The sequence below is a fragment of the Tyto alba genome, unplaced genomic scaffold, assembly GCF_018691265.1.
Source record: "Tyto alba isolate M040663 unplaced genomic scaffold, T.alba_DEE_v4.0 Super-Scaffold_16, whole genome shotgun sequence".
Lineage (NCBI taxonomy): Eukaryota > Metazoa > Chordata > Aves > Strigiformes > Tytonidae > Tyto > Tyto alba.
Genome location: NW_024881278.1, coordinates 2,801,571 through 3,022,075, shown reverse-complemented (window position 1 = coordinate 3,022,075; position 220,505 = coordinate 2,801,571). Strand labels below are relative to the sequence as shown.

Genomic DNA, 220,505 nt, shown 5'->3' with positions numbered 1-220,505 from the left:
ACAGTTCACTCATGTGTCTCACATGGCCCTAAGTCAAAATACACAAAGAACATAAATGCCTGTACAATTAAAATCAGATGATAATGTAGACAAGCTACATTTTCTTTAGCAGCTTTGTATTTTTAGTATCTATTAAAAATTCATTTATGCAAATTTTTTTCCCCCCACTACTTCAAACCAAAGAGTAAACTTCAAGCAAACATTTTTAATCTGCTGACCATTTCCAATCCTGTTCATTTAGGGATTCTAGTATTTGTGACAGCACTATCATTCTGCAATGTCAAAGACTACTGATGGAGGGCAATAATCATACTGGAAAATGTGTCAGTATGGGAAAATACAAATACATGGATATTTGAGAAGGGCAAGAAATATGTCAGAAAATAATGAAGATATTCATGGAGGTATTATTCTCATCTGTTTGACAAGAATGCACCCTTTCTGAAGAACAACATACTTCCAAAAGTCATTATAGCTCATCAAAAATGTAAGCCGTGGCTGAGAAGGAAATCACTATGTTTTGACATCTGTTTTTGTCTTGCACAAAGATCAAAAACCAAACTGCTGGAACTTTTTGCCAAATGGAAAATTTAAAGGAAAGAAATGTTGAAATGTTTCATTGCATTTGTCTTTGTATCCTCCTCTACTGTATGCAGGGTCTCTCAGGAGCTGGCTGAAAATGAATTAAGTAAATAAGTTTAATATATTGCATTTCTGTGATGGTTTTGAAAATTGACTTTTCTAGGATTAATTAATCCTGAAATAATTCAAAGAAAGGCCTGATCTCATGCAGTTTGTTATTAGAACAATCTGCTTCTGTTCATTAAGTTTTGAACACACCAAATCCCTGATACAGCAGTTGGCTTAATAGGAGAGAAAAAAAAAAAAAAAAAAAGTTTTAAACAGAACCTTGACTCAAAGATGGCATTCCCATTTTGTTCACCTTTCCCCCTCTGGCCATCCCCCATTTCCCATGGTAAGATGCAGGCTATCCCTGAGGCTGAACAAGCGCAGTGCACGGTTACCCACTTTTGGGGCAAGGCTCACTAGAAGGAAAGGGACACAGCAAGGTGCTGGGATGACAATTCCCATGAGATAAAATGGTCATATTGATTGGGGAAACAAAAACCACCCAGGTTTTTCTGAAGGCAAAGTCTTCTTTTCCTGGTAAGAAATTACCCTTTGAACATGTTGTATTTTCCCATCAGTAATTTCTTTTGTCTCTATAGCAGTACCATCTGGAAATCCAAGTTTGGGAGGAAAAAGAAAATGTCAGGGTGCTCAAGGACACAAAGATTCATGAAATATCACTTATTTCTAGACTTTCAATGCGATTTCACCAAGAGTTTGTAACATAGCAAGATGCTCACATTGCTGTTGGTTTAAGTTGGTCACAGGGAAAAGGGTTTTTTTATATTCTCAAGTGCCATAGCTGAATGAACTACCAAGCTGGATTACTTAAAATTTTGCTTAAAAACTGAAGTCGAACTAAACTTCTGTTGAGCTCTATGAATCCACAATTCATGACTTCTTCATATCATGTCTTTTCCTCTTTTCATAGTCTAGGCTGGAAATGGAAATATCAAATTAATCCCAAGGGAGGATATTTGAATGTTATTCCTCAACAGAATAAAACTCTTAAGTAGTGTAATATCTCATGCAAAAAAAACCAAAACAAACAAAAAAACCCCACCTTCATTAAATACCTGGTCTTATTTCAGAAGTGAGAAAATAAGAGAAAAAACTGGAAAATCTAAGTAAAAATCAAGGTGTCTTATCTCAAGGAAACCTTAAAACTTTTAGGATGTTAATGATTCCCAACCTTAGCATAAACACACAGCTTCTAAACTCAAGAGAGACTGTCACAGATTCCCAGATTGACACAAATGCAAGAAAAGATATTATGGATCATGCACAGCACCTTGTGGTTTGATAGAGCGCATCTTATGAAAAGCAGGTGGACTTGATGTAAAGGTACAGAGTGGAAAACATTGATTAATATTCCTCAAAGAGTTGGTGGTATTACTGTATATAACAGAAAAGAGTAACTCAAAAACAACAGAGTTGGTTTTTCTTTAAAGAAATATAAATTTCATTAGCTTGTATGGGTTAAAACCAATGCATCCTTCATTTCTGACAAAAACCTCAATTTCGAGAGATCATTCAAGACTTGTTTAAGGGATCTAGAGGCAGACAAATCAATTCTCACACTTTTTTTCCTCCTTCTTTCTTCTCCTGTGTGTACATATGCGCATATAAATCTTATTTTAAAGGCATTGAAAAGGGAAGAGACAAATACTTAGTAATAAGGAAAATTATGTGTGTTAGAGACAGCTTAAGTATATGCACTGCTGGTATGTGCGCCTGTGGGCGTAGGTGTGCAGGATGTGACTGCTGTCTTCTGAGCCATTTTGTTGCCTTTCTAGAGAGAGATGAGGACAGTTTGTTTGGAAGTTAGTAGAACATAGAGTATTTTTAAACCTGCAAATATCTTCAAGAAATGCAGACATGGGAGATAAACCCTGCTGAGAAGTTAGGGCGTTGGGCTGGCTCGATGGGGGTGAGGGGGGCAGGTTCTAGCTGATTTATTTTGAAAAGCACTTGCCAAAGTGTTGGATTCTCTCTGTAACAGCATTCGGAGAGATTATGTTTGTGTTGTACAATACCAAGCAGTTTTAATGAATTTAGTTTCAAATAGAATGTTTTTTGGTTTTTTTTTTTTTTTTTTAGTGCAAAAAACCCAAACACACACACCAAAAAACCCCTCCAAAACACAAAACCCCACACACAAGATGGCAGTGAAGGAAATCAGAATAAATCATTATGGGGGACCATGCTGATTCCCACACATGTGGGATCTGTTCTGAGAGCACTGCTGCCTGTAATGGGGTAAACAATTTGGTCAAGCAGTGGGTCACAGAGGGAGGGGATGCTCATTTGCCTGGGAGGCGTCACAGCTGCCTGCTGAAAGTGAAAAGTAGCAATGAGGGGATCAGGGCTCATTTATTGCCTTGCTAAAAAAAATGGTGCTGGGGGGGGTGTCTTTCCTGGAAGAGTCCCAGCCTTGAACCCCCTTTTCTCCCCGCGTAGCAGACCACAGGTCCCTCCACACTGCTCCTACTCCAGTGGAATCCGGACCTCTGTCCTCTTCTCCCCTGGCTTCTCCTCACCCCCCCCCCCCCTTGCATCCCCCATCAGCACCTACTCAATTCCTTCTTCCCTTTTCGTTTTCCTTTTTGCTTAACAAGCCTGCCTTCAGTCCTGTCCCGCATTTCACTTGCTTCACATCCCCTCCACCCGCATGTTTTCCACGCCTGGGCTTGCAGTCAGGCTCTCTCCTCCACAAAATCAGCAGGAGAAGCACCGAAGAAGCAAACAGCCTCCTGCTCCCCACTCCACAGCCAAGCACCTGCAAGAAGGGCTTGACAGCCCCAGAAGGGGAATTTTTTGGCTAGTCTATCCAAAAGGATCTAAAAAGTCTCTGTAGGTTGATGCAAACAAAGATGTTTGGACAGCTGAGGACAGACAGGCAAGCAGTGGGGAGGTATTTCATGGGAAGTCGGTAACTCAGAAGCCCTCCAAAATTCTATGTCTCTATTTTATGTCTTTGCTAATTTTTGTGTCTCTGGTAAACAGCTCTAGTGGATAGTAGTGCTTCTCCAGCTGGAGATTCTATTCTAGAACAGGAAAAACAATTCTCCTTCCCCTCTTCCCCAAATTTCATTCATTAGAGCTACGAAGTTTGGGGGTTTTTTTCCTGTTTGGGTTTTTTTGTTTGTTTGTTTGTTTGTTTTGTTTTATTTTGTTTTTTGTACTGAAGTTTTTAAAACCTGTGCTTTCAAAAAGCAGGTAGAGGAAGTAGATTTCCCTCACCCAACATAGGGTAACTATCCAGTGCTGGGTTATTTAACACAAAATCCAGAACAGCTCAAGTTAGCATAGGAAAGTTAAAATTAAATACTAGATCAGAAATGGTTTAGTAAACTTTGTTATAGGCAGTCCTAAGTTAATTTTCTAAGTGTTAACTTAAATACAGGCAGTGTAAGTTCCACTTAGAACACAGTAGGTTCTTCATCTAAATTCTGATCAAAATTTCACTGAAAGGAACAAAATAGTTCTTCTTCACATTCGTGGGGGGTTGATTAGAACCTCCAAAGCATGAATATGCATAAATCCCCCTGCACTAAAGGTATTCTTGGGTATCAAAACCAACAGTATGCAAATATGAGCAAAATATCTTCAAGAAACCTTACTTATTTTAACGTTATTATACAGTACTCCCAGACTTTACTGTATCAACAATAAATCCAGCTGGTGACAGTATATTATTAACTACTTTTGATGCTCTGCAGGACCCCTAAAAGCCTAGGTGGCTCCAGAGTCCGTTTATAAACTCCATGAACACACATGCTAAAAAGCTAATTTTGAAGAAACAGCAGCTGTAATTATGACATTCATCCTTAAGCCCTTATCTCAAAACATATTTTCAGTGGCCACTGCACATTTCTGTTTCTTGGATTAAATTAGAAGATGAGGGGAAAGTAACCAGAAACATAACATTTAATGAACTTCTGCTTCTTTCAGGCGATCCTTACAGCCTTGCCTTCACAAATCAAGCCACATTCACTGATTCTTGGTGGGCCTGGAGGTGAAAAAGAGAAAGCCTATTTGCCCTCAAACTAAAGTATAATTAGGTTTTAAACCCCTAAACACACACCAGAAACACTGGTAAGTTGGACAGCTGGAGAAGGGGAAAGGGTTGGGGCAGAAGAGGGTGCAGAGGACAAGAAATCAAAGCTGAAAATAGATGCAATAAAACACAGGCCGCGAAGCAGAGCTGCTGTGGGGGATGCGAGGACGCAGTGGGAACTCAAGCCACAGCCCTGCAATAGTGTTCTGCTCCACCATCACCTCATTTAAAGTCACAGAAAGCAGACCGACAGTGAGGACCAGTGTAAACGGACAGTTACTTGAGTGAGCAAAGACTCGAGAAAGGTCAGGGGCTCAGTTGATACCAAGTTGGAAACCTATAGATTCCACATTACTGTATTATGTAATTACTCTAGAATAGTTCTGAATATGCTTGATAGTAAAAGTTAAACCCAGAAAAGTAATCTGAGCGAGGGAGAAAACGACCAAAGTATCTTGGTAACTTATTCAAAATATTTGCTTATAATTGCCTTTAAAATATTTCTGTTTAAGGCTGGTCAATAGAACTAAAAAAAAAACCCTTTAGTTCAACTTAAGCCAGTAGCAGTTTATTACAGGAGAAGGTCGGACTCGTTAGGCGCTAGGTGCCAGACAGATGTTCTCCCTGCCCATCAAATCCTCTGCTCCAACCGGGCTTGTGTCCCAGCAGTACCTTGAGGCTCCTGCTGAGGACCTCGTCCCTTTGGTAGAGGCACGCTGTCGTGGTTTGGGCCTGGTTGGCAGCCAACCACAATGCAGCACCTCTCTCTCCCTTCCCCTCCGGCAATGAGAAGGGACAGAGAGCCAGGCTTGGGGTTCGAGATAGGACTGGGATGGGGAAAAATTCCCCTTTATGATCATGAGCAAAAGGCAGACTCATTAGGGGAAGAAAAAAAAAAAAGAACATACATTTATTACAGACACTAACAACACATAACAGAGTAGGACAGTGAGAAGCATTGCCACATCCTGAGAACACTTTCCCCCCACCCCTCCCTTCTTCCCGGGCTCAGCTCTGCTCCCGATATCTCTACCTCCTCTCCCAGTGGCGCAGGGGCAGGGAATGGGGGGTGCACTCAGCGCTGCCACTTCCCTTATCTTCGGTGAGGGGAGTGTCTGGAACTTGTTCCCCCTGCTCCATCGTGGTCCCCCTCTCACAGGAGACAGTCCTCCACAAACTTTCTCCAAAATGAGTCCCTCCCACGGGCCGCAGCGTTCCCCACACTGCTACGGTGTGGGTCACCAACTTCCTCCGACTGGATTCCCTCCCACGGCTGCAGCCCTTCCCGAGCTGCTCCAGCGTGGGACTCCCCCGCATGCTGCAATCCTCCCAGCACTGAATTACAGCAGCGGGGCTGCCTTTTCCCATGAGACCCCGGCCTTCCTCAGGCACAGAACCTTGATTATTCCGAGCAGAAGCCACAGGCCATAAATCAATGTCTGCTCCACCGTAGATCTCCATGGGTGGCAGGGGGGGCCGCCCTGCTGTCTCACCACAGGATACAGGGGGGTCTCTGCTCCGGCACACCTCCCCCCTCCTTTCTTCCTCCGTTCCTCCACTGACCTTGGTGTTCACGCAGCTGCAGCAACTCCTCCTCACAAGTCCCACTGCTCCTCACCACGTCCCTTCTTAAATACGTTCTCGCAGAGGCGCAGCTGATGGGCTCAGTTTTGGTGCAGAGGTGGAGCTGACTTGGAGCTGGGGGAGCTTCGAGAAGCTTCTCACAGGGGGCCGCCCCGATAGCCCCCTCCCCTGCTGCCAAAAAAACTCCACCACTCACTCAACCCAGGACACACGCGCAGCCCGCTGCCAGCCCAGCAGGCTCACAGCCTCAGCAGACAGGGCACACAAAGGTGTAGTTATAGAAAAGGAACTGGGTGGAGGCAGTTTGCTCGAAAGCCAATATCCATACGTCAGAGGGAGAAAACAAACTGGCACAGAGCTCTGCTTTCAGTCAGCTCTACTGATGAAGGTTCGTCTTAGTTGAGCCTGGCCGGCAAATGCGTTGACAGTGCAGAAGTCAGAGCGAACACGGTTCTTTTTTTCATGGCTATCTAAAGAATATTCAACGATGCAAGTCATCCTATGCTAATCAAAATCCACCTGCTATTCGTGGTCCAACACATAGGGCATGTTTCTGCAGAGTTTTAAAAGTAAGAATGGCTGCTGGGGATTGAGCTCGTTATTAAAGGAGGAACACATGTGAAAAATACCATTGCTAAGTACCAGCTTTGATTTTCACCCCTTACTTCAACTGCCCAAAACCAGTAAGCACAGTATTAGTCATTTAGAGTTCTGGTCCAACAAAATACTATGGAAAACCGGAGAAATTATGAGAAATATTTAAGGTGTGCTTTACCTCTGGCCAGCCCTGTACAGTACTGCCTGGAAATGCTCTACTGAACAGGTCTTGCCTAAGACAAATTCCTGAAGCTCTGAATATCATGAAGCATAGGAAACACTTTAACATAATTTCAAAGTTATTTATACAAATCCTTCAAAATAAAGAAAATCTTTTGAATGGAGAGAAAGTGTAAGTTGAGGGTGACAGGACTACAGATTTTATGCGTTTTACGAGATCGTGACAGAGCGCTAAGCAGAACATTTGTTGTTCTTTATTTCCCAAGACTTCTGACAGCGAATGCTAGTCAAGTATTCAATCCTGACCCAGCACAGCAAACTAGCTAGTTTCAATACTAAGTCTGAAATTGGATTTGTCAATCCTGTTTTACCTAAAAGGAAGCTAACTAGGACGTGTGACTTCAGTCAACAAAGTGACACAGGTAACAGTAAACTTAATCTGAAAAACAAAGAGGGTACAGGTCCATACCAGCTCAGTAACACACACTTCTCCTGAACCAAAATGCTCTGAACAACTGTCACTGTCCTTTGGAAAAGTGGATTCTTAATCCTAGAAAGTTGTGTATTGTACAACATCGTGATGGAGTCAGCTTTGTATGAAGTTAGTGATTCACAGAACACCCAAAAATCAACACATCATGGGAGCTACAAGAATTAATTATGATGAAAACGTACAAGTAAATGGTTGCATAATACATGAGGACACTGACTTGCTGCCTGTGAGCCACACAAAGATAGAAAATGTTAATAAGTGAGACAAGGAGTTAAAAAAAAAAAAGGCATAAAGCAAGGTAAAGAAGGGACAGCTCTCTAAACAAGTCCTGTCCATTCTTTCACTGAGGAGAGGCTGGCAGGACTTCAGTCCAAGTTGAACACTTAAGAGACAACATAAAAAACTCCAAAACCCCTTGCTGATAGTTTCCCCCACCATGGGTGGTACTTTCTAGAACATCTTTTTCTACTTACTTGAATGACCAGCCACATTAAATCTATTTTTACACTGGAGAAATAAAGTATTTTGAGTAATTTTTGTTCTTGTATGAAGTGTGTTTCCCCACAAAGAATTTTAATTGTTGTATAAAAAAAAAAAAAACAAACCAACAAACAAACCCAAAAACAACAAACAAAAGAAAAACCAACCAACAAACAAAAAACAAACACCAACACTTTGTTTAGGCAAGTTTAAAACAAAGTCTAGTGATTTCAAGACTTAAAAGTACCACCACTGGTTCTCATTCTTTTGTCTGAGCTGAATTTCAGTGCTGACAGGGGATATAATGCAGTGTTGTTGCAGTCATAAGTAATAGAAAGTACTGTGGGAAAAAGAAAATTATCCCCAGGAAAGGAAGGGGGCAGGAGGGGGAGTGGTGGTGGTGTGAAGAATAAGAAAACCCACCAAACTCCTCCTCCCACGGAAAAAAAAAAAAGCCCAAACCAAAACCCCAACCAAGCCCCCAAACCAGAAAGTACACAAGAGACCTGGACAGCAACTTCCATGGAACAAACCAGTAATGTTTCTGGATCAAATACTGTTGTGGTTCCCACCCTCCGTCCTGTAATTTTTATCTTGGGTTCTAGGTGAACTACACTTTTTTTTAGTTTTAAATCAAATTTTTGGATTTGTCATGAAAATAATATTCGTTTTTTCAAAGTGTCCCTCCATTTTTCAACCATCTCCATCTCTTTCAAGAAATGCCCAACACCTGCAAAGGCATATACTGCAGCATCCGATTTTCACAGCTGAGACTAGCTTTGGCAAAAAGGTTATTTTGCAGCTTAGAGTAAAGAAAACACCCTGTCAAGACAAACTACAGCTGTTTAAATCATTCCTCTGTGAAGCAATGGTTTCCTGCAGGGAGAAGTCCCAGAAGTGTATTTTTGCATCTGCAAATGCCTTAGCTGCTCTTCTGCCCATCACAGCGTGGGGAGAACCGAGAAGATGAAGTCATGCTTCCACAGCTTGTGGTTTGGAGTGTTTGCTGCTGTTGTTTTTTTGAACAAATACTTCTGAAGAGGGGAGAACATCTCTCCCAGTCTCAAGCAGCCCCGCGAAAATCAGCGTGGCTGTACACGCGGTATTAAGTGATAAACAGGGCACAGCCTCTCTGGCTGTCAATGGGTTTCTGATGTTGACCCCCACATGCTACAGCATATCACAACCGTCTGGATGTAAGGATAGCTAACAGCAACACTGAGAAAATACTTGGGGATATTCCATCTCATTTTGCTCCAAGGGGCTTGAGTGCCTGGACAGGGGACACATTCAGGAGATCGCTATGGCTCTGGGCCAAATGTGATTCAAAAATGCACCAAATTGACCCAGAGTTGCTCCCAACAGCAGATGGTGTAGGGTAGTGACTGCTTCTGCACATCTGTATTAGTGGCATGGCTTTATGCCAGATTGTGTTCTCTTGACACTGGAGACATAAGATTGTGCCATCATCTCCATCAGAGCAGTATCAGGACAAAAATCAGATCTAAACATCTATATTTGCACACCCACCCACCCACCCACCCCCCCCCAAAAAAAAAAAAAAAAAGGAATAAGCTCCATTTTTCTTTTCAGGCAGGGTCAATATATACAGAGCCTATACCAGGAAAGTAGGACCATATAAATACATAGGTTGGAAAGAAAGATTCAATCAGAAATAAGGACTTAGGAGTAAATTAAGAAAGAAAACATCTTCAAGTCTGTAATTTTCAACAGAGGTGCTAAGACCTGTAATAGTGAAGGAAGGGGCTCTGAAGCAGCAGGCTGAAATGCAACAATTTCTGTGGGAGTACAGCCTGAGCTCTTAGCTCTTGCTGGCTTCACTTGAGGAACATACATTCAGGTGTTCAATGATGTTTAGTAGAGCTCCCTTTCCCCAGATGCCAGGAGGCACCTCTTGAGAGTACAGGTATAAAAAAAAAAAAAAAAAAAAAAAAAAAAAAAAAAACAAAAAACAACAAACCGCCAACAAAACAAACCCAAAAAGCAAACAAAAATCCCCTCAACCTCCACACATCCCCCAAGCTATACTCTTCCAATTCACAGAAATTACTGTGACCTCCCCGCTCACCCTGGGAAACAAAAGCAATCCCTGGATAGGCATTGGATTTGGCCGTGCACGGATGCAAGGACGCACCGCCCGCCCCAATCTGCGCTCCTCCAGAGACGCGCTCGTCAGGATTTGGTTTAGAAGTCGCTGATGCAGACTAGGGGCTCTGCCTGTCTTGGCCCGTCAGCTCTTTTGCTTTCAGTGCTGGCTCTCCCTGGCACCGCGTCAGCCTCTGCAGAGCGAGGGCTGAGGAGCAAATCCGGCAGTGCCCCCCGGGGGGGCTGCGGTCATCGGGGACGGACGGAGGCCGATGGCTCTGCACGCCCTGGCTCCATCTCCTCCCAGCTCTCTGCACCACACGCCGTCCAGCGGACCGCTAGCCGTTAAGGGCTGAGCTGGAAACGCTGAAGCAAGGTTGGTGAATGCAGCTCTTCAGGGAAGTGCTGGGGATTAGCCCAGATTAGCAGCTGACATTGTGGTTGCACAGAAGGAATTATGTAAAATGGTCCTCTTGGTGTAAAAGCAGATGTACTGCCACATGACTTCAGCTGCAGGCACAGACAGGAATAAAACGGAGTGAATTCAGTTAGGGGGAGGATAAAAAAAAAAACAAAAAAATAAAAAGAAGGGGGGTGCTTCATATACTTCCTAACATGCACAGTATCATATTGCTTATTCCAATGATATTTGAAAACAACACACTAGAGAGATTTCAGCATGGGAAACAGGACAGAATTCACCACTTACAGTTAGGGGAAACCATTTTCCTTTGCCTCTCTGTTCACAGTTACGTGGCTCAAGAAACACCATATGAGCCTTCAGGAGCCAGCAATCAACTATAGCCACACTTGAGGAGATAGTGAAGATGCAGTCGAATCATTTTCCATCTAAAAAAAAATGCTTTCACTTTATAAGATTAGTCTATGCATTTCCCTTCAGAGTTAGGTCTTCTATCAACTTAAATGAACCCAACTGCCAATTAAACAACTAGCACAGACATTCATCAGCCAGCAAGAATAAATATGGGAAAATTAACCACCAGGAAGAAGGAGAGACAGGACAGATAATGATGTCAAAACAAGCATAAATGAGATTAATTTAGATTGAAATGTGGTCAACATCCTCTTTAGATATTACACATGGAAAGGTTAATATTTGGGGAATATGAACACACAGTTCAGTGATATCAGACACTGCTTACCATTGGCAAATTTACATGAAGTGATTTAAAAATACACGAGGGATAATTTGTCTACAGTGACTAGATAAAATTGCAAAAGCAGCTAGATACTCTGTACAGTCAGTGAAGGAAAAGTCACATGAGTTGCGTATTCATTCAGAAGAGCCCTTCCCTTCTACTGACAATTTTGCTACACACATCAGTCACAGGGAGCTCCCCAATTGCTGATCACTACCGAGATTTCCATTCCTGAGCAACCCCATAGATGATTTTACCAAACCACAGCCACCAGTTCCTCTAAATCTTACACTTTAGGTCTGTCACTGTTTGGTTTAGATTGAGATACATAAATGAAAATACATGAATATCACTTGTGCATGGTGTGTTGTCAAAGGAGAGAAGCTAGACACCCATCTTCACCTACTGTGACGCTGCTGCACCATCCAGCAGCAGGAAAAGTGAGAACCTGCTATTTGCCAGGCGTAAGTGGCAGGGCTTTAGGGGAATGTACTAAAATGGTTCTAGCCCTTCTGGAAAGAGATTCCTCCCTGTGAAAAGGATGCACACTCCATCAGGAAATTCACTTACTGGTCACACCAGACACTAACCTTTTCCCGCTCCTTCAACACCTACATTCAGCCACTACACGACACTCAGACTGAGACTTCACTGTCAGCCATATGCACGCATCGTTCTTTTACTCCTTCACATTGTACAATTTACTACTAATACTAGTCGTTTAGGTAAAATCAGTTTGTGCACGAAGAACAGCACAAAAATTCTGAGGCTGGTGGGAAGAACACAGAAATTAAAAGACTTGGCGCTTGCTTTGTTTGGTGCTCCTTCATGCTAATGGGTGGTATCAGTAGAGAACCCAAGAGAGGCTCTAGAGACTTCATCCCAGCCCAGCTGATGATTTAAACTTGATCACACCTACTCTGCAGTATGTTCATACACATTACCTGGCACAGTACTATGATAGAAGCGTAACGTGGTAGAAACACTAACGGCTAGCTAGCATGGGGAACAGTATCAGCATCAACACAGCAGTAGTTAACCAGCCGGGAGACTGGTCAAGCAATAGGGGATTACTGCTGTTACCTCACACATCTGCAATAGTTTTGGCACATACAAAACACTACACACAAAAAAAAAGGAAAAAAATGCTCAACAGTGAGCAACACAAGGTCTTCATACTTGTCTGTTAAAATAAATTGTGTCAATAAACTATTTTTTCCACTCCTTCAAAACCATAGGGCTTGGGGTTTTTTTTTGCCCTTTAAATTGACTGTTTTCAGAAGAATGTATTTTATATTTTCAAAGTAACCATCATCCCCTGTATGGAAGAGGAAATAGAGAGTATTATTAATGCTGCTCAGTTCAGAATCTAGATATTTGTCTGAAAAAAAATAATAGTACTTTGATTGAGAAAAGATTTATGAACAAGCAAATCAAATGGCACGGAAGTTGCCTAGAAATGTATGCTGCAGCATTTTATATTGCAGCATTCTGAGCTGCCTATGAGCTCTGTACATCTGAGTGATTTTCATTGAAATTCAGTGCACTGTGTTGCAGGCAAGGAAGCCTGCCAGCGATTTTATTTTTAAGATGCAGCAGCTACATGACCCATTTATGCCTTCAACAACTAGCAACTTCTCCCTCAAAAGAAAAAACAAAACAAAACAAAACAACAGTGCAGATTGCAGTACCTGTCCTGTGTTTTGCTTTCTACCCTTGCCACACGGATGATGTGGAAAAGCAGCAAGGATTGATAGCGGACAGCTACTGAGATCTGGCTGTTTTCCTTCTTCGTTCTTCTCTTTTTAATCTCCTCATGCCCAGAAGAAAGTAAAAGACTATGAGAGAATCTATTTCCTTAACTGCCAAATAAACTGGCACGTGCCTATTATTTGACAAGACCCTAACAAAACCAGAGATCTTGTCTGATAGCATCAGGATAACAATGGCATTTGCCATCCCTCCGAAACAGCAGGGTCCTCTTCCAGTCCCATACCTCCCAGTTCCTGCTTTGGCTGCATGTCAGTCAGCTGGTGCTCTCCCTGCAGAGATGGCAGAGGTCTCAGGAGCCCATTATTTATACAACACTACAGTGGAGCAGAACAGGCTGTTCCTTAGGCTTCCTACGGCTCAACGCTTCCAGGAAGAATTGCACTCACCGCCCATGGGAAAGAAGAAATTATCCAATTCCTCAAGCTGGGATAGATAGGGTAAAGTCAGAAAGTGCGGGGGCTGGGGGTGGAAAAAAATTAAAACCCCCCCAGCAGCTACAGAGCTAATAGACAAGACCAGCCGTGCTATGGGAAAGCATGGCTCACTACGCACATCAGCGGGGAAAGCAAATGTGCTCCTTACGCATCTCTGGGACAAGAGTCATCATGACTCCCCACTTGAGTCCCCTAGCACATCTAACCCGTATTTTTAAAAACTGTATTAGTCATGTTGAACCTTTAAAACCCCTCCAATGGGCCCCCCCTTTATAATAAGGTAGGCCAAAAGTTTGTTTTTATAGTTACAGTTTGTTACCTGCTTGGAAACTGTCAGATTCATATTTTCAAGCTTCTCTGTACTGCAATCAGTACACATGGATTTTTTTTTTTTTTTTTTTTTTTTTTAAACTGAAAACTGGCTCACCAAGTGTTTGTAACTGCAGAAAGAAGCCAAGCTCACATAAGTTTTTGCAGGAAGTGCAGGTATGCCTATTTCCACTACTTCAAGACAGAAATCTCAAGAGTTACATTTTTTGTATCCGCCAATTTGAATCATTATAACTGATTATTTAACCCTGCAGTAGAGGAGTACTCCAGTCTTCCTAGACAAGAAGAATGGACACTTGCACCATGATTTACAAGGAATTAATCAGATACACAGTAAAACTGCTTGCTGCCAAAAGGTGAAACTGCTTGTGGCTGTTTATGCACACTCTAAAACCCCAGAGGACACTCAAGATCAGTAAATGGACAGGAATATAACAGTATTTTAGCAGAAATTAAGGTTACTGATTATCCGAAAACTAGGGATTTGGGATAGGTTTCTTGCTGTCCAATGCCTGTATTTGCCCTCTGCTGCACATACAATATTCTCACTAGAATTCTGCTAGCTGCACAAATACACACGTAAAAGAAGAGGTAGGCCTTATTTATGATCCAAATATGTCAAAAATAATATCACATTTTTGAGCAGATTAACAATAAAGTACTTATTTGATTTTCCATTATACTTCTGTAGAGATGATTTGGACCCAATTTGAGATTAACACTTCACGATTGCTGCTTCTCTTGACTAGAGCTCCAAGGAAAAATACATACACACAAATACAAAAAATACATGCAAAAGTACATACACATAAATGAATGCATATTAAAACATAAAATTTAGGAAGGGCATTGCAGTGGATGACTTCTCAGGAACGCATTTGGCTGATGTGAAAACTAACAGGACAAGATGAAACAAGGCTAAAGGAAAGCAGTCCAACTGAAATGGAGGGAACCTTCCCAACTGAGAAGAATTTGAATTAATTCAATTCTTACTTATTGGAGGTTTATTTGGATCTTTACCATTAGTTCCTATCATTTAAGCAACCAGGTTTTGTTTTGTTTTGTTTTGTTTTTTAACCCTAGAGTAGAACAACTATGATTTTTGTTTGTTAGATCCCCAAAGGGATCTTTCTTAAAGAATAGTGAAATATCACATCCAAACTCACAAATTTCTCAATTTCCTGATACAGATCTTGGAGACGCAGTATTCATCCTCCATCCTAACTCTCAGGGCAGTCTTCTATTCAGAGGCCTTCTGGGGGGCCACACTCTACAGTTGCAGCTGTGAAAAGTCACTTACTGCCTCAAATGTTAAGATGGATAAAATGAAGACTGTCTGCAGGATATTTCCCTTTCTGTCAGATTTTTCCAGCAACTTTCTACTGCACTTGTCAATACAATGATTAAAAGGTGGCCTTCCTAGGAGCAACAATACCCGTGCATGATGGCTGTCTGAGAATCCAGATAGACTGAGCATCACTTGAAGCAGTTCCCTAAAAAGATCAAGGGACAAAGATCAGTACAACACGGCTTGGACTAATAATAGTCAATCCACTACTGGGATGAAGTGAATCAGATCTTCAGAGCGCTCTACAGTTTTTCAGGCTTCCTATACTGCTGAATGTCTCACAAAGTCAGAATAATGCAAGGGGGAAAAGGAGGACACTGACTTCAGATTCAAGATAGGAACTACCAAAGTCCACAGCAAAACACCTTCATCACTTTCAAGAAGAAACTGTAGCATTTAAATAAATGTGTCTAAATTCACAAGGTCACTGAGAAAGAGGAGTATTTTGGAAAATTGTACTTCGAAAGCTTAGTTTAATCTAGATAGAAAGCAGAAGCAACATGGGAAACCAGTTGTAAGAAATAAAGACTGAAGAATACTTAACAACCATTTCTACAACAAATAAATACACCAGAAATCCTGTTGGTTTATTCTGTGATAGCCCATGAGTTTTTGTGTTCCTGGGGAAGTGAGCCAAGGAATTTTGGGGTCTCTGTGCATAGCAGCTAGAACAAAGAATGCCCTTTGTGTTTGTAAGAGAGCACTTGTGCCTTTTATTTGCTCTTTTGAGATGGAAGAACACGAATAAAGCTAGTGACATACTGTGGCACAAATTATTTCTGTAAATTGTCTCCAGCAAAAAAAGCCCATCCTTGCTTTGGCTGGCTAAGCCTGGAAATCTCTTGATCAACTCCTGAACCAAGCACACTGAGAAATCCTGTGAATGGCAAAACTAAGACAATTCTGTGTCCTGCAAACTCTGACTATTCCTTCTATTCCTCTACAGTTCTGTTCCCCACAGGTTCCTTGCTTGACTCCTAATCATAACTATACCAAGATTTTCCATTGACTTCATATATAACTATGAAATAGCTCTTGTTAAAAAAAAAAAAATAAATCATGTAATTGTTATATAATAACTTAAGGCAGTCGCTTAATATTCACCTTTATTGAGTAACCTTCAATTTAATGATCCCCTCTGAAGTGTCTAAACACTTAAATTACAGAGCACCAGTTCTTTTCTTCAAAACCCCTTAAGTACTCCTATTTTCATCATATCCTTGGGTGATCAAGTAATGTTTCAATGTAACCTAAAACACACTCTGAAAATGGAAGAGATCACAAAGCAATAGTCTCATTTGGATTCAATCAAGTTCCTGCAGTGAAACTAGTTTAGTTAATGATTACTTTAACATGAAAAGAAATACAGATCAGATTAAACATTTATTTGCCCTGTGCTACTAAAACAACAACAAAAAAGGTCTTTGGTATTTTGGTTTTCTCTTTTCTTCTTCTTTGTACAAAACTCCCTTATTTTCATTGCAAGAACTTTTTGGTAATAAAAATACATTTTATTTCTGAGAACACTTTCTTTTAGCAAACACATTATACCCTATAGAGTTGAATTCTGAAAGCTGGTTGAATAGTTTGCCTCTATCAATTCTGCTGTTAAGATTCCCACGTTCAATTAACCAAGCTGGTGGAATGAGATATCCAGGTAAAATGTAAAGACATCTCTTCTTTTTTTGGTAAAGAAATTCTCCTGACACAATACACTGATACAGAAGACATCCAAGCACTGGATCAGCTACAGAGATATGATGCCCTGGGATCACTGGAAAATAAAAGGGCATACAGAGAAAACATGCAATAAATTGGAGAGTAAGAGTGCTTATTTTTTTCAGAGAAAACTGTTGTTTGGCCCAGCTAGCTGTAAGAGAACTGATAAAAAGCAGCAGGGACAGCTTGTCAACAAACAAAGAGGCTGGGAGTAGAGAGGATGCCCACTAACCACTTAACAGCCAACATGTTCCTGTTCACAGTAAGCTCAAGACAAGCACCAGCCTGTGCAGAGCCTCTCTAGCTCGCCCTACTCAGAGCTCACATGAAGTAATCAAAATATATCAGAACCAAGAGCACTGCCAAGATGTGGATTGATAAAAATACAATGACTAGCATAGCTGTAGGCCAGCCACAGAAGTGCAGAAGCACTCCTGCTGTTGAGTCACAGCAACAGGGAGTTGTGAGTAGGTGTGAAGCAGTGAGAAAACCACAAATCTACCACGGGATGAAGGTTGTTCAGAGATGACTCATGATTTTTGCTATGAAACAGTTTGTGGCTAGTGCAAAGACCTGAATGCTGTCATTTCTTTTAAAAAGATAATGCTTGGCAGCTCTTGAAGATCAGGTCCCTTTGGCTATGGCTGGTGACTATAAAGTCACAGTCACTTCACCTGTGAAATACGGGAGGTCAAGATGACTCCATGTGAGATGTCTTAACAGGACTTTTAGCCAGTGACCAGCTACTTCCTTTGGAATAACTGTGCAAATTTGAGTGTTGAATCACAGAGACAAGTACCTAATTGAAGTGACCCCAGACACTGTCTAGAACGGAAAGACACATTTTAAAACAGCGAACAAATGATGGGTTACATGGGGGCGATTGGCTTGAGCCATGACAACGCCATGTAGTGAGATGCTGCATGTTATATGGCATTGCTCCAGGACTGTGTGATTATCCTTCACGTGAGAGAAGCACTGAACACCCCTGTAACTTAGTCTTCTGAATGTCATGACACTCCTGGCTGTGCAATTCAAATAAGCATCAACAGGCAAGCATTAAAGAAAAAAGTTTCTCAATTTCTCCAAGCACACAAACCACATCCCTGGCTTTCTGCTGCTGGAGATCTCTCCCACTAATCTCGTGGAAAAGAAAGTCATCCCCCATGTTCTCTCCCTCTGCCAAAATGAGGCTAGACCAACAAGTGAATCTAGCAAATATATTAGACGATAATAGGATCAGAACATTCTCAGACATAGTCCAGGACATGTTTGCTTGTAGAGGAAAGTTAGCTTAAAATTTTGCCTAAAAAATAGAAATCCCGAGACACATTCACGGCCAGATATGGAAGGGAAGTGGAAGTGTTTGGTGGAAGTTGCCTTATATATTGCATTGAAAAAGAAGTTGAATCCATTAGATATTCTTTTTAAAAATAAAGCTTACTGTACAGACCAAAATAGTGCCTGGCACCCCAAAGCAATACACTAGATTGACCTTAAGGAAAAAAAAAAAAAAAAAAAAAAAAAAGAGATAGAATACATACCCCACCCAGTCATTATGGAAAGAGCTATTTGCATTCATCCTGGACACACGGTTAAACTGGAGAATTCAAACCAACATGGACCTCTAGATTTTCTGCTTTCAAAACCACAGAAGAATGTTTTTTTAGATAGATCTCAAAATAACAGCAGCATCTGGATACACTGTACATAACTTCATATATTGCTTTTACCCACTGAAAGGCAAAAAAAACCCTAGACATTTTATAAAATGCTTTTCAGCCATCAGGACTTGTTTGATGCTAGATTTGTTGAAACATATGGCATAACAGTACCTCCTAAACAGAGGTATTTCTTAAAGAAAGTGGTTATAAATATAGATCCAAATAAACACTTTCAGTGTGAAAAAGCCTCCAGCTTTAGCTCCTTTGTTTACTCAGGCTAGCTCTTTCTTAAAGCACTGTATATCACACAGATAGCTAATGGCTGAATGCAGATCATTATAGAGCACCATTATTGTTAGCTTAGAACTGACTTTACCCTTTCCACTACTGCTATCTGCTTTGGCTCTCTTTTTCAAGAAAAATTCTTGGCCATCACGTCATGCTCTCAATGTCACTTTTAGCATGCTGGCTATTCTTCTCTAACTTAATCCCCTTCACTTCAAAAAAAAAAAACCAACCCCAAAAAACAAACAAAAAAAAACAAACCAAACACAAACCCAACAAAAAACAAGGGAAAAAAAAAAAAAAAAAAAAGAAAAACAAAATGCCAGAGAACCCAGAAACCCACACCATTGTTTATTCCAAAGGAGATCATGAGAAAGAGGAAGGATAGACCGATTGCTGGCATGGGCAATGGCCTAATGATACCTGTTCAAGGAGCAGGCATGGCACAGTGGCCAAGGTTAGCAACCCCAACTGGTTGACCCACACTGACTATACAATAGACTGAAACATCTACAGATGAGCTGTTGAAATTCTTAATTTAGAGCACAGCATTGGTTTAGTGTCACTCATCACTTATTTGCCTTAAAAGGCTATGTGTTAAACTGCAGCAGTTCAGCACAGGGGCTCGCCAGATCACTGAAGGGTTTGACCTCTTTGGTCTTGCTATTCCCACCCGTCAGCCAGAACCACGGCATATAGAGAACCCAAGTTCAACAAGTTTTGTGAACCAACATAAGCAACACTGCAGTGTTTCACTGGTGTGTTGAGGGTGGGGGGACAAATAAGCTAAGTCCTGAGCCGCTCTGGAAATAGGCATGTCCAACACCAAGAGAAATGTAAAATGTACATTTGCAAACCAACTTTGTCACCATGCCAAACTTTACAAGGATTTTGTGCAAATTAAACCAAAGGATTGGGAGTGTCTGCCTTACCACAGCAGCCCGACTGCAGTCACATGACAGCGTTGCAGCAAGCCAAAGTAATTGATGACTTAGTCTTATCATAGCAACCAATTTTTTATTTTTTAAATTTTTTTATTTTGCTAAAATGGGATTGGGTTTGGAAGAATTGGACACCTGCCACTTACTCTGTCCTTCACTTATTGCCCATCTGCAGCTGACAAAAGTGTTAAAGTATACAAATAGCAGAGGGAAGAAAAGCAGCAAAAGCAGAGAAGCAGATCTTTCATTTGCATAGTTACTCCAGACAAAAAAAATCAGCAAAAGGCACAGATTTCCTTTCTCTTAGGCTTGTTTTCCTAGTCCAACAATTTGCCAAAAAGCTATTTCTAGGAGAACAGAGCTTCTCATCCTTGATATCAAGGGCTTCTCAAAGGTTTCAACCTTTAATGTAACATGAGCTGCAGTATTAACTTCACACAGAGGTACAGGAGAACTGATACGTAGAGCTGCAAAATCCCTAGTGTCCAGATAAAAGAAACACTCTTTAATTTATAAGGATGTGGATGTAAAGCAGAACATCTCAGGCCCTCTGTAGGCAAGATATGAGTTTAGGACTCGTGAGACAAAAGATCAAATGCCACATCTCCTCACCCGAGACCTACAGCATCCTAAATTAGGTCTCCTCTTCAAATCTATGTAGAAGCCGTGTCACTCTATGCTTGCTCTGTTGTAAGGATTATTTAAGAAAGTGAGCCTGACTCTGCCCTTAATTTTACATGCAGACAGTTCTGACTGAAGAAAAATATTTACTTATTTGTCTTTTTTTTTTTTTTTTTTTTTTTTTTTAATAAAACCAGGAAATACACATGGGTCTTTTCATCTCAGAAGACTCAATCTGGTAGTTGGGGCACCCCTGTGGACTGTGGGATGCTGCCACACAGCACAAGGATTTTAACTAGATTTTCAGGTGAATGTCTAAATCAGTAGAATATCCACTTCACTCAAGCGGGTCTCTCCTATCTTCTTTCATTCCCATTTAAAAATAGGCAAATAGGGCTTATTTTACTGTATTTATTATCACTGCAGGAAACAAGTCCAAAGTTAAGTCCCCAATATATGTTAAAAGAACTGTTAAATTTGCCTTGTAGTCTCTTACGACTAGCCCTTACATTATGAATAATTCAAGGCTGCTCCTGCTGCAGAGGACAGTACTCCATCACAGGTGGTTTGTCCAGCATACACTGTGCTTTGCAGTTGTATTTTTTAATGTGTGTTTTGCATGCTTATAACAACTTAGTGCATTGATTTACTCCGAGAAATGCGACCATTTAGATATCAGGAACCTAAACCATCTTAAATACTTGCCATTACAGAATAGCTAACGAGTCTGGAATACATTTACTATGAAGTAAGTTCCCTAGGCAACTTCACCTGTAAATCTTTTGTATTGTGACTTCTATCATCTGACTCTGTGAGCTATAGAAAAGATGGCATTCAGTATGGGTGGGCAGAAGAACAGGGACATCTTGAGAATTCACGAATAGGACATGCACATCATTCAGATTTCTTTCCTTGCTGTCACAAAATAAATGTTTGTATCTTAAGATCAGCCCTCCTGCTCTGTCCCTGAAAAGGATAAAAGTGACCTCCACGATCTCATGATTCTTATGACTATAGCAGAGCCTGAAAATCTCTTGCTAAAGCATGACTCAGGGCCTCAGAAACAGTCTATATAAACACTTTCGTATCTCATCCTGCCATTTCAGTATTTTCAGCATGGCTTTTAGGTACTGGTATTAGTCAAAACTAGCTCAAGCAAGGCTCAGCCCTAGACATACTCCTTCGCAGATCTGAAATCTTGATTGAGCACTTGCTTGTTTTGTCCCCTTATTTTCTTTTGAGCCAGATTTTTAAACAGTTGCTCCGAATATGTACGTGCCTAAAGAAACACACATTTAGGCATAATTGAAAAGTAGTCCTAACAGTGCCTGTTAAAACTGGAAATCCAGATGCAGCCTGACCCAGAAAAATCCTTAGACTGCTGATTTTTAGAAGCTAAAAGAACAGGCCAGAGTTCTTGCTGTTCTTCCCTCAGCACTTGAAGGCCTCTGTAGAGAATAAAGATAATTGTATCTCATCTGAGAGTGTGCTTACTTTGTCTCATCAGTCATACCTTTTGAGGACATGGACCATCTTTTTGGTCTGTACCTTGTTTTGTGCCTTCTATATACAGTGTCAAGGAACAGACCAAATACTCAACATGATGGTGGGGAAATGACACTTTTCTACACTCCTAGGACAAAGAAGAGACAGAAGACTCCTTGACATCCCTAAGATCTGGCCCAAGTTTTGAGTACTACCCTTTCTAAAAAATGGAATAAAATCAGATTTACAGTTTTTCTTGCCATACAAGTCACTGTGATCTCCCTCATTTAAAAAAGGAAGCAAAATAATAATAATAAAAAAGATTAACACATCAAACAATTAGAATAAAAACAAACACACTGGATTTTGAAAAGGCCAGAATCTCCTCGACTCCAGCTCTTGTAAGCTAATCTGAGTGCACAGCACTATGACAACATCCTCCTGGCACACTGTTTAAGGCTAAAAGAAACCAGTAAGTGTTTGTGTGAGCTCTGGAAATGCAGTAGTTCCTGTGCCTACTTTCTGGCTGAAGCTGAGAATCTCCTTGGAAGACACCGTCCACACAACATCTCCAGGTTCTCCATCAAGGTCTATACACAGAGCACAGCCTGCCATACTCTGATGATAACTAGAACTACACAGACCTACAACTACCTTCTATTCATCACACGAAGGATCTTCTCTTGAGATAATTTCTTCAACTTGGTTTATTATCAACCCATCCCTGAGGATTCTTCCAGGAAGAGGCTGAAGCACAGCGTTTCTACTCCTGGATGTCTCCTTATGGCAAAAAGTTCATGTCTAAGTGACCTGCCCACAACCAAGATAAACATCACATTCAGCTGGTCTTCTACTGATAGCCAGATCCCCGGGTAAGATCAATCATTCTTCCTAACTGTGACACCTATAAAGAGTATGTCTGTGTAGGAATTCAGACCAATTCTTGATTAAACATTACTGAATGCAGGTGACATGCATATTGGACATCGTTTGCCCATCTTTAACAAACAAAGTTCAAGCTTATATATACAATGCACTGATTTTTTTGTTCAGGTATTCTTTCCACTAAACGCACAGTAAAGATCATAGTGTACTTGCCACACAAACTCTTCTGTGTTTTTATTACCTGGAAATATCAATCTAATCCTCTATTCAGGGAGCCTTTCTGCACAATTATGATAAAATTGAGTGTTTTCTTTCCCCCCTGTACAGAAATAATCTTTTAGCCTGTGGCTCCAAATCCACTCGCTCCTCCGCATTTCTTGGCTGGTTTTAATATTGTATTTATTACAGCTATGGAATTGATTTTGTGCCTTACAATTACTGCTGGGTTTGTCACTCACTATGCCTAGTCATCATTTAGGCTGGCAAATATTCTTTATCTGGAGCTATAAATACATATAAGTAAGAAAGTCTTGCAATTCTAGCAACAGCAAGCCAGTGATGAACTGAAGGCAAAACTCACGGTAAACCAGGCAGCCCTGCCACATGGCCCCATAGCAGAACAAAGGAATATATGATTTCCAAAGCAGATCTGCACATTTATTTTGAATCCTTTAACATCACCTACTTGGCAATTTGAAACAACTGCTATGTATGACCAAAGCATCGTGGCAAACAAACATATTTCCCAATAATACCAATAGTTCTTCTAAGGCTGGTAGGTATATTTAACAGAGGTTAATATTAACTCGTTAAAAAGGTAACTATCTGCAACATCTTTCACTATGCAAAGCTTCAGGCAAAATGTCTGTCAGCAAAATGTAAACACCTCTGCTTTATCTCACAGGTGGAACTACTCCTAGCAAAGTTCGATGAAATGTTAAGCCTTGGGTTTTTTTTTTTTCTTTTGCTCAGTTCACATAGACACCTCTCTTGGAGACCAGGCATTTCATACTCAACAATTTTGTCCCCAGAATTTCCAGAGACACTTTAAAGAACTGTCAAGAACCACTCAAGGAATTCCACTCCACAGCCCTCCACCCCTTCTGAAAATAATGTCTAATGCCCCAAAGTAATTCCCTTACAATTATTTACCATTTTAAAAAAGTTCAGGCCTTTTCAATAACTTAATGGTGTTGTAGATATAAAAGAGGAAACACAAATGGGAAGACAACTGAATTTTTTCCTCTTTCTCAAAACCTAGCAACAAAATTCAGATTGTGCACTTACTGGAGCAGAGGATGTATGGGCTTGCAAAGCTTTTAAAACAGCAGAACTTTTAATATTACTACGATCCAAATCTCAGAAGAGAAACTAATAATTGAGGATCGAACTTACCGATAAACAAATAATTTACACTTTTGTGCAGTGCCAAAGATATCTACAATTCCTAAGCTTTTGTCTTCTGTAACAACACAGGCTCATTAAGTCTAATTTTCTTAAAACAGAATGATGTGAGGCTATACTGTTATTTTCATTAAAAAAACAGAACACCACACCATTGCTCTTTTCCTGGAAAGTACATTTTGATATTGTAAAATTTTTCTTTTCTTCCCCCAGTGTAAGAACAACACCATCTTCCTTCCCCTACAGGCACTAGGATTCTGACTGATAGACTACTAGGTGACTTTATGCCCCTAAGTAAGAGTTTTAAACTCCTAAAGATAACATATAAGAAAGTAGTGTCTTGCTTTCTACTCTAGTGTCTTTAGAACCAGTAGGCTTTAGATCCCTATCAGTGTGCAAAACCAAAAAATACCAACTAAAACCACATTCTCAAAATTACACTGAGTACTCACAGCATCTACTATGGAGTTTGTAGATGCTTATGATTCTCTTTGTGATGCAGGGAACTAATTTTTCCACGTTGCCATGAGATTTTTGGCCTATATTTTGCAGCACGCACTACATATAAAGTCGTACAAGATGGGCTTACTTAAATTAGCACTACTTCAAAAAACCTAAAGACTTCAGTTCTGGGCTCCTATACATACAAATTTATTATAAATTTAGAAATTATGATCAAACTGTGAACACTGAAATGAACTGCTCATTCAAACTATTTGATGCAGTTTGCTCAAAATGTTAACTTCATCTTGAATTTAAGAACCATAATGCAATCTTAAAGCGATTGCTTAGAAAAATTCAGCCATGCAACTGTTCATTTGTCTCAATAAATAACCCCACTGTCTTAAACATAAGTCATGCATTAGATAAAGGTATGTGGTGCTGCTCGTTGCCCACTTCTCTTCATAAATTGGTTCCACCCCATACCAACATACACAGAACCAAGTGGAGACACTCCAGAAACAGTGTTTCTCTAGTATATGAAACAGCAATCCACTGTCAACCTCAAATTCTGTAATGTATTGCATCTATTCCTTAACATACACTATATTAAACACAAGCAATAATGTCATGAATGAGTTATTCTTGTACTGGAGCAAATTCTTCTCTGGCCCACATAGAGAAAGACTGGAGTGACATCTGCTGTTTCACGTTTAGTTTTAGGAACAAGATTTTTCATTTTGCAGCCATTTTGATTAAACAGATGCAATAGATCTTCTTAACACCTAAAACGAGGAAGCATGTACGCTCATGCTCCTCTCAGAATGCTGCTATTCTGTTGAACGCTGATATAAAGAAGTCCTTGAAGAGATTTCACATTCACAAAGACATCAAGTGCGTACAGCTTTTCTTACTTGATACTATAATATTTCAGTACTCAAAGGAGGATTTTACACAGCAATTTTCATTATTAAAAATCTAAACTAATTTAGCTGGTGCTTTGATTTGAAGATGAATACTTTATTTGGAAAGGACAGCACAATACAAATAAAAAAGCAGAACACTAAATTATTCAATGCAGGGCTCAAGTATTCCACTTCCTTAGCATTTTGTATTATATTCTTCTAATTACCAACGCATAAAAACCAGTTTATTTCAAAAGGTAAGAGACAGCAGGGACATCTTCAACTGTCTTAGCTACTGCCGGATTCATCATGTTTCAGCTGAGAGCAACTTTCAATTAGAAATGTTCCCAGCTGGGGAACATTAATACATTTGAGTGGCCAGACCAAACACTTCAGTGCCTGTGCATAACACTGAAAAAGTGTAATTTATGGACAAATTCATGTTTACAAGTAAAGCATCAACACAGGACACTTCAAGACCTGATTCAGCAAAGACGTCTGGGACAAACTCAAAGCATGGAAGTCAGTGCAATGCTGATCACAGAATGACATGGCACTTAAGCGATGCAGAGACAATTTCAGGAGACACTTTCTGGGATCGTGATTTTTCAATACCCAAAAAGAACTCAGGTACAAATTAAAAATCTAATTTTCCTTTTCTCATCTCTGCTGGCTGACCCCAACAAAGAAGAAAAACAGGAGGCCAGGGTTAAGGTACGTAAAGCCAAGTAGATAATTTGTCCTACCATTGGTAGTTACACAAGAAATATTTGCTTGCATGCTTAACAAAGCAGCAATGGAAAGCAAAAAAAGAGAAAAAAAAAGGCTAGCAGAGATAGACAGCCACGCCATACCCTTGCCATTCAGTAGACACTGTGCCAATGCAAAATAAATACAGAAAAACTCACTTTTTGGAGTCATCTTGTGGATTGCAACTTTCATGTGATGAAAGAGATGCTATGGGTTGATCCTCTGTGTATATCACATACACACTCACACCCTCAGACCGTACTTAAGGAGGTTTTTACGGGCACAGATAGGTGGTCTTCCCATCTGAACTGTATCCAGGGAGCCCCACACAAAGCTGCTCTTGGGCCATTCTCCTTCTCAAAGATAGCGGGAAGCCATCTCAGCCTTCCTGGAAAGTGCCCATTTCAGGAAGCTCCTCAGTCCTTAAGCACATCTTTGAACCCTTATTTCTCCACAGGTAGGTCCCAGTGATCTGCCTCTTAGGGGAGCATGGCCTGCTCTCACACCTGCCCTAGATAACAGCCATCAGCAACCACACCTTTACACCATCCTCATCCAACAGAAGTTGGGGTTTCCCTCTGCCCCTGCCTGTTTCTTGAGATCAGCCCTTTCAGCTGGTTGATTGTCAGGAGTGGCATGTGTTCCTCCTGAAACACTCGCCACACAAACAAAACCTCTTTTTCCCAGCATCTCCTCCAGGATTAGGCCTTGCTAACATCTCTAGAGCCTTTCCTTGGCTCTTTCCCCCCACCATGTTTCTTTAAAATCTGCGATTTTTTCCACATCCTCTAACAATGATTCAAAGAGTGCTCACAAAATGGTGTTCTGTGAGGTACTTGTGAGGCATCAGCAGGAGGGGCTGGGCAGCCTCTGTGGGGAGAGCTGCACCACAGAGCCCAGCCCCTCAACATAAACAGATATAAGAAAGGGCAAAATGCCACTCATCAGCAAGGAATGAGGAGGCAAAGTGTGAGATACACAGGAGGAAGAGGTTTATCTCGACCCAGGAAGTTTTTTAGACTGTTTTCTCCCTCTGCTCTGTTGTGGCAGGGAGCGAGCAAGCGGCTGGGTAGGCACCTAGCAGCCAGCCCCAGACAACCCACAGGTTCACCTGCAAAAGTGCACTCAGAATCCAATCAAATGTATCAGAAACTAAGACAAACCTAAGCCAGAGCTTAGGGCCTGCTGGCACATGAACAAGGAGCCGTAATTGATCATGCAATAATTTTACTTCTGCCTCTTAGTCACAAAGCCTTTCAAGAACTGGAACTACCTATCCCAGTCTCTATAATTCCCTGAAAATTGCTGAGTTGCCACCCTCAAGTACACCATCCATCAGGAGAGGATCCTGCACAGCTCCCCCTCCCACCCCCCCAAGTGATAACTCAGTCTTTCCAAATCATCAGTACGGTCTAGGGAACTAACTTTTCCCCCCAACCTCCTTTTTTTTTCTTTTACCTAATACTCACAGGTGTAACAGATCAGTCTAACAACATCATAAGCTTTAATGGAGAAGATACTAGTGATGGCTTTTGAAGATTAAAGAGAGGTGATTTAGCTTCTACACTTGTAAAAAGACCTAATAGATTATAAAAAGAAAATTATTGATAAGGAATAGCTGTTGATGTTGTGGTATGCTGCCACAGACATTTAGCAGACAACATGTAATAGTGTTATAATAATAAGCAGCTACTATCTAATGTGTATTTGATATGTACCTGAAGACAGCTGATGTCAAGACAGAAAATAGCAAACACCAGTAACCAGTTTGCAGAAGCCAGACAGTACGCAGCTGTGGCCTTCAAGGCACATGATGAAAGCTTGAATAGAAGGTTTTCATGTACAAGCTGAATTGAAAGTTCAAGTTTATAAAGATGTTTGCAGTAAGGTATGAGAATAGAATCCTACAGGATATATGTTTACAATACATTTATATATGTTTAATGTCAATCTAGGTCAAGAATAATGGGAGTCGGCACAGTTAAAGATACAAAGGGCCCAGCCCAATCCTGGAACCTATTCTGCAATTAACTTTATCGGTGTCTGCACTAATGACATGGTGGCTCTATGTACATATGCTGTGACTACACTTCTGCTTCTAGTATAAAGAATAAATCTGTATATACTGTGCATGACATTTACACAGTGCAATGTTTATAGACAAAAAATGAAGGTATTTTTTAACTGGGAAATTAAGATCACTGTGTTACTGACGAGAAAGTTATGAGTACTGTGCAACTTGTCTCTGCTGACAAGCAGGTAGAAATAACTCATATTACTAGATAAAAGCTACTAAAATTCTTGAAATAAGCATCGTAACATGACTAGCAACTGAATTCTAAAAACTGTCTGCACGGATAAGCATGCTGGAGGCAGTCTCTTTGCAATAAAACCAGAGTGTTTCTGCATCTTCCGAACAGTAGTAAATCCAAATCCAGTTAAAGTTCTTCCTATGACATTGACTGACTCATGGATATTGGTTTTTCTCAGATAAAAGGGTGTAGTACTTACATGACTCAGTTCACATGGCACTGCTGAAAGTGTGACAAATACTACATTTTGCTGCTTAGCACAGCAAAATAACAGCATAAGTAAAAACAAACAGTTTGGTTTTGGGATAAAGTGAATTGTTTTGTACATGCTCTTCTGTGCTTGCAATATTCCAGGCAGTATTTTTCTTACAAGCTTTGATAACAATACTCTCTTCCCTTACCAGGAGATTTAACACTGTAACAGATGTTTAGTCTAAAAATGCCCAAACACTTAAGAAAACAAAACAAAAAAACCAACCAACCGACCAAAAAAAAAAAAATCAGTGTTATACTACCAACACAGTAAAGTTAAGTTTCCCAAACTCGTGAGTTTGTTTCTACCTTGTCTTAAAGGATTGGCAACATACGAATATCTGGTCTGAAACACATGCAGAGCACAGACTCTGAAGACATACATGATAGCGTAGGGATTGCTGAGGTGTCTGACAATGCTCAACTTGAAGTTCAACCATTCCTGCAGAGGGCTTTAAGGTCACATTTCTCTGTGGGTGTGTACTGAAGATGTAAGGCAATAAATCAGGTTAGTAATTATGCTGTTGCCAAAATTTCAGAGAAGAAGAAAATGCATCCAGGTTCAGTATACAAGGGAGAACAGAGGAGTTTTACCATCAGGCTAATTTATAGAATCTACATAAATCCCGTGCAAAGTTCCCTTAATGAAATGACTAATATTTTAGCAAGGATCTGAGTTTGGCTTGAATTATCCATTTCTTTGCTCCTGTGCAACAATTAGTTCTTCACTTTCCCTCTGGATCTCACTTAACTCTTCACCCACAAATCTCCATGCCTTAAGAAGAGTTATCTTTATTCCCATTTTATAGATAATAGACAGAAAAAGACTTCTGGAGTGACTCTACAAATTCACAAATCAGTGGCAGAATCAGTGAAAAGCAGGCATTCTGTTTTCTTTGACAACGCCAAAACAATAATATTTAAGAATATGCCTACTTGAAATAGGACACGATAATAGAAACACTGAAGATCTCTAAATTAATCAGCATTTTCAGGTCTTCTTCACTTTGAAGTTTTAAATACCAACCGTGACCTGAAATACCAAATGAGAACTGAAATACTGAACTGAGGAACAACTATATTAAACTGGCATTCTACTTAAATATGCTGACCTGAGTGATTGTATCATCAGCACTTTTTTTCTCCTGCTAGGCCTGGAGCACCAATGCAGCTGAGAAAACGGGAGATAAATGTTCCTACTTCTTGTGCACGACCAGTAGGGTTATTAAAATTTAAATTAATAGCCTCTGAGCAATCTGTCAACAGACATGACTGAGGTCATAATCAAAAAACACTTGTCTCTTAATAGTACTTGTGTAATACTAATTTTTCCCACTGAACAAACTTTAATTCTAAGGGGAGCAGAAATAAAGCCATAATGGATTCTCAGAGGACTTAAAACTGGGGATATTTCCTTTTGCCAATTTCAAGACACACTGGGGGGAACCCACCATTTTTGCACCTAAGTTTTACCAGGAAGCATGGGAGTTCAGCAAAGTTATTATGTTGCTCTTGGATTAAGAGTCAAAATTCTGTTTACTTGCATTTTAAACAGTATCCAAAGTTGTATTCCTCCTATGATACCCACACTAACCACTAAGACTTCAGGAAGACTGTAGCACAACTGAGAACTGAACCTGAACTGCCCATAAGCAGCAGTGCCAGCTGCTTATTTATGCTTTTCAGTCACACTGGGAAACAAAAATTCATTGTTATTAAAACTTTCTAGATATGAAACAACCTTTGGTTCAGGTTTTTTTACCTACTCACCAAAAATTAAATTTAATTTCTTCACAATTTTCTAATGTGTGATTTTTCTTAAAACTTGAGAGGGGTGGGGGTGGAGAATAGAATTACAGCTAACAACAGTTTTTAATAGGGGCTTCAGATACCTTCAGATACCAAGACAAAAGAACACTAGCAACCACATCTACTTAAATATTGTTTTAATTTTCACTTCACAGCTGTAATCACTAAACTCAACATTTTTGTGCTGCATAACAAGCTGCTATTATAGGAAGTAAAATACTCTAATTCAACACTGAGTTAGAGACTCATAATTAGATGAAGTGTTACCAAGATTCTTCTGTGCCTTAAGATATACACCATCATTTGGCTTCATTATTCCTGATGTTTTCATATGGTTCATGTTATATGGGAGGATCAAGATATGAAAGTAGCCTTTTTAATAACCAACTTTGAACATATTCCATCTCAACCCTTGTAACATTCTTCCACAAATTCCCAAAGGATGCCTTATAGCACTGAAGCAATCATTTCAGGTCATAAAAAGATAAAGAACTTTAAATAACTTTTCACTTTTTCCAGTGAGAAAATGATTATTTATGGTCTTAAAATGAAAAGGACTTTGTACAAAAGGTCTGGAAAGATCTGTCTTTAATTACATATTTCAAAACCAAGTTATGCAAAACAATTCTACTTCTTATGTTCAGTAAATATATTAAAAACTTAAGAGACCAGGAAACAAATAAGAGACTAGTCTACAACTCGGATGTTTTCTGGAAAAGCACGTCATGAACAATTTGTCCCTTGTGGCTGAAAACAAAAAGGGAGAAAAGGGAAAAAGAAAATGAGTTTAAGCAAGAAACTGTAACACCCCTTTTGATCTTGCACGCAAGCTGAAAATGAGAAAAAGTTTCGATCATTCAGTCTACAGCCTTATTTAAAGATCAAAACAAGACTGAGCAGCTTAAAGCCTTACTTCATTAAAAGAAGAGAAGCTATGCACAGTCAAAGAGTTAATTGAATGTTAACTGGGACTTTCTTTCCTGCAACTTTGCTGAAATGATAGAAATATTATTTATAAACTGTCCTGTATTCCACAGAGGACAATCAAGGTCCACCTTACAAAAGTTTTTTCCACACAGTCTGCCATTTCTTTTCAATTATTTATGACCTACCTGCTAACTGAAGATCTGCAGGTTGATTTTTAATAACCTGCTAAATAAACTACATAGATGAACTAAAATCTTCTGGCCATTTAGAAACAGAAACTGCATATAGTATATGGTGACAATATCTTTGAACAAAATTTGAAAACGAGTGGCTCAAGGTATTTGCTAAACTAAATAAATTGCATAAATTCTAATCCATAACATATGTTTTCTCAGCAAGTGAATCCATTTTACCCATTCCTCTGACGATGCAACAGAGCTTACGAACATCCAAAACCTTGCTTAATGCAGAGGAAATATCAAAGTGTCATTCACTCTTGAATACGCTATTTTGAATACTCATAAATCATATGTTACTATGATTCATTGTATATTTGGCTAATCATTTAACAGTTCCTAACAGTGTTAAATGTTTGAAAATGCTTGAGGACACAGCAGATTAACAATCAGAAGAATACTTAATGACCGTTTGATTTAAAATTTGTCTGTTGTTCATATTCTAACCATTTAAAGTATTTTAACACGTTATACACTCTGCTTTCAATTAACTATCTTGCTGTGCAACACAGTTCACATAAGATCAGAGTTAATTTTGATCTTCAATTACATACGAGAGATCCAAAATCAGATTGGCTGTCTCCAGAGCCACTTGTAGGCCACTACACTTCGCAGCAAAACAGTCCAATGTCAGAAAGTCAGCAACCTTTCCTGAGGGCTCTTTAGGGCAGCCCTGTGCAACAGGTGAGCCAAACTGGCCTCGCAGAAGCTTCCAGTTGAGATTCCCAGTGTTGTCATTAATCCCACAGCCACATTTTGAAACTAAATCTGACCAATTAGAGACAGAGGGAAAACCTGATGGAACAAACCAACAGTGTCCATAAACCATGTCTGTAAGAATTTCTCCACCATCATGATTCAGACAGCAAGCTACAGACTCCAGGGAACGGCAAAACCCATCAGCAACCAATTGGTATTGTGTCTGAGAACAATCTATATCCTTAAAACTGCTGGTGAACAGACTACAACTCTAAAAAACAAAACCAGGAAAACAGAAAGTTAGAACGCTGGTTTATAGAAATAATTTTAATCAAGTGTATTTTGTAGTGTTGTTTTTTTTTTTTTAAACAGATGGTACAGTCCTAACTAAAAAAATTGTTCATGTGATTATTCCACAGTAAGAACGAATTCCAGACAAGTCAAAGCTGAGTTCTGTGCAATTATCTTACAATACAAAAATTCTACACATTTTTAACACTTAAAAACAAGCACTTACTATAATATATACCTAAAAGAAAGAATAACAAGTACAAATACAGTATTAACAAGTCCGAAGGATGCAATTAGCACCGAGTGCTTCAGACAAGCCCCTTTTTTTTATATTAGTAGACCGCAAAAATGCAACATTGATCTAGACAAGTGTTTTACCCGTGGCAGTGATTCTACATAAATTCTTGTTTCCTAAGTATATTAAGCAGCTTTAGAAAACCTTGTGTCTTACATACCTTGTGTCTTATGTATGAAGCCAGGTGAGTTTCTGTACAGCCACCTCCTAATAATGCCAAAGGTTCCTTGATCGTTAACTGTAACACATGTTCTGCAGTTTCACAGGCACGCTGAAAACCATATGAATTTGTCATTAGACATACTATGATTAACAGTATTTGCCCCCACTGTAAAAACTACCAGAGTAAAATCTTCAGTAGTTTCTGGTACAGACTTCATAAACTTGAATTACATCTGGATATAAAGCTGCTGAGCGATTTCCAAAACCACGTTCACTTAAATTGTCTTTATTTTTCCACACTCAGTATGGAAAAGTAGAAATAAAAAAAGATGTATTTTATTCTTTCTTTTTGCAAAAGAGGGTTGTCTATAAAAAGTCAATCAGTATCAACATAATTTCTAGAGCAACTGTTCAATGCAAAACTATGCTTGACTACCACTGCAGGTATTGATGCTGGCCTATTGCTGGGGAATTTTTTCTTTATGCTCTCAAAGCATGTAATGAGAATGAAAATGTTTATCCAGCACTGGCCTCAAGAACAGGTGCAAAAATGCTTCTGTCTCTAACTTCCTTCTCATATTAAAATAGAGGCACTAAATGAACATGAGCACTTCAAGGATTTTAAATTCTGGAAACAAGGGCATTTCTGAATTGCTTTCTTGAAATTGTGCATCTACACTCTAACTAAAATCCATCTATGTACTGAAAACCACTTTTCTAAACTCACTGTATCTATAGCCTCATGACTTTGTTTTTCCACTAGAAACGTAACTTTTCCAGAAAGATTTCAAGAAAATTTGCCTACCTTCAATTCATCCCATGATGTTTCATTTCTGTTACAGAGTATCAAGCTGCAGACAACTGCTTCACTAGGAATTAGATGCACAAAATGTTTTGAAGCAAAACTCTCAACACACACATCCTTCAAACTGCCATAACAACTAGGAGGCAACAAATGTATGGAAGCTATAGGCTCTGAACCTGTTCAATTAAGAAAAGCAGAGAACAGCACATCATCAGAACAGCTATCTGTTGCATTTCATAAAGCGTGAACTTTTTTTTCCTCTTAGCTTTAAGTTATATACATTCTTCAATACCTAACATTTTAATCTACACAGGAAATCACAAACAGAAACCAACATGTTTTCAAAGTGCAAGACTTAGTGATAGTTTAAGATAAAAAAGTAATGGCTTTATTCTCATTAGAGTTTGAAAATAAGCTACATTTGCAAACAGTAAATATAATTGGATATTCCTCATGCAGCAATCGGTAATCATATGTGCATTATGTCATCATTAGAGCCTGCAAAAGGCCAATCTCGCCTTAAAAAATGGTTTTCAGATGAGACAAGAAAAACTCTGGCTCAGCTGCTAAGGTAGGATACAGACAGAAATAAGAGAATCCTTACTCTGCAATGACATCAACCTAGATTGGTTTTCATGACCAGATGGACATTAAGCACAATTGTTTAGTACAGAAAACTCGCTTGTTACCTGTCATCCGCCTCAGGGGTTCCATCAGAGAGAGCCCAGCTCTGTCCACAGCAATGACATGGTTCTCTTTCAGATACTGTTTCAAGGACGGATGGATAACTTTCTGGCACACTACAAGGCCGACCTCATCATTAACCAGCTGCTTTCCGACATTAAGCAACTGATTCAGCTCTGACCTTTCTAGGGAAATTCCATGATGGACTGCTAGAGTTCCTTCTTCAGGGCTGAAGCAGTCTCCTGACATGGACACACAGAAAAGCGCTATCTTGATCATGTTTGAACAGGTTCTTTTGAGAGGAAGTGGTTTTGCCAATTGAATTTCTGGTGTTTCTATCAGTAGTCCAGGAAGAACTGCAGAATCCGCAACTCTTCTACCTTTCACAGGTACTATTATACACTTTCCTAAAACAGCATCAGTCTCAACATGGCATGGAACAGTAAACATAAAAGCCTTTAAAATCAGCACGGCAAGATGATCAACTTCTGGTTTATTAAGCATGCAAGCAGGTTTACTTGTTAATACGCTACGTACCAAACAAAGGAGAGTGTCAACACTGCTAAAATCCACAGACACTCGGCAACCACAGGCCTCAGATTTGAGGTAGTCCAAACACAAACTCAGAAGATGCTTGCTTATTTTAATGACAGTGCAAGAGGCAACGTTTAAGCTTTTAAAGTTCTCAATCAAACTACAGCAAAGAATGGCAGTAAACAAGCCACAGTCACTGAAGCGGGATGTATGATTCTGTACAGAGGCCGTCAAAACACTTAACACAGGATGACTGACAGAAAGGCGACCGAGAATAGCTGAAGACTGTGAAGTTGTACAAACATAGCCTCCCACACCATTGTGGAGCTGTTTGAGTCTACCAGCAGGACCATAGCAAGATTTTAATATTTCACTCAGCAGAGACAGTGACTGACTAAGTGTATCTTTAGTTAAAGGTTCGCTAATAAACAATGGAGGCTTTTTAGCTTCAAGACGAGACATTTTCAAAGATTTTAATTCTGGCCAACAAAACAGATTTAATTTTTACTTGGACCTGTAATTTATATCGCTTTTAAAATTTCAAGTAGTACATTTAAGTTCTTTGTAACTAAGGACTTATTTTAAATGTGAAACAATACATACAGTACAATAACAACACTCCAGTGACTGCTCATGATCTCTCTCAAAATGAGGCTTAAATGCTATTGTGAAATCGATACATAATGGCAGCAGTAAGACATTTCATTCCTGCTGATCTTTTTTAGCTTCCAAATGTGATCGAACAGATTTTTTTGCAACAAAGTTTACAAGCATGCTTCCAAAATGGACACCTATAAGTGACAGTCCTGCCACAAGGAGAAAGTTCTTTCTACTCCAGCTAGCTTTCCTCATCTCTTCCTCTGGCAACACCCTCAGATGAAAAGCTTCAAAGATAGGTACACCTACAATAAAAAAACAGAAAAGTATTAGGATAATCTTATGACAGTATTTCATAGCTTGAACTGCTATTTTATTTTTCACAAAAAAAACACACATAAGGACAAACACTGAATCACAGAATCACTTAGGTTGGAAATGACCTTTAAGATCAAGTCCAACCATAAACCTCCACGTCCCTAAGCACCACATCTACACATCTTTTAAATACCTCCAGGGATGGTGACTCAACCACATCCCTGGGCAGCCTGTTCGAGTCCTTCACAACCCTTTGGGTTAAGATTATTTTTCCCAATATCCAATCTAAATCTCCCCTGGTGCAACTTGAGGCCATTTCCTCTTGTCCTATGGCTTGTTACTTGGGAAAAAACGACCAACACCCACATCGCTAAAACCTCATTTTGGGTAGTTGTAGAGAGAGAGGATGTCTCCCTTCAGCCACCCCTCACAAGACTTGTGCTCCAGACCCTTCATGAGCTTCGTTGACCTTCTCTGGACACGCTCCAGCACCTCAATGTCTTTCCTGTAGTGAGGAGCACAAAACTGAACACACTACTCGAGGTGCGGCCTCACCAGTGCCGAGTACAGGGGGACGATCGCTTCCCTAGTCCTGCTGGCCACACTGTTGCTGATACAAGCCTGGATGCTGTTGGCCTTCTTGGCCACCTGGGCACCCTGCCAGCTCACGCTGTCTGCTGTTGATCAACATCCCCAGTTCCTTTTCTACCAAGCAGCTTCCCAGCCACCCTTCCCAAGCCTGTAGCGCTGCATGAGGCTGTTGTGACCCAAGTGCAGGACTCAACACTCAGCACTGTTGAGCCTCATACAAGTGGTCTATATACGCTGTAATGCTTTTTGAATTGAGAAAACCTAATAATACGATATCTACCGCAAGCATATAGTACACAAATCATACATGTTTGTTAATAACCTCAATTCTGACCTACAGTTTATATACCATTTTACTTGTACGTCTATAAGTAACAGGCCACTATAAACTGCACTGAATTGCATTAGTGTCAAAACTACAGTGGTGTTAACCTGCTTTTACTCAAGAACAAAGGAAATGAACTACTGATCACTGCTTGCCAGGCAACCATTTTAGAAACAAAAGCTTTTAATGTTCAAAAAACTTTAAGAAATCTCTGCCTCTGAAAGAAGGGTTACTTACTTCAAGATGCCTAACAAAGAATTCACTTTTTTTTTTTCTTCAGTTCTTACACATTTCAAAACTTAAATGGATATTTATTTACATTTCCAGGTAATATCTATAGTATTTAGACTTCTCTCATACTTAATTTTGTTTGCGTTCTATTCTAATTACCATCTCTACTAACACCAGAGTATGTTACTACGTAAAGTCAATTATTTCTGAGGCGTTTTGAACCTGAAATGACACTGTTGAACATGTAGTAGGTCACAAGGGTCTGACTGTTGCCTTGAAGTTACTGCAGTTTGCTTTTAAATATCTTTAAGACTTATAACAGCATCACTTAATTGATCCTATCGCATGGGATTTAGCAGTAGTTTTTACGACGATGCATTTTTTGGATCCATGTAACTACCAGATTATCTCAGTTGCAAAAAATAATAGAACTCTGGAAGACTAAAGTTAGAGCAGCAAGACTGCATTTGTTAGGAAATTCTAATTTTATTGACTCATCTCCTGCCTCTAAGATACCGATACAACTAATTAGGCAACTTACCCAAAATACATAGCACATATGCTATTTTTCTTTATTTTTGGGATCACTTTGCATCACATATGTCACAATCCCAGGTTCTGGAACAAAGTCCTCTGTCTTCACTTGGAAAATAGGACTGGACTTGATGTAAAACCAGCCCCAGTGCACCAGCCCAAGGCTAGTTCCCATAACAATCAGAACTTTGTAGTCCTTCCAGATGGTTTTAAGATTCATTGCAAACTGGCATCTACCTAGGTAAAGATAATTTATTATTTTAAACATATTCTAGAAATCCTTTTTTTTTTACTCTATAATAACAGCACAGAACAGATGAACCTGAATGTTAATATCTTTAATTACAGTGCAGCAGATGATTAAAACACAAAATAACACAAGAAAATCTTACTTGTGAACTTCAAAAAAAAGCTATAAAAATAACCTCAATTCAGACATCTTGAAATGTTAATTGCTGCATTTGCTTCAAGCTTTGGCATGCTGAATCTTAAAGCTGTCTTAGTTTATGTTTAGCTAATTACCATTTTACTGCTTCAGATGGTAAATATTTGAAGTCTAAACCAAAGCCGTTTAAAAATACATCATCTCTTTCCCCTCCTATAGTTAATAAAATTCAATGACTGAGCTCCTAACAGAGTATAGAACTTTTAACTTGCAGAGCAAACAAGCTGCAACGGTTCTGACATTGCTGCACATTGCTCAGAGTAGCAGCCACGCCTGACTACCTTAGCCCTTGATCTTCAGAGACTATTAACAGTATCAGGACAAACGCAACAAATCCATCCTTGTTTAAGAACAACATGTAAAAAGTCTACTTTTTACAGGATTTCATTAAGGAGTACCTACTATTAGAAAAAAAAGGTACGCATACTCAGGTTATATATCAAAATAACTTGTTGGTTTAAACAAAGGTACAACTCAGTGTTCCTACACTCGCCCAGCTTCATCCCCCTGACAGGGCTAACGCGTGCGACCAAAGCCCCCGCCATCACGCTGTGGAGATTCCGCCGCCTCACAGCGCTTTGCTCGTGAGGGGACTGCAGGAACCCCACCGCCCTCGGTCACGCCACGACACGTCCCCAGCCGATCCCCCCCCCACACACACCCCCCACCCGGCGTCCCAGCGCCCTCGCAGGGCGAACGCCTGAAGGGACAACGGCTCCCCTCGGGGCAGACGCTACTAAAAAAAAAAAGCGGTGAGGCGGGGGGGAACCGGGCGGAGGAAGGAAAACGGCCCACCCGAGACTCCCCGCACAAGAGGAGGCGGGAAGGGGGCGAGAAAGGCGCTGCCCACCCAGGCTCACCTCAGCGCGCGGCGCCCCAGGCCGCGCCCCCGCCCCTTTAAGCCCCCAGCGGCAGGAAGCGGCGGCGCCGCGCGCCGGAAGTGCGGCTCGCGCCTCCGCCCGCCCCTGGCCGAAGCCCCGCGTCACGTGGCCGCGAGTTGCGCTCGCCCTTTCTCGCGGGGTGAGCCCGGGTCCCCGGCGTGCGGCTGCGCCGGCGGCCATTTTGGGTTCGGGCAGGTAGGGCGGGTGGGCGGCTACAGCCGGCGGCCATTTTGGATAGGGGAGAAGAAGCTCGCGCTCGGCAGCCATCTTGCTTGGGGGCAGCGGAGCCGTTACAGCCGTTGGAGGCAGGCGCGGCGCGGGGAGGAGGTACGGCGGGCGACCTTCTGCCGGGAGGCTCTTGGGCGGGAGCGGCTGTACCTCAGTCTTCGGTTTATGCTTTCTTTCCTAGGTACATGTGTGAGGTGATGTTCTGGGGGAGTTGCTGTTGCTGCTGCGGTGGTGCCAGTCGTTTCCCTCAGGCGCCGCCCCTCGCGTCAGCACCCCCTCCCGGCCCGGCGAGCTGCGAGCCTCTAAAGTACCGGCCAGGCTTGAAAACATGGGTGTCTCTCTAATTTTAATTCCTTGTTTAACTCCTGTTGTAGTCACTCCGCGTTAGTGCTACGTGCGCCTTCCTGCAGCCGGACAGCGCTACCCTGACCAAAACAAGTTCAAACTTTGTTGCCTGACCTCAATTTTTTCCTTAGTGTTTCTATTCTGCATTTTTTCTTTTTATTCACTCTTTCCCCCTGCTCCTGCAGTCGCTGTCATGAATATGTATTACATTCATGTGTTAACGGAAGGGTTTATTTTTAATTTTATGCATAGTTGCAGATTTTACAACTGTACCTAAAAAATAATTTTTTAATGCTTATGCTGCATGGAGAAAGGAAAATAACATTTTTTTTTAGGCTTTGTAGAACAGCTGAATCTAGTGTTTGTTGCCTTCAGCTCTTCTGCAAAACTTATTTAAAGAAAAACAGGGCTTTCAGCAAGGCAAAAAGGTAGTGGCCAGCACCTGTCTATAATAAACACTCTGATGTTCCTCAGAATCTCTTATTCCTTTAGTTCTATGCAGTTGAGTGGTGAATGGGTAACATTTTTGAAGGTGAATTGTTGAACTTTAAAGGTGAATTGGCAGTTCATGAATTAAAGAGTGTAGATAACGGTGAGCTAAAAATACACTGATTTTGTTGGAAGGATAGTTTCCAAAGGTTGAGTGGAGAAACTGGCAACAGTGGGCATAAAAATCTGTAACTGCAAAATGTGAAGACTCTGGTACGTCTTTTCAGAACTAAAAATACTTCACTAAATATGTGAGTAGCTGAATATTACACTGCTTATCCCAAACTTAAGCTCTACTGTCAGAAACTGATGGGTGCTGGGTCTGGGCTGGACAGTATTTGACTTGGACACCTAAGGACTGAAAAGTTCAGAAAAATTACCTTTTATGTTGTGATAGTTAACTTTGAACTACAAAAATATTAACTTGCTCTAATAATTCATTAATTAGCATTTGTGGTTTTGTTTCTGCCTTTTTCAGGTGCCCACCTCTCCACACACATGCGAAAGGCACCCAGAGATGTCCCGTGTGTGAGTAGTTTGCAGCTGTTGTATTAGAAGCCGCTGTATCTTCAAGCGGGCATGCGTGGCAGGAGTTTTCAGATCATCATTCCTGCTGAGTTCAAATTCCCTCGCCACAGGAAACTACTTCTTTGCTAAGGTAAGATGTTCTTCATCAGCTGGCAGAAAACATTCTAGCTTGCTCTCTGGGAGTCCATGTTTCCTGGCTTCTCCTGAGTGGCTACTGTTCCCCTTAATGTCAAATTTAGGAAAGAAAGATGTTCTGCCACACTATTTTTGAAGCATGCCTCGCTCTAGCTACGGGGAACCAATGCGTTTAGATCATGTTTTCTTGTATAAACTATCAGAAATTTAGATGTTGAAATACTACAAATACCATATCAAGACTTCTCAAAGGACTTTTTCTGCCTTATTTGCTTATCTTCACATTTCTTTATGTACAGTTTTCTTTAGTGGTTTTCATTAGGTTGCAACAGATAGGATATTCCATTAATAATAATCTTGTTACCAAATAGTAGCAATTGAATAGATTTGTGGTTTTTTTCAACACAAAAAAAGGCAAAGTATTTTGGGACTTGCTGGCATTTTTTTTCTTATACAAGTGGTGGGTGTTCCTCATTTTTTGATGTCTTAGTATTGGGTATTTTTTCATCTGTGAGAGTTCAGTGGCGTTCCTGATGGTTCACATATTAGGTGTATTCGTTTTGGTTTTCTAGGGATTTACTTACATGTGTTCTGTCTGCTCTATTTCCTTTGTCTTATCTATATGGTCAATGCGAAGGATGGGGTAGTTGGCAAACTCCTGAAGTTTGCTTCAATGAAGAGCAAATTGAACCAAAGGTAACTTCTCTTGTGCATCTTTTTTTTTTTTTTTATCTGTTTTCTTTTTTTGTTTTTTCTATTTTGTAAATTGAATTTGGAGAGAATTTCTGCCTGCCAGCAGTCCTTCTCACATCAGTAGTAGCAGTCTTGTTGGAACAGCCCTGTTCTGGATGGCAAATTGTTACAAAAAGGAAGTCGGTGGGCTGGGTTAAGTTCAGTTTATTCATTCACATGCATTGTTCTCAGGCAGGACTTGAGCATTTGGAGAAGACATGATGCTTTGGCATGTCTTGTTGCAACTCCTCTTCATATTACTGCTACTGTAAGGATTAATGATAAAACACTAGCAGTCCAGATATTCTTCAGATCACAGGCCTGTGGCACCAGTGTGAATTGTATGCCATATGCAGCTCAAAAATGATGTATAATCTAGGTAAACTGTATTCCTGGAAGCATGAGGCAAAGTACCTTGTGTTCTACCATATCCCAAGGTACAGGTAATTTCGTGTAAATGTTAGGTTTGTTCAGTATTGTTATTGCTTTTGTAGGAGCTCTTAGCTGATGGTTTGTTCCATAGCAAATTATATTTGTAATTTCAGTCTTCCTAACTTCAGGTTATGATTCAAACTGCTTGAGGAGAGACTATAGCATTTAACATTCTCCTACATTTTGCTGTTTCTTTCCTACTGTTTTTGCTTTTTTAAAAATTATTATTATATGGAGGAGGAGGTAGGGTTCATTAGTAAAGCTCTAGATACTAGCCTTTCATTAATTTTAAAGACACAGTCCTGAAATGCTGTGGAGACCTTTTTTTTTTTTAAAGAGAATGTGAGTGGTATGTGCCCAAGTTTTGTGGTGTTTTGAAAGGGCTGTGATATATCTTCTTACTTGCTTTTTATTTTTGCATAATGGGATGGGTTGTCCTTCCTTGGAGTTCTTGAACACAAAGAATACAAATCTTGTACACCATTATAAGGAACTGAGAAACACAGTTGGTTTTCCCTCGGTGGCTGCCATTTCTCTTTAGTATTTCTAGTTCTTGCAGCTGCTGTCTCAAGAATTTCTGAGTTTTTTCTTACTGTTATTCTACTATGTTTATTTCTATAGAATAGCATTTTACTACCTGACTGAATTGAAATATGATGTCCTAAGTGGACCAGATCACTGTTTCTTACATTCTATTTCTTGAAATTCCTATCAGTAAAGTTGACAGAATTTCCTCTGATAAGATAGAAGAGTTTCTAGGGCTGTTTTGTGCAAGTGAGAATGATAGCTGTGTGGCACAAGGCATGGTATTCCAGCTTCTGTCTGCATGACTGTTACTTGAAAATTCAGTTTGCTCTGTGTAACTTTCTGCTTACTATTACTGTGCAGCTGATAAAAGCTCTAACATTGAGCTTTTTCAGAACATAGTTGAAACATTTTATTGACTATATTAAAGTTTATTTTCAGTAGTTACTTGCAGTATGGTTCTCAGTTCAAACTCATTTTAACTTGCTTACAGTAACAACCATTTTACTTCTCAGTGTTTACAATCCCTTTACTATTTCTGTCCTTACTGCTTGGATATTTATATATTATGTCAAAAGAATCATTTAAGTAATTGAGAGTTTCCCGTGAGCCAGCAAATGGAGTTGTGCCCTTATTTCACATTTTCTCATAGTTGTTTTGAAATCTTGTGTCTCAGCATTTGGATATTTGGAATGGAAACACTGCATGGAAGTGTTTATTTAGTTCATAATGTTTACTGTTGAACCTTAAGATCAAAATTGTCTGTGCTATGCTATGTGTTTGTTAGGTGGGTCTTGTTTTGCACTTTATTGAAACTACATAAGGATGACGACTGCATTTTGAAATGTGTAAGTGTGGTGCCTGACAGAGACACATATCACCAACCTGACTTGTATCCTGAAATTTTCTCAGCACTATCGCAGAACTTTACAGTAACTTGAAGTACGCAGTGAGAAATGGGGATGTCCTGCATACTTACTATTTTCCTATAATATCGCTTAGAAAATTCATCAGATTTGTCAGTCTTATTAAGAGACTAATATTTTAGGAAACTTTAGAATGTAAAAGGCAGCTCTACTCTCAGTGTAGTTTCTGCTGCGGTTTGTCTATTGCAGGCAGCAGTTACTGACACTTGTTTTCTTTCTTGATTTTGAACCTTGAACTGTATTCTGTGGGTACTCTCTTCTACCAGTTTATTGAGAACCTTGTTCACCTGGCTCTCTGTCCAATCCAAGTCTCTTTCTTGTCTGCTGCCTCTGTTCCTATCCTATGTGAAAACAGAATGTATGTTAGGTTTTTCTTATTCCCAGGTTTTTGTAGAGATTAGATAAATACTTGGTACCATAGAGCCCATTCCATGTCACTTCTGAATCCCAGCATTGTGAGGTTAGCTGGAAAAACATTTATGAATTTAACCTAATTTTCTACCTTTTGACAAGTGAATGTTTAACTCCCATTTGTGTGGAAAACTATGAACTTCCCCAGTAGTTTCAGTAATGTGACTGTAATTGTTGTCAGTTTGGGAAAAAAAAAAAAAGGTGGTGGCAATTAAACTGAAATCAGTGTGGAAGGCGACTAGATGTGTGGTTTGCTTGCAAGCCAACTTGAAGCCTGTAGTCATTGGAGTGAGATACAGTGTTCTTCCAAGGGGTGGGGGGAATCTTAGCAGTTAGTTGAAGGTTTTGTCTTGCACCCAAGGGAGGGTACATTTAACTTCATCATGAATTAATGCTTCCTGAGTTACCTGAGCCAGAGTCAGAGTCTCTGCAGCTAAATGTATTTCACTCGGTATCCCAAGTTAAGCAATCTAAATCCTGTTTGGGGTAAGCAAGAGAAGAGGATATCCAGAGTTCACTTTACTTTTATGCAGCCACAATAATGCTCAGGTCACATTGCTTTATGCCTGTAGTAGTCTAAAGTTTTAAATATATGTAATATGTGTGTATACATATGCATACTGTGTGTACGAGAAGCCATAGCTTCTTATTAAAAAAAAAAAAAAGTGACTGTGCTTTGTTCTTGAGCTGGTTTAAACTCTGATACTACTGATTACCAACTGCAGGTACTGAATAGGTATCTCAATTCTGAAGTTTGCTTCCTGCTTGCTTGGTCTGAAAAGAAATTTTGAAATCTGCTTAGTGTTGCTGAACCCCTGTTAAGAGAGCATGATGGAGAATGTTATTGCTATAATGCTGTTGTGGGCTCTCTAGCTAAGTAGAAATGGAGTATCCACAAGGTAGGAAGGGATGAACTTAGAGAGGTTTGAGGACTTTCTTGACTAGAGCAGGTACTACTCATGTATCAAGATTGTTTTCTCTTGAAAACAGTCCCTTTTTAAATTTTTTTGTGTTTACTTCCCTCTTCATTCTTTCTTTCTTTAGGCTATGTGAAGGGATTTTATGTGAAGCTATTATTTTGAAAGAGAAACAAGTCTATGGGCTGTGTATATAGGGACTGGTAGTTGAGGCAGTAGTAAAGGAATATTCCAAGTTTAGTTTGCTGCTCTCTGGAAGGCTTCCTGAAGATCATTTAGGTGGGTTTGTCTCTGTCTTGGTAGTAGTCTGAAAAACGGTTCTAATTTTGTATTTCAAGTGTCGTATTCTACGTGCCTAAACAGTTAGGAGGTTCACTAAAAGAAACCAACACAGGTAGCTAAGTAAATCTGCTTTAAATAAGAGTTTTCATTGGTTTTCTTAAAGTAGAGTATAAGGTTTAAAGACCAGCAGTAATGAAAAAAATGGGTAATAGATTTTAAAAATCCTCTCAGTTGGCATAGAGATCTGAATTTTTCCTCTAGTGCTGATCACTTTTAATATTTTTATAGGACCAGTTTGCACTGACTTATCATGGCATCCAACAAATTTGTCATTAAGGTAAGTAGAATGACATAGCTTTCATTTTTTAAAAAAATTCAATCTGTATGTTTGTATGTTCATTTTTAAAAGTTAATGGTGAAGAGGTGTATCCTTCAGGCTTCTGGACATAGTAGCATATTTTGTATCAGCTTTTCTCTCTTTGGAAGCAAACTTCTTGAATTGCTGCTGTATTGTGCAAGAGCGTGTCTGAGGTCAGTTGAAGATTAAAATTATGTAACTAAAAGTGATTAGTTGTATAGTTTGAATTAGAAACTGTATGGATTCTCAGTAGAACAGTATTTTTTACCTGAAATAAATTTAGGGTTGATATTTCTCTTACTGTAACCTTAAAATAGTATTTGTTCACTTCCCAGATAATCTAAGAGTTCCTGGTTTAAGGTGTAACAATGTTCTTATCGCACCTGACTCTTCCTTTGCATTTTTTTTTTTTTGCCTCTTCTCCCATTTTCAAGGATTAGTTGTCTTACATCCAGTAAAATGCCACTGCAGCTTATTTTGCAAACAGTCTCTGGAGTAATGTTTTTCAAAATGTTCTTTAATAAACATAGCGCTTCATAATTCTACTGTAACTGTATCAGTTTATCAATAAATAAAGCTATTTGTTCAGTAAAAATTGTGACACCTTCTCTCTTATTTCTGTGTTCCTGTATGTCTAGGGTAGTTTAGGTAATGCAGATATTTTGAAATGATTTAGACAATATATATATTATTCTCTCAGAAATGTTTTTTCCAGGATTTTTCTTAACAGAAGAGACTTTTTCCTCTCTGGGTTTTTTGTAGTGTAGCTCCAAAAACCTTCCTGACTGGTCAGGCTGTGGAAGCTGTCGAAGCTGGGTTTTGCAGGTAACCAACCTGTTCAAGAAGCTGACCAATCACTTAATTTTTCTGTGCTATGTGTTCTTTTTCAAGGAAAACTGCTCTCATTTAGTGGGATGTTTGCTTTAATTTTTTCATGGTTTAACATGATCGTTAACCTTAAATTGATGGTGTCGTGTCTATACTATTCACTGCTTCTGAATTGATATAGGAATTAGGAGAAATACCTTTGATTCTGAGCACATTTTATCTGATACTCTGAGTCTGTATCCCACTGATGTGAGCAACAGGAGCTGAGGCTGAAAGCATTGTTTTTCTCGGCTGGGAGCTATTGATATTGTCAATATTAACGTAAGTGCCCAAGAAAACAAACAAGTGGTATGAGTTGAAATATCTTCACTAGATAAAAAGCCCCAAGATGACTGACCTGCATTATTACAGCTTGCTGATTCAGCATAGACACTTCACTGGTACTCAGCATGTACCCTGGAAATCATTAAATACTTTTAACATCACTGACTACCTGAGCAAATGGATAGATTCTCACTGAGCATGCGTTTGTAGGTAAGCAATATCACAGATAGAACTTTAGAGAGTACCAATAAGATACAAATTTATTTTCTTTCTGATAGTATTTGAGAAATGAGGATACGTTTTTGCATGTACTAAATGTAAACCTTTGCCTTGACTGAAACGTATCGAATATATAATGTAAATATGTGAAAAGCTGATTGGAATTCACTTTATGCACAGATGTATAACGTTTTACTTGTTAGATTGGGGATTTTGTGTGTGAATTTTTGCTGTTTTACATTCACTGGATTTGTATTTAATGCGAATATTCCCTTTTTAAAGACTGTTCAACTTTCACATAAATTTGTCAAGGAAGATCCCTGTGCAAAAGGTTGTCCATTAAAAGGCAAAAAATATTCTCACCCCTTTCTGCAGGGGGAGTATAGAAAATACTATATTCTTACTTGAAGGTTCCTCATGTTTGAAATTTATGGGAGTAATATACTGAGTCTGAAAAGGTTTCATGCAATGCCTTGTCTTGTTCATTCCCCACTTTTAAGTGTTCAGATTTTGTAAGCATGTGTATGCTAATCTTTTCGGTAAGAGAGCAAAAAGTACAGCTTATTCAGGTCTCAGCTGACTGGAACATAATTAAGAGAAAAAGGCCTATAATATGTTAAATGGCTTTGCTTCTTAACAACACATTTTATAGGAGAATCTTTGTACCTCTAGTGTAATGGTCAGTTATTTTCAGTAGAGGGAGTAGTTGGCCTATTTTTGAAAGGCGATCCTAAGCTTGGTTTTATGGGCAATTAAGAGCGATTGAAATAAAATAATTGATGCAGTAAAATAGCTTTAAACCTTAATACAAAAACTACAGTTATGTCCTAAACACACTTTCTTCACTTGCCAAGTGGCTGGATGCCATAGTGTTGTGACGTGGAATAGATGATATTTTATGCAAGTTAATTTGATCAGCAATTTTCAATTTTAGGAAATATTGATACTTCATAAAGCGCTGCATGGTAGAATACCCCCAGATCTGGAAAATAAGACATATGAATTTAATTAAGCTTTCTCTGTGTGTTGCTAAAATATTTTATTGCTGTTTTGAGAAATAAGTCTTAACTTTAATTGGTGAGGCTTAAAGCAAAATCATGAACTCTGTGTGGATTTGGAAAATAATATCACTAGGGCCTTGTTTAAAACTTTGGACAAACTAGAAAGAATTGCTCTTCCAGAATTGTGTAAATTGACTTTATTCATGCCAAACTGCAGAACTAAATACAGTAATTTTTATGGCTGTAATAGAAGAATTTCATTTACTGTTTTCTGCAATTTGTTCATTTGCCAAACACTAAAGACTTTAAGTTGTTAGTATACTTCAATAGCTCAACTCAAAGGGAAGCTTTTTTTACTTTGCCATTTCCTATGTTGATAACATCCTGTGTTCTGTCTCAGATTTGTAGGCCTTTGCTCGTACATATCTTAGATTAAGGTAATTATAATTTCAAAGTTCCTTGTGATCGTCCAGCACACTCTGCAAACAATTTTTCAACAGTGTTCCTTGTTATCAATTTAAATTATTGCATGTTGGAAGTACATTTGGAACTTTTTGGTCCTTCACTTTCAATTTAAAGCAAGCAAAAAGTTTTAAGTTTGTTTGAAGGAGTGAGCATACTTTTCTGTTTTGTACTGGGAACAAAGTTGGAAATAATAGAAATAATTGGACAGAAAAATTACAGTACAACTGTAGAAAATAAGCAGTTTATTTTGAAGGGGCCTTTTTTTGATATTTCCATGTGTGTGCAAATATGTTAACAGATTTCTAATGCTAAAGATTCACCGTATCATTACAGTACTTTCATTTTTTTTTAGCTACCAGTTGAAATGTTATACAGTGATAGTAAGTCAACAAAGATTTCTGTATCAGATATGTCTCTTTGAATGATTCTTAGGTGACATCTGAGTGGGCAAGACAGATTAAAGTTCACGTCTGAAGTGTGTTCATTGAATTACCTGATCAATATATCTGTAAATGTTTTGCTCTGTGAGAAAGTAGTGTGTCTTGCAAGTTGTTTGGAGAGGAAAAAACAGGAAGATGAGTAGGTTTTCTTACCTAATTTAAAATTTTTTCTCTGATTCCATATAATGAGTAATGGAGAATAGTAAATACATTTTACTGCTACATCAGGTCCATAGATATATGAATGCAGTGCTCTCAGGTGGAGAGTACAAATAAGGAATACCGTTTGTGTTTAAAATATTTTTTATGTATGTTGTGACTGCTCAGAGTTACTAGACTGATACTACAGATGCTTTTTTTACGTATAAAGTTTTGAACTGTTTAGCATACTGATTTGTAGTTTGAGAGCTAGGGTTTTTTTAAAGTGCTTAATTAAAATAACTAGTAAATACCGTATTTTCTGATGTCTGTTTCTTTTTCCCCATTGCAAAACTAAGACGTTTGTATGTGAAATTCCTGTAGTTGAAGTACTTAAAAATGTTTCAATAGAAATACAGTAAGATTTAAGTTTTATGTGATCAGATAGAATTTGTAAAAGCTCTCCAAACTGATCAAAGGTTGTTGAGTTTTACATATACTGGATGTTATTATATTTGTTTTTTGGGTCTTTACAAATTAAGAAATAGATATAGTAACCAGTGAATAGTGGTTTTCTAGGGATGGTGTTCTCCTAAAGCAACATTGCTTGCAACAACTATAATAAATGCTGGTGGTTGGAATTATTATTGTCAAGTAGCATCACATGCTCCACTCAGCTGTAATGTCCATTTCTATACAAATTAATAAAATATGATACTTGTCTGAAAGGGCTTAAATCTCTCAAGAAGATAACAAAGGACATGGGGGAAAATGTGATTTAAAGTAGGAAGTAGAAAACAATAATAATAGATGTTGAGACAACTATTTAGTTTTATTTCTTAACTCTGCATCTCATTCCCAATTTCATGGGACCAGATATAGAATGACTCAAGTGATGAGTAAATAAGTTCCAGAAGAAAGAAAAGAGGAAGTTGGGAGGTAGAGGCGGGTGGAAAATTAAGTGTATGGTCTAATTCTAAACCTCCTGGAGTCAATGGAAGTTTCCTCACTGACCTCAGAGGATTAATTTTCAAGCCTAGGGAAATGATGAGTGGATGAAGAGTTGAGCGATTAAAGTGTTAGCAGAAGGAGAAAGGAATAGGAAGCCAGAGGGCTAAACATCAATAGTGGAAATGCTGCTTTCACAGGGATCACTTCAAATACAGAATAAAAGAATGGTTCAACTTGCATTACTTTTTTTTGGGCAATCAAATAAATTAAACAGATTAGTTTTGAAAGTTGCAGTTGTGACAGAAAACGAGGCTTTTGCAAATTGTGAGCACTATACTATGGTAACTGTGGTGTGGGATTTTAAATATACACCATACTAAGTGATACTAATTTTTTTTTTAGACATAATTAATTCAAAGGTGTAACTTCCATGATAATTGTCAAGTGCCTTATTTCTGACCAGTGCTACCATATTTTACACCTCCCCTGTTCTGCTTCTTGGAGATCTTGGTGGTACTGCCTGCTCGACCCCTCCGAGTCCAGCAATGAGGAAGGGATGGGAAACTTAGCAGACTTCAGTCTCTCAGAGTCCAGCAAAACATCGGGGCTTAGCAGAGATGCTGCATAGGGTCACTGAATGTCTTTAGGTCCTGGGAGAGACTTCAGCTTCTGCTGTAGGTGAAATTCTTCAATTCTTTCCAGTGAGTTCAGATGGAGGTTAGTAGGCTGGGAGGTAAAGGGATCCATGTTTCATATAGTACCTGATAATGTCATACATAAACAGTTTAACGATGCGGTGATGCAGTTTTTGCTCTTGATGTTAGTATCGTGAAAATTTAATATAAAAATTTTTATCTCGTTTCATGTGGTCTCTCCCCACCCCAGACAACGTAACTGGATTCTGATGTGTGGAAGTTATCTGAGGATTTGGTACATGAGTGTGTTCTGACTAGACTGTGGAGTAAAAGGGAGAAGAGAGACTGACAACCCATTTTTATTTTTTCCTTATGTTTCATCCATGTGGTTCGCTACTTCCTTAAAGGGAGTCTATTTTTAAAAGCAAAATTATTGCTTGGTTTCAGTTCTCAAATAGAGGCTTAGTTTCTGGACATTTTGTGTTCACTGCAGCACTTATTCAACCGTGACTTTGCAGTATTTTTCTTGACTCAATAGCCAAACTTTTCCTTAAACGATGGTACCACAGGACATGGCACCCTATTTCAGTATTCTGCTGCAGTCATTGCTAAGCATGAGCACTGATGACGCTCAACTATTGTGAAAACCCTTTAAACTGCTGATAAAATGATGACTCATGGTCACCTGATGAAAACAGATTCATTACCATGACTCCAGAAACTTTAGATCCCATTTGAGTGTTTCACTTCTCACATTAGTTCTTCTAAAAGGGATGATGATGCAGTTATTTTCTAACAGTTGACAGCTGCTCAATGAAGCTGTGACAATATGGTTGGCAAAAACTATAAGTTCCAGACTTTTTAATAATAGTTTACGGAACTAAGAATCTGTATGAGCTATGAAGAAGTCACCAACATTATTCACAGTGTTACTTGGGAGTGTTTTCTAATGAAATTATACATCTTAGATTTCATTTGACACTACTGAATTAAGTTATTTTATTAGTCGATCTGACCCAAACCTAACTTGAAGTCAGTGGGCTTTGGATCAGAGCCTGTAGGAGTACATTGGTAGGACACTGTAGTTTAACTAAGGACATACTAATTTATTGCATCAGTAGCCTTCCTCAGTTCAATTTTTCTGCCTTTTTTAAAGGCAGTCAGTTTTTCTATAATGCTAATGTCTAAAGAAGTTAGGTTGGAAAAATATTGAAAAGTGATACAGCCAAATAATATAAATCAGTTTTAATTTCAGTATAAAAAGAGTAAAATGAAAACACCCGTGTTGCTAGCTTCTGATTACCTAGGAACTGTGAAAAGATGGATAAAGTAAAAATAGAATTATTAAAAAATTTTAGTTTTATGTTATAAAGCAGAAAAAGGTTCTCACCAAGTAATTGAAGGTAGGGTAGTGGGCAATGGTACATTTACTCTTAAATGATCAAGAGTTCCACTGGTGATTTTTGTCTTACACTAGTTTCCCTCTTTTGACTGTAAATATTTCTACCTTGAAATGCTAGGAAACATCATGTTTAAGAAAATCAAAATATTAAGTGATTGCAAATGTGTATATCTTCTTGAATGAGTTCCTGCATGAAATCCCGAATCTACAAATTTCAGCAAAACAAAAATTTTATTCCTCTGTCACTTGCCATGTACATATTAAATAGCATTCAAGTGGAGAATCGTTATAAAATTGCTGCATCAAATGTACGTTGAAGAATAGTTAATTCTTAGTCTTGAGGGAGAGTGAGGAAAAGAACAGAGATGTAAGGAAGAATGATGTATCACTGGTTTCCACTCAACAAAATACGACACAGCCCCAGAACGTTTTCTCAGCATTTTCTTATTTTTGGTGATTCTCTCTTCATTTTTCTCGAGAAACCTGTGCAACAACTAACCTAAGCTTTATCCCACGTGCAAGGTTCCATTTGCATGGCCCTGCTCAGTTTCCAGGAAGTAGTAAGATGCCTGGCATATCTGACACCACTCAGCTGGTGAAACAGTAGTTTATGTGAGATAAAGTTAAATACAGCCTTTCAAGTTCGAGCCAGTGTTCTCCTATTTTAAACTCAGAGGGTCATCTTTGTTCACTGAATATACCAGTGATTTAATAGCACTCATAATTAACCAAATATACATGGTTGTGTTTTATCCTGCTTTGTATCATACAGATAAAGGCTGATAGAAGTGTATATGTCTGAACATAAAATATTTGCTGAACTAAAGAGTTGGGAAAGAGCTAAGTCTTGGGCCATTAAAGAGCATCTGTTCAATGCCAAGATCCTAGGATTTGACAGTCGGTAGGGTCATGCAATATATAACTTTCCCTTATTTATTTTGACATTCCAATAGTACAGAAACAGGAAGGACAGTAATATAAGTAGCACTACCATAGTGCATTGTTTTGCCACAGTAAGGTAATCTTCAGTAATAGAAAACAAGCTTATGAAGAGTTACTCCCTTTGTGGTATTGTTTGCAAGTCTCTGCTGCTTATTCTGCTGGGTGTTAAACTGTCACGTAGTTGCAATCCATGGCTCAGCAAATTTACAAACAATTTAGATGATTGGGGTAAGTTTGACATGACACATAAAAAGTTGAAAATGAAGCCCACAATGTAACAAACCAATCAACCAGAACATATTCTCGGGTCAAACAAGTGCTGAGTGTTTGTAGTATAATATGAAATAGACTGAGTGGCAGTGACTGGTGGTTAAATCAGTATTGGCTGCCCTGGGTGTCCCAGCAGTAAGTATTGCCGGAGGATTTGGAATAAAAGAACAACATCAGTTTATAGATTTAGTCATAAAATTGTTCAAACTTGTCATTAGTTTTAAATCTTTATATGTCAATTTACACATTTTCAGAAAATTTAATATTTTATTTTGGTTTTGTTTGGTGAAAACAGAGAGTGCTGGTTAGAGATGACCCGAAAAGACTCTTTAAAAAATTATTTATTTAATGAAGATGTTTGTTTCCCTATATTCCTTTTTCACCTTGTTAATTGGCAGGAATTGTGATTTGATTTGCAGAATGTTTAGAGGATACAGCTAGGGGTACTTGCTGATTATGAACGGAAAATAGATTTAATTACAGATGCTCAGCATATTCTACATAGTTCAGAAAACTCTTGGCTAATTTGAAGCCATTTTCTGTAGGGTTGTTAGAGATGGTTCATATGACATCATGAGGCCGACATTATTAAGCATGTAGGAACTGTTGGGATTTAGTCTGGTTTGGTAATTTTCTAATTGAACTATGATACAAATTTTGGGAGGGAAAAAATCCAGTGATGAAGAATACAGTAAAAAAAATATTGTAAATTCAGAAGTGAAATGATACGCAGATATTGTTCAAACCTATCTTTTTGTTAGAGTGTCTTTTGCAAGCATCAGAAATCTCACAGTATTCTGAGCTGTACACCTAGAAAATCACTTAGAGCTCTGTTGTTGGTAGCCAGTGTTGTGACAGGGTGAGGCAACGGTTATTCACATACCATTATGAGACAGAATTCCTACTCCAGGCAGAGAAAAGGAAAGTGGCAAAATAACAATTATCAGATTTGTAAGTTGGCCAGGCCCTTGGATCTGTGACAGAGTGTTATAGATACCACTGATGATCACAGACTGTTAAAACACAATACGAAGTTTGATTGTCACAGAGGACTGGAAATTCAAAACTAGTTTAGAAGGAGAAAAATACTTTGGGAATTATCAGCAGGAATGCTTGTCGTGTTCCTCGGAGACCCACGTGTAAGCAGAGCCTTGCTTTGCATTCTGTTGCTCTGCCAGCCTGGTATTCCTCCTTTACATGGAGATAGTAGGAATAATGTATTGTCAAACACTTCTGCTTTTCTTATTAATGAAGTTCTCCACTTCTTATTTCTTATCACCATTAACTCTCAGTAGCTGTAGGCTCTGTTATATGGAGCTTTTGAAATGAGGTTTGAGTAGTAATGGAGAGTTGTGCCTACTCCTCAGAGAGTACAGGTGCTCCTGAAATAACTTCAGCTTGTATCCTCCTGCTGAGTATTTCTATTCCATGTTAAGAAGTGGTTGTGTCCTTAACACCACAGTTTAGCTACGTGGGTACTAGTGACTTGAGATTGATGCAAATGGTAGTTTCAGAACAGGCAACGTAATGGTATTTGAGAGGGTAAGCTCATTCACCGTGAGCATCAACTCTGTAGTAATGCCCACAGCAAAATCCCATCATAGAGGTACTTGATTTTTAAATGCTGCTACTTTCTCTTTGGATTGCCACACAGATTTAGTATCTAGACCTTGATCAGGGAGTGGCACGCTCATTTCTTACTTGACCATCTGTAAATTAAGTTCAGTGATCCTCCAGACACTTAGGTTAGTTCCCTTGTCTCTTTCAGTAGTAGTTTGGGCCTCTTCAAAAAGTCAGTATGCTACATGTTTAAATGTTAAAGTACCAAGACATTAGTCCAAACCTATTGCAATATGATGTCGTTTAAATGGAATGCTGTTACCTTTATAGTGTAGTGAAAAACAGCAAGGTTTTTTTCAAATGGCAGTTCTGTGTGATGGAGGTTCCCACATATTTAAGGTGACGATTCCAGACTTTTCCACAAAGTGAAAAGACTCTGAAAATTCTGTTCTGCGAGAGCCCGTTCTCGGTAGCAAACATCTCCCCTGCTTTTATTTTCATGTTTATAGCAGCACCTTATAGGGATTTACAAATTGGGCAGAACTAGGGAAAGAAAAAGTAAAATGAAAAGCATCAGTGTTGTGGACCAGGCAGTGTCCTATGGGGGATGCAGCTTGGGATAAACCTGTGTGTGTGTAAGTGCTGTTGAACAGCAGGGGTGTATGTTAAACTTTCTAAATTGCAGGTACACTGCATATTACAAGCATGAAAATGCAATAATATACCATTAATATTCTAAAGAAACAGAATGCACGTGCACAGGTAATGGGACCAGAGTTGTTATGCTGCTGTCTAAACGGGAAAAAAATCTGTCACTGAGTATTTGTGTGTTCTGGAGTTTCCCTCTGTGACTTCCGTAGGAAGCTTAATTACACGGAATCAATCCTCAGGCCTTTCTTTGTTGTTTGCAGCTGTCTTCAACCGATCCATTAATGTTTCTGGAGTCGAGCAAAAGCTGAATGTTTACAAGTAATTCCACACTGAAGAAATTAATACCATAAAGCTTTAGTTAGCTAATAAAAAAGAAAGAAAAATTGTTGGAAGAGCCCAGTCGCGGTGGGATGCAATTCTTGCTTTCCTCCTTTGATGCGAGGTACGGTTCTGCTGCGGGAGTCTGGTCTTGCTGGCCGGCGCTGTAAAAGCGCCCCGGGTGGGCGCCGGTGCGGGCCCCGGGTGGGCGCCGGTGCGGGCCCCGGGTGGGCGCCGGTGCGGGCCCCGGGTGGGCGCCGGTGCGGGCCCCGGGTGGGCGCCGGTGCGGGCCCCGGGTGGGCGCCGGTGCGGGCCCCGGGTGGGCGCCGGTGCGGGCCCCGGGTGGGCGCCGGTGCGGGCCCCGGGTGGGCGCCGCCGTGGTTTCAGCACCAGGCGCGGGCGGACAGCGGCGGGGGGCCGCGGCGGGGCAGGCCGGCTGCCCAGCTCCCGCCAGCGCCGCGCCGGGCCCGCTGGCAGACGGGCGGGGGTCCCGCAGTGCTGCCTGCTGTCACCCACCCCCCCGGGTAGGGTGCAGCTAGCTAGCCCCCCTCCTCAGAGACAGGGAAATGGAAAGGCGGCGCGCCTTGGAGTTCTGCCTGGTTACAGAGCCCTAGCGCTTCCTTTGAGGAAACTCAGAAGAACCCGTTTCAAGGGTCATTTACTGTTTGTTTTTATAGTGAATTACCCTTCATGCGTATTTCTTTTCCAACGACTTCTTGATAATTTCTCTAATTTGGGAAGTATACTTTTAAAGGCTTCTGGTGACGTGTTTATTTTTCTTAAATGCTTATGAAGCAGAAACACAACCTCCTGAGGCATGGGTGTCCCAGATGGAATTAGAGTGGTCCCACAGTGTTAATTCTGTTCATCTGTAATATCTCTGAATTCTTTTAACTTTAATCCTATAATTTTAGAGAAGAAACTGTTTTTGAAGAACTTTGCTTTCCATGCACACGTTAAAAATATCAATAGGGTATATGCATATGGAAAACTTAATAGGCGATTTCTCCTCCACTCTTCACCTGCCCACTTATGCAAATGAAAAGTACGGGGGGAAGAAAGCCAAACAGAACCAGGAATCTGTATCAGATCTTTTTATGGCCACATTCTTGATAAGAACCCTGTAGTTAGTCTGTTGTCTTTTCCAATGAGATCTTAGAAATTTCAGTGATGGGTAGCAGGGTTCACAGACAGATGCCAGAGGGATGCTGGCCTCTGCTTTTTATTGCTGGCTGTGGGAGGAAATCTCAATTAGTGTGAAAAATACTGAGAATTATTGCATTGAGTGATTGAAGAAAATATTTGTGATTTATACTGCATACTTGCCTTTTAAAATTCTATGTTTTGTTGCTAGGCATAGAATGGGAAGATGGGACAGTTTGATATGCTTTAGCTGTGGCAGAGTTTACATTTAAAGTGTGTGAATGGTACAGCTACTAATTGATCTCCCTTTGTCTCAAATAGCTTGCATCTTCCTTTCTGTAATGGTTTCACAGTGCTTGCCTCAATAAACCCCAAGAGCAGCAGGGCTTTGTTTTTTTTCTGTTTGATTGTTTGTTTGTTTTTTATTTAAAAAAAAGGGAAAAAAAAAAAAAAGTACTGGTAGTTGCAGAAGGATTCCAGTAGTTTCTAAGTAAATTAGTCATACCAATTTACAGCAAAAATTTGCTGTAAATTTTTTCAGATAAAAATTGCTAAAAAAATCATAAAATTAGGTATTTAAGACATTGATGTACTAGACCTCCGATATAATAGTTACAGTTGTAATAAAAATTAGAATAATTTAATATATCTTATGTGCTAAGGGAATTATGAGTGAAGTTAGCATAGTTTCAGAATGTCTTGGTTTTTAACAATAAGGATACTGATTGTTTCTAATTTCTTGATTTTCTTTTTCGAAATTATTTTCCTTTCTAAACAATGTAAAGTGAAGGAAAATTAACTGACGTGAAATCAGTCCTCTGTTTACTTTTAGAAGAGCTTTCCTTCCATTTATTTATTAATTACTTTTATAAAAGAGGGTAAAGATGTAGGTATATGTTGTAATGCTCATTTTAAGAAACTTAAATTGCAATGCTTCTAATACTGGCAGTCTGGCATTCATTGTAAGTATAATAGGTTATTTCATGCTGCTTCTCTTTATATTCGTGGTTATGATACTGAAATGTTGAGACCACACACAGACAACAAGGTCTCTAGCCACTTATGCATGTAAACAGTCTGGCTTTTTACAAAGTGGAAAAATATTTCTTGTGCAGTATTTTAACATGATCAGCATGTTAAGGCTCAATCTGCAACTGTGTCAACATTTCTTTGGCTGTAAGCATTAATTCTGGAGCCTCTTGATAATATGTAAAATGTGAAACTGGTTTGTTTACTACTGGGATTTGTCAGCAATTACTGTCTGCATTTAGCTTAGTACTTTCAAATAGATAATAGATCAAAGAATTATTTTGCATCATCACTCTGGTCCTAGTAAAACAAAGGATTTTTTTTTTTTTTTCAGCTGGCTTTGGGCTCTTTAAAGGGACATTGGAGCAGTAAATTTTGTAAATACTGTTCATATACCTGTTGGACGTTAGTAGGCACAGGTACAATACATTAAATATGATTCTGTAACTACTGTTTGACCTGAATTTAGCTATAGAGGCAGGAATGTACATCTCTTTCAGGCCTCAGTTATCATGAGACCTGGTATGGCTTCAACATAGATAGGGTTTTTCGGGTTGTTTCTTTGTTTTTTTATTTATTAATGCATGTTTTCAGCATTCTTATTACCATTAGGAACTGAAAGCGCAGTGGTCATGTGCAGTATTATCTAAGCAGCATACCATTATCAGAACTGTGAAGATGACAAATTCTGGTAGACTGTTCTTCATTTGTTGTATGGAGCTAATAAGAGTAAGATTGCGTAGAAGCATTTTTATGGACATCATATCTAGTTAAATAATAAATATTTGTTTTCATGTAGTGTTTTTTATCTCTGTTCTCAAAGTCTTTATGAATCTATTTATGAATTTCATTTCAGTATATCTTTGAGGTTTTATGGCTAACAAAAAACCCCCCAAACACACCCCAAAACTTACTAGACATATCTGCAGAACTTTAGTAAAGATTTTTTTGTTTACTTAGAAGTAGGCTGTATAATCACTAACTAAAATTTGCCACTGGTACTGTGAAGGTTGCCATTAATTAATTCTGCAATCTCAGGACACTTTGTTAAAATATTTCACCTGAGATTTTCATAGAAGTTTGGAAAAATGTAAAGTATCTGTTTTCCTATGAGTATGTTATTTAAGAGATAAAAATAACAGCCTAGTATAGAATGCACACCATTCCATAGGACTGCCACTTTAAAAATCTCAAAATACAGAATTGCAGTATGGATGAACTGACTTATTGGGGAAAATTCAGTTTTAGGAATAGTCAGCTGATGGAATAAGCTGTTACATGAAACTCTAAAAAGCAAACCTGTATTTTTAAAGTCACTAATATAAAGTAGTTAATAAATGTGTCACTATTACTGTAGGAGGCTAGTAAAGCTTTCAGTTTGATGATTCCTATCTTTTAATTATTAAGATTTAAATGCTCTTTTCTGCTTAAATTCTGTTACCATTACTGAATACCACTCAGACCAGATGTTTTTTAAGTGCTAAAATTTGAATGAATCTTTTGACCAGTAAAAACCAAACATGCTATTTTCCCAAACAGCACATGAATGAATAGAATCAATGTGTTTCATCATTCCTGTTCAGCTGTCTGGCCCAGCTTCACTTCTTGTGATGGAAAATGATAAATATAAATTATGAAGTGAGGTAGCAAATGATCTTTATCTGTTAGTTAAAACTAAAATCTTGATACCAGTTTTGTCTTCCAAGATTTTAAACGTTTAACTTATTGTGAATTTTGTGCAAAGAATTTGCTTAGTAATCAGAACAGAATACTTTTTCCAGAACTGGTAGTTCTTCTTCCAGCTGCATTTTATGGCATAATAAAGGAGCTCCTTTAAGACTGTTCCTAACTGCTTTGCGTTGGTTTTTTTTTTTTTTGCCCCCAATGTCAACTGGCAATGTGATCTACCTCTTCAACATGCATACATACGGTATACTGTTTATATAATGCTTCTATATGAATGTATTAATACATACATTAAAAAAATAAGTTAATATTTTACTTGTTTTTTTCTCAGCAATTGGTAAATTTTGGACATAACTGTGTATAACTATATATTTGGACACCAGCTATGTATTGTAGTCTTTTAAATGGTAACAAATCACAGGCTTTAAGAAGTGACAGTACTTGCAAGTTCAGTTTTGTGATGAGCCCTTTGCCATTGGTTTAGCAATCTCCCCACTGAGTTAAACACATCTTGGAAAATCAGTTTACATTTATTCAGTCGATTAAATTTTTTAGGTAAGAAAATGTTCTACTGAGAGTGAATCTCAGTGATCTTAGTAGCCTTGCTGGACTGGAGATTAGAAGGGCGAAGATGGAATCTAATTTGAAAGTAAATAAGCAAAAGGGTAGGATGACTTACTTCAACAAAAAAAACCCCAACAACAGAAGGCAAACAAACCCCAAATGGCTGAAGATCCTTATTATTATGTGGCAGAGACTGATGGTGGCCAACATGAGAATGGGTTACAGGGATTCAGTAGTTTGGGCGAGGAACAGAGATGTGACTGTGATGAGAGCAGTGGAACAGGACCGAGGAGAAAATTAATGGTGGGTGTTAACACTGGAGCAGGGATGTGCTGGCAGTGGCAAACTGAAAGCTGGACTGACTACAAGGTTCAATCGAGAGAAAGTTAGGAACAGGGCGATAGTCTACTGCTTGGTCTTTTTCCAAAGTATGGAGCAGGGGAGTAAAACAGGAATCGGTAATGGCTTGATAATGAGATGAGGATTAGGAGTAGTAAACAAAATTCAGAGTGATGGAAAATCTTGAGTGTCAGGATGAATTGGTCGAAAGACTGGTTTTGGCAACTTGAAATAGGGAAGAGATTAGGAATACCCAGGTGCTGCAAAGTGTCATTTGGGGGGGATGATAGGCACAATTGTTGCTTTATAGTCCGTGCTTTCCTTTGCATCCTGGAAGGCAGAATCTAAGGCCCCTGAAGTGAAGCAAAGTTGCAAAATGTTTTATCCTTCTCCAGTACTACTCCTAAGAAAGGGTGATAGTTTACTGTAGGTTAATTGTATTGGTTCAACTGGCAGAGGCTTTGCTGTTGCTTCCAATCCTGCTAATTTCCCTGTGGGAGTCAACATGTCACCATATGGTAGATTTTCCTTAATCTGTTTTCCACCTGCCCTTACCAAGGTCATATTCAGAAACAGTTTAACTTCACAAACCTACCTGCAGTCATCTAGGAGCATTTGTGATGTCCTTAGCCTTTTTTTGAAGTCTTTCTGTAGTATATTGTGGTTGTGTTTTTAGTATATCACTGCTTCACTGTGTGCATTTTTCTTACAAAGAGAGGAACAGTATCTGTGTAAGGCTGGAAAAAACAAAATTCAGTGTGATATTTTCACAGGAGCAAGTCTTTAAAGGTATACTTAACTGAAATATAGGTAAGCTATGCCAGGAGTCCATTTTTAAAGACTTTGTTAGAAAGGTCAGACTTGCTCTTGAACATTTATCTCCTAGCTAATCCTACTTTTAATCAGTTAATGGAGGATAAAATAAATTTGGATAATCTCCACATCCTCAGTAGTAGAGAAAGACACTGCTTCTTTTAAAAACAAATCAAATCCCTTTTAAAACAGAAAATCTGTATGAATAGTTTTTTTTAATTTTGATTTTATTATATTTTTGTCATCTACAGTTATATAAAAGATGTAACATTTTATCCAAAAAGTATGTGTGTCTCTTATTGGCTTTTAAATGCTTGTATGTTTGCCTAAATGTTTCAAAAATGCTTGGTTGATAAAATTGCAGAGATCTTGTAGGTTGTTATTTTTCTTTTTTTTTTTTTTTTTTTTTTTTTTCTGAAGCATCAAGCATTAAATTTTGGTTTGTGAAAGACTTTTCACTGCATACTATCAATCAATAACTTTTTTTTTTTGTAGTCATGATTATTCAGCTATTCATGACTTGTTACATCTTCTTGAAATTACACATTTTTTGTTAAGACCAGGGTGACTTTTTATTTTAATTTTTAGTGTAACTATCTCAGAGTAATCTTCAGCCAAATAAAAAAAAAAGGTTGAAGGCCTTATTGAAAAACTTGAAAGCCAGCAAGATTTGGGGCATCTAGCACTTTTATCATGTGATAATCATGAATATTAATGAATTAAAATGTTTACACACCCTGGTCTCTAGTGTTTTCTTTGATGTTAATTACTTTACAGTAGATCACATAAATTCATTCTTGGTGTCAGGCAAGTAAGGAGATATTTCCTTTTCATTTGTGTCCCTTAAGAACATAGTAGGTCTTACTAGTTGATTAATAATGTGTTTTTTGCTGTGATTGCTATATACAAATGTTTGTCTTTCTGTCTTTTAAAAATGTTCTGAGTGGATGTTTGTAACCAAGTTCAAGCAAAAAATAATGTAAAGATATAAATATATGTCTATATGTAGGTATAATGAAGCTTAATAACATTCTTGGACATGTTAAAGCAAAGTTCTTTATTTTATCTTCCTCTTACAAATGTGAATTGGAGAAAATGGACTGTATGTTCGCTTGTTCCTGTCTCTGTGGTACTCTGCGTTCCTGACATCCAGGAACTGTCATCTGTCATGTGCTGTCATCTCTGTTACTTCATTCCTTTTGACAAAGACATTTGTGAGGCTAGCATACTATCATTTTTTTTTTTAATTAAAAAATGAGCTGTTGCTTTCCAAGGGGTAATTCGCTCTCAATATGTAATGTAGGTTTTTTTCCTCTTCAAATCCATGGAAAAAACGTAGGTAGGTTGGTTGGTTGTTTTGTTTGGGTTTTGTTGTTGTTTTTTTACTTAATTTATAAAGCGTACTCTTTCCTGCATTGGTTCTTTAAAAAGATGCAGACATGTAGGAAGTGAAAACTCAGCCGCAGCCGTCTAGCTTTGCAGATATTGCTGAGGATCCTTAGTTGCCATAGTCTTATCAGCCATTGTCATTGATTTTTGCAGAATGTGATTTCATCCTTTGGTTTTTGCTCCTATGATTTTCACACAATTGTATGACAATGGTAGCTTTTTTTAAATGGATGAAATCTTGTTGCTAATTAGTAGCATCTGTCATCATGTATTTTAATATAAAATTTCTGACTACTGGTAGGCATTATTTAAGTTCAATCAGGAATGTTAGTGCTGTATACAAAGAGGCCTTTCCATCTTGTCAACCTGTCTGTTTGAACTTTGTGGGTTTCCAATAACATGGGTACAGGTGAATATTGTAACAGAAAGAAAAGAAACTTTCTGACCTGTAATATGATCAGTCTATTGGAAGAGTGCTTCATAGATCTGTTTACTGCCCACAGAGGGTAAAACCTTTACACAGGATACTACTGTTGCACTGCCGTTAGAAAAAAGAAGTGTATTCCCTAAAAATCCCCCTGAAATTCATGGCTGAATGTCTTCAGCAAAATGCAAGTGGCTTTATGCTATTGAAGATGATTGCACAGCCTTGAAAGGATAGAGTAGCATGTTTTCTAGGATTATTATTTATTTTATTCAACTGTTTTAAAAATTTAGTCAGGAATGTGAAACTTGTACTAGATCTGCTTGCTCTTCTGCATATTGGCAAGTTTAAAGACCCCAAAGAATATGTTTTGTCCTCAAGTACGACATACTGTCTCTGTAAGCCTTCTCTGCATCTGTGCAGGGATGTTACAATGGCAGAATTTGACCTTGTCTTTTAAAATCTATTCTTTTTAATTGCTGCTACTATTGTTGGTGTCCTTTCTTTCTGTAGCTGACATGGATTTTTTTTTTAATGACATTTAAAAACAATTACTTTTTTTCTTAAGCAGCTGTAATCAGAAATATATATAGGAATCTGTGTTTGTTAAAAGGGATTGTGAAAACAAGGTAATTAAACATAATGCAGCATTATAAAGACTGGAGTCTTAAAAGAATGCTTCTGTTTTATGCCAAACTGATCTTTATTTCTACTGTTTCTATTTGAGTAAAAGTGCTGTTGGCAAATACGGTTTACAAATACGGATTCGTGAAGAATTTTCTTCTAAGATCTCCAGCACCTTCTTCTAATACTACACCATAGGGATATTTAAAGCAGTTATTTAATTTCCCATTCATATTGAGTGAGTGCTTTTTAAAAATCCCTGGAAAGCTAAATACTAATCTTGTAACATTAAAGCTTCAGTGGAAAAGACTTTGGCAGGTTACATTTCTTCCATAGTTTTGTGTTTCCTTTGAAAGGAAAACTTTCCCAGATGGTCATTGCAGGGTACTGAATGTGACCAGTAATTTTATGTAAGCATTTAAGTTCATAGCCCCTGTCAGAATGCCTTATTTGGGTGTTGGACTCTTTGCAGAGGGTTTTTCATTTTTTATCACTATCTTTACACTATAAAATGAACGCAAGTTGAGGGTAAGATTATCTGCAAGGTCATAGTGAAACTTAAAGCATGATGGACAAAGTATAGTTACGGAGGTTGGAACTAGAAATAAACACACAAAGGAAAGTATATGGCCATACTGATTGTTATAAATTAAGTGTCAAGGTTTCAAATCTGGGAAAGTATCATCAGAATTTATAAAGTTCTATTTAAATAGTCCATTCTCCTCACTTCAGACATCTGTTACTGGTTATTGTTTGAGTGACCAACATGTACATTATACAAAAAGGAATGTGGTTTTTGTAAGATCTCTGCTAATGTGGCAGATAAAATCCCAGTGTTTGATAGCAGTGCCAAAGGGCAAAGAGGTGCTGAACAATATTCCTCATCTTTACCATAACTTTCCTTCCTGGAAAAACAGGCTTTGACAGTGGGAAAATGAAGACTGAGATAAGGAGAGGTGGAAAGAGGCTTGGGAACTGAGAGTGATATAGACCAGAGCCGTACTTCAGCACGAGGAGAAAAGTCTTTTCTTACGCCTATGCACCAATAATTATTTTCTTGTTGATTACAAATTTGAGTTACATCTCCTTGAGATGGTTATAAATTAAAAGGACTAGCAGATTAAGAAACAGTTGTTGGTTTTGGCATGTAGTGTAAACTGGGCCCAGTTTTTACAGCTCTGGCAACTGATCGTTGACTTTTTAAAGACAAAGGCACTGTTTTTATTAATGCAAGATGCTATATTACTCTCAGCATTTAATTGTTCAGAGGAGCAAAATCAAAACTGATAAAAATTATTTATCCCGTGTGGGATATGAAGCAGTTGACACTGATGGTTGTCTTGTTTTGGTTGATTATGAGCATCAAATTGCATGCAGCTGGTAGGGACGTTTGTTGCATGTAAACTATATTTTCCCCCTTACAGAGCTAAGCAGATAGATACAGGTTATGGAAAATCAGGTGTACTGCAGACACGTTAAGTAATTAAATTTTAGTTTTCAGTTTTAACACACTGTTGGATATGACTTTGCAATTAAGCAAGATTTAATTCAGCTAGGTGACATCTTAGATGCTTGTTATTAGATGGCACACCTTACTTCACTGACCTGCTTTCTTCTGCCAGTTTTACAATAGCACTCACTGGCTTAGAAGATGCATTAAGGAGGAACTGTGACCTCAGCAGGCACGGAGCAAGTCTTGAATGATGAACTTAAATTCATGAAAAATGTCACGAAGCATTAGGAGACCTATGGCATTTTTTGGTGATAGTCTCACTGATAGAGCAAGGAGAAAATAATCTGATAAATGTAGAAATACATATATATATTTGTCTAAAAAATGAAAAAAAAAATGAAAAAAGTTAAGGGACTTTTATACAAGATTATCGTCTTTTATACAGAAGGTGTTTGTTTTTTTTTTCAGCACCTTGTTTCAGTATGGGAGAAATCTAGGAGATGAGTGAAGCAGAATCAGTCTCCTGAGGGAGAAGGCATGAGCATGATTCTGTTTGTACGCAATGGGAGAGACTAAGATGCATTTGTAGAATTCTGCTGTTTACTAAGGTGTCATTAAAAAGCTGACAGTTTTGAAACAGATTCATTGACTTTGAAAACTAATTTTCCAGTTTCATAGTGCTCTTAGCTGTAAAAGAACCATTTGGTTTTAATATAGTTGTCTATTTTAGTTAATTGGTACCCTGCACTGTAGTAAGTACACAGAAAGCCAGATTTTAGGGTATGTGTGAATAATAAACTTGAACAAATTTTGTTCTTTTTAAACTGCCCTAGTTCCATGTATTTGCAACTGCCTTGTATGATAGGATTAGGAAGTTGTCAGATCAATGTCTAATATCTGTAGCAGGGAAATTAGCACAAACTCCACTAAAGCAAGATGAATGTATGTATAGATTGTATAGTACATCAGGAAAAAGTCAAACCAGTCATTGTAAAGAGAAGACGTGCATCACAGCCTCCTGGCTTCTTTACAGGAACTGGTGAGTGTAAGGAACAGGGAAGTCTGGTCGCTATAACCTATTTAGATTTTTTCAAAAGTGATTGACAAGGTGCCTTTAAGCAATTTGCTTAAAGCAAAATTGGTTTAAGCGAGCTGAAAAAGAAGGTCCTTACATAGATTGCCTGACTACAGGAAAAAGGGAGATGGAGGCAGTACTGGAGTCAAACAGGGTACTCTGGGGTGGGCGCTGTATTTGTAAATGACCTGAGAAGGGAGCTGAATGACAAAGGCTTACAGTGAAGTATTGCAAAAAAACCTCAGATCATTGACTGACTGCTCAATAAAATGACAGATGAATAGGTAAGTGGCATGTACGTGGGGATAAGAGAACAGTTCCAAACTTACAGGTACGGGTGATGGGTCCTGAACACAGGACCACCATACAGGAATAACTTGTTAAAGTTTATAATATTTTCTGAAAGCATCAGCTCAGTTCACAGCAGCATTTTAAAAAGCAAAGTCGATTGGGGGAATTAGTAGGAACAGAACCAAGAAAATATAAGTAATACCATCACTGTGCCATGGTACAAATTGAGGGCACATCTCCTTTTTAAACACTACGTATGCTTATATTGCTCCTTAGTGGAACTAAGAGAATTAGCGAGAGGTGTGGAACTTTTTCAGTATAAGGAACAATTTAACACTCTTCAGCCTGGAAGAGAGAAAGCTGGAGGTGGGTGGGTGGGTGGGTAATAATCGTGGTCTATTAAATCATGGATGGCGGGAAGAGATAAATAAGAAATGACTGTTTGTTCTAATTTAACAACTGAAGGTATTTAATTAAGACAACCTGATAAGTTGAAGAGAACTAGAAAATACAATTCTTCATGCGTGTGTGATTGGTTTGTGGGACTGCTTGCCACAGGATATTGTGGATGCAAAAACTTGTGCAGTTTTATAAACCAGCTTAACAAATTCTAGGAGAAAAAATATCACTGATGGCTTAGAAATACCGATACAGCCTATGGGATAGAAACCCCTGGAATCTCACATTACCTAATGTCTAATATATCTACTGAGGAAAGTATCATTATTTGCTTATCTTTTTGAACTTCTTCCTGTAGACTTCTACTACTAGTCACTGTCAGAGCATATGGGTCATTGTGGACCTTTGGATTGGTATAACATTTTATGTATTTAAAATGTACATTTTGTTACATAAAATCAACACTATTTATCATTTTAAGTGATTTTAATGTCTTCCACGTGTGTTAGGATTGCTGCTAATTATCACTGGAACTTGACTTTTATAAACAATTGTGGGAAATATTTCCCACATATTCCCAATTAGTAACATAATCCATGGGAAATTTGAAAAAATTGGCTTTGAAATTTAAAGCTTCAGCTCTTTTAAAATGCATTCCCAACTATCAGTTGAAAACCTATGTAGTGATAGTCCCTTTTAACATTACTAAAATTATGTCCTTTTTTGCTTTGAGGCAAGAACTTTTTTGATCTTAGTGAAATAGATAAATATTTTTGAGAATAATTCAGTCCTCCTTGCCATTTCCCCCCTCGCAGCTTTAAAATAGGCCTTTTCTGAAATCTTGAGAGTATGTTGTTTCTATTATACTTCATAATAGGTGAAAATGAGCAATGTGTTACTCATACTGTCTGTACGTTGTATTAAAAACAAGTGTTCTCCCTTGGGTTTTCATTACTTGATTGACCACATGTGAATAGCATACCTATCAATGCACTTAGTGTGAAAAAGAATTACAGAAACTGACAAAAGCAGTTATAGATTAAACTACACTTGTGTCAAGTACTGAGTTTGCTTCTTTCGATGTCCACTGAATGTTTGTTTTCATGTTAAAAGCAATCAAACTTAGTTTGGATATTCTTTGTCCCTAGTGGAAGAGTTGGTTCACTAATTTTTACAAACCTTTAGAAGAAAAATGGTCGGCACTTAACCCCCCCAGCCTGAGATATTGAGTTGTAGAAAGAAGAATATTTGCAGAAGGACCCACTTTTTTTTTTTTTGGGTTACAAATTTCTGATGAGCCTGCTAGGTGCATGGAAATACTAATTAAACTGTGTATGATCTAATGCTGTACATGCCTGCCTTTATAGGTAGGCGATGTGTTACTGGGTGCCTCCTGAAGGCCTGCTGTTATCACAGAATCAGGTGTACTTTTTCACCTGCATTTGGTTTAAGTTAAGGTCTAGTCATCTGCCACCTGCTTTTCATTGCTCTGTTCTCCTACCAGAGGTTACCACTGCTTAAGTTTGCTAGGAGAGATATATGAATAGTCACTCCCTCTTTATTTTTATCAAACTCAGTAGTTTTTAGTATGTATTTTAAAACAGATGTATCAAAACTGAAACTGGTTCAGTTAGGGGACAGTTATACCTGTTCAGTTCTGGAAGTGGTAATCTCTGGAAGGAGATGGAGGCAGAATGGGAAAGGACAGACAAATGAGGAAATACCTTCCTTAGCAGGTTACATTTTAGTCTAAGCAGCCTTTCTGGTGACAACCACCTCCACCAGGAATCAGTGGTGTATTTCACAACTTGTTCTTATTTGTCACTGACTCTTCAGTGTTCCAACTATGTTAATATTTTACTTATTTTCATGTATCAGTTGTTACTGCTATTCCTTTTATATCCATTTTTCTTTTTTTTTTTTTTTTATGCACAAAGTCTAGTTATTATATACTCTGTTCAGTGCCAGATTAAAACAATTTTTTCTCCCTTGGACATTAAAAAAAAAAAAAAAAGTTATATTTCTTTGCTTTCCAGCTGGTAATTCCTTGAGGTTTTTGCTGATCTGTTTCCATTTTGAAATACGATGTATTCTCCATTCCTTTGATTGTGATTTTTCAGCAGTAAGATTTCAGAGCATCATTTATTCACTCAAAAGGTTCATCTGTTTCTTCCCTTGTACCTCTGCAGATAAAGCATTGACTATTTTGTTGAGTTTTCCTCTGCTTTATGTTGACTAAATATGCTCCCACTTAATAGACGGATTTTGTCCAAAGGGTGTCAGTTTTGTAATATGCTGTTTTCAGAAATGAATCACTTTTCTTACGTTATTTCTGAAAAAGCTTTCATGCAGTTCTGAAACTTTCCTGGCTTAGCTTCGTTTAAAAGACAAATTAATTAAAACAGAGTTAAAAAGTACTTCTTTTATGCAATTGGAAAATGTAACATTTCAACCACTTAAGCAAATTGAACAGTATTAAGAAATTTGGCTTGCTAGACCTTTTTTGGAAACAAAAAATAGTTTTGCTTTATGTATGTGTCTTAAAGTCTGAGCATGTGTAATCAATGTATCTTTAATCTGTTAAATTGTCTTGGCATAAAGATTTAACATCTGCAAATATTTTATATTGAAACATGGACTGCAGATGTTTGGTTTTCTGTTGCCTCCTGCTTCCCACTTCAGTAGCTGCATGCTGCGGTAGGTAACATCTTCATGAGAGGGAGGGAAGAAATTAAATTTTAGGGCAGGTGAGACCTTGTCTTTCAGGATAAAGAGGAATCGGAGATTTTGTGAAATAATTGCGAAGTTGGGGAACATGGAACAATTTCCTGCGTGGGACCTGCCCTCACTTCCCCGTTTTGTTTTTGTGAGAGGGAAGTTGGCCCATCCCTGCAGCTGTTGTACAATAAACTCAAGAAATATGTTACTGGATGCAATCATATGCTTGAGAACTGCTGCTCCCTTCATCTTAGTAATGTGCACATTACCTTACTAAATAAACATTGTGGTTTATCTCTTCTTTACCTTACAAGAATTTTGTAAATTGTGTTTTCCATGCTGTTCAATGGCTGGATTTATTTCCTCTGACAGAGTTTATGTCAAAAGATACTGAGGGTGGTATCTTTTTACCTTAATTTTTATTGCACTTAATTTTCTCGTCACGACTGGCATAGGCAGAAACATAAAATCAGGCAGTACATTACTAAGCTGTCCTGTATGGTTCTTCTTTACATATGCTTAACGAATGCATCAGTAGCTTGTCAATACATACTTGGTGACCTTTTGTTTATACTCTAAAATTTGGCTCATTAATATTAAAATACAGTATGTAGAGCATGTATATGAAAACCTGTGAAAATTATTTAACAAGTTAAAGACCTGAAAAAGGCCTTCGAGCCTTTTTATTACTGGCTGTAATTTCTTCAGAAAATTATATTGTTGTGATTTTTAGATTTGTTGGAAGGTTTAGTCATCCCTGCTGTTTCTTAGCAAGACTTTAAGCAAGCCCATTTATGTATTATGAGCCTCTAATAATTCTAGTTGTTTTAACCAATCGCTAGACCTGTGATAGTTAGAAATACCTAATCTGAAATTCAGTTTAGTTACTCTGAGGAAGTATTGAAGAAGCTGATGGTGGACTAGATAGTTCTCTGATCTATAGGAAGTAACAATCATTGTTAGGGTTACCAGTTCTCAGTACTTCATGTGATGATACTCATTACTGGAGTATCTGATCATTACAAAATGAATGACTCGGATGCGCAGAGCTTTTTGTACAGGGTGCGTACTAGTTCCTTTGTGTTCCCACCTGGGTAAGAAACTAAATCCCAGCACTGACTTTCACAAAGGGCATCTGAAATTCCAGTTCAGTACAGCAGTGACGAGGCCATTCTTCTTGTTGTGAATCACTTTCATAATATTGAACTTTTACTGTTGATAGCTTAGGGTGAGAGCTAGGTAAGGTAGGTGTAATCTCATCTGCACCCACCTACCAAAGATCAGGTGATGCACAATAATGTGTTATCCTGTGGCACTCTATTGGTGTGGCCAAGCCCTAGGAAATGTCCTTAAAATTTACAATTAAGAATTAATTGCATTTAGATAGATTGTGAATATGTTCAGTTATCCAATTTACATGGCCTCTTACCCTCCCCAGCTTGAAGCATCATAAATGCAGGTTGCTGCAGAGATTAGTATTTCTTCATCACTTGCTATCTATGATTTAAAAGAATACCATAGTTTATTATAATAATATTTTACAACAAAAGGGTGAAAGCAGCTTGTTGGAATCTCATGTTATCTTTTTATTATCTTGAACAAATACTGTGCTGCTACTTCTGTTTTTCTGGATCAGTTCTGACACAGGCAGGGACATGGTATATATCCTTTCAAAACAATGTTGAGATTGCACTGTTACTTGGAGACTTTGCCCTCAGGAAAAACTTGCTTTTTGCAATTGTTTGAGCTCCAGCTTCATGGCTCCTTTCAGTATGTAGGCTACAAAACCTCCTACGGAATTGGGACCAGACCAGCATAGATTGACAACCTAAATTGAGCTTAATTCTCTCATGCAATTTAGGTCTCTTTTTCAACATTGTACCTGATAGAGCAGTTCTCCAAGACCAGTTCAGATGTTTAGATTAGGTAATTACTCCTTAGCCTGACTGTGGGTGATGAACTGAAGGGCTCTGTTTGCACTGAAGCATTCTTATGTTCCTAAAAAACATGCAGATCCTTTACCATGGCAGATGCTTAAGGTGTTCTTGAATGAATTGTCTTTATTTTGATTTGAGTGGCTCTCTCACAATTGCATGCTTTAACAACAGCGTATTAGTCCTTAATTTGAAATACTCCATTATACATAGGTCTACCAGATTTGAAACTACTTAGATTTCTTTACATTTTCCTAGGAGTTTAATCATCCACATGTATTTCTTGTTTTCTTTTCCCCACTATTTCTTACATCGAACATCCTGCTAGAATCTATCTATCTGCGTCTTCTAGGAGTCTGATGCACTGCCTTGATGATGCATCCTAGTTTCTTGTTGTGTTCTCATGCTACTTTTCTCAGAAGTTTGTTCTAAAAGCTTATTCTCTGCCTGCATCGCTTTGCTTGGCACGGGAGCCCCGGAATGGGATCGGAATACTCCTATATATAGCTCATTGGTTGAATTTTCAGATACAACTTCTTTTCTTACACTAAAACACCAGAAAACTGAATGTTCCTTCCCCTAGGAAGCAAGCCAACTAACTACTTGAAAAAGGTTACTGATTACTGAGATATAACTCATATTCAGCTTATAAAGGGGGAATTTCCTTCTTGCTTTTGGAAAGCCTGAATGTATTTTAGGTTGACTGTGTCCTGCTTAATCAGTGTATGATCCTCTTTGAGGCTAGATCTTCAAATTAGACCCCCCTGCCTCTATGCTATTGTTGTTGATCTGCTGCTCCCTTTTTACTGCCGGAGAGTGATCCCATAAATTCTTTGAAAGCAGTGGACTAAAAAGATCTAGGTGATGTTAGCTGATGGCTATAACCCTTCTCTAACAAGACCAGCAATTTGTTCAAAACTATTTTACAACTGTAGTAAGTAAAGTAGAATCTCATCTGAGATTTCCGAAGGGCAGACTGTCTGTTTGCTGGACGCTCACGAAACTGCAACCTACAGCTCTGAGACTGTAAAGTTTTCTGAAACATAGTGGAACTTAGTCTGTGGGTATGAGTGTCTACTTACATTTTCACTTGTACACATCATCTGTCTTTTCCCCTTTTTGCGATTCAAGATCCTGTATTCCCATTTTGCATCTAGTACGAGCAACTGTAGATTCCCCAATAATATAGTGAATGGCTCAGCACTGAGGATGGTTTCAGGTTACAACTCATCTATTTGGAGCCATGCAAAATTTGTAACAAACTACATGATTTTCAGAATTACCAGAACCAAGTAGTTCTTATCAAGAAAAGACAAAATGTCAACAGTGGTATTCCCCTGCTTTTTTCTTCTTAATTCTTGACCATTTTGAACAATGGACTCAGATCATAAATTCCTTGAGGGTTCCTGCTCGTGTCTTCTTCCGGAGCCTCCTCTCTGGTCTGTTCTGCTCTCTTCCTGAATCAGCTGGTGAGAAACTCTATATAATCACCAGTTCCTTTTGTCAGGTGACTTTGTGATTAATCTCATGACAGTAAGGACTCAGGACTGATGACCTGTTGTTTTCTAAACACTCTCCTGAAATTCAAAGTTGAAGAACCGCCTTGCTTTGATCAGTAACTCAAGAGGCACTAGTTCTGTGTGGCTTGACTGTATGGTGGAAAAAAATTCCATCCTTCTTCCTCCCTCCCCACTTTTTTGTTTTCCCAGGAGGAACACCCCCTCTCCCCCCCCCCCCCCCCCAAAAAAAAAAAAAAAAAAAAAACAAACAAAAAAAAAAAAAAACCCAAACAAAAACAAAAAAACCACTGGAGATTCAGGAAAAATATATGGAAAAGCTTTGCACACGTCAAATTGTACCTTTAGCTACTTCTTAAAAGAATGAGAAATGTATGATGTCAGGTGTCACCAAACCTCCTTTTCTCCCACATAGCCATCAGCAGCGGTGGTGGCGTAAATAGCTATCCTGAGCTGTGTGTTTATGCAGGTTGAGTTATTTGACTACTTAAAAAGTATGTCCTGCAGTTCGGGAAGTTGTATATTGCCTTGAATCATAGTGCTCCTAGACATGCCTATAAATGAAATGTAAATTATTTTTGTGTAATGACAAATACCTCTCGTGCTGTACACTCACTTCAATGATTTTTGCCTGTTGCTATTGCTCTGGAAGAGAAAAAGAGTCAAAGTACTGAAAATCACTGGTGCTGATCTAGATACAAAAGGAAGACGTCATTTTCTTTGGGGTCAGAAAGATAAAGGGGAACAAGTTTTTGCTTCTAAGAAGCCTGGAAAAAAGTGAAGATAGCATCCATATATTGTCATAATAAAGCTGGCACTGCGTACAGGCCAATGACAACACATAATTATACTTAACGCTGTACATGTTTGAACTTGCATAATTGAATGTAGAACGTTTACTGATTTTTAGAAATAACTTGAAAGGATGGAATATATTAAAATGTCCCTGTTTATTACTAGACAAGATCTTTCACATAAAAATTTTTTTAATCCCCCCCCAATCTCTTGGACATGCTTTTGTCATCTGGAGACTGATGATATCTCCTATCAAATATGCCTTTGGAAGCCCTTTTCAGCACTGTGACATTTTTGAGCAGTCATCGGGTTCTAGTCTATTTTTTTTAACTATTGACATCATCCAAGAGTGGAAAAAAATTATCACTGTAACTAAGTACCACGACTTTAAGCGAAGAGGTAACATTAGAAACGGTCCCTATATGCCTGGCCTGGAGAATTAAAGTTTTACAGTGTAGGGCACACTTCTTTCCCAGTAAAACTGGGAAATGTGTTTCAAAATCGTCTTTGATTAAAATTTATTATAAACAAAGCAAGGCTTATAGGGAAGGATATTGTCTTTAAGTAGATCAATTAATATAACAAACATCCCAAGGTTTTGGTACTACAAAGACCATTTCTGATCTCAAGCAGAGATGGCAGACTTCAAGCTAACTACTACAATTATGCTGATGGCATCACCTATGTTTGCTATCCTTCTGGAAAGCGAAAGCATGTGTGACAGTTGCAGCTCGCCTCCTTCCCACCCACCCCCAAACACTAGCCAATCTAGCATATGTTTCCTTTTCAACTAAGTTTCAATTAATTCTGACCCTACAGCCTGCATCCATAGAATAATCACAGAAATGGGAAATGCTAATATGTGTCTTGGGAGGCTGGCTCTCCAGTTCCGTCTGGTTTAATGACACAGCACATTTGGAATGATGTAACTGAATACAAACTCACCGTGCTTTTCCCCAGCATCCTAAGTAGTATTGTTTCTGACTGTTTCTACGCTATTTGAAGTGATGCAGCTTAAAGATGTGAGAGTACCTATGTAAGAGCAGATTGTAAAAATGAGTATAGCAATAAAAAGTATTTGTTTGGGTTTACCTACTCATTAGGGGATTTGATAGAATAGCCCACCATCTAATATGTGCTTCTCCTGGGCCAAGGTTTCAACAGGTTATAAGCAGATGACTCTCCTTGACTGACTTACCACTTTGCATTGGTATTCATTCTGTTTGCGTTACGTGTCTGGTTATCTTTTTCATTTGCAGAATCTGTGAAGTGTTTGATGTAGCTGAGTAAACATTTTGGTTCCTGAAAATATGTTCTGAATTAGATGCCATTACTGTACAACAGTACACTAACAATATTCTGAGATCACTTAAAGCCGTTTGTTTAATAGCACAGTGAATGTTATTAGACTGTTACAGTAAGCACGTTAAGATTAAAAAACAGCTTGTAAAAATGAAGAGTTCTTGAGTTCTAAAATTATGGAGGATATCAAATTAACACATCTGTTTCTGTCTTTATTTTTCAGTGAAATGTTTTTCTGTTGATTTTTGACAAAAGCATTTCCCATCAAATCAGGCGTTTGGGTTTCAGTTTTGACAAATGCACTTCTAAAAATAATTCTTACTGCAAATTTTGAGATTAAGGTTGAAAACATAAAATTAAAAAGCTGTTTTCTGCTTGCCTTTCAGTTACAGTACTTGAGTCATGAATTGCTTCTTGCAGCTGCCAGTGACTGGAAATGCTTCCTTTCCTCTAAATAAAAGCTAGTATTTTCATGGAATTGCACGTCTTCAGAATAAAAATTAAATTATTTAGAAAGTTTTATAAGATCATCAAATCTGTTAATAGAAACAGTATACGTTTTTTTTCTTCCACTTCCCTCTGTTCCTTACAGTTATTGGTACTGGCATTTAGTCTGTAGAGAGAACTCTTCCTTTGCTGCTGGAGCCACCTAAGCTGTATTGAGCTGCTCAGTGTAAATGTCACACATAAAGCTGTACCATGTGAAGCCATATAAAGGATAAATACAGACGTAGGGCATGTGATGTATTGTATAATTTCAGAGTGCAAAGGAGCCTCCATGGAAGCTGTTGCTTTATGTCATGCTCAGGACTTAAGAAAAATAGGAGGTAATGAGACCCAAAAAGATCCCTGCTTATGTTTTCTTACTCCTCTTGTCTGTGGCAGTTACGCTTCCTGGTGTCCTGTCCCACAGCTGTTCTAATTGAGTGGCAGAACTGTGGGCTTTTGGATGTTGAAATAGTCAACAAGAAGAATGCTTTAAAATTCAGCGGGGTAGAAATCTATTGGGGAAGCTTGTCCATTACAAGGATTTATGCATTATTCATATCTATTTGTTTTTCTTTGAAGTACTACAAATGTTTGGTTGGTTTGTGATATTTTAAAGATCATTTTGAACTGTTCCATTATATAGTTTTAAATATGGTTATTTTCTTTTTTCAGTTGTATCAAGATTGGCAAATGGCACAAATATTGCCATTCAAAATAAAAGAATGACAAACATATCTCCTTGAAAAACAGGTCTATACTTTCCATCTGTTTCTGTAGTCAATAGAAAATGGTGCAAGTTAGCATGTAGCATTTGATAATTTGAATTTTCTTGACGTATCAAATACTGGTTCATTGTTATAAGTGCTGAACCATGAATAATTTACTGGCTTTCTCTTTATAATATGCAGTGTCTGCTAACTTTGAAGTTCAGTAGTCAAGTCAAAAGTTTTCTGGAGCTGACTAATGATTCACCAGAGATTTTTGAGATATATTTTTGTCATCAATTTAAAGCTTGGAGAGGTTTGCTGTTGCAGCCATCTGGTAATTCTTGGTTCTCTGGAGGAAAGAGAAGCCTTTTGATAAAGTAGATCAAAGCATTCTGCTCTTTCAGTGACTGATACCTATAAGTAACTTAGAAGTTTCTCAAAATTATTTCACAACGCCTGTCTCATTTGCCAAACTTTTGCATTATAGTTACAATACAATATCGGTCATGAATTATATTTTAATTATATTTAAATCACTATTTAAATACTTCTGATCACGGATAATTTATAGATCTAAGGGTTTTGTAAACCCAGAGATTTCTAATTTACCAAATATGCTGTCTTGGCGGATAAAATCCATGCTAAATCTTCTTGCTCTGTCTGTACTAACTGTACAGGCAAGGGTGCTCTCAAAGACTGTACTTCTGCTATACCATCAGCCTAAGAAATACACGTACCTCTTAGACTGTAGGTGATATACAACTATAGTGTAAAAATATATATCATGCTAACAGGATTAGTTCTAGAAATAGTAATTGGAATTGTGGCATGGGGTTTACAGATGTTTGTCAGTGAAGAGCGAATCTGGAGAGAGAGAAGGAGTTAAGTCGAGAAGCGTGCACTGCAATGTCCACTTGAAATGAGACCAATCTAACACTGGCTTGTACACACGCATTTAAGATTTGTCTGGAATCAGAACGTTGTTTCGATCCCATCAGACATTCCGGGTGTGCAGTTGCCATGACCACACATGTCCAGTCTTCCCAAAGAGTGAGTTTATTGCATCACAAGTGCAGCACAAGCAGCCTAAACAGAATAATGAAATTGGCTTTTACCTTGCAAGTTGTTTAAGTTAAAGGATGTCTGGGTGCTATTTGGTGCAGTGTTACAATAGAAGAAGGGGAAAGCATTAGCCTATAATGCACCATACCTCTGTGCATGAAAAGAGGCAGTATTCTCCTGCTAGGGGTGAGTTAGTGCGCAGTCAAACTAAGGAGATGTGTTTATGCTGTTTGCCGTTATATTAGAAGGTCCTTGTAATGCCTGATGTACTGACAAAAGAAAATAATTAAACCTTGTATGTCACACTGTTCTCAATTAAAGTCTAGCAAGAAATTTCAGAAATAGTTGACGTGTCTTGGGATGTAACCTGTATCATCCTAACAACTACATACAGTGTCTGTCTATTAGTAGATTAACCTTATTATCATTTAACCATTCAAAGTATAATACTGGCTAAACAACAGATGTCAGTGAATACTAGGTAGTTACCACAGGTTCTTCACATTTGCCCTTCTTTACATTAGTTTGAAGAGAGGGGAAGATTTCTAAAGAGGCTGAGTTTTTAAGGACTTGATAAATTTAAAATGCAAACTAGGTAGCTAATATGGTACTAAATTCTCAGAAGATATAATGATGGAAGTTTGGTGAAATAGTAGCTTATTTTTCACATGTTAAAATTTGCTTGAACTCAGATCTAAAAGTGGCATAGAAATAGCAGAAGGTAATGCCATGTACTTTCAATTGTTGTTATTGTTTAAACTTTTCAGTGAGCTATCCAATATAGGTCTGGTGCTCTTGTTTCTCATTAATCTCACAAACTTTGGTAAATTTGTAATTCCATACTTAATTCCACAGTTTTATGTTCTGTTTGCTGTATCTCTGAATCAGATGTATATGCTTACCTGATTGTTTACCTCCTTGTCTGCTCAACATGTGCTTCCTACCAGATACAGTTGAACGTTTTTTTTTATTCTTTGTTTTTTTTTTTTCTTTTTTTTCTTTTTTTTTTTCAGTGTGGGAACTTTGCTATTTTGGTGGACGTTCATATTTTGCCTCAAGACTCCAGTAACGACACCAGCTGGTTTTCAGATCATGAGAAAGAGGTACAACAAATATGAATTATACTTCAAAAGCATGTGGCTGCAGGGGAAAAGTTGGATTGCCTTGAACTGTTCAGAATTTTTCAGTGTTATGGGAATACTGTTAGTTATACCTAACTGTCAACGGTTGCTGTGGGACTCCTAAGTCAACCATATGTGCTTTTTGGGTCACTAACGACTCTTTCCAATTTGCCTTTCATTTTTCAAACTCTGTGCGTGTGCATACATGCATGTATGCATGACGTTTTGATTGTTCTAACAACTTTTAATTTTAAAAACATATTTCTTGTGAATGTTTGTAAATTATCCTGAGTGATATAAACCAGATTGTGACAGGTATTGTTTTTGCACTGCTTGTTGGTGAAATATCTTTCTATTAATTGTTTTTTCTCATTCTGAGAAGTGTGAATGATGTTGCATTTACAGAGTGCAAGAAAAAATAATGAGTATGCATGATAAACTATAGGAGAACCACTGTATCTTAAGAAAAGAAACTGCCAATCTTTATTTTCAGATGTGTCATTTGTATAGCCTGATGACAGATGAAATTTTGGAAAATCGTCAGTGACCAGCAAAATTATTAATGTAACTTTCATCAGATTCTGTGTGATTTCTGCTACAATCTTGTGATGAGTTACTGGAGGGAGTTTTCCTCTCTTTCACTCTGTGTGGGAACTTGAGACGTTCCCTATTGAAAATGAATGCAGGACGTTTCAGATGCCTGTGGACTTTCCCGCAAGTCTCCGTTACGGTAATTTTCAGCAGATAGCTTTCCTAATAATGGCATAATTAACTTGTCACTGCAGAGCATCCCTGTATGTCTCGAAGTAATAAGTTTAAATAAAATTTGAAGAAACAATACATTAATATCCCGAGGGAGTGAAAGTAGAATACTGAACAGCATGTGGTTCATCCGATTTGTGCTTTATTAAGGAGCAAAAGAAGAAAATAGGGGAAATCTTTCAGACTTCTTTTTTTTTTTTTTTTTTTTCTAATTAAATGAATACTCATTACCCCTTCTATTTATAACCAGTTTTACTATCCTGGCTATCTGACTTTTAAGTGTTTTCAAAATGTATTTTGTAAGACTGCCAAAGCAAAAGATATGAATTTCAGGAAATTAGATCATGATTGATTTAAAAAAGAGGCATGACAGGGCAGCATTCATTACATTTCTGTGACCGCACATTTTGAGTGAAGTACAAAGGTTGCATATTTTTGAGAACTGAGAAGTGCGACTCCAATAGCTTTACAATTCACTCCCTGAAAGTCCTATGCAGAGTCTATGTTAAAGGGGGGAAAAAAAAGGTCAGTGAGGCATTACAGGCAAATTATGCCTCCTTTTTTTTTTTTTTTTTTAATTAGTGCTTTTACATGTTTACCACAAGCAGTTTTGCAAATTTTTGTTGTTTCCGAATTCGAGAAAATACTAACGGTGGTACAACCCTCTGCTTGTCTGTGGGGAAAGCAGATGCCTCTTAGACCCCTTGTAACACAAACACGATTTTTGCCGATCCCCTGCTTACCCTGGCTGAAAGTCGGGGGCTGCTGTTTGGGGCAAGGGGAGCCTGGCCACGGGGTCCCAGGCAGACGGAGGGAGGGGCGCTGGCCTGGCAGCTGCCCGCTCCTGCTTGGAGCATGGGTCGTGTAGAGCAGGCTGGGAACTAAATAAGTGCCCGTAAGCATGAGGCTGGGGTAAGAAAATACAGAGCACGTTGTCGAGGTGGGCATTGTAAAGACCCCAGTTTGCACGCGGCTGTCACCTGCGTATTGGGATTGCTGCGAGATGCAAATGGAGGCATTTGGGAGCTGTTCTTTCTTCCTGCCCTTCAGATTTCCCTGCCCTTTCTGTCCTATCTCTTCCTGTGGAATAACAAAGTCAAAGTTTTATCTTTGTACTTCAAGAAGCATTTATTAAACTGATTTCTCTTCATGTCATTGCTCTGATCTCTCCCTGTGCATATAGAAGGTCTCAGTTACAAGTTCTTTTTAGTAGTGGAAAGTATGTAGAGACGATTCTCTTGAAGCCTGCTCTTGTTTATGCTTTCTTAAATATAGGTCTGTATACGTCTTTGTGGAGAACCATTTAAAATAATATTTCCATAAACATAACTAAAATATTTTCCACGTAAATTAAGGAAGTGCATGCTAATCTTTATTGTTGCAGAATGAACCAAACGCACACTGTGTTTCCGCTGCTTTCTAGACCCTTTCATTCTAACCTGAACGCATAGTCCTGTGAAGGAATGTGTAATGAGATCAGTTTAATGAGTTAAACAGAAGAATAAGTAAATACAGTATTTTATAATTGCACTCTTCAAGCAGAAAGGAAAATTAATTTCTTACTGTAAGGAGAAAGTGCTGTTTGTGGTTGACCAATATATGTGCATTTAGAGCAATAAGGTAAAAATTTGTTGTTGTGCATACTTTCTAGATTAATCAAAAGTAAATTTCAAGCCAAAATATTTTAGTTTAGATAGTACTAATATAATTTTGTCTATTGTCCAAACACTGTAAAAAGGTAAAATGATATTTTTGTGTGCCACAAAGTATCATTTCTGTGAGCACACAGCTATGCACAATGGAAAATGAGAATACTGAGGGAAAAGTCTCAAATATGTGTTTATGTATTAATCTGAAAATTTATTCTGGTATCCAAGAGATTAAGTTTTTGCTTTTACTCCAAGTTTTTTTCTATGATTATTCTGGCTGAAGGGTTTCTTCTTCTTGTTGTGTGTGGTTTTTATTGTGCTTTGCTGAAGGAAGTAGGAAAGATATGAATGGTTATGTTTAGGAGCAGAAAAATCAAAATGAACTAGAGAAATTAGGTTGCTGTGACCTGATTAGCTCTGAGTCTTCACCCCAAAATTACACTGAATTGAACCGAAATATTTGTTGTGGTTTATAAGGATTCTTGCAGAGAAAGAGTGTGTTGACAATTCCTAGGAGGATTTTTACTAATATTTTGCTTAAATACCTAATGTTAGGATACATTTTTAACATGCTTTTTTTGCTGCTTTGCAAAAAAAATTAAACTAATTTGCTGTTAAGAAATTATTAGTATTACAATATATTTCATCTGCCAAGTGAGAATTTCAAAATGTACTACTTAGTTCGTAAAAAGATTATTTGATTCCCCCCCTGCAATGTTCCCATTCATTTCCTAAATTATGTGCTTCTCACCCTTACGTAATGCCTCAGTACTTAATTGAAGATAATGTTTTTCCTTTTTATGTGAAAGGGAGTAATTTTATATTGATTTCTTCTGAGTGTCTCTGGGCATATATGTCAGTGAAGTTCTAAATACGTCAATGGTCACTCTTACAGGAGGTCTGCATGCTACTAGAAGATGTTGTTGCTTCAAGGGTCAAACACTACCTGGAAGAGCGTAAACAACGTGGTCAATGGAAATCAATGGAACATGCATCATCTGGCCCTTTGTTTCTTACCGGTAAAATAAATTATTTAACTTATTGTGAAATAAAGTAAGATAAAGTATGGTGGAAGCTGCCGTTCTTTATTTTGTCCCTGAGAAATTTGCCACTGGGAAAGCCAGTAGGCCTAAAATAGCTGGTGTTTGTGTCTGAAATTACATCAGCTCTGTTACTGAAATAATTAAGTGGGTTTCTGTGTTACTGAAAAATGAATATAATGCTTGTGCTATTAGTGTGAGATCCTATCATTAGAATTAAAAAGAATAAATGATATAGTCCTAGGTCCTCCAAAATTGATGGAAACGTTGCTGGTTTAAGTCAAGTCTCTTTTCCACTTGAACATTTAGTTTAGAAGTTTTGAATTTAGAAATAATATCTTCTCCCTCTATCTGACAGTCTGTTCAGTCTTAAAAGTTTCTGTGGTGTGATAAAGGGCATTTGTCATTTTCCCGGTGTTCCTGGAGGCTTGGCAGTAGCGATGATGACCTTGGGAATAATTACTGTGCAGAAGAGAACCGCAGTAAGAGCATTTACCCAACTGGAACTTTTTTTCTTGTGTGTATGAGGGTGGCGAGACCAATAGGTGCAATTTCAGTACATGCATGTTTTAAACTAAAGATAATGATCACTATAGCTTGTGCTCTAATGTTAGATCAGCTTTTGGGCTTAAATGGCTTGCCAGTTTTTGTTTAATGTTATGTTGCTAGCTGTTGTAGTCACCATGGTGGGGTTTCTGGTTGATAGACCTATCTGTTGGTGTTATATCACACAAGCAATTTATTTCTAAATACTTCTTAGAAATTAATTACTTTTTTTTTTTTTTTTTTTTTTAATTATTATTGTTACCAGCCTGGAGCATTTTATAAACTTGTCACAGAAAAGAGGGGCTGGGATAGTAAAGTCTTGTATTGGCTATGTTTTCTCACATTTCCTTGAATATACTGAAACAGATCTCTACTGAAATCTGAATTCCGCAGTGAATGTCATTACATACTTACAATATACAAGCAGTATACTGATACAAATTTTTAAATTCAATGCATATTATCAGTTTTAATTCTGAACAAATTCTTTGCCTCTCAAAATGTTTTCAGTTATTGAAAAGGTATATTCCTATAGAATTCTAGTCGATGGTTGGAGGTTTAAACACTTATTACCAATATTAATGAGTGTTTTTAATAAAGAAAACACAGGTTAAATACTGTATGGCTGGCTATTATTGCAAAAATTTAGGCGTATATGGGAGCCAGATTGTTATGACATGACGGGGGGAGTTTTTTCCACCCACAAGAACACAGTACTGCATAAGCAAAAAGTACTTCAGGACACTAAAGGATTTTCAACCCCTTTTTTTCCTTGTAACTTGTAACTACATTTTATCCCTTTAAAATAATATTTGTAAAACACATGAACTTTCAGACCCACATACTTTGCTGGTTTTGAGTGAACAAGTAGAATTTTCGTATGGTAAAAGCAGAGGGACATTACAGAAGGTGGGATCAGAATTTCTAAGATTTGTTGAGGTTTTTCTGTATTTTCTTTTACTGAGTGATAAATTTTATTACTTATTTTGTAAAGTTTCCCGCTTTGGGAAAAGGTGGGTTTTCAAAAACAATGATTTTGTAAGATAAAACTGCCAGACATAATTGTTTTTATATATGCAGACAGATGCAACACTAATTTGAGGGTGTTCATGTGATTTTAGGGTCTTATATTTTCTTTGATATCATGAACTTTTCAGTCAAAATACTGGTATACTGTCCCAGGGTTGTGCACTGATCTCCTGCTTGACTCTTACCCTTATTTCCTGAAAGTGAAAAACTTAAGGCTATGCATTTGAGGTCATCAGTAATATCTGTGACAGTTTTAGATTAAAGAATATTTACTTTGGATGAGGCAGAATTACCGTTCCCTCAGTTTTCTGCAGTTAATCTCACTGTCATTAATTAACACTAAAGAAATAAAGGAAGAAAACAGTTGGTGATAACGAACATTCATGTTGAACTTAATTTCCAAATCCATCTCTTTCCTCTTCTCTCAGCCTGCTTTGCTCAGGGCTGTAATTTGTAAGAAAGGAGTGCTTTGTTCAAGTCCAAGAATCAAGTTTATTCAAGTTACGTTCGAGTCTGTTCTTACCTGAGGAGGAAATAACAGAATGGGCGGGTGTTCACCCGAGCAACTGGGACCTACCTCTAAGGGACTGACCCGTTTAGGTGAGCCACAAGCCTAACAGTCTTCAGCAGTTACCATCACCCAAATGTAGCTCCAAAACCTGTGTTTTGCCTTCCTCTCTAGGATCACAGGTTTTGTTTGTAGAGTACAGCGATATGTTTTTGTGTTTTTTCACAAACAGATGAAGTGCAAGATAGCTGGTCAGCGTTTAGCTGACAGTGTTTTGCAGTATACAAAGAAATGCACAAGCCTGGTGTGTGGCTAACTGCATGCACATACTGTAGGTGCTGCTGGTAAAATGTTTAAGCTCGCAGCTATTGTTGCATTTGGAGGTTATTAAAAGTTCTTGAGCTCTTCAAACTGTATGTGGTTTCTTTTGCTTAAAGTTATGCAAGTTTGTGTCTAGAGTTTCACTGCTGTAAAACACTTGCTGTTGTAAGGAAGAGTGCATCTATAGAAGGAACATTAGGATGCTTGTTAGCTGGTTATTTACTACTTCAAGTATCCCAGGTCAGCATTCTACCCCTATCTGAACTCACATCTTTTCAGGTCAATTTTAATTAGTTTGCTCCCAATGTTGCAGGATGTATTCAGAATTTATTAGAAGAAGAATTATTAGACCAGTATTAGTAAGATTTTAGACTACCTCTAGTATCAGAGCATGTTGTATGAGGATTTTCTTCAGAAATACAAGCCAGGCTACCTTACTTTGATGAGCAGATCTCATCCTGCTGTCTGGATCTGCTGAGCAGAGAATACTGTTGTTAATCTGGCTACCATAAGTATTTTGAAGAAAAATTTTTCACCTATCACAATTTCTTTCTAATACTAATGTTACTTTATGTTTAATATTAATATTATTTAATACCACCTTTCCATTTTGTGGTACATAATACAAATATCCATGCATGTTACTTGTTAATTTACGTTTCTTTTTCATTTAAGTTACACCCACACAGCAGTGTGTGGTGGGTCGCATACCATCTCATTAGGAAATCTGTGGGTGTTACACACAAGAGAAGAAAGAAAGAAAGAATGGAAAAATGAGAGAAAGTAGCCAAGACAAGCAAGTTCTTCCTATTCTTCCTTCTGTCTGAACAATTTCCCCACCCCTCCCAAATGGCCAGTATGAACAATTTGCCAAAGTAAGCTTTAATTTAGTCTTTGGACATAGGCTTTGGTATAAACTCTGTTTCCTGTGTTTAATTAATGTCCAAATGTGTTTGATTTTGGTTTGGTTTATTTTTTTAAGAGAAAACTAAAACGGGGTGATTTTCAGAGATTTAATTTTGCCCGCATCCAATCTCCATTGCCAAAATCAAGCAAGAAGGGCAACGATCAGGTATGGTTTGCTTGCATTATTTGAAGTTCAATGAATGTAAGCCATTCAATAACAAACCCCATCTATTAGTGAATTTCTCATTAAAAAACCTGCACTACACTTTAGAAATGTATACTGGTTAAAGTTAGAACTTAGGTTTTTCTATATATGCACCGTCCGTTTTCACTTTGCACCACCTGTGCTACTCAGTAACCCAAACTGGTTTTTAATGATGATGTTGAGCATGTTAGTGTGTTGTAATGCTCACCTACTGCAGACTTCACGCTAAAAGCGGAGCCTGTTTTTTCATGTTCCACAGAAGGTGGCTGTTTCTGATGAAGAGCAATTAAGAATTAAGTAACAAGAGGCTATGAAGAGGACCGAATGGAGATACTAAATACATGAGAGTGACAAAGGAAGGACTGTGGAAAATTAAGGAAGAAGGCAAACTTTACGTGGGCACAGAGGAAACAAAAAGGAGGATGCAGAAAGAAAGTATGGATGGTAGAAATGTCCACATTAGAAATGGAAGCAAGGAAGAAGGCATCTTGTAAACTGACCTTCTTCCCCCTCTTGAGGGAGGAAAAAGTTAACTATGTTTATCCTACAAGTAATTTTCAGATCTTCTCTCATTCCTTCCCTAGCATCCTTGTTGTTTTTCTTGGCTTGAGGGTGGAACATTTTTGCTCTGATTTCAGATCTTTTTCTTGCTCTACAGTGAAAATAATTGAAGAGCATGCTGTCACATGGCACAATGAGCTCCCAGCTTGATTTTTATCTACTTTCTCTGGGATTGTGTATATTTTTTTTTTTTTTTTACATATTTTCAACCTAGTTTTCTAAGGAAATGGGGCTTTTTCTGTTCATGTTTTCTCTGTGTGTGTCTGTCCATCTTTCCCCCCAGTTACTTTTTGCAAACGTGATTGAACTTTATTAACAGGTAGAAGTCACAGACATTAAATTTTTAGACATTAACTTCCGATAAGCTCACTAAAATGAGAAACTGGAAGACATACAAGCGCTATTATGAATAGTTCAGCCTTACAAAGATCTGGAGTCAAAGTTCATGTCTTATTTAGTATTAAAAAATATGTAAGATGCAATTTCATAAGAAAATACATTTCTGTTGCTTATGAAACTATTTGTTTGGCTCCTGTAAGCACACAGAAAAGATACAATAAATCATGATGGTAAATATTCTGCATTTTAATTTGAACATTATGATGTTTTTAAGGAAAACACCCTTTTTAGGTTGCCCTGGTTTGCTTTAGGAGCATTCACTATTACTGTAGAGCATGAATTGTGTAAGACGTTCACAGGGTATGTTCCATATTGCAGTCCTGTAGCAGCAAAATCATTCCCACCCTCCCAGCTGTTAACTCTTACTTCTCTGCTGTGGAACAGTGTTTTCTTCAGTTTTAACTAGAATCATTTCACCTATTTTGCTGAAAGAGCAACTTCACAAAAATTTGATGGGTGCAACTGGAGGGAAAGTAAGCTATGGCAGAGAAGCTACCAGAGGAGACTGAGGAGGACAGAAGTCTTTTAAATGAACTTTGATGTTTGCAGTTGCGCATTGTAATTTCTGTCTCAACAGAATTATATTGCAGATTCTTTATAGTGGACTCATTTATGTTTTGTGGCCAAGTCCTGCAGATCTTTGTGAACTTTAAACTTACATTCATCTGTCTGTGAAAACAGAGCCTCATAGCTCCCTGAAGTATGCAGTAACTTATGCAATAACTTACGAAAAATGTTTTGATTACTATCTTGTACTTAATATTTCCTGTATTTGCCTTAGATTACTCTTTTTTTTTTTTTCCATTTTTTACAGACAGCTAACGGGGAATAAAAGCATTTTTTTTTTCACCAAAACATTTTTCTTCTAGATCAGGGTTATGTATCTGATTGATTTTTTTTTTTTTTTATTCTTTTCTCAGTGTAGAGGATATTTGAAAAGAACAAAAAAACCCCCATACTTATGCCCCGTTTGGGTATTTTATTTTTAGTGATTTTTTTTTTTTTTCTTACCTTAGGTTAGAATACAATAGAATTGGGAAAAACTCCAAGGGTCACAAAGATGATCCGAGATGAGGAAATGCAATACAGGGAACGTACGAAATACAGGGAACAGTTATGTGTGCTAGGATTCTTCAGCCTGGAAAATATATGCACTAGGGGGAATGGTACAGAGATCTAAGAAATAATTTCTTCTCTTGTTCTCTTCCAGTTTGAGAACAAGGGGGCATCAAATGAAGGTACTGGAAGCGCCATGGTAGTTAGCAGAACTGTGGAACTCTTTGCCAAAGCGTAAGGGGTATGATGAAAGCTTACACTGGGTCCACAGGAACATGGGAGAGTAAATCAAGGAGGGTACAGAATTCCCAAATCTCCTTTGGTTCAGTAAAGGCCTGAGTTGGGGGTGCTTGGAGCCTGGGGGAGAGTATTGGGGAAATAACCACATGCATTTTGCTCTTGTATTTAGTTTCCCCTTGTAGTCATTTCTAGCAACTTTTACATGCAAGGCACTTAGCTATACGAACCCTCGCTCTTACCCACAACGGCCTTTCTTATCATCGTATTTTTCTGGAGAAAACCTGCACTATAAACTGAAAACTCACTAGTATGTCAGAGTTGGTGTGTTTCAAAGATTGTCAGAGAGTTCTGCACTTTCTGGATTGAAGGATCTACTTTTGCCTTCCTGTTGTTACACTGGTATTTGCAGAGACTTTAGGGACTGCTATCCCTGTCTGACATGGGACGTTTGCAGCTGCAGTACCAGGTGGGTTGAAGGGGTTCTACTTATTTTACTTCTTCCTTGGTTGCAGCTCCAGTTATTTATGGTCTTGGATAGGAAATTAAGTAGTACATTTATTTTAAAGATACCCTTTGTATTATAAAGTGTTTTATGTAGTTAGTATTGTATTGAAAAGAAATATAATTTATTTAAAACCATAGTAGAGTTGCTTAATTTGGTGTGGTTTTGTGAAAAGAGTTTGCTGTTTCTTTTGTAAACAGCCTTGACCTCTAACCTTCAGTTACTTTCTGCCTTATTAAGTTTCTTTCACTTGTTTCCATCTTTTGTCTCTTGTTTCTATATGATTTTTTTTAATTTGATGTAAAGAAAAAATATTACGAAAAATTAAGTATGTGTGTGTGCAAAAAAAATGTGTTTGAATGCACATATGTTGACAGCTACTATCTTACACACCTATATAAGCTATAAAGGCCTTTCTTATAGCATCCAAGTACTTCTGTGTAGTAATTTTGCTGTTAGTACTTCAGTTTATGTAAAGACACATATATTTATGAAAATTTAAAGTTTACCTTTGGAGTTTTCATTATATAGTTAGGCAAAAAGTCAGCATCTGTTAATCGTGTATTTACAAAGTGGAATCATGTCTTCTCTCTCAATTTATCAAAGCTGGCTGGTAGTTAATAGGCAATTAATTATGAGTTAAAAATTAAGTTTAGGATACTAGTTTGGTGCAGATGTTGCAAGTTAGGCAAGGTAAACCTCATTTTTAATTTCTGATTTGCTACTCACTTGAGAATATCAAAGTGACTCTCATCTAGGCCAGGGGAATGTACCGCTACCTTTTGAAAGAGCTCTTAGCATCTGTTTGTCCCAGTTGTGAATTCAGCATTTTAGGAAGCCATGAGTGATTTTGAAAATCTGTCTCTAAGCATTTACCATTTCTTTTTTGACTGAACTGCCTGATTCTTCTTTGTAATATCTGTTCTTCTTGAAGGTACTCTTTCTTGTGTGCTCTGTATAGTTTTTTCTAGCTTCTGTAGTCGCTTGGAAGCAGGAAAATAGAGGATACTTGTTTAAGCACTAGGCACAGCTGGAATAGGTAGCAGATAGGTTTGGGGGGGTTTCTGAGTGCTCACTGTTTTGTTGAAATTTTTTGACAAATAAACTTGACTAAATTATCTGCTCCTATCCTTTGTGAACATGGCAAATAGGATTTCTGCTAGAAGCATTTTATAGATTCTGTGGTCTGCACTTAATGATCAAATTCCTTGCATTGGAATGTCTAAAATACCAGAGAAGAAATTATTTGGTCGGTATGATAGACATTCACATAGTATGTGCATTCTGCTGAAGCAAAGCATTTGCAAATAAGGTCTGAATCTGGTCATATCTTTTGTGTTTGGCTAAATGGTTAATGTATGAACACACCTCTAGGATTTGAGTGTTTCAGCTTGGGTATGTACGACTGCATATATCACTTGCTAACACATACTGAGTTGCATTGTTTAGGCGTGTGCCAGGTCTACCTCTCATGGGTTACAAAAACCACAGACACTGCAGTTCTGTTGCGCTTTTGTCCGCGTGCAGATAATGGTGTGGCTGTGTTTGGGACTTCTGAAAATATCCGTGTGTCACTGGGGCAGAGATTCTATGTTTTTAGACCTAAGTAGTCTTGTTGGGTGGTGACAGGAGTCATAACATTGCTGGTATGTTTTAGGAGGCATGTAACCGTTTACATCAGGACCACCGACAGCATCTTAGTTTTTTGGGGTTTTCGTATAACTGCACGGGAAGGGGAAAATAGCTTGATTTAGTGATAAAAAAACCCAGAAAACCCAAACCAATCCCTACTATGTAAATACAGATAATGAAAGTGAATGAAAACAGATACATGATTTCTAAGGGGAAAAGAAACTGTAACTATTTTTTTCAAAATTAAGTGTTTGATAGCTTCTTTTGCCTTTTTTTTTTTTTAATTCAACTATATATCAAATGAAATGGGGAAAAAATAAGGATTTGATCTTTATTTTGAGATTAAATGTCAGGTTCCTTTAAAAAGAAAAAAAAGGTAAAGTAAGTACTTCTTAATAAATGTTTCTAAAGAGAGCAATATTGTTTTGGTTACAATGTAAGCAAGAAAGAATAGGGATTTGAAATAAAACCTAAGAGAAATATGATTTCCTTACAAATGTTTAGAAGAATTTACTTAATTGCAACCAGAAGTTTGACCTGGAAGTGTAACGTTTTGACCTTTTAGCTGTCTGGTTTCCTAAATGTGTTGTTTTGCTCTCCTTAAACTGTGAGAAAATCTGCTTTACACATCTTTAACCCTTGCATTTCCTAAAAGGCTCAATATAAAAGTCTCCAAACTATCAGCTGCAGTCGAAGAAAAACAAAAATTGTCACCAAGTTTTAAGAAAAAAAATCATTATAGCTATGTGTGGAACATTGAAGTCCTTTCTATTTTCATTATAACTGGAAGTAATTGTAGATGTAATTTAATGGTTAAATATGAATAGGAGTTTCTTTTAAACTTTCCATGTTACCATATTACACAATAATACTCTCTTTTGTTCTTTTGTTCTGAAGTTTCATTATCATATGACAAAGGTAGGGAGAAAATACAGCTTTTTAAATTGCAAACATTTTTGTGGGCTTATTATATTTGGAAAATTTTTATAAGGCTTTACAGAAATCTGTCCAGATAGCGATGGAGGGCCAATTCCTGAAAAAAAGTCAAGCATACTTCCTTTGTGTAAATAGTTCAGTGAGAGCAGTTTTTCACCGTTGAAGTTACTAGGTATGTTGTGTTTCTTGCACACTATTTCTATTGACTACAGAGACATGAGTGACAGACCATAAACAACACCAGCAGAGCTTTGCAGGGCCTGGGCCTTAACTTATTAAAAATCTTTAGAAGTAAATAAAAACATAGTAGAGCAGCAAGTAAACAAGACTTTTATTTGAAAAGAGGAGGGAAGAAAGTCCAGCACAATCTTGAATATGCATTGTGGGCATATTAATGGAACTTGATGTATTCTATCAACTTCAAATTGGTAAGAGCTGTTCTAACGCAGAGCAAACTATGTTTAGTCAGAGAGAAACATTCTACCTGTGAAATACTCACTATACAAATCCATGGAAAACAATGTCATTTAAATTACAAAGTTTGCTTTGGAGGGGATATAAGGTGTCAGTTTTGTTTTTGTTTACAGAGTATATCTTTCTTACTCTTTTAACTAAAGTATTTAGGGGTTTTTTTCTGTGTGTGCATGTGGGTCATTGGATGCGGGCAATGCCTGTCCTTTTCTGCTGTCTCCCTGTGGCACAAGACACGGTTGTGGGTTTTGGTCTTTTTTGTAAAAGTCCTTAAATTTGGTATTTCATATTGAGAAAAAGGACGTTCTGTGTCTTTTTTGCACTTAGCATCTGTTACGCTGATGCCAGAAATGGCAAGATACTGTGTAATTCAGGTGGTCCCTTATAACACTGCATTCTTGAGTAAGCTAAAATGAGCACCTGCTTCACTGCTAGAGCTGAGCGTCACTGATCAGATGATCACAATTATGGGTTGTTCTTGGTCTTTTGGTGGTATCCTCTTTGCATCAGAGCTCGTGAGAGCAGAAGGAGATTGGGACTTATTTGGAAATAGAGCTGTGAGCAGCTGACTTAATTACGGTCTATTTGCTGGCATTTAAAAAGAGAAAATACAGAAGGCTCCATTGTGGTGACTTTCCACCTATTTCCTATGCTCCAGAATTTCTTTATATTCTGAGTTGTTATAAACTAAACAAGTCTGTTGTGTGAAAAGACAAAAACCTGTGAACATCTGGCACAACTTGGTTTATTCAAATGGCGTGAAGCGCATGCTGGTTCAAGTCCACACGTGTCTCTTAGAACTCACTTTCTTTTGAAGTGTCCTCCAGATGATAGGGTAGAAGAAAATAGAAGTCATGACCACCAACAGTCACCTCTTAGCTCCACTGGTCTATCCTAACAGGAGTCCTCCAAACAAAAAGACAAAAACATTCATTGCTGCCATATATCCGGATCAGTTTTGAATAAACTACCTTTTCATGTTCATGCCATCTTTTGAAAGTTCTGAAGATACCTGCTGCTAGCTTTTCTTTCCCTTTTACTCTCTCCCATCATGTCTCCAGTGGCAGACTGTCGGGCTTTTTTCACCAAACCCAGAAGTTCTGTAGCCATGTGATGCAATACAGTCCTGACATTTTTAGTGACCCTTGCTTAGAGACCTTGTTATTGGTAGAAGATGAAAGTCTTGTCAGCTGTGGGAGCTATAGAGTTAAAACCCTTTCCTCTTGGGGAAGAAGTTTTGTAGAAGTTATTTCCTATTGCCAGGGAAAAAAAGTAGAGGCTGGAGACCTGTGAAGGGTTTGATTGACTTTATTTGAAAATCTTTCAGCATCATAGTGTTGGCACCCACAATTATGTCATTCTAAAGAACAATAAGGGGAACCAGTCATGTCTGTTAAATTCTGAAAGGCTCATTTCAACATTTTGGTTGAGTGTTTTTTGCTAGAAGAGACTTTGCTTTGTAGAGATTCCTGATGTTTAGAATATAAAATCCTCCATTTCAAGTACTTCATGGTATCAAAAAATTTTATGAAGCTCATTGATATCCTCAAGGAAAAAAACACAGAGACAGTTAGGCTGAAAGGACGTATTTTTTGAAAGAGGCATGTGCTTTAATGGTGACTGTATGCATTCCCTAGTTCCCTGGAAGTCAGACTTGTCACCATCACAGTGTCTGTGTTTCATTTTAGCTAGAATCTGCCTTACTTTTATCACAGAAGTGATGTAAGTGGCATTGCTCCATTTGGATACAGCTGTATCTGGCCAGTTTGGGGGAGATGCTCCGCTTGATGTGCAAATGTGGCATCAGACAGTTTTTAACTAAGCTGCTCCTTCATGGTGATACAGCCACTTCGAAGAGACTTTAGGTTCTCCTCTGCTGCCCACCTGCCAGACAGCATTTACCACAGGGTTTGTTTTCCAATTTTCTCCGCCTTTTGGCTGTTAGCAGCAGATGCCTTTCTCAGCCTTTCAGTTGTCAGGCACATTCCAGTGCTTAAAGAAGTCCAGGCATGTGGCTTCCTCTGGAATACAGTGTATATGTTCAAAGCAGTGAGGATTCATTAATAGCTTTCAGTTCATGCGTTAAAGCCCATCACATGCAATTAATATGGCCATTTAACCGGAGATCAACAAAAGGGCGAAATTAAATCTTGTCTCCTACTAGAAAACAGTTGTCTGTGATAATGGTACACTGACCATCAAATATATTGCTCCACATTTACCTGCTTGAATGCATTAGCAGGTGGTGCTAGCTATTATTGCTTACACATTATGAATGGGTATTGAGAGACTATCTTAAGGGCTGTTTTCCAGGACTGGATCAGCCTGCCTCTCCATCTCAAGTATTAGTGAGGGGAAGATGGTCTTTTTCCTTCGGAGCTGGTGTGTTCTCATGGCCTCCATCAGGTGCATTTCCCATCCTGCAGCCAGATGGTCTCAAGCACGCTTTTCTTCTCTGGTCTTTTCTCCAGAATACCCGTGACAACCAGGCTAAAGAAATACCTTATCCTCAATCCGGTTTGGCCAGTATAGTTCTGATTTCGGAGTGAATTCTGCACCTCTCCTGCTAGAGGAGAGCTCTATAACCCTGCTTCTGGATTTCATAAAATGGCTCGGTCCAGTTTCACTGTAACGGCTCATATTCTGAAGGTTTTAGTGTGCTGTGTGCAGCTATCAGTGTTCTTATAGCAGAGAGAATTCTGCTAGGTGTAGCTCATCCTGTCTTGACCAGATTCATTTAAAGGTTCATGTCTGTCTTCCAGTCAGGGACCCTGTTCCCTAACAGGAACTGACTTTTGTCCCCACATCCTTGATGGGACAGATCTCTCACCTGTTTGTGTCAGCAACTGGTTTGTGTTCAGAATATTTAGCAGATAAAAGAACAGCACTAACACTAATAAAATTGTGAAAGGGTAAGGTGAAAAAAAATCAGTAATCTGTTTTTGTCTATACTTGGTTTAAGCTGAATTTATTTGCAGGTATAAGAGTTTGCAAGATCAGACCCTGCAGCAATACTCACTCGCTAAGTACTGCACCCAAGTTTTTTTTTCTCTTTCAGTACATGCTTTATGTATATAAATTTAATGGCCTGAATGTGTTTTGTTAGGTATGAGAAGCTTTTTAAAAAGTTTATGGACTTTATTTTAAATTGAAGAGTACACATTTTCCTGTGTACTTGCTTGTGATTATCACTTGAAATAAAATTTTTAAAAAGTATTTAAAAATTCTTTGAACTGAAAGCAGAATGGATGGAAAGAATGGATGCCGTGCTGGACTGTTTAAGTTGTTCTGAAAGCCACTGTTTAGTGTATAAAAATGTGCACTAGATGAAAATGCTGCTTGTCATTAACTATGAAGTTGCTTGCCTTTTTTTTTTTTTTTTTTTTTGGGGGGGGGTGGAGTGGAAAGCATGTGTGTTTGTGTGCATGAGATGCTAAAGAAATTTTGTACCCATTCTGAACACCAGAAAAGGCTCAAGAAATCTCTACAGCTTTTTTGTGTCTGCTGTCTTGCATCTGCTGTCCCTGCTCTATCTTGGACTTGAACTTAAACTTAGGTGCCAACGTTTGGTTTTGAATCTCTTTTAAATTAGAAATAGCGATCTACTCTGAAGCACATGGTATGCACATGAACATTTGTTTTGGGGAGGGAAAGCTGCAAGATTAACAGTAGGTTTGAAATAAAATGTTCCTTTATTTGTTTTGTTTACAAACAATTAGGAATTTGGATGTGGTGGTGAATAATTTTAAGTGGAGAAATATGACTGCTGAAAAGCAGTGTAATAATAGGTCTGTAGAATGCTTTGAAGATGAAAAGCTCTATATACTGTAAACATTATTACTAGTGTAGTTTAATCTGTGTGGAATAATTAATCTAGCATAAGCAAAATGTACATTTTTTTTTTTAATGTACAGTATACTGTTTCAGAAAGTCTAATGCACTGATGTATTTACTTTCACATTGTAACATAAGCAATTCACCCTCTTATTTGTTCGATATCTGTGTGTTGCAGTGATGTACTTCGTTGTTACTTTCCAAAGGTGGAGGCAGTCCTAATCCAGAACAATCTGTCCCAAATGTGAAACATCTAGGCTGGGAGGAAGAGAGGTAGTTTTTTTTAAAGATGGTGTAGAAACACTGTGTGATGAGACATAGGTGCCTGTCAGATATGGAAATGTTTGGGGAGGGGCGGTTGGCCTCCTTAGGCTTGTACTGTGGCTTTAGAGAAGAGTTGACTGAATTTCGTGCCGGAGCCACGCAGGTGCCAGGTTGTGCTGGGAAGCGAACGCCTGCCAGGCTGCTCCAGATAACTCAGCAGCTCAGAGGCATTTTCCCAGGCTCCCAGATGAATGGTCCGTAACAGCCGTGGGAGAGGGCTTCCCACTGCTCCAGCGGTACCACAGCCTCTTCTTGGCAGCCTTCTGGAAGCGCAAGTCAGCTTGGCTGTGACTCCTTTGGAAAACAAGTGTTGCTGGATAGTCTTACAGTAAAGAGCCAGTGCCTGATACTTCCTCTCGGTGTTGTGGGACTATGAAATACAACAAGCAGGGTGAATTACCATTCCCTTAAAAGGCAGCACTCCCTGGTGTGTATTTCAGCTGAAACTGAACTGTGGCTTTTCTAGAACCACTTTTGTTCATTCACATTTTGGGTTTCAGGGTCTATTTATTTTATTTAGTCTGTTGGGTTTGGTGCATGTGTGTGTGTGGAGGGGGTTGTGTTTTTGTTTGTTCTTTCCTTGTTCGCTTGTAGAACCCGGATCCTGATGATTTAGGTGTGCAGTTTTGAAGTAAAGAAAACAAAACTCCAAATCACTGACATCCATTTTATTTCTGCTTCCGTGTCGGTAATCTACAAATGGAGCTTTGTCTACCTTGCATGATGAAGAGGAAACTGAAGATTGGGCCGGCTGGGTTTGCTGAGCCTAAGCTCTGTGAACTTTCTACATTACTGGCTGCAAAACACTGTATGTAGCCTGAGGTTAAAGCTTCCATGGTGTGCTTAAATTGAGTTAGTGATGGATCATTTGGTACAAATCAGTTGGTCCCTGCTTCCAGATACCATGAACAGCAGCTTTTGGTCCTTGCTGAGCATACACTGGCCATCTTCCCTGCAGCATAATCCACAGCTTGCCCAAACCCAACATTAGTATATGCTTAGTATATAAACAGTGTTGATGGTGGACAAGTCTGGAATTGAGAACAGACTTGGACTCATGCTGAGTAACTGTGTAGAAAGTTTAAAAAGCTGCAAGTTGCATGAGGTTGTCGGATAAGAAGGTTCTCTTTTAGTTTCGTATTTCATGAAGCAGAATGGTTAACTGTATAATACATTTTTCTTGAAGGAAGCAGAAAGAGGATATTACAGTTTCTATAGTTCTGCGGTAACTCTGGCAACTTGAAAACCAGGGAGGATTTGCAAACTCCAGACGACTATGGATTAGCTCGGATGTCACATACAAGAGGGTTTCAAAACATTTGATGAGCATAGCTGTGTGATAGTTTCAAAATACAGGTATCTGGAATGTAATGCATGTTAATATTTTCTCATAGTTTCAAGAAGTAACAGCAAATCATCTGTTCAGGCTTTTTCAGCACAGTCAAGTAATAAATAGTCGTGGAAACTCATTTTCTAGTGTTAGTCCTTCTGGGCTGAGCTTATTAGCTCAGGTGCAACTCCCTCTGAAGGGACCTTCAGACTTGAGCTGACGCTGCAAAAATAGTGTAGAGGTGTCTTGATTTCTTATGTAGTTATTTATTTTGTTAGATTTGAGGTAGGTGTTCCTTTCCAGAGAACAGTAGCTAGCTGATTAAGGGCCTTTAAGAGGAATTTGAAACTCTGTTCAGGCCATTAGTCAATGAAATATGATTAAACACTTAACCTCTCAGAGAATACCAGGATAGCAAGAAATTAAGCAGATATACATGTCACTGATTCATAAAAGAATTTCAGGAATGAAATATCGTCCTTTTCCCTGTGAAAACCAAAAGATTCACACTTTTTCATTTTAAGTTCCTCTCAAGAAAAATACTTTTTGAATTTCCCAGGCAAATGGAGGTGGAGAGACTTTCAGTATTTACTGTCTGTTTGAAGAGTTGTTTGCAAAATTGTCCTTTTAGGAATGTTACTTTTTCAGCATTGTGGAGGTCACGGTGGAAGATGCTATTATCACACTAATAATTTATTTATATACAGGGCAAATTCTTTGATTTGGCTAACCCTACTAACAGTGTTAAAGAATTGTGGATGCCAAACTGGAAGTAGCTAAAAGTAATTTTATTTAATTGTGCTCGTAAATATACGGTTAATAAAGCTGGTGGATTACATCCAAATTTTTCTCTAGCACTCATCATTTTTAAAGGATGGTTCAACTTGTCACATCTTGACTTGATCTCTAAAGGGAAGTCAAATTTTAGGTATCTTCCTGAGGGGAAGGAAAAAAGATGGCTGATAAATTTCAAAGGGATTGATTGTGATCAATAACTATGGTTCTTAATGAGAGGTGATGCTGCACAGTACCTGATGGTGAGCTCCAGGAGGTCTTGTACCAGTTGAAGGGTTGTAGACTCTGCAGGAGAGGACGTGTGTTTTGGGGCTTATGCTTAGAAATAAGGCACACCTTGGCACTCGCTCAGCGGAGATTGAGACTGGAACAAACAAGCCTTCCTTACGTCTTTTGAAATGGTTAGATTAGAAGAACATAGAAGAACAGCAGTAGCACTTAAATTATTGCTGCTTGCAAGACAGTCAGAAACCCTAGGTGCAATTGCCACAGAAAAGTTAGAAAATTAAGTCTTGCAAAACCCATCAGAGTTAGGGGAAATACCGCTAACCCTCTTTTGCACATTCATTTTAGTGAGGTGTACAGAGAGGCTATGGAGGAGGAGTCACAGATGGTAACTTCTTTCAGTTGCAGTGGGAGTTAGGTTGCTAAATACCTCTATGAATCAAGCCCTAACTGATTTACTCAGGGTCATTTGGGAATTTAAGTAGAACAAAAGTAAAAGCCGATTTCCTTAGCCACAGTCTAATAGTCTCTTTGCCGTAACATAATCCTTTCTGTCCTTTTGTTATGCTCCTGGTGCACAAGGATTTCTGTCGTTCTCAGGAATAGAAACTGAAGAAGCCTCTCTGTATGTTACAGGTATCTGCTGGATCAGCCAGCCTAGCTCTGTCTACTTGTAGATACTGAGGAGTTTAAATGTATGCAGTTCTCACTTAATTCAATGGCATTGTAGATAATTAAGACCTCTCATGGATGTATGTTTGCGGGGGTTTTTTTATAGCTGACTTTTTTTTCCTCTCAGCTTTGAGTGTGTCACCCTCCTCTAGAAGGCAGTTAAGTAAATGGTGATCTGTAGTGATCTTGTAGAATATATATGTCTACAATATATGACTGTGACACTAGGCTATTAAGCAGATGATGCCTCTGATCAATTACTTGATTTAAATTTATTTCTGTGGTTGGATACCATAACTCAGTGGTTAGCAATTTGTTTAGATTTTTCCTGTTTCAGATACTAATTTATTGAGACTTCAGTACAAGCAGCTTCTTTTTAAAAATATTCCTTTAGAGTTACCTTTTCTTTTGTATTCTTGAGCTGTTGCTGCTGTTTTCTCTCAATCCTATCTTCACAGATATGCAACACTTTCAGACCAGAACGCCAAAGATACCCTTACACTTACTGTTATCCCTTTGTTTTATGTTGCAGCCAACAGTTTTCACATTACTGCCTACTTTATGAAGAGATGGGTTAATCTCCATTGTGCTGTAGGGAAACGTTATCGTGGTAAGAAATCAGTTTCTTATAATATTATTTAAAATTTTGCTTTTCTGGGAGAAAAAAAGGGAACATGAACTAATACTTTGTCAGATTTTAGTCTACTTAATCAAAGTTTCTTTCAGAGCTTAGTTTTGGTTTTATTTGATTTTTTTTAAGAGGATGTTTCCTAACCAAAAAAAAAAAAAAAACCCAAACAAACAAACAAAAAAAAAAAACAAAACAACCAAAACCGTATTTCTTAACATCTGATGGATTTTTTTTTTTTTTTTAAACTTAATTTTAAATTTGTGTATGCCTTGCCCTAGGGTAATCAGCTAAGCCACACCAAATTCTGTAAGTATGATGAGACTCAGCATTTTACTGAGTCTCTGCAGGGTGAATTAACCAGAGGTTGCAGTATGAATCACTTTATTATTGCTCGAGTGTCTTGTGACATCAACTGTACAGTACAAGTGTATGCAAGAAAAGGCTTTCATTCACCTCAGTGCTATAAAAATCTTTACATAGGTGATGTCATTGGACCAGGTCTTTTTTTCATGTTTTCTCAAGCCAAGATGCTCCGTCAGGAAGTGATATCAATCCTGTCCCACCAACAGCAACAAAAAGGAGCTATAACAATCACTGCCCTTTGTGATGAGCTTCTAGTATTAAAAAAAGTAAAATAAGTCAATTAGGTGCCCTTAAAAATACTGAATACTTGAATGGATATTTTTAAGGAATTTTTTATTTCTACATGAATTCATTACAATCGTAAATGTTTAAATCTCTCTTCAAATGCCAACTAGTTCTCTGCGTCCATATTGGTTGAAGAGATTTGGAGTGTTGATTTTAAATATTTCATCAAACTTGTTCTCCCAGCCTCCTGGAAGAATAGTTAGAATAGAATAGCAGAGTGTCTGCACTGGTAACTCAACATTGGTTTCTGTGTATTAAATTTGAACTTTTTTTAAGCATCAATGAATACCTAAAGATACTTCCATTTTGTTAGCCAGCAAGTGAGATTGTTATAAAATATAACAATAAAAACGTCTAACTGGAATTAACTTGCCCTACTAGTGCTGCCAAAAAGAGAGGCTCTGATGCTGCAGTCAAAACTCTGCTTCCGCGTGAAGTTCCTGACAAGAAAAGAACTTCATTTTGCTGGGTTTCTCTCTCAATAAATAGCAAAATAAGCATATAGCCTAAAAAAATAAATAATTTGGCACCAATGTTTCCTTTCTCTAAGATACATTTAGTACTTCACAAACAAAAAATAGACGTTGAGCTTAACAGAAGCATAATCTTACATACTTTATTCAGTGATGCTCACTCAATATCTGAAGTAAACTTACCTAAGAGGCTGTTATTGGAACCCAACAAAACAAATTCAATCCTTGCAACAGTTGTCCAGCTTTTCTTTTGTAGCTCATTTGGAAGATGTCCGCAGAGTGCTTGCACTTTGAAAGCCATTGTGCTAGACCTTTGTGGGTGGCTTTTCAGGTTGTGAGGATAGAAGCAGAGAAAGAATACTCTGGACATGAGGCACAGCAGGAGTACTTCGTTTTGCAAAACAGAACTGGTATTTCTGAAAGGATTATGAAAGGCTCATATTCATTATCAAGTTATAGTAGCTTAGCAAACTCTTGTGCCAATACAGATGCATCTGGGGTATCTGTGTATTCTTTTTCAGCCAATGGCAGAGGCAAGGTAATCTGTTTTAACATCCCCATCTTTCATTGTAATGACTCAAGAAAAGTCACTGCCGGTAATGCAGTCGGGGAGCTTTGACAGATACTGATGGAGATATGCTGGTGGTGAAGAAGCAGGACCTTGCAGAGAGGCAGTCACTCATACGGATGACCTGATCGTCACTGGAAGATTGTGCTCATCATGACTATACTCTATATAGGCTCTATAGACTTATATTCTTATACTTTTCTACCAAAAAAATCTGTGAGGTCAACCTCATGGTTTTTTTCTGCATGCCTTGTCTCTTTATTGTCCCAGAAAATAGGGTGTTACAGCTTGAAGTATAAAAAACTTTAAAAATTAGAAACTCTCTTTTTATAAAACAAAACCAAAAACCACCGACAAAATAACCTGAGCTGAAAATATGAAGACAGTACTCTAGAAATAATCCGATATGTAAAATAACAAAATATCCAGCTATGCTCTTTTCATAGTATTGCTAGGTACTGAACAAAGCTTTGTCTGGTCTGTTTTAATCTGAGAACCCTTCAATTTTTAATCCCTTGTAAATAAAAACTTTGTTGTGTTCATAACAAGCCATGTGATCTTGAGTAAAATATGTTGTAGTTTGGTAGTAGTTATCCAATTCGTTTCATGGCTTCAAAAATCACTGCAGTCAGAGTTTGGAACAGCCTTATGCTCAGTTTTTATGCCAAGTCCTGACTGAATATGTTGTGCTGCATTACAAACAAAATTTACAAGATTTTGTGATGAAAAGCCTCATCCCCAGAATAGCACAAAAGAAATCATGGTTAAGTGGTTTGTCTGTTGGTTCTGTCTGGTATATTTGTCCAGGGGTGCAGGTGGGCTAGTTTACAGCCATGACGATCCTCTTGGGAACTAAACCTCCTCTGACTTACTGATTTTTAATTCTTTTGAATGGTTTAAAAAGGCAAAACAAAAGGAGGGATGGGATGTTGAAGAGAGTAGGTAAGAAACCAGTGGAGTGCATGAAGCGAGTTAGTACGCATTTGAATAAATAAATTATTTTGTCTACTTAAATAACATATATCTGTGTTGTCAATATGTGTGGTTTTGAATGTGGTTGTATTTTTTGTAATCTGCTTTTCAATTCATTCTGTATAGAGCTACGTGTGTTTCCAGACAGATTTATAGTTTGTGTCAGTAAACTTGAATCTAATCCAAGTGCTTGGACATGTGAAAATGGTGTATTGGTATGTACAAAACCCTTCTATAAATTTTCTGGTTTATTTTATAGTGATAAGATGAACGTTTATATATAGATGTAGTTGTTCACATATTTACGACTGTCATCTTGGAACGAGAAAGTCACATTAACAGTTGGGTCATAGTATTCAGAAAGACATCTCGAAGTGAGTCTGAAGCAGACAAAATCAGGAATTTTTGGAAGCTCATCATTTTCTGAGCCATATAAGGCTCAGAGAAAAAGACCGTGTATTTAGAAGGTCAGGTATGATTTTAGCACCTTGATTTAAGGATCCTTTTTTCCTTTATTTTGTCCTTACAACATTTTACTTTCCAAAATTAGAATGGGGCAGTTTTTAATGTCCGTGGGTTTCTTGGACATTTTCTTAGCACTTGTTCTGCAAAACAACTCAAATGGATCAGTGCTAGCTCTGCTGGGGAAAAAAAAAATAATCCCCAGTTAGGGAGAAAAAGGCACTGGTGTGTCGTTAAATACCATAAACAATTCCACTTAAATATTTCATCCCGAAGGCTTTATATGGGTCAAAGGCTTATGAATTTTATTCTGCATTAACTGCTGATTGTCTCAGGAGTGCTCACGTTGACCCAGGTGGCCTGCTATATGGCGGGCAGGCTCTTCTGTGCTCACAGTAAGAGTCAGAATTACATGCTGAGGTCTATGTATATTTTAGTAGTTTATCTTAGCTGTATTAAAGTATATTTGACCCATGGAAAACAAGTTATTCTTCTGCTCATTCAACTACGTATTTTTTTAATATCAAGCAGTGTGGGTTTTATTTATTAGACTAAATGCAGATTTTATGTTGATTCCTAAATTAGTAGGTATCCTTAAATGTCAAAGGATCAAGCAAATGTTTTTTTGCTCTCTCAGAAAAAAAATATATAAATGCTTTAGAAGTACTTTGCTATTTTGAAAATTACTGCTTGCTCAGTATTGTCTTGAAAACTTGATACTTTAAGTAGGAAATCCTGTCTCTACATTTTGACTGAGAAATAGTTATCTTCTTTTTCTTGCTTAAGTATCTCTTATGAGATATTCAATTCCCTCACTTGGTATTTTTATTCTTTCTATAAAATAAAAGACGAGAAGTTTTCTTTAGTTTCTTTCACATTATGCTGTCTAGTAAGGAGAAGGTAAAGGAAAAATATAATGCTATGAACTTCAGTTTGACTATTTCAAAATTTGATCTTCATCTGTGGAAACTCCTTACTGTTTAAAAAGGGAGTTTAAACACTTATGTTTTAAAAAAAATCTATTAGTGGAATCATAACCTAATCAATAATAAGTCTTGGGAGTTTGCTTTATTTACAGATGCAATACGTGTGCACAGAACTGGCTGGGATGGTCTGTGTAGTATGTTGGTAGGAGAGAGTAAGATAAAATTATCCTTGAGTCATCCTCCCCGATTTGAAGAACTAACAAAATGTGAACAGACCCTCAGCAAATGTTTTTGAGTATCTTTTCAGTTCTTACCGCTCCAACTTAAAAGGGTTCACTCCAGACTGTTTTGTTGATCCAGAATTTCTACAGCACGTTAGTACTGAATTTGTCATATACTCCAGTTCAGTACTTTGCCAATGTGGGGGAGTGTTTGATTGCCACTGGGAAGTAATTTCAGGTTTTTGGCACTCCAGAAGTAAAGACTAAGGATCTGCATTTTGTGTGTGTACTTTTCTCTATGCAATTTAGCAGTGAGTATGCATGAACTCTAAACTAAACTACAAAAGACCACCCAGAAGACCTTCCCGTTGATACACTCCAGTGTATTCTGTCATGGGCTAAAAATGAGGCATATGTTTTGTTTTCCTTTGTATGTTGTTTGCGTTTGAATAATTTCATAATGATACATGCAAGTTCTTTTAAACACTTAATCAGCTCACACCCTTGGTTTTGAGGGTCTATCTGTGTTTTATAAAAGTAGTTGACTATACGTTAATGGAGAATTTGTCACTTTTCAGTGTTGCTGAATGTCACTGGGATTGACTTAGTCAAGATTTAACAATCTTTTTTTTTTTTTTAAACACCCCCCCACCCCCCAAAAAACAAACAAATAAACAAACAAACGAAACAACAAAAAACCCCACATGCTTTTATGCTGGTTTATGGTTTGGGTCAAGCTTTCATTCCTGAGCTCTGTCAAGACAAGTCAAGCTCAATGCCCTGCTTTCCTATTACTTGGAACCAGTTTTATGTCAGCCTGATACACATTTCTTTCCCTCTCTGAAATTTTCTCTTTCTTCCCTGATCTTCAGCACTTTATTTTTTGCCTTTTTTAGGGTAGTCTCTGTACCTCTGAGATAGACTGTGCTTAAACCAAGAGTTTCAAGAGATGCAGCTAGATAGTCTGATGTCCTGCATCTTATGAAAGATCAGCATGACATTGCTTTTGAGAGATTCACAAGCACAAATCTTAGCATCAGTTTTTGAGAGAAGCAATTTGAAGCCTTGTGCGATTTGAAGCCTTGTTAGGCTAAGGAAAGGGGGGATTAGGCAGGCTCTGTCAAATTAGCTTTAAGCATGAACTAATAAAAGATTTGAGAGCAATTCTAAGGAGTAGAGCTGAAATAAAACAGAAAAACTATATTGATATGTAATTTTCTACTTTCTAGAATCTATTTAGAAATGGATGTTTCTGTGGTCATGTGAAAAAATCAGTCTGCAGGTGGTAATAATCATTTTGGAAGAAGGGAAATTCTATTAAAGAAACAATACAGCAAGTTATTGAAAATACATAAGCAAAATGGAAGTCTCCAGGCAAAGATGGAAGAATAGCCTGGCTGATTAATGCTAAGTTTAAACATAAACCCATTGTTTCCTGTTTTGCCAAACTATGTATGTAATCTTGAGTAGTTTTATCTTGAAAAAGACAACAGTTTTGGGAACATGGCAAAAGAGAAAACTCAGGGAAATACATGAGAGCTCTGGAGAGATTAGTCATCTTTGTCAATGACGACATTTTCGTGATGATTATTATGTCGAGAGCTAAAATGGAAAGTTGGAAATGGGTTATCTGAAGAAACAGTGGAAATGGAAATGGGTGGAAGGCTTATTGGAGGCTTGTGAACATTTGAAAATGTTCTAACAATGGAGTATTCATTGATAACCACATTGGCTTTATACTAGAATCTATGAGAGGAAGCAGTTGTAGGGAAAGCATAAAGGAGGTTATGCTAATGATGATATTAAAGTGGAAATTTGAAATTACTATTCATGTGAAATTAGAAAAGAAAGTGGGGAGTAGGAGATGCTGTCTTGATTAAAACGATCTCCGGGTTTCCACTGAGCCTTGTAAAGTTACAGAGAGTATTATACAAAAATAAACATTCTTGCACAGGTACACAGGGTGAAGAAAGGTGCTAAAGATGTGCCCAGTGCTTCTCAAATCCCAACAGAGAAATAAAAGCAAACTATTACATCATTTTCATACATGTCTGATTTTATAAACTGTGTCATCGTAACATACTTTAGGTGCATTAGTGAATTCTCTTTCTTAAATCTCCTAAGAGTATTAGTGACATTATGCTGGGAAGAGGCTTCTGGTTCCTTCATGAAAACATGTACACTTAGGTATAATTATCAGGAGATTTTTAACATTAGCGTATATGCTGCTGGAATAGCGTGCCTGTTGGAAAGTAGAATGAAAACTTTTTTGGTAGCAGCAATTTGTAAAGATTAGTAGAAGACTTTATGTAGAATTTAGTTATCTTAAATACATTCAAGACTATTTTATTGTTAAGTGATATCAGATTGGGTAGGGGAAGAAGGAAATGCTGTGAAATACAGTTGCACAATTCACACTGCCTAAGTGCTAATCTTGGCGTGGAACTGTGTGTGTATCTATTACAGCACAGTTAAACTGCTGTAATGGTGGGCTGCTACTGAAAAGATCAGTCCACATCCCCCCTAGTTCCACATACTCCTTTCCCTTCTGGTTACACGGGACTGAGTGATTCTTCAGTTGAGAATGAATTAGTTCATTGACTGAATCCAGCAGAAAATTATTTATTTGTGAAGTTTCTTTGTTTTTTATTGGAGGATTAGTTTTCTGTCATGTCAGTTTACTGAACCAACTTATCCTGTACCCACACGGTTGCCAATTGTGACACAAAAAGTGTTGCAGGAGCACACAGCCAGGATTTGGATGAAGAGAGCAGGACCAGTCCTTTAGGTAGCAGCTGATAGTTACCCTGGCTTGGAAGTAGCATGCAAAACACATATTAGTGTTACATTTGTTGTAATACTTGTCATGTTGGTGGATTTCAATTTCATTATCCTTTTCTAAATTTCCTAAAATGTCCTTTTCAGGTGTTTTCAAACAATGCTCAATTATTTAGCATTACTTACAATTAATTAGGAAAACAGCTTAATATTAAACTGTAGTCCGGTAACTGTATGAACAGGGTTCACTACTTACATCTAAAAGGTAGAGAGGGGGAAACTGCAGACTAATGAACCCTATCCAGGTACCACATAGTGGAACAGGTAAAAAACTGCTTTTCTCTTTGGTGGCTTTTCAGTACTGACACCTGAAGCTTCTGTCACTTTTTTTTTTCTACTCATCCTTCATCTTCTGCTCAAGCTGATGCAAGACTGATGATACTGACACATGCAGTCCCTCCTGCCTTCTTTTCCCTTCTCTCAGCCATGCATTTTTGTCCTCAGTGTCTGTCAGCACGCGTGTGGAGCTGGGTTAATTCATTGATCCCTTTGAAAACAAGGGGGGTTTTTGTTTTTGAGGTGGTTTTGTTGTTTGCATGGTTAGCTTTCCTCTGGATCACTTCAGTCAGACTCACTGCGTGGCTGCATGAGCACCAGTGTTGATCCAGAGACTTGGCAGGACCACGTGTTGGGTAAGGTAAGGGTGAGATTTCCCTTTCAATGTCAGGATAGCTTTAAATTAGCTTGAATCTTAAGACTGCTCTCTCTGAGAAACTGTATCACAAAGTAATGATACTAACGTCTCTGCCTTGGTTATAAAGAGGAAAGCTACGGCAGTTTTACGATATTCCCTTTTGTCCCAGCTGTCTGTCTCTTCTCCTTGGAGATTACCACTCCTAGAGCCGAGTTTGCCAAAAGGGCTGTGTGCCTGCATCTCATTTTGCTGCCTATCACAGTCTTGTGGATTCATGCAAACCAAACTTCCCTGGTTTTTAAGCGAGTGCATTGCATTGCGGGTGGGAGCAGCTGGGGCGTGTGTGTGTGCTCCCTTCTGCCAACTTTGCAGCGGGGGTAGGAACCTCCTGCAAAAGGGGAGGGAGGATACCCGAGAGCCTTAACGCTGTGAATTGCCTCAGTGAGATTTGTCTGAACCTGTCGTAGTTTCTTCTTATAGCTTACAAACTGACTGGTTTATTTTCTGCATGGCAAAAGTCTAATAGCCGTCTGCTGTTTGTTATACTAATAATCCAGAGGAGTGGACAAATGATGAAATGCAAACTGACACAATTATTTCAATTAGTCACGACCGGAGAAGGCTGTGGAGAATTTCGGAGAAACCTCACAGAGCTGGATAGAGAAGCATTAGGACTGTAAATGAAAATCATCTGTTGATAAATGCACAGTATTTTTACTGAAAAGAGCAATTACAGTGTTTATGCATACTGCTGAGTGAATTAACTGTATGATCTCTGGAAAAAGGCCAAGATATTGCTACAAGGAACTGATTTGAAAAATCTCTGTTCCATAGCATTATGCATCTGAAAAGCAGACAGAATATTAGAGTGTATGTGGAATGAAATAAGAAGCATTACTTAAATGGTCCTAAACCAAGTAAGTTGAATGCATCTTCAGTAAAAGATTATGTACCTCTCACTCTGCAAAATATAGATGAAGGATAGCAGAAATCAAAAAGGTCCTGGAAATGCAGTATAAATGATTAGGCACGTAAAATGATTTCCGTATGAAGCAATCTTTAAAAAGTAGGGACAACTTGTGTAACCTTTTACTGATTTTGATAGTTGCTTCTTATGAGTGCTCCAGCTGATTTAAATGTAGCTGCTTAGCACTGTTCACAAGATCTCATTTGTCAAGACCGTGTGGTTATTTAAGATATTATAATCTGTCATCATCCTTTCACCTCCCTCATTTTCCTCTCCCCTCTCACTCTCTTGCTGTCATGTTTTATGCTGGTGATTAATGCGGATTTGAGTTAAGATTCTGGACTTTGCACCTAATGATGTTCTTTCCTCTCTGCAGACCAAGAGGATGGGCACCTCCAGCAGAGGTGCAGGGTGGAAGGCTGGCAGTGGTAATGTTTAAAGCTACAGTCAGCTGAAGTTTTTAGTTAGCTGCTGTGCATCTGCGAGATTTTTGAGACTTTAGGACTTTAAAAGGTTTAAATTACTTCAGTTTTTGATAACGAATCTCTGTATTCCTGTTGGGCAAAGAATATTTAACTACATTTTATTTTGTTTTGTTTTAAATTCTTTTAAAGAGCAGTCCATTCCTCAGCCTTAAGCAGAAATCTGTTACAACTAATAGGAATTTCATAACTTGACTGAACAGTAAGCTGAAATATATGATGGTAAAGTTCATGGAAGGATTTTTGAACAATTTGTAATGATTTGAAACGATTTGGAGGGACAGATCCCCAGTGTGAGCTCAGAAATCTTGGGGGCTTTGTGTGGGGCGTATGGTAGTGTTTGTTTTAGAAACCAAACTAAAACTTTGACTAAATTGTCGAACAGTAATTATCTCCTGGGCTGTGCAGTTCTGTCTATTTTACATATTTTGCTTCTGTATAGCAAGCAGGATCAAGAGTATGAGTTATTCTTTCCACAGTCTCCTGCAGTTGCTAAACACTATTGTAAATGTATATAGAGAACAGTTGTTTTTTTTAAAATTGACGTGTTCTTTTCCAGATTTTGGGGTTTTTTAAGAATTGAAGTGTTAAGTACATGCATCATGCTCTTGTATACATCATGTACTGTAAGTAGTATGCTGTTATGTCATATAACCCATGCTGTATCTGGGAGGATAAATACAGAGTTTACTTCAGAATTACTGATAGGCGTTTAGACATCTGTACTAGTTGACTCCGATGCCCATTTAGATTTGGTAGGCAGATAAAGGATCCTCATGTCAGGCTGTTAAAAGCTGTAGTACAGGGTTACAGGAGCGCCTTGCTTTTTTAGATACTCAAGTGACAGCTGAGTAGTAGATTCCTTATCTTGTGGTTTGTAAGTTGTGGGAGGGGGTTGAGCTCCACATCAAATTGCTATCTTCTTATTTTATAACTCTTCAAAGTATAAAACACGTATCTTTCATGCATGTCCTCTTTAATAACTACTGGAGGTAGGAACATTAGAATTGATGGGAAAGGATAGCTAAAGAAGAATGATTTTAAGACCTTAGTTTTCTTAAAAAAAAAAATTCAGCATTAACATGCTTTACAGTTTTCTTTGGTGTCATTGAGAGAAGTTATTTTGGTTGAAAAGCTATTGTCTTTTCCTCCATTTCTTATCAGGGGACACTTTCAGTGAAGATAGAATCTGAGTCTTGTAGCATTGGTATATAAAATCAGAATGATTAATAGCTCAATTACTTAACATTAATTTTAACGCTTTTTGCCTTCAAGCAAATACACACAGCATGTATCACGTGCTTCGCAGTATGTAAATAAATGGTTTGTTATAGGAGCACCTTCCGTGGCTTTAGAAAGTGTTATGTATGTTCTTACAGACGTGCGTCAGTTTTTAAAAAAGCCCCCCTGCAAGTTAAATTTTTTTATGAAGCGTATCACATTTTATTTGTGTTATGCCATTTACGGCTCATTAGGATTTTTTCTATTTTCTATTACCTAGCAAGTGCTCAAATGCAAATCTAGAGAACTCTGAATTTCCTACATTCAGAATAGTGTGAGATTCCTGCTATCCGTAAAATCTGATTAAAATCCAGACAAAAAACTTCAAAAGTGAGAAGGCATTTTCCTTATAGAAGCCATATGCATTAAGCTAACTTGATGATGCTTTGGGGACCATTGGAGTGTTTGGAATTGCCAGGACTTATGTATCGAGTGAGAAACCTGGGTTTACACCTTGTATTTTGAGAAAGTGGAATGTGTATCTCAGGGGCTTGTAACAGACTGGGCCAACTCTTGGACTAAATAGTAAAGACCATAGGGACTCTTGACAAGCAAAAACTTAATAGTTAAGATCCGTGGTGTCAATTCACAATGAATTTTGGTAGTAGATAATGAAGAGTCTGCTGATCCAGTTAGATTTTGCTTTCTGTGCTAGGCCACGGATGGGTTATACAGTTCTGCTCCTCGCTGGAGAGATGCAGTTTTCTCTGGTTGCTTCTCCAATTTCAGTCTTGAAAATGTATTTTTTAAAACCATCAGGATTCCTTAGAAATACCTATTTCAAATGAAAAATCAGTACTCCCATGTGTAGCATGGAATGATCCTTGATGTTTTTTACTTACCGACATATAGAGCAGAACAGTCCATTTTGCAATGCAGAGCTATATTCTGCAAGTCCAATCAAGGAACTGTATTTCAGTTTGAGAATAATAGCCATTTCTGTACTTGGAAAATGTCTGTGAATCTTTTATGATGTGGTAGGTGTTCATAAGTAGAACTGCTAGGACAGGTGCATTGCTACATTGGAAATGCTGAAAAATTTGCATCGTGAAATTGTGGGAAGCTTTTCCTTCCTGTGGGATGGGAGAGGGCAGAAGACTAGACCCAAAGTCCTGTCTCTGTCAGTTTTTTATCAGTTAGATGATAGTATCTGATTCATCCTTCACTGACAAGCCTTCTCACTTGCTTTAGGAGCCCTTTTCTGTTTATCAGATTGGAGAGAGTCCGGTATGACCTCTCTGATCTGCCAATCGTGTTCCAAGAGTTCGGAGACCTAAAGGTTATCTTAGATGCTTGAGCTCGTGATACTGCTTAGAGTGACATGAAGAGGAAATCATGCAATTGCAAGCTTGCATAAAGCTCCCCTAAATAACTATTTCTGCCCGATTCCTTTTACTAATTTTAATTTTATTCACTTGTGTGTGCCTGGGATAATACTTTATTTCATTGCTTTGTCTACATTATTATATTCAGAGTCCCATCCTGTATGGCACTGATGCTAAATTTGATTTATTGGACCCACTGATGTTTTCTATTAAGTATTTTTTTTGATGAACAAGTTGAGCTACATTGATAAATGCAGTTCAGAAACAATATATGTTTTTTGTTGTGTGTGGGCTTTTTTGTTAACCAGACACAAAATTTAATTATCCTTAGCGTTACTTTACTGGTACATAAGCATGTGCAACTCTTATCCTGAGCATAGTAAGAGACAACTAGAAAGGATGAAACCAAACGAGGTGGGAAGGGGGGTGGTGTTGTTCACTTTGGAAATTTTTCTTTCAGCCTAGCATCCCAAACCCTAGACAGAAAAAAAAAAAAAAAAAAAAAAAAAAAATCAATATTTGTATGGGTATTATTGTCAGGCTGAAAAGGCCAAGCCTTTTGCTCCTTCAGGATAACGAGTTGTAAGGATTCTTCAGAGGTGCACATCCATGAGTTAGTTCTTTTTCAGGTATTTAATGCTGTATTGCTGAACTCAGCCATCCTGGAGAGAGCTGCAGATGGCAATCACCTCTTTTAAATTTGTGAGGGTTTCTTTTTCATTTGGAGTGAGATAGTAAAAGAATGACTTTTTCAATTTGATGAGCCTTGGAGCAAGTACGTTGCTTGCCTAGCAGTCATGTTTCTCAAGAGAGTTTTTTCCCCAGGCATCTCTTCGGATAAGTACTAAGGATCTTAAAATCATGTTTTGAGAGGCCAGTCTTATGAGCAGGTAGGGTAGTAAGAGTTTGTAAGCTTCATTTCTGCAGGCCCTTCTTTGCTGTGTTTTAGTGACAAAAAGGAGTGAGCTTACCCGAGGATTTTAAGAGCACATATTTCTAATAGAACTTGGCAGTTCAAGGGCTAAAGAAGCATTTTAATCTTTCGTGCCCACCCAGCCTCTATACAAATGTAAATATGTCTGTCTTTAACAATTTGCCAAGAAATGTGGTTTTAATTTGTTAGCAGCAATCCCACTCCCCGCAGCTCTTTCAGAGTCAAGTCACAAGTCTGGCGGTGCTTTGACGTTTTTCTCTGTCATGGTGTCATTGTTTATATGATGTCTGCTTCTGCTGTCCTCCTTTTTATGCCTGGAATATTTTTCTTTAATTATTTCACTGCCTAAAAGGAATTTGGGATTACTAGACAGGATGAGAGCAGATTAGCTTTTTTTCTTTCTTTAACAAGTCCTGAAGTTCCCATAGGAAATAAATAGTATTCCCAAAACAGACAGTGTTTTTTTATTTTTTTTTAATTAACTAAAATTATTAAGTCTAATAAAGAAAATAAAGGAAGTTTCACCAATAATGGCTGAGTGTCTTAGTAGTATATGGAGTGCCCATTGTTGTTATTTATGACTCTCTTTGCCTTCTATTGTGGACTTATTCCAGCCTTAGGGAGTTTACATCACTCCTAATAGCAAAAGGCTCTCTGGTTCCCACAGAGTCTTTCAAAGACTGACTCATATGCCTTATGTTAATTGTTCAGCTCTCAAAATACAGCACTTAGAGGGTGTGGTTCCAAGGGGAAAATCTACTGTATTTAGAGGGCATGTTCAGAAGTGTTTCACATATAAATCATTTTGATTTTTAATTTTTTTAATGCCTTAACCCTTTTCTGTCACTGCTTTATGTGATAAGTTATTTGAAAACGAAATAAAAAGTTGACGAAGGCATGGTGAGGGAATGTGTCAGTCCTGCAACTCTGGACCATTAACTCCAGTCTGACTCAACTCACCAGTGACGTGGCTTTGTCATTTTTGCCTCTCTCCAGGGTCTGCTCTTCACACCCCGGCATGACGGTACTCTCCGGGCAGCGATCATGCACTGTTCAAAATCAGATGCAAGTTAGAACTGAGGTTTATTGTTTATCTGCAGTAGTGAGTACGCGGGGACAGGAACTGTTCCCAGTCCTCCCCTGGAGTCTGTAGAAAGTGCCACATTCCACCCCTTGCTTACTACATCTACGGGAATTGACTGAGTGGACTGGCGATCCTGTCAGTCTGCTGTGTTGATGTTCTCAGCTGAGGACTGAAGAATATTCAACAGAATTAGCCTTACCGGTTACCATAAAGCAGAACAAGGACAGTTCAAATGCTTCTGCTGGGCGCCTCTGCTCCGGCTAAGGAAGGGTGTTTGCTCTCCAGCTGCTTTGGGGCAGAGTGATTGTGCAAGAGCCTTCAGTCTGAGTTGTGTGAATGTTACTGGAAATCAGAAGAGTTTCTACAGACTTCCCAGTCTGTGCCTTCTTAAAAGTGAACAAAGCTCTTGAGTAGCTTACTAATATTCCCTTCTTTAAGAGTTGTCAGGATATGAAAATTCATTTAGTCAAATTAGGGGAGTCCGTCCCTCTAACAAAAATAGAAGCAGCGATTAATCTCTCAGATTAAACTAGTTAGGCTTGATTTCTGAGGTTGAAATCCCATTGCATGTATGTCCCGTGTGTTTTCTGCCTGCTGTAAACACACGTGTTGCAGCATTAGTGGACAGAACTTCACGCATCTGTCAATACACGCAAAAATGTTTGTGTAATTTGCCTTTGAAAGGAAGGCTCAAAACAGCTGTAGTTTTTTTAAACTGTCAAAATGGCTTTATTTCTTTGCCTGACTACCCTCTTTCTGCTTACAAAACAGGAAGTTGTTTGCACTGGCTTATTTTGCTGGAAAGAGCGGTGAGGTTTACACCCCCCCCTCTGTTAAGACAGAAATAAAAATAAAAACGGGCAGGGCTTAATCCCCTGTAAGTGACGGGTTCCTGAGGGGTGTTCCAGGCAGCGGTCATGTACACGCTTTGGCCTTGCCCCCCCCCAGTCTTGCTCTACTTTCTTTGGTTCTTTCATCCCGCCTGGCTCCAGCGTGCTGGCTTCACAGTGCGGAGCAAGAAATGGTATAAATAGGCACTCCCTCCAGTTGGTGAGCCCCAGTCAGAAGCTGCATCAGACAGGCCGAGGAAGAAAAATGCTATCAAAGAAAAGGGGATGCACAAAGCCTCTTCTCTTCTTGACTTTGCCACGTTTTGTCCTCTCCTCCTCCTCTCCATAGCCTCAGAGATAATACTTTGTTGAAGTATGGGGTAGTTAATAGTGAAGTCGGCAAATGGCCCTTCTCTCACTGAGATTGTTTCATTGTGAAAGGAAGTGCTCGCAGCTTGAAGAAAAAGAGCATTTTCCTTCCCTCCCTCTCACCCTGATCTCGTATTATATAAAACCATGGTGCTGCTGTTAGCTGAGACCAGGAAGAATTCCCCTGTTGTCCTGTAGTAGCCAACCACTACAAGCTGTGAGTGTTTCAATGTTAGTATTAAAAGTTTTAACCCTTGCCTTCTTAAATGAGCAAATAACACTCTGTATATTTTCTTGTAAGTACGGAAAATTATGGGAATTCTTCTGAGAGTAAGTGTATAGACCACTGCGCCAGTCAGTCTCTTCAGGAAAAAAAACTGACAAACATGCTCCTGTCTGCAAGAGAGATTCCTGGCATTTGTCACAGTTTGAGCCACAAAGATGTCAAATATTTGCCAACGGTTTCCTCAGACGGTTTGGAAAGCTACATCCTTTACATTACAGTCTTGTTTGTTTGCGGTATATTTTAGCATATGAAATATGTTTGTTGGGAGTCTGAAAGGGGAGGGTACTGACTAGACTTCCAAATATTAAAAGATTAAAAATAATTCTGTTTCTCTTAGACTGCTCAGATCAAAATAATAAAGAACATCTGTAAGTCTCAGTATTAGAACCGGAGTTTTAAGTTGAATAATCATAGCTTGATGTGTTGTGTTTTAAACCTGCATTTTTCTTTTGGAGCAGAAAGAAGAACTTTCCAGTGGGACGTCTGAATATTTTACTGAAACTGCTGAGAACAAGAAGCGTAAGATTAGTCGGAGTGAACAAATAAAGCAAGACATCTTGAAAGAAATGTATGTCACTATTCTTTCCAAGGCGTTAAATTTATAATCTGGTAAAATTTGAGTAAATAGCATCTAGCCTGTGTAGTAAAATTTCAAATAATGTAAACTCCTTTACAAAAGATTATTTGAAATTACAAAGAGACTACTACTCTAGTGTGGATAAGCACATAAAAGGATGGTTGTTGTTTTGTACAGCATCAAAAAAAGCTATTACAACCCACACAGATATCTCACATAGCGCTAGGCAGAATCAAAACAGGGTGTTTTTTCCTTGAATAAAGCTCTGAGCCAAAATAAATACGTGATGTTTGAAACTGGTGAAAAACACTTTGCAGATATATTTTTTTTGTTCATTTTGAGCGTCTGCAGAGGACCACGATACTAGACTGGATCTTTAGTCACAACTAAAGAGTGTCCCTGGTGTAGTGGACGGGGAGGGTTAGGTGGTCAGCCGAACATTTTACTAGTGGGCTGCTGTACCAGGATGTCATTCTTACTTGTGTAAGCTGACAGTAACCCCAAATCAACGTGGAATCAGGGATTTGCTGTCAACCCTGACACCTTGTATTTTTGCCCATGTTTTATTCGTTGCTGTTGTCTTTAGAAATAAGATTAGATTGGAAGGTATGCCAGCTCTACCTGTTTTGGAAGAGACCTCTTTCTGAAGGCCTGGGAACTGCTCAGCATCAGCAGAGCAGCAGAAAGCGGTCTTGGCAGGGGATGTTCTGCAGTATGATCTTTAGACTCAAAATCTTGCGTAGGCAGCTTCGGCACTTGTGCGTAAAGTTCATCTTCTAACCTATGTGAAATGTAGATTTGTAGGTAACAGGCTGCTGAGGAGTGTTTATGTACTGACACTCCGTCAGGTTCCTTGTGATCCCATTTTCCTGTATAATTCCTTTTAGAATATCATCTACTTGCATTACCCAAGTCCTTCCCAGATGAACGGGCTTGATACCAGATGAGTAGTGGTTAACTTTAAAGTGATGCTTTGAAATGTCCTGGGAAAAATTCCAGGGGAACATTCTAAAATAGAGATTAGAAACTCTCACACAGAGACGCACATGCCGCCTCTCTCTGCCTGCCCCCCTCTACTCTTTAGATATACGTTACGCATGTGAATATATGGGAATGGTTTGAAATCATTTAGGCACTTATGAAATACTATTTTATCTAGCCAGCCTGGGAGGGAATTCAACATACTTATGCTGTGTTGACCTTTAACATCTGTAATGAATCCAGTTCTGCCTCTTGGAATAGAATGTGAACTCCTTCATGGCTTAGTCATTAATAAATAGGGTTCCCCTAGTGCAGTGGAAAATCAGATGGATAACATTTGATATTATCCAAACTAGAGAAACGCTGCTTGTCAAGATGATACACAGGTTTTCTTTCCCACATTCAGAAAGAGGGTTGCCCTAATGGTGTTTCAGAGTTTGTAAGACGGGCAGATTGAGGCAGTGAAGGTTCTTTTTCTTTTTTTTTTTTTTAATTTAAAAAATTTCCTTTTTTTTTGCAGTGTGAAAAGGACAAACCCAAGGAAAAGTAGCACAAGCAAGCCTCAAATCAGCAAGGAATCCAGGAAAGTGTATCTTGGCTCAGTGGACTCGCAGAGAGGGAACAGAAAGAATGACTGTCAGACTTCTCTCAGTCCTCAATCTGAAGTGAAATGTAGGAGTAGGGGACTGCTAAAGGACTGCATAAATACAGCTGAGAGCAACTTGGAGTTTCCTGTTTCAGAGCTGGAAAATTATGTTAATCAGAGACAGACAGATGATGTTAGCAGCCAGAAAAAACCTCACTCTGTGGAGTGGTTGAATTTGAGGCTTCTAAGCGAGAACCTTCCTTGTAGCTCTGAGTCAGCACTGCTAGGTCCAAAACAAAGTCAAAAAGTGACCAAAACAGAGGCTCAACAAAAGAGCTGTGGCTCAGAGGAAAAGTTAGAGCGTTTCAAAAAAGCATTCTCTGAAGGGACTCCTTTGATTCCTAGCAATACAGAAATAAGTAAGTTTGATGATGATCGTTTAGGTCCATTCCTGGAGGAGAAGACCCCGCTTAATTCCAGGATGTTTTGCAACGAAGATGTGCCAAAGACTGCGTCTGGTGAGAAGTCACTAACTTTGAGAAAAAACCTCTCCCAGCCTCTTTCTGTGAGGAACAATACAGTGGAGGCAGGCCAGAATGAGCCGAGCACAACCACTGAAGAATTGCCTGTGATGCCATCCTCACGCTTAGAACTGCAGCCTGGGTCTTCAGAGGAGCTTATCCAGAAAAGAAAAAAAGAAGCTGAAAGTGGTCTCCGGAAGTTAAAACTGCGAAGGCTTAAGAAGTCCATGAAGTGCGAAACACCACGTTGATGGCATGGGCGGACAGCCACGTCTGTATTCAGAAAGCATGTGCAAAAAGTAGGGAGCAATTCAAACCAATGAAAAATAATAAGAATTCAAAGTCAAAATTAGATAAAACTGTTTAAGAAAGCTTAGTTAACTGTCTTAGTCATTTGGAACTGTAATGAAGATGATTTTAAGTCTTTAGGAATTAGACATTAATATTCTACAAAATGGTGTGGTTTTTACAGCAAGAAAAATATCATATTTACAAAGCAAAATTTTAGATCTGTGTATGTTTTAGTACTATTAAAAAGTCTTATCAGCTGATGACAGCAAAAGTTAAAACCACTTTTGTGATCTGTTAGCAGCTGCAGTTATTCAGTGATTTGTTTCTGAACGCATAGTTTATTATAGTAAAAATCAATCCTTTCTCAGTATTAGGAAGTTCATGGCTTATTCATGTGATCTTCCCAACAGTAAGCTGAATTGGGGTTGTTTCAAATAAATCTTTAACCAGGATTTAGTGTTCCTCCTAATTTAAGTCCTGCCTTTTCAGTCGGGTTTCAAAATCACTATAATTCCTGCTTGTGCAATTTTGCTACGAACATTTACTTCTAACCCGCGTTGTGGATACAAGTGTTCATGCATTCAGGCTTTGGAAAAATGAGGATTGGTTTTTACATATGCAGTCACCGGGGTTTGCAGGCATGGCTGCTGGGAAAAGCTCGTCCATAACCGTGCATACGCGTCTTCAGGCAGTCATGTTTCAAAATGGGGCCTTGTTTGTGTGCAAGGGCAACATGCTGGTTTTCATGTATTAGCGATGCCCAAGTTATTTGTTACTTTAAGATAGAGGTAATTTTTAATTGCACGGTGCTCTTTCATCCTGCTTTTGTAACTTATGTGCTAAGGAGCTAAGGAAATGTAACTTTTTATTCTGTGCTTATTTTTTTTTTTTTTAATGTTTAAAATAAAATTATAAGCACTTTTCTGTCATCATTCTCTTAAAATCAGTGTGACCACAGACATTTTATGTGAAGTAATTTTGAAAAATGTCACTGACACACACTTACGACTGTGGATATCCTCATTTAGGTTAAGAAGAAGGTTCACATCCACAAGCATTAGAGTTGGCAGTGTAATACTGGTCCTTATGGGAGTTAGCCACTCGGCAGTGGACAGCAAGACACCGTGAACTGAACAGCATCTTTCTGCTATAAATAACTTCTGCCTTTGCTACAAACGAAGAAGATTCTGCATGCCTGCTAGAAGACATTTTCTCTTTTTTTCTTCCAGCCTGTTTGCATGATGTTTCTCGCAGTGCTTTGCAATAAGGTTGCTAATGCTTTCCGATCGCCAGGGTCTGCAAAGAGGTCTGTCCTGGTAACAGCAAAACCAAGCAGGGTTTGGAGGAAGAAAAGCCTAAGGCAGCGTGTTTACTGTTGCCTTTTGCATGGACTCATACTGGGTCAGGAAAGGAGTAAAAAGAACCTTTTTGATGGACTCGAAAGAGGTATAAGGACGTTTTAATTAAGTATTTATCAGAAAATTAAGACTATTAGAATAATGGGATAGTTTCTATTAAAGTCTTAGCGTAGATTTTCTGGATGGTTTCTTTAAGTTCTTATTTCAGTGAATAATGATAAAAAATTGTACAAGCATATATTCTAGACCTCAGTTTTAAACTACCTGGTCTTGGTTGCAACAGCTAGCTAGCTACAAGAGAGGTTTAGATGATTATGCAGCAACAGACACTTGTTGAGTTTATAAAATCAGTTCAGTTACTTTTTAAAATTTCATTCTGGTTAGGAAAAGGACCTTATGCTTGCTTTTGCACACTGGCAAACGCACTGCTTGTATCTCTGAAAACTGCGGATGGCCTTGAGCAAGTACCCCCCAAACGGCTGCTGCTAACGGCTTGGGCTGTCGAAGCTTCCCTTCTGCTTGAATCTGTCCTCTGCTAGTCCATTTAACTCAAGCATGAGAAGCCAGAGGGCAACACATGGAGTTAGTATCGTCGCATACTGTTGTTGTAATTATAAGGTTGAACGATATATAACCCCGTTTACGTGAGTAACATACCTGCATGCACCCTTACAAATGAACGCCATACATTTAGGGGGGGCTTGGGTAGATGAAATGCTTGTCTCTGTAGCTAAGAACACTTGATTTTTCCTTTAGAATAGTTCATGTTTCTTGAAATGCCTTTTTCCATCACCTCCCTGATAGTGTGGGAGCATCCTCCTTTTAAAGCAGTGATTGTGCAACAGGAAGAAATATAGGGCTGGGCTGATTAAAGGTGTTAGAGCCTAGAGGGGCCGAACAAATACAAGTGGTCTCTCTCAAACGTGCATGGCTGCATCGTTCTCACTGCAATTACGGGCTTCTTCGGTTCCTGGGCTCTTTGTAGCTGTGTACTCAGAGCTTAGTTACTTTAAAATTTGTCTTTTGGGTCCTCTCAGAAATGCAGTTACTCGGGGAAAAAGCTTTGAATTTATGGCTCGCTCTGGGTTGTGGATGGTGGTGTTGCTCAGATCTGTTCTTTCTTTTGTCTGTGCAGCAGGAACATGATGAAAGTTTCCCTTTTGCAAACCCTGTGGGTGCTGTGACATCCAGGCTGTGTTGTTACCGTAGGTCTCGGTTATCTCTGTGCTTTAAGCCCAAGGTCGTCTTCTCAGTCTTTGTGTTTATCAGCAGCAATCCACCTGCACGCAGGTGACTGGTGGAGGTGTGGTCTGACATGCTCTTGAACCACAAACCTGATTTCCTAAATCAGGTTTAGAACAACAAAAAAAAAAAAAAAAAAAAAAAAAAGAAAGCAAGCTGCAAACTGAGCTAGAGTAAAATTAACAGTTAGCAAGTCTTGGCTGGGGCTGTCTATTGCCAGTTAGCTTCTGAGCAGCATTAGCATGGCTTTCTGTTAAAAGTAATAAATATTTAAGGCTCTGTCCTGTTCTGAAACTGCCATTGAAGCACAGAAACAGTTCCTTTGGTTCATTTTTTTCTTTTGTGTGTGTTTGCTATGTTGGCTTTTTTTCATTTTTAGAGCTTCTTTTAACTCCTCTGAAAGAGGTGTAGGTCTGAGACTGGCTAAAGCTGACAATGCAGCGCCCACGTTGAAAAATACACCTTTGGCTTAAAGAGAAATAACTCTCTGTTCCAAACCAGCCAGCTTTGGTTTTGGTTTTGTTTGGTTTGTTTGGGTTGTTTTGTTTTGTTTTGTTTTTTAAATGAATTATCTGGTTAATTTGGCCTGTGCTGTTTGCTGATAGTGAAACAGTCCTTTCCCAGCCAAACACTTTCTAATGTGTTCAGTCTATCGTTTCCATTATTCTTTACATCAAAGCAGTTAAAAATATTTGTTTAGTGAACTTTTGTCTTTAAACACACATCAAAAGCTAGACCAGCCTTTTACGTATTTATTTATAAATAGGAAGCAGGCTGCTGTAAAATCTCCCTTGCCCAGTGTTGATCAGTAGGAAGGTTTTAACTATCACAAGAGTTGTTTTGAGTAATAAGCTTTGTGCTAGTTCTGATATTATCTGTCAGGTTGTAGTTCTGCACACCAGGGTCTCGAGCGTGTGTTGGTGTGTTATTACAGTGGCATAGCTGCGTTTCTGTGTTATGCTCGACTTGAGTAATTTCAAGAGCACCTGTTTCTGACAAAAAAAGGAAAACTTTAAGCACCAAAACTTTTCCTGGCGACAGAAGTTTTTTGACCAAGTGAGGTGTTAAGTAGCCTTCTGCAGGCGTTTATTTTGTCAGTGTGAACTTCCCTTCCTCTCGTCACTCTGCACGTGGGTCGCATTGGCTGAGTTTTAATTGACATTTCTATATCAACGTCTCATCGGCTTTATGACTGGAAAATGAATTATTTTTTAAGGAAAAGGACGGAGGAAATATTTTTTCGTTTGCAATTGGACTAGGAAGGATGTAGAATGCAGTTAGACTGTTCCAGATTGCATGTTAGTAGTTATCTCCTTGCCTGTATCGGCACCTAATAACAGGTTTCGTACTGTATTACAACATTCTAACACAGGCTTGGGCGAACTGAGTTCATGGTATCAAGAGCTGCTAGCAGTGGGAGGTGTGGGTTGGCCTCAGCCATCAGCTTTCCTAAAAGGCACTCCTCACTTCTTTGCTTTCTGCCTTTTTTTTTTTTTTTTTTTTGTTACCCTTCTCTGATAAACATTAGCTAGCGTCCGCAAACCGATGTGAAAGGGAAGATGTGGGACGGGAGAACAGCAGCGCGCGGAGCCTTTCATCCAAGGGATATCAAAGCGTTCTGCAGCTGAACCTGGGAGGGATATGAATATGCTTATTTTGACAGTTGAGGGTGAGCAATTTCTTCATGGTAACGCAAGCTGGTGAAGGAACTTGCACTACAAATTCTGTCATCAACTACTTCAAGTATTTTTAAAGACAGCTTTTCCATTGTGGTCACTTTTTTCCCCGGAGAATTAAAATGGAACCTGGTAACACACGACCTTGTCCTTTCCACAGTGGCAAGAAGGTGACGTTTTTAGATGGGAACTGGTTGGTTGGTTGGTTTTTGATGGCTAACGCTGAGAAATCATAAATGAGTTGTGAAAATGATGTAGCGTTGCAGGGCATTTCAGTTGCAACCTGGAGATTGCCCAGGGAATTAACCTCCACCATCCTACCTCCTTTAATATCCATTTAAATGATTCCAGAGCTGGGAATTGGTTCCTGTGGGGGAGCTGACAGTGCACCTTTTTTGAAGGAGAATTTCACTGATTTTCTGCCATTCTGTCAGTTAGAGCCTTTAGTGTAGCTGAAACATAGTACTTCAGTAGTAGGAACGGGTAGTTTAGCTCCATAACTGCTTTATTTGCTGCCGTAGTAATTATCTTTTTTTGATTTATGCATCAGATCATTAAAGAGAAGAGTCTTGAGCTCTAATTCTAGAGATGGGCATGCCCCTTTTTAATATTAATATGATCTCATAGCCCTAGAATGAAAAGAAGGGAGATTTATTTCTCCACCCGGTAGAGCAACTGGTGGCAGCAATTTGCACATCACAGAGAAGGCTCTCGCCGGCAGAGCTGGGCTGGGGCTCTGCTCTGCCGCCCTGGCCGGTACCACACGGCTCCTCCGCTGCCCCAGCGCGGGCTGAGCCGGCCTCAGCCTCCGTTCACACACCTTGCAGGACCTTCGCCGCTTCCCTCCTCCTCACCCCCAGAAGCTGGGATTCATTCTTGCACAGCTATTAGGAAAATACATTTTTTTTTGTTGTTTTGTTTTTTTTTTTTTCCCCCCCCCAACCCTTGGAAGCGAATGCCGTGTGCGGTGCTGCACAGTAACCCTGATGAACGGCCGCTGTTGTCGGTGCTGGGAAAGGGGAAGCTGCCAAGTCCTGAAGCGTACTCGAATATTCTTGCTCTGTTTAGAAGGGGAGGGGGAAGCTTACGCAATCACTTCCATCTTCTGGGGAGGAAAAGGCTGAATTTGGCACTTCCCTCGTCAGAACTTCTCGTCTTCGCGTACGCTAACAAAACCGTGGGGCCTCTGCCCTGCGACTTGTTCCCGAGGGGCTCAGCAAAGGGCCAGGGCGGCGGGGCTGGGCCCCGGCCGGGCGAGGGGCCGGGGCCGACAGCGGCCGGTAGGAACCTCCATCGTGCAGCCTTCAAGGAGCAAGGGAGAGCAGAACCTTGTACGTTTTCTAGCCGGGCAGAGCACTGATCGGTGATCCTGACTCTCGCTGTGCAGGCGTGCCGGCTGGGGTGAGGGCAAGCGGAGTTTCTGTGGGGAGGGAAGGAGCCCCCTCAGCGAAATGGCGTGGAGATGCCCGCCTCCTGCTCAGGCCCCGAACTGGGTTTACGTCAGTCGCTCGCTGGGCTCCGCGTGTACAAGCACTAGTCGTTCGCTCCTGTTAGCAAAGAGCTGCTCCCAAGGCTGCCTTTCCCCCAGGGACGTGAACGCCTCGGCTGATGGAACGTGCCCGACCGGCGCCTTTTCGCCAGTTCCCTCTGCGTAAGACGGGCCCTGTCCTCTTAAGAGGGGCAGAGGCTTTGATGTGGCTGCGCTCGGCTCGGGTTGAACCAAACCCAGCTTCGACGGGTTCAATGAGCTGCAGGTGGAGCAAAGCGGAGGGTGCTAAGGGCAGTAAGTAATTTTATTTTTTCTTTTTTTTTTTTTAAAGCTCCTATGTTTAAATGGAAGCCTGGGAAACACACATTTTTCAGTTCTTAGCTGAATAAGGAGCCGGAGAACAGACACACACTAGCAGCTGGAAACTTCGCCTGACCAAGCAGAATTTGTCTTCCCTGAGTAGTAAACCGTGAACTGGCAAAGTACAATTTCCAGAAAAATAAATGGTATTCTATTGGGAAAGCCTTAAACATCGTGTTCCTGTTTGTTTTCGTGACAACAGAAAACACTTGATAAGCCAGCTCCCAGCTTGCTGGTGGTGCTGGGGTTTGGAAGGCGGTTTTTGTGTTCTGTTCCCCAGTGTAAATTTTGAACCTACCGCTGAGATACGAGGAGATAATTTAAAAAAAAAAAAAAAAATACCATCATAGCAGTTTTGCAGACGTCGTTTTGCTGCACAGGGAGTCTTCAGAGATCTATTCTGAGTTATTAAGTCTGTGATTAGAATTTGTCTCAGTAGGTTTTGAAGCCCCCTGTCATACACGTCTTCCCAGGATGAGCAAAAGCCCCGCTTTATGTTATTTTGCTTCTGCTCAGTAGAAGGCAGACTCAGATTTACTCCCACAACTTCAGGTCTAAATGTTTCAGTCATTTAGAAGAGGGAGTGGGTTCCTGCGTCGTTGAATTTGAGACCTACGATGTGAACAGGAGACGTCGGGAAGATGGTTAGTTCAACATTAAAAGTACGGAAAAGCGTTCAGCTCACGGCCTCGCTTTGTACTTCTGAGGCAGGTGGAGGAGTCTGTTCTCTTTAAGCGGCTTTTTTAGACGCGATCTGTTTGCTTTATTGCAGATTGTAGAAGTCCGGGAACAACGGGAAAGAAATACTCACGGGCTTTGTTTGAGGAGGAATTATTGAAGTGGTCAGGTGAAGTTAATCTTCCCATTCAGCGGGCAGTAAACTGCGGGTTCTCCAGGGCTCAAGTGATGTGGCATGGGATGGCCGAGAGTAGGAGCAGCCCCCCCTGTCGCGGCAGTCTAGGGACGAGTTAGAAAGCTCCTTTTAAAGCAAGCTTGAAATAAAAAGTAACACTAAATAGGTTTTATAGAATTTTTTTTTTTTTTTTTAGACAGCTGTAAAGAAGGTACAGAACAGATTTTGGAAGCGTTCAGCGTATTCATATTGCAGCAATCTTTATTATATAAAGTTATCTGTATTTTACTACAAATAAAACAGGGATGAAAAGGCCTAACTATGCAGTGGGCTGGCTTAAGCTGAAGTCCAAGCAGCAGCCTGACCCTATCTCACATGATCTTTCAGTTGAGGCGTTCCACACCGTCAGTTGTCCCTTCAGATTTGTACCAGCACCTTACCAAAACAAAGGTGCCGCTTCCTCGAGGAAAGGCGCTGAATCGGGAGCAGCAGCCACCCGCCAGCCAGCCCCTACTTCCCCGCCCAGCCCCTCGGAGGCGGGAGGGGCGGCTGGTAGTTAGTTAAGCGTTAGGCAGCCCGCCTGTGGAAGAGTTCAGGAGTTGATTTTATGCCTTCCAAAGCACTTTCTGCCCCTCTGAAATCAGAATAATCTATGGATCCTTTCCCGTCCAGCTCAGCAGTTTGTGTCTTGCCTAGCTACTTAGATTTGGTTCCTAGCTCCTTGGCCCGTGCCGAGTCAACTCGTTGCACAATTTGTCTCCTCCTCCTCCTCCTCTGCCATCCGCAGAGGCGCGGAGAACAAGGGACCTGCTGCTGCTCTCCAACCCCTCGAGCCTGGTCCAGAGCCAGAGGGGAGCGTGGAACCGTCCCGCACGGCCTCCACCGAGGGCTGGGGCAGGTCTGGGAAACGTCAACCAGGACCTGCCTCGTCGGGAGCGCCTCCGAGCTCAATAATCTCCACGCTCTTTTATGTTTTCATACAAAAAATTTAATAAATATTACTTTTCAAGATTTATTGCCAGGAACAACACATCAAAGATGCATTTTCATATAACACTAATATCACAATACAAGGTATCTTCATGATCTCAATGGGTAACCACCGAGATGACTATGTTTATAAGCCTTTTGATCTTAAACGTCGTAATAGCACTTTGATTTCCTCACTCGTTAAGGCGGGCAGTGTAATCTATGGCAAACCTACACAGTGATCTTACTGGACATTCTACTGTTCAAGTATTCAACAACTAGCTTATTAGAATACTCCCTAAATGCAGTAGATTACAAAAAAAGTCAAATCTACAAGTGGTTCAGTATTACATATTCATGGTGAGAAAAAGAAAATAATTAGAATTTACAAAATAAGATTGCTGTGTTTCCAACTTCACACGCTAATTTGATATTTTAATTACATGCAACCACTCACATTTCATCTACATAAAGTAATAGCTCAGTTTTGTTCCCTTAAACTGCTTCTCTTAGCAGATTATCTGCCTGTCACTCGTTTTTCAAGTCTAAAGCAGCAAAAAAAAATTTTCTAGTCTAATTATCTAAACTGCCTCAGTCAGTACTTACAAATAGTCTTAAAGTGATACTATGGAAGGTGTTTCAAACGTTCGACATTGTACAAAAACCAGCATCAAGGCATGAAAGCCCATCCTATTAAAAATAAACTATTTTAGAACACCTTAGTTTTGGCATATAGGCAACATGTAACAAGAAAATAAATTCAAAATAGAGAAGCCACAAGCTTACAATGCTATCAAAAACCTTCAACTCTAAACACATACATATAAATAAAAAGGAATGATATTTTAAGGCTCTTGATTATTAAGTTAATAAATCAAATATACACAGTGATTAATAAAAAAAGAATTATTTACATATCTATACAAACTTCTATTTTTGACACATTTTCCTCTTTAAATTCTTCATTTACCAGCAACTGCTGACAAGTTCCCCCCACCCGCCCCCAACAAAAATACAATAAAAAAATAAATAATAAACTTATTTTTGATAGTTGCTGTGGTTCCGAGCTGCAAAGGCACTTTCAAATACAGAACTAGTTGTACGTCACCATAAAACCAATATACAAAAAACTCAAATTCAATAAATATAAATAAAATGTATTATTCTAAAGAAACTGTATAAATCGGGACATCTGGCAGAGAAAAAAAAAAAAAAAAAAAAAAAGAAACCAACACTAAGGAAGAGTAATAAGGCTATGTGATACCTTCTGAAACGTTTCCGTGATGTATCAGCTACAGCTGAATTTACATGAGGGCACTTTTGACTAGTTTTGCATAGATGTGAAATGCAGCACTTGGTATTCCAGCCAACCACAGCAACTATCATTGCCAGTGTAAGCCAGCTTGTCAAAACTTAAATTAACACAGGGATTCTAAGTAAATAATAGCCTTAGACTCAAATATTACACAACAGTTTAAGAACTACAAGCTCTTGAGTGCCTTTACAATGCTGTTTAAAGGCCCTGCATGGCAGCACCCCTCTGTCTGCTATACAATGTACTCCATCCGATTTAGGCTTTGTGCGCTTTCCAAGTCTCTGTTGTCCTGTTTGTTTGTCCAGTTCGGGTGTTTTGTGGGTGTGCTGTTGGGGGGCTTTTCATCTCTGTCTACCAAAGTGTACGCTGGCTGCTTGGCAAAGCGGGCCTTCTGCTGGTGTTTGTCCATGTCGTCTTCCTCCACCTCTGAATTGTGTGTCCTTATTTTGGCGATTTTAGAGTTTTTGTTCTCGTAGTCTTTAATGGGGACAGTATTCGCTCCGTGTTTCTCAATGGGGTTTTTTATCTGATTCAGCTGCTCCCTCACGTTGTTGGTCGTGTTGTCATCGGACGCCGCGTGAGTATGGCTGCTCTGCTTTCTGCGCTTCCGGATGCACCAGTAAAAAACAGTTACCAGGCAGCAGATCCAGGCCACTGTTAGGACCGAGCTCAGCAACGGCACCAAGAAATCTGGAAGAGATAGGAGACCAGGTAACCCTGCTGCAAACCGAGCGTTCCAGCCCACGCTTTCCACCAGGAAAACAAATCTCAGTTCTTAAAATGTGGGGTTTTTTGGTTGGGGTTTTTTTTTCTGGTTTGTTTTGTTTGTTTTTATTCCCCCCCCCCCCCCCCCCCCCCGGGCTCCAGGCAGTATTGCATTCTCGGTTCTCTTCGAATACAAGGGGTTTAAAGTGAGTTTGGGAGGTGGCAGAAAAGTAAAGGGTCTTCCTCCCGGCACGGAGCCACTCGGCGCCGGCCGGGGTGACCCCCAGCTCCCTCGGGGGAGCATCTCCTGCCCCGGGGCAGCCGCCTCGGCGGCCGCTGGTGAGAGAGGCCGAGCTGCCGCCCGCACCCTGCTCATCGCACCTGGACGGCGGCAGCCCCACGGGAGCTTTCAAAGCCAGCCCGTCACTTTCCTCCTCCTTATTTCCCCACGAGGAGCGAGAGGAGCAGCAAGCCCTTGTAACGGGTCAGGCCACTGGTTTAGAGCACTTTCATAACTTTTGTTTGTTTATTTTTATTTTTTTTTTTTTTTTTAGAGTAACAAGACCCTGGTGCAAAGCCTCCTCAGCCAACGGGGCCAAGAGGCAGAGATTCCCAGACTTGCTACAAACCTCGAAACCGAGGAAGGCTGCACCCGCTTTGAAAGGCTATTCCGGTTGTGGCAAGCACACGAGTTTTTGGGGACGAGGGGAAGCTCACCTGTTTTGTTTTTAACTGGTCGTCGCTGTACCCTGACTTCTGCAACTGCAGCGATCAGCGTGTTGTTACCGTCGCGCTTACTGACAAGGTCAATGATCTTATCTGTGATGTCTTTGATGGGGTTTTCATCTTCGCCTATATCTTCTGCAGACTACAGAGGAAGTCAGACAATTAATACCAAATGCCAGATCAGATGCATGGCTAATCTGCTATTTATAAACTTTCACAATCAGTTAAGGCTCCCAGTACTTTTAGTACTTCAACAACAAAACAGAAGCAAACCAAAAGCCCAGCTACGAGCAGAAAATAATAATGCAGAACGTCCATCCCCATCTTTAAAAAAAAAAAAAGACAACCAAAAAACCCCCAAAGAGCAGCGCTCAAGAGACTATACCAGAGAAATGTTTTACTACCCCTAATTACAGTTGCCACCAGATGGTAGTTTTCAGGTGTGCACGTGCACCCAGGATTTCTTCCCTGTTCTGAGAGGGAACGGGGATGGAAACCAAACCACGAGAAGGACCGACAAAGCCAGGAGTTAGGATTTTGATGAAATCCACATGTTGCACGCATATCCAAGCAATTAACTACCAAGACATTTAAAAATATTCCAGGGATACTTACAATAGCAACGTGTATTTCATTATTTGCCAAGTGCGAAGGCTCACAGGTAATATAGATGGAATATTCAACAGAAACATTCTTCAGAATATTCAGGTTCCTCAATTCGCTGCAAATGTGCTCTGTGGTAAGGCCCTGGAGGATACAAAAAAAGGCGTTGGGTTTTTTTAAATACACATGCACACAAACACACGGATGGAAGAACTATTTTTTTTTTTTTTTTTTTTTTTTTTTCCCCCTGAAGTAGGAGTTTCTCAGGGGAAGAGGAGGTAGAATTCCCTCCAAACCCGCTTTTGTTCTTCTCTGGCCACAGAAGCATTTAGAGTAGAAGTCTGTATTAATCCTCCTATAGCTTCTGTTTTCTTTGATGATAAGGGAACGTCAAGCTTCAACTGTACTTTCACCAGCCCCAAAAAAGCGGTTTCATGCTCTGGGAAGCGAGCAGGCGCGTGCCACAGCGCGGCGAGCTGTGCTCTGCTACTTACCGGCGCCATCATCTCTTTATTGAAGGTGAAGGTGATGTTGGCACAGTTGTCTTGGTAGTAAGAATCAGAATTGCATTTGGTCTTCACAGGCTGTTGATTCGAAGGCCAGCATTCGCCCACGGCCGCGCACGGGTGAGTGAAACAGTGGTCTTCTTTAACGGGGACACAGGCGTGTCCAGCCGGGCATTCGTTGTGACCTTTGGCGTGTAGGACACAAGGTCGAGGACCACACCAAACCTGGCAGAGAATAAAAACTGGTAAGTGACCGCTGGTGACAGGGCGGGAGACGGCGTATCCCGACCCGCAGCGCAGCTCTACCTTGGAACAGGTGACTTTTCCATTCAAACACTGACAGGTATTACAGTCGTCATCCCACTTAGCCCCGTCGGGCATCACTCGAACACTGGTAATGCAAGGCCTTCCTGTAACTGAAGAGAGATTGAACACAATTACAAAACAGGCGATAGGGAAAAAAGGGAAAAGAACCCTTCTCCTAAGCTCAGCGAAACTTATCACTGAGTTTGCTGCTTCAACGGACATATGTGCTTTCAAATACCAACCAACCACCACCCCCAAAAAGCCCCCACAACCACGAACGCGTTAACGGGCAGTTATACAGATCTTGCTACACGTCTTCTGACCAGCTGTGACATCTGGAATACCTTCTTGGCACCCTGGACCGCTCCGACCCGGTGGGCAAATGCAGCGGTAGCCGTTAATTTCATCTACGCACGTAGCGCCGAAGGCACAGGGTGAAGACTGGCATTCATTGATATCTGCGGAGGGACGGAGAGGAAAGCAAGAAGTTACTCGATGGTATCCTTTCAATTTTGTCAGGAAAACCGTACGAGAGCTTCGCCTGCAGGAGCGTTACATTCGTTTTCCAGTGTCTACTCAGAGATAGGCTCTTATTAGCAGCACCGGTGTAATCTCCGAGCGAGCTGTTTGAAGTTTCTGCTGTGTGGCACTAACAGAGATCAAACCCTGACCCTGTGGCTACTTAAGCTTTTCAAGGGCAAGGACACATTCCTTCTCACACACACACACTTCCTCTCCTTTGACATGCTCCGGTTTTGTTCTCCTACTAGATTCTTCAACCCATGACAACGTTAAACCCCTTCCCAGCTGTATTGCTACTATTTCCATGGCTTAAAAAAAAGTTAGTGTCCTCCTACCTGTAATTATTATTAAATTACAGGGAAGTGCATACATCACCTCAGGGCTTGTAGGTGGATTATGAATTGACAAGGTTTTTGGCTGGCACGCTTTCATCTCGAGCAGAAACCTGTGCCACACAAACACCACCTAACTGGGAGGACGATCCTGAAGGGCATTTTGCCCACTCAGCTGAACCAACTTTAAGATCTCTTTCATTTTCAGTGCCATTCCTGCCCTCCCCACATCTGCTACAGATCTGGGTGCAAGATACAGAAGACACAGCAGGTCTATCATTAATCTGATCTACCACTTAACTCAATTAAGATGATTGTCTTGCAACAAGATCTAAGCAAGACAAAAAAAAGGAAGGAGGAGGAAAAAAAAAAAAAAAAAAAAAAAAAAAATCAAGGTAGAGCACCAATGAAACACTCACTGATCCTGCAGTCAGGGCCTGCGAAGCCCGGGGCACATTCACAGCGGTACCAGTTGTCTCCATCCACACAAGTGCCACTGTTATAACTATAAAGAAAAGTCATTAATTACACTAAAAAAAGCTGCTACAGCTAAAAAGATTCTAGAATTCTAAATCTACAAAAAAAAAAAAAAGCAAAGTATGAAAGATAAACGTATTAAACTTACCAAGGGTGAGGACTGCAGTCGTTTGTGTCTGCAAAGCAAAGAGACAACATTAAATATGCAGACTTTAGCTAATACAACTCTACTGTCAGTAAAGAAGATCAAACTTCCCCTAATGCCCAAGTTACACTTAGCTCAAATTCAACAAAAATATGCTGAAATTCTCTACTAAATTGATTCCAGGCTTCTACCACAAAATTTGCTAACTACGTTGTGGAACACATGTACACAGGAAGAGATCCTTGTAAAGAATCTAACAGGGAAGGAAAAAAAAGAAAAGAAGTGGAAGCAGACAGAGCTGCTCGTAGAAAAAGAATGCAGGGGAAAACAAGACAACATCTGTCTCCACTTAGCTCATTTGCAACTTTCTCATGCCCAGGTCAAGGCTCTATCACATAAAGTCATTAAAAACAAAGATTCAGGTGATGCTAAAGCCTACATCAAACAAGCTCTCCCTTCTGGTTTCAATCTCAGCTCCAGGGGCGACAGGATGAGCTAATGTTCTCATCATGCAACGCTCTGGAAAAGTTCAAGCAGAGACAACTCACTCTGAGTACACGTGGGTCCTTCCCAGCCCTCCTTGCAGACACAAGTAAAAGAATCCCCGCTGACCACGCAGGTACCGCCGTTATGACAGGGGTTTGGCAGGCAGCTGCTGTTCCTTGCTGCAACAGAAACAGGATTTGCCGCTGAGTTGTTGGAAAGCCGTCAAAAGTGAGCCAAGAGGAAAAACCGAGGTCACAGATTCAGCGCTTGCATCTGCTTCCTGGGGAGTAGGCAGGGTATTTACCTATATTACAAGTGGCTCCCTCCCATCCTGCAGGACACATGCACTTGAAGGTGTCCCCCTCGTCGTAACACGTTCCTCCGTTGTTGCACGTTGCCTCATCACACTGGCTGTCACCTGCGAAAAACCCCAAACTGTCCTTAATACCGCGCAGCAAGTTTAAGCAGCCTACCAGAGCACGCCCGTTTTGTTTGGGAAACGCTGAACTTACGGGAGTGGCAAGTTTTTCCTTTCCACCCGTTTTTACATTCACAGAAGAAGTCGTTGACCAAGTCTCGGCAGGTTCCTCCATTGTGGCAAGGGTTTTTACTGCAGTCATTGATATCTAGATATGTTAAGAACAGAAAACAAGCTAAGCAGTGGTTTGGAGAACTGACAAACACTTCAGGCTTGAAAGGTGCACGTCCCATCCCTAGTTCTGGCCTGTGTTTCAGTCATGGATCAAACGCTTACGACAAAATTTTAAAGTGCCGTCGGAGGTGAAGACTATTCCAGCACGTTCCTTCGGTTTGTTTTCCTTTCTTTGTCATCTTGTTTCAGCAAACAAGAAGTGAAAAGGCCTATTACAGAAACGATCCTAACCAGTCCGAGGCCAGGAGGACGAGTGCTCGTTCCTCTTCTGTTCCTGAGACGGACAGAATACGCGCGTGAGCGGCCGGTACGCCATGCCTAAAGGGGCGCGGCCTAGCGCCAAGGGCTTCTTGCAGAAAATCTTCCGAAGGGCAGAGCAGAAAACTGAACAGTAAGAGAACCATAGTTCTCCTCCCCAGTTCAGCTTCGTGACTTGGGTGTAGTTCCTAGGGAAAAGCCTGGGACTCGGCGGAAAAGGGGACACCTTGCCCTGCACGGCCTTTGGAGCAGACACTGTCAAACTGGCATCGGTCGCTATCATCTTAAAGACACCCCCAGCCATTCCTTCCTGATGTTCTTCCCAGAGACCTTTCTGTGCGTGCTGAAAAATGGATTAACTTACTTGTTTCACAATACGTTCCTTCCCATCCATCACTACAAATACATTTGTAGGAGTTGATGCCATCGATACAAGTGCCACCATTTTTACAAGGGTTGCTCTCGCAGTCGTTAATATCTGCAGCGGTTGGGAGGAGAGGGGAGGGGGAGAAGGAGGGAAAAAAAAAAAAAAAAGTCAAGCTAGAAGCGCAGCTACTAGAAGTCTTATTGCAGACTACTTAATGCTACTTCCGTTTCTAGGACCCTTCTCATCTCCTTTATAACCCTTCCTCTCAGAAATAGCTGAAAAACAGTGCACAAAGTGATGAGCCTGTCACTCAACAATTACTATGAAAACCAAAACACAATCAGGAGTCCTTAAGATCCATGTTAAAGCCCATTATTAACTACCTCAGACCTTGTATACATAAGGTTTTTAAAAACATACAATTCAAGGCCAGAAGGTTCATTACTGTGAACTTTCCCCAAGGCCTAGCAAATTCCAATCTGCCTCGCCCAAGCGGGATATGAAAATTTAAAGCAGTTCCAAGGTTCACTGTGTTACAAGATAGAAACCTTAAAGCAGGCTGGGAGGAAGGGATGCAGACTTTTTCCAAAAGGAGTAGAGGACAGTAAAATCTATCCTCTTGTTAACTCTTACTCTCATGACAGTAGGTGCCAGTGAATCCTTTGTTGCATTCACAGGTGAATTTTCCACCTGCTTGGCTCTTGCATTTTCCGTGAGGACCGCAGACATTTGAAGAAATGTAACGAACCCCTTCCGGTGTGCTGTTAGAAGCGACTGCCACGGTACAGCTGTCAATAACTGCAGACAAAGCAGAGACCTGCGTGAGGATTGCCCGTTCTATCCCAGTTCTTAAGCTAAGAGCAACATTTGAATTTCCAGTGCCGGATGTTTAAAAAGGCGTACGTTCCAGAGAATCATCTCGGTTGGAAAAGACCTTTAAGATCATCGAGCCCAACCATGAACCTAACTCCGCCAGAGACGCCTACCGCTTTCGAATCAAAGGACTACACCAACAGTTTGGGCCTAAAATAATCATCACAGCGTCTTATCTGAGGACTGCTGGACCGCGTCCGTGGCCTGGAATTAATTCAGCAGAGCTGGCTATTCGCTTCGTGTGCTTTCCCTCCACGCTGACGTTTCACTGTGAAAGACACTGTCCGCTGTCTCGCGGATGGCTGGTGTTTACAAACATTACTCATCACCTCACGCAGACAGAGGCGAAAGGCACGGGGCAAAATTCAGCCTCTTTATGCAAGAGCTGCTCCGATGACTACACTAGTGACGCTGCGTTATGGCTCCAGCCAGGGGAGGGGCAGAGACGATTGCCAGTCCTTCCCATCCACCTGCAAAGCGACAACGAACCTTCACAAGGAGTCGTGCGGCAGTGATCTTTCAGGTGGGAGCAGTTCTTCCCTTCGTAATCTTCAGGGCAGTTACAGAAATAGTCCATAGCAAGGTTGAAGCACTGGGCACCGTTCTGGCAAGGATTTGGCTCACAATAATCTATGTCCAGCTGTAAGTGCGGAGAGGAGAAAGGGAAATAAAAAGGGGAGGGGGAAAAAGAAAAAAAAAAAAAAAGGAGGAAAGGCAGAGTGAAACAGCAGTTTTATCATAGCTTTCCCGCACTACGACAGGCAGACATTGTGGAATCTGACCTTTTTATCTGCTGCCTCGATGCATTGTTCATAATGCCCAGAGTTTAGTTAGACTTGCAACTATCTCGGCGGACAGCGCTCTTGATCTTAAACAGCCACCGAAAGTTAACAGCTAGCGCGCAACAAAACCTGACCTGCAAACACTTGCAGTCTGTTTAACCAAAAGAATCCTCGGCAGCCCGTCAGGGCTTTTTCGTCGTTTCCCCCCCCCCCCCCAATATATAATTAATCAAGCACTTTCTTGGCAGGCTGACAGCGATATCAAGCACAACTTTAGACCACGGTTCAGTGGATGCAAGGCATTCCGGGTACGGGTCCCGAGCGCTGGCAGAAAGGCGACTGGCTGAGGGCCTGCCTTTCACCCAGGCTTCTTACCTGACAGAGGTTTCCTGAGAAACCAGCGGGACACAGACATTGGAATCCATTGATTTCATCCTGGCAGTGACCCCCATTCATGCAAGGGTTACTTGCACATTCATTGATGTCTTTCTCACAGTGATCTCCTGCGTAGCCAGGTGAACAGATACACCGATAACCATTAACCAAGTCCTGGGAAGGAACAAGGAAGTTTAGAGTTAAGGTTTTTTTTTTTTTTTTTTTTTTTTTCTTCTCTCTTGATATATCCTTATTAAAACAAACAAACAAGAAAGGCAAAAGACAGTCCAAAAAAAACAAAAAAAAAAAAACAAAAAAACACAAACCACCTCTTACTATGCCCAAACAAGGCAAGAATATTTAGGGGGAAAAAATAAACATGCACACACCCAGTGCTGGCTTACGTTCTCAATTTCCAGGCAGAATACATTCATCCACAGCTTGAAGTGGAATAGATACATTTACAGTAGGTAGTCTGCACAGCCACCAGCCCGTTCACTGGTGACACTGGCAGCAAACGCGAGTTCATTTACTGCAGTTCTATTTTTTTGTCCTTGCTGTTCTACAGACATGCCCTGACAGGCGGTAGTGTGACGTAGACCTTCCCACCAACTCAAACAAAATGACAATTTATTGCTATTTCCCACACTGTTTGTGTTTGGATTCAAGTATTTCAGTTACTGTTGAAGTCTCAGGGAAATCCAAATAAATCAAGAATGGCTCACCCGACAGGACCCTCCATTCTGACATTGTCCACGACAGTCGTTAATATCTGTAATAAAATTACCGTGGTTAGAAGGCAAAAATATATTTACACTAGATACAGAGTTCAAGTCTCTCTAGAACTGCAGCTAGATAAACCCTTTTGTCAAGTTTCCTGCATGCCTGCCTTGAGATAAGGTTATTATAATGGGTGGGAACCTTTCGCAATTCTTCTACTAGAGGCAGTGAAACTTCACATCATTGTTTTAGTCACTTTATCAGAATATAGCTGTGTTATGGACTAATGAGTTTGATAAAGCAGTGTATTTTCATTCCACACCAACTACTCCCTTTCTAAAAACACGAACCGCTGGGGCTCTGCCTGATGTTTAACTCTGAGCTTAGAACTCGGTGGCACACATAAACACACAACTGGCCTTTAATAAACCCAAGGAGATAGACACTTACTTATATCGCAGTTGTGGCCGGACCAGCCAGTAATGCAGTCACAATAGTAGCTGCCAATCAGGTTCCTGCAGGAGTTGGCATTGACACAGGGCTTGCCCTCACATTCATTCGCATCTGAAAAAAAACAACGGGAGTGGCCAAATGCAGGGCTTGTAGGGCAGGGGGAGAAGGGGAAGAGAGCCCACCGCCAGTTTTCACAGCAGTCATCGGCGGTGCACTCAGATCTAAGAGGAACTTGTAACATACAGCAGGGATTAGCGTGACTTGAATGAGCAAAAGTCAATCATACATCAGTCTCTGAAGTCTCTTTCAATTTCTCTGCAATTAGAACATACAGGCTGTGCTAATTATTTGATAATCGCCCAGCCACTCATTAAGAGCAACTTCTCCCCCCCCACACACACACATCTGAGCTGAGCATTTAGAAGGAGGAGTGCCGCAGCCTGCTCATTGGGATTAGTGCGTTGTGTCAAGAATGCAGACAGCCCCTTCTTGCTGAGATCATCCGCATTTTGGAACCCAGCTGTGAACAACTTGGTCTGGAGGAGTTGACGTGGCTGAAGAGATACAGCGACTTTCTCACAGGCTTAAGGAAGAAATCCATGCGGGGGCAGGACTGCAAGCACCCTCCCCACTTCGGTTCATTTACTGTTTCAAGTGAGCCTCTCTGGCTTAGTTAACTATTTCCTTCAACCGCCAGCACGCATCAGCAAGACGCCGACAGGAGAGGGCTGTTCTACACCCTCCGACCCTCTTAGAGCCCAGTCCTGCATCCCCCGACACCCAATATCCTCAGCGTGCCAGAACACATCCACAGGCTTTGGAACCATAAACGTGCCTAACGCAAAGGGCACGGTTGCCCCTTCCTGCTGGACTGTGATCCCTCTCGCATTTATCTTGCCCTCCCCCCTGCCTCAGAGCGACACGGGATGAAGAGAAAAGCAGTTCTCACCTAGCTGGCACGTTTTGCCAGTCCACTGAGGTGGGCAAACACACTTAAATCCATCAACGAGATCTTGGCAAGTTCCTCCGTGACCGCAGGGATTTGGAGAACAATCATCAATATCTGTAACGCAGTGAGGAGAGGCTTAGCTCCGTTACAGAGCAGGCAGCATCAGTTACTGACAAATTTGATAAACGGTTGCTGCTTCTGGGATTTGCCCTGAGAAACAGAAAGACAACAGGGCTTCTACTTGGAATTTCTAGGTCTACTCTGATTTCAGCAAAAGTCGCCGTTAAAAATAGCGGTAGTGTGACAGGGAGTTCAAAGCAAAGGGGAAGAGGTCTGCACCTGCGGCCTTTTTGCAAAGGGAAGTCAGATTTTGATCCAGCAAGTCTCTCTAAAACAGTACTTTAAACAACCTGCCAGAACGCTACAAAAATTCAGTGTTCTGAGTCTTTCAGGAAGCCATTTGCCATTCTTTCCCCTGGCACTGAACAAAAACCTTGGTACAAGCAAAGGAGGAGAGAGCACGCGGTGGTATGAGTGGCTGCCAGCCAACGCTAAATCTGGGACAGGTTAAGTAGGCGGCCCTGTGAGTTTACCAGGCTGATCGGAAACAGCGAACTAGCGCGTTTTTAATTCATTTTTCAAAAGACTTACTATCAGTGCAGGTCGGTCCAGCCCAGCCAGGCGCACACACGCATTCAAATCCCGTAGACGTCTCCAAGCAGCTTCCCCCATTGTGACAAGGATCAGAGAGGCAGGCGTGCTCCGCTGCACCGGGACACAGGTACATCACGGTAGGGACTACAGCAGTTTCACCAGAAGTATCGCCACCCCCTGCTCCCTTCCACACGCTTCTACTCTGGACACACCATCGTTTACTCCTGACGCACTGCACTCCTGCGAGAGCTGCGAATCCAGAGGCTACCAGCCAGCAGCAAGCCACCTTCTGTGCTGAGCTCATCGCCACGCTGACCCTGTGGCTGTGTGAGCCAGGCGAGGCGACTTGCAGCGGAAAGGCCCACGTCCAGAGACACCAACCGCTCACCACGAAGCACGAGCAAAGCAAGTCTGGATCTTTGGAGCTAGCCCTGACATCGTAATTCGGATCAGAAATTTCTGACGTTTCCCCAACCTCCTAAAAGAGCTCCCAAACCGGCCGCTAAAAGCTGGCAGGAATTAACTGCCAAGTGCCAGCTCAGCGGCTGCATCAGACACTTACCGATTTCACAGTTCTGTCCTGAGTAGCCCTCAGGGCAGGAACACTGGTATTTATCGGGGCCAGTATTGCTGCAGGTACCACCGTTCAAACAGGGTGGGTGGGTTCCACAGTAGTTCAGATCTGCAAGAGGGGGAGGACCGTTGATAAAGCCGCCGTGGAAAAAAAAAAAAAAAAAAAAAAATAACGGAAACATCACCGCGTGCAGGCTTTGTTCCATCGCTCTAGAGCCTTTACAGAGCGCATCCCCACGTAGCACAGGAGGAGGAGAAGTTAAGCACATATGCTAAACAACGCCAGAACACCAGTGGAGACAACGCCAAGTAGCAGAAGGACAAAACACTCCCAGCGCGTTTCAGGAGGCTCGCTCACTCGCTCAGCCTCGTGTGCGCTCTCTCCTTGCTAAGTCTGCTGGTCTTAAAATTCAAGTGTTACACTTGGCTCTCCGTAAGATTAGCATACCTTTGTCACAGAGCTGGCCACCCCAGTTGGTTTCACAGAGGCATTGCCATGGTTCAATGCAAGTGCCATGGACACATCCTGGGTGTGGAATGCACTTATCACAGTACTGGCCTTGCCATCCATACTGACACCTTCGTTTAAAAAAAGGGGGAGGAGGGGGAAGGAAAAAAAAAAAAAAAAAGGGAAAAAAAAAAAAAAGACAATAATCAGAACAGGGAAACAAACCAAAATCCTGTTAGAATTGCTCTGTGTAGATGGGAGCGTGGAGCTCCAAAGCTTGGAGAAAGACCGGGGAGGTGGGGGAGAAGGGCAGGACGAGGGGAGGGGAGAAGCTATTCAAGGTTTGTTTGATGGTTTCTTGTAAACAAACATTTTAGTAGTTTTGCCAAGGTCTCTGTAGCCGGCCTCCTGACAAAAGAATAACTGTTCTGAGAGAACCAGCATGAGGCCATTCAGCACAATAATACTCTTTTGGAGCCTCATACAAATGTGGCAGAGAGGGTGGGTGCGCACTACAAATCAATCTCTGGACTTTGACAGGGTGCTTTATAAATTGAGAAGGGAGGAAAAAAAAAAGTCAGTGGAAACAATAGTTATCCAGAGATCCTGCTGAATACAAGGTTCCAGGCATTTCAGCCATGCTGGGTTTGCAGGAAGACAAACAAAACCATAAACACCAACGCTGAGCCCTCGGCAAGGCAGCAGCAAAGCATTAGGAGCTCTCCGCTTGGTCGGAAGCCAACCACCTTCTGAACTAGACACACAGCAGGTAACGGACTGGCCCACAGTAAGGGATGAAAGGAAGCAGCACGCATCAGGATTTCACATGCATTCAAAGAAGATCAGTTGTCCGTGTATTTCAGAGTTCGATTGATGCTAACCTCTCTTCAGAGAATAACTAAAACGTACCCAATTCTGAGAAACTTGAATTTCATGTCCAGAGAAGAATTTAGTATTATTATTTACATTATTTATTGTCACTACCAATAAGCTGCCTGAGTTCTGCACTTAGAAGGAAGATGCTCTTTTAAAGTAAAGCCCCCTCAAGGGAAAGCTCATGTTGGTTTTCATTTAGTTCTCACTAGCAAGGCAGACCAAGGATTCTTCAAATTAAAGAGGATCTATAGATAGAAACAAGGAAAACAAGTTGAAAAGGAAAAGCAAGGGTTTCTTGAGATACTATGTTTCATTAACAGGTCCTGAGAGTAATTGATCAGCAGTAATTATGCACTAAGCTGTCACTAAACTATGAAAACAAACCTCATCTGCACAGAAGTCAGCTAAGCTTTCTATTTATAAAACCCCCCACCATTCTTCCACTGGCAATTTCTTCTCATGGGAAAAAGCTAGGAGGATCTATCCGTCGGGCAATCACACACACAGCTAGTGGTAAGTCCGGCTTCCCTTCCAAAAATCTCAGGTGACAAACTGCATCCCAATTAACATTTTTTTTTTTAAAAAAAAAAAAAAGCTATTTCAATAGCAGCCTATTCAAAGTCAATGGGAAATTCTTATTAGTTTGTGTGTTTAAAAAAAAAAAGCTAGTCCAACTTATGTGTCTTTCTGTGCAAAGAACATGAAAGAAAACCAGATCAAGCAAAATAACCTCTCTCGAGTAGCTCCTGGAAAATCCTTCTGTATAGGGAATACAATAAGAATGCACAAAGATCAAAATTTAAGAATGCCCTTTTAATTTGTATTGCATTCAATGGAACTTGCCTGTGAGCTTGCACACAAGCAAAACCAAGGGACCTCACCTGCAGAACTAGGTATCCAAATTGAGAATTTTACTCCTTTCTGTCAAATGAAAGGGGTGGGGATTTTTTGTTTTCTTTAAAGCAAGTGTAAAGAGAAAAAAGTAATAATAAAAAAACCCCAACAAAACAACACACAAGAAAAAAAAAATGCCATAAGCTTTAGATCCAAAGATAAAACTTTCTTCAAATATTAGCTTCAAAGTATAACACAAAGTTGGATAAGGCGATGGGCATTTAAAAAAAAAAAAAAAAAAAAAAAAAGAAAAAAAGTTAGATATCAATTCCAGAAAAAGATTCATGGTAATAATTCTTGTTTAATAATACGTATGTGGCAGTTTCTCATGAGAAATTTAAAGTTAACTTTCCTTGTATAGTGTGATTCATAAGCAAATATGGTTTTGTTGGCTGTCCTGCATTAAAGAAAGTTGCTCGCACCAAAAGGGAAAAGGATATTTTAAGAATGTTTGCAAGTTGTCTATTGTACCAGAACCCAGAGCAGTTTCTGCTGGGATGTTATTTTTAACCTCTCTTGCATTCGTAACATACAGGCTATATGACTCATCAAAACTTAAAAGAAAATAAAATCTTGTTTCTGTGTTCACTTTAAAGATATTGGTCTAACTTGGCAAGCAGAAGTTATCTGAAAGCACCAGAAGGACAGCATTGTTTCAAGACTATGCAAATCAAGTGTGGGAAAGTTGCACCTTAAGTAAATAAGAGCACTAGTGCATGTCTGGGCAGTGAGTGGGAGGTAAGAGACTTCGAAAGAGAAAGGAAAGAAAAAAAGTCTGGAAACAAAGCCTGTTGTTCTGACTGGGAGACAGCAACCCCTACAAGGCATGTTTATTCTGATGACAGAAGCACAAATCACTGGTAGCCTCGACTGATACACCCCCTCTCGCCATCTGGCCCCCCGATACTTCCTAGGCTTTTTTTTTTTTTTTTTTTTTAATTAAAAAAAGATTTAGATTTGGTGTTCTGAGGGGGTGCTGCTAAACATTAGAACCACTGAACAATTTACAACATCCTGCCACTCGACTTGCAATTTGCAATGTCTCTTGTGGAGGACGAGAAGTTACTTCCTACCTTACTTCAGAATGTTCCGTGATGATTTTTTTGTTTTGCTTCTGAAGCACGGATTGCAGGGGCAGAGAGAAAGAATGAACCACTGTGACTATTTAGGCTGTCTTCTTATATAATATATAGTCTGTCAGACACCCCAGATTTAGTTCTTGTTTGAACTGCAGCTTATCTAGCAAGAAAAGCCATCCGCCTTATGCAAAAGTTCGCAGCAACAGAGAATCCACCAATATCTGTTCGGCAGAAAAATTACTCTGTTCCTTCAGACTTCCAAGTTTTATTTGTGAACACCCAAACTTCACTTTTAACCCTTCCTACACGGGATCAGTATCAACATTTTGTAACCTCAGAAGCCCTCCGTTCCCTATCACGTGTAAACAGATATGATAAAGGGTTACACGAAGCAACTTACAGCCAATTTGTTGATAAAGAACCTCCACATTTGATGCCCATTAATCCTCTATTAGTAAGGAAGAAGACTTCCCTGTGCTGTAAGTATATGCTGTATATTTCGAGGCATTCCAAACATTTAATTGTTGGGTTATGGGTAAACTCTGCTTTTCATTGTCTCCTTGCCAGGACAGAACGGGACTTCAAAGCACAGGAGCAAGATTCTGCATTCATCGGAGCCTACTGACAAGATTTCATCCCAGCTATTAACCTCTCAGCACTCGGAGCCTTGCTCACAATGGTAAAGGAACAGAGAGATTTAACTAATCCCATTCTAAAGAATGCTTGACTTCTGCCTACTGATGGAAGAAACCAGGAGGCGGGAGGGAGGAAGGGGGAAAAAGTGAAAGGGAGAGCCGGAGAAAAGCCACGCTGTACTTCAGGCTTGTAGCTGAAAAAGCCTATTAATCAGGCTGTTGAAAAAAAAAAAAAACATACCCACAGAACTTTTGCACTATTTATGTAGAAACAATTAGTTAGTGCTCATCAGGCAGCATTCACACACTTTATCCCCTGCCCCCTCCCACCCCCTCAGCGCTACCATTTCACAAACCAAAAGCTTCTTAAAATTATCAGTGCATTAAAAGCCTGCTCCCCACTTCTTCTGAGCAAATCAGCATGAATAATGTGCCTTGGTCAAAAACATGACTCCAGAAACACCCTCCCTCCCCAATCCTATTGTGTTTAGCATCACTTGTTTAATTATGGGGGGGGGGGAGGGGGGGGGCGGGCGGGAACAAGGAGGGAGAGGGAGCATTTACCTGCACTCTCCTGGAATTGTGCAAGAACCATGCTTGGGGCTACATCCCTGACGACAAATAGCTGTTAAAACAAAAGAGAAGAGCATCAGCAGGCTGCCTGCTTCCTGCACCTTCACACTCGTGGGAATGTTTTAATCTCTAACCAGCATTGTAATCCTACTAAATCCAAGGTTTTAACAAGTCTCTTGTATCAGGTCTGCTGGAAAGAAAACGAAGGTAGGTGGCTCCCTGTGACAGGGAATCTATCAGTTAGCTTCGCAGAGGAATCGTACCCGGTGCTGGCCAAGAGTTGTTCCCATGCAACAGAAACCATCTCACCTTAGGGAGCTCAAGTCCCTTCAAGTCTACCGGTTTCTTTTCTCTGTCTGTTGCAGGTGAGCTGACCCGCTCTCCCTGGCTTTACACCTCACTCCAAGCAACTTCTATCTACTCTGGATTTACTTGTGAGCCACATCTGCCATAGGACATTAAGATGAGCGTCAATTCAAATTGCAGGTAAGCTCAGTCAGCAAAGCATGCTGATAGTCTGTCCCTACTCAGAAACCTGCTTTCTCCTTCTGAAATTACCTAGGAAGTTGCCATTCCCTAATAAACATGCTAAACATCATCTCAGGTAGAACAAACAGCCTGGGACTTTTCAAACACCAAAGCTTTACACTTGCCAGGTCAGCTCTAAAACAAGTCTCTCCTTCCTGCTCGTCTTGAAGTTCTGCACCAAAGGGGAAATCCTTTTTGAAGTCAGCAGCAGAACTCCCATTGAAGTCAATGGGCTGAGTTTTCTTCCCAAGGGCAAAGATGTGGATAATCAGAGAAAGAACACATCTGCTAAGTGCCTAGCACTCGTCAGACCTCTCCTGGATTTTAAAACAAGGCAGGAGCTGGTCTTCTCCTGCCCCTAGTTCTGCGTGTAACGAGTTAGTCGCTGTGCCATCAGGCCTCAGCCCTGCTGTCTGCACAAACAGACCACGGAACTGCAACCCGGATACGATGCACTCAAATCCTATCCAAGCCCACTGATCGTTCGGGGGCGAGCGTTCGTCACAAACCTTTGTTGCATTCTGGTCCCATCCAGCCTTCCAAGCAGGTTTTGTTGCCATTCTGGTCGCAGGTATGATGAGTGAAGAAGTCATCTCTTGGTCGACAAAACTTGTTGCAGCCGAAGCCATAGTAATGTTCTGCACAAGTCACGCGGATTTGATACTCGAAGTGGGCAACGCCGGCATTATGTTTCAAAGTCTGCCACTGACGGCTTGGATTGATCATGCCAGAGTGGGATGCCTTCTCAATAATGCGATCGGGATCTAGGAGTCAGAAGAGATGTCAGAGTTAAAACTTCGTTTAGGTGTCATTACCTCCCACATCACAGCTCTCTAGCTTGGCTGGCAAGGTTCTCTGAGGCAGCCAGTTGGTTTTATTAATTTTCTGTTTTAGAGACTAAGATAAGGCTGCCCCGGAGCTACAAACCATTAACTGAAACACACACACAGCATTATCAAACTGAACAAAGCTTGAAATCAAAAGGGGCTGTCAAGTTACTGCCAATCACTTATCCCTTTTGCACCGTGAGGGCATCCAGTAAGAATCGTACAGTTGATGATTAAAGAAAATTCAGCTGCTTTTACTTCTAGCTCCGATCGGTACATGTGGTTTTCCAGGCTTCTCCATTAATGGTACTAGTTTTGTTTTTAACTGGAATATTTACGAAAACATCACACTACCATAGCCTACCAAAGCCATGTCTACAAACTGAACGTAAGCACCACAAAATGTTTGCAGCCCTCTAGGACTCTTGTGTTAACACTAAACTGGAAACCGGCAACTCTGGTGTTCAGATGACATCGGTGATCTCACCAGGGTCTGGCTGAGAAATACCGTGGAAGTTCTCTCTTCAGATGTTAGCTGACACTAAAAATTCAGGACTACCAGAGCTCAGAGCAGAGAATTCAAATCACTGCATGTATGTGCTACAGACCCCCCTTCTCTCTATGGAGCCTTTCAAAGTTTAGACACTGTACTTGACATTTACTTCCAGCAAAGGTCTTCTGGCTTTTAGAGCCCTACAACTGTCTAAATTATGGTTTGAAATAATAATATTTCACATTAGCTCAGAGCATTGTATATATCTGCGGTATTTCACTTTGTAGTCCGGGTCTTGCGACTTAAATGATCTGACACTGCCTTACGACCTGCTGCTAGCAAGCACTTGACTGCTGAGGGAAAGTTTATCATAAAACAGCCAAACTATCCTTGCAGACATAGTACGAAAACAAAAATAAGTACCAGGCTACACTGTTCTGTATAAGGGAGCATAATCCAGCAACAGAAGAATTTTAGGTACAAGGGCAGTTTGCCAGTGAAGTGTTAGAGCGCAGCGTGTGTAGTACTGGCACATCTGAGTGTTAAGAATGAAAATGTACTGATGTTCAGCTTGTTCCTCCAACAAATAGGAAAGAAAGTTTGCGGATTTTACGTAAGGCAGAGCTGAAGACTAATGAAGTCACTACATAAAGCTTCAGATGACACACGGGCAGATTTTCATCTAAAATGCTCTTAAATGTATTGCTAAGGGCCTTTGATTTGTAGCTTTCAAAAAGAACTTCCAAAACAGGCTTCTCAAGCTTCAGATACCCATTACCAGTTCACCACCAGATCCTGCTTGCTTGTCTGCAGTTTTAAATAAAGTCAAGTCAAAGCACTTGCTGCACAATCACAGAAGAGCGACCCCCACACAGATGCTGGAAGCATTTACCCATTTCAGGGGGTATTCTTGGCTTGACACTATAGCATTCACTGAGTGTTTACAGTGTGAAATTAAGGGCAACAACTTCTTATTCACCTTCTGGTATTTCTGGTTCTGTAATATTTTCCATTTAAATCAGTTTTTATTATTCATTGGCACTAAGCCCCCAACCCCACATCTATGTGTAAGACTTTCAAATGCATGCAGGCCTTTATTAATTTAAATCCCATTCACAAGTAATGTAGGTGCCTAAGGACTTTTCCATACTGGTATATCCAGAGCAATATCATGTCCTGTACTGTGCAGGTGTAAGGCTCTTAGATCTCATCAACAAGATTACTGACTAATTCTAAGAGGTACTTAAGCAGATGCATATCTATTCGCCTTGAATGGGGCTAGTCAAGCGATTAGAGTTCCACTCATGCATGCTGGAGATGGCTTTGCTGCACTTGCCAAGATTACACCCCGATCTACAGCACAGTTGGAAAGCAAATGCGTTTCCCCAAATACCAAGTCTGTACATAAAGACATCCTGTTTCTTGTGATTAAGACAACTCTACCCTTTTCTCCTGTAAGTGGCAAAAGAAAAGGGGAATGACACGCAATTTAGTTTTGCAAACCACTCCCCCCCTCTTGCTTTTCCAGTCTTTTCCTGCTCCCTGTTGGGAATATACCACTGACAGCTATTTCAGTCCTCTCCTCGGCACCAGAAAAACCGTCGCCTTGGAAAAGAGATCTTTCCTCTTGCCTCTGCTCTATCGTTCCCCTATCTGCCAGCTCATTAGGAAGCATATCCTTGCTGTGTGTCTACAACATCTCACTCCAGCCACCGGCTCTTTTGAGTCCTTAACCACAGGCTGAACTCAAATGGAAACATCCTTATTAGTCCACTGGATGGACGAATTTTTTGAAGGGCCCAGATGAAAACCAGCTGCAATTTCACTTTGGATCATGGCTAAAACGTCTTTCATTTGAGACGTGTTTTAAAGCTGCCACCATACACTTACATTCAAGTAAGATCTCACAGACTCAAGATCCCTTTCCATTAGCCATCACCCACAGTTTTCACAATGAAGTATTGGCATGTTCTTTCTTGTACAAAAATTTCTCCACCCTTCCCTATTCCCACCTGTCAGTACGCACTTACACAAGTGTGCTGACCCAGACTTCAGGGAAGGGATTGCAACAACTCTTCCATTCTTAGCCCGCACCAACAATGTTTTAAGTTTTATAGTAAGCAATCCCAAAGCAGCAGACTGGTTAGGTAAATAAAGAGCAGCAGTCAGCCAACCTTGAGAGAAAGCGATCTTCCTGACTCCCCTGACAACATCTGACTCAGAATCCCAAGCTTGTATAGGAAGGTTGGAGGAAACACGAACCAATTAGAAGCTGATGAAGTGGAAGAGAGAGGCTTTCCCTACATCTTTAGCTTCCACTCTGCACTTCGCTGTCGAAGTTCATTGGCTTCGTTCACTTTCTGTGGCTACACTTCAGAGCTATTCCTCTGTCTTTTTATTCAGTCGGCAACTGTATCAAAGGTTTTAGGCACAGGGCAATTAGTTATTTTGACTGCCCACCTTTGCTTTCCAGTGCTCCAATGTCTGGAAATTATAACTATGCAGCACCAGGAAGCAAACAACAACAAAAGCCCAGACTCCTCTAAGCAGTCTGGGTGGCCAAGGACACCACAGTTATTTTTGAAAGTCTTTGTTTCAGGCAACTTCCAGCTATGGCTAGGTTTACATTGTGCTGAAGTCTCTTATGCCCGACTGGAATTCACATGCAACTGATACCAGTAATTTACAATAGCTCTTTGACATAGTTTGAGATGCAATGTCAGCCCCATTAGCTTTATGTATGAAGCGACAGTAGCAAGATGGCATCTAGACAAGAACCAGAGTAAGAAAACCATTTAAGCTGAATCTTGGCTCCAACAAAGCACGATTCTCATCAACTTCAACAGGGCCAGAATTTAACTGCAAGCCACTCTTGGAAGGGAGACAAGAGAGAGTATGTGGTAAAGGGAACGTAGGAGGAGTGGAATGTAGAGGGGGGAAGGAAGAATCCACTCTAGGATCTCCTAACAACTGCATTGATCAGAGGATGTTAGAGCTACAGGAAAGTTACATAAAGCCTACTAAACCCACTTTTTTTTTTTTTTGAGAGAGAGAGAGGTCTCCCAGAGTCCTTACCATTCAGTGGTAATCAGGGTAAAAGAAGATCCTGGACATCAAAAAAATACTCATCACTTTATATGATAATTGTTTAGTTCTAGTGATTTACTTAACTAGTTCTTCAAGACTTACTCTTCAGCCATGGGAAAGCTGACTGTAAGTAAAGCGATGTGGTACAAAGGAAAGGCTTTGTGCAGTACAGTGACTGAGGTGACCTACAGATGGATGTGTGACAGCAAAGCTAGTGAAGGAATGCAAATCAGGAACATATGTAAGAACATGTCTGCACTTGGTCAAATGCACTGCTGAGAAATGAGGCAATTTTGTCTGAAGACAATTGTACTTCCAGAACATGAAAGCAAAGAAAGGGCTCGTTGTGTAACTTTGGAAATGCAGTTGTTTCATGAAAAAAGATGAGCTCTAAGAATAGTAAAAGTGGCAGAGACCCAGTCTGAAAAAACTCTCAGATCCTACTGTAAACAAGACCTTCATTTTGAATTCAGGCATCTTCCATTCTTAATACAACTCTGCTGCTGCAGCAATCTATTTTCTGTTCCTCCAGAAAACACTTTGTCGTCAAGAGCCAAGAAGTCTCCCAGCCAGTGCTCCATGACTGTGCTGGGGTAGGGCCTGAAATCACAGGTACCACACCGGTGTTGAACGTGGCCGGTTGCAAAGCAAACCGTGGCTGTCACATGAGTTATCTGCGGCGGACAACTTATTTTCTGGAACTAAGAACTACATTAAAAAAATATATAGATAGATAGATATTAAAGAGCACATCTGTGCAGAAATGTTCCCAGACCCAAAGGCCATTCCCAAGCAGTGTACTCTTCACCAATTAAAACATAAAACCACAGCACTGTGCACGTTTCTACCAGGCCTTTCTTTTGTGAAGCATGAAGTCCATTTCATTACTGTGTGGCTGTCACCTGGCATTCCAAAGAGGACTACAAGAAGCTGTTTTAAGATTTGTGTAAGATGGGCCATAGCACTGCTGCTTCCTTGCTGAAAGAAAAAGGCTTGTTATGTCAACAAAAAGTATGAATCTGAACTCATAAACCTTCTCCTGCGGCTTTTACCACACACTATTAAAGTCTTAGATTGAAAATAGAGCTAATTTTGCCCACCTACTTCAGCAACAGTAGGCAATAAGCAGAACAGCTCATACGCCAGGAGACTTTATACAGCTTCCTCTAGCCAACAAGAAAAGCTGAGCAGAAAGTTTCTGGAAAACCAAAAGACATTCCAGGTGAAAGATTCCCACCCTTGATTGCCAGCCAGCTCTACCAGATGGTGTCTGGTAAATATTTTTCAGCCCCTGAATATAAATCCCTAGACATCCAGCTCCCAAGGAAGAGCTGGTAGTCACTCCTGTTTCTCATCTACAGTCATTAGATGGATATCTATACCAAATCTTATGAAGTTTGTTTTTTTTTTTTTTTTAAAAAGTAGCATGGTCAGTTTTGAGAAGTACATAGTTTAGAGAGAAGTCCCAAGTCAACAAGACTTAGGCTTCTGAATATGACTCCTAATTAAAAAAAAAAAAAAAAAAAAAAAAAAAAAAAAAAAATCCAAACAAAAAGCCCTGAAGAAACCCCTTGGCTTTTATTCTCTGCAGAGAGAAAGAGAGAATTAGCAGCATCTATTTTTAGGCATCAAACCATTGGTGCCTAGGTGAGCGAGCTACTCAGCCTCTACAGGCAATGTGAGGGGGAGAGGCTGATGCAAAGCCTGGAGTAGTAGTTCCGAATTGTCTGGGGGAGAGCTTTTCCCTGTCCTCATGCTCTGCTGGTTAGACTACCAAAGGCCTTTCAAGGGACTGGAAATCAAGGTGTCCGAACTACATAAACCAGCGGAATGAATACTTACTAGTAGAGTTATCATTGTAATCCCATGCCTCAACAAGCAATGTGTAGGATCTCTGCAAAAGAGAAATAAGAGTTAGTTTCAAAGCCACACATGACTAAGACAAAAAAAAAAAAAAAAAAAAAAAATTAAAAAGAAAATTCCTGGTCTCTGCCCTCAAATGGAATACTTGAAAACATAAATAGGTAACAGGTAATACTTGAGACAAACATGATCTTCTTGGAAGCCACTAAGCTACCTTATCCAGTCTGACTTAGAAAACCTTTCACCTTGGATAGCTCATCTTTGTCATCATTAATGCATCTTACGTACTTAACCAGGAAGTACAGCCTTTGACACCGTGCTGCGGCCACAGCGAAGCACGTGTGGAAGAACTGCACATGGAGGACCGAAAACACCGGGCTAGCATAGCAGCATCAAAACACCCAGAGCCAAACCCCCACCCCTCAAAAACTGCTTCAAAAGAATTCTGTTACAGAAAAAATAGTCTTGATGTCCCTTCCCCCAACCATCCTGAAAGCAAGAAGTGTTGCTAAGATTACTGTGCTCTGCCTTGACAGCGCAATCTCTCGGGACTTTGCTTTTCAGCACCCCCTTTGAAAGCTTTGTCTGCATGAGGGCCATCGCAGCTCCCACAAGTATCAGGTAACCGAGGGAAGAACTGATGGATGTGGGAAGGGGGTGGGGTGAGAGAGACTCATTGTAAAACAAAGACTAAGATCAGACTATTTGGAAGAGCAGGGAAAGGGAAGACGCGCTATCCACCCCGTGTCACATTTACAGATGCACTAATCTGCCAATGAGCTCGCTAGCACTCCAGTAATAATAATCATAAGCATAAACTAACTAAAGTGACTCCATGGGTTGGAAAGCTGCCAGCTATTACATCTAAGCCACCTTTATCTTCAATCCTAACTTGAGAACAAGAGCCATTAAAAAGTCTTCTCCTCCCCCAGCTCTACTCTGAGATATTATTATCCAGGCTGTATCTTTCATAATTGTCATTTAGCCAGCCATATCCAAACTTACAGAATAATTCAAAACCAAAACAAAACGCACATACATACACCCCGCTGTCCTCCCACCAAAAAAAAAAAAAAAAAAAAAGTGACTTGAAAAGTATAATAATAATTATAAATGAAGTAATAAGTGTACCATCCTTCTGGTGAGCAGAGTAATAATAGAACAAATAAAAACTCTCAATGAAAGGTTTGGATGCTTTGCCATTCAAGCTGTGTATCTTAAGTTTTATTTCTTCTTAACCATATCTGCACTCAGTTAGTCTGCTCATTTGTGGTCTGCAGTGCTTAACACCTTTTATGTAACAGAAACTAAAAACCAGTTCTGAGAGTAAGCTGCTACAAGGTGCAAGTGTAAGGCAGGCCTCAAATTCCTTAAGTGGAGAGGAGGGAAAAAAAAAAAAAAAAAGGAAAAAAAAAAATTGAAGCAGATTGCTTTCTCACGACTGGACACAGCATGCAGCCTCCGAATGAAAACCTAGTTTGTGACAGACACTGGCTTGCAATACAGCCTAAATATGTTTCATATTCAAAGCAGCCTAGGATACCATTTCGTTCACTGATAACTGTGGGAAAATGCTTCCAAAGTAAGCAAAGCTGGGCAAGCCGAGACATGTACCCAAACTTCTATGCAGAGGCTCCATTGGCCCAAGCCATTTTTGGTTAATATTTCATGAAAGTTACTTTTGTTCATTACTATTCTAGACCAAATCTGTCAGCTTGAAAGAAACTCTGAAAATAAAATAAACCACAACATGATCATTTAACACTGTTTAAAGCAGATTTAAGAAGTTCTTATACAAGTCTGAGGTAAAAAAAACCAAAACAAAACCAAACCAAAACCAAACAAAAACAACAAACAAAACCAGAACAGAGCTTCAGAGCCATATTCTAGATACAGATTGCACTATCTTAGGTGCTTCCTCACTGCTTTAATTACCAACACGGAGAAGCACAAGCACAACATGTTACTGCAAGCTTGAAAAAAATACTATGATACAGAGAATGAATTATGGCAACTAGCACTACTTCCAATAAAGTTAAGGATGTTTTCCTTTTGGCCTTGCATAATTGTTTTGGAAGATATTTTGTCTAAACTCATAGCAACAGTTCCCGGTTGGTTCTCAGGACTGTTTACCAACACACCTAGCCCTTAAGGAAAGGAAAGGCTGAATCCTTGCTTTAAGTGCTACTGTTGCTAGATACTTGTGTGACCACTTTCCACCACCGCACAGGAGTTTGTTTAAAGAGAAGAGATGCTTCTGCTTAACTGGATGGAAACAAAAGGCAGGGGGAATAGACCTACCCTAGCAATTCCCTTGTTTCTACGTGCCCCTTTCTTTGAAATCTGAATATTTTAAATGAAGAATCGCTGCCCTGAAAAGGGATGATACAAAGAATGGCAGTTTAATCTCTCGGCTCTGTCCCTCTCAGCACGAGGCAAAGAATGGACAAGACTTTGGGTTCAAGATGGGACACTTCTAAACAAAAGGCACAGACACCCACAGCCCCACAACAGGAGTAGCAAGGCCCCCTCAGCAATCCAACTATCACATACCTCTAGCCAATTCCCACCCCCCCACCATCCAAAAAAAAAAAAAAAAAAAACCCAAACCCAAATCCCAAACAGTTCTGTGCAAAGACTGTACTGTTCAGATTTTTTTAAAAGTGCGTATCATCCCCACTCTATAGATCAACAATTCAGAAATCTCAGGAATGACTACTTACAGCGTGGAGGTTTAAGTTTTCCCATGCCCATAGATGACCTCTGCCCATCTTTGAATAAATATATATAACCAGACACAAGAATTCCACATCATGCACCTTATTCCATCAAAGCAATGTCCTAGGCAACAAGGCAGCAGTGAACTTTCTGGAGTCACACCCAATTAGCCACTGTAAACCTGAGCTTGACCAGAAGGCAGGGATTCTGGCTGGAGAGGAAAGGCTGCTTGAAAGGAACGGCAAGCCGGCATAGTTTGCAGAACATCCACAGTCTGATCAGCCCAGAGGAATGAAGGGCAGCATGGTCACATTTAAACAAAACTCCTATGAGTTAAGCTATGAGAGGATGGAAATGGTTACGGTCACGCTCCAAAAAACAGAGAAAGCACCAACGTGCAAGGGCCATTTTCCTCAGTAAGACACCAGGATTTAGTCTTGATCCATTGATAATACAACTCAAGAAAGGCTTTGAAGACCCCCAAATCCATCGGAAACCATCCCTTTTAAGGGTCTGAAAGGGCAAGGCAGCCTCTTTTCTGCTTATTTAAATGAAATACTAGCAGCTCCAGGTAAGCAGAAGGTGTTTAAAGCTCTCGGCTTGATTACCTTCTTCCCTCCCTTCATGCAGACATCCACCCAAAAGAGGTGGTTTTGTACTTTGGCTTCTAAAGGCATTCTGCGAGTCAGTGGGACAGAGCAAGATTAAAACATCAGGCTCATTAGTGAAAGGCCTGCCTCCTTTTTGAAAGAGGCTGCAACTAGTCAAACTTCTTTCCCTCCTATCCTTGTGGTTTAAACCATGCAAGAGCTTTGCTGAGCATGTGAAACCATGACTAGACAAATGCAGTGGGAAGTTTGCATTCTGAATGCTGCGCCTGCTCCTCCTCTGCCAAACAAGGAGAGCAGGTTAAGCCCCGCAGCGTTCTCCTCGCGCTCTGCCAGCCACGCACAGCTGTGAAGACCAGTCTGAGAACGGTGCTTGCACCCTGCCTGCGTGCTAGGGAAGAAGGCCAGGAGACCGGCATGCTGTCACAGCAGGCCACGGCAAATCGCCAGGAGCTCCAGCGAGCCCTCCTCCCTTCAGCTGGAAGGGCGTCAGGTGGGGAAGAGGGAAACCGAGGCATATTTCAGAGTGCCCAAGGGGGAAGGCATCTCTGAGCAGAGTCAAGGCTAGGAACAAACCCCCTTCCTCTCAAGGTCAGCAGCACTCACTCGGGTACCCCCGTCGCCACATGACAAGTCACGATGACGCTACACAGATGCGTCACAACATCGTGCCGTGGCCAACCTGTCAACTCTGACAACAGAGTACTCCTTCAAAGGAGCTGAAGACAACTGGTTCCTCAACCAGAGGAGACACAGACGTATTTAGGAGAAGGAAGGAAACAACCTAACCCCCTTAACCCTTTGTCAAATGCAACATCATCAGGAAGCTCTTCTTTGGACCAGCCTACATAAGGCTAAGGCAATACCCTATAAAGCTGTTACTCTCTCAGCCCTGCATATATAAACAAAGTCTAGGCTGTAACAATCTCACACCTCGGAGTCCGTGGCCAAGAGCGAGGCTGAACCTCAAGCAGGCAGCCAAGAGCCTCGTCGGAATATGCCCCCATGAAAACAGAGCACACTGTTCCTTCAGTCTTCATTTTGAGTAGTTCCTTCATTGCTGTTACTGCCAGTAAACACTTCATTGCCACATAAAGGAGGAGACGTGAAAACAAATTTAACTATATTAGCAGCTTCCAGGAGAGACCTTCCCCCCCATTCTGCCTTGGCACAAACCAAGTCAGTAACTGAAGTCAAGACCTTCTCTGCGATACAACTGCCACCCTCCTGCCAAATGATGAAGGACACAAAAGTACCGCTATCCAAACTATGCATACGCTTAAGCATCCAGTAAACCAGGCTGATCTCTGATCTGGCAAGCCTGCTGGAATAATGAGTATCCTGTGAATACATAATGTGCTGAAGTTGCCATTGTGTGAAGTAAGTCCACGGTTTGTCTGGGAGCCGAGCAATGCTGAGTCTACTGCTGCTTCCTGTTGCTTGTCCTGTATTAGCATTATTTTTGGATGGGCCCCATTATGTTCTGTAATCCTCACTGCAGTCAGTATGGCCACACTATTGTTCTTGGTTAATATTAGCAGTCAATGCCTCTGTCTGGGTGGCCGGACTACAATGTATTCCAATCATAAAACTAGCATGAATTCACTGAACAATGTACTGGGATAGAGAGGGGAGACTTGGGGTCCTCTCTCCACCCCTCCTTTAAAAAAAAAAAAAGTATAGCTTTTTTTTTTTTTTTTCTTTCTTTCTTTTTAAACATAATGATTTTAAGTGATCCAGGGCGCTTCATACAACAACAGCATTTTAATCAGCACCTTATCTAGTTACCGAGTTATTTTCTCACGGAGCCCCACTTGTCAAAGACTAGCAGGTAGGCCAAAATGTCAATGGTTGCTTTCAACCTTCCCCAACAAGCAGATTACCTGCTCTTATCAGTCCCCCTACCTGTTTAAAGCATCCCACTGATAATTAAATGCACCAGTTACAAAAGGGTGGCAAGGTTAATAGGGAGAATACCTAGTAGCCAGCCAAGCAAAACAGTCAGGTTCACATAGAGCAAGCCTGAACAAGAAGTCTTTCTACTTATTTACCTAAGTGCATAAGAACTGGGTTGAGCTGGTAAGACTCTGGATGTTTGACTATTTACAAACCACTTTAATCACTTCTATCCACATTTTACAGTTTCTTCTGAATACTACAAGAATAACGAGTGTAATTTATGCTGCAAAACTGTGACCACAGAACCATGAGCTCCACAGACTAGCAAGAAATTAATGCAAAAGCTTCTAGTTTTGACATCTTGCCACATGCTAAGGCAAATGGGTTACCAGCTAAAATTATTAGAACTGTGTCAATTAACATATAGAACTTCAATGCATCAGCAGAAACGCAAAGTCAAGTTTAGTTTGAATTTTCAAAACCAATCCTGTCATTTGGATTATCTACGCAGAAACACTTTTAAGAACTGTAGCTTAAGGTTTTTGCATGTACTGCTGGGCATCAGCCTTAAGAACTGAAGTTGGAGTAAGTGCCATGTAGGAGTACAAGCCTCTTGTATGGCACATCATCTCACTTAATTAGCTAAGGCTCGCCTTTACTAGTTCCACAACTAGTTTACTTCTATTCCAGCCTTCAGTCCGCAGTGAAGCACTAGGTTTCCTTGAGTTAACTAGAATTTTAAGCATAAAGCATCAATTTTATGCAATTCACTTTCAGACATGCAGACTTCCAGCTGCATAAACAAGCTGACAGTGCTGGATGTATGTAGGCTGAGAAAGTTTAGGAATAAGCTTCAATGCCAGGCCCAATCCAGCTGCCACAGAAGTTAAACTGAAGCAGGCCTTTATTATAACAAGAACAAAAATTCTGGGAGCAGGCAGGATGAGGATTTATTTTTAGATATATTATGGTAATACAGTCAAATGGATTTACCAGGAAAATGAAGTTTTGAACTGACTGGAACATAAATAACTCTTAAGAAAAATGTAAGAAGTCAAAAAACTCCTAATGGATGCATCACTTCTCTGCAGTCCTGGGAAAAACCAGCCTTGTGGATGCTAATTATGCTTCAGTTGTCACTTAATCCTCTCGGCTCTGTTTTGGATAGTAATCCTAGGCAAAACGTTGCACTTTGAGTGCTGAAGATTTATTCTTAAATTATTAGCCAACAATAAATAACATAGCGTGGATTTGATTCATATGTATTTTGTTATTACAAAAATTTCTTCCGATCTGCCCATATTCCAAGGTAACTTATCAGGCATTCTTTAAGAAAAACTCAAACCATAGCTAGCATTTGGTTCTACAAGTGTCAATAAGTTAACTGGAGGGAAAAACAAAAATCAAAAAACAAACTTTAGTTTTATGACTGTGGCCTAATGGTCTGTTTTGGTTTGTTTTGTTTTGGTTTTTTTTGTTTTGTTTTGTTTTTGGTGGGGTTTTTTTGTTTTTGTTTTTTTAAAAAAAGCAGTTGATATTTTTCTCTCAGATTCAACAAGCTGTTACTTTAATATCAGCTGCAGATCAGTATTTTGGAAACCTCTTGTGTCAAGACAGGGGGAAAAAGTTCCTGAAGCTTAAAAAACACTAAAGCTCTTTCATTATCTCTTTGCAGCCAGAAAAAGCAATGCCTACTGAGAAAACATATTTTATGTCTTCAGGAACCAGTAGCAGTAAAATTTGTCATTAAAAATGGGAAAGGCTGACTATTGTATTTTTTAGAGTAAGGTTGAAATAAGACATTCAAAATCCTTTTTAATTGTATTTTATGCTAAAGTCATTTAGACGCTGGAGGGGTTTTTTCCACCTCAGTAGTTTCCTGGTGTGTTCGTGCAATTGGCCCTTATATTAAATAATTACAAGGATCTTAATTTCAGGATAAACAAGCCATCAGAAATTGGAGCCATGCATACCAAAGGAATTGCCAAATTTGACCTCCTTTTTACTCACAGTCTCGCCAGCCCTCTCCCACCCCCCTCACCCCACCCACCCCCCAAAAAAAAAAAAAAAAAAAAAAAACACAAACCCAAAAACCTTTCTTCACATAAAAGCAAAGTACAGTGCTTAGCTTTGCTTAGTTAATTCATGCACAGCTCCCTTAAGGTATAGCAGACATCACACTTTGGATTCTTTAAGAAAGGCAAGAGATTTGATCTATGTCAAAGAAGAGCCTGTGTCTGTGCTTACCATGAAACAAAACTGGTTGAGACAGACTTTGACAAGTGGAACATGGATATTCTTTTGTTCCATACTTTTCTATATGGCTTCATAAGCCAAATTTGCCTGTCAGGAAAGTGACTGAAGTCTCAAAATGAATGCAAGAAGCAAGCCTATGTGTTGTGGGTTGTTTTTTTTGTTTTGTTTTGTTTTTTTTTTAAATCATCATCACTATTGTTTCAATTTACTGAAGAATTGCTAGCTACTGCAGGGGCAGCTTTATGATGCAGTCCAGTTCCTTTATGCTGGTCTGCTGCCCTGTTTCCTAGCAACTTACTCAAACCTCCCATCACTTAAATTAATTTATGGCCCACCATCTCCACAGCCATTACTCACAGGGGTACATATCAAAACTGACAAGAGCAAACCACATAAGTTATTAATAAGACTCTGACACTTCAATTCTACATTACAACTACAAGCCAAATCTAACAATACATTTAAAGCACACCATTCTCTTTTCTTCCTCTCCTGCATGATGAATAAAGACTTCTAATGCAATATAACTATTTTTCACAAATGGCGTAAGGGAGCAGCTTGGCATGGTAAGAGATTGATTTTTTTTTTTTTTAATTTTTTTTAAAGTAGTCAAGGCAACAAGATTTCTTAATGTTACTGACTCAAGCTGGAACATCCAAGAAAAGTCTCCCTCAGACTGCAGAACACAAACAATACATATTCAGAGAAGAGCATGAATTTTGAAGTGCAATATGATTAACATTTTGGTCTACTGTAATTTTCAGTTGGAGGTATTCAAAGAGAACTCTCATGATTAGCCACATTACAAAAAGCTTGAGACTAGCATTGCATTTACCAAAGTCAACACTATTCACCCACCTAAATATTTGTTTTAAGTTCTGAAATTTCAGCACTGTATTTGAATTGACTAAGTTTACTACTTCATCTGTAGGGCTTTCAAAATGCCTAAAATGTTTTGTGTACACAATTTTAGTACAAATAAGAGCTTTGCCACATTAGATATTCTTTTGTTCAAATGCCATTTGAAAGTCACAATGGCTAGCATAAAAGCTGTGTCCTATGGAAGTTAAAGCTGGGAGGCAGGCTTGATAATTGCAAACAGACTATCATCACGATCTCAAAAAGTGTGTTTCTGCATGGGAATATGCAAGAGTTTTTCCAAAAAATTCCAGTCTTAGGAACCAGAGTGTCTGAAGTTGTCAAGTTTTACACATTTCAAATGCTGTGCTGGAGTTTTGTTGCTGCTGCTCCAGGATTCCAGTGCTCAATCAGATTCAGCAGGACAATAGAAGCATTTCTTTTACTAAGATGCAGGCAAGCTTAAGAAACTTCTCCCAGGGTCCCCACCCCCCAAACCCACCCTCTACGCACAGATTTCCCTTCTCAACTCTATGGAGAGAGAGGCTGTTAGAAGGAACATGTGCAATTTTCACGTCATTTTTATACACATTGACTTATCATCAGATTCAAGGCACGCCAAATATTGGGAGCAGCATAGGGGGCTAGTTAAAAAAAAAAAAAAAATCCTTGATGAACCTGACTTTTCTGAAAAAAGTCAAAAATCTGCAACTCAAGCACTGCAGCCGTTGGCAGAGCTTCAAATACCTCAGATTTTTACAAAGCCCTTTATCCCTTTGATGGCATATTTGATAACAGTTTTATCTCATTTCATGTTAGGAAAAAAAAAAAAAAGAAAGAAAAGAGAAAGAAAGAAAGGAAGGACTTGTACTTCCAACAGAGAATACTTTTGTTAACTCCGCTATTGTACTTTGCAATACTATCTCCTCAAAAATGCAGATTGGATTTCCCCCTCGTGCCTCTCCAGCCCTCAGTACTCCAGAAGTCACAACTGACAGAGGAGGCAGGTAGGAGGCAGCACAGGACACTTCAAGAACACATGGCTGCCTGCAGCACTTGGCTGCAGGACTACAAAGTGGGTGTCTACACTACAACTGGAGAAGGAATGCTTTTGGGGCGGGTTTCCCCCCCCAGAAAAAAAAAAAAAAAAAAGTCCAGGCCCTCCCAGCAACCAGTCCTTATCTGACTAAGAAGGGCCAAGCTTTGGAGGGAGCAGAAAGTCTACTTATGCTTCCATCTCGCCAGCAGTGATAGTGACAGAGGATAGGAAACAAGATTCACCCCTCCCCTGCGTGCACGAAAGAGCCCTCCTCCCCTCACAAAAATGACCTTAGGCATCTAGGTTAGGATGACTGGATTTTCAAAACTGCTGAGCATCAACATATCCCAAGGCAGCCGGTGGGAAACTGTCTGCTCAGCACCTCTGGAGAAGGGGAGGGAGGGGGAAAACAGTTTTGTTTCCTAGGTGATCTCTAAATATAAGTTTTAGGAGCATAAATTTGGGAGCTTTCAACTTTCATACCACAGCATCCCAAAGAGCCACCTCAAAAAACAGACTGCTGTGTGTGCCTAAGAGCCCCCCAGGTCAGTCATCCTCAGTTTTTCACTTGCCTGCACACAGCAGTGCTGGGCACAAAACAGCGCACCTCCTGCCAAACCAAGGCCGTGGCACTCCTCTACGGCCAGAAGCCCTTATGGCCCCAGAGCCTGCATCTGTGGGTCTGTCCTGGGTGATGGCCGTTTTGTAAAGATGGTCCTCAGTTTCTGTGCAGCGAGCAGAGGGCTCCTCTGCAGAGCTGACCAGATCAACGCTTCAACCCTCTTGAGCGCCCCGGAAGAAATAAGCAGCACTGAAGTTTAAGCGAGCGTTTTTTAGGGGACCAACAACAACGCAAGCTTCAGCTAACCAAGGGGCTGCCCGTCCTCCATCTCCCCACTCTACAAGGCTGACCAGTATTTGCTGGAGTGGACAATGCTGGGAAAGTGCCTGGCAGAGAGCCCCACCTCCTTAAGCCACTGAGCTGTGCACACAAGTAGAGGGAAGCCAGATTCTCTACGGACCGCAGAGGCAAGTAGCCAGGAAAAGGTGTGCTGTGGGGAGGAGTGGGCGAAATGGACCAAAAGCTAAGGCCAGGCTTTTCTCAGCCTTTAGCTTCTAGAGTCTGCAAGTACCTCAAAACATAGCAAGCTTCCCAGGGAGGCTGGCAACTACTTCACCAAGAGCAGCAACAGCGGCTCCCATCAACACCAAGCAGTGCAGCGAGATTTCCCCTTGGGAGAAGCAGGAAGCCTTCCCAAACACGGTCCAGGGAAGGAGGCCAGCTATGACACACACTTTTCACACGGGATCCCTCTACAGCCCCTAACCCACTGCTCTTTTGGCTTAAGCCCAAGACTTCACTGGTTAGGAAAAAAAAAAAAAAAGAAAAAAAAAAGAAAAAAAAAAAATGAACTTCTGACCTTTTAAGTCTCAAGAGACTTATTCATGCTGTAAAGTGCAGAGATACTGGGTTTGCTTCCCTGACCCATTTAGATCCCCCCTCACTGCACATCTGACTTTCAAATTTAACAGGCTGCGCATTGTGAGCCCCAGGGAACAAAAACAAAAACACCACCAACATTTTACTCATTTCTGTCCTGCGGATTCCCGACGCTCTTGCCAAGCTGCCTGCGCCCTCCCCGGTCCCAGTCCCTCGGCTCACTATGGCCATCTCAAACAGCACCGTCCAACAGAGGCAGAGCCAGAGCAGGCCACACAACTCACCGGCCAGGCGAAGCTGAAAGGGATAACAATCCGGTTCTTTTCATGATTCCGGTTGTACTTTAAATTGAAGGTATTTCCTCCGATGACGGGAGTGGATTTGGATCCAAAGCTGCAAGGACCGCCAGCAGTGACCCGCGATTGATACTCCTTCAGGCAAACTTTAAAATAGGTATCACACTCGTCTCTGGTGCATTTTCTATCTCCTGGGTTTCGGGTGCCATCACAGCAATTTCCATTTTGCAGTTCACCATTCACATTTTGCATGGATAGGATCTCCAACTCGAACTGTCCTGATGCTAAAGTCACCTGTTAATCCCAAGAAAGAACCGGAGGACAAAACAAAAAAACAAACCAAAACAATAAAAAACAAACAAGCAAACAAACAAACAAAAAAAAAACCAAAACAAAACAAAACCAAAACAAACAAACAAAAAAAAAACAAACAAGAAACAGACAGTTACCTCACTTTTTTCCCAAATGTAATCTACAACAACTCTGCAGACAGGAGAAAGTCATTTTAAGTGTGCTTTCAAGAAGCACACACATAATATTAAAAAAAAAACCAACCCAAACATAAAAGAAACCAAAAAGAAACCCGAAACCCCACCACTGCAAGCTTTCCCCTATCAGACATCCATAAGAAAGGCTCATAAATCACCTCAACCAAATAATGCCATTAATGCTAAATAAGAACCGTGTCAACTCCAAAAAACTGTGTGTGTGAGGAAGGCTTTTAAATCGCTAGCAAACTAAACCAGACCAAGAGTGCATAAACAAGGGCAAACTCAACAAAACGATGTAGCTAAAGCACCCTGGAAATACAACCCAACCCCTCTGCCTTCTCCGAGGCGCAGCTGAGACAGGGAAAACAGCCTCCCCGCTCAAGGCTGCCCAGCTGAGATTCAAACCTTGCTCATTAATCACCCCAAGAGTACCGCGATTAGCCCGAGTCTTAAAAAAAAAAAAAAAAAAAAAAAAAAGGTAATTTCGAAAAAAAAAAAAAAAAAGCGGTTTGCAGTAATTGCATTTTTTATTCCCAGGAAATCAATGCTGCAAGGAGGACTTCTGCGTTTGCCACCTCCGCAGAAAAGTTAGCAGCAGTAACTCCGCTTTGCCTGGAGGAGCTTTGCAAAAGCGCCTTGCGCGCCCCTGAAAGTTGGGGGCTTTTTTTCAAAGCCATCTACCTCGCAGCCACGGCGGGAGCCGCGTTTGGCAGGAAAAAAAAAAAAAAAAAAAAAAAAAAAAAAAATTTAAAAAAAAAGAAATAAAAATGTCACCGGTAAGCCGCTCCGCGCGGCGGACTCCAGCGCCCGGGTCAGGCTCTCCGCGGGTTCCCCTCTCCCTCCCTCCCTCCCTCCCTGCCGCCCGGCGGGACGCGCAGCGCCCCGGGACGTACCTTTGCCCGCAGCCCCAGGAGCAGGAGGACGAGGGAGCACGCCGCCGCGGCTGCCCGCCGGGGCGCACGCATGCCGCCGCCGCCGCCGCCGCCGCCGCCGCGCTGCCCGCCCGCCTGCAGGCCGCCGCCGCCGCCGCCGCCGCCGCCGCCGCCGCTGCCGCTGCTCGCTCCGGGCCGGGAGGGGAGGAGGAGGAGGCGCCGCCGCTGCTGCCCGCCGCCGCCGCCGCCCCGCTCTAATATACCGCGCCGGCCGCGGCGCGCACCCGCGCCGAACAACGCCGCTTTTCAAGCGCTTTCAATAGCGCCCCGGTCTTCAATGCAAAGCAGCCCGGCCTCCTTTTATTCTCCTTATTCTCTCGCCTCCCTCTTTTCTTTATCTTTTCTCTCCCCCCCCCCCCTCCCACCCCCAACTTTTTTTTTTTTTTCTCCCCCTTTTTCTTTTCTTCTTTTTTTTTTTTTTTTTTTTTTTTTTTTTTATTATGGCGATTATTATCCCGATCCTTTTATTTCTTTCAGGTCGCCGGCCACCGCGCGGCGGAGGCGCGGCGAGCCCCCCGCCCCCCCGAGACACGCACACGCACGCACACACACACACGCACGCACGCACATGCAGCACACACACACCGCCCGGCAGCCGGCCGCCCGTCTGGGAGCCCCGCCGCCGCTCGGCTTCATCTAGCCCACGGCGGCAGGCGGGGAAGCCGCCCGCCCGCGCATGCGTCCATCCATATGCATGAAGGGGGGGGGGGGGGGAAGGAGGGAGGAGAATGGCAGGAGGAGGAGGGGGGGGGGGGGGGGGAAGGCAAGGCGAGGCAGGTATCGGCAGGAGAAAGGCGGAGGAGAGAGCGCGGGCAGGGGAGGGCTTGGCCACCCGGCCGCGGGCGGCGGCTGCTCCTCCTGAGGGAGGCGGCGGGCCCCGGCCGCGGGGGTCGCGGCCGGCCGCCCCGCCTCCCTGGGGACGCCCGGCTCCTCTCCGCAGGTGCCTCCCGGGCTACCTGGAGCAGCAGCCGCCTGCCGCTGGGGCGGCCCGGGAGCGGCGAGCGGGCGCTCTGAGGGCAGCGCCGCCGCGGCGGAGAGGGCGAGGGCTTTTCCCGCCCGCCGCTCGCTGAGGGGACGCGCGGAGCCTCCCTTGCCCGGGAGCGGGAGCCCTAGCCCCTTTTCCCTCCTCGGGGTTGGTGGAAGGGGAAAAAAAAAAAAAATAAAAATAAAAATGAAGCCTTGGCGGGGGTCGCTTTTGCAATGGAAAAAAATCTCCTCTGCGCTCGGCCGGCAGCCGCCCGCCTTCCCGCCCCGCGTTACCTGAGGGCAGCGCAGCCGTTACGGGGCGGTGGCCGCTGAGGGGACGGCGCTGCCCGGGAGCGGGTTTGGGCTCCCCGAAGGGGAAGGAGGGATAGACGGCCCGGTCCGGGGGTGGCAGCACTGGATGGGTGCTGAGGCTCCTCGGCTCCCGGCGCTGGAGACCCACGGCCTGGCTGCCCAACCTCCAGTGTGTGCTGAGGTTTGTCAGCCACGTCTTGCAGGAGCGGGATCCGGAGGCCCGTAGCCAGGTGGGACTCCTTGCCACAGGACGGTGAGAAGCCCAGCACTTTGCACAGTAGCAGAAAGTGTTCGGGCGAGCTCCCAGAGGAAGAGCTATGCATCAAAGGGCATTGAACCAAAAAAAAAAAAAAAAAAAAAAATCCACCAGCCCTAACTTTGTCTCTGGTTGGTTCGGGAAGTCCCTGAGCTGCTGATCTAGAAGTTGGGCGAGTGTGCTGGGAACTGTCACTACATCGCTGTCCCTTTCTTCCTGAGGCGCTGGAGACAGGAACCTGGCCTACATGACGTTCGGTCTGACCCAGAACAGCTATTCTTATGTCGCTATCTCCTATTCCACCCTGATCTAACGCAGTAGGTGTGTAAATGTCTATTTTATACGCCAGAGTCAGTGGTATAGAGGAAAACAAGATTTCTGACCTAATTTTATATCCTTTGTTTTCATTTCCTATGGCCAAAGCAAAGTGCATGCTTGCTCTTGGCTGTGGTGATGTCTGTCCTGTTACTGAGTGTCTAAGGCTGTGAAGCTGGCAGTGTTTAGAACCATGCTCATACTTTCATCAGAATCCTGCAGATCACTTCCCATTTGTGAGTTCAAAACTTAGATTACATACCAGCAATTTTGGCACGCCTGTCAGCTGCGCAGTTGCCGAATACTTCCAGCCTCATTCAGAAGTTCTAACAGGATCGGTTGTTCCTTACTTGGAGTCATTAACTTTTCTTAGGCTGGTAAACCTTCATTGTGTTTTATCCACAACGCGGCTGCAGTTTGGTGATACAGGAACCCGTGCCTCTCTCCTTTTTTTTTCAGCGGCTGTTGGTTAGCTTCCGCAGCCTATTTAAATGTTACTCATTCACAAGTGCCACACATGTGCTCCTCTGGGCCTTTCCGTACCCTGCTGCTTGCTGGTATGCTCCCTACCTTTAGGGCAGGTCTGGAGTTGGCCTTTCTGCAAAAGGTTACTCCGCCTGTTTGACTCCAGTGCTTAGGAAATCCAGGGTTCTGGTTCCCACAGTGCTTGTGACTCAGCAGTGTAGCTGCCCTTCATCAGAATTACTCGTCCAACAACTTAAAGTGCTTTGCAAGCACTAACGAATTAAGCCTCCCAATGGCTTGAGACGCAAAGTATTACCGATAGGTAAACCAAGGCAGAGTGTGAGTCATGTGCAGAAGCGCATTGCAAACCCTCTCCCTCGCAGCCCTGAAGGAAATTTTGACCTCGTGGAAGGCAGGAGTAAAATCTCCTTAACTTATTAAGGCCAGAATTTCACCCTTGAAGTCCTATCTCCTGCTTTTCTTCACTGAGTTCTCAAGGCCAGATCTTTAGCCCCTGCACAGCAGCACTGAAAACCGATTGAGCATGGTGCATTACGGATCTTTTTAAGATGCCCTTTTCACTACGTGCACAGCAATGTACAAATTGCTGCCTGTGCACAGGGGGGCCTCAGTTGTAGTTGCTTTGAGTAGCCCGAGCCTGGTGCACGTCAAATTCCTGCTGCAGCGCTCTGCTTGTCCATGTCTCAGGAGGCACAGAGCCAACGTGTGTTCCTTTGAGGCTGGCGAAGAACTTTTCCATGTCTGGCACTCAGCTTTATACATTGCGTAAAGTTACTTCCTCCTAATCTTCCTATTCTGACATAATTAGATTACGTCCACATTAGAAGCGGTTATAAACATCTGGGGCGCCAAGGTCCAGTGCTGCAGACCGTACATCGCTCTGGGCCTGAATCAGTTCCCTGACACAGAGTCAGATCCCGCTTCACTGAAGCCACTGGGAGAATGCCCAGGGCCTCGGTGGGATGAGGATCGCAGCCTTTAGAGGGAGCGCCTGGCTTACGGGGGGGGGGGGGGGTCAGGTGTCGTGAAGTCAGTTCTTTGTGTTAGGAAAGTTGTAATTTCCTTTTAAAGCTCAGTGAGTCATTGAATCATGGCTGTGAACAATCCCGCAGGATTTCCTTAGATTTGTGATACCTGAAGGTAAGCTTGGAATGGCGCCCTTGGAAAAACTCTTCGTTCAGGGACCTGATCCATCTCATTGTCAAGCCAGAGACTAAACTTTTGTTTACTACTGTAATGCAGCTCAAGACAGTTGCATAATCACGGAGGCCTGATCCTGCATCAGCCTTCGATAAACCAGTAGAAAGGGCTACCAGAATAGAATCTGTTGAAATGTGGAATCTGCAGTCATGAAGAATTCATAAAGCCCGACGACCTCATTTCACGGCAAACGAAGAGGCTGGAGGAGCCCTTTGTTTCTCTAGATTTTCATAAAAGTTGTTTTGCTTCTCGAAATTAGCCACCCTCTAAAATTAATTTGCTGCAGTTTTAGGTATAGCTCTGGACAAACCGTGAAAGAGTGCAGATTTCATCCGCTTGGATAATCCTTTATCTAGGAGTTAAGCTTCCCTATTCCGAGGAGAAGAATGTATCACTACAGTCAATCGCGGATGAGGGAGCTTTTAGATAAGGCCTTTCCTATAATACACCCGTAACACTTTATTTTCCTCTTGCTGTACTGGAACTGACCTCCCCACTTGGGCGAGTGTCGCGGAGGCAGAGATAGGGACCGTGCCGTGCTGCTTGGCTGACACACATTTCAGAGCAACACATTCCAGCAGATGAACCCATTTGCACAGTTGAGTGATCTAAACTTAGAAGCTAATTTCTCTAATTACAAAGTGAGACTGAACTCCTGTAAAGCTTTTCATCACCTGAGTGGAATGGGAATTGCACTTCCATAATCATTTAATGTTTAGAAACCAATTAGAAAGCATTTTGTGGGGAGGCCGCATCCCGTGTTAGGCTACCTCACAAATGGACTGGGAGAGAAAACTACCTCTGATGAGAAAGTTGAGCAAGTGGCAGAGGTTAGAAGAAAAAGTACAGCTTACCAAACACTGAGCAGTGCATGCCTACTTCCATAAAGGCTTCAGTTCTTCAGTCAGGCAATTACTTAAAGCCTTATCTCTAGGCAAGCTTTCCAAATGTGACAAAAGAGTTTAGAGAAGGTGCTCTAGTGACCAGATCTCAAATCCAGTTTGCTGCTACAAGCACGCACTTTCCTCCTTCCCTGGAGCATGTTGCTTAAGAGAATTAAAGTTTCAAAGCCCCGTTGTGTATATGGTGTATGTATGTTTCGTGACTTTGCAATTCCCACCTTAGTTTTTCTGTACTTTAGTTCCCTGGAATTAAAAGGAGGCACTAAATCTAATTAAAAGGATGCTGTGAGAGCAATAAAAAATAAAGACTGTGGAATACTCAGAAATTACTGTAGTGAGAACCAGTAAAGTCCCTGAAAGAGTTAAAAGTTGTAGAGCCAAAAAATACATCTATTGTAGAGCTTTTAAGTTTTATCCAGCTGTAATTAACTGAATCCATAACATTATTGCTCTCTGTCACAGCTTAAAATTAAGACCTTACCCCATTCCAGCCAGTAGTACTGTTTCTCCTTCAGTTTCCTTTATTTATATGCACATGAAACCTGCTTTCTGGTTGTTTCTCTGTTAACCCTTCAAGGATTGGATGCTTCCACGTTAACCTGTGAACCCGATTGCTTTGTCCTTCAGTTATCCTCCCCCGTGATGGGATTCCCAAACACCAGTGATTTGGTCTCAAATCCCTGCTTTCTAAAAACAGGGGAGAGCTGAGGCTACAGTTGTAGATCTGAGTGGGGGTACAGCTTATCAAGCTAGAGTAGCTTCCAGTAGGTGCAAAGACTGTGACACTGAGCAGTGCTGGCACATCTGTCACAGACAAGATGACACTTTCATTTGATAAGCAGCAACCTCAGCTATTCTCGTCAGTCGTAGAAAAGGCCGCACTGAAGCCAAGGCTGAGCCCCGTCTCCAATAAACAACGGAGGCTTTTAAGAGAGCTCCAAGTTTCTAGTAGGGTTTTCTTCCCAGCTTTCTGCAGGGGTGCTTCTTTTAGCCAGTTTTATTGAGTAAGTGCTCAGATCAAGTTTCTCTTTCTTGTTATGAAAACATCGAAATGTCTGAAGTTTTCTTCTCGTGTAGATGGTTTTCATTGTTAAATGCATATGATAGTATGTGTTTAGTAAGTTCTCAATCACAAACATCCTAAGGGGGCAAGGCAAGTATACAGGGGTGTCATTTGACTAAGGAAATGACTAAAAAGGAGAGAGCTGTGATTGGCAAATTTAAATTTTGGGGTACAGCACATGACTTCTTGCCCTTGCCCGCCATTATTCCGCGGCTGATCCAATATTCTGGGCCTTGAGTTTACTTAGTCCTGCACAGAGGATATACAGGGAATTGCTTCATTTGGCATGAAGAAGCGTTTAGAGAAGTTAGGATTATTAAAATCCAGATTCAGCCCCCCAAATAAATGTGCCTAAATCAAGGAACCAAAAACTTGAAGTAAGGGACATGCTTAAGTAACCTGCTGGAACAGCCAGTGAGTTGGGCCCCAAAGTTGGGTGGATGGGAGCGACCCTGCTGATCCCCAGGGAAAAGGTTTCTCCAGGGAGTTAGGGGTCTGTAGAGTGGCACAATGGCCTGTGTTTATCTAGTCCCTTGGCACTGCCTGCTCCCTGGCAGAAGGAACCTTTCTGTATCAGCTAAATATTTTCAGATAAAGCACAGGCCCTGGAGGGTGGCTAACATCCTTGGTGGTATAGATAAAGACAAGGTCCTAGGCAAAGGGGCTAAAAATGGCTTTCTCTCTGCCCATCCTTTACATGGGAATTGAAAAAAAAACCCAAACTCGATAATTCTGCATGTTACAACAGTGCCACTGACATGCAGATATTACCTGTATGTGCACTGAGGGCTTTTCTGTCACTGATCATGCAGTGAGAGGTGTGACAAGGCTGTACGTTAGAGCCAGCAGCATTCAGAAGAGTCTGAGTCTGCTCTGATTTCGGAGTTTTGGTGTTGAAACAGTGCATTTTGAGCAAGGGCTGTATCAACTTCAGCAGTTAATCGCTTGAGCCTCTCCCAGTCCCGCTCTGGAGTTAGCTGTGATCAGAGTGCCTGCAACTACGAGCCGGATAGTCGCAACAAGAGTGAGTGAGGAAGAGTGGAATAAGAATAGGCTAGGGGCGTCACGGAGAGACTGCAAATAAGAAGCCTTATTCTTGGGAGTAGGAGCAAGGCACAGTGCCCTGTCACCCTGCCTCTCTGATTAAAGGTTTTTCTTTGCTCTTTGAACAGTACCTGGAAGGTTTTGCTTTCCCGCCTCCCTGTCAGCCGTTCTGTCTCACAACCTTTTCAAACTCATGGGAGATGATTTGCCCTTCAGTTGCTCCTGATGTTGGCCCTGAGTCATGGACCATTCCAAGTGTGAGGAAGGACATCCCCGATTTGTGGCGCTGCAGCAGCAAGACATGCTTGGTGAAGACCTGAAAGAAAAAGAGCCTGGCTGTAGAATTGGACCCTTGGAACCAACTAATTTCTTTGAAGGTGATGGCATCACCCAGCGTGCATCCGCTTCATGTCTGAAAAGGGCCGCAGACTCTTGCAGGTCCACAGTCTGTGTGTTGCCCTGAATTGTTTTGTTTTGTTTTGTTTTGTTTTGTTTTTTTTTAATATGTAATGATGATTTTTATTTACTGTGGCAGAGGGGAACGAATGAGGATCTGCCACAATGTGAACAGAAGCAATTCCACACCTGTCCCTTTAAATGCGCATTTGTGGTTGGCTGCCGCTTATTGTCCTCCCCGCTCTGGGGCTGCAGGGGAGACTGTGCGTGTGTAGAAGGATTTCCCAGCCTCGTGGGTGACCCCTCATCGTGCTGCTCCAAGCAGTGGCTTCCCTCCCCTCCTTTCTTTCCAATATTTATTGGAAGCACGTGCTAAGGAATCTGTGAGCCTGCAACGCTAATGAGTGCGTGGCACAGAGCAGTGCGGGGCACCAGATGCAAAGGGACGGGCGCGTTTCCTAATGAGGGAGTCCCGAGACCCATCTGTTGAGTCTCGTGGGCCCTCAATGAAGTTAGCTGCGCAAGGTTGCCAGAGGAGGTTTTTTTTCTCTAATGCTTTTAGTTCTCAACAAGTGCAATCCTGTATAGAGCAGCATGTCATGGGGTTAGGCTTTGTTGTTACTAGCAGATAATGTGACTTTGAAAAGAACGCCCCCACCCCAGCTGAAAGGAGGATAACCCTCCTCTACCCCCTTCCTTCCCATCCTCCTTGCTCAGATCAATAACAGGTCCCTAGGCACAAAGCCTGCATTCTTTTATTCTCAAATTAGAGCAGCTGCAGCAGCAACACCACAGCTCATTGGAAACCTATTAGCTTTTGAAAGACTTAATCCAGTTTGAAAATAACTAGTGTTTCCCGGTCCTTCACGCGCTCACTCCCATAAGGGGCAATATTCTTGGGCTGCATTGAGAGTGGACTGGGCTTTTTATTATAATAACCTGCATCTCTGTCGGTGTCCCAGAGGGGCAACAAAGAAGGCAAAATGTCAGTTTCTCAGCTTCACACGGCCTAAAAACATCGGATTTACCCTGCCATATCACACCCTATCACCAAGCTATGCTGCCTACTGTCCTGCTGTCAATAGTGACCCATATCTTGTGATTCACTCTCCAATTTAATAGTTTTTAAGGCCAGAAGGGACTGTTATGATAATCTCTTTGACCTCCTGCACAGCACAGATGAAATTAAAATTTCATCCTAGGTGGGATAAAAGCTGGGAGCAGCTGGATTCTTTGATACTGCTCTGCTGGGCAACAGTGGAAATATGGGGGGCTTTGGGAGTACTTTTTTGCTATAAGGGGAATCTGTTCTTTTTAAGCACATTAAACACAGAGCTTTGCAAATGGGAGCCTTGTGCGTACTCAGCAAATGCTTTGCTTTGGAGTTAGGGGAACTGATTTTAGGTAGAGAGGGTTTGCTCACCCATCTTGGCTTCTTGTTTAGCTTTTGTAGCTAATCACCCCGCTACTGTGGATCTCCCTACAGCAAGCCTGTGAGCTAGTTGCTCCCATTTTAAAGGCAGGGATCTGAACGTCAGCGATTGCTATGCCCTTCAGAGACATTTAGGCCGCAAACGCCTTGTGGAGACCATAGCAGTGAGGAAACAAAGTTTGCTTGAACAGGGTCCTTAATCTAATGCCCCAAGTCACGCTGGAAATCTGTAGATGATCAGGGAGCTTGTTTTCTCATTTTTCTTGAGGCCCAGCCCAGTGTGTTTGTTGAGACATCTTTCCCTGCTCAGTCTTTTCCTGTACCAGGCCGGTCTTAAACCTTTCCTGGTGCTGCCAACTGTTACCGGTATTGACGGTTCAGGTATTTTGCCAGTAGTAGCTGGGATGGGACCACCAGCTGACTTCCTGAAGGCCACAGAACAGCAACAGCTTTTGATTTCTACTGACCTGGACCAGATTCAGTGTGGTGACCTAGAGCTAAGGGGCTCAGTATCTCATTACTAATCCCTTGAGCTAGCCAATTCCTTCCACCAAGTCAATGTTTTCTAAAGTGTTAAAAGACTTTTCCTGCCTGCCTGCCCATTAAATCCTGCTCTTCTGTCCGTGTCCTTGGATCAGCCTAATCACTGAAGTGGATCAGTTTCAAGTCTTAAGGATGCAAGCTGTGGTCCTGGCAGTGCAGAGGATGGCGGGCAAGCAGGACAGACACTGCTCTTTGGGGTCTGCTTTGGGGTATCCCTGGTGTGCTGCTTTTGTACTGCATTGCCCTTCTGGGACATGTGGTGCTTCCTGCTTTTATCTTATTTATCTGAGATTTACAATTTATATATGTTTCTAGATACTTTAAATCTAGTAAAAAGAAGCCAGGTGTTTCCCTGGATCACCCACTGGCACTACTCTTTGGGTGCCTCAAGTACTAATTCTCTTCTGAGGTATTTCAGTCTTCTCACTTTCTGAGACAGGGAACCTGGCTTCACAGAATGAGCCACACAGAGCGCCATCACTATGCTCTAATGTATGTTTATTATTAAAGCCTTATATTTTAAAAATACAGAGAAATGTGTTTCAAAGGAGCGTGTACAGAAAACCACTGTTTTACATTAGAATCTGCGATAGCCTCATTCACATACACTTAGTGGGAAACGGCCTCCATTTTCTTAATTTTAGATTGGATACAGAGCAGCTTAGAAGTTTGGATCTTCTATATATGTGTCTCCTCTTACAGCAAAGCTGCTTCATAATTCATATAGGCTTACAAGGCTGGGCATATACACTGCTTCATGTATTTGCTTTTTTCCCCCTCATATATATCTGTATGAAAAAGAGGAGCTATTCTTATACATTTCAGTTACTGATCCTTGATAATTGTTTTCTTAATATTTACTCTGGTAAAGTGGGCATATCTGTGTTTTTAGGAGGAATGTTTTTCTTCTTGCTAAGTAGGAACACTGTTTTCCCCGCTACTTATGCAGCCCTACATGTGGCAGTGTCCGTGTGCTCTTGAATACAAATTTCCCTCATCGATTTTTTCTTAAACCAAAAATTATTCATAGAGAGCACGTCTGCCTTTGACTGCATATAGTACCCAGGCTGCTGGTGAAAAGAGTATAAATCTCCAAGCTTCTGCACTGGCTCTTGTAGAAGGAGTTGTGTATTGCTGAGGGATACTAACCATGTTTGCCCTTACTTTCAGGCAGCAGATCAGGATACTCTAATTCTAGGCTATCTCATTAACAATTTTCTCACAATAGTTATTTAGTCTCCAGAATCATAGGGGGTTGCTCCTTTCCAATACTGATGGCGTCAGTTAGTGCTCTGTTACCATTTGAAACTAAGTTCTTCATGTGGAGCTTGACATGGAGGCCCGTGTCTGGTAAAGACACAGAAGCAAAATCTAACAGTGTCCTTCCTCTTGCTAGCGCTTTGTTTATCTGAATTGTTTCCCAAGTTAACTCCTGTGGCCTAACCCCACAGAAGAGAAGATCTAATCTCTAATTGTCCTCTGGGACTATTCCTGCAAGGTCCTTGAAGAATATATCCTGTTTCCCAGTCAAAGAGTCATTCCAAGGATGTGTCCTGTCTTCTCATTTGAAGATTGTTTACCTGTTATTTATGAACTGTGTTTTGTCTATGGACTATTCCTAGTGTGGTGGCGTTGTGATGCTTCTTAGAGAAGGAGGAAGGATTAAAATGGCTCAAGACTTTACATTAAACATCACATATTGTATGCAGAAGGATTTACAGTCATATTACAAATGCACCAAAGCCCAGCCAACCCTTGGAGGCAGCAGGAATTCTGCCATCAGTGGAAGACAGATTGGGTCTGTAATAGAGAAATATTGAGAGAATTCATAATTAGCTCTTCTGATGATGTTTTAGAGCAGCATGGTATGTGTTGTTGGGCGTCAGATGTGGAACAAAATACTGACCATTTCAGGATGGTGCTAAAATAAAAGCAGTTCAAGGGTCAAATTACGCATAAGTGTAAATACTCAAACTCAGCTGTAGCAAACAGAATGCTCTCATTTATGCCAGCTAGGATTCCAGTTTGGCGATTTTATTAGAGTACGAAGAGGTCACTTATTGTTTCGAAAAGGTTTTTCCTGAAAGGAAGGCAACCAGCACTGAAAAACTGAAAGCACTGAGCTGTGCTCATTTGGATTAAAAATAGGTATTTTGGGCCAGCGGAGCTTCAAAATAACCATATTCTCAAACCAAACAGTTTTCCTTTTGGTAGCCGAAAAGGAAACCGCACATCCAGGAGGAATGTAGATCAAAGCAAACTCTGCAAATGATGCAGAAACACATAAAATAACAAACAAGGCTGGTGGGAAGAGGGGAGCTTTTGTAAGTAGATAGGTCTGTTCATATTACACTGAAACCAAATGCAAGATTGCTAAAGAAGATACTCGAGAGGGGCATATAAGGCTATAGGTTTTTCTCCTCAGAGGATTTTTTCCAGCCTGTTTTTGCATGTCCATTGTATTTGCAAAGTAACATATAAGGGACATACTCAGCACCAGATCTCACTGATACCAACTTTTGCCTTTCACCACTCTATCTTATCTCTTACTTTCCTTCTCTCGCTGGCTTCCCTGAGCCTCTCTCTGCCTAAGTCTGTGGCAAAACATGTTTGTTTTACTGCTTGCCCATAACGCTGTTAAAGCACATCATCAAGTCATCTTCCATAACTAAAGTGTCAATATTTAGGTAGTTTAACTATCATACTTTCAGAACAGATCAGTTCTGAACGTGGATAGCTATTAGCTGGTTAAATTGCAATGCATTTGTTTAATTTGTTATGTATGAGAGTACAAATCTACCTAAGGGCTGTTTTTAAGAGAAAATAGAAAAAAGCAGTTACTGCTAAATATTTTTAAACTCACTGTTTTACTTATGTTTAAGTAAATATGTTGCTGCAATGTTCAATGCTTGTAAAAATGGAATTGATAGGGTTTTGGCAGTTGTTGCAGTGAAGCCGCTCTTTAGCTTAATGGCTTGTCCAGTGCTTTCTTGAATGCATCTTCATGAAGTGATGGGCATATAATTCCTGAACTCCTCCAGGTTTTGATTCGCAGAATTCTCAATACAAGAGGAAGGACCTTGCAGAAGGGACAAGGGTCCTTTTTCCAACAGCCATGAAGAGACTGGGATTTCTGGGATAGCTGTGATCCCTCCTGGGAGTCCTGCAGATCTCTTCTTGTCTCTTTTGTCCTGCTAGCTCCTTCCACGTGCCTTGGCAGCTGAAGCAGCCACATGTGTGGTACCTACCTCACCTTTGGTAGGAAGCAACTCTTTTCTTGTGCAGAAGGTTATTTATCTCATCTAGGCCAACAAGTGAGAAGGCAGCACTTCTTTAGGGGCCGCATTTCTTTACATAGAACTGAATGTGCATCTTACCTCTCACCCCGATTCTCTTACTTTGCAGCCACAAACCTTTTGAAAGCACCCTGGTCCATATTGCCTAGGGCTGGAGCAGAGCAGGTTCCCCAGGGCATTATCGATGTGAGGTTCGGACAGAAGCTGGGTTGACGCTGTCCTGGTAGTTGGAAAGATTCCGTTTCAGTTTGGTTGTGGGTTTTTTGTTTGTTTGGTTGGTTTTTTTTTTACATAGAGCAGCCCCTTTTTTCTCTGCTTTCCAGATCAGCCTGCCATCAGGAAGGACTCACCCCACTGCACCCATCCTGTTCAGGTCAGAGGATATACATCGTACCTTCCCGTCTTCCCCTTGGCTGTGCACAAAGAGATGCCTGCTCACTGTGCGAAGGGCACGTTATTGTAGAAGTGCTACTCTTCTGAAGACTGTTGCTGGCATAGCTAAGGGGTACGTGGAAAACAATGCTTTCCCACCATACCAGTAGAGGCTTTTTTGTGCCAGATGAAGATTTCCTCTAGCAATTTGTTATTTCTCTCGGACTCTGGAATTGTTTGCCAGTTCTTTGAACTTTTTTTAACATGGCCACTTTTAGCCTGAATGGAAACTAGTGAAAGTTTGAGCTCTCTATCGGGGGAGGCTCATCTCTGTGTGAGCAGTGGACCAGCCAACAGGTTCCATATATCAGGTTGTTAGACAAAGGGGCAGCCCGCAGCAAAAGGGGTGTTTGTACTGTGGCCAGAGTAGGCTTCCTTAAAAATAATAGCCAAGGGTAAACACTATCAATTCACAAGTTAGATGCTTGTGAAAAAAATGTCAGCCCGTTTGCTAACCCATTAAGGAGGGAAATAAGACTTGACAGTTCACTATACTGTGATTCTAAGCAGGATGTTTCCCTTAGAAAGAGTGCTTCTGGTGCCCGGTAGGCAGGGTGAGTGCACTGCAGTCATTGATGGCAAGTGACAGGGCAGATTTGGTGCTGTACACAAGTTTGTGTGTAGCTTGGTTTCAGGTTGTTTCAACCTATTCACATCAAGTGACAAAATGCAAAGCTGTCAGACCTGAACTGGCAAAATAAAGCTGGCATTCTAAAAAGAGTATGTCCATACAGTGACTTCTGTTTTTCTACTCAAATGTGGTCTTTATTTTTGTGACTTCAGGTTACAAAAAAAAGGGGAGGTGGCGGGGGGGTATGTTGAAAGAAGATTATCCCAAAGCCTGAGCTAGCTTTGCTAAAGGAAACTTGCTACTGGAGGAGGATTTTTGCAAAATTTATTCCCAAGGTGATGCCTTCCAAGTAAACAGAAAAAATTTACATTTGTGACCTCCTTTGTTCTTGGTAGATATATGGTCAGCATATCCAAAATTCGGTCAGCACCCTGCATCCTGTGGCTAAGTGGGTGATCCTGGCTACCAGAGAAGAGGCTAGACTTGCAGAGTTTTGGTAGGAAGTTCATTTATGGCAGAGAGGTTGAGGAGACCTTGATGAAAGGCATGGAGTAGGCCAGCCCTAAAGCAGACTGGACAACTTCTGAATAATTTTATACAGAGTATTTCAAAGTTGCTAGAAAAACACTCATGGAGTCCAGGAGTTTTTATACTGTCCCGCTGTGTTTATCTGGCCTCAGATATATGGGAAATCATACTGGAATTGGATAATTTAATTTTTTTTTTAAAAAAAAAAAAAAAAAAAAAAACCAAAACAAATCCCTTAGTGGACGCCTTGTACAGAGATGAAGAGTGAAAGGCTGATTCCTGTGAGACAGCTTCCAGTATGATTGTGATGGTTGTGCTTAGCACTGATAACTGGTATCAGAGGTCAATTATATTAATCAGGAGGCAATCCCTAGTCCGTAAACCAGAGTTTAAGTAGTTGGGACAGAAAAGTGAATTAAAGTGCATAAGAAAGCCTGCTTAGGAATAAGCACTTAGCCCAGACTTTACACAAAAACAACCCAGGCAGGAAATGAAATATATACTTCAACATGAAACTGAAGACGTCAATTGTCTGAGGTTCTTTTGCTGAGATACCTTGCTGTGTGCCCCATGGATTGACTACAAGGCTAGTCTTTCATTGTGATGTTGATAAACATAGCTTGAAAACTGATCTAAAAGGACCTGTGGGGTTTTTATTTTACCTATTTTTCATCAGGACACAGCTTTCTAAAACATGATTAAATATTTGATAACTTTGACCACAATTAAAACTGATTAGTCTACGATACAAGGTTTTTCAAAAATAAATAAACAATTGCCCACAGACTTCCAGAAGCTCAAAAGCCTGTAAAGAAGATCCTTAAACATGAGAAACAGCTGGTTTTACATAACCGTTAATATAGCTATTGCTTTTATTACAGTGTGGTTCCTTCTCTGTATCTGTTGCGCTTACGTATGTTAGCGCAAGAGTTGTATTCTCACTCAAAACAGTAATTGGCTTTTTGTCAACAAAAAGCTATAATCAGAATAATTTTCATATAAGGAGCACTTTCACAATGAAAGTCCTGCATTCAAGAGCTTTCTAACAACTCTGAGCTTGAAAATAACTGTTTTTTTTTAAAAAAGGAGAATGCTATTAATATCACTGTATTATAGAGAAGTCATTTACACAAGAGTGAAAGCAATAGAGGAGCATGAAGGCTGTCATACCAGATAAGCTATCCAGTGCAATAACATTTGCTGGTATTGGTCTGTACAAAGGGTAAAGAAATTAGAAAACAATTAATTATTTGCCTAAAGGAAAAAAATATCCCGAGCCTTTAGTTAGTAGTTTGGGTCAGAATCACAGGGCTTTATAACCATGTAGTTGTATCTTGTCATAAATCACATTAATTCATTCTGAAATGCAGCATTTTTGGTTTCCTGGTTGTTCTTGTGGCAGAGAGTTCCACAGATTAATTATTCATATTGAGGCTTTTCTTGAATTGCTTTTAAATATTATCTTTCTACTTCCCTGGCAGAACCTTTGTCTTTTGTTATGAGAGAGGCTGAAGAGGACGTGGCTCCCTTTCGGTACGATTGTAACTCTCAACTGTACGTAACTCTCATTTTAATTCTCATTTCACAATGATAATTCTAGTGTTTTCAGCATATTTTTTTCCAGATATTTCTTTAAGTTTCTACGCACTTCACTTACCAGTCTCTGGACCCCTCTTTTTTCTGCTCTCTTCTCTCCTTCCTGTGGATTCATTATTTCAGACAAGGAACTTATGTAGTGACACTATTGTAATAGGAAAGTAATAAAATTTATACTAAATGCCCATTATTATAAACAACTGTCTAGACAAGATTTTAACAACACTTATCTCATCCAAGGCTCTTATTTTTTAGGTTTTAGACTATCAAAGTAGAAGTATAATGAATTCAGTTGCTAAGAAAGTAATGTCTTGGCTGAGCCAGGTAGGCATGCTGTGCTGCTACTTCTTAATAATTACAGCTGAGTGAAAATAAAGATATTTAAATTACAGGAGAGCTGCAGCACTGAGCATGACTTTTCAGCCTGAGCATGATCTTTCATATTGCTGCTGGAGGTAAATTGGTAGTGACTTGTAGCATGGCGGTACAGAAAATCTGTTGGTTCAGGGTCTGTGGTCTTCTACAGGATTATCACATTACAATTTTAATGTTTCCAGCACTTTTGGGTATCTTTAATTCTGAAGTGCATGTTTTAGGAAGTCACTCTCCATATTTCAGAGTGTCTTGCCGCTGACACTGAGCATCAGGCAGCGTGAATGGCTCATTTCAAGTGATCTTGGTCTGTGGTGAAAAGAACAGGAACAAGTCCAGTACACACAGAACAACTGGCTTTTGTTTACTGAGTCGAAGCTGTAAAACCATAAAGGGAGCAAAAGCTGAAATCAAGGGAAATAGAAATAATGGAGTGGGAAGGGAAAAGGAAAATCACCGTTTGAGGGTTGTTCTCTGTGAAACAGAGATCTGGGTTCCGGCAATGGGGGGAAGGCATGACTCATTCTTCCAAAACTTTGCTTGATGCAAGAACCCCTTTATTTAAGTTTGGATTTGAGGTTCTTGGAGGTGAAGAGGTTATTTATCAGCAAGAAATCACCAACGCCTTCCCTCCCTCTCAACCTCCAGATTGATTTATCAAACCCAAAAAGTAGCCTTACATGATGATAAATATACTCGAAGACTGCTAGCTGAAGCTAGGGTCCTCCCTCACAAGATGCAGAAAAAGCTTTCTTAAATTTTATTCTTAAAAAAAAAAAAATGCTTTCAGTGTTCCTGGTGGAGACTTCCAGCTCACTGAAAGCTACTGCTTTCTTGAAAAAATATTTGGCCTTTTAGAGCATTTTAAAACAGATACTCTTAGGAAATGCTATTGCTTTGGGGCATCTGGCTTGTAATCAGTCAGTCCTTTCAGAACCTAACTCTTCTGTCATGACACCAACCCAGAGCATGCCTAGTGTGGTCCTGGGGAGCCATGTGCCTTATATGTCCATTGAAACTTGCAGGAGGTCAAGTAGGGGGAAGCCAAAGGATTTGTGCAAATGGTGGAGCCAAGCAGAAGGTCAGGGATGGCATTTTGTGGCCATGGGAAAGAGACAGCTCTTTCTCCTGGGTCGGGATGAGTCTCCGCCAGTGCCGAGTCTCAAAGGATCATGGGGCTTCCATGGCTGGCACCCAGTGTTCTTAATTTTGTGGTGAATAAGAGCCCTGAAAGCACATAATTTAATCCGCCTGAAGATAATTGTTGAAATAAATCATCCTCTTGTTTAAAGAATAAATCTTCAGCAAGTTTCAAGAGAGCCTACAGCACTGCTGATTTTAATCATTACTCTACATAGGGAAGTGTCTATACTGCTTAGAGTTTCCAAACCAGCAGTGCCGCTATTAAAAAGTCAGACCTGGATTTAGAAGCTGTCACAATTCAAACAAGACTTGTTGAGGGATTCCTGAATTCACAGCTGGAAGAGGAGAGGCCTGATGAGCAGAGACCTCACGGTCCTCTCCAGGTTTATCTAACCAGTAAGCCACGCTGCTATTTGGTGCCTGGGTTTCCATGTCTGAACACTGGGCTCTGGGGCCAGCGCTCTGTAGCCCGTTGCCATTCTGGCAGGGAGAAATGCTTCAGGAGCGATGGGTATTTTTATTTTTTTGGTGTTGATGGGCTGTTGCTGGAATATGGATTGCGTATGACAGGAAGTGTGCTGTGGTGTGTCAGACTGTACCACAGAGAGCGATTCCAGTCAATGGTGGGTGATTTTTATCAGACTGCCCTGTGGTCATCCAGTGGGCTCCCCAGGGCTCTGCTGGGGAGTTTCTTGTTCAGTAGCATGTCCTGCTTTGGTTGAAATTTTTCAGGGTTTGGCTGCTCCACAAGGGATTTTTTTGGGGTGTGAAAAGGATTGGTTTGGGTGAGATGCATTCTAGCAAAGTAGAAATTACACTGGTCAGCTGAGGTTTGGAGAACCGTACTTCACTAAACCTCCCTGTCCTTCATCTGGGAGCTGCACTGCGGCAGCGATGGTTCGCTGCGAGGCAGGATGTGGGCTGTAATGACTAGCTAAGGTGTTCCATGAGCAACCCTGGGTGAGGTAGGGTTTGGGTAGACCAGAGTTTCTTTTGAGGCTTGATTGTTCAATAAGCACATGGCAGTTCAGTCGTTCCTATGACAGCACTCTTGATGCCCTGGCTGGTTAGTTAAAAGGCGTTGTTCTGCCAATTTACTATCCTTAAGTTAAATAGTAGAGAGATTGGGTCCTTTGTACAGAAACTATGAATCCATGATGGATTGCAGGCAGATTCCTGCTGCTTACCCATTTTCTTCCCGGCCACTGCTTGAACATCAGAGAAAGCAGGTGATCTTGATATTCTCCCATGTTTTTGTTCATTGCTCCCTTTTTGTGGAGTGCACTTGGGGATCTCATTTCTGGAGCTTTCTGGAAGGAATGGACACTGCTCTGGTCTTTTCCACTGCAAACAATCCCATTTCTCCCTGTCATGCTAACTGGCAAGTCCTTACTGGCTCTACTGAAGCTGATCAGAGTGTTAAAAAATTAAATTCTTTTTGCTTTTGGCACAGCACCATTTGAGTAATTCTAAATTGTTGGGAATTAATTCACTGTGCCATTTAAGTTACTTTGAAGAAGAAGAGATCTAGCTACTTTTTATTTTGGTTGTATTTTGTAGGAAATGTGTGGAGTTATTTGAACCAGATATATTAACTTTGTGCTAAGCTAATGTACACTGGTTAAAAATTTGTCCTGCAGCATATGGGGAGTTTTCTCAGACACAGATGCCACCTGGCTCCCTCGATTCTAGGTATCCTAGGCCCTGGTATGTTACTATATCTAACAGATAGGAAAACTCTGGGTCCCAGTGCTATTTCCATCAAGGCATCCATCGTGAAGGTCTTGGAACTTGCTTTTGTCTGAAGCAAAATATTTGCCACATGTTATTAGAAGGAACCTTACAGTGGAATAAATAAGGAGTAACCAGAAGGATTTAAAACACTGTTAAATATCATAGAATCATAAACTAGTTTGGGTCGGAAGGGATCTGTAAAGGTCATCTAGTCCAACCCCCCCTGTGGTGAGCAAGGACATTTTCAGCTAGATCAGAGCCCTGTCCAACCTGGCCTTGAATGTTTCCAGGGATGGGGCATCGGCCACCTCTCTGGGCAACCTGTACCAGTGTTTTACTGCCCTCATTGTAAAAAATTTCTTCCTTATATCTAGTCTAAATCTACCCTCCTTTAGTTTCTGTGAAAGTGTGGGATATGTTTAGCTCCAAAAGTGGCTTGGGTGTAAACAGTATGTCATGAATCATTCTGTTGTGTCTGAGTTACAATAATATACATAAATCAAAGAAGTATCATATCTCATAAGCACAAGCTTTCATAGGCAATCATTCTTACAAATTTTTATTTGCAGAAAATCTTGGGAGTCGTTGTCTCTGTTCAAAGTTAAAAAAAAAAAAAAAAAGTAATCTACTTACAGTATTTGTAAATCAGCCTTGACAGAATAAATTGTGAAAGAAACAGCACCAAAGCAGAAGTGTGACATTTCCAGCTAGCTTTAGAGGGAGGGCTGTTCTACAATACATTTCAGGTGACAAAACACAAATATGATGCACAGTGCCAAATGGAAAGGAAGAATAGACCCTCTGCTGCTGGGAATAAAAAAAGACTATAGTAATGTGATTATGGTAATGGTCAACAAGCCATAGTCTTGTGCTTTTGTTCACTGTAATTAACTTCTTGGAATGGCACAGTCGCTTTCTCTGTGCTCATCAGATGGCCCTGCTTTTGTGTCCGCAGTCTGTTATTTCTCCTGCAGGGACTGCAAGCCTCCAAGTGCATTACTAAATGAATTCATTGCTGGAACAAAGATTCAGTAGTAGAATAGAGATTGATATCTTTTGTTGTCAGACATTCAATACCATATAGCAATCCAATTACTTAAGCTGTTTCTATCAGTCTTATTACGGCTCACTATTGAGGCATGCTTTAAAGCTGGATAATTCTGTCTTGCAAGAATGTAGTGGAACAGATTAGAGCTTTAATGAGAAGGCTTTCTGTGGGCTAGGGCACTTCCATTGTATGTGTTGGGATTGAGGAATCATACCTAGGCAAAGGCCCAGAGTCATTGTTGCAAAGACCGATCAAAGGGAAGCCTGAAATCTGTACAATTGCTTGAAGAAATTTTATGGGTTATAAAAAAACAAAATAAAAACTGGCAAGGTTTCTGTCTGTTATTGCCTATCTGATCAGAATCTGTGGTACACTGGGAAAAGGAAGTTGCTTATTGGAATTCAGATTGTGGAATGGATATCTCATTTTGTGTTTGAACTTTTCCTCCACTGCGCTATAGGTCAAATTCTGTGCTTAGCTGTAGCATTTTAGGAATGCTGGCAGCATAAGTTCAACACAAGACTTATTCTGCATGCAGCTACCCAGTGTAGATGTTTGGAGAAGAGTGTTTCTAGTGCACAAACACACATCAGAAAAGAAGGCTTCAATAATTGCATGTAGAGGAGGAAAGATTAGATTAGCAAGTCAGCCTTCCCAGGTCTGCATCCTTGCTCATGCTCTCTGTAGCACAAAACGGGTGCAGATTGAGTCCCAGCACAGCAGAAAGCTGACATCAGTAAGACCTCAAAACTGAGGCTGAAGTGTAGAAGTGGAAATTTGTTATTTTTCTGTGAGAAAAAAAAAAAACAAAACAAAACAACCAAATAAACAATTGCAGAAATATAAACAAATCTATCTGCTTTGCAGATCTTTTGGGGAGAGTTTGAATATGTAGAACACAGCTAAGTTTATTGTGGCAAACACAAGCAGCAGACACTTGGGAGATGTCAGACTAATTGTGTATGTCCAGCAAGAGAGTTTGACTGCTACTTGAATGTATGATTTCTGACGGACTTTTAAAACATAATAAAAGTCTCCAGCTTGCTTCTATGCCTCAGCAGAAACATCTGTGCTTTAAATCAACACAGTGTGAACAGAAGCACTTAGGAATAGCTCAGGTCGAAGTAAATCGGAAACACAGACTGGAGTGGTTTTGTATGGAATACGTACAGCTTAGTGTCATTTGTGAAAATAAGTATATCTAAACCTGTCTGAAATTCCGCCTCTCTAGATCACTATCCTTAAGTAAATGAGGGTATGTTTTATTTTTTGGTGTGATAAATGTGCCAATGCAAACAGTCACTTGGTATGAGTAGCAAAGGTGCGTAATTTCTGCAGTGCAAGACTTATTTCCAACGATTTGAGGATATAGTCTATTTTTCCTAGATGCAAAGAAATGTGTATGATTTATAACTTTATTATAATAAGCCTGATTTTCCGTTTTCTAAGGTGGTTTTACACTATCAACAGCTAAATATTTTCCTCATCAGGGACGAAGTTACAAAGTATTACAATTCACACATATTGTCTGACTGTAATATTTTCAAAGTATTATTTAAAAGAACAGCAATTATAAAGGCATCTTCCAAAGGAAATTGTATTGGAGTTAGGATAAGGATGTGAGGCTGTGTACTTAAGTCTGAGGAACACCTGAAAATTCATCTATGCATGTAGATTTGTTTCCAGAAAGTGTTTGCATTCCTGTATATGGACCACAAACACTGCTTTTCTAGCAGTTTTTTTTTGTAGCCTCAATTGCCTGATATGGATTGAAGTTAATGTTTCATGAGGCAAAGGAAAGCACCTGTTCATTCCAGGAACAGTTACTGCTAAGATATTTGTTTGGGGTCAGAGTTAAGGTGATTTTCTGCTGAATTAACAGTTTCTTTCTCACTCAGGAGTGTAAGGGGCAGTTAAAGATTTAGGGTGGCCTGACCTTTATTCTGTTCACTGTTGACTTGTAGCGAGTGATGTCTACAGTAACTGCTTTCTTGTAATTTATTTACTCTGTTTAGGAATGAGGGGATTTTCCAAGCGGGTCCTTTTTATCTGCATCTTCATTTATTTTGTCTAAATGCATTGAAACCTCTAGGCCAGATACTCAGCTGGTGTAAATCTGCTTAGTTCCATTGACGTCAGTGGAGCAGTGCCAGCGACAGATTTGACCCACTTCCTTAATCTGATCGCTTGTCCATCCCATTTATTCCAGATTACGTCAGAGTGAGCAGAGCCTTACCTCATTCCCCATGAACTGGATATAGGTGCAACCTTACAAGTTTTGCCAGAGGACTATCATCACTGAGAAACGTAAAAAGCAAGAGTAGCATCCAGTCCTCTGCCATGCAAGAATTGCTCGAAGCCAAGGTGTCTGACAGACACAGCTTTACTTAATATGAGACTGTATGACACATGAAATTCCAATTTGCTCATAATAAATTATGTTAGTTTCCCACAAAACATTAACCTAATACAGTATTTTATGTGGTCTAAATATCTATTAACTAATTAGTAATATTCAGTGTTAAGGATGCTCTGTGCCACTACAGCAAGCTGTGAGTCTTCAGAAGCCTCAGCATCCCAGCTGTCAAGGCTGTGCTGGTACCCACCTTAGAAATTTCCAAGGGGATTCAGATTTAAGTTCGCAGTCGCACCTTGCTTCTGGCACCTCTAGCTTGTTCCTTCAGTTTTTCCTGTTTTTTAACTGTGATTTGCTCTTGGGTCTGTTCCCTGCCATTGTCCTGTCAGATCAGTATTGGATGTTTAGACTGAGCATTATCTTCATATCACACACTACTCTCCCAATGGATCTCTCTGTATCTGATCTCTTCGACTGCTTGAGTGAGCACATTTGAAGGTTCAGGTTTTTTTTTTTTTTGTTGTTGTTGTTGGAGGAGAATGGAGGTGCCAATACACAGCTGAAGAACTCATTTTTTCCCCTTAATCTGACCTGATGATTGAACTGACTCTTGGCTCTTCTGCTTATTCTCAAACAATAATCTTATTCAAAGTAGCTTCCAGGGACACTTTCCCAGGAGTGTAAAATATCATGTTTGGGCTCTCTGAGTTTTGTGTACTCAGAGAAGTTGCTTGCCCCTGAAAGTTTACATCGAAGACTTCGTTTGTTTCTGTCCCATAATTTTGCAGTGAGTGTAGACTCTTAAGAAGACCCAGGAGCATGTTTTTTACCACTGCAGATACTTTCTTCTGGTACTGCTACACAATATATCTCTCTAGTTTATCTACCTCAACACTTAGTTTACATTTCCTTAGTAAAGAGAAGAGTTTTGCCTTTTTGTTGGCTGTTTGCTATGGTCGTGGCTAATATGGACAAGGTAACACAAGTATTGCTTTTACTGGGATCAAGCTGTCTTGCGCATTTGTGTCCAACTTGAATGAAACAATCCCTTTTCTCAGCAGCCAGCTGATCCTCTGCATCATTATCTAATGTTCTACAGCCTTTTTCTGAGCTATTCATGCAGTGGCCGTTGACTTTGTACTTCACTTTCTCCAGTACCATCCTTCAAGAGTTTGCAAATGCCAAAATGATGTGAGCCATTGCAGTTCTGGTATCTTTTTCCAAATACCAGATGTGGTCTTGGCTTCTCTTCTTCACAAACTATGTCTTGTTTTTGCAGACTCTGACATTTTTTTGCCCTGGGTCTCTTTTTCTGCATGTTGTCTATCATATCTGTCAGAACTGTCCCTGCCCCCTAAATTTCAGTTTGGGTAGAGTGGCTTCCTTTTCTTGGCAAGTTCTAGTTGGGTTATTCCAAAATCTTTTAACAATATTTCTCTCTTTCTTTTTTCCCCGTACACTATAATATCAGCTCGACCTTCATACCAGCATGTGTTTTCAGCTATCAATTAGTAACAGGTTATTTCCATCTTTTTTTCTGTACTGTTTCAGTACATTTAACAGTCTGCCTCCCCTCCCTGAGTTAACTAAACTGTATGGCTTAACTGTATGTTAACTAAACATCTAATGGCTTCAGAATCAGCCATTAACTGAAAGAAGACCGTGTTCCTGCTGGCTAGGAAGGAACGTTACTGCTTAAACTTCCCTTATCTCTATTCTGTCTTTCTGAAGGGCTTTGACTTTGGTGGGATTTTAAAATTCTTCTTTCTTCCACACAGAATATTGTCTTTGTTCACCTTATCCCTATTATTTTACAGTTCTCAGAAGCTGCTCCGAATTAAGTGAGATAGTACTCTGCCTAACCAACAGCCTCCTTCACTCCTAATAGCAACATCACTTAATGCTGGAGCTGGATTAGCTGCTGAGAGTCTGACTGAGAGATGGCAGAGCCTACTGAAGGTACAGTTTCTGTGAGCCTTAGATGTGCCTTTTAGGCACTTAAAATCTGAGGTATGCCTGCTCCTTATGGTGTATGGCCACTGGGCTCTTTTTTTAATTTTTCCTTAGAAACCTGGGTAGGTGACCCCTGCCTAAACCCAAAGAAGCCAGAGTAGTAGTGGTAGATCTTTTCTTCTGCCCTTCTATATCGTTTATCTTTTCATTACAGAAGAAACATGAAGCCCCATTCATCTCCCTTAATGTTTCCTTCCAACAAGCTTTTCTCTTCCTGCGCTCGTTGGTGCAGTCTCCGCTGTGTCTGGAGGAGCCAAGCTGGAGGGCACGTTTGCTCTTAGAGTTGCCTTGCAAGTGTAGAAGTGGAAATCCATTTTAACGAGGACCCCTAAGTGTACTGGTAAACTTCGGTGAGTGCACAGAAAGCAAGACAGAAAATCACAGTTGTGAAGGTCAGGTTCAAGGTGTTCTTTTTTTACAGAAGGCTGTACAACAGTTTGTGGAGTATATGCTTAGAAGCTTACTGTATGAGGGCCTTATTAAATTTGAGTAAACTAAATAAACCAAGCAAGCACAAAAAAAAACAATTAATTTTTACAATATGCTTGGGAGAAAAACAAGCAGGCAGCTTTCTCTGACTTTAAAGAAAAAAATGAGGCAGAAAAACAAAACAAGGAACTCTGCTCTTGGGAGCAAGTAGCAAAGCAGTCCCAAAATTCAGATTTTTGTTCTGGGCTTTGTCTACTCCACTGACATTTTACTTTTTAATTGTTTTTCATAGGATGTTTTGCTTATTTTATTCATTTTTGTGATTACTTTCATAAACAGCAAGCAGTAAAATCACAGTGAAGTTAGTCCAAAGTTGGGATAATATTGAGTTCAAGAGGTACAGCAGAAATTTAGTGAAGATGCGAATGTATCTGCATCTCGTCAAAAGTTATGTTTTCATTTACCAAGGAAACATAACTAAATTAATGGATTTTAGATGAGAAGGAAACTCAAGACTATCTAATATAACCATATGTATTTTGCATGCCACAGAATTTCACTCAGTTATCTCTGCAAAACTATTTCCTGCCAGATAGTGGGCCAGATCGCACCTCTGCTAACTTTTAACTACTTCGGTTTCAAAGGAATAGCATTCTCCAAAGCTGTAGTCTGACTTGGCTGTTATAGGTTTACTATATAAAGACCTAATGATTCCGAAGTCCAAGAAACCTGAAGTGAGGGATATATGTATATACTCTTTTTGTAATCCAGCAATCCAAGGGATTGCTCAAGAGAGGAATGAAAGGAAGCAAAGTAAAATCAATGTTTAACTTGGAAATATTTGTCAGTTAACAAGTCACAAGGAAGTGAGTACCTTTAACACCTAAGATAGTCGAAGTAGGAATTTAATTTATACCTTTTTTTTTGGTTTGGGGGAGGGAGAGATGTATTTAAAGCACAAGCGAGCCCAGACAAAAAAACCTCCTCAGAAGTCCCTTTGAGCTTTGTTACCATTGCATTTCATAAATTCAGGAACATTCTCTAAATGTATTTGAGCACATTTTTTTTTTTATAGAAGACTGCCAGTTCAGACTCTGACAACACTTAAACATATAGTGAAATCCATTCTTCTTACGGACAATGTGTAATTGTGTGCATAAACACCTTTTCTGAATAAACATGCTTTCCTGAACTGGAGATACAGCTTGTGTGCTTCAACTGTTTCAAGGGAGTTCTGTTTTCTGGCATCTTGCTGCTTTTCTTCTTTTTTCCCTTGAAAAACACATCTGCTTTAACATCCTGTTGTGTTTAAAAGTATATTCCTTTACATTCACACTAGCTCCACACTAGCTCTTAGTTTACAAGACCTGGAATTTCCTACACAGAAATCTGCTGGAAATCTATAGGAGCTCTGCCTACACTAAGTAGGATATCTACTGCACCCCCTAGTTCCGTATCTTAGGTCTTTGTCATGCTGAAAAAGTGTAAACATCTTAATTCCTCCGAGGGAGGAGTCTCTCAGGTATCTCCTTATTGATCAGTACTGCAAAGCGTTGATCTCTAAGAGGCACATTGATCTGTCTTGTCTAGAGTAGCTGAAAAGACTTCATACATTCAATTTTCTCAGTAGTGCTATAAAATAACACATCTCGGCGAGTGAAGCCAGCCTGTTAATGTATGGATTTTCTGCCTTGAGTGATTTTCTAAAATCAATAACTCATTAGAAAGAAAAGAGCCCAATTCTCACAATTCATATCTATGCAAATAACAGACTGACTTCAGCAACAGTGCCCAACTGAGTTATAACACTGGGTTTGGAGGATGGTGTGTTTTCTTCAGATGTCCTGGCTGCAGTTTCATTTTTGCTTGGTCTTTCTTGAAAAACACTATTTTAACAACATTAGCCATTCATTATTTCTTAAGAATATTGCTCTGTTGGCAGAATGGTTAAACAGTTACTAAAAATAAGGGCTGCTGGTGAATCCTTTAAAAATATGACTATATCCCCAGCAAATAACTCACTTTCAATGAAGAATGCAAGCGTAAACCTTTTTCAAAATCACAATCTCTAGAAATCCTTTATGCATACTGTAATTCCTCAAAAGAAGCGTCAGATAACTTGGAAGGGGAGGAAGCTTTCCATCCCAAGTGTGTAAAGCATAGCAGTCTTTAATTTATTGACTGGATTGATCTGAATTTTAAAAGACTCCCCAACTTGGCATCAGTATTCTGTTTATCTCACATCTGTCCTTCTTCTCTGGGTGTAAGTACTTAATAGCTGTTAACTTAAGAGGACAGGCCTTGCTGGATCCATAAATACTGTACTTCAAGGTACATTTGGATTAAAGCTTTCTTTTTCTTCTGCTCAGTTCTCAAGTTGCTGCACTACCTGCTTTATTTTACTTTTTTAGTGGCTTGGAAACCATGTCGGATGTTTTACAGAGCATTAGTTCTTTATTCAGGGTGATTTTCCTTGCACCCAGATGTATTTTTTTTTATTTTTTTTTTTCCCCCAAGTGCAGCAGCAGGATTTAGAATGCTCCACAGGATGCTGAAGTCAGACATTTTCACAAAACTTTTCCATATGATGCATGTCAGCAGCACAGCTTCAAGGAGTGTCTTCTCATTTTGCTTTCCACTTAGCATGAGTTTAACAGGTGTCTCAGAGTGCCTCTGAATATGGAGGTATTAGTGTAAGTGATGTGGGAATAAAAAGAGGAAGCAGGAGGTGGTGGGAAGGAAGGTAACTGTGGAAGATGAACTGGTTCTAAAGGCTACCCTCAAGCAAAGGGTAGCAAAAGAATAAAATTAGGTAGATTTAACTTTAGTGTGAGAAAGAGCAAACCTTGCATGTCAGCAGGGACTCATATGGTTTAATAAATTACTGGAAGGTTAGGAGAATGGGACATGCCCTCTCCAGAAGCGTCTCTGAAAGGTCTGAGGGAATCCTGAGCCCAGTAATAAATTTCTCAATCTCAAATGAAAAATGCAGCCAGTAGTGTGACCAAGCATTCTTGCATGACTCTGTACTGGATTCCTATCCCTTTGAGGCCAGTGGAAGAACTGTCAGAGCAGAAATAGTCCGGCTAAGGGAGTAAAATCAGAAACTATCCCGTTTGTTTCGTGAAAAAACATAAGGAGCTGTTCCAGGAGCAGCAGCGGCTCAGTTTCCTCTGGAACCATATCCTCTGTCTCCCATGTACGTACTAGGGACCCTCGTGAGACCCCCAGATCCTTCCCAGAACCACTCATGACCAGAAGGGCAGAAGGCAGCTGCTATGGAGGTACGCACGTACTGATCCAGAGGCTGGAAATAAGCTGATTTGTACTGATTGGACAAGTAACCATTGATCCCACACCTTCAAGATTTTCCTCAGCTGGGGGCACCAATTGAGGTCTCTTTCCTCTGTGCAATGACAAGACCTGTAGGAACCTAATTATCTCCAAGTCTTTTGCTTCTCCCCTGACAACTTACATTGAAGGTTATTAGGGGGAGACATGAACAGACAGACGGCATGACTGCTTAAGCCTCATTTCCTTAGGAAATCAAGTGGAAATGTTTCTGTAGTTTATATAGAACGCAATACGGTTGGTGTCTGTCATATTACCTTGAAGGTTGTTGTTCTAATTATATGTTCCTTTGTTGTGCTTCATCTAACCTAGAGTTTCTAAAAATACTGTTTTGGACCTTTGTGATTTGTTTTCATGCATCTCATAGGAGCCTAGGACTGGAAGGGGCGTCCTGGGTCATTGTGTTCAGGCTCCTGCTGAGGTATATGAACTGTAAAAGTTGAAAGAGAAGAGTACTGTATAATAAGCTTCTGGTTGGTACAGTGGGAAAGTTAATGAGACAAATGAAACCTTCCGTGTGGCCTTTACAAAGCTGGAAGTCACAGCATGTGGCAGTCTCTTTGCAAATCCTGGGTCATTAGCTTATCTTTTGCAGTAACTGCAAAGGATGAATGTCAGAGGATAAATGACTTTTCCCCTTTACAGCACAGGAGTATGAAGTATTCACGTTATCTTCAGAAAATCCTGGGGAAAAGACTGCCAGATTTTTTCTTGTGTAAAACGAGTTTTTAAATGTTAAACACATTTACATGGAGGAAATTATTTGAGGAGAGGAGAGACATCCCTTAGCTTTTAAATGTGCTTGAATGACAATAAGGCATGTTCAGCATTCTATAGGATTTTCCTGAACAAAACAAGAACCCAGAAATCCCTCCATGCAATAAGACAGTAGTTAAAAGAAGAGTGGCAGTTTCTTATATACAGGGCGCATGGGAACAATGGTATCAGGTTATTTCTGAAGCTATATTATAATGCTAGAAAGAGAACCTGATGATATAAAATTAAAAACCATAAATGCCCGTGTTTCAGAATTTGTGCTGTTTTCCTTATGACTTTAGCTGTGCACTGATAGTCAGTATTAAATGCACTTCTTTAGTATATGTAGATATTTTCAGATTGTTAAGGATACTTCTGGAATATATATGTTCCAGAATATCTAGATTGTTTCAAATCTCAGTGATAAAATTCCCTCCATATAGTGTTATAAAAGATTCAGCTGTTCAGTAAAAAATACAGCCTGATAGGGGAAGGACAATATTTGGCAGTTTCCAGAAAATAAACAGGAAACAAACCAACACTTTGAAAATATCAGTTTTGCAATATTTAAACTCCATTCAAAAATAGAAACACCCTTTTCAAATGATTTTGAATAATTTCACTTTTTGAAAGTAAGGTCAATACATAATTAAAGCACTGACATTTTAAGTGTTCTGTATGGAGTAGCTTTAGCATGAAGTGGGAAAACCACTGACTGACTTCAGTGCTGCCTTTGGCTTGACTTGGCTGTGCTGCAGTTTTACACCGCCTTGTCCTTACATCAGAGCTTGCTCCAGCAAGACAGGGAGTACTTTAGGTTCCTCTAGCAAAATGCTTGGTGTGGTGAGTAGTTTTAAGCATTTGAACAGACTCTTTGACTTTGGTTTCATCGTTTGTATCCTAGAATATGAAGTGTATGCTCAAATACTTCACTGGGTTGTCCTGTGCTCCAAACCTGAGCTCTGAGCACAGGTAGGGCTGACGGTGATAAACTGAGCTCCATCAGCCTCTTGCCGTGTTCACATACGCCCAGAACCGAAGTGTGCAGTGAACTACATTCTGTGGGCAGTCCGTGAAATCATGATGAGAAAGACAGAAGTTGTGTCTTTATTTCAGAAAAGCTCATTTGCTATAAAAAATTACATGCTTTAGTAAAATTAAGCAGTTTTTAAAAGTCATTCCAGGGTCTGAATCATTAAACTTTGGACCTTTAAAGGTACTTAACTGTTAAACTCCTGACTGAACGAAAACCTATTTCTGGAATGTTGTAGTTACTTTGGTTTTAAGGTGTTCGGAATGGGCCTAGTCTTTTAAACACTATGTTAATGCTTTCAGTGTGTTAATTTTTAACAAAGAGGTTTTCATCATGAAAAGCACATTTTCTGCCCAACCGAATTTGATAGTGTTTTCCATTAAAACTTTGAAGACTGCTAAATTCGACATTGCTGCTAAATTTCCTCAGTCAGGCTCAGCCTTTAGAAAAAAGTCTTCTAACTAGAGGTGGGGAAAAAGGTTGTTAAAAACCTACCGCCCAGCGGAGGGATCCATGCTGCTTTCCGTTACCAGGTTGCCCTTCGTCGCTCTCTGTTGCGAAGGCTTTAAGCAGGTGTGACTCATTTGTACGTCTCTCCAGCTCTCACGCCGCTTTGGAAAACCAGTGCACCAGCTGGCTTTGGGCTTAGTGGTCTGCTGTAAGCCTCACCAGGACCCATTTCTAAGCCCACCTTATCCTTTACTTATCTCATCTTAAATTGCAAATATTATACCATGGTCAGCATTCAGTGAGTGATGATCCCAGCCTGTCAACTGCTCCTCTTTGTCCAGCCACCAGCAGCTGAATTCCATGTAGTACCAGGACTTTGTCATTGTAGCTGAGCAGGCACGTTAAGATTTTCCCCCCAGAAATTTTATTTGGGTAAACACATTATCTCCCATACCTTCTGCCGGATCAATCGCAATGTTGTCTTTGTATAAAACATGGCCCAGTCCTGCTTGCTTCACTCACCTCACTGCTGAATTTAGTTGACTTTGGTGGAACTAGTAAAAAGACAAGCCAGTTGGCCAAATCCTGTTCTCAGTTATCATTGCATAAACTACACTGGCTCTGCTGAAGTCAATAGAGAAACCCCAGAACGAATAGATTATATTGACTTCTGTGATAAGTGCAAAAGCACTTGAAAATTCTTTTTATCATTAGGTATCACAATGCCATATAAAAGCACTTACATTATGCATTGTTAGTTTGAAGAAACTGAGTCCCAGAAGTATGCCCATGGCCCCATAGTGTATCTGAACTAGTTGTGAATTCTTAGGTTTCCCTACCAGGTGCCTTTACATACTGGATTACAACACTTTTTGAGGGAAATACTTGAATAAAGAAGGAACTGAAAAAGTAGTTGTATATATACATCACACTCAGAGGGGGGGAAATTCCTACTGAAGTTTCGTCATCTGCATTTAAGACTTAAAAATTATTATAAATAGCAAGAGGGCATCACCTTAAGTTTTATCCTTATGTTATATAAGCACAATATAAGCACAATAATTGACAGCCCTATCCCCCAAACAGTGTTTAATGTAGGTAATATATTGAGGGGAAAAAAGGCTATTTGCTTGAGGTTCATTACTGTATTTACAATACTGCTTTCCCATGCTTATTTTGGGGTCATTTGGGAAAAAAACTTTAGCTCCAAAAAAATGAATCCATTGCTATTCTGGGAGTTAGATTGTCACTTAATAAATATATTTCTGATAATAAAAATCGGTGTCATTTTCCTTGCTGGGACTTATTCAGAAGAAAGTTAATAAAAACTTCATGGAAAAACTAGCATCACAGCTATTATTTTTCCCTTTGAAATTCCTACAGGAAAGTTAGCTGAATGCAAGAACTGTCAAGAAGCAGAGAAACAATTCTATGGTCACGAAAAACCCAAAGGTAAGATTCTCTTAGTAAAGATACTCTTAAGCAAGGTAGCTCTGATGAACCTTCTAAGTATCTTTTAAGAACAAAGACTTAACTGGCCCTGCTGATGGGAAAGTCATAATGTGGCTTTTTTCCTGATCGCTTTCTATTCTTTGGATCTGTGACAGATGTCAATGAAGTTGAAAAGTGTCCATTTCCCAGCAGGATGCTGGCTGTTCCCCAAAATGCCTGGGCAGTTTATAGAGGCCCTAATATCTCCTGATTGTGACTGAAGGATTTGTAGAGAAAGCATCCTGCAGGGTAGAAGCCTGCTGCCTTTGAATAGAGGGCAGCCAGCGGCTCTACGGGCCTCAGCAAGAGATGCCACTGTACCATCGGGAAACTTTGATTTATTATCTGAGAAATTCACCATCCATCTGCACGAAGAGGTCACAGAAGCAACTTTCCTAATGTGAATCTGAGACCCCCATTATTTCCCACTTATTGCTACAAGCATGAAAAATTGTTCCAACTGAGAAAGTTGGACTTTCAGGACTTGTTGCCATGGTTGAATTTATAGGAATATTTAGGAGCAATGCTTAGTGGGTTTTTCTGAACCTGTAAACTCCAACAATTTTCACAGGTTTTTGCTAATTAATGCCACCACTATGGAAATGGAAGCAGTTCTGCAAACAAGCTGCGACAAATGGGATTTTTATTGCCAGTCGAAAAGCCTAGGGAATAATTAGCAAGTCCATAGAGATCTCTTGATTACAGACATCTGCATTGGTAATGTCCAGACGCAGGGATCGCCGAGGGAAATGTTTAGGGATTTTCACCTTAGGGCACATTTATGTTGTCAGCTACACCCTTCAAACTGCAGTTGGACAAATGTGGGAAAATATTTTGTGAAATGTTAGACCAATGAACCTGATGTTGACTAATCTGAACTAGGGAAACTGGCTTTGCTTTCCAAAGCACTGTCCAGCAGCCAAGACTTGCAGATGTAATATTTTGATATCTCATTAAACTTGATTTCACAGAGATATTTCTCAGTGCTGCATTTGAGTTGCTGTGTGTTGGCTAAGATGCTTTTGCAGTTATCGCTACTTTGTTGAATAGGATGAAGAGGAAACAACAAGACTGATTATTAAAAAACCACATGACTCCTTGAAAATGAAGCACTGAAAAAAGAATTCATGTCAACACAGGATTTATTAGTGCAGGTTGAAGAGTAACTTGATTTGGGATTTTCCTACTCTTGCCAAAGTGATTCACAATATAAATCATGGACCTACTTATAGAAGCAGTTGAGGTTTTGTCTTTTTTAAACAGTACACTTTTAAACTGGCTAATAAAATATTAATTTCAGGCCTTTGAAGAAGAATTTTAAGCTCAGGGTTTAAAAAAAAAAACCCAAATTATATTCATTTGTATAGCATTACAATGCAGTTGCTGCAGTTCTACGCTGATTCCTGTTGTATTAAATGTCATACAAATCCCAAACAAAACTAATTTTTTCTCTGAAGAAGTTATAGGGTAAAGATTTGATTGCTTTTACCAATTGTGTCTGGATATAGAATTTAACGTAAATTAAATTTATAATGGCTTTGATTTTTAATTATCAGTGACACAACGTAGGTCCGTCCTGCTTAGAATCTCTCTGTGACAGGATCTTCACTCCCACAAGCCTTGCAGCAGAAAAAGCCCTTAAATTTGTATTCAGACCCATCCTTCTCCAGGAAAACCATTAAGCAAGTGATTAATTTTAAGAAATATTTCAGTCCCAGTGGCATCATTTATCCTACTCACTGGTCAGGTGGCCACTTACAACAAAGTTAGGTACTGACCAGACCTGATTGTGAATCCAGGCTGCCCTTCAACATGTCATGAGAAGCAAGACAAATTCTTCTGGCTTTTAAGCCCTTATGCACACATTATGTATATAGAGCTGCACCCAGTAACGCACCAACATATGATGCAGTGGCTAATCACCAGCACCAGGCTGTTGGCTCCCGAAGTCCTCAATCAACAGGACATGTCAGTGCTGGCACTTTGAGCGTGTGGATTTGAACTACCAATTGTGCCCATGAATAAACGTTTCTTTTCTCCCATACTGTTCTTCAGAGTAGAAAATTGGGTCAGATTATTTCCAAAGGTCTCTCTTCACTTGGCTTTTCTGGTCTCTCTGAGATGAGGGGTGGAGTGGAAGGAATGAAGGGTTAGGAAAGAAGGAGTATTCAGAATTGCTGAGGATACTGTTGGTCTCAAATAACTGGAACCTGTATGACAAGTACATATATATTCATAAGCACTCTGAGTACTAGAACCCATGCTTTGCTACTGTCTGACCCAGGATATTTAGAGATAGGAAGTAACCTCAGAATCAACTTTCTAATAACCTTATTCTGACTCCTCTTTCCAGAAGTCCTCAGAGATGTCTATGGTCACATATATCTTACTGTCACTGCCTTGGACAGATGGGAAAGTCCCCAGAGAAATTGCTTTAGAGTGGTGGTTACTGCTCAGGATGTGGGCTGCAATAACGCTGGTTTTGTGGAACATGTGCACTTTTTTTTGGTTGCAGGTGGAAGGACACGATAGTTTACAGTGTCCTGCAGACAGGACTTCCATTTATTACTGGGTATTCTTTCAGACTGTAGGCTATTTACAGGTATAATCCAGATGACTGAGCTCAAATGTGGTGCATTTTTCAGTTTTATTTAAGGAAATGCTTTACAGTGGTTAAAGGTATGAGTGTGTGGCATGTATATCATGCTGTTCAGAAATATGATACGAATTCCTGTAAATAAGGTCTTTAAATATAAATGTGTTTGACTGTTTTCTAATGAGCCTTGTTCACAGGCCCTGTAGGGTTAATTAGGTTCCTAGATCTTATCTTCAGTCTATTACACGAAAGGCAAAAACCTCTACAGGAACTGAATCCACTCAGAAAGAGCAAATAAACTCACTCTAAATGATCACAAACTGACCACGCTTTTCTGCTTCAGCTCCCTGTATGCCTTCAGGCAATTGAGATTTAAAAGCACTGAGATTACAGGACCATAAAAATACACATTTACATTTACATGTGGTCACATGCAAAATTTAAGATTTAGCGAAAGCCACAAAGGGAATGTTTAACATAAGTGGCCAGGCACAAGCTGAATTAATGATACAGCAGCCCCAGCAGAAACACAAGAAAAACATGTAAACCTTCATCTATTATTAGTTGCTGTAGCCCACACTCCAGAGCACAAGGACGCATGGCCATTAAAATCTGTTCTTTTCCATTAGATCTTTTAGCTGCCGTAGAATGGGAGCTGGGCAAGTACTGAAGTGTAGTCAATTCACATGCGAGAGTCCTTGTTTTGATTTTCCTTTCTCTGTTGGATGATGAAATCACTAATAATATTAAAAGTGCAGCCAGAACACTCTCCCAGCCTCTGACCGCGTGGGGAGACTCTGCAGGAGGACTCCCCGACCCGCCTGCGTGGGACACCCTGGCCATGTTGGAGCGCTGGCAGAAGGCTGCAGACAGCCCTTTCAGGGTGTGCATCCCCCCCTCCTAGCACCACGGGAAGGATTTGCGTTCCGGCAGCCCCTGGCAGGCATACAGACCTCTTGCACCAAGCCTTGCACATCTGCTATGGGCAATCCCTTCCTTTAAAAGTCACGTTGTAATTTAATACAGACACGCTTCTGATGGAACGCTTCAGGAGTAGACTGTCTTTTTTTTTTTTTTTTGCTGTTGGTACAGCACCTCGCTTACTGGCTTTCGGGCCTGACATGTTAGCTTCTTGATGCAAGTGCAGCACAAGTAAATCCTAGACATCAAAAGAAACACATTTTCTTTTTCTTTTTCTTTTTTTTTTTGTTTGTCTGTTTTTTTCTTGTGTGACTCTGTTGTCCTAGCAGGGAATAGGTGTTTTTCCTCACAGCAGTGTCCTGTCAGGGAATAAGTACTTGAATGGTTCATTTTAAGAAAATCTGAGTTCTGGTGGTGTAATTATGGATCTGCTCACATGCACATGCGCAAAAAGCGAGTGGAGGAGTTCCCAGGGGGGAAAGTAATGAAGTCTGTCTCGTGAAAGCTACGTTGTATTATAATATAGCAAATGATAGAATGAGAATTTCTCATGCAGGAATTAATTTCAACTGTCAGATGAGTTTCAGAAACCAGTTGTCCAGTTGCAAATCTTTTCCCCACAGAAGTATGTTTGTTTCGTTCCTTTGCATATTGCAAACTACTCACCCCCTTAGGCAGGGTCTGATCCTCAGCTGGTCTCACTCAGCACAGTAATGGAGATCAATAGAGGTGCTACTTTATACCAGCCTTGTATTTCGAATGCTAATTGTTTAACCTTGTGAAGTGGAACGCATTGTTTTATTTATATCACAGTTGTAGGGAGTTCAAGCGATGGAGAGGGACCCTACCACGCTAGGCACTGAATAAGCAAAGGGAAAAAAAGGACATTCTCTTATGCATGCGCTTATTTTTTTGTACCTAATTAGACTAATTGAAACCTGTGGGACTACTGATGTGCTGAAAGTTAACCGCATGCAGAAATCCTTACAGGATGGGGGAATAAAGACATGGATTGTAAGACTGAGAAAAGAAGAAAAATCAGGAGGTCATGTTATTTTATCTCTCACTGGAGTTTTCTCCTAGGATTTGTTATGATTTACTGTCATTACATATTATGTAAACAGTCACTGTTTCCATGAAGTGGGAGGTCCTGTTAATCTTCTGAGGAGTTATTCAGCATTGTTTGTGAGTTTAACTAGAAATGTACGTCCTTACTGTAATGGAATGATCAAGAATCTGTATACCCTATAGCCTCGGCTTATGGCTCTCACCCTATTAAATGTGTAGGTGGGGTCTCCCTATTAAGTCAGTAAAGCCAAGGGAAGTCGGAGATGATTTCCATGCTTCCTCAAACAACATCCTCTGTAGTTGATGTTCTTGACTCATCCAGATTAGGAACTGCCTGGCCTCGGGGCCCATACTCTGGAAGGATACCTTCTTTTTTGAGCTTTAGGAACGGACTGAATGGCAGACGTTTTAAAAAAGAGTAAATAAAGTCTCCTTTTTTTTCCCTGCTTCCTTCTAAATCCTTTACAAAACTGCATCTTTACTTCATTGCCTTCCAGCAGAACCTGTATTACTTTGTCATACAGGTTGTCCACACTTTCCTCAGCAGCAAAGGCAAACCAATTCTAGAAAATACATTGTACACGAGAAGTGTCAGCTTTTTCAGCACCTAGCTTCTGCTTAAAAGGAAAATAGGTGTATGGAGCAATTCCTATGTTCCCAGACTGTCCTGCCAGCGTACATGGTACTGAATACTCTGGAGATGCTATTTCCTTTCCAGCTGGATGTAGATTTTCTGAGTTAGTATTGAAGCACTTTAACGTAGTACAATCTTCCTCTCAATTTAGAGGGCTATGTGACTAGAAATCATCTGATGTTTCTAGTACAATCTCAGATAACTGGCAGTGGTATCTTCTGGGGATGTCACAAGGGCAGTAGCGTTTGTCAAAGCAGAACAACTTTTATTTTTAAATGGGAAGTTGAATATAAACATGTTGCATAATCCCTATCTGCTACATAAAGGTGACATTTAAAGGACATATTTCCATGGTTTACTCCGTTTTGCGAGTCTCCATTAGGTTGGAAAAGCCCAGCTGAAAGCAAATGCTATATCCTACATACAATTACTGATTTAGGCACAGAGAGTACTATGTTTTCCTCTTCTTGAAAATCCCTGCCTTTTCAGGTTTCTTCCCTCATCTATGCCCATAGTCTCACTGACACCAGTGGGAGACTTCCTCGGATGTCTGAGTGGTTCATTAATTCCTTTTTTCAGGAGTGATTCCTTCAGTGCTGCCATTCTAGTGTAGATTGCAGTTGGGTTTCATTCCATTGAAGTTGCTATACCGGAGCAGATCCTCTGGCCATGTTTCCTGTCATTAGGAGCTGCCCCAATTAGATGTCTGTGAGGAGGCAGTAAGAAATCTGCAACAGTCCTCAGCTCACCCACTTAGCTGCCAAACATGGACATTTCACTGGTTTCTTGAAGATACTTTCCTGTTGTGGAAGTGTGATACGCCTGACTAGGTAGGCCAACAGCTGTGTGATTGTCCATCTGCTGGTCTACCAGATTAAATATTAGCCTTTATGTCTCATTTAAAGCAATGAATCTTCCCCGAATATGGTTCTCAGAGAAGAACGTTTCTTCCTCGTCTTCTCCTGCACTGTCAGACAAGTGGTACAGATGGGCAGGATGGGAATTTAAGCACACAGCTGTCAAAAAAATAGAACCTATTACTTGGGTTGATTTTTTAAAGTAATTGCTCTTCACTGGTAAATGAAACATGGTGCACAATTACAGTGAGACGTCTACACAGTGTTAGTGAGGGAATCCTGTGGGCATCTGCAGGGTGAAGGCACCTTGGCTGTTAGCTGGTGAAATCTGCCCAGGAGACAAATTCTTTACAGAGAACTTCTTCCATGAGAAATCGCTCAGCTTCTTATGGCTTTTGTTGCTACTTCTGCTCTACACTGATCATATACACTTGTTTATAGATGTTGCTAGAATTTTTAGTTTCTATAGAGGGGTAAGTCTGAGCTGAGTGTTTTTTTCCCAGCTGACATAGAGAGAAATATTTGAAATAGGTTTAAGAAGTAGACAGAGTCATTCTTAATTTGTTTCTTTAGGGTTTCATTTTCCTCATGCAACTTATCCGTACTTCAGTTATTCCCACTGAAGCCAATAAATTCCTAGTCCTTCACGGCAGGAAAGGCACTGAAGTCAATGGGAATTATTTGTATCCTGCAGTGGGAGATAAACCTCCTGGGAAACTGTGAATCTCCTGTTTGCCATAAGCAATCCATTACTGTGCTGTCAGTAGTAAATCATTCCAGGATTTGTAGGAATCCCTATTATTATTTAAGTGTACCTATGCTTTCATTCTCACTCCTTTCTAATAAAGAAGCGACTGGTGCGAGTTATGAAATGATGTTAATATATAGATTTCTCCTGGTGCTTTTTTTATGGCTTATCTTTCATTACCTATATTATAGCACTTGTTGCCCTGAGATTCAGTGTTATGTCCGGGCCTACTGTAGATCTCTCCTCAGAATTTCACCCATTGCTCGTGAGAATTTCAACTTCTGGATAAATAAATATTTTGGGTCAGGTCTTAAAAACACAGAAATCCTTATTCACATGTTGTTTTTGGAATGTGCCCATGTCTTAGTGGAACTCTCATACCACAATAGCTGATGGAAGAAATAGAGAAATGTAACTTCTTGTCTTGGCTTTGAGGGTCAGAGGGGAGGGGAGGAGATGGGAGAAGAAGGGAGAAGGAGTAGACAGATCCAGTGACTGAGCTTTCCCTTTTCAGAGGAATAAAAAGTGTTTAATAGTGACAGTAAGTAGAACAAGCACACTGTCAAATGCATGCATTCTCTGCAGAGAGCTAAAAATCATCTCAGGCTAAAATGGGCTTACGTAGCAGCTCGGGGGTGCTGCAACAAGCTGAGCTCCCCCCGTCCTGTCCCTCTTGGCCTTTTGTTCTGGGAACAGATGTCCGTTCTCCTCCAACTGTCTTCTAGTTTCAGAACGAAGAACTTGGGCTCTGAACTGTTAATCCATGATTGCCTTCGCAGGCTTCTCTATTCCTAAACTGTGAGAGTAACTTCATTGTTATTCTTCTAATTATCAGTCTCTTCTGGTATTGCCGGAACCAAGGCTGGGTTTTGCTAACTTGTTGGGCCTATGTAGGACAACTCCCACTGCCTAGATATTTAACCCTTTCAAATTTCCGACAGCACACAAGCAAAGAGGTTTCTAGATCAGAATACTTTCTGTCTTCAGACTGATAAATTTTGTGGTACTTTACAGACAGAAACAGTTTGGAGCCATCTTTAAATACCAGAATTGGAAATTGATCTGGGAAAAAAAAAAAAAAAAAAAAAAGATAGAAGAGAAAACCTTTGGGATAAAGTGCTTAGCTTTTCGTTCCATCAAGAGAGATAAGGTTTGTTAAATGTATTCATTTTAACAGGTGATTTTGACAGTGCCAAAGACCTTTTCCACACTCATGTTAGTGAACTATGTCTCACGTTACAATATTCTCCATTCTCTTCCAGGCCTCTTAAAATAAGAAGGTAAAGACTAACTGATCAGACACCCAGAACAGACTTATGGGATTTGGAAAAAATCATGAATAGGAAAAATCACATGTGATTGGTAGGCAAGCGGAGGGTGCCTGTATAGATCTGTGGTCACTGTGGGCTCCCGTTTGGTACTTTGACCCCATGAATGGGTGCCTCAGTGAAGTCCCAGCAGAGAGAGCAACACGGGTTCATAATCACAGATGGGACGGGCTGTTCAAGGTTAGGTCCCACTGGCTGATCAGCAGGACTTCACAGAATTTTAATGAAGGCAGGTAGAAAGATTTCAATAGGAGAAATCCTTGAAAACCTTCTAGTTGTATATGCAGACAATTAGAGAAGCGTTGCCAGTTGATTTTCTTGGCAACTGAATAATAATAATAAAAAAGATAGCCAGGTTTAGGTCACATAGTAAGCTTATGGTTTCTAAAGAGAGCCTACAGCTATAAAACACCCTGCAATGGCTTTAATAATGGTATTTATACATCATTAATTCTTTAAAAAATACCAAATGAGAGTCAGACATAAGATCAAGTCCTTATGTGATATAAACAGCCGTAAGCTGATTGACTTCCTATTGAAGAGTATTCATTGGAGTTCTTTGCCTCACTTATCCTCCAAACATCAAGAACCCATATGATTCAATGCTACTTTTCATAGAACAGTGAGATTCTTTTGCATGTGTTTTGTGCAATTGCTATTATTTTGCTTCAGGCGGCCTTTCAAATGCTTGCAGTATGGGATTGTAGCAGTATGAAATCTGGCAGGGCGCTAGTGATTTGACACTTGTTGCTTCCACTGTGTTATCTTCTGTGAAATACTAACTTGTTCATGGGGAGACTGTAGAATATTGATCAGAGCGTAGAATCATTAACACAAAGTAGTTTTCCACATCCTGCCACATGGCTGCTCATGCAGTTGATGTTCAACTTTGGCATGGTAGCATTTGGGATGTGGAAGTTTGTTTCAATCAAATATTACAAAACAAGGGCCAAATCCCCAGGTCCTGCAAATGCCCTGGCATTTGTTAATTTCCGTACAGCTGCATTGATTTTTTCGCTCTCTGAAGCACCTTGTCCCTGAAGCTTATAAATTGAGATAAACACTTTGTCTTACTACAGAGCTTTCCAGTGATCAGTTGGAAGCCTGAGGTCCCCTGGCTCCATCTCGGTAATAAACTGCAGATGCTGGATGCCTCTCCACCTGATGAGCTGTCAATGTGCTGGATAGATGAGCTGTCAGGAAATTAAAGAGGTTTCAGGTTGAAATGTTTCTTGATTTTTTCCCTTCATAAAAAAAAAAAAAAAAACAAACAAAACCAAAACAAAACAAACAAAAAAAAAACAACCCGACCCCAAACAAACAGAAGTAAAAATGATTCTGTGGAATGTCTTGATTTCACCAAATCAGCATTTTTTCCAGCCAGTCTTGGTTCTAAGAGAAGTCAGAAGCGCCATGAGTTCAGCTGAATTTTAGAACAGTTCTACTGTAGTACTGTTGAGTGAGGAGGGTTTGGGGGCTCGGCGGCTAGAGAGCGCTTGGTTGCATTGCACAGACAGCATAGTTCAGCCGTGAGTCATGAGGCAGCAAGGAAATAGGGGGAGAGTTCAGTGGGTAGGGTAAAGGCCTTGAAGATGGAAAAGTTCGTGCTAGCAGGGACTCGTTTCAGGATCCCTGAAACACTTGGCACTGCAAGATATTAAGGTATATGGTTACGAGGTGGGTGTTGCATGGAAATCAACGAATGAAGGGGTTGGTTTAAGTACAGATGCTAACATAACAGACAGTGGGTATGGTTTTCGGAGTTTCCATTAAGGGACCGAGAGTGGAAAATGCGACACAGATTAATCATTGTGCTGGAGTTAATAATTTCAAACACTTTGCTCTAATGTGATTTCTATCTGCTGCTGTCTTGATCACAGTTAGGAACCATTCATGTGAAGAACCCTAAGTAGATGGAACTGGATCCTGCTTCTCTAGAACGCAGTGGGAGCTATGCTGCTTCTTTCATTAAGAATTAGACCAGGCCTCTAGGAATAGGGAGTTTAATTACTACTAAAATGGAATGGATCCAGCCCACAGATTCTTTCCTCAGCTTTGAAAACCTCTTCGGTAAAAGCAAAGATGTTTTTAAACAGACCAAAACATCCACAAAGAGCTTGAAAAGTTCCATCTCTAAATCTCTCCTTCAAGCACAAAGGTGGCCCGAGCAGATATGCTTAATAGCTAGCAGCCAGGATATGGTAAGTCTCACAGCCATGCTTTTGGGCCAGTTGACAGCAGAAGAGAGTTCCCGTGTGAATGCTGAGTGCTCCAGCTAGCTCTGTCGAGCCAATCCATTTCTTCAAAGACTAGACAGTGCTGAACTTAGTAACATGAAAAATGCGACTTTTTAAAATTCTATTTTAAGTCCACAGCTGGATTTTCAGTCAATTAGGATGTTTCTTTTCTTGGGCTTTCTGGTTAAAATATTACCGTAAGTCAACCAACTTATGTTTTAGCCTGCTCTTAATATATGGAAAGTCAAGCTTGCATTTTTATGAATTTCAAGACCAAACTTTTCTTTCTGATTTTTTTACATGATTTCTTCAAATAGGTAGTAATCAGGATCTGAGGTTTCTCTTCTAAATATTTGCTGATTCCTGCTAGGATGGAATACTCAGCCAAAGTACCAGTTTTAATATCAGTGAGATATTACCAGTCCTCTGAATAACTGCAAATCGCATATCAGATTGTACCTCCATCTAAAATGATCCTGACTTAGAAAAAAAGTTACTAACATTATGAGAGACCTCAAAAAAGCTTTTGGGGTCAGAATTAGCCTCTAGAACTATATTTTGTTTTTCTATTACAGGGCACATAGCGTTGGTCTGTTTTTCCCAGGGTTTCAGTCAAACTGTTTGCCAGCAGGCAATATGAGTTAGACAGCATTGCAAATCAGTGTGTTTCCTTATAAAGCACTGGGTAACAGTTTGTGTCGTCTGCTACAAACTAATATGTCCTAACAGAATTATTTTTCTAACAGCATTTCCTATTCCTCAGAGTGAAAATTAAGGGTGGAGAAAGGAAGATGCCTAAGTAGCGCTGGGTTCACATTCTATTGACATTGTCAGAATTTCTGAGGTAGCCCATGCTCCTAGCATGCCTCACCTGAACAGCTGTAGGACTATGCTTAAGAATCCACCTCATGACACTTCTGAAGTAAACACCACTTACCCCTCTGTCACTACCTTCCTTCTTTATTGTTGGCTGGAATTTCTTTTTTTGTGATAGACCTGTGGTGTTATCACCAGGTCTAGGACTTCTTGATTTGGCTGACATCAGTGTTTTTCTTTCATTAAGCAGGGATTGTTGTCGACTTTGGGACTACATATTACTGCATTTTGACAATTTGTTTACACATACTGTCTGGGACAATTCTTTTACTGATAGCTAAGTAACAGATGGAAGGGCTGCACAGCCTTGGACTTGGACTATTTGGAGTCTGGTCTACAGAGACTCGACACACATTTTATTGCAGGGTTAAAGAAAGGGAACTATATTCTGCTGCACTCTAAAATGATAGTTTGGAGTATTAAGACTGACACTTGCTAGGTAACTTTGCTTTGTTTCACCTTTCTCTGTATGTGCCTAGAAATCACACAGTACCATGTTTTACCAGAAGCATAAAAGCTAATAGATATGTATTTCTATATCCAGTTACTCCCATGGTAGTTTCATGTATCACAGTCAAGAAAGCAGGAAAGGAAGATAGAAAGAGATAAAGGGGGAAATAGAGAACGTGAGAAAGGGTGAGGAGGGAGAGGAGGAGAGTTAGAGAAACCAACCTATTTTGTGTTAATTTAGGCACCAGAATATTGACTTTCTAGTAATGTTCATTGTCCCAGACACATGCACCATCTTTTGAAAGAGAAATGCCTTTGAAAGTAAGTGCAGCTCAGAGGTTTGTGTGTGTGTAATTGAAGCATTCTAAATGACCTTTAAGGCAAGGTTAATAGCTACCTGCACTTTGTTATTTCCTCAGCTATGCAGTGGAGAAATTATAAAGTATGAAGAGTTTATTACCCCAGATAATGGATGGAGATAGAAAAGGTGAGTATAGATCTTATATCCTGAAACATCACCGTAGTCAGAGAACACCACAGTAGCAAGCAGCAAGAATAGCTGAATACATTGCATTTCCCATTTGTTTCACAGAAATAATACCAAAATATACTGTATTTTCCACACTTTGAAAGACTGCGGAGATTTGCAACAGGGATGTAGCTGCTAGTGCAAATCCAGGAAAAGAATGTCCTGTAGGGCCTGTTTCTACTCAGGGCTACTCTGTAATGCCAGCTAGGGTCTCTGTTTCTGGCCACATGAGCAATGACCACTGACTGACACTGTGACATCTCTGAGATGTCATCTGTTCAGTTTGGCTGCAGAATCCTCCCGGTCCTTCCTGGAATAGAGCAGGGCTGTGGCCAGCCCTTGTCTGAATGGAGAGGTTGAGGGAAACAGCCATGTACATGCATGTTACATGATGACAAATGAACATGCCACATGAGCTGGCATTAATAGCAAGGGGGAGGTTGGATGTAAGCCCCTAAGTGACTCCCTCCTTCCACCTGAAAATCAAATGATGGATGCCTGAGGCTAATTATTTTGGTGAAGAGGAGTAACATTTATTGAAAGACTGTGGAGTGGTAACAGGAAGTCCATACTTTTTAAGCATAGTCATTGGAATAGCATATAGCACAGACCTTTCTACCATTCTTTCTCTGCAGTTTTTGTGTTTTTTCTGTCTCATTTCTGTATTGGTAAGGCAGATCACAAATGTGGGAACATTAGTAACAGTGCTCAAAGTGTCAACATATTTAATACTTTGTTGTGGTGAAACCAAGGTATGAGGAGAGAATTTAATAGTAAAACCTAGTGAAATTCTTAAGGATAAAAATGGCACTAATGGGCCTTACTGGCCCTGCCTCTCTTTGGGCTTCAACTGACATTCAGCCCTGAACAGGGCTCCAGTTCAGCCCAGCTGGGGCCATCACTTGCTGCCCCAGTGACGCCGGAGGATGCTGCTCCTCAGCTGGGTGACAGCCCTGCCCTGCCCGGCCACGGGTCCTGCTGCGCCAGGCCCACCCTGCAGTCTAATGGCCTGGCCTGGCCTCAGCTCTCTGTGAATTTGGCTGGTGGTCCGGGCTCTGGACTGCCCCTGGGTTGTCACCCGAGACCTGCCCCACTCACCTCACTGGCCTGTCCCCTGGCTGTGCCATCACGCTCAGCTTCTGGTCCCTTAGGCTTCTCCTCCCTTAGTGTAACTGGCCCTTGCTGCACCCTGGCATGGCACTTTCCTTCCCCTGTTCTCAGGACAGGGCTGAATTGCTTATTCTCAGCCTGCAGAGCGCTGGTCCGGTGTTCCAAAACATTTAAGCTGTCAGGTGCCTCCTTTCTGGGTAAGGGACATGGCTTCTTTCGCTGAAGGTGGTGTGGTGTCTTCCTAGTTTGTGTGTGCAATTCATGACAGGTATCTCGCCTCCTCCTCTGTGAGTCAACTTCCAGGAAAACAGTGCATCAGGAATTCCAGGTGACATGTGGATACAATTCAAGGGAAGGTGTATTTGTTACCTCTTCACTATATTCATCAGAAAACTTCTCAGAAAATGTTTCTGCTGTTCCAGCTTTTTAGATTTTGCCTGATTATTAAACCATCAGTGTTTGTAATACTGTGGGTTGCCAAACAGTGAACAAGCTCTTGGCGTGGTCTCACGTCGTTTTTTACTTTACACTGGCAAGTATTTAATTGTTTGGGAGTTAGTCCAACGTACACTGCCCTTCCCATTATTGATTGCTGGAGCAGCCAACATGTTTTGTAACTGCCTGTTTTAAAGACCGACAACTGCATTTGAAGTGTATAGTCTGTATTTTGTCAGCTGCAGCAGGGAAACATCTTTGGAACTGGATCACATAATGCACAGAACTGATAGATGGACTCAATTAAATCAACAATAATATAGCAGTTGGCACACTCAGTGTAGCTACTCTGATCCTGCTCTAAAATTTTTCCAAATCCTTTTTATTCTTCAAGCCTCTGATCAAAACTTTAGGCCCTTTATAACCCTAATTCAAACATCACTTCAGAGGTTAACACATTTGAACTCCCAAAGCAATGCTTTTAACTTTTATCCGGTGGTCAGTAAGAGGCTAACACTATCTATAAACAGTGTCAGATGGTGTCTCACACATTGCACTTAAGAAACCTTACTCCTGATAGTTCCTTGACCTTGGTGGCCTTGCAAACTGGCCAGCTTAAATGACACTGAACAGGGTACCAGGGGGGAGATCACAAGCTTGATACTGTGAAGCCGACAGCAAACCGACAGCGCTCAGGGTGTGAGGAAGGAAGCAGGAGAGCATCTCAGGCAGGTGAACAGTGAAGTCTGTCCCAAAGCAGCAGGTTAAGATAATTATAGGACATTTTCATGGCCATTTCCCTGTATTTTTATCCATTGACCATATATTAGCTACATGCACATATTCTAGAGAATCAGGAAAAAAGATTTGTTCCTGATGGTTACTCTTTCCCTTTTGTGCCTGGTGGTGTTGTAAATTACAATAATGTTAGGAATTACTTGGACCAGAATCAGTATTACTGTAGAGCACCACCCTCATTGGCAAACAAAGGCTGGATCTTCAGCTGGTATAAATATGGGAAGACTCTGTGACATCTGTGGATTTGTACTAGCTGAGGATCTGGTCCAAAGAAGCACAAAGAGGAATTCAGCTTTTGGTTCCTATTGCAAATCCTCAAAAAGAAAAGTGACTACAAACGTGATAAACCTGAAATTGTATGAGAGAATTCAGGTTTGTTATTTGAAGGCACTTGGTTACTAAACAAAGCTGATCACAAGGCAGTGTGAAGTGTACCAGTATCCAAGATTGAAGAGAGAAGGTTTTTCATCTCGCTTGCTTTGATGAAGGTGACAGCACAAAATCTGGGGCAAGGTAGAGCTGAGCCCTTTTCGTTCTTCAGAGAGCACTGTCTTAAAAAGTGCTGGATGTAATCCCTCAACATCCAACTTCTATCTCTAGGTCTCATGCCAGATTTGTACTGGGTGATTTGTATAAGTTGCAAATATCATGTGTTCTACAGCTGATGTGCTCCTACTGTAGATGCAGCCCCATTAGCAAAGCTCTGTTATATATCCTTCTGTCAAGAGCTGACCTAGAACATGGGCAGTTTTGCTGCTAGAAATAAGGCTGTAGAGGCAGCTTCTGAAACCCAGCTGTGTCCATCAGGATCATTTCTCTTCATGCACCTGATGTATCTAACTATGTTGACACAAGTCTGTGATACACATGCAGCCTACAATCTATTTCTAGGCTCTTGAGCACACAAAATATTTATTGCACATGCCTCTGTTCCGCAACAGCATACGTTTTTCTGTTATGTATTGTGGGAACAACTTGAACATGCAGTACCTAAAAGTTTACATATGCTGGGCGAGTTGGAAGGATGAGAGTAGGGGGGAGCGACGTTTCTGCCATGCTGACATATTTCAAAGGCTCCCATTTCTTAGTGTTCACAACAGCAAATCGTTTGATCACTGAGTTGTTATAGTTCAAGTTTGCAGAGAATGATACTGTGAAAATGATTGTTTTTTTTTTTTTTTTTTTTCTCTTCTTCCCTTGATTGGCTCATGTGAGGCCTGTGAGCTCTTCAGATTTAGCTCATTGAAATTAATCAAAGTATCCAGAGGGGGCTACATGACAGAAAAATAGGGGTTTGTTTACGAGCTGCAAAATACTTTCAAATTGCATACAGTGTCTGTCTATTTGTGGGTGAAGGGAATGAATGTGGAAAATCAGACACTCGAATTTCAGAAACAACGGAACTGAGATTATCTGGTTAAAGACAGTTAAATTTTGAATCAAGGGCTTATGATGATAACTACTGGACAAGCTTAAAGTGACAAGCAGGAGAAGAGTGTGGTGACTGTCACCTTTTTGAAGTATAAAATTTGAAGATGCTAAGTCAAGATGATGAAGTTTTTAGGTATTTTCCCCACCTGCTTGCTACTTCATATTTATTGTGCCTTGGGTTACAATGGTTACCATAACTTGGGTTATTCCTTCTCTGAATATAGTTGCCCAGAAATTCTCTCTATAGTTGATGCTGTCAGAGTCAGGTAAACTGTTTATACAGCCGATTCCTGTTTAGTTGGTATAACGTTACTGTTATTTATTTTGTAGGAAAACAGTGAAGTTTTTGTTTAACTCCAAGTTTATTTTCTTAGGGAGCAGATGAAAAGCTTAAATAATAGTAAATCTCTGGTTTTGGTTTTTCCAGCTATTCTACCTTTGGAAAATCTCATTTCCGAATATCTTTAGAGATGTTTGCTTGTGGGAAATTTTCAAGGATGTAGCATTTGACTTTGCTGATGCACGTGTCCCCATGTGACAAAATCCTTTTGAAATATCTTCAGTTTATTCCCCAAATGGAGAAATGGCAATAATTTCGTCACCTGATTAATTTTTTCCATGTTACTCATGAGCAAATGACAGCTTCATTGATCAATTCTTTTGTCTATAAACATAGTTTAAACACCACTTTTAAATGGAAAAGATAGACCAAACAATCTGATAAGGATTCCTGACTGTGTATGCTGCATGTCTCCTTGTAATTGCATAGCTCTGGACTCACTGGTTGCAGTACCTTTATTATTAATAATGTAAATAGACTCTCCATTTTTTGTTTCTGTAATTTCTCTGTTGAATTGAATTCGGCATGCAATTTTGTAGGTCTTTGGCTATAACCTGTACCTAGACCATCTACGTCTCCACCTCCAAATTCACTTCTTTCTGCTGAAGGGATACGTGGCTCATAGAGGTGCGTTGCATTCCTTGTTATCTGGGCGTGTTCTGTAGTGCACAAACAAACAGTGACAACGCAACAATCTCTGTGTTCACAGCACAGCGATTGCTCAGAAAAAGAGAGGGATGTTGTGCAAGCTACTGTCAGATCAAATAAAAAGTATTTGTCTCTAAACACTGGCAGTCAAAACAAAGAATAGGAGAAAAATGTTAACGTCTCTCATTTATTCTTAAAAATGGCACAGTGAAGAGAGCCCGTAGCTCCATCTGCCCATTGATACAAACCAGTCTTATGTCAGTGTTTGAAATTAAATGCTGGTGGGGTTAGTCACTTAATTACAGGACCAGCTTTTCCCTTTTGAGTGTATTTTTCTCGATTCTTCCACTTTGAAGTGGCCTACTTCAGGACTGAAAACAGCCTGGCAGGAGCTAGAGAGATGTAGAGCTCTGAGAAGGATTTTGGTCTTTTCTTAGTACTTTTCTTTGAGGTGAGCTTACGAGTTTTGAGCTCATCTCTAACAAGCACTGTGACCTAGCTGGAGACAAGAGCTCTATTTTACCTTGCCCTTGTGAAGGTTAGAGCCTGACCTAGGGTAACTGACTTCAGTGCCTCTCTGCGATGGGCGTTCAGTGGGGATGGGTCAAGTCAAGTAACAGCAGTTGTATACGAACAGCAGAGATAGCCTGACTTCCCCAGGAGGGGAGGAAGGTTTCAGCCACGCAGGATAAGTGTAAAATGTTTTTCTCACCAGGGAACTCAAAATAAACACCCTGACAGTCCTCGTCCCGTGTTACCTTGCTGCTTGAGAAAATGTAAAGTAAGTACTGGCTATAAGCTGATCTGGAATTCCCCACTTGACGCTTTAAGCATTTCCTTGATGAGTAGAGGAGAGATTTGATTGTCTCTATCTTTGAAAGGTGATAGAAATACTCCAGAAAAGCATGTGCCAATTACATGCATTAATGTCTCCAGGAAAAAACAATTCTCAGATGAGGATATTGTGCAGACATCATCTCCCATCAAAGTACAGAGCATAAAACAGGCTAATGGGGTCTGACATGAACGGGTGATAACTAAAGGGAGATAGATACCTGCAGTGTTTTGTGAACTTCCCAGGGCCTGTCACTGAGAGTCAAAGGCTGTTTAGTAGCTGAAGCTGGTGCCTCTGAATCCCTGACCTCAACAGATTTTGCCTTCGTTACATAAGAGTGAGAGTACTGCCTCTAAAATAAGAAAGGGGAAGTTATTGTGATCCCTTCTGACAGCTACATGCAGGAGTTACACAGGGATGTTTGACCTCTAGTTGTTTTGAGCAGCGACAACTCCATTTTACATCGTGGGCCTTTGGAGAGTACCCAAAATTTGCATTTAGTTGTGAAAATTCAGAGAGACGATAATTATGTTCTGTACTGATGTCTAAAGTGACAAATACTTCTCATCTTATCTGGCCTTTCATAAAACAGTAAGAATGGGCACAAATATATATGGAAGATGCGGCTATCCTACTCCTTTTTCTCTAGCCACTGGGTTGCACTGGAGATTAATTAACCAAAAGGAGGAATCCTGGGATCTAGCCCTTTGCTGGCATAATTCAATATAGATATGAATGTGCATCCATTCAGCATTTGATCCCTTCTGCCAGGAGAAGAAGGGTTTTATGTCTGCCAAGGGTCTGTAACCCTTCAAAATACTGGCAAAAGCCAACAAATAGCAGTTAGGGCAAGAAAATTGTCGAACGCTGTGAAGTGCAGAAGCAGCCACAAGTGTGCGCAGCTTCAGAGATGAAACTCTTCCCTTTTTTCACGTAACATCTCTTGGTCAGTGTCGGAAGAAAGCAGCTAATTCTGAGACACTTTGCTGTTATCCTGTGTTGTGTTCCAGAGGGGTGGGTGTTTAGTCCAGGACGTTGGCATGGCTTGTTGGAACAGGCTTGCCATTTCTGGTGTTTACCTCTGTTTTTCCCCACGGGGGATTTCGGGCGAAGAGTGACAGCTGTAAGAGGCATCCAGCCAGCCTGTTCTACCTGTTACATCCCTGGATACAGCTCCAGTTGTGGGCAGTGCTTCATTTTCCCCTCAAGATGCAGAGATTGGGTCAGTCTTAAGAGATTCAGTGGACAGTGAAACACAAATACATCTGCCTTTGGCTTGCGTGACTTGACAGAGCTGAGTTGCCTTCAGTGAAGCTGTGTGGGCTTATAGCAGCTGAAGCACTGGCCCAATAGGACGTGAAGAGCTTCCTACTGCAGATGAAGCAATTCACCACCCACTTCTATTATTAGCAGTGGAAGGCTTTTTGAATCAGGAAGAGTGGCAAAATTGACTTCCTTTTTGTTGGGCTCTGAAGTAAAAAGTGGGCTGTTGTCATAAGCAGTGTTGAAAAATACCTCCCGATTTTGAGAAAATATCCAGCTGTTGACTTGTATTAATTATTTACCAGCATATTAAGCGACCATTACCAGTGATAGGGATATCTGGAATGTTAATGCACGTTAGGCTGAGAGATTAATTTAGGGAAATTACTACATATTTTTGAAAATTACGGTAAAGCTTTGGAGTGCCCTGTACTACAATATGACATGAATGGGGACCGAGAGCCCAAGAATCTGAATTCAATTTGTGACTCTGTCAGACACCCTGTGTGACCTCAGGGAACTTATATAAGCTCTGTGTGCCCCGTTTCCCTTTTGTTAAAGGAGAAGAAAAGAAAAACTTTCTGTTTCTCATGTTTGCCTTCTTAGAGTTGGGGCCACTCAATTCTTTCTGTACTGCACTGAAAGGAATGAGGTCCAAGTCTCTTTGTGAGGGGCTCAGGGTTTTACCATAGAAGTAATTTTAAAAAGGACAAATTCTGTCATATCTGGAATGTTGAATCCCAAAACAAAATTAGAACAAGGCAACTCTGGGTTTGTACACACAGTGCTGTTTTTTGAATTACTACTTCAATCATTCATTATTTTTAAAACTAAATACAATGATGTTTACAAACTAAATAACTGCATGTTTTATTGTCACCAGAAAAGTGCTAAAAGAAGAAAGGAGATCATGTAGAGACCTTCTCCAGTGGGAGAGCTCTTCAAGAGGGAGCTGCAGAATTAGGTCCAGCATTTACCCAGTACTGATCAGTTTAAAACACAAACGCTTTAAGTTCTCACGGTCGTAGGGACAGAGTGCTGCCTTGCTCTGAAAGCACAAGGGTGCAGTCCTTCTTCTTCTGCACTTCCATGAAGTGCTGGAAGTTCTCTCTCATGATTTCCTTGGTCTGTGCCCCACGGGCCTGACCTCCCCACTGGGCTTGGGAGTCACAGCTCCATGCCACTTGAAACTACGTTGCCTGTGATCCAGCAAGTTGTATGTGGTCCCTTGGGGCCTGGGTGTTTAAGGAACATGTCTTCTTTCCCTTCAGAGATGCAAAATAGCTGCATAGGGCGACCTAAGACATTATATCATGAGATTCCCTTGGATTCACAATCGGCCGTCTGCCCTGGATACAGATGGTAAGGGATGAGAGTAAATCCCTGAGGGTAAAGACCCATATGCCCGTGTGTGTTTGCCAGTCATACAGAGGGTCACCCGCTGCAGCGCCTCTTTAAAAACTTATCATTAAGCCTGTCTCCTTTGTGAACTTTCTCATTATCATTTCATTGTGCTGTGCAGTTCTGGCCTGGCGCAATGAATATTGACTTCATGCTTGCTTTTCTAATTGAATTACAGGGGAGCAGGCTGAGCCACTGAAGTTTCCTGCCTGCAGTCCTGCTTCCTTGGCAGCCAACTGAATAGAAGCTGAAAGAAAAGCTGTTTGCTTGGGCATTATGGATAACAGAGACCTGTCACAAAGCTGCTACAATGATTTATTAAAAGACAGAAGAAAATGAGAGAGAAAGAATCTTGCTCACTTTCAGCACCAGCTGCTTGCTTTGCTTGCTTTCTTTCCTTTTTCTTTCTTTTTCTTGTTCTTGTCTTTCTTTTTCTCTTTAGCACTTTCTTTCCTTCCTTCTCTTTTGTCCCCTCTTTCTTTATTCCCTTCCCTGCTCTTCTCTCTTTCTCTCTCTCTCTTTCTTTCCCCTTCTTGGTCTTGCCTTGCCTCATTAAAAATAGAAAAAGTCAGAGAAAAACACATGATTTGAGCAAATGCTTCAAGCAGAAGGCATCATTCTCCAATCCTTAAATAACATTCCTTGCCTAAGACAGATGTGTTTATCATTATGGTCAATTCATAACAAAGAACACAAGCATGTCACTGTAACTGCTCCAGCAAACAACCTCCCATAAATGTCTATACTGTTACCAACTCTTATTTAGGAGAGCATACTGGAAAAAACCCTGGACTCCATAGTCTACCTTTTCTTCCACTGAATTTAATTGTAAGACCTACTGATGTAAACAGGAGTGGAGTAAAGCCAAGTCTCAGTGGCTTTGAAAACACCACATTATATTATGTAGTTAGCCAACAATTCAGTTTATGGTGGTGCAGCACAATGGGGAGGCTCTAAAGGTTGCTCGTGGAACTGCTTTTAGCAAAAAGGCCCAGAGCTCAAGTCATGGTGCTTGATCAACATGGAGGTCACACTCTTCTGTTGGGTCACTTTTCCCTTTTTATTTAGTTTTCACTTGCTTTTTTTTTTTTCTTTTCTTTTTTTTTTTTTTTTTTCCCCCTTTTTTTCCTTTATTTTAATTTTTAAAAAGTTTGATTCTGCTTAAATAATAAGACCAATAAGCATAATTCTATTGAGTTACTTAAGTAAAATGTTTAGCTCAAGGCTGCTGGTCTAGGGCAACAGTTGGTTCTGGTTTTCATTAAAATTTGTGCTGTTTTATATTCCTTATGGTTTATTAAGGGTGGCATTTCTAAGGTTTGGGTGGGGAGAGAAGAGAGCTCCATATCCAGCTCTGGTTAGGGCAAGATCAGGTCAAGAAGTTTCCCTCTAGGCCGTTGCCTAACAAGAAGTTAGGCTTTCCTGTGACAATTTGGGAAGAAGGCCTTTCTTCTTTCAACATCTGTTTCCTTGGATACATTTTCACACCCTCAAACTAGAAGATTTTAGCCTGGAGAGGGCTGCGTGCCCTCCTGCCTCCAGCGGGACTCCGTCCTCCCTCTCCATAATGCAGAAACTCATCCATCTGCCGAGGATCCTTCTTGCTCGCTTGCCCCTGGGCCACTGTGGGCCAGCCTGTGCTGCCCCCTTGTCTCCAGAGAGAAGCTGTGGTGCAGAGCTCACCTTCCTGCTCCCCTGCCTCTTCAGGCACAAGAAGGAGGATTTGACCTTCTACCAGCCTCAGTCTAACCTGCTGGGCGTTTATTATGGTGTAGATGACAGAGGGTTCATTATAGAATGCTCATCTCGGGTTTCTCTCCGAGACCCATCAGAAGTACCTTCAGTGAAGCAAGTGTGCGACACAGCTACAAGATCGTTGCCATCTCCAGTCTGAGGCTGTTTACAGGCAGAACTTACAGTAGGGAACACTTGGCGAATGTTTATTTTAGTGTATGGATACGTAGGACCATTGTGTAGGATATTTTGCGGGAAAAGAAATGGGTTGTAAAAGGTATTACAGTTTTATCGCTGATAATAAATCTGCTTTACTTTAAGTTTGATATACTGTTAATTAAAAAACCAGGATAGCGTTCAGCTCTTTTCACATGACTTATTCAGAGCTGACTTTTCGTAGAGCTGAATTTTATTCCTTTCTTCCTATTACCAGCTTATTACCTAAATGTATACTTCGTCTGGTCATATGGTTAGTGTTATCTTTCTTGCTTCTCTGTCTATCTTGTTCTGTATTATTTACTTTCTCAGTTTTTATGGCCTTCCACTTCTCACAGTTTTTTAAATCGTCTTTTGTCCGATTCTAGTTAGCCTCAGCATGGAAGGTTGCAATAAATTGCTACAGAAAAACCTCACTTTTCAGTAGCTGGCATTTTCCTTAATGCTGATTTAACCCTTCTCAGTGATTAATCAGGAATTAATCTTTGTTTGGAATAAGTTTATTGGTGACTGCTCTTTGGTAGCCACTAAGCTGTTTGCAAATAAAAGGGATATTTTTTTGGTGACCTCATTGAAGAAAGGGCAACAGGTGGACTTTTTCTCAGGTTTACATGACTGGAAAGGGTAAACACGAAGCTTCAGCCAACACTTCGCATTTTAAAGAACACTTCCCTGGAGCCCATGTGTGTTTGTTTGGTAGGTACACTCCAGGTTGAAATGGAATGGCTATTGACTGAAGTTGAAGGGCCTTATAGCTTAATAAATGACTTTCTGGCATTTAAATGATTAATATTTGTTGGGGAAAAGTAGATGCTTAAGTTAATTCTCTGATCTGTCTTGTCCAGTTCCTGATTTTTGCAGTTATCTGCTGCGTGGCCATCAGTAAATCAATTCCTCTTCCTCAGCCTTTCACCATTTGTTGTCCCTGCCTTGTCTAGTTTGGTTTTAAGTCTTATGGGGTACAGTCCATTAAGGACTTGTCAGTCAAATATTTGCATTGTGAGGTCCTCATTTCAGCTATGGCTCTAAAGTAGGAGCAGTTAATGTCATTGTTGTAGTAGTCTCTTTTGTGCAGTGTAACGTGTGTATTTCATATCTTGTAATACATTGTGACAACAGCAAATAGCAGTGTAAGTAGTTGTGTTACTGGGCTCAGGCACATGCACATACACATCAGCAGCCAGGTCCTTGGGCTGTACTGAGATGCAGACTTGAGTAGCCTCCCTGAAATAAAACTAGACACATTTCAAAGATTCTATTTGCTAGGAAGTTATGGTCACGTAACAGAAAACTGCCTTTCTCAAGTAGAAGGAGTAATTTCCTCACCTCAGCCGGTGCTGCAGCTGGTACCTCAATTGGTACTGGAACTGGTACTGGAATTGACTGCCCCGCTGGTTACAGACTCTGGCAAAACTCCTTCAGACTTTGCTGGGACCAGGATTTCATCCGCCTGTTTTGGAATTTCTATAAAGAAAGGCTACTGGCCATGTATGTATCTGGGAACAAAATGTAGTTATTAGCACCTAGGATTTAAAAACTGTGGCATGAGAACCATAAGCAATTAATGCACTGAAAAATGGTATTACAGTTTCTCTCAGTAGAGAATCTGAGTAAAAAATAACAATCTTTCACCATGTTTATCTTAGCTATGTCACAGACTGAAGAATTGAATATAGCTTTTTTCATGGCTAACTTGTTGGCCTGAGTAACAATTGAGCCTTTGAAGCAACACAAATGATTCTGACCTTTTGCTTAGATTTGGGGTCATTGTAGAAAGGAAGTTTTATAAGCCACCTACACACTATTTCCGCCTGGAATTGGAGAGAGAATCTTGCTGGATTGGAGGCATTTCAAACCCATGAACCAGCTTAACTTTGCAATTCACTGCATGAAGCTCAAGACAGGAACTGCTTTGTGTGGCATTCTCACATCAAGACTGGTACCCATAAATCAAGATAAATGTCTTTCTGAATGATTTGCTACAGTTCAGCCACAAGATCTGGGCTTGGGGCAGCGACCACTAAGTGAAGTGCTTTGGCCTATGTTATTCAGGAGGTCAGGACTGAAGATCATGATGCTTCCTCAAAAGTCTGTGAATCTTTGCATTGTATATTAGTCTGTGTGATGTAAGTGTGCAAGAAACAGAAGATTTTTAATTGCTAGTAATTTATTTTCAGCAATGGAGATCATTGTGATGCCCCAAAGTTTGGTGCGTCTTCTGAAGGAGACGGAAGGAAAAAATGTCCTTCAACTTTGAAAAGCACAATGCTTTGACCAGTTCTTCTTTATGTTGGCAGAGATCCCATGTTAGAGTGAGTCCCCTGAAAAGCCACCAAATTGCCCACCACAGACAACTATGATGAATAACATTCCCTGTCTTTGCAAAAAGCATTGCTTACAGTATCCCATACAATCCCAGCATCCTACAACATGTGGTGCATTTGGTTTTTATTTGATTTTTACAAGCTATTATTGCCATTCAGCAAAATTAATCCTTGAGAGCAAGGGATACTTTGTCAAGCCAAGCCTCCAGCTGCCTGAGTATGAGTCTGCTTTGCTCATTCTGGCAGTAATTGTGAGTAACACCTTGGATAGGCCACTCCTGTGAACAGAACAGGGAACTGGGCTGTCAGGTGCTGGCTTGAGCTCTGTTACTGGCCTGCTGGCTGAACTTAGACATGTAACCTCATTTATTAGCTCCACTCTTTCCCTTCCTTCCTTTTGTCCTGTTTGCCCACACTGCCCTGTCCCTGAAGCAGACTTCTTTTCTGTATATTTGCACTGTACTCAGCAGAAGACTCCTTCTCTGTGTTGCAGATTTAGGATAGCTCCAAAGACAATCCTCAAGATGTGCTGCCCAAACCAATTGCCTACCGAGCATGCACCAGCCTGTACACAGGTGCACGCTGTGTACGTTAGCCCGTGGCCCCACAGCCTGGAGCTCTTTGCATGGCCAGCTGAGGGGAGGAGGGAGGCGTGAGAGGGGGGGGCCACCCTCTGCTCCTTGCTGCACCAAAGGGCTGTGTGCTACTGCAAAATGGAAAATAACTCTTCCTGGGTTTCATGGCTGTTATCTCGGGTGGCAGCCAAGCTAGTACAGCGCTTCCAAAGTGGTTTGCTGCCTCTTCCTAAAATACGGCAGCAGGTAAATCCTTGTGTTGCTTCCAGAAGACAGGAGGACCAACTCTGTCAGACCTCTGGCATGCAGAACTCCCTGGAGGTTTATTAGTCTGACATCATCTTGTGGGAAACATCTTAAGAGGCTCTGAATCACCAAAGCAACCCCTCAGTTTTTTAAAATTAAAATTATATACAGTGCCCTCTGAATACAAGTATATGAATGTTTATCAATCCATTTAATTAAATATGCCTTTCTTAATTTCACAAGCTTTGCTCAGCAGTGTAGTGATAAATGCATAAAATTTCACACTCCCGACAGGCATGTTTAAAAAGAAGGAAGGGAGAGAGGAAAAAAAAACGCAACAGAGCTCCCTAAATGGTAATTCAGCTTAATTTTTTAACAAGACTGTTTTGGTTTCAGAGTGATTCCATGACCTACAGCAATGATCAAAGTGGTGCTGTAGCAGTGAGTCTCGTATAGCTAGAGTACTACTGTGTGTGCTGCGGCAGGCTCTGCAACGTTTAAGCAATCTAGCAACCAGGTGCTTCATTTCCCTCTGATTCAGTACTGCTGGGCTGACTGGATGCTCAGGTCCCTGAGCGCAGTAGCCCACAGCTTAGTCAGGACCATGAGAGGTACGGACGAGGAGTGACAGAACAGAAAGATAAGGGGTTTAGGTGTTTGAAAGATTGCCTAGGTTTACCTTTTTGGACCGTCAATTAAATATTTGCAGCTGTGTTGGGTGGTTCCGTATTGTCCAGATGTTTTTTGGTCTAATGGACTTGGGTTAATACTCAATAGCGATGAGGTCGCGTAATCAGAAGAGCTATTCCATTTCACACCAAAGGGAAGAGCTGGCTCTGCACGCTTTGCATCTGTTAGATTAAAGCAACGAGTTGGAGGACAATCTGTGGCACCACTGCCCTGGTACATTTGTAAGCAGTCCCTACAGTGGTGCTTATGTCATATACTCCATAACCTTTGCAATCATTTCTCAGGGGAACATGTTAATACACAAAGACTGGAGGATTTTAGAGAAGCTCGTGCGTTTCTCAGTATACGTGAAAACTAGTTCGATACTGGCATGGAATTGCTCCGTGCTTAGACCATTTATTAAAGTCTAGACGCAACATAAAAGCATGTAAATTGGTTCCAGTTGTCTCTAGTAAAAACTTCAGCTTGAGCTGGGAATTGATTGGTGAATCTCTTAGCATAATTAAAATTGACTGTTAAAGTTTCTCCCACTTAATTGGTAACACTTTCTTTGGAAGTCAGTGAGTTAAGATTCTTGCTGGATCATTTAAAGGAGTTCCTGTGTATATGATCAGAACTCAAATGTAGTTTTATGGAGAGGTTTACAGTTATGTTCCACCCTGGTGGTCTTTCATCCTGTATCTTTCCTATTTAAGATTTATGCTGTCATTCACCACAGCCTAATTGTGTTTTGATAAAAATGAAACGATTGCTGACGCATTTCAGACTGAAAGCT

General features: G+C 40.4%; 3 protein-coding genes across 14 annotated transcripts; 1 reads left to right on the top strand and 2 right to left on the bottom strand.

Moving 5' to 3' along the window:
* Positions 1-30,768: 30,768 nt before the first annotated feature.
* LOC104359536 (MKKS centrosomal shuttling protein) lies at positions 30,769-35,767 on the bottom strand. Its single transcript, XM_032989220.2, has 4 exons — positions 34,753-35,767; positions 34,064-34,239; positions 33,257-33,367; positions 30,769-32,781 (listed from the first exon to the last, which is right to left on the bottom strand). Exons 1-4 carry the CDS (start codon positions 35,741-35,743, stop codon positions 32,341-32,343), a joined length of 1,719 nt encoding a protein of 572 aa, XP_032845111.2. The 5' UTR covers positions 35,744-35,767; the 3' UTR covers positions 30,769-32,340.
* A 3,649-nt stretch (positions 35,768-39,416) lies between these two features.
* LOC104359678 (SLX4 interacting protein) lies at positions 39,417-118,288 on the top strand. 11 transcript variants are annotated; one of them, XM_032989228.2, is made up of 10 exons: positions 39,419-39,530; positions 40,744-40,923; positions 45,442-45,490; positions 46,751-46,873; positions 78,422-78,511; positions 81,836-81,959; positions 99,005-99,082; positions 101,891-101,979; positions 114,862-114,971; positions 116,482-118,288. In XM_032989228.2, the coding sequence occupies exons 6-10, from the start codon at positions 81,845-81,847 to the stop codon at positions 117,317-117,319; spliced, it is 1,230 nt and encodes a 409-aa protein (XP_032845119.2). In that variant the 5' UTR covers positions 39,419-39,530; positions 40,744-40,923; positions 45,442-45,490; positions 46,751-46,873; positions 78,422-78,511; positions 81,836-81,844; the 3' UTR covers positions 117,320-118,288. The 11 variants fall into 11 exon arrangements, with proteins under 11 accessions (XP_032845118.2, XP_032845114.2, XP_032845121.2 ...); XM_032989223.2 differs by lacking the exon at positions 46,751-46,873 and having other exon boundaries at positions 39,418-39,530; XM_032989225.2 differs by lacking the exons at positions 39,419-39,530; positions 46,751-46,873 and adding an exon at positions 39,534-39,612.
* Positions 118,289-125,335: 7,047 nt separating this feature from the next.
* Positions 125,336-161,963, bottom strand: JAG1 (jagged canonical Notch ligand 1). 2 transcript variants are annotated; one of them, XM_042789726.1, is made up of 26 exons: positions 161,888-161,963; positions 160,492-160,797; positions 149,368-149,419; positions 143,628-143,882; positions 142,582-142,642; positions 138,534-138,664; positions 138,075-138,194; positions 137,510-137,623; positions 136,859-136,972; positions 135,907-136,020; positions 135,462-135,508; positions 134,737-134,910; positions 134,069-134,219; positions 133,340-133,504; positions 132,704-132,817; positions 131,942-132,055; positions 131,734-131,847; positions 131,492-131,608; positions 130,947-130,974; positions 130,741-130,826; positions 129,812-129,925; positions 129,468-129,577; positions 129,150-129,386; positions 128,668-128,799; positions 128,044-128,194; positions 125,336-127,311 (listed from the first exon to the last, which is right to left on the bottom strand). In XM_042789726.1, the coding sequence occupies exons 1-26, from the start codon at positions 161,957-161,959 to the stop codon at positions 126,854-126,856; spliced, it is 3,651 nt and encodes a 1,216-aa protein (XP_042645660.1). In that variant the 5' UTR covers positions 161,960-161,963; the 3' UTR covers positions 125,336-126,853. The 2 variants fall into 2 exon arrangements, with proteins under 2 accessions (XP_042645660.1, XP_032845277.1); XM_032989386.2 differs by lacking the exon at positions 161,888-161,963 and adding an exon at positions 161,150-161,170.
* Positions 161,964-220,505: the final 58,542 nt, after the last annotated feature.

Coding starts and splice junctions, on each gene's coding strand:
- LOC104359536 (XM_032989220.2), bottom strand. CDS start 35,743: ATGTCTCGTCTTGAAGCTAAAAAGCCTCCATTGTTTATTAGCGAACCT. Junction 34,240..34,752: donor ACCCCTGAGGCGGATGACAG/GTAACAAGCGAG, acceptor TTAATTGAACAG/GTTCAGAGCCTATAGCTTCC. Junction 32,782..33,256: donor CTTCATACATAAGACACAAG/GTATGTAAGACA, acceptor TTTGTTTTTTAG/AGTTGTAGTCTGTTCACCAG.
- LOC104359678 (XM_032989223.2), top strand. CDS start 45,464: ATGGCATCCAACAAATTTGTCATTAAG. Junction 78,512..81,835: donor TTTCAGATCATGAGAAAGAG/GTACAACAAATA, acceptor TCACTCTTACAG/GAGGTCTGCATGCTACTAGA. Junction 101,980..114,861: donor CATGTGAAAATGGTGTATTG/GTATGTACAAAA, acceptor CTTTTGGAGCAG/AAAGAAGAACTTTCCAGTGG.
- JAG1 (XM_042789726.1), bottom strand. CDS start 161,959: ATGCGTGCGCCCCGGCGGGCAGCCGCGGCGGCGTGCTCCCTCGTCCTC. Junction 137,624..138,074: donor AGGACAGAACTGTGAAATCG/GTAAGTGTCTGA, acceptor GTCCCGGTGCAG/CGGAGCACGCCTGCCTCTCT. Junction 133,505..134,068: donor CCGCACGACTCCTTGTGAAG/GTTCGTTGTCGC, acceptor CTTTGTCTGCAG/TTATTGACAGCTGTACCGTG.